Genomic DNA, 276,936 nt, shown 5'->3' with positions numbered 1-276,936 from the left:
AGGCAGCCGATCAATGGTTCTCTCTCATTGTTGATGTTTCTTTCTCTCTTTCCCGCTCCCTTTCTCTCTGAAATCAATAAAAATATATTTAAAAAAAAAAAAAAAGAAGAAGAACCAAGTCGGGGAGGCGGCAGACCCCTCTGTGGGAACGAGGGAGGCCCGTAAAGCGCCGGGTGAAAAAAGGCGTCCATCCAGAATCCTACCCCCCTCCCCCCCCCCCCCCCCCCCCCCCCCCGTGCTGGCGTCCTTCAGGAAGGAAGGGGAGGGCTTTCCGGGGCGCACAGAGCTGGGAGAGCCGAGCCGCGAGGAGGGCTGAAGGGTGGCTTTTGGAGGGCAAAGGAGGCTGGCGGGACGATGGGTTGACACCCGGAATCCCGACCACGAACGGGCCGAGGCGGCCAGATAGAGATAAACGCAGAGGCTCGTAATCGGACCTCCTGACCAACAGCCATCGCGTCGGACAGCATGGACCGAGGACGCGCACACGCACCCATTCCGTCCCTGCCCCCCCTTTCACAGGAGAGGAGACGGAGCCTGAGAGGGGTCACGGGACCTGGGCGATGGAGCAGAGAGCACGCATCGGCTCAGGGTTGAATTCTGCTCCCTTTCGCTCCCCAGGCTGTGCGGGTCCCCAAGCTCCCGGCCTCACACCCATCCCTTCTGTCCCCTGGGAACCCCCGCCATCCAGGTGCGTCTGCCCCACGCTCAGGGCCCCGGGGTCTGGCCACCGCAAAGGCGGGGGGACTAGAGCCCCTTCCCGCCCAGCCCGGCGTTTCGCAGCACTGCTGGAGCCTTCCCCGGTCTCTGGGAGATGAAATATGGGCCGGGGCCGTTGCCGTGGCAACCACTCATCATTTATTGATGACCCGAGAACGCACTTGCTCAGCCGGCCGGGAGTGATTTGCTGGTGCTGGTTCCCGCTGGTTGGCTCCGCTTAAACAGCGGGCTCTGCCCACAGGCCGTTCTCGCTTTGGCTCAGGGTGGGGGACAGGGCGGGGACAGGGCGGGGGGAGCTCCGTGACCCCGCTCTTGGCCCCTTACCGTCCTCCCGGGCACCAGAAAGGGCTGTTGTGTTTCTGCTGCTGCTTCAAGGGCTTGGCCACACCTGGGGTCACGCAGGGAAGAGCAGCCCCTGCCTGGGTGCCGGGGCGGCCGGTCTCCCAGCTCCCTGCTCCGAGGCGCCAGGCGGCCTGGCCGGCTGTCCCCCGCCTGCTCCACCGTGGGGACTGGCCGCCCGCCCCGGTTTCTGTGTTCGCGTAGAGACCGTAGGGACAGCCAGGCGACGAGGAGCCGCAGCGGCCAGTCAGTCGTCTGCCCTGGCCCGTGCCTCCAGGGAAGTTCTGAGAGAAACAAATGCATGTGGCCCTGGCGGGGGTGCCCCCGGGGTGGGGGTGCCCCGGGGTGGGGCGTCGGCCCGCGCACGGAAGGGTCTCAGGTTTGATTCCCGTCCAGGGCCTGTCGCTGGTTTAGGGTTTGCTCCCCGCCGCCCGTTCAGGGTGCAGGGTGCAGGGTGCGGGCGGGAGGCAGCCAGTGGAGGGGGCAGGGGTTGTCTCTCCTCCCACCTCCCTCCCTCCCACTCTCTCTGAAAAGCCATGGGACCATGTCCCAGGCCAGGGTCACCAACAGCAAACACCGAAGACACACACACTGCCATCCGCTGATTTCTTGGTAACGGTGTAAAAAGCGCGGTAAAATGCACCTAGCACCACGGAGACGATCTTAGCCATTTTTGGGTGCATGGCTCAGTGGCCCGAGGGACATTCACCGAGGTGCACAGCCGCCACCCCATCCTCTCCAGGACTTTCCGTCTCCCCAGGCTCCGTCCCCCTCAAACACCTGCTCCCCAGCCCTCCGGCCGCCCGGCCCCCACCGGCCACTTCCTGTCTGTGGACCCCATCCTCCTATGAGGGGTCAGGGTTTGTCCTTCGGGACCGGCCTACGTCACTCAGCACCGTGTCCTCACGGCTCGTCCACGCTGTACCAGAATCCCCTTCTTCCGCTGTGGGGTCGGCCCCCTTCTGATGACCGTTCATCCGCCCAGGGACGCCTGCTGGCCGCCGCCGCCACGGCCCCTCCGGGGTCTCCCGGCCGCTCCACCAGGTCCTCCCGCGAAGGGTCTCTTTCAGGGTGACCTGAGCCAGCTCCCTCCTGGAGGAGCCCCGAGTCCTGGCCCTCAGACGCGGCGGCCAGGCCCTGACTGTCCGTCACACGCGGTGCCCTGGCCACAGCTCCTGGCCTGGCAGGGACAGGAGGGGCTCATGGCAGCGTTGCTTCAGGGAGGTGCCATCCTGCTCTCCCAACCTCCTGTGGCCTCTCCCCGTCCCCTCACAGGGTTGGGAGGTCTGGGCGGGGGCAGGTGCAGGGCAGAGGGCAGGCACGGGGGGGGGGGTGGGGGCAGGTGCAGGGAGGGGGCAGGTGCAGGGGCAGGTGCAGGGCAGGGGCAGGGCGGGGCCAGGTGCAGGGCGGGGGCAGGCCCGGGGGGCGGGGCAGGTGCAGGGCGGGGGCCGCCTCCTGGTGGGTGGGCAGGAGGTGGGGCCGGCTCAGGGGTGCGCGGGCACTGGGTGTCCGTTGCACGGGGCTTGGGTGGACGCCAGGGCTGTGGTTCTCACCTTTGGCTCCCGACAGAGCCAGCAGCCGCAGGAGGTCATCTCGGCCGGAAGGGGGCACGGGCACTTGTCTGCCTCAGAGGAGCCTCAGCAGAGACTGGGCAGGGCTGGGGGGAGGGCAGGTGGCGGCTGTGCTGAGTTTAGGAGGGGGAGGGGGCGGGCCGGGGAGCCGCACCAGAAGGGGAGCGGAGATGGGGGGGGGGAGGGGGGAGTGTTTCAGGGGCAGCCAACCGGCTGAAGACGCCTCCGGGTGAACAGATCACCTGGGGCCCCAGCAGCCGCGGGGACACACCCGGTTTTGTGGCTGCCAGGGAGCTGGGGGCTGGTGCTGTCTGTGTGCCCACCCGGGCTGGGCCCCTCGGGCTCCTTGGCAGTCCCGCTGGGGGAGGCGGACGGGAGGGGCAGAGGGGGGCGCGCCCTGGCTTCCACCGGAGCAGGTGATGGATGGACCCGCAGAAGGGAAGTGAGGGGTCCGCAGGGAACCCAGCGCAGTGTTTGCCAGGAAGAGCCATCCATCAGGCTGGTAGCTCCGCGCCATTAGCGCCTGACACGCTGCTCTGGCCAGCGGGCGGCACGGAGGGGCGGGCGGTGCGGGGAGGCTGAAACCCTGGGTGCTCTGGGGGTCCTGGCTCCTCCGTGCCCCGGCCGGTGGGCTGACCCTGGCCTGGCCACTCATCTGCCCAAGGAGAGGTCCCCTCAAGGCCCCCCCGCCTCTCCCCCCGCCCCCCGAGTCCGGGTCCTCCTCCCGACTTCCTGTGGACAGGGTGTCGGCGGTGAGGCTGTGACGGGGCGCCTGGGTCGCAGGAAGCCGTGGGGCTCCCCCAGCCGCGGGGGCCTTGCTCTGGGGGCCTGGCTGCCCTGCGTGGGGAGAGGTGTAGGGAGGTGCCCCCAGCCCCCCCGCCCCCCCGCCCAGCCCTGCCTTCGGTAGCGCTCAGCTCACGCGGGGCGACAGCGAGACAGACCTCCATCTGTCCGGGCTGAGCTCACTCAGTCTTGGTCACAACAGACTGTGAGGGGCCTGGACCCCACGAGTGCCCCCTGATTCCTGGATGCCGCCGTGCTGATGGGGCCGATGAGGGGGGCGCCTTGGGGGACAGACGTGTGCCCGGGGCCACAGGTGCTGGGACACGCCCTTCAAAATAAGGAAGCAGGTGTCCGGGTTCCGGGGGCCGAACCCCCTCCCTGACCCCCGGCGCCCCACTTTTAGGAGGGGCGTGGCAGGCTCGGAATGCCCGCGGGCTCCGCTGTGAGCCTTCCCCGGCCGAGGGGGGCGGGGCGGGGCGGCCGCAGGTGAGTGAGGTCGGGCAGGTGTCGGGGTGCTCACCCGCGGCTGGGGGACGGCCTCTCGGGGACATCGCCAGCCTCGCTCCCGGGCCCGCAAGGGAGGGCGCCCGACGTGGGGCTCCCCTCGCACACGTCGCAGTGACCACACGCGGGCGCCTCCAGAGCGCACGGTCGGTCATTAGGAAGCAGAGTCCGTGGACGTCCGAGATGCCTCACACGACTCGACACCCACATCCGACGGCAATGAAAAGTTACAGTCCGGGTGGGGCGCCCCGTGTGCGTGCGTGTGGCGGGGGGCTGCGGGGTGATCAGCGCCACTGACCCCCAAATCAGGGCGGAGCAATGGCTCTGCCCCCAGAGCTCTGCCGGCCCCACGCCGGGCACCCCAGGTCTCCGTGTGGGTGGGTGGGTGGGTGGTGGGCAGCTGGGGGGACGGGCCAGGCGGGGGCGGGCTGAGGGGCCTCAGAGGAAGGTGGGAGAGTTGGGGTGGGGGCTGTGTGGTGGGTGCTGGGCCACACCGCCCGGGTCTCCTGTCTGAGCTGCTCTGTGCCTGCCCCTGCTGTGGGGGGGTGGGGAGTGGGGGGACACAGCTCTGGTGGACCCTCTCCGGGCGCCCCGGGCGGAGGGGAGCAGGCGGCCCTGCTATGGTTTCTGAGGGCAGCGAGGGGGGGCTGGCGGATGTGGGGTGTGGACCTGGGCGCTCCAGGCACCTGCAGGTGGGCTGGGTAACAGCTCGGGGTCTCCCCCGCCCGATCCTGCTTCCTCCACCCCGAGCTGTCATTCCGGGAGGCCCCCCACTCTGCAGCTCCCCCCACCCTCTCCGTCCCAGGGGCTGGCAGCGTCCAGAGAACTGACCGGCCCCAGGGCATCAAGCCAGTGGGGCCTCGGTGGGGCCAGCGCCTGGGCGGTGCCTCGGGGAAGCGGGGTGGGGGGTGAGGGGGAGACCGCATCGCGTGGTGCCTCCCTTGCCCCCCTCGGCTGCTGTAGCCCGGCCTCGCCCCAGACCACAGTGCGGAGAAGCAGGACGCTCCCCTGCCTGCCCCTGTCTCTCCCCACGCTCACCCGGCCGCCGCCTTCAGCGCCCCCTCCCGCCCGCCCGCTGAGCTCGGGATGGACGTCCCGGATGTGAGCGGCGCCCTCAGCCCCGTGGACAGGGGCCTGGCGGGTGGGAGGAAGGCGGGCCCGGCCCCAGGGCAACCGTGTCCTCTAAAGCCAGAGCCCAGGTGCCCGCCGGCTCAGCCGCTCGCTGGCCCGCTCTCCTGCCCCGTCCCGTCACGCCTGCCTCAGTTTCCCAGTCCGTGTGGCGTCTGCTGCGGCGTCGTGGTGAGGACTGGAGGGTTCCACAGACAGAGGGCGGCCCATCGCACGTGTCCGCTCAGGCGTGGGCTCATTAGTACCAGCTCAGCCCAGCTGCTGCTTGCCGGACCCCGCCCCCCGCCCCGCCCCTCCCCCCCCCCGGCTCAGGCACCCTCCCCGCCGGTGCTCCCCGACTCTACACACATGGGGGGGGGATTGGGGCGGCTGTGACAAGGTGCTCCCCGACTTAACACGCATGGGGGGGATCGGGGCAGCCGTGACAAGGTGCTCCCGACTCTAACATGCATGGGGGGGATCGGGGCGGCCAAGACCAGGAGCTCCCCGACTCTAACACGCATGGGGGGGGATCGGGGCGGCCGTGACCAGGAGCTCCCCGACTCTAACATGCATGGGGGGGGTCGGGGCAGCTCTGACCAGGAGCTCCCTGCCTCTAACACGCATGGGGGGGGATCGGGGCGGCTCTGACCAGGAGCTCCCCGCCTCTAACACGCATGGGGGGGGATCGGGGCGGCCGTGACCAGGAGCTCCCCGACTCTAACACGCATGGGGGGGGTCGGGGCGGCTCTGACCAGGAGCTCCCCGCCTCTAACACGCATGGGGGGGATCGGGGCGGCTCTGACCAGGAGCTCCCCGCCTCTAACACGCATGGGGGGGATCGGGGCGGCTCTGACCAGGAGCTCCCCGCCTCTAACATGCATGGGGGGGGTCGGGGCGGCTGTGACCAGGAGCCGCCCACAGGCCTGGAAACGGCAGCGCTGATTCCCGCTCCGGGCCCAGAAGGCCAGAGTCCAGGTCGGGGGTGGGGGGGGCGCCTTGCTCGTCTCTGGCAGTTGCCTGCGGCCCCCGCACGTCCCTGTGCATCGCCCGCCTCTGCCCCGCCCTCCCGTGGCTCCTCCGTGGCGCCCATCGCCCTGGCCTCCCTCTCAGGACACCGTGGGGGCGTTCGGGGCAGGTGACCTCCTACCTCCAAGCCAACCTGCAAAGACCCTGTTTCCCGCCCCCGGGTCCCAGGAACGCTCCCCGGCACAGCACGAGGACGGGGTGTCTCCGGGGCAGCCTTGTGGGGGGCGGGCCCAGGTGCAGGGTGTTGCCACCGGGGAAGCAGCTTAGGGGAGGGTGCGGTCGGCCCGCCCGGCTGTGGGGCTCCACGCAGGGGCCTCCTTGCTCCGCTGGGGGGCGTGCTCTCTGCAAACCCGGGAGGGGGGTGGGCGTTGGCATTTCACGCTCCCCGCGGGTGAGGGCTGTCGGCCACAACCTCCTCGCGCTGTGCCCTGCGCTGCCAGCTGCGTCTTGTTGGCAGCGCCGCCCGGATGTCATGGTGACGAGCGCTCAGCCTGCAGCCGGTGCGACAGGTTGGCCGGCCCTGGCGCTGCCGCTGCCGCTGGGCCGCCGTCTGATGGAGTTCACCTCGAGGGGAGGCCGGGCGCACAGACTGAGGCGCCCGGGGCGGGCCTCTGCTCCGGGCGGGGTGTCGGCCGGCTTGGCCCGCGGTGACCACTCTTTCACCGTGAGCCGCTCCGGCTGCCCGCCACGGGGTACACGTCCCGCCTTGAGTGTCAGCCCCTCCCAGAGGCGCCTCTGTGTGGCCCCCTGCCCCACGCTGCTCCCGTCATCTCTGCCGTCGGGACCCAGGGCACTCCCGCCCGGCTCAGGTGGGGACAGCTGCGTGGGGTCCGTGACGGGGAGGGACAGGTCAGGGCCAATGTCGGGCCTCCGCTGGCCGTTGTGTGCAGGCCCCGCAGGCCTGAGCCCTGTGCTCGCCGGGACAAAAGCATGGATGGAGTGTTTGTGTGAACTAATATAAATTCAAAGTAAAGGAGCGGAGGGGAGAGCAAGAGAACCGGATAGAACAGCCGGATCCGGCCCTAACTGGTTTGGCTCAGTGGATAGAGCGTCGGCCTGCAGACTCAAGGGTCCCAGGTTCGATTCCGGTCAAGGGCATGTACCTTGGTTGCGGGCACATCCCCAGTGGGAGGTGTGCAGGAGGCAGCTGATCGATGTTTCTCTCTCATCGATGTTTCTAACTCTCTATCCCTCTCCCTTCCTCTCTGTAAAAAATCAATAAAATATATTAAAAAAAAACCCAAAAAACCAAAACAAGAACAGCCGGATCCGGCCCGCGGGCCGTAGTTTGCCCACGGCTGCTCTCATGGTTCCAGGGGGAAAGAGAGTACTCTGGAGCCGAGAAAGAGCTATCGGTGGAGGCAACAAGTTACCGCGGGGCCGGCTCCGCTCCTCGGCTGGTCGCCCTCCCGCCACCCGAGAGCTTTCCTTCCAAACGAGGTGGCAGCTACAGTCCCAGCGCCAGGGCCGGCCCACCTCCCAGCGAGGAAATGGGGCCGGGGCGCCCACCTGTCCGGTGAGAGGCCCACCTGCAGCGTAGAGGCCCCGGCCCGGCAGGCGGCTGAGGCTGGACGGCTACTTAGAAGGGCTGACTGTGCGCCATCCCCACGCACCGCGCCCTGGAGGGGAGCAGGCGGGGGAGGGCAGCGGGTTGGGACACCTGTGGGTCCCCACGGCGACATCCCTGACTCAGGCACCCAGGGCCTCGCACACCTGTGAGCACAGGTTCCCGACTGGAGTCTGGGCCCCTCTGCCCACGAGCAGCGGGCCGACTGCCGTCCTGAGCCCCAGCTCCCAATCTGTGAGGGGTGCCCGTGGTGTGAGGGTCGAGGGACAGCCGCAGAGCCTTCGTCACAGCCACGGCCACGCCCTGTCCTCACGGTGGTCGCTGCCCCCTGCGCCAGCCGTGCCCATTGGAGGGGGCGTGGCCTCCGCTCGCAGGCTGGTGTGGTGGGTCCTGTGGCCTGCCCCTGGTGTGGTGGGTCCTGTGGCCTGCCCCTGGTGTGGTGGGTCCTGTGGCCTGCCCCTGGTGTGGTGGGTCCTGTGGCCTGCCCCTGGTGTGGCGGGTCCCGTGGCCTGCCCCTGGTGTGGTGGGTCCCGTGGCCTGCCCCTGGTGTGGTGGGTCCTGTGGCCTGCCCCTGGTGTGGTGGGTCCCGTGGCCTGCCCCTGGTGTGGTGGGTCCCGTGGCCTGCCCCTGGTGTGGTGGGTCCTGTCCCCTGTCCCTGGTGTGGCGGGTCCTGTGGCCTGCCCCTGGTGTGGTGGGTCCTGTCCCCTGCCCCTGGTGTGGCGGGTCCTGTCCCCTGCCCCTGGTGTGGTGGGTCCTGTCCCCTGCCCCGGGAGGGCCCGGCGGGAGGCGGCCTGGGCCGAGCTGGCAGGCTGCCCCTCAGCTGGGCCTGGCGGTGCGCAGGCCCTGTGCCCGGAGGCGGCAGATGGCTGTCAGCCCCGCTTAGCTCAGTCTTCTGGGAGCGGCCAAGCGTGCCGGAGCCGGAGCGCCGCGGGCAGAGCAGCCGTGGCCGTGGTGGCACCTCCCGGGGCCGTGACGCTGGTAGCAGGAGGCACGTGAAGGCCAAGGGAGCGGGCCCTGCGCAGACCTGCTGGCCCGGCCGAGCACGTCACCGGGAGGGGTGCCCGGGAGGCCGGCCGAAGACCCCCAGGAGCTGCCGCACCCATAGCTGGTCCCTCGTCCCCGGGAGCCGGCTTCTGGAGGGGTCTGTCAATCACAGCGGCCAGCTCTGCTCCCCTCCCCACAGCCCTGCTCAAAGCAGCACCATCCCCATTCCTGCTCTTCCCTCCCCCTGCACTGCCCCGCCCGCACTCCCCTCGCCTCCCCCCACCTCCCTGCCTCCCCTGCACTCCCCCTGCCTCCCCTGCACTCCCCCACCTCCCCTGCACTCCCCTCGCCTCCCCCTGCACTCCCCCCACCTCCCCTGCACTCCCCCGCCTCCCCCTGGCACTCCCCCCACCTTCCCTGTACTCCCCCACCTCCCCCTGCACTCCCCCCACCTCCCCGCCTCCCCTGCCTCCCCCCCACCTCCCCTGCACTCCCCCTGCCTCCCCCTACACTCTCCCACCTCCCTTGCACTTCCCCCACATCCCCACCTCCCCTGCATTCCCCCCGCCTCCCCCTGCACTCCCCCACCTCCCCGCCATCTCCAGACAATAACTCGGGAGGTTTATTACACCAGACGCTGGTCACATGGAAACGAGACCATCCTGAGCACAGAGAAGGGGGGGACCCCGAGCCCCTTCCCTGGAAGTGGCCCTGGATTAATTAGGGGCCTCCCGCCAGGGCCGGGCCCACGGGTGCGGGGTCACCGCTCAGCAGTTTACCGCGTGGATCTGCGCCGGGTCCCTGCCGCGGGCTGTGCGGTGAGCCAGGCCCCGCTGCCGTCAGAGCCCGCTTGCTGGACACGCATGGAAACACGTGTGGCCACCTCGGTGTTTCCTCAGGGGACTGCCGAGCGGTGACAGCTCTGGGTCAGAGAGGTGTGTGCATATATATGACCTTCGGAACGAACATGTTACAGGCAGTCCTCGGGTTACGTCAGACTCGATGTCCGTCATTTCGTGGTCACGTCGCCACCTCCCATTGGTTTATAAAAAGTTCCGTCATTGCAACGTCTGTACATGTGCGTTATGTTTTCTATTATTTATTTACGGCAAGGAAAGGTCAGGAATCGTGATATTTCTTTTAACTTTTTACTGTTTCTCTTCACTCCTGCCGTCTGTGCTCCACGTGAGTGACGGGGGTGCTTACCTGGGTGGGTTCCGACTGGCGGGAAAATCGCTACGTCACAGGAACGGATCTCCGACGTCACCCCAGGACCTACTGTGTTTATTTTTTAAATCCTCAATGAGGGTATTTCCCTCTTGGTGTTCAGAGCAGAAGAGAGAGACAGAGAGAGAGAGAGACAGAGAGAGAGAGAGACAGAGAGAGAGAGACAGAGAGAGAGAGACAGAGAGAGAGAGACGGAGAGAGAGAGAGAGACGGAGAGAGAGAGAGAGACGGAGAGAGAGAGAGAGACACGGAGAGAGAGAGAGAGACGGAGAGAGAGAGAGAGAGACGGAGAGAGAGAGAGAGACGGAGAGAGAGAGAGAGACGGAGAGAGAGAGAGAGACGGAGAGAGAGAGAGAGACGGAGAGAGAAGCATCGATGTGAGAGAGACCCAATGATTGGTTGCCTTCGCACACGCCCCAACCAGGAGGTGGTCGCTCCGACAGGGGGAGAGGCGGGCGCCTGCACCGCTCCGGTGGGCTCTGAGAGGCTGGCCCTCCCTTTGGGGGCGTTGGGTGCCCCAGGTTTAGGAGGGTGGGGCTGCCTCCCCTGGGCCCAGGTGAGTCCCACCCTTCGGCCTGGCTGAGGCCTGCCCTGCAATGAGGGGTCTGGTCGGCGACTGGCCCCGGCTCTGGCCACCGCAGCTCCACGCAGAGCCCCCCGCTCCTGGGTGGGGCCCTCCAGGTGGGCCCTGCTGGACACACAGTAATTCACCCACAGCCCCGCGTTCCCAGCGTCCTTCGTCCCACATGCTGTCGGGCCCCTGCCTCACAGACAGAGCAAGTCCGGGTGTGCCTTACCACCCCAGACCTCTGACCTCACCTGCAGCCCCCTCCCTGCAGCCCCCCTCCCTGCAGCCCCCCTCCCTGCAGCCCCCCTCCCTGCAGCCCCCTCCCTGCAGCCCCCCTCCCTACAGCCCCCTCCCTGCAGCCCCCCTCCCTGCAGCCCCCCTCCCTACAGCCCCCCTCCCTACAGCCCCCTCCCTGCAGCCCCCCTCCCTACAGCCCCCTCCCTGCAGCCCCCCTCCCTGCAGCCCCCCTCCCTGCAGCCCCCCTCCCTGCAGCCCCCCTCCCTACAGCCCCCTCCCTGCAGCCCCCCTCCCTGCAGCCCCCCTCCCTGCAGCCCCCCTCCCTACAGCCCCCTCCCTACAGCCCCCTCCCTGCAGCCCCCCTCCCTGCAGCCCCCCTCCCTGCAGCCCCCCTCCCTGCAGCCCCCCTCCCTACAGCCCCCTCCCTACAGCCCCCTCCCTGCAGCCCCCCTCCCTGCAGCCCCCCTCCCTACAGCCCCCCTCCCTACAGCCCCCTCCCTGCAGCCCCCCTTCCTGCAGCCCCCCCTCCCTGCAGCCCCCCTCCCTACAGCCCCCCTCCCTACAGCCCCCTCCCTACAGCCCCCCTCCCTGCAGCCCCCCTCCCTGCAGCCCCCCTCCCTTGCTTCATTCAACCTGGAGTTGCTCTTTCCCTAGAGGCAGGCTCGTGGCCTCCGGGGCGCGTAGTTCGCTGTGAACGAGCCCTCAGCAGCGCCGGCGGGTCACTCCACAGGGCGGGTCACCATGCGGAACGCCCCACCCGCATGCCCCCCCCCCCCCCCCGGGACGGAACCGGCTGGGGGGCCTCTGGCTGGAGGAGGGGCTCGCAGGCTCTGGCCCAGGAAGGGATGGGGGGCTAGGTAGCTAACGGCTGCTTTGGGCTCTGCGACGTGCTGCCCCGGCCGTGGAGCATGCATTTCGCCTCCAGGTTGGTGCAAAGTCCCTGGGCGGGGGCGGGGGGCACCTCACCTCTAAATCCCTCCTCCCAGGGACACAGTCCCCTCCCCCTGCCGACCCCGTAAGAGGAGGCGGAACCCCACGCTCCCCAGGATTTCTTTCCTGTCTTGAAACTGAGCAAGAAGTGGCTGCTTCTGTGAGCGAGGCCCAGGCCTCTCTAGAGAAGGTCCTGGCCCCGGGGAGGGGTGGCCCCAGTCCCCCCCGGCCACGGCCGCACAGGAGAGCCGCCCGCAAGCCTCGGCCTCCCCGGGCTGGGCTGCGATGAGTCTCTCACCCCAGAAGGCGCTGCAGCCGCTGGGGGCTTCAGGCAGCGCAGAGCCGCCCGCCCCGCTCAGAGCCGCCCGCCCTGCGCACGATCAGCGGCTGCTCATTATGGCGTTAATCTGCTTCCCAGCGTGGAGTCCACGGAGCTCACGGATGCCGCCCGCTGCTGCCTTGATTGGATCGGAAGGACCCGGGCCCTGCGCTTGCTCCTTGGGGGTTCCGTTCTCGCAGGACGGGGTGGGGAGCGGGCTGGGGCAGGGCGGGGGGGGGGCAGGGGGAGCTTCCCCCCCCGAGGCCCAGAGGCTCCTGGGGGTGAGCGCGGGGACGGGAGGCCACGGGCCGTGGTTTGGTTTTCTCTTTCTGCCTCTCTTGACCGCGTTTCCTGAAGCGGGGGTTGGAGGGGGGGGCGCAGGGTATCACTGGGAAATTCTTTAAAGAAATTCCTAAACGGGATATTTGAGATGCGTTAGATAGAAGGGGAGGTGGAAGATGGTAGGACCATTTGGGTGGGACATTGTTTCTTTATTTTTAAAAAAAATATATATTTTATTGATTTTTTACAGAGGGGAAGGGAGAGGGAGAGAGAGTTAGAAACATGGATGAGAGAGAAACATCGATCAGCTGCCTCCTGCACACCTCCCACTGGGGATGTGCCCGCAACCAAGGTACATACCCTTGACCGGAATCGAACCCGGGACCCTTCAGTCTGCAGGCCGACGCTCTATCCACTGAGCCAAACCGGTGAGGGCGGGACATTGTTTTTGAAAGGATATTTTTATGTGTAGGCTGCCCTATTCTGTACCATGGGATCAGCCATCCCGGCCAAGGATGGGCATCTGACCCCAGAGCAGCCACTTGGAATTGCCAGCGGCTATGAGTTGGCCTCGTGCTACAGCACTGCCTGCCAGGGCTGGCCTGCCCCCTGTGGATGTTGTCTTTATAGGGAGTCTACCCACAGAGCCAGGACCTGGCCCCTCTGGGGGCGGTGGGAGCGGGCTTCCCTTCGCGGGCTGCCTGCCGGTTGCAGGTTTCTTTGCAGCGGGTGCCAGAGCTCCCCCCCCCCCCTCCAGGGAAGGAGCTGTCTGCACCTGGGGCCACACGGAAAGAGCCGCTTGAGGGGGTGCGGAAGGGAGGAGGGAGGCAGGGAGCGGGGCTGCAGTCCAGGCACGCCACGTGGCCGAGGAGGTGCTCTATTCACTCAAAATCATTTTTTAAGGAGTCGCCCAGCAGGAGAGATGTTCTGTGTCCCCCCACCTGCTAACGCCGCCGTCCCTGCCCCAAACAACCAGAAACGAAGAGCCGGAGGAGGGTCTCATTCACCACCCACGGACCCGGCTCAGTCTCCGCTGGCGTCCTTCCCGCTTCCAGGATCCGACCGAGGGTCCGACCGAGGATCCGGCCGAGGATCCACCTAGGCTCCGACCGAGGGTCCGACCGAGGCTCCGACCGAGGCTCCGACCGAGGATCTGACCGCGGTGGAGCCGTGGGCCGGGCTGTTGCTACGAAGTGAGCTCCATAGACCACAGCGGTCAGGAGCCCAAGCCAGGCAGCGTCGTCATGGACGCCCCGCCCGGTGCTGTGGGCGCCCCGACTGAGTGGCTCTGTGTGGGAGTCGGGGAGGGTCCCAGGGGCCGGGCAGGACCGAGCGGGGCAGCTCTCCCCTCTCCCCTGCTCCCCGCACGCAGTCCCTCTGGGCGTCTCGTGGGTGACCTGCAGTGTGGCCCACGGGCTGGTCTTCCTGCTCCCGTCCCCGCCCCCAGGTCATGACCCCGACAGCCATGGGCCGAGGGCTTCTCTGGCCCCGTGTGGTCCCGCCGGCAGCACGCTCCGCTCCCCCCACACCTGCCGAGTCAGAAACCCTGGGAGGGCCCGGCCGGCGTGGCTCGTGAGCCGTGGTTTGCCGACCGCTGCCCGAGGGGCTTCCACAGCCTGGGGTTTGGGCAACGCTGCCCTGGCACAAGTCCCTGCACAGTCCCGGAGGCTCCCCCCTCTCCCCTCCCCCTCCAGGCCCCCTCCCCCTCCCCTGTCCCCCCCCCCCCCCCCCCGCAGCTGGCGGGGGCGGGGTCTTTCCGGCACTCATTGAGGGTGGGACCTGCGCATCCCTGCCCGTCTCCCAGCGCACAGCCCGGCCCTCACCCAGTTCTCAGCCTTCCCAGGCGCCCAGCCTGCTCCTCCCGCCCGGCTCCCAGAGGCTGGGGGTGGGAAGGGCGCAGTCCCAGGAGCCCTTCCTTCTGCCGCAGGCGGGGGGGGGGGGTGTCGCCCTCCCACTGCCCCAGCGCAGACCCTCACCGCGTGGCCATGAGGCGGGTTTGCATCCATCTCCCCACGTAGCCTGGAGACAGCCACGCTGCCGCCTCCGAGTCGCAGGCATTTAAACGGCCATTTTATTTAAATTTATGTCTGAGGATCCAGGCGGAGAAAGGGCCATTTCAGAGTCAGTTCCTGCTTTACGGCTGCGGGGCTGCGGGCCGCGGTGCAGATGCCTTGCTGCTCCCAGCACCACGGGGGCCACGTGGCGGCCGGGCGCCGGCTGTGCGGGCAGGAGAGTCCACTGCCAGCGGGCAGCTCTTGGTTCAAATCCCACCTCCACGCTGAGCGCCTATCCCGCCTCCACGCTGAGCCCCTATCCCGCCTCCACGCTGAGCCCCTATCCCGCCTCCACGCTGAGCCCCTATCCCGCCTCCACGCTGAGCCCCTATCCCCCCTCCACGCTGAGCCCCGATCCCGCCTCCACGCTGAGCCCCTATCCCGCCTCCACGCTGAGCGCCTATCCCAGCTCCACGCTGAGCCCGATCCCAGCTCCACGCTGAGCCCCTATCCCGCCTCCACGCTGAGCCCCTGTCCCGCCTCCACGCTGAGCCCCTATCCCGCCTCCACGCTGAGCCCCTATCCCACCTCCACGCTGAGCCCCTATCCCACCTCCACGCTGAGCCCCTATCCCACCTCCACGCTGAGCCCCTGTCCCGCCTCCACGCTGAGCCCCTATCCCAGCTCCACGCTGAGCCCCTATCCCGCCTCCATGTTGAGCCCCTGTCCCGCCTCCACGCTGAGCCCCTGTCCCGCCTCCACGCTGAGCCCCTATCCCGCCTCCACGCTGAGCCCCTATCCCAGCTCCACGCTGAGCCCCTATCCCACCTCCACGCTGAGCCCCTATCCCACCTCCACGCTGAGCCCCTATCCCGCCTCCACGCTGAGCCCCTGTCCCACCTCCACGTTGAGCCCCTATCCCGCCTCCACGCTGAGCCCCTATCCCGCCTCCACGCTGAGCCCCTGTCCCACCTCCACGTTGAGCCCCTATCCCAGCTCTAAGCCGAGGCCTGATCCCGCCCGGGGCTGATCCCTGATCCCAGCTCCAGACTCAGACTTGACCTGGCCCATGTTAATTCTTTAAATTGATTTCGGAGAGGAAGGGAGAGGGAGAGAGAGGTAGAAACATCAGCGACGAGAGAGAATCATTGACCAGCTCCCACCTGCACGCCCCGCACTGGGGATGGAGCCCACAGCCCGGGCCTGTGCCCTGACCGGGAATCGAACCCTGACCTCCTGGTTCCTGGGTGGATGCTGAACCGCTGAGCCCCTGGGGCCGGGCGGATTCCTTGAGGAGGTTGTGCTGTTGCTGCGAGGGCGGCGTGCCACTGGAACCCCCACACACAGACACCTGGTGCCACTGGAACCCCCACACACAGACACCTGGTGACCTACGAGGCCAGGGCACGGCTTTGAGGGCACCGTGGTTCCGGCAGCTGCTCTCACAGCTGGAGGGGCATCTGTCCACACCCCACGAGCTGATGAGGGTGGAGATGGTTGGCTGCTCCTGGCACCTTCTCATGCACAGACAGCAGCCGCGACTGGAGCGCCCGATGGCCCCTGGGAGCCAGGCTGGGGCATTGGCAGCTGGGGACGTGGGGCAGGCGGGGGGACAGTGAGAGGCAGGAGAAAGCTGGGGGAGGCTGGGGGTCTGGGGGTCTGGGGAGGCTGGGGAGGTTGGGGGAGGCTGGGGAGGTTGGGGTGGCTGGGGAGATTGGGGGAGGTTGGAAGTTGGGGAGGCTGGGGAGATTGGGGGAGGTTGGAGAGGCTGGGGAGGCTGGGGGAGGCTGGAAGTTGGGGAGGCTGGTGAGGTTGGGGGAGATTGGGGGAGGCTGGGGAGGCTGGGGAGGTTGGGGGAGGCTGGAAGTTGGGGAGGCTGGGGAGATTGGGGGAGGCTGGGGAGGCTGGGGGGGCTGGGGAGGCTGGGGTGGGGCCCAGCAGGGACAGGAGGAGTCCCGAGAAGAGGCCATGTCAGGAGGGTCAGCAGGGCAGTGGCACAGGAGGTTTGTGCAGTGACCAGGTCTCTGCGTGTGGGGCATATGGAGCGGGGGGGGGGGGGGGGGCGGGAGGAGGCAGAGGAGAGGGAGCAGGACTGGGAGGAGGAGGCAGCCGGGACAGACGGACGGGGAGACGAGGGAGGGTGCGTGGCCTTGGTGACGATGGCAGTGAGGGGAGGGCTGCAGTGAGGGGGGGGGGCGGCATCTAGACCTGCTGGGACTTTGAAAGGAGGAGGAGGAGCCGAGGGGTGCTCCCCAGGGGTGGGGGGAGGGCCCAGGGTCACCCTGAGGCTGCAGAGGCTGTGGGGAGCTGTGTCCGCCCCCCCCCCCCCCCCCCGCACTGAGGTCCCTGGAGCCGGCACAGCTGTGGGAGGAAGCTCCTTGGGCCTGGGCGCCAGATGGGAGTGGGCCGCGGAGGGCGTGGGAGGTGGGGAGACAGGGGGTGCCGCCAGTTCTGGGGATTGTCTTGTCATGCGACCGCTTTATTTGCACGGTGGGGGGCGCGCCCTGGAACCCCAGCTGGTCCTGTTGGTGCCCAGCGCTGCTGCCTGAGGAGCTGGCCGCCCCGTCCCGGGTGCAGGGGGCAGAGTCCGAACCCTGTGCTGCCCCAGTGACGGCCCCGTGAGACCTGGAGACAGCTTTGTTCTTGGGGGCCTCGGGCCGCATAACTGGGGCCTCCTCATGCAGCTGCTCAGCAAGGGGCAGGCAGCCCGCCGGCAGGCCACCAGGGGCCACACGGGGGGAGGAGGGCGGCGGCTGAAGGGCATGGGGTGGGGGTGGGGTGGGTGGGGAGTGGGGGTGGGGGTGTTGGGGGGAGGGGGGCAGTGTTTTCTTTTCCGGCAGGAGCCTGAAGGTGTTTAAAAGCCGGGGCAGAGGGTGGGGTGCGCGCGGTAGTACAGGTGCCCGCGCCTGGAGGGGCGACTCGCATCCCCCACAACCGTCACCGTCCTGCTGGCCCGTGGCCATCGCCCACCTTCCCGCAGCCCTGGCGCCTGCGGGTGGCGCTCTGGGGACCGGTGGGTGGGTGAGTCTGGACGGAGGGGGACCGTCACCGACCACAGCAGGGGAGCAGGGGGCCGGGCTGTGCCTCGACGGGCACCGGCCAGTCCTGCCCTCCCGCCCTCCACCGGCCTCCATCGCCGTGCCCTTCCCAGGAGGCCCGGCTGGCGAGGCTGTCTGCACGGCCGTCGGTGCCCTGGCTGCCTGGGGCCTGGGCACCCCGCCCCCACACCGGCCTTCCGGAGCCTTCCATCCCTAATCGGGCTTGTTAACAGCCTCTTGTCCGTCCAGCCTCTGCTGCCCACGCGGACCTGCCGGAGAGGCCTGGGCGCCCGGCCTCCCGCTGAGAGCAGCCGCTGGTGCCCCGGAGCCCGGTCTCACTGCTCACACCCACACGGGTCAGAGCCGAGGGCCGGCCTTCCCGCTGCCGGTCAGTCCCCGCCCCGCCCCACCCCATCCCGCCCTGTGACGGCCACAGGGTGCCTGCGGCCTGCAGCTTGCCTTTGGGGCCCTCATTCCTATACTTTTTAAAACATGTTTGTATTGATGTCAGAGAGGAAGGGGGAGGGAGAGCGAGAGAAACACTGATGATGAGAGAGAATCACCGATGGGCTGCCTCCTGCACGCCCCGCACTGGGGATCGAGCCCGCCCCCCGGGCCTGTGCCCTGACCGGGACCTGAACTCTGACCTCTTGGTTCCTAGGTCGCCGCGGCCCGGCGCCTCAGGCTCTTACTCCCGGCGGACAGAAGGGCTTTCCCGGGGGCCCAGTGGCCCTGCCCCCGTGTTCACGGGACCCTCTGTTGGGACCGGGGAACCTGGGTGGAGGCGTTGGATCTGTGAGGCTAGCGTCGGGGTTCCTGCTGGGACCCCCAGTGTCCACGTGAGGACCTGGAACCCCGGGAGGGCCTGCAGGAGCTCAGGCTGCTGGGCCAGCGGCTGTGGGAAGGGGGTCTTCCGTGTCCCCCCACCCCCCGCCGGCTCTCTTCACGTCTAGAAAACCCCAGAACACAATACGGGACCCGAGCAGCCACAGCACATCTCCCGGGAGGCCCAGACCTTGCCTGTACACTGTGTTCTCTAGAAATAAATCTTGTTTTTGTATTAAAACATGAGCAACCTGTTCAGAACAATAACAGATGACGCCGCCCGCCCGCCCGCCCGCCTGCCCGCCGCCGTGCGGAGGCCACGGTGGGGTTTGCCGCGCTGCCTGCAGGCAGCCCCCGCCTTCCTGATGGAGAATTCACTCCCCATCGGATCCGGGGGGCCATTTATCCGGCTTAAAGGCGCACACGTGTGCTCGCGTGGCCTGTGGACGGGTGTTCATACGCCCTCCCTCTTGCTGGCGAGCGGATGATAAATTCCTCTCCAGAGGCAACCCAGACGCGGCTGCCGCCGTCGGCAGCGGGTGGGGGGCTGGGGAAGGGGCCTCGGAACCGGGGCTGGGGGAGCTGGCGCTGGTCCTTCTGCGCTGCTGGTGTCGCTGTGGCGGTGGCTGGGGCGTCCCCGCTGGGCTAGCCACTAGGTGCTCGGGGGCTGAGGACACAGGGCCGGTGACCTGAGCCTTTCCCGGCAGTTCGGGGCCAGGGGGCGGGCGGGGGGGGGGGGAAGCAATGCCACAGGGGTTTGGGGGGACCCGCCTCAGACCGGCTCGGAGCTCAGGAGGGCGGCGTCACCTCTGGAGGGCAGCGCGGAGCCCACCAATCCTGTGGTGTCCACACACCAGCCCTGAGCTGTGTGGCCGTGGGAAGGTCCCTCCCGCTCTGTGTCTCCGTGGGCTCCCCTGACAATGGGGGGGGGAAAATGGTGCCGTCTGCACCCCGAGGGCGTGGGAAGGTTAAAAACTGTCATATGTGTACGGTGCTCAGCCGGTCCCTGGGGACCCCCTCCCCACACCCCCTGTGGCTCCTCCCCCTCCGGAGCCCTGCCCCTTCCCAGCTGTCTTCTCAGGGCGCCCCCCCCCCCCCCCGCCAGAATCAGCACTTCCTGCCCAGTCACTGCTCGGCCGTGAGCCCTCAGCCTGTGGCTCCGGAGGACGCGGTCAGCTGCATGCAGGGCCCGACCGAGCGGCCACCTGGCTTGCCTGTGCACGTGTGCGCACATCTGCATGCACATGTCTATGTGTGTGAACATGTGTGGATATCCGTGTGCACATGTATCTGCATGCACATGTCTGTGTGTGAACATGTGTATGTATATGTGTGGATATCCATGTGCACATGTCTCTGTGTGCATGTGTGTATTGGTGCACACATGTTGAGATGTGTCCCATGCACACATATATGTGCACACATGTGCACATGTGTGCACATGTGTGCACCATCCCTCCCCTGGCCTCCCGCCTCCTGTGTGTGGCCAGGCCTGCGGAGTACTGAGTGCAGGCTGCGTGGCCACTGTTAGTTCTCCCAGCAACTGGCCCTGCCCCCCTCCTCCCCCCCCCCCGCCCTCTCCATCCCACACCCCATCTCCTCTGAGGCCTCGCAGGGGAGGGGGGTGCCGCAGGAGCTGTGACAGCGGGAAAGGCTGGCTCCTCACTGCTCTGGTCCAAACCTCGATCCTGCGCCACGGGCTCCCTGGAGGGAGCGGGTCGGGCGGCGGGAGGGCGGGTCCGTGCTGTCAGCCCCGAGGGCTGTGGATGTTTATGCAGTAATTATCACGCCAGCATTGCACACTCCACAGCCAAGCATTAAAGCCGTCAAAATGCAATCTTTTTACGGTTAGCAGATTGAAAAATCCATCGCACGGACCCATCCATCACGGCGCTGACAGCAGCCGCCGCACAGGAAGAGCGAACGTAAATAAGATTTGTCTGGCTGGGGCACGCGGGAGCCGCTGCGAGCCCCGGGTTCGCAGGTGCTGAGGCTGGGGGTGTCCGGTGAGGGCGGGCCCTGGGGTCCTGGGCCCCTGCCCGAGCAGCCCCCGCTGAGGGCTGGCGCAGGTCCCGGGCAGGCAGAGCTGTGGCCAGGGCCTGAGCCCCCTCTTGGAAAGAGGCCCTCCCCGCACGAACTGCGTCCCACTCCGCGTGTCCCGGGCCCAGGGCAGTGGGGAAGCGCTCAGGACGCTCGGGCCTTCCTGTGGAGACACCGTGCCCCCTGGTGCCCTGGCTCCCAGCTGCCAGGATGGGGACCTGAGCCCGTGAGGCCACCCCAGGCCCTTCCCCTGCCCCCTGCCCCCTACCCCTGTCCCACTGGGGCACCTGGAAATACGTGCTCCCTTTAGCCTATAACACGCCTCCCCCACACCCTCCCATCATTTGAAAAAAATACATTTGTACTGATTTCAGAGAGGAAAGGAGAGAGAAACGTCAATGATGAGAGAATCATGGATCGGCTGCCTCCTGCACGCCCCCACTGGGGATTGTGCCCGCAACCCGGGCCTGTGTCCTGACCGGGAATGAACCCTGACCTCCTCGATGCTCAACCACTGAGCACGCCGGCCCCCCCGCTCCCCCTGCCGCCACCTTCATTTACTCCCCAGCACCCACTGAATGAGAAAGCCCAGCCCTGAGCGGGCAGCCAAGGCCACTAGGCCAGTGAGCAATGGTGCCGGGTTCAAAGTGAGGTGGGACCCCAGCCCTGAGGGTCCCCGGGAGGCGCTGAGGGTCCCCGGGAGGCGCTGAGGGTCCCCGGGAGGCGCTGAGGGTCCCCAGGAGGCGCTGAGGGTCCCCGGGAGGCACTGAGGGTCCCCGGGAGGCACTGAGGGTCCCGGGAGGCGCTGAGGGTCCCGGGAGGTGGCCCCCCCTGGAAGTGTCCCCCCTTGGAGGTGTCCCCCCCTGGAGGTATCTCCCCCTTGGAGGTGTCTCCCCCTTGGAGATGTCCCCCTTGGATGTGTCCCCCCTTGGAGGTGTCCCCCCCTGGAGGTGTCTCCCCCTTGGAGGTGTCCCCCCTGGAAGTGCCCCCCCTTGGCAGAGTCCCCCCTTTGGAGGTGTCCCCCCTTGGAGATGTCCCCTTTGGAGGTGTCCCCCCTGGGAGGTGTCCCCCCCTTGGAGGTGCCCCCCCCGGGAGGTGTGCCTTCTGCACATCCAGGTGTTGCTCTGGGGGGGCCGGGGGGAATCCGGGCAGGAGGGAGGCGGGGGTTGGTGGGGCCAGCATGCTACCAGGGAGGGCTGAGCCCGGGGCGTGGGGAAGAAGTCCCCACAGAAGCGTGGGCGCCCTGCCTCTCAGGGACCCCCTTTTGCCTGGGCCTGGCAAGACCTTGGACCCAGGTCTCCTCCTGACCTGTGAGTGACAGGCCAGGGCAGCCCACCAGCTGTCCTGGGTGGGGGCAGGGCTGATGCGGGGTGACAGCGGTCTGTGAATGAGGCCAACCTGCTCCTCTGGCGTCGCCTCCGGGAACAGCAGGGACGGGGTGGGGGGGTTGGTGAGGGCACCTGCCTGGCATGCCTGCCCCCCCTTCCCCCTCCTGTCTCCGCTGTTTCCCGCTCTTGGTCTGCCTCTCGCGCTGACTGGCAACATTGGATTTAGACGTTTCGTGTGGCGACTTGTCGAGGCGGCGGGGGGCAGGGGGCGGGGGTGGGGTGGGGGGTGAAATCGTGCGGCCTGGGGTCTCTTTGGGGAAGATGTCAAAGCACCAGGCAGCTCCTCCGGGCGGTCAGGCGGCTCAGGGCTCTGTTCCCTGGGGCGTCGGGTCTGGGAAGCGGGTCTCATCTGGGAATGTGTCCGTTTCCTCTCCCACGCGGGCACGAACTGCCGGGTCCCGACACGCTGCCCTGCTCACGGCGGAGTCGTGTTACGTGTGCGATGATGTCGTCATGGCTGTTTTTAGATGTGCTCCCCATCTCCTTTCCTTCCTGGTGCACACGCCCCAGATCTGTCAGCCGTCAGCCCCCGCAGGAGCGGGTTCCGCGTGGGGAGGGCTCCCTGGGGCATCTGTTTCTACTTCGATGCCGGTGTAATCTGTGCCCCCTCGTTGGTGTCGTCAGGGTTTTTAGAGGGGTGCTTTCCGCACACAGCCTCAGCCTTCCTGAAACAACCGTTTAACCTCAGCAATTCCCCTTGGACGATGGCGTGCGCCGCGTTCCTGCAGTTTTGACAGAAAGCATTTTTTTTTTTATTGCCTCCCGGTACTGAGTGTATTCTAATCTCCACGGGGATACCGTCTGTGAACCCGGAGTGCCTGAGACTTCTTTTTCTGGGGGTCCCAAGCATTCCCCGCCTCTGGCCCCCGGTTCTGTCTCGAGTTGCCAGCACCAGGGCTGTCTGTGGGCAGAGCCTGTGGCCGGGCGTCCCTGAAGCGTGGGTGCTTGTCCAGGGGTGTGTCACGCGTTTTTAAAACATCTCCTCTCTCTCGGGAAAGGCGTGTGCTCTGGCATTTTGGGGTGCTGGTTTCACCTCCCGCTAGCTGGTGCGTGTTAACCGGGTTATTCCAGCCCCCCACCGTGTCCCCGCTGATTTTTTGACGGGCTTGGTCTGCCAATCACATAAGGGTTTAGACCAGTGGTTGGCAAACTCATTAGTCCACAGAGCCAAATATCAACAGTACAATGATTGACATTTCTTTTGAGAGCCAATTTTTTTAAACTTAAACTTCTTCTAACGCCGCTTCTTCAACATAGACTCGCCCAGGCCGTGGTATTTTGTGGAAGAGCCACACTCCAGGGGCCAAAGAGCCGCATGTGGCTCGCGAGCCGCAGTTTGCTGACCACTGGTTTAGACCATCTACCCTGGGGTAGGAAGGGCTCAGGTCTGGGGTCAGAGGGCACATGGAGTGGGGAGGGGGTGGCGGGTGGTAGCGGGGGCAGAGGGACACTGGAGCAGGGACCGGCCTGTGGCCTCTGCCTCTTTCGGTCTCAGCACGGAAGGCACCTGGCCGGGTGCTGAGCAGCTGAGAGTGCGACTCATTTCCTGCCAGTCGTGGGGCCTGGCGGGCTGTCTGCTCGGGCCCGCCCCTTCCCCGCCCCTCCCCCGCCGGCCGGCCGTCTGAGACCCGAGGCTGGGCTCTGGGCATCGGCCCTTCCAGTTCCGACCTCTGCTCCTGGGGGCACAGCCTGCCCTGTCGGAGCCCCGGCCTGGCTCCCCTGGCGGGTGAGGGCATGGCCAGAGGCGGGCACTGTGCCCTCTGGGTGGGACAGTGGGAAGGGGCGGGCGCATGGCCGGCCACTCACGCGGGTGGGATCCTGGGCTTTCACACGTGTCCCATGATGCTTTGTGAGCGGTTACATGGCTCACACAATTAGATTTGGAAATAAGTGCGATTAATGCGCCTCCATTTGCATATAAACAAGGGTGGGCTCCAGGAAGCATACGGCTTTTCTTTCTCCACCCCCCCCTCCCCACTCTCCACCCAGGGACCCGGTGTCAGCCTCCCACCAGCCCAGCCGGAACCTGGGGTCCCCTCCCATGCCTGCTCCTTCCCGGACCCTCCCCTTCAAGGCCTAAGGTTTTCCCCGTGTTTCTAGGGCTGGGTCAGCACCTCACTGCACCCTGACCTTTCCGGGGGTCCAGTCCCCACGGCCCCACCCTGTAGCTCGCTGGCTTTCATTGGCCGAGGCCGGTGCCCCAATGCCCGCCCCCCTGCAGAGGCCCTCAGATCCTCCCCTTCTCCTGGGGCTCAGGCTGGTCCCGCACAGAGCCTCTGCCTGGTGTCAGCTCCGTGCCAGCTGGGGATGGTTCTCACAGCCAACACCCCGCGGGGCCCAGCTCCTTCCTGCTGAGGAGGCCCGAGGCCAGGCCTGCAGTGCTGTCCCTCTCCCGGCTCCGGCCAGACTGCTCAGCACTCGGGTCCTCTCTGGGGGCCCCTGTGCTGCCTGCTTCTCCACCTGCTCCTTCTCCCACAGCTGAGCCATCCGCAGAGTTCAGCTCTGATGCCACCTCCTCCAGGAAGCCTGCCTGGCATGTCCCCTGCCGCCCGAGACATGTAAGGTGTTCCTGTCCTGGGCTCGCCCCCGCCCGGTTTCAGGGCCTGTCCTGCCCGAGGAGCCGCCTGTGCGTCTCTGGGCGCCTCCAGCACCTGGCACAGAGCCGGGCAGGCAGGGCAGCTGGGAGTTCCGTGGGGTAAATTCTTTGTTTACATTGCGAGCACGTAGGCACACACATGTGAATTGAACAGATACATGTTTGCATGTCGAATGTGTCCTATGCACATATGTGGTGGGAAAGCCCCTCCCCCATGCTCTGTGAGGCGGTGGGCATCGCGGGAGCCCCGTGCCCTGGGTGCCAAGGCGCCGCGATCTCTGCCCGAGGCCCCGAGGAGCTGGCACCCAGCACGGAGCTCGGTCCCTCCTGCGGCTCTGCCTGTCCCGGCGCCAAACATCTGCGGCTGCCTTTTTGGCAACAGAACAGTCGGAACCGCCGCGGAGGCCGGAGGGTGCGGAGCCAGGACAGAGCCGGTGGCTCCTCCGTGTCAGAGAACGTCCCCTCTGCCCCGGCCCCTCCCGCACAGTCCCTGGGCGCGGGGCCTCACGCGTGGGGGCTGCTGGGTCTCCCTCCTCCTTCCTCATCCTTCCTCCTCCGCTTCCTCCTCTCCAACACGCAAGGAACAGGCCAGGTGCGGTTCCCATGGCAACCGTCTCCTCCGGAGCCGACGCTGGGAAGCGGGTTTTCAGCTTAATCTCCCTGGCAGCCTCCCCGTGCCCCAGCCGTTTAGGAGGAGATGGAGGCTGTGCCGCTCCCTGCCGGAGCCGCCCGCCCGTGGCCGTGGCCGTGGCCGTGGCCGAGTTACTACCGCCTTAGCGCTCTGCCTCCTGGACGGGGCGGCCGCCTCTCCCAGCCATGACCTACACGGAGGACCCAGCGGCCCACACCCACCTCACCGTTGGGTGCAGTGGGGTGCCCTGTCGCCTCCACCTTGCGGGAGGGCAGGGGGGCTTGTCCAGGCCACGGGGCTCGTCAGGGGCCAAGTTCCTCTGCTCCACTCTGACCTCCGTGCAGCCTGGCCCTGCCTCGCTCCTGGCCCTTCTCCTGACCCCTGACCCCACTGGGTGCGCCCAGCAGCTGGAGAGACAAAATCTGACTTGATTTTTCTCGCCCCCCCCCCCACCTCCCTGGACAAGCCTGGGCCTCAGTTCCCCCCTCTGTGAAATCGGGTCCGTCAGGGCACCCACCTCCTCGGCCCCCAGGAGACGGGCGTGTTGCTCCCCGGGGCCAGCGTGGCGTCACCCCCGCGTCTGGCTCTGCGGCCGGTGTCAGGAGCGACCTGGGCCCGACAGTCCCTGGCAGCTGCCGTGGGCAGCCTCAGACAAACCTCCAGACGTCCTGTCGCCCACCCCCCTGCCCCAGTCCCCGAGAGCTCTCTGCTCCCAGCGTCTCTTTAAATATTTACGGGGCCGAGCGCGATGGCGGGTCTGGCTCTTGGACCGTGGCCGTCGCCCCCCCCGCCCCCCGCCCCAGCCCCCGAGAGCTCTCTGCTCCCAGCGTCTCTTTAAATATTTACGGGGCCGAGCGCGATGGCGGGTCTGGCTCTTGGACGGCGGCTGCCGCAGGCTCTCAGAGCGCAGCTGGAGTAGCTGCCGGGAGAAAAGGGACCGGAGAGAGCGCCGAGGCTTTTAAGGCAGCAAAACGCCGCCAGGAGCCGGGAGGCCCAGCGGGGTTTCACTCATGGGGCAAGGTGCTCGCTCCCGCCCTGGCCGGGGTGGCTCAGTGGATAGAGCGTCCGCCTGCGAACTGAAAGGTCCCGGGTTCGATTCCCGGTCAGGGCACAGGCCCGGGTGGCGGGCTCCATCCCCAGTGCGGGGCGTGCAGGAGGCAGCCGATCCATGACTCTCTCTCATCAGTGATGTTTCTCTCTCTCTCTCTCTCTCTCTCTCTCTCTCTCTCCCTCTCCCTTCCTCTCTGACATCAACAAAAACATTCAAGAAAAGGATGTCCAACGAGCCGCCCATCTCGCAAGCGCTAATTTCAACCGCGGACTTCTCCGTCCGACCCGGACCCTGGGCCACCTCCGGGAGGCGTCACCGGAGGACACGTGGAGACGGGGCGACGGGACACGCGCACTGTCCACGGGGCACTGTTTCCGCGGACACCCCCCCCGGGTCTGCGTCGGACACGGTGACGTCCCCGCCCCGGCCCCTCGGCCCGCAGCCCGCGCCGCACTGCGCCCGCCCTGCCCGGCACCGCGGGGACACGCGAGGCCAGCGACTTGCACGGCTAACTAATGTGTCTGTAGCGCGGAATTATTTATGGGCCCTGATTGCTCTGCCTGGGTTTCCATCCATAATTCATATTTCAGGGTTTTTTCTCTTTTTTTTTTCTGAGCTCCGACTCAGGAGGGAACGCAAGCCCAGCGCGGAGGCCCCGGGCCGGGTGAGTGTCCCAAGCAGGGTGGCCGCTGCGTCCCGGGGTCTGCGGGCCGCCCACGGCCCAGACGGCGCCGGCGCTGCCTGGGAAGCCGGAGGCCCGGGAACCTTCTGGAGCTCAGCGGTCCAGCGTGGCCCTGCTCTTCCTCATCCTCCTGAAGTTCGGGGCTGCTGTCCGGCTGGCCCCTCCCGGGCGGGCGGGCGAGGCCTGCGAGGCGTGGTTCTCAGCGGAGACAGCCCCGAGCCGGGGACACGGGTCAGATTCGGGGGCTCCGGCCTAGCGGGGTGGGGGGGGGTAGGGGCACGGGACAGGGCCCGTGGCCTCTTTTTAAAAATATTGTTATCCATGTCAGAGAGGAAGGGAGAGGGAGTGAGACATAGAAACATCCATGATGAGAGAGAATCGCGGACTGGCTGCCCCCTGCTCGCCCCCCCGTGGGGATCAAGCCTGCCACCCGGGCCTGTGCCCCGAGCCGGCCTCGTGGCCTCTGACCTCGCTGGGAGAGGCCCTGCAAGGCCGCTGCGGGGTGTGGGGTGCGGGGTGCGTCCTCGGCGCCCTGCCAGGTCTTGTCCGCCCTCCCGTGTAAAGCGGCCGCTGTGGGCAGAGAAGCCCCGAGGAGCAGATGCGACAGAAAGGAAGCTTTGAACAAAATTGCTGCGGGGAGATCGGGGCAGGGCGGGGGCGCGGGGCAGGGCGGGGCACGGCCTGGAGGGGGCGGCCGGGCTTTCCTGGGCCGATGAGAGCCTGGCCTCGGACCGGGCGGGGCTGGGAACACCTTTGGCGTTCATTCCGGTAAAAGGCAGCTTCAGAGCACAGCGCTGCCCCAGCAGCTCAGGAGGACGAGGCGATATTAGGGATGAAAGGAGGCGACGTGAGGCTGTGGGGGGTCGGGGTGAGCAGGGAACAGAGCGTGGAATACCAAAGCGCCGGGGAGCGGGGAGCGGGGCCAGACGCAAGCGCGACGGGAGGGGCCCCGGCGAATTCCATGCGGACATCTTCGTCTGAAGGCTTTCTCTCCTGGGCCCAGGAGCCAGGGGGCAGGGCAGCGGGAAATGGGCTGACCTTTAGCGAAGGCGTGGGTGCTGGGCACGGCGTATGTGCACGTGGGTATGTGTGGTGTGTCTGTGTGTGTGTGTGTGTGCTCGTGTGTGCATGTGTGCAGGAGCAGGTGTGTGTGGTGCATCTGCATGTGTGCAAGTGTGTGCATGTCTGTATATGCAGGAGTATATGTGTGTGGTGTACTAGGTGTACCGGTTAATAATGCGGATTTTTTTTTCAATAGATGGAGTTACACATATGTTGATATATATGCTATTTTGTTGTATTGACAAGAAGCTTCAAAACTTCATATGTCAAATTTTCTGAAGGTGTTAACATCATAGATATTTTTCGGGTTAAAAATGTCGAATTTTGTGCCCCCCCCCCCAAAAAAAAAGAGCATTTGCGGGAAGTTTTAATTCATTATTTTGAAGAAAAGTGCTGCTGAATACTTTAGGAAGCTTATGGTGACCATGCTCCATCTCTAGATACTTGTGAACGCTGGTTTAAACGCTTTAAAAGTGATGATTTTGATGTGAAAGACAAAGAACGTCCAGGTCAGCCGAAAAAGTTTGAAGACCAACAATTAAAGCATTATTGGATAAAGATGCGTGTCAAACTCAAAAACAACTTGCAGAAAGATCAAACGTCGCTCAGCAAACAATTTCCGATCGTTTACAAGCAATGGGAAAGGTTTTAAAGGAAGGAAAATGGGTGCCACATCAACTGAACGAAAGACAAATGGAAAACCGAAAAGTCATCAGTAAAATGTTGCCTCAACAGCATGAAAGAAAGTCTTTTTTGCATCGAATGGTGACTGGCGATGAAAAGTGATTTATTCTGAGAATCCCAAACGCACAAAATCATGGGTTAATCCAGGTCAACCATCAACATCGACTGCAAGGCCAAATCGCTTCGGAAAGAAGACAATGCTCTGCGTTTGGTGGGATCAGGAAGGTGTGGTGTATTATGAGCTTCTAAAACCAGGTGAAACCGTTAATACTGATCGCTACCGACAACGAATCATCAATCTGAACCGCGCTTTGATCGTAAAACCACCAGAATGGGCCAGAAGACACGGCAACGTAATTTTGTTTCATGATGACGCACCATCACACACTTCAAAACCAGCTAAAGACACGTTAAGAGATCTTGCCCGGGCAGTATTAACCTACCCGCCGTATTCACCAGACCTTGCTCCTTCAGATGACCACTTGTTCCATCGACAGCACACGCACTTTCTGAGCAGCAGTTCAGAACCGTACGGAGAAGTGGACAATTGGGTCTCTGAATGGTTTGCCTCAAAACAAGAAAAGTTCTGTTGGGACGGTACCCACAGATTACCTGAAAGATGGGGGAAATGTGTAGCTAGAGATGGACATTACTTTGAATAAAGCACTTTTGAAGTTTCTCTTGAAATTATCGTGTTTTCTTTGATTACAAGATCCGCATTATTAACCGGTAAAGGGTCAATCTGCATTTTTAACCGGTACCTGCATTTTTAAACGGTACTGATTAAAAACGTGGATTGACCCTTTACCGGTTAATAATGAGGCTTAACTATTAACCGGCTAAAAATGCAGATTAATTATTAACCAGTTAGTAGTGGGGATTAACTATTAACCGGTTTAACAGACCCAGGTGACCCCGGGGCCTGGCCCTCGTGCCTGTGAATAGAAGGCGCAGCTGCTGGGTGCAGCTGCCCCGCATCCTGGGATGAGCTGGTCCGTTCTCCACAGAGAGGCCTCCTTCCAGGTGTTTCCAAGAACGACTTTCCCAGACTCCCTTGCAGCTCATGTGACCTGGCTCGGCCAATCAGAGGCGTGCATAGAGCCAAGTGCGGCAGGGAGTGAGGAGGCTTTCTCCTGCCCGAGTGCTGGCGTTCGTGGCTCCAGTGTCTCCCGGGGGCAGCTCTGACACGGGTCCAGCCTGGTGAGTGAGACGCCGTGGGAGACCGTGGGGTGGGGAGAAGCCGTGGGAGACCGTGGGGTGGGAGACGCCGTGGGAGACCGTGGGGTGGGAGAAGCCGTGGGAGACCATGGGGTGGGGAGACGCCGGGGGAGACTGTGGGGTGGGGAGACGCCGTGGGAGATCGTGGGGTGGGGAGACGCCGTGGGAGACCGTGGGGTGGGGAGACGCCGTGGGAGACCGTGGGGTGGGGAGACGCCGTGGGAGACCGTGGGGTGGGGAGACGCCGTGGGAGACCGTGGGGTGGGGAGACGCCGTGGGAGACCGTGGGGTGGGGAGAAGCCGTGGGAGACCGTGGGGTGGGGAGAAACTGTGGGAGACCGTGGGGTGGGGAGACGCCGTGGGAGACCGTGGGGTGGGGAGACGCCGTGGGAGACCGTGGGGTGGGGAGAAGCCGGGGGAGACCGTGGGGTGGGGAGACGCCGGGGGAGACCGTGGGGTGGGGAGAAACTGTGGGAGACCGTGGGGTGGGAGACGCCGTGGGAGACCGTGGGGTGGGGAGAAACTGTGGGAGACCGTGGGGTGGGGAGAAACTGTGGGAGATCGTGGGGTGGGGAGACGCCGTGGGAGACCGAGTGGTGGGGAGACGCCGTGGGAGACCGTGGCTGTGGGGTGTCCACAGGGCCGGCTTCTCCAGCCTCGCAAGGCTGCTGGGAGCTGCCCCACCTCCTTGACTCAACCCCTGGGTCCCACCACTGAGGATGGGGCCCCCCCAGAACCTGCCGCCTGGCTAGGAGCAGCCGGGGGCTGTTGGGTCCTTCCGGAAGGCTGGCAGCTCACTCCCGCTGTGTCCCTGCCCTTGAGGCTGGGCAGGCCCGTCCCTGGGGGATGAGTGTGGGAACTCATGGCGGGCAAGGTGCTGCTGGGGGTGTGGGTGCGGGCGGTTAGGTTGGGGTGCGGGCAGTTAGGTTGGGGGTGTGGGTGATTAGGTTGAGGTGCAGACAGTTAGGTTGGGGTGCAGACAGGTTGGGGTGCAGACAGTTAGGTTGGGGTGTGGGCGGTTAGGTTGGGGTGCGGGCGGTTAGGTTGGGGTGCGGGCAGTTAGGTTGGGGGTGTGGGTGGTTAGGTTGAGGTGCAGACAGTTAGGTTGGGGTGCAGACAGGTTGGGGTGCAGACAGCTAGGTTGGGGTGCGGGCGGTTAGGTTGGGGTGCGGGCAGTTAGGTTGGGGGTGTGGGTGGTTAGGTTGAGGTGCAGACAGTTAGGTTGGGGTGCAGACAGCTAGGTTGGGGTGCGGGCGGTTAGGTTGGGGTGCGGGCGGTTAGGTTGGGGTGCAGGCCATTAGGTTGGGGTGTGGGCGGTTAGGTTGGGGTGCAGACAGTTAGGTTGGGGTGTGGGCGGTTAGGTTGGGGTGCGGGCGGTTAGGTTGGGGTGCGGGCGGTTAGGTTGGGGTGTGGGCGGTTAGGTTGGGGTGCGGGCCGTTAGGTTGGGGTGCGGGCCGTTAGGTTGGGGTGCGGGCCGTTAGGTTGGGGTGCGGGCGGTTAGGTTGGGGTGCGGGCGGTTAGGTTGGGGTGCGGGCCGTTAGGTTGGGGTGCGGGCCTTTAGGTTGGGGTGCCAGGGAACCGGGGCCAGGGCGGAACCTGTGAGGTCCGCTTCATCTCCATCAGTAGTGGCGCGGCCGCCCCTCCTCCTGGCGGTCGGGGGCAGGGAGTCCTGGGTGAACCCGCGGGTGGGTTTCCTGGCGCCCGTGGGCCTGGGGGGTGGTGTGCCAGGGAAGCCAGGCCTGGCAGAGTGGCTGGCAGCGGCACGGTGCCTGGCTCTGATCTGAGGGTGTGGGGCTCCCCTGGCCAGACCTCGCTGAGAGCCCACGGGCCTGCCAGGCACGGAGCAAAGGCTCAGCACACGCTCCCTGGCGCGGGCCAGCCCCGAGAGCCGCCTGCGGGCCCAGCCAGCGGACACCGGCCCCCACGCTCCCGCCCCGCCGCTCCCCGGGCCTGGGAAGGGAGGGCCAGTCTTCTAGCACTTTCGGTCAGACCAGCGCGGAGCGGAGGCAGCCTCTGGTCTCACCGAGGCCCGCGCCAGCCCCTCACGTGGCTCAGGTTCGGGAGGCGTGTGTCTGTGTGCGCCCCACATGTGTATGAGAACATGTGTGGGGGAGCGTGTGTATGAGAACATGTGTATGAGAACATGTGTGCACGTGAATGCGCCAGGGGCATGGTCTGTCTATGATGTGTGTGCCACTCCCGGAATTGGCACAAGGTGACCTCGAACATCCCGGGGGCCGGGAAAGCAAGGGGGGGTGCAGGACACCCCAGAGAAGGACCGCGCCGAGGACCCCGCGCTTGAAACGGCTCCCGGGCCTCGGCCACGGGCGGCCGCCCTCTTGGGCTTCCTTACGCCTCACGGACACACGACTGCTCTCCCAGCAGCCGCCCCCCCACCCGCGAGGATCAGACCGGACACGCAGGACGGGCGGCCTGGACGGCCCTCGGTGCAGGGCTGGCTCCGCAGATGGCAGAGCGGGCGGCGCTGTCCCGCGTGGGCCGCGGCCGGAGGCGGCTCGGCAGCCTGAGACAGGTTTCTATTTAGGGAGGGTGGGTGGCCACCCACCGGGTGTGATTTCACAGGCTGCGGGGGCCCTTCAAACCCCAGAATATCTCCTCCACCTGCTTCCTGTGCGGGCGCGCGGATAGGAGGAGAGCCGTCTGCTCCCGAGAAGGGGGCGGGGGGCTTCGGTGGCGCGGGCGCTGGGCTGCGCGTGGGGGGGCAGGTGCGCGACGTTCAGGCTGGGAGGGGCGCGCTCGGCCCCGTGCCGAAGCCTCGGTGTCCCCTGGGGGACCCCGGGAGCTAAAGGCAGCTGAGTCTCCACGGGTGGGAGTCCCGCCCTGAGCCAGGCTCTCGGCCCAGAGCCAGGGGTGCGCACGCCAGCTCCATGCAAACCGGCGGGACAAGGTGCCCCCGGGCACCCGAGTGTTTGTGTGGAGGTCAAGGGGTCTAGTTTCTGCCCTCAGACAGAGCCGGCTGTGTTGTGGGAACATGACCTGCCTGCTGTGTTGGCTGCCTCTTGTGGAACCGGTGGCCACGCGTGTTTGGGTGCGCGTGTGGAAGTTCCGTCTGTCCCGTGAATCTGTCTGTCACCGGTCCCTTCCTGTCCTCATAAAACAGGTCTCGAAGCCGGTCATGTAAGTTCTTTAGGTGGGTTTTTAAAAAACACGTTCTTACTGATTTCAGAGAGGCAGGGAGAGGGAGGGAGAGAGACATCCATGAGGAGAGAGAATCAGGGATCGGCTGCCTCCTGCACGCCCCCCACTGGGGATCGAGCCCGCCACCCGGGCCTGTGCCCCGACCGGGAATCGAACCCTGACCTCCTGGTTCCTAGGTCGACGCTCCGCCCCTGAGCCAGGCCGGCCGGATGGTTCTTTATGTTTGATTATGTTTTCCTGAAATCGCCCTGACTCCTCGGGCGCATGCCTGTGCGCCCAGTGCACGTGTGTCCTGCCCGTACACGTCTTAGAGCATTTTTGCCCGTTACTCTGCGCTTTGGACGGGGATGGCCCGAATCTGTCGGCCGGTCTGGGGACGACTGCCGTGTCAGCAACCCCGCCCCCCCCGCCCCCCGCCCCCCGCCCGCTCTGCACCGATGCAGGATCTCATCCGTCTCTTCCCGCGACCTTTTGTCCTTTTCCACCGACGGGACGCGACTTGTTAAATCCATGCCCGAGCCTTGCGCAGCGCTCTGTACACGGCGTTGGAAAGGAACGTCAGCGCCCGACTGTCTGCCGGCCTCCAGAGACAAATCCGTGGAATTGCCTCGTGGCCGCGAGCCTGGCGGCGTTCCGTGTTCCGCGGGGTGTCCGGCCCCGACGCCGGGCCTGGGAGCAGGCACCGGGCGGTTTCGCTTCCAGTCCGCAGGCACGTTATGGCTGCCCCTGCCTTGTTGCATGGAGGTTGTGAGGGGCACAACCCACCCCCATGTGGTAGGGGATTCGTCCCCACTGGGAGGACCTCGCGAAACTCAGCAACCCCGAGGAGCGGGGAGAGCCTGGGGGTGCAGAGCGGGAGCCCCCCAGCTCCAGCAACCTTCCTGCAAATGCCCAAAGACGCGTGGCCAGGTTCCTCTGGGGCCCGGGTTCTAATGCCGTGGGGACCTGAGGCCCATCATCCCGGCGAACGCAGCAGGAAGGGGGGGGGGGACGAGGCTGTGATAAAGGGAAATTTATTCGGCGCCTTAGACGCCGGAGCGCGGGCCCCCCCTTAAAACCGAAGTGCCGGGTGCCAGCCTGCGGTGCGCCCGGGCAGATGTGGGAGGCTGGCGAGACGGCCCGGTGGAGCGGCCAGGTCCTTCCTGAGTCTTCAATCAGCAGCTCGCGGCCGGGGGTGGGGGGTGGAGGGGGGGAAGCGGAGCAGCTGGCGGTGGGGAAGAGGCAGGGCGTCAAGGGCAGTCAAGGTCGCTCAGTCATGAGGGGGCGGGGCCAGGGCTGGCTCAGAGGATAAGGCTTTTGTCAGAGTGTGAGTCCTAGAAGGTTGTTGAGGGTGCATGTGCGTGCAGTGCACACATGTGCTCATACGTGCACACACATGTGTGCATGTGTGTTCTAATCTATTCTTAATACACGGCCCCAGCGATCTCATGAGGAGAGTCAATGAGTGTTTCCTGCCTTGGTTTTATGTTTTTCTAATAAAAGAGCGCCTCCGCCGCCTGGTTTGAGATCCGCCCTCACTGCTCACGGACCTCCCGCATGTAGACACGGCTCCGGTGCTCGGAGGTGGGTGCCTGCTCTTCTGCGGGAGGGGGGCCGCTGGCGGGGCCCATGGCTGCTTCTGGGGCCCCGCCATCCTCGGGCCATGGCTCTGAGCCCGGAAGCGATAAGGGTGGAGGGGCGCTCAGGCTGGGCCGCCCTAAGACCCCGCAGCCCGGGGGGCAGAGGGCACAGGGACGCAGGTGAGAGGTAGCGGGAGCTTGCTTCTCGCTCCCTCCAAGGCCCGGTCCGCAGCGAGGCCTGGCAAGGACGCGGGGCCCTCGGAGTCCTCTGGGTCCAGGGGGTGGCACGGGGCCCAGCCAGCACCCAGCGGGCGGGCGCCCACCCCGGCTCCCGAGGAGGGGAGACCGTGCGTCTCAGGAGCATTTGACAGACCCTCTTCCTCTGAGTCTGTCCTGAGACCCGGTTCTTCGGGCAGGAGTCACACCGCACACGTCCTTACCCCACAGGCGGGCAGGGAGGTGCGTTCACGCCTTCATTCCTTCAGCAGGGAGACCTCGGGGCTCCCCACGCTGGGCCTGGCTGCGGGAGGGGCTGGCAGGGAGACCTCAGGGATCCCCACGCTGGGCCTGGCTGCGGGAGGGGCCGGCAGGGAGACCTCAGGGATCCCCATGCTGGGTCTGGCTGTGGGAGGGGCCAGAGCGGCACCCAGGGGCGGAGGAGACAGGGGTGGGGCGGCAGCCAGACTTAGCAAGAAAACAAAATAACAAAGTAAGACGGGCGCCCAGGGCGAAGGGGCCTCAGAGCCGGGGCAGCAGGCGGTCCTTTACCAAGGGCGGCCCAGGCAGGTTGGGGACACTCACCCACAGAATGACTCCTCGTGGGTCTGAAAGCGGGTGACACAGGCGCGCGCAGTTTACCTGGCAGCCCTGCTCCCCCTACCCGCCCCCCCCACCGCCTCCCACGGGGCAGCCCACCCTGCCCTTCCCCACCCCACCCCACCCCAGTCTGTCAATGGGGCTTCCAGAGGCCCAACCCATAAAGGGCCTGGAATCGGGGAGATGGCAGGGCGTCAAGGGCAGTCAAGGTCACTCATTGCCGTGATGGGGCGGGACCACAGTTGGCTCAGAGGATAAGGTTTTTGTCACAGAGCGTGGGTCCTAGAAGGCTGTGTGTGCGGATACACGTGTGCGGGTGTGCATGTGTGTGTGTGCCCATGCATGTGTAGGTGTGCACGTGTAGCTCCTGGGGCCAGGACCAGTTCCAACCACAGCGAGGGCTGGGGGACAGGTGTGGGCGGGGCCGTGGCTCCCGCCTCCTTGGGCTGCTGCTCAGGAGGTGCCCGAACCCCTGGGCCAGGTCCACGGGCAGCCTGGGGCGAGGCCCCAGAGGTCAGCAGGCCCACGGCCACCACCGCTGCAGGCGGGGAAACTGAGGCCAGCGCCTGTGTGTGAAGGAGACGCCTTCTGCCATTCGACACGCAGGGAAAGCTACGTGCTGGGAAGACAGGGACACACCCACCCCCCCAGGGACCCCCCCAGTTCTCTGTCAGGGCCAACGCACGGGACCTGCGGAGCCCCACACCCCCAGATCCCGGGGCGGCAGGCCACTCCTCACACGGTCCCTGTGGCCGCGCCGGAGCCTGAGCGACGTGTGCACGTGTCTCCTGGCTCTGCGGCTCCCTGGCCGGCGGACCGGTGTGGGCGCCGGGGAACGCGGACAGCCCCTCGCAGCTCACGCACCGCCTGTGCGGCCCCGGCGCGTTCCCCAAGGGCCCCGTGCCTCCGTTTCCCCAACTGTAGAACGGAAACAGCCACGTCAGCGATGGGTGATGCCCAGCACAGGGCGGCTTCCGGGGATGCTCCGCGGACGGCCGTGGCTGTGGTTAATCCGGCATCTCCGAGCGGTGGCTGTCTGGTCTGCGGGTCACCTCCAGGCCCCGGGAGCTTGCTCTCTTATGAGATGACCCGGGTGAGACCTGTCCGCACCGGGTCTGAGGGCTCTGGGAGGGGCGTCGGGGGAATGGGTGCCAGGCCTGGCTCCGGCACAGACTCCCTGCCGTGTTGGCAGCCACCGCCCACCCCACCCCCCCCCCGTCTGTTTGGGCCTCGGTTGTCCCGGCTGCGGAACGGTGTGGGGAGGGGGGGCGGCTGTCACGTCTCTCTCTGGGTGTGAGGTTTCTGGGTGCTGTGAATTCCGGTCAGAGCTTCACTGCTGGTTTCACAGGTAATTATTTTCTCTCAGGATCACACTTTCTTGAATGGAAGTGAAATAAGACCCTCAGGATCACGGAGGAAATGCGGTTTGACCTCACATTAATATGCCACATCGAAGGCAGGGAAGTGAATCAAGAAGATGAAAGGTGATGGGAGCTCAGGCATGGAGCCACCGGGCAGGGCGGGGGGCGGGGGGCGGGGGGAGGGGGGAGCAGGGGGGTAGACGGCGGGGGGCCGGCACGGGGGCGGGCATGGACATGGGGAGGAGGCGTTTCCATGTGTATCTATTGGCTCTGACTGACGTGCGTGCACTGAGCCGGTGCATCTGTAATTTCACATAAAAGCTGGCCTCCGGCTCTCACGTGCCACCCCGCCACAAGGGCCTCACCGCCGACATCGAGGCGCCAGCCCCTCCGCGCCACCCGCAGCCTCCACAGGCCCCTGCGCAGAGGCGACCTCGGGGCCTGACTTGGGGGTGAAGGTGGGCGGGGGGTGTCTGGGAGGAAGGCTGATGGGGCGGGAGAAAGAAATCACGCAGGGCCCGGCCGGCGGGGCTCAGGGGTTGAGTGTCGGCCTAGGAACCAGGAGGCCACGGGTTCGATTCCCGCTCAGGGCGCAGGCCCGGGTTGTGGGCTCGATCCCCAGTGGGGGGCGTGCAGGAGGCAGCTGATCCAGGATTCTCTCTCATCACTGATCTCTCTCTCTCTCTCTCTCTCTCTCTCTCTCTCTTTCTCTCTCTCTCTCTCCCCCTCTCTCCCTCTTCCTTGCAGCTCAATAAAAACATATTAAAAAAAGACCGGTCTGTTGGCAGTCGAGCGATGGCTCAGCTGTGGCCACACCCGAGCTCTGCACAGCCAGCCCCTGGTCTGTCAGCCCCACAGCCGGGAGATGGACTGAGAGGCTGGGAACCCGGTGCCAACGGGGAATTCCACCCCCGTCCCCTTGCCGCCGGGGACACCCGTGATTCCGGGTGGGTGGGGGCAGCCCCTCCGCGCCCCACAGCTGCGCCACCTCCCAGGCAGCCTCCTCGCACGCTGAGGCCCGCGCCCAGCCCGCTAACGGGAAGGGAGGTGCTTGCCCTTGACCGCGAGGCGCGCTGTGCTGCTCAGAGACCCGGCCGTAGGATGGAGGGTGCCGCGCGCTCCGCCCGGCGCTCGGCTTCCCGCACGGAGGCAGGACACATGCAAAAGCCCCTCACGGCCCCACGTACACGGAGTGCACGGATGGCAGGCAGCGTGTCACGGCCCCACGCACACGGAGTGCACGGATGGCAGGCAGCGTGTCACGGCCCCACGCACACGGAGTGCACGGATGGCAGGCAGCGTGTCACGGCCCCACGCACACGGAGTGCACGGATGGCAGGCAGCGTGTCACGGCCCCACGCACACGGAGTGCACGGATTGCAGGCAGCATGTCACGGCCCCATGCACATGGAGAGCATGGATGGCAGGCAGCGTGTCACGGCCCCACGCATACGGAGTGCACATTTGCAGCCAGCGTGTCACGGCCCCATGCATACGGAGTGCACATATTGCAGCCAGCGTGTCACGGCCCCACGCACATGGAGTGCACGGATTGCAGGCAGCGTGTCATGTCCCCACGCACACGGAGTGCACGGATTGCAGGCAGCATGTCACGGCTCCACGCACACGGAGTGCACGGATTGCAGGCAGCGTGTCACGGCTCGGCGGCAGGCCGGCGGCTTGGTGGCTGCCCCCTCCAGGCCTCTGTGCCATTAATCCTGCAGATTGTGTGTCCCCCCCCCCCCCCCGCCCATGCCCCCGGCCAGGTTGAGAGCATCTCGTTGGGCCTTTGTCATTTCCTCCCGCGCAGGTTCGATGTTTTAACAAACCTGAGCGCTGGCTCCCAGGAGCCGCTGCCCCACGCGCCTGCCGAGCTAATTCACTTAGTGGCTCACGAGCTACGGACCGTGGCGCCGGCCTCCACCCGCTCCGCTGCCCGCCGGCTCTCCGCGGGCTCGGGTGACCTCTCCGGTGGCGTGTGGACCGGGCGCCTGGGGGTGCGGGGGTTTCTGTGCCAAAGGGCGTGCCCTCGGTGGGTGTGGCGCGGGGCCACCGGGGACCCAGCCGGCACTTGGCAGTTACCGCATCTTTGTGCCAGGCGCAGGGGGACGCTCGGAGGATGCTGAGACCGCCCGCCGCCGTCCACACCCCGGGGAGGGCAGACCCAGCTCCAGGGAGGGGGGTGCCTGGGCCCGGGCGGGTGTCAGGGGGTGGTCTGAGCAAGCCTGCCTGCTCACCCCCATTTCTGCATGAAGACACCGAGGCCCAGAGCGGGGGGCGGGGGGGGGGGCAGCCCGCCTGGGAGGGTGCGAGGGCGAGGGGCGGGGACTGAACCTACGTCCTGCTCCTCCGCGTCCACGCGGTCCGGCCCGTTACGCGCTACGTGGGAGCAGAGGGGCCAGGCGGGCGGGCTCAGGCAGGAACTGCAGGGTTTGCCGAGCAGGAAAGGGAGGGAGGTTGCCCGGGGTCGAGCGGCCGTAACTCAGTCTCAGCGCGCAGACGTGCAGCTGGCCGCAGTGCCCAGCCTTCCAGGCCCCGCACGCCGCTCCATGTCCCGAGACGAGGCTGATCCGATTGAAGGAGCAGAGAGGACAGCCATGCCCTGGGTGCGAGGGAGGGAGGGCTTCCCATCGGCAGAGAGAGGAGGAGGGAGAGGGCAGGCACTGCCATTCCCGCGGCACAGCCGGGAAACCGAGGCAGCACGCGATGGCCAGGGAGATCAGAGAGACCCGGGGGCTCCCCTGATGGACTGACAGAGCCCTCGGGGAGGTGGCCGGTGTCCGGGCTCTCTGTGGGCCCAGCGATGGGTTCCAGTGTCCCCAGACTGCGCCCCGGCAGGGAGCCACGCACCCCATTTCCCAGGAAAGAGGCAGGCTGTGTTCTCCTTGTCATTTCGTGTGAGTCATGGGTTAAAAATTGCTTCCGGGCCAAAACCGGTTTGGCTCAGTGGATAGAGCGTCGGCCTGCGGACTGAAAGGTCCCGGGTTCGATTCCGGTCAAGGGCATGTACCTTGGTTGCGGGCACATCCCCAGTAGGGGGTGTGCAGGAGGCAGCTGATCGATGTTTCTCTCTCATCGATGTTTCTAGCTCTCTATTCCTCTTCCTTCCTCTCTGTAAGAAATCAATAAAATATATTTAAAAAAAAAATTGCTCCCGGGAAACACAAGCACAATATCTGTCTGATGTTTCCCGTCTTTGGCGCGACGTCGGGTGAGTGGAAATCGTGACTCAGCAGCCGCCTGCCACCGCCGGCCGGGAACAGCTTCCACGCGAAGACGCGTGTGAATGCGAAACGCGAAAATGAGCAGGAACTGTGTCAGGGGAAACAGAAAACAGCCTGATGTGTTCACGTGGGCGACTGTGTCCCCTGAAATGCCGGGCTTCATCCCGGCAGGACACGTCTCCCCTTTGGGCTCCTTCAGGAACCAAGGAGGCCGGGCTGTGGGCGCTCAGGGTGGAGCGTCGACCTGTGAACCAGGAGGTCGCGGTTCAATTCCCGGTCAGGGCACATGCCCGGGGTTGTGGGCTCGATCTTCGATCATACAGGGGGCAGCTGATCCATGATCCTCTCTCTCCTCATTGATGTTTCTCTCTCTCTCTCTCTCCCCCTCTCTCTTCCTCACTGAACTCAATAAAAACATTAAAAACAAAAAACCAAGGTGGCATCCCAGGTGTGGGCTGTGTGGTGGTCCTCTCTGGGCACAGGTGAGGCCCCGCCCACTGCCTTCAGGTGGGCGTGGCACTGCGTCTTGCTCTGGCCAATGAGACTCGGGCTAGGAGGAAGCAGTTACTTCTGGAAGGTCACCTGAAGAGCCAGAGGCCGTTGTGTCTCCCTCGCCCTCTTCTGTGATGGGTGAGGGAGTGGGAGCAAGGAGGGTGCCTCCACCCCAGGGTCCCTGGGGTCCAGCAGGCCGAGCTCCTCTGCAACCACATGCACAGCATCTCTGAGGGATGAGCTTTCACTGTGAAGCCACGGATAAGGGGGCTGTTTGTTACTGCAGCATAGCCCAGCCTGACTGATACAATGTGATGTTACTATGGCCCAGCCTGAGTGATACAACATGATGTTACTATGGCCCAGCCCGACAGGTAATATAACATTGTGACTGGGCACAAAGCTGGCCCAGCCTGGCTGATACAATGTAACATTGTGACTGGCCCAGCCTGGCTGATACAATGTAACATGGTGACTGGCCCAGCCTGGCTGATACAATGTAACATGGTGACTGGCCCAGCCTGGCTGATACAATGTAACATGGTGACTGGCCCAGCCTGGCTGATACAATGTAACATGGTGACTGGCCCAGCCTGGCTGATACAATGTAACATGGTGACTGGCCCAGCCTGGCTGATACAATGTAACATTGTGACTGACCCAGCCTGGCTGATACAATGTAACATGGTGACTGGCCCAGCCTGGCTGATACAATGTAACATGGTGACTGGCCCAGCCTGGCTGATACAATGTAACATGGTGACTGGCCCAGCCTGGCTGATACAATGTAACATTGTGACTGACCCAGCCTGGCTGATACAATGTAACATTGTGACTGGCCCAGCCTGGCTGATACAATGTAACATTGTGACTGGCCCAGCCTGGCTGATACAATGTAACATTGTGACTGGACACAAAGCTGGCCCAGCTTGGCTGATACAATGTAACACTGTGACTGGTACAAGCTGGCCCAGCTTGGCTGATACAATGTAACACTGTGACTGGCACAAGCTGGCCCAGTCTGGCTGATACAATGTAACATTGTTACTGGCCCAGCCTGGCTGATACAATGTAACATTGTGACTGGCCCAGCCTGGCTGATACAATGTAACATGGTGACTAGACCAAACCTGGCTGATACAATGTAATACTGTGACTGGCACAAGCTGGCCCAGTCTGGCTGATACAATGTCGTGTCTACAGTGTTGCATTGCACAGAGTCCCACAGAGTGAGGGTTTCTTGGGGTCTGTGCACACTAGCTGAGTGTCTGAGAGGAGGATCGCCCACCTTCCTGATCACAGGACACGCTCCAGGGAGCACTGAGCCCTGGGCCGTAGAAGGTCCATGAAACCATTGGTCTGGCCTGCTAAGGCCTCAGGGCTGAGTTCATGAAATGTCTGACCAAATAGAGCAGGCTCATTGGTAAGTTGGTAATCTATAATAATAAAAGCATAATATGCTAATTAGACCGGATGTCCTTCCGGACGAAGCCGGGGCTGTGAGGGAAGCCCGGGTCCCGGGTGCCAGAGGGAAGCCGGTGCTGGCAGCCCGGGGAAGGAAGGCCTACTCTTGCACGAATTTCGTGCACCGGGCCTCTAGTTTTGTTATAAGGATCCACGTGGCGTTAGCAGGAGAAAGGGTCCCCACCCCTGGCCTACAGGCAGAGGGGCCCAGGGGTCGGATTGCGGATCTCACGGGGCTGTTGGGTGAAGACACTAGGAGGTACCCTCCTACGCGGAAGGAAGGTTCCTGCGTGACAGCCACTCAGCGGCTGGCGGCAGGCGGAGATCCGGTGGACGGAGGCTTGCACTCTGGGACGGGTGCGCTGGAGGAACAGTGCAGGGCCAGCCCCTTCCTGGGCCCCAAGCCTCACCCCTGGCCCGAGGAAGGGAGAGAGGGGAAGAGGGGGGGAGCCAGGCTGGCACAGGCCATGCCCTCTGCCCTGCTGCACCCCTGCTTTCTCTGGGGAGGGCTCTGCGTCCCCAGGGAGATGCGAATCTGAGTCCAGCCCAGGGCCTGCCCTCGGGGGGTGCTCTGTGAGGGCAGCAGCTCTCAGGACCCTGGCCGCCACCCCCACCGCAGCCCCGGGGTGATGTTCCCACTGGGAGGGGCGGTTTGGCCCTGGGGACACAGGATCCCCACAACCTGACCTCTAGCCCCACCCTGACCAGAGGGCTGACTCCCTTAGTTGCACTGCCAGACATGCAGGCCTGTCCGGGGCCCCGCTTCCCTTCCCCAACCTCCCCTCCCCCTGCCTCCCTCCCCCTGCCTCCCCTCCCCCTGCCTCTCCTCCCCTGCCTCCCCTCCCCCTGCCTCCCTCCCCCTGCCTCCCCTCCCCTACCTCCCCTCCCCCTGCCTCCCCTTTCCTGCCTCCCCTCCCTCTGCCTCCCTCCCCCTGCCTCCCCTCCCCCTGCCTCCCCTCCCCCTGCCTCTCCTCCCCTGCCTCCCCTCCCCCTGCCTCCCTCCCCCTGCCTCCCCTCCCCTACCTCCCCTCCCCCTGCCTCCCCTTTCCTGCCTCCCCTCCCCCTGCCTGCCCTCCCCTTGCCTCCCCTCCCCTTGCCTCCCCTCCCCCTGCCTCCCCTCCCCCTGCCTCCCTCCCCCTGCCTCCCCTCCCCCTTCCTCCCCTCCCCCTGCCTCCCCTCCCCCTGCCTCCCTCCCCCTGCCTCCCCTCCCCTGCCTCCCTCCCCCTGCCTCCCTCCCCCTGCCTCCCTCCCCCTGCCTCCCTCCCCTGCCTCCCCTCCCCTGCCTCCCTCCCCTGCCTCCCTCCCCTGCCTCCCCTCCCCTGCCTCCCTCCCCCTGCCTCCCTCCCCCTGCCTCCCTCCCCCTGCCTCCCTCCCCTGCCTCCCCTCCCCCTGCCTCCCTCCCCTGCCTCCCTCCCCTGCCTCCCTCCCCTGCCTCCCTCCCCTGCCTCCCCTCCCCTGCCTCCCTCCCCCTGCCTCCCTCCCCCTGCCTCCCTCCCCCTGCCTCCCTCCCCTGCCTCCCCTCCCCTGCCTCCCTCCCCTGCCTCCCTCCCCTGCCTCCCTCCCCCTTCCTCCCTCCCCCTGCCTCCCTCCCCTGCCTCCCTCCCCCTGCCTCCCCTCCCCTGCCTCCCCTCCCCTGCCTCCCTCCCCTGCCTCCCCTCCCCCTGCCTCCCTCCCCTGCCTCCCTCCCCTGCCTCCCTCCCCTGCCTCCCTCCCCTGCCTCCCCTCCCCTGCCTCCCCTCCCCCTGCCTCCCTCCCCTGCCTCCCTCCCCTGCCTCCCCTCCCCCTGCCTCCCTCCCCTGCCTCCCCTCCCCCTGCCTCCCTCCCCTGCCTCCCTCCCCTGCCTCCCCTCCCCCTGCCTCCCTCCCCTGCCTCCCCTCCCCCTGCCTCCCTCCCCTGCCTCCCTCCCCTGCCTCCCTCCCCTGCCTCCCTCCCCTGCCTCCCCTCCCCTGCCTCCCTCCCCCTGCCTCCCTCCCCCTGCCTCCCTCCCCCTGCCTCCCTCCCCTGCCTCCCCTCCCCTGCCTCCCTCCCCTGCCTCCCTCCCCTGCCTCCCTCCCCCTTCCTCCCTCCCCCTGCCTCCCTCCCCTGCCTCCCTCCCCCTGCCTCCCCTCCCCTGCCTCCCCTCCCCCTGCCTCCCTCCCCTGCCTCCCCTCCCCCTGCCTCCCTCCCCTGCCTCCCTCCCCTGCCTCCCTCCCCTGCCTCCCTCCCCTGCCTCCCCTCCCCTGCCTCCCCTCCCCCTGCCTCCCTCCCCTGCCTCCCTCCCCTGCCTCCCCTCCCCCTGCCTCCCTCCCCCTGCCTCCCCTTTCCTGCCTCCCCTCCCCCTGCCTCCCTCCCCCTGCCTCCCTCCCCCTGCCTCCCCTCCCCCTGCCTCCCCTTTCCTGCCTCCCCTTTCCTGCCTCCCCTCCCCTCCAACCTTCACGCAGCAGCTGGGCTCTCGAGTGGCTCCCTTCGGAGCAGGAGGGGGAACGGAACTGGTCCGCACACTGGCGGATGCTTCTGCTCCAAGCCATTCGCTGGCTCGTGTGTAAGCTCTGGCTCCCACGTCTGACAGCTGGCAGCCGAGTGCAGCTCAAGTGCAGCTTCGGGTGGTGTCGGGGCTCCGTGCAGCCGGGCCGTCGCCAGCGTCCCCTCCAGCCGGCGGGGAGCAGGGTCGGCGCGGGGAGGGAGGAACTGGGGCCCGGAGCACGGAGGAGGGTGTGCGAGGCCACGTGGGCGCCTGGACCAGCTGCACTGGCTTCCCCATGTCCCTCCTGCGACCCCTCGGAGTGTAGGCCCCCTGCTCATACCATCAGTCACATCCACGGCTCAGTATCCCTTCAGCCAACACTGGCGACCCCCACAACCAGGGCCCTAGTCCCAGCCTCCCAGGCCTCCCAGACCTCCCGGCCTCCTAGCCTCCCCGCCTCCCGGCCTCCCAGGCCGACGGCGCACGGAAACACTCAGCCCAGGCCTGCGAGGGCTCAAGGAACACTCGCTGGGCCCGGCAGGTGTGGCTCAGTGGGTGAGCGTTGACCTTTGAACCAGGAGGGCACCGTTTGATTCCAGGTCAGGGCACATGCCTGGGGTGTGGGCTCAGTCCCCAGTGGGGGGCGTGTAGGAGGCAGCCGATCCATGGTTCTCTCTCATCATGGATGTTTCTCTCTCTCCCCCTCTCCCTTCCTCTCTGAAATCAATAAAAATATAAAAAACCCACAAGACGCCCGCAGTGATGACTCTTAACGACCGCGAAAAGTGAGACCAGCACCCAGACCTGGGCGCCACCCGACAGCCGTGACCAGGCGCCTTGTGGGAAGGAGGGGCTGACTTAGCTCCCCCGTCGCCCGCAGGGCCCGCGGCTCTAAGCCCTCGGCCCTGGGCTCTCGGCGGCGCTGTCACCTCGGCTGCTGCCCATCTGTGTGGGCGCCCCCCCCCCCCCCCCAGCAGCAGCCGCCCTGGCAGGACCCCGGGACCCGGCTGGCGCTGACGTGGCGGGAGATGGGCCTGCGAAGCGGTTCATTGGGAGTCACTCAGTCATGAGCTTCTTCACCATCAGGAGGTGACGGAGCGGAGGGCATCCCTCCTGGTTTGGGGGTACGGTCATCCCCCCCCTGTTCTGTGCGGCTCTGAGGCAGCTGGCAGGTCAGGGCGCTGGATGGGCCCCGGCCTCTGGGGAGGGCTGGCTTTTCCAGAAGGTCCCCCCCACCCCACCCCACCCCACCCCACCCCACCCCCTGCGTTTCTCACCGCGTTTTCACCTTTTAATGGAGGGACTATTTTTAACCAGCCTGTCCACACCTCTGCGATTTTCTATTCCTCACGTGGGAAACTGACAAAGATGCTTCATATGAGGAGGCGGGAGGGCTCCCTAGCACCTGGGGGGCTGAGGGGCTCATGGGGAGGAGGAGGGGGCTGGGGGGGCTCCTGGGGTGAGGAGGGGGCTGGGGGGGCTTGTGGGGTGAGGAGGGGGCAGGGGGCTTGTGGGGTGAGGAGGGGGCTGGGGGGCTTGTGGGGTGAGGAGGGGGCTGGGCAGCTTGTGGGGTGAGGAGGGGGCAGGGGGCTTGTGGGGTGAGGAGGGGGCTGGGGGGCTTGTGGGGTGAGGAGGGGGCTGGGGGGGCTAGTGGGGTGAGGAGGGGGATGGGGGGCTCGTGGGGTGAGGAGGGGGCTGGGGGGCTTGTGGGGTGAGGAGGGGGCTGGGCGGCTTGTGGGGTGAGGAGGGGGCTGGGCAGCTTGTGGGGTGAGGAGGGGGCAGGGGGCTTGTGGGGTGAGGAGGGGGCTGGGGGGCTTGTGGGGTGAGGAGGGGGCTGGGCAGCTTGTGGGGTGAGGAGGGGGAAGGGGGCTTGTGGGGTGAGGAGGGGGCTGGGGGGCTTGTGGGGTGAGGAGGGGCCTAGGGGCTTGGGTGAGGAGGGGGCTGGGGGGGCTCATGGGGTGAGGAGGGGGCTGGGGGGGCTCATGGGGAGGAGGAGGGGGCTGGGGGGCTTGTGGGGTGAGGAGGGGGCTGGGCAGCTTGTGGGGTGAGGAGGGGGCAGGGGGCTTGTGGGGTGAGGAGGGGGCTGGGGGGCTTGTGGGGTGAGGAGGGGGCTGGGCAGCTTGTGGGGTGAGGAGGGGGAAGGGGGCTTGTGGGGTGAGGAGGGGGCTGGGGGGCTTGTGGGGTGAGGAGGGGCCTAGGGGCTTGGGTGAGGAGGGGGCTGGGGGGGCTCATGGGGTGAGGAGGGGGCTGGGGGGGCTCATGGGGAGGAGGAGGGGGCTGGGGGGCTTGTGGGGAGGAGGGCCCTGTGGGGAGGGCTCGGGAGACCCGGCCGCTGGACGGGGACGGACGTCTCAGCGGGAAGTGTGTCCTCCCAGGGCTCCAGGGTCCCGGGACGGGCGAGGGGGCGGTGGCCTCCCCAGCTCAGGACTCTGGACAGGGGAGCGGAGGGGGCGCTGAGTCCCTGAGACACGTTTCCCCTGAACGGAGGCGAGGGGTCCCCTGGCCCTGAGGAGGGCACACCCCTCCCGCTTCCCGCAGCTGGCTGGGGGATGCACCGTGGCCCCCCCCCCCCCCCCCCGACCTGGGACGTGCCCTGAGCGCCCAGGAGCAGCCCTGGCTGCTGCGGGGGGAGCTGAGCCCCCGTCTGCAGGGGAGCTGGGGGCCAGGGGGACCTCCCTGGACACGGCAGGGAGTCAGCGCTTCCCGGGTGGCGGGTCCGACCCGGGTGCCTCCAAGTCCTCCCGGCTCCGAGGGGCCCGCGTGGGAGCCCTGAGAAGTGAGAAGCCCGGCTTCCCTCCCCAAGAGCGGAGGTCGGAGCCAAGGCCCCAGTGCCGCGCACACAGCAGGCTGACCCTCAGTGCCTGCTGAGCCCCCCTGGGCTCGCCCTGGGGCGCTCCCCCGGGGTACACCTGCCCCTCCCCCCGTGCAGCCGCGCAGATGCTGTTCACAGACGGTGACCGTGACCGTGACCGTGACCGGGCTCGCCCTGCTCCTACAGTCCCGACCTCGGCCAGCACCCTCAGGAGATGATGCTACAGAGAGTGACCAGATGGCCAGCGGGGAAGCGGGACTTCTTGCCTCCGACCCCAGCTGGTCCTGTGTCCCCAGGGGCCCCGTCTGAGCCCCCAGCCCACCCTGAAATTGCAGAGACCTTGGAACGCGCCCCCCCCGCCCCCCGGGCCCTTGGGAGCCTGGGCTCGGCTGCTGGCCAGCTGGGGTGACCTTCCTCGCTCGGAACCTAGTCCCCCCCTTTCAAAATGGAAAAGTCGGGGCGGTTCTGAGGTTTCTCTCCCCCTCCAGGCCCAAGCCCCAGCCCAGCACACGGCGGGGGCCCCTGTGGACATCCCTCGGGCTGCCCTGCAGTGGCCAGCAGCCTGGCCGGGGCGGGGTGGTGTCACAGGCGCTGGCTCATGTCCCCCCACAGAGGCTGCCCTGGGCCGGCCCCCCTCCAGGTGCCTGTCCTGAAGCTGCCGCCCCCCCGCCAGCGGCCTGCAGGGCGGGGAGGGAAAGCCTGGCCTGGCAGCCACTCCACCTGGAAAGACGGCTCCCGTCTCATTGGCCAGAGCTGGTCACGTGACCCCCATTGGCCAGAGCTGGTCACGTGGCCCCGCCCCCCCCCCGCCCCCCTCAGTTCAGGCAGGAGGACTAGAGGATGGGGTCTGGTGACCACCAGGACTGTCTACTTCTCACAGGTCTCTTAATTCTTAAAAAATATTGTTATTGCCGAAACCGGTTTGGCTCAGTGGATAGAGCATCGGCCTGCGGACTGAAGGGTCCCAGGTTCGATTCTGGTCAAGGGCATGTACCTGGGTTGCGGGCACATCCCCAGTAGGGGGCGTGCAGGAGGCAGCTGATCGATGTCTCTCTCTCATCGATGTTTCTAACTTTCTATCCCTCTCTCTTCCTCTCTGTAAAAAATCAATAAAATATATTTAAAAAAAATATATTGTTATTGATGTCAGAGAGGGAGGGCGAGGGGGAGAGAGGGAAGCATCTATGATGAGAGAGAATCCTGGATCGGCTGCCTCCTGCACGCCCCACACTGGGGATCGAGCCCACACCCCGGGCAGGTGCCCCGACCGGGAATCGAACCGTGACCTCCTGGTTCATAGGTCGATGCTCAACCGCTGAGCCGGGCAGCGTGTTATAACTGAGCAGATAAACCAGAGCCTGCGGGGCGGGCGGGCAGCATGGGGGGGGGGGCGGGGGGGGCGCTATGCCAGGAAAGGGAAGTGATTGTTCAAACGATGCTTAATTCCAAGAGAGCTTTGTCCTTTAACTCACACCGATGCCTTACTGCACGTCAATTAGATCCTCATCAAGGACTGCCCTCCGGGGCCTCTGAGTGCGTGAGCGGCGCAGCTGGGGCCCTGGCTGCTCCCGGCTTCGGCTTTGGCTTCGGGGAGAGGGACGCCCGCCGTCCTGTGACAGCGCGGCCGCCTGCTGACAGATTGCTCCGCGAGAGACGCTGACCCCGGGCAGGGGCAGGGAGCCAGGCTCGGTGATGGATGGCCTGAGGAGGCTGCTTTAATTTCCCAGCCTCACCTGCCCGCGGAGGCCCGTCCTCGGGGGCGGGGCCACGTCGTTCTCCAGGCTCTGTCCATCCATCACCCAGCACCGAGCAAGAGGAGGTCAGGGCTCCAGGTGTCCTTGCTGGGCGCCGGGGGAGGGGCGGGTGTGAGCACTTCTCAGGAGCCGAGATGGGGCTTTGCAAAACGGAAGATCCTCCTCGGGCCCCAGCATCTGGTCCTTCAGCAGCAAAGAGCCGGTATTGGCTGGTGTCCAGAGGCTGGGCCTCGTCCCTGCTGGGACAGGCCGGGGCGTGTGGGCGTATCTCCCCGACCTTCCCCAGCCCCACACCTTCCCCAGCCCACACCTTCCCCACACCCACACCTTCCCCAGCCCCACACCTTCCCCACACCCACACCTTCCCCAGCCCCACACCTTCCCCACACCCACACCTTCCCCAGCCCACACCTTCCCCACACCCACACCTTCCCCACACCCACACCTTCCCCAGCCCCACACCTTCCCCACACCCACACCTTCCCCACACCCACACCTTCCCCAGCCCCACACCTTCCCCACACCCACACCTTCCCCAGCCCCACACCTTCCCCACACCCACACCTTCCCCAGCCCCACACCTTCCCCAGCCCACACCTTCCCCAGCCCACACCTTCCCCAGCCCCACACCTTCCCCAGCCCACACCTTCCCCAGCCCCACACCTTCCCCACACCCACACCTTCCCCAGCCCCACACCTTCCCCACACCCACACCTTCCCCACACCCACACCTTCCCCACACCCACACCTTCCCCAGCCCCACACCTTCCCCACACCCACACCTTCCCCAGCCCCACACCTTCCCCACGCCCACACCTTCCCCAGGCCCACACCTGCTCCAGGCCCAGACCCAGCTCAACCAGGACAGTGTCGGGAACACAGGACTTCCCTTCAGGCCAGGCCACGTGCCTCCCCGTTCGCTTTTCCAAAAAGGGACACTGTTTTCACTGCTGCCCACCCCCCTGCCCTCCTGGCAGTGGTGTGGCACGTGTGTGTGTGTGTGCGCACGTGTGAGTGTGTGTGTGTGTGTGTGGGGGGGGTGCTTGTGTGTGTGCGCGCACGTGTGAGTGTGTGTGTGTGTGGGGGGGGGTGTGCTTGCGTGTGTGTGCGTGCTCCCGTGTAGGCTGCTGACTTCTCTGTCGGCAGAGAGCAGCCAGGGAGGGCGGGGGATGTCCCATGTGTTGGTGACAAAGCTGTCTCCTGGCTGTCAGGGCCCGGCACCCTCCTCGCTCCCACCCACACCCCTGGGTCCTGGCCCCTCCCTGAGGGCCGGTCCCCGCCTGGGCAGGGCTTGGTGGGTATGCAGGGGCAGCCCTTGGCCTCTGGGGTACGCTGAGCCCCTCAGCCGCTGGGTTGGGAGCCCCAGGTGCCTCATGTCCCGGCCCTCCCCGAGGTGCCAATTAGAAGCCTTGAAATAGCTTGTTGTCTTCTGGTTATAAAACAAATCCCTAGTTATTGGGAGAAAGTTCACAAAACCCAGGAAGACGGAAGAAGGGTTCCCGGCGTCTCCAGCTGCCCGGTCCGTGCAGAAGCCGTGCGCATGTGCCAGGTTGGGGGTGGGGCGGGGGGGGGCGTCTGCGCGCACGATTGTGACCCTCGGATTCACGGAGAGAGCCGTGGGCGGCCATCCTCGTGCGTAAATGTTGCACCACGTGGTCCCTTTCTGGATTCCACCGCACTGGATTCCACTGCCCACTGCCACTGCCCGCTGCCCACTGCCCACTGCCCACTGCCACTGCCACGCTGGGGGCAGGGATCCTGGAACCTGGCCGGCCCTCCCTGGGTTGTCCATCCCCCCACATGTGTTTGGGGGTCACACTGCCAGCGGCTCCCCGGGTTCCTGCCAACTGCAGGGTAATTAGCACCGTGGGATCCCGGAAGCTCAGCCTCCGTGGCTCCCCCCGCCCCACCCCGCGACCTCCGAAAGCGAGCCCCAGCCTCGGGCCAGCAGCTGCTCTGCCTCCCGGTCCGCAGCTGACAGGGCCAGGTGGCCGGGCGGCCTTCCCAGGCCAGGGCGCCTCCCCCGCAGGAAGGAGGCCCCGTGGAGGGACAGTGGGGACGCTGCCCTCAGCCCCGTGACCCCGCTCAGCCCGCAGCCCAGGCCGGGCCAGGTGTGCGGCCAGGTGCGAGCAGCAGGCGGCCTGGGCCGAAGGGGCGGCCCTCCCTCCCGGTGTGCCACGGCCACGGCCACGCTGCCGGGAGAGCGGAGGCTGGGAGAGGCGGGAACCTGCCCCCCCCGCCCCGCTGTCCCCCGCCAACCCCGTGGGTCACGGCAGGACCCCAGGGCCCAGCCAGCAGGCTCTGCAAGCCTCGGGGCAGCGGGACAGGTGGGGGGCCAGGCGGCTCTGGAAGGAGGGCTGGACAGGACCCCTAGTCCCTGCCACCCCACAGCCTCCTGTCAGGACTCGGCGTCCTCCCTGCTCCTCAGGCCTGTCTCCCGGCCAGCGGTCCCCAGGGCGAGGCCAGAAGGCACGTGGCAGCCCTTGGCCACGCCTCCTGTCAGTCACTGGGCAGAGGGCGGGGCCGGGAGAAGGTCCTGTCCAGGAACAGGGGCTCTGATGGGCCACTCTGGGACCCTACAGGCGCTGTTAGCCCTGTCGCAGGCACAGCCGGACCCCACCTACTTCTCAGGACCCGCCGCTCTGGCGACTCCTGGCCCCGGTTGTTCACTGAGCCCCAAACCTGTCCCCAGGATGGAAGAGGCTCTGAGGGACACGGGAGGCGGGGAGGGGTGTCTCTGTCCCAGGGGCCATGCAGGTGAGTCAGCAGCACGAGGCAATGACTGAACTGTGCCCAGCCCTGGGGACACACCGGGGGCGGCTGGTGCAGGTCCCCAGTGTCATCCGGCTCAGTCCTGAGACCACACGGCGTCCTGAGGACTCGAGGGGTCCCCAGTCAGAGCCAGAGGCGGTCCTGTGCTTATAGCTCTTAAAGGTACACGTGTGGGGCGGGAGCAGGTGCCCGGAGAGCGCCCCGCCATCACCCCGCTTCCCCCCACCACCCACTCCGGGAGTCGGCACCAGCACCATCCCTGTGTGTGACCCGAAAGAGGTCGGGGCCTCCCAGACGCACGGGGCGGGGGGGGGGGGAGCGGGGGGGGGGAGAGGGGTCCTGGGTGCAGTGACTGCAGGCCCGGGGGGGGGGAGGGGTCCTGGGTGCAGTGACTGCAGGCCGGGGGGTGGGGAGGGGTCCTGGGTGCAGTGACTGCAGGCCCGGGGGAGGGGAGAGGGGTCCTGGGTGCAGTGACTGCAGGCCCAGGGGGAGGGGGAGGGGTCCTGGGTGCAGTGACTGCAGGCCCGGGGGGGGGGGAGGGGTCCTGGGTGCAGTGACTGCAGGCCCAGGGGGAGGGGGGAGGGGTCCTGGGTGCAGTGACTGCAGGCCGGGGGGTGGGGAGGGGTCCTGGGTGCAGTGACTGCAGGCTCGGGGGGTGGGGAGGGGTCCTGGGTGCAGTGACTGCAGGCCCGGGGGGGGGGGAGGGATCCTGGGTGCAGTGACTGCAGGCCCGGGGGGGGGAGGGGTCCTGGGTGCAGTGACTGCAGGCTCGGGGGGTGGGGAGGGGTCCTGGGTGCAGTGACTGCAGGCCCGGGGGAGGGGAGAGGGGTCCTGGGTGCAGTGACTGCAGGCCCGGGGGGGGGAGGGGTCCTGGGTGCAGTGACTGCAGGCCCAGGGGGAGGGGGGAGGGGTCCTGGGTGCAGTGACTGCAGGCCGGGGGGTGGGGAGGGGTCCTGGGTGCAGTGACTGCAGGCCCAGGGGGAGGGGGGAGGGGTCCTGGGTGCAGTGACTGCAGGCCCAGGGGGAGGCGCCTCTGGGAGTAGGTGGGAGCCACTGAGGACTGTGGAGCAGGAGAGGCCGGCAGCGGTGTGCTCCTGAGGACGCGGGGACGTGTCCCTGCCGGCCCCCCCGCACAGGTGGGCTTTCACGGGACGTGTTCTCTCGGACCAGCACCCAGAGTCTGGGTCGTGTAGGATTTCGGGGCTCCGCCTCCGGGTCCCACAGCCACAGCACCCTCTGTGACCACGGCGCCCCTCTCCACCCGCGCGGGCGCTCCCCTCCCAGGGTGACCCCTGACACTCTAACTGGTGAGAATGGTAGCTTCTGCTCTCTGCGCGGGGTGGGGGGTTTGGGGGGGGCAGGCGTCAGATCTGTCCGGGCAGGGGTCCCGTGAGCCTCCCATGGGGGGCTGGCTCGGCTGCAGCTCTGTAGGTGTGGGAGGGCACACCACGCCCGCTGGCTCACCTCTCCACCCGTGCTACAAGCTGGAGCTGGCCGGGGGGGGGGGGGGTCGCTGGGCCCCTCAGGCCCCCCGCATTCCCCGCCCACCTGGCCCTTGACGCGCAGGTGCGCCTGGTCACAGCCACGCCAGGGCTCACCGAGGCCCGCACCTTTAGCCTCGGTTGGTTGGCCCACAGGTGCTGGCCTCACAGTGGTCCTGGGTTCCAGGTCTAAGGGGCCCTCCCCTCAGGCTCCCCCAGGACTTGCAGGTCCAGCCAGGCCCCGGCCAGGCCCTGGGCACCCTCTGTGGGCCCTGCCTCCCGCCCCGGCTGCCAGCTCCCCCGGCGGCGTGGACTGTGAATGAAGGCGTTGGCCGGTAATGAAGGTGATGCGGTAATGGGAGCGCTCGCCGACAACGGGGCTAATGAAGGGAAAGGAAGCAGCCATTTCCCGCATTAACCTTTCGGGCTGACAGCCGGCGCGGGAGGCGGAGGGATGCGGCGGGATGGCGGCGGGATGGCGGCGGGATGGCGGAGGGATGCGGCGGGATGGCGGCGGGACGCCTGGGACGAGGGCAGCTGCTCGCAGGTGGGGAGCCTGGGCGCGGGCTGCTCCTGGCGGGTCCGGTTCGCAAAGCAGCGGGAAGGGCGCCGGGGGTCCGGGGGCGGGGCTGGTCGGCAGGGGTCAGGCCTGCGGGGTTGACCTTGAGCGGGGGTGAGTCAGAGCAGGCAGCTGGAGCCCCTCCTTTCACCCATGGCTGTGCCCCGCGGACGCCGGAGGCACAGGGAGACGGCGGTCAGAGCACCCAGAAGCTGGCTGCTGGAGGGCGCCACCATCTCGGCCCTTTGGGGCTCGGCCCTTTGGGAGCTCAGCCCTTTGGGGGCTCGGTCCTTCGGGGTTTGGCCCTTCGGGGTTCGCCCAGAGCGCTGCCCCAGCCTCGCTGCCTTCATTTTCCGTCCCTTTTGTCAAAAATGGCCCGCCTGTGCCAGTGCCAATGTGTGCCCAGCTGAAGACAAGAACTCGCAGGCGGAGGCGCTGTGCAGACCTCGGGCAGAGAGCGCAGACGGAGTGAGGGCGGCCCGGGGCTTCCGGGAAGAGGGGTTGAACTTGCCTGGGGGGGACAGGCAGCGGGGCCTGGGGAGTAGGGGACGTGGGGAGCAGGTGACAGGAAGCAGGGCTCCCGCTGGAGGGGAGGATGGGCTCAGCCGGGCGCAGGGGCCGCCTTCTCATGGAGCCCACCGCTTCGGGGTCTCAGGCGGGAATGGCCCCCACGGAGTGCCCCCTCCTTACCTCGGGGAGCTGACTCGTCCGGACTCCAAGAACCCTGGTTAGAGATGGGCCACACCAGCAGGCCTTTGGGGTGGGGCCCCACAGATGGGTGCCTGCAACCCCAGTTAGAGACTGTGTGCAGCGGGACCCCACTGTGTGACATGCACGCATGTGTGTGTATGTATATGAGTGTGTGCACATACGTGCATGCATGTGTGCGCATATATGTGGGTGCATGCATGTGTGCGTGTACATGTGCATGTGTGTATGTGTGCACACACGTGCGGAGCTGCAGCCTGTGTGTGGCAGGCAGGGTGGGGCTAGCCGGGCCCCTGGGCAATCAGGGACGGGGCTGCCCCTAGCGGCGGGGGCCTGGCCCCCGGGCAATCAGGGTGGGCGTGCAGTGGCCCAGAGTGTGACAGACAAGGAAGGGAAGTGTCGGGGGTGGACACGATCAGCTGCTGAAGGTGGGGAGGTGGCCCGCTCCCGCCACGACCTGCCGGGGTCCAGAGGTCATACAGCCCGTGACACGAGGTGGTACTCCTGCTGCAGATGGGGGGCGTGGCTGCTTCTGTGTTCCGTGGACGTGGTCCCCACACTGGGACCGGGCAGTTCCAGGCGTGACCTAGATGTGTGACCTCCCTCTCGTCCCAGGTCATGAAAACCTTCCCTGTGTGGGGCCCGGGCTGGGTCTGACCTGGCCGGTCACCCTCTAGCCAGAAGGCCCCCTTCCTTCCTTCCAAACCCCCAGGAACCTGCCAGGACTGTTCCCCGCCCCCCCCCCCCCCCCGCCCCGCGCCTTCACGTTGGCGGTTCGTCCGCACCCGCCACTGTGCGCTCCAGGAGGCGGGCTCTGTCCTCCTGGGTGGCTCAGTGCCCGGTACACAGTCGGCACCCACTCAATAGCTGCTGACGGAGGGGGACTCGGGGGCCGAGAGTCCCGGGAGGAGGGCCGCCTGGTGTCAGGGCCTCCCCGCTCCTCTGGACCTTGGACCAGCGGGCTCTTCTGTGCGGGCAGCCCTGGGGCATGGGGGGCACCGGCTCACGCAGCGGGTGGGGGCTGCTCCGGCCGAGGAACGCGCCCCGCTGTTACTGAGATCAAGTGCCGTCGGGAGCGTTGGATGTGAACAGAAGTGACGCCCCCTTCAAGCCTTTGTTTTCCGAGGGCGGCCTTCTGGCCGTTGGAGATGCGGCAGGACCCTGCACGGCCGAGACTGTCAGGAGCCGAGTGGCTGCGAGAGAAACGGTCCAGGAAGAGGCCCCCGATGGAGGCCCCCGATCGAGGCGCACTCCCAACAAGCCCCCCAACCCCCCAGACAGATTTCAAACCCTAAGCTCCCCATAAAGTGGAGACGGATAGTCGCCGCTGAGATCCCGGCTCGCAGCCCATCCACTCGGCAGAGGGCGCGGCTCCCGGCTGCCTCTCGGCCCAGAATCCATCAGTGAGAGTGGAGAAGCCCCATCGCATGAGAGGTCACCCGTGGCCCCGGGAACCTGCTGGGTTTCCACCCACACGACCCTCCAGGAAGAGCAGCTGCAAAGGAGCTCCTGCTGTGAGATGAGATGCACATTGTCTCAGGCTCCTCCCGCCTCCCAGCACCCACCCCGAGGGGCGAGGGGGCGCACGCGCCTGCCGGGGAAGTGCAAGGCTGGGTCAGCGAGGGTGGCTCTACCGCCCGCCAGGCGCACGGTGTCACTCCCAGCCACCTGGAGGGCGAGGAAAGGGGCGTAGCCTCTCTGTGCAGCCACACTATGTGCGTGGCCTTGCTGGTGCAGCCGAGAGGGGCCTGTGGCAGGTCCTGCGGCTGCAGGGTCGGCAGTAAGTCCCAGCGGCCCCCCTGGGGGGTGTCGGCTCAGTTGTCCCTCTCACGAGGGGTCCTGTGTTTGGGGGGCGGGGGAGCTGGCTGTGGGCCAGTCTCAGAGTGGGGCCCGGTGGCAGGAAGTCCCGCGGCACGCACGCTGCATGGACGTTCCAGGAGCGGTGGGAGGGCCCCTGAGCCCGGACCGGCATTTACTCCCCCCCTTCCCCCAAGCCAGGTCCAAACACGCCTGCTTCTCCCAAGGCCTCCTACGAAGCAGTCCCGCCCCCCGCGCCCCTCCCCCCTGCAGGAAGCTGGCCCCACGCCCCAGACGGCCCCTTTCTGCATTTCTGCGGGCGTCGTGAAGACAGCTTCATTTCCAGCCGGGCAAGCAGCTCATTCCTGCTCCATCCCCGGGAGGGGCCGTGTCCCCGCTCCCCGACATGGACAGCACCCCCACCTTCCCCACCAGCCACTGTCCAGGCGGCAACCAGGGGCCGGGCGGCGACTTCCGGTCAGCAAGGGGAGCTGGCTGCAGGCTGCCTCCTTCGGGTCTCCCCTGCTGAGTGTCTGGGGGAGACACGGGCTCAGGACCCCTGTTCCCCGCCTCCTGCCTCCGAGGACCGCCTCCCGACAGAGTGGGGTGGGAGTCACAGCCGGAACGTTGGTGCCAAGCGGACCTGCACCCAAACTGTGGCTCCTCTGCGCCCTGGGCGCGTGCTCCCGGCGTGCGCTGAGCTTCCCTCCGCCTCAGCGTCCTCATCTGTGAAATGGGACATTAGCGGCTCCCAGGCCCCAGGACCACCCAGGGATGGACGGGTCAGGCCCGCGAGGCCCTTCCAGAGCCCCGAGGCACGCTGGGCTCATGGCAGGGACCTGAGTCGGCCAGGAGGCTGCGGTGACGGGAGCCGTAAACTCCCGCTCCGAGGGTTCCCACAGAGGGGCATCTCGGCCTCTAGCCGGGCCCCAGCACGGGGGGGGGGGGGGGGGGGGGCGGGCCCTGCCCAGGCCTCTGGCTCTGCCATCCCATGTGCTGGCTTCACCCTCGGGCTGGCCTCCTGCTCACAGCGTGGCTGCCAGGAGCCAGCCCTTGTCCTCACGTCCCCTCCTTCCGTGCAGGGCACTTCACTGCCTCCAGCACTCAGCACACGATAGGGGACCGGCCTCGACGCAGGACCCGCACAGCCTGCTCGCAGCCAGCCCCGCCCGCCCCTCCGCCTGCACCTGAGCGGTGGACCGCGGCCCACCCTGGGCGGGACTCAGAGCTCGGGCCCCCCCCAGGCCTGCGGGCTCCTCGCAATGGGCTACAGGGGTTTCTCTCCGTCTTGCCAAATGAAACCGTTTTCCCCAAACCGCTGTGTGTGTCCATGGAGGAGGCGCTGGTGACAGATTCGCGTGTCGCGGCGCTGTGCCCTGCTGGCCTCCTGGGGAGCCGGATCCCCTGCACCGCGCCCCACACCCCCACACCAGCCGCTTTTTCTGGTGAAGGAGGGAGGAGTGGGGAGGGACAAGCCCCTGACCCATCAGAGGGACCAGAAGCTGCCGTGCCCCTGGGGGTGGGGACTGGGTGGAGCTGGGGGACAGGGGCCCGTGGGGTCCCGGGGAGGCAGCAGCCCAGAGGCCTGGCCCTGAGGACACCAGGTCCAGACCCGGCCGGGCCGCTGCCGCCAGTGGAGGGGGGGCTGCGGGGGCGGGGCTGCAGCTGACGGCCCCGCTCCCGAGCAGGCGCCTGTGGCTAAGAGAGAAGTGACCCCCAGGCGCCTCGCCTCTGCACCCCATGGCGCACCAGGAGGCCCCCCTCCCCGGCTCCATCGCCTCTTCGTCCACAGGGCCCGCCCCAGCCGAGCCCGGTGCCCCCCGGCCCTTCCCGCCACCTCCCCGGGGCCGGGGCTCCATCCGGCAGCAGCAGTGGCCGCCTCGCCGTGGCAACCTCTCCGGGCAACAAGGACAAGGCTGCCGCCCGGGGCGGGGGGAGGGGGTGGGGCTCAGGTGCCAGGTGCCTGGGGAGTCCGCGCTTGCAGTTGATTGGTGGCTGCGGGTTCCGCTCTGCCTCCCTGTGACGGCTCATCCCAGGAGCCTCCACACGCCCAGCTGGCCGCTACCTGCGCTAAGTCCCTGAGGGAGGGATGCTGACCGGATGCCCGGGCAGCCAGACTCTCCTGGTCAGGGCGCAATCTGGACATCCCCCCCCAGGTGAGCCCGCCTCCTCTGCTGCCAGCCCCTCCCCTGGCCCAGGCCCGTCCACGCCTGGGAAAGCAGGCCCAGCGTCCTTCCGCCCTGGGACGTGGGCAGCTCAGCCAGGCCGCCGCTCCCGGCTGGTGCATCTCGGTCTCCTGGTGACCTTTGCAGGAAGGGGCCGCTCAGCACCTCCTCTCCCTCCCCCCGAGAATGCATGGGGGGGAACAAGCCCCCCATTAATGGGCCCGAAGGAAAAACACTGCCCTGCAGTTCCCGGCGGCCGGCAGCCCATCCGTCTTCCTGCCGGGTCAGCCGCGGACCGCCAGGCCCCGGTCCCAAGGGCTCAGAGACCTCCTCACGCCCTTCTGTGTGCGGGCATGCACACCTGTGTATGGGCATGCACACACATGAGAGGTGTAAGCACATGGGCATGTGTGTGTGACATGCACACCTGTGTATGGGCATGCACACACATGTGCATGTATATGACAGGTGCACACGTGTGTACATGCGTGTGCATGCCTGTGTGAGGCCACTCACTAGTCCTTCCCGGGTGCTCTGCCGTGAGCAGGATGCCGAAGGTGAAACCCAGCCAGTCACCTATGTCACTGAGCCGTTAGCAAAGCCATCTCCAGGGACAACCACTGTGTCTCTTCAAGGTGCTCAGGCTTGAGCTGAAAATTGCACGTCCCTCGTCTCACGTCCCTCGTCGCGTGGACGCCACCAGAGAGCCAGGGTCTGGCTGTCCCCTGACCGAGCCCAGGCTGCCGTGGAGACTTGTCGGTGTCCCCACTGGGGAAGACTGGGATTTGAACCCAGGGCCGCCCCCTTCCCTGAGCGGGCGCTGGCCGTGGTCCTGACACCTCCTGCAGACAAGGGGGGGCTCCCACTGTGGGCACCTGGTGCTCCCGCCCTCACAGCCTCGGGGCTCACCTGGTGCCGGGGACATTGATATGACACAGCCACAGCCTCTGCGTCGCTCAGGTGATCACCAGCCCCGTGGGGCCGGCTCTACTTCACAGACTGGCTCCCTGACATCGGGCGGCAACCCCTGGCCGGGGTCTGGGTTTGCACCTGGCTGTGCTCAGGCCACTGTGTTACTTCCCCAGGCAGGTGTGAAAGCCACCAGCAGGTGCAGGGTGGTGCCGCAGGGCCCAGCTGGGGAATTCCTGATCCTTAATTATTATTATTATTATTATTATTGTTAGTGGCCCAGTGCACGAATTCGTGCACATTGAAAGGAAATTAATTAGAAGAAATCCATATATATAAAAGCTTAAGCGACTGACCCATCGGTCACTATGACGCGCAGACGCTCAATGCAGGGGCTGCCCCCTGGTGGTCAGTGTGCTCTCACAGCTAACCTCCCATGGCCCCTCCCCCTGCTGGCCAACATCCCATGGCCCTGCCCCCCGGCCAACCTCTCGCCGCCCCAATGGGCCCCAATCGCCAGCCAGGCCGAGGGACCCCACCCGTGCACGAATTCGTGCACCAGGCCTCTAGTATTTTAATACCGCTGTTCGCCCTTTCTCTGTAATAGAAGTGTCAACCAAATTCACGATCGACAATGACATATTGAAACACACGCGTGCGATTGGTGCTAGCGAGAGCTTTATATGTACCACACAACTTAGCCTTTTATAGATACAGAACAAACTTGCTTAATTAGACCCACTTTCTGATTTAGCTACACTTTTTCCAGCCCAGTGAAGCACCCCAACTTCTCTTCCAGGTAATTGTCAGCAACACAGCAGTAATATCAACACAAAGCAGATTATTATTGTAGATCACTCAGGGAGAACAAAGGGTGAAATATTTAACTGCAGCCGTGTCTGACTGTATTCTGCGCAGTGAGAAAGCCTGAAGTCACTGTCAAGGTCCACCATTTCTTACTTCTTTTCAGTCGGGTCAAGTTTCTAAGCTTTCTAAATCTCCGTTTTCCGGCTAATGACAAGAAAATGGGATTCCACCGAGTCTCCTATCTCCCTACTCCAGGACTTCTGTGAGGGTCAAATGAGATGAGACACGAGAAAACGCTTCCCAGACATTTGGTTAAAGTGTGAAATGTGTGCACCTGGCTATAAAGCAGGTCCTGTTCCTGGGCTGAAGAAACTCCAAGGAGGCTAGTCGCTAGGGAGAGGAAGCTGGGCGTTGCTACATGATGTTATTATCTGGACGGTCAGACACTTAGCATAGTAACCTTTTATATATGTTTATTTTTATTAACCCTCACCTGAGGATATTTCTTCCTTTGCTTCTTCAGAGAGCGTGGGAGGGAGAGAGGGAGGGAGGGAGTCAGGGAGGGAGGGAGAGAGAGAGAAACATTGATTGGTTGCTTCCCACAGGCGCCCCCACTGACAGGGTGGGGAGTGACCCCAAAACCCAGGTACATGCCCTTGACCCGGAATCAGAGCCACAGCCCTTTGGTGCACAGGCCAATGCTCTGACCCCTGAGGACCCCCACCAGGCCTGATCCATTATTTTAGCAAACATTTAGTGCCCCAGCCTGGCACGCAGCAGGACCCTGCCCTCAAGGGGTTCCCAGCGCTGAGGACTGGAGTCCTGAGGGGGCTGGAGGGGACGAGAGGGAGGAGGGCTGCCCTCCCCCCACTGCACACCTGGCCCCTCCCCTGGCCGCACAGCTGGGTCAGCCCTCAAGCTGGGGGAGTGGAGACAGTCAATGGTCCATCAAGCTGGTCGATGTCATTTTTACTGGGAATTGAGGCTGTGTCTCAGGACAAGGCAGGAACAAGGGGGTTTGGACCCTGTCCCCACGCTGAGTGAGACGCGGGACCCGGGCTGCTCCAAGCCTGCGCCCTCTCCTCCGGGGACATGGCCCCACTCAGGGGCACGTTCTGATAGAGGGGGGCCTGGGCGTGCGGGTCTCACCAACACCATGCCTCCTCCTCTCGCCCTTCCCCTCCCCGGCAGGCCCTCTCCCCGTCTTGCTCAATGCCTGCTCAGAGGCCAGGTGGGCTGGTGAACACAGGATAAGACAGGCCATCGGGCACGGCTGGCACGCGGCAGAGGGCCGGCTGGCACGCCCCGCCCATCCTGGGCTCCTGGGAGGTACCTGGGCACCTGGCTTCTCTTTCTCCCCCGTGACCGTGGGCGGTGAGGGCGTCTGCTCCCCGCTGGCCTCTGGGTGGAAGCCCGTGGGCTGAGGTGATGGAGCCGGGCGTCTGGTTGCCATGGCGCTGCCGCCAGTGCCGGTGCCCGCAGAAGTGGGTCACACGTCCCCCGCCTTCTGCCCCGCGAACTTCTGGTAAAGCAGTGAGGAATCGGACCGTGTGTGAGCCCCGCCCTCGGCTGTGAGCTCGCCCCCAGGCTGCCTCCTGAGCTGCCCGTCACGGGCCGCCGGCTGACCGGGCTCTGCCCGCCTGTGAGCCACCTCTGGGGCCAGGTCATCTCTGTGTGGCAACTTGGCAGCGGAGGCCCGGGCCTCTGCCACACGGCGGCATGGAAGTCCTTCCCCAAATCGGCCCTCCGTGCCCCCCAGTCGTCCGGTGACCCCAGGACGCTGGCACACACCGTGCACACGCTGAGTCTGACTCTTCGGGCACGCCGAGGGGGCACTGCCACTAGACGCCCACATGCAGACGGCAGGCAGGCAGCCGAGGTGCGAGCCTGGAGCGAGGCAGGAAGGCTGGGCTGGCCGGTCTCCGAGCCCCTGGCGTGTATAGAGCACTTGCAGCCACGTGCCTGGGACCTGGGCCAGGGGCCTCCCTCCCCCCTCCCTCAGCCCCTGGGCCTGTGCTGATGAGATGGGGGTGGGAGGTGAGGCCTCGAAGGTGGGGTGGGCCCAGGGAGCGGAGGAGCTGGCTTCATGGCCTTATCCATGTTACATGTTACACGTTTGAATGAGGTGCATGTCCCCCTGGATTTGGGCTCCTTGGGGGCCAGATGGGTTTGGTCTTTGCTTGTGCCACCCCGTGACCGTTGGTCCCAGAATGGGTGTCTGTCTGCAGGTGCGAAGTCAAACGCCGTCTCCTTTGCTCAGACCTGGCCTCTAACCACCCTTGCCTGCCTCCTGCAACCTGGCCGCACCCATGAATTCACCCCTTCACTGGATGCTGTTGGAGAGTGGGAATGTTTGCCCGTTCCAGAGAGGCCGTGGACCATGCCCCAGATGGAGTGGTCAGTGCTGACACCAGGCCAGGCCTGGAGATACGGTCTCATGGCCCCTTCCCAGCACGTGGGCCTTCTTTCATAGAACACGGTCAGCTTTCTGAAGAACAGGATGACCCTGTGAATAACGTGGTCGTCAATGAAATGATCCTGACGTTGCTTGGGAAAAACTGTTTTGTCTTGGGGTGCTTGCTCTGCAAAAACAGGATGTGGTGAATGTGCTTAAAAGGGGTCCCGCCCAAAGGGTCGGGGCTGCTCTCTGGACTCCCTGCGTGGAGAGAGAGCAGTCACCGGCCGGCTGATAAAGGCTCCCTACGTTTTAATTGGGTCTGGACCCCAGTGGCCGTTCACTCGCGTTTGCTCCCCAACAGGTGCCAGCAACGCGTCCTCGGTTTTCCTTGTCCCCATCCCTCCCCCTGCAGCCCCCAGGTGTCCTCGTGGCCCGTCTGTGAGCGACGAAGTACTGAGCTTGCTCACGGTTTAACCAGCACCGAGCAGATCCCGGCTCAGATGTGGCCCTCGGGCACCACGTCCTAGGCCTGCCCTCCGGGAGCCCACTGTCTGCAGGGCTCCCCGCGGGAGGGCGGCTGGACTCACCAGCAGACACCTGAGTTGTCTCCGTCCTGCTCTTCCTGGGGGAGGGGGGGCGGGGCGGTGGGACCTGGCTGCTCCTCTGTGGACTTCCTGCACCCATCCCGCGGTCTGTGGCCTGCGGGGCTGCCCTGGGCTCCCCGTCCCCTCCAGCCCTCTGCCAGGCCGGGGGATGGGGGCCCTGGGATCCATGGCTCGGTGCTGGGGGCTCAGCTGAGTTCAGCAGGTTTTTCCCCGGCCCGGCCTTGCTGCAGCCTCCTCCCCGGCGGTAACTTAATTAGCTCGCTGTTTTCCAAACAGGCAAGGTGACTCAGCACTTCTGCTGGGTCTCAATCTGCCGACAACCCCCCGGTGTCTGTCAGCCCAGTCCTGGGGGAAAGCAGGTCTCGGGGAAGAACAGGTGGGGTGGGATTTCAGAAGCTCTGGCCTCCAGGTGGGACCTCCGGTTGGGCAGACAGTCCTCCCTCCTGCCAGGTGGCTGCCCTGGCCCCGGCCTGGGCTCTGGGGTCAGGGTGCTCTAGGGATCCACCCAGAATGTTCCTTCCCCTGAGGGGCGGGGCTCAGCTCAGGAGCTGCTGGAAGTTGTAAACCAAGGTCACCATGGTGACACTGATCCAGCATCGAGGCGCCCTGGGGGCTTTGCCTGGGCTATTTGGGGTGTCAGGCCGGCCCGTCCCTCTGTCCTTGCTGGGGCTTCACCAGAGAGCAGCCAGGGGTGGGAGGAAGCCAGGAGGGCCGCCCCTCCCCGTCTCCCCATCTCTCCATCGGCCCTTCCCCTTCTCCACCCCCTGCCTCCCCTGAGCCAGGCCTGTGCTGGGCGGGGGGTAGGGGGGGCCTGAGGACCTGATGACGGGGCACCTGGAGGCCAGGTGAGGGGGCCCGCCCCCGCCCCCACACAGCAGTGAGCCCAGACTGCCAGGGCCCCTCACGCGGAGGGTGTGCTCCAGGTGTGTGTGCGTGACGAGGGGACCCCAGCCAGACCCGACCCCGTGCCCGCTCCCCACCCCCCCTTTCTCTACAGTCAGAGACCTGCACCCGCCTGTAGGGAGTGGGCGTGGCTCTGGCAGGAGGGCGAGCCCAGCCTAAGGCAGGCGTCTGGGGGGGCGGGGGCTGGGAACCGGTGAACCCTCACGATTTAGCACCAGCCTCCGGGAGAGGGGATCACGGCTGACCATCCTGTCCTGTTAGTCCCGTGACTGCGCCGAGAGGGAACCTGGGGGGCGGTCTAGGGGGCCTCACTCCTGGGCCCCTCCCTCCAGCGTCTCAGCAGCGGCATCTCCTCCTCCAACCTCCGACCTCCGCTCCGGCCTCACATCTTCTCTCTGACCCCGCCTCCTGCCCCCTCCTGGGGGCCCCTGGGGTGGCATCGGGCCCACCCGTGGTCCTGGGTCCCTCCCTTCTCAGAACCCTCAACTCGGTCACGTCTGCCAAGTCCCCTAGGCCGTGTCCGGTCACGCAGCGGCTCTGGGGAGTGGGACGTGGGCGGCTTTGCTGGGCTGTTATTCTGCCCTCCAGAGCAGGCGTCCTCAAACTACGGCCCGCGGGCCACATGCGGCCCGCCGAGGACATGTATCTGGCCCGCTGGGTGCCGCTGCCTGTCCTGCTTAGCAGCCGACGCGTCCCGGGCCCGCAGTGCGCATAGGAATTTGTTCATAGTTTTTTTTTAAACTATAGTCCGGCCCTCCAACGGTCTGAGGGACAGTGAACTGGCCCCCTGTTTAAAAAGTTTGAGGACCCCTGCTCCAGAGTCACAGGCTCCTCCGCCTGCATGTGACCCTGCGTGACCCCGTCACCCCAGCCTCAGCTCTGCCTGGGAACAGCTTCCCTGCCCCTGCTGCTGCGAGGCTGATCCCCATTAAGGCCCGAAGCACGGGCGCATCAGAAGAGCTGGGGCGTTTGCGTTACTGGATGCAAAACATAACAAAACACAATTAGGGCTACAGAGTAAAGACACCAACAAGCTGATCACTCCCCTTCCCCCACCTCATTAGCAATAGATGACACGGCCAGGTGCTCCGAGCCAGTGTCAGCCGCTCCCGGCCCAAGGGGACCAGCCAGGTGGTGACAGGGGGCCCTGGGTGCCCCGTCAGGGGTCCTGGCTCCTCCCACAGGTGTCCCCGGGGGCAGGAGCTGCCCACTGGGGTCTTCTGCCAGGGCCCCCCGTGTGAGCTCTCCCTCCCCCGCCCTCGGTCTCCTGGGAAAGTGTGGTTGCTTTGTCCGGAGACAGAAGGGGAGTCTGTCCACTCCTCGCTCCGGCTGCGGCCCGGGCCAGGTGCGAGCCCCACCCCCATGGGGTTCACCACAGGGAGGGGTGCTGTGCCCCAGTTTGGGGAGGCCAATGCCCGGCCCGCTGCCTCCTGGGGGAGTGACCTGCCTGGATCGCTGAGGCTCGGCGCCTCGGGCCCTCATCCTCCACCTGGACACTCGCCCCGCAGATCCGCTGCCCCCGCGGCTGCCCGCAGAGACCCGGCCTTTAGCAGCCGCCGTGGCACATCCAGAAGGAGCCCGAGTGTCCTTGTCACGCCCGCCCTGATTTATAAACTCACGGCGGGCGCTGCCTGTGCTTTAGGCCGCCCTCTCAGGCGCCATCCATTTACCGCGGGAGCAGACGGCAGTGCATACTTCACCGCAGTCGACAGCGCGGCTCCAATCAAGGGCGTCGTGTTCTACGGAGACAGGGGGGCGCGGGGCGGGGCCGTGGGAGCGGGAGAGGCTCCTGGGCCCTGAGCTGAGGCGTGGGACACCCATCCAGCTGCGCGGAGCCGATGGCCCGGGCAGGCCCTGCCTGGGGAGGAGTGTGGCTTCCACAGGGCCGGGAGGAGGGGAGAGGGAGGGAGAGGAAGGGAGAGGACAGCCCCTCCCTTCAATGGGGGGCAATCTGCCGACACCCCAGGATCATTTCTCCCCCGCTGCTTGCATTTCGCCAGGGCCGGGAAGCTCACCCCACCTGGGGGCTGTTCCTGCCTCGGCCGGGCCCCCTCCCTGCGCCTGCCCCCTTGGTGGCTCATCCCTGCTCGTCCGGAGGGAGGCCAAGGACGGAGGCCAGACCCACGTGGCCAGCCAGCTCCCCGGGGGCACCGGGCCTGGCGGCCTCGCTCCCAGCAGCCTCCTGACATTCCACGCCCGCAGTGCCTCACTGCCTCCCGCTGTCCTCGCCCTGTGCCCCACATACCCCACGTGGACTCCGTGAGCTCACCCCTCCCTGATTCTGCTCGGAAGCCCCTGAACCCCCGGCCTGCTGTGGGGAGATACGACCCCGATCCAGCAGCACAGCACAGCCGTGCACAGCGGGGCCCCTACAGATGTGGGGTGAGCGGTCGCTGCCCCACGCAGGCACCAGTGACCGGACCCCAGGCTGGCAGCACCGAAGGGCCTTAGGTCCCTGAGCTAACTGTTCCGGGTGCTCGGAGCGGGCGGTGTGGGTGTGCGGCAGGGCCTTGCCCGGCTCAGCCAGTTTGTCCAGGAGGGGCACCGGGCCACGCCCCAGTCCCCGGCCACACCCCAGCCCCCGGCCACGCCCCAGCCCCTGGCCACGCCCCAGCTCCCGGCCACGCCCCAGTCCCCGGCCACACCCCAGCCCCCGGCCACGCCCAGCCCCCGGCCACGCCCCAGCCCCCGGCCACGCCCCAGCCCCTGGACACGCCCCAGCTCCCGGCCACCCCCCAGCTTCCGGCCACGCCCCAGCCCCTGGACACGCCCCAGCCCCCGGCCACGCCCCAGCCCCTGGACACGCCCCAGCTCCCGGCCACCCCCCAGCTTCCGGCCACGCCCCAGCCCCCGGCCACGCCCCAGCCCCCGGCCACGCCCCAGCCCCTGGACACGCCCCAGCTCCCGGCCACCCCCCAGCTTCCGGCCACGCCCCAGCCCCTGGACACGCCCCAGCCCCCGGCCACGCCCCAGCCCCTGGACACGCCCCAGCTCCCGGCCACCCCCCAGCTTCCGGCCACGCCCCAGCCCCTGGACACGCCCCAGCCCCCGGCCACGCCCCAGCCCCAGGCCACGCCCCAGCCCCCGGCCACGCCCCAGATCCCGGCCACGCCCCAGCCCCCGGCCACGCCCGCCTCTTGCTTCTCCTGCGTGGAGGCCTGGAGAGGTTTTCCGGGCACCATGGCCAGGCCACCTTGACGAGGAAGGTCTTTGCCCGCTTCCCCAGGGCCGGGCCCAGTGGCCTGCTGCTCTGACCGCCAAGCAGGGAACATTCCAGAACTCTGAGGCCTTTGCTGCGCTCGCTTGGTACCCAACGGTTTTCATATCTGTACAACCCTCTGCTCCCAGGTTCCCACAGGGGTGCCCGTCTCTGGGCAAAATGAGCCTTCGTGGCAAAGGGTAACCCAGCAGTATCTTTGGGGACGACCCCCAGCGTGCCCCAGACCCCAAGCCAGCGGCACCCCTTGGGGATAATATTGTTTCATTTATTTTTATTTTTTAAAATATATTTTTATTGATGTCAGAGAGGAAGAGAGAGAGAGAGAGAGAGAGAGAGAGAGAGAGAGAAACATCAACGATGAGAGGGAATCATGGATCGGCTGCCTCCGGCACGCCCCACACTGGGGATCGAGCCTGCAACCCAGGCATGTGCCCTGACCGGAAATCGAACCGTGACCTCCTGGTTCCTAGGTCTGCACTCAACCGCTGAGCCACGCCGGCCGGCCGGGGATTGCATGACCCCAAGGGGCCTCCGTCCTGCTCGCTTGAGGGATTTGCCAGGAGGCACGTTGCTGAGATCTGGCCGGGCCCAGAGCAGGTGGGCAGAGGTCACAGTGCTGGCTGACCCAGGGGCTGGGGACACAGTCTGGGGCCAAGGTGGGATGTTCGTGAGGAGGTATGACTTAATCAGGGTGGTCCACTGGGCACCTCCGGTGCGAGGCCCGGGGACCCGCCGTATGAGTCACAGGCGGACGTCTGCTCGTGTCCCTGCAGAGCCCGCAGAACAGGGAGGCCAGCCCTGTTTGCAGGAAAGCAATTTATGAGCATTGTCCTTGCGACAACTGGTTGTGGCTAATGAAACAATGTTGCCATAACTCACCGCTAATTTGTTTTGAGACGAACCCGATGCGCGATGCTCGGTCGCTCTGGCGGGATCTGCTGTCGCGTCTCTGTCCCCGCACCGCCGCCTCCATCCTTCATCTCGCATTTTGGCTGCTCTGAATGATTCACACTGAACGGCTTCTGTGCCTGCGACCTGGTTCCGAGGAGCCCCCGCGCTCGATCGGGGGCCGTGGGGCTGGGAGAGCAGACCGCTGGCTTCCTCCCCCTCGGGGGGTGGGGTGGGGTGGGGTGGGGTGGGGGCGTCTGTGGAGTGATCTCAAACGGAGTGAAGGCAAAGAGGGCGTGTGACAGGCTGCACCCCCAAGAGCTCAGGGAGTCCGGGGTCCTCTCCTTTCTGTGCTGTGACCCAGCTCTTTAGTTGTGTGTGTTTTTTAATTTGATTCTTGGAGGGGAAGGGAGCAGACGGGAGAGGACGGGAGAGGACGGGGGAGGGGGGGGAGAGGACGGGAGAGGGGGGGAGAGGGGGGAGAGGGAGGGAGAGGATGGGAGAGGGGGGAGAGGGGGGTAGAGGGAGGGAGAGGGAGGGAGAGGACGGGAGAGGGGGTGAGAGGGGGAGAGGATGGGAGAGGGAGGGAGAGGACGGGAGAGGGAGGGAGAGGACGGGAGAGGGGGGAGAGGGGGAGAGGATGGGAGAGGACGGGAGAGGGGGGGAGAGGGGGAGAGGATGGGAGAGGGAGGGAGAGGGAGGGAGAGGACGGGAGAGGGGGGGAGAGGGGGGTAGAGGATGGGAGAGGGAGGGAGAGGGAGGGAGAGGACGGGAGAGGGGGGGAGAGGGGGAGAGGATGGGAGCGGGAGGGAGAGGGAGGGAGAGGATGGGAGAGGGAGGGAGAGGGAGGGAGGGGGGGGAGAGGACGGGAGAGGGGGGGAGAGGGGGAGAGGATGGGAGAGGATGGGAGGGGGGGGAGAGGGGGGAGAGGGAGGGAGAGGATGGGAGGGGGGGGAGAGGGGGGTAGAGGGTGAGAGAGGGAGGGGAGAGGGAGGGAGAGGACGGGAGAGGGGGGGAGAGGGGGGGAGAGGGAGGGAGAGGATGGGAGAGGGGGGGGAGAGGGGGGAGAGGACGGGAGAGGGGGGGAGAGGACGGGAGAGGACGGGAGAGGGGGGGAGAGGACGGGAGAGGGGGGGAGAGGGGGGAGAGGGAGGGAGAAGATGGGAGAGGGGGGGAGAGGGGGGTAGAGGGTGAGAGAGGGAGGGAGAGGGAGGGAGAGGACGGGAGAGGGGGGAGAGGGGGGTAGAGGATGGGAGAGGGAGGGAGAGGGAGGGAGAGGACTGGAGAGGGGGGGAGAGGGGGAGAGGATGGGAGAGGGAGGGAGAGGACGGGGAGAGGGGGGGGAGAGGGGGAGAGGGAGGGAGAGGACGGGAGAGGGGGGGAGAGGGGGAGAGGATGGGAGAGGGAGGGAGAGGGAGGGAGAGGACGGGAGAGGGGGGGGAGAGGGGGAGAGGATGGGAGAGGGAGGGAGAGGGAGGGAGAGGATGGGAGAGGGAGGGAGAGGGAGGGAGGGGGGAGAGGACGGGAGAGGGGGTGAGAGGGGGAGAGGATGGGAGAGGATGGGAGGGGGGGAGAGGGGGGAGAGGGAGGGAGAGGATGGGAGGGGGGGAGAGGGGGGTAGAGGGTGAGAGAGGGAGGGAGAGGGAGGGAGAGGACGGGAGAGGGGGGGAGAGGGGGAGAGGGAGGGAGAGGATGGGAGAGGGGGGGAGAGGGGGGGAGAGGACGGGAGAGGGGGGGAGAGGACGGGAGAGGACGGGAGAGGGGGGGAGAGGACGGGAGAGGGGGGGAGAGGGGGGGAGAGGGGGGTAGAGGGTGAGAGAGGGAGGGAGAGGGAGGGAGAGGACGGGAGAGGGGGGAGAGAGGGGGTAGAGGATGGGAGAGGGAGGGAGAGGGAGGGAGAGGACTGGAGAGGGGGGGAGAGGGGGAGAGGATGGGAGAGGGAGGGAGAGGACGGGAGAGGGGGGAGAGGGGGGTAGAGGATGGGAGAGGGAGGGAGAGGGAGGGAGAGGGAGGGAGAGGACGGAAGAGGGGGGGAGAGGGGGAGAGGGGGGAGAGGGGGAGAGGATGGGAGAGGGGGGAGAGGGGGGAGAGGATGGGAGAGGATGGGAGAGGGAGGGAGAGAGAGGGAGGGGGGAGAGGGGGGAGAGGGGGAGAGGGGGGAGAGGGGAGGGAGAGGGGGGAGAGGGGGGAGAGGGAGGGAGAGGGAGGGAGATGGGGAGAGGGGGGAGAGGGGAGGTGAGGGGGGGGAGAGGGAGGGAGAGGACGGGAGAGGGGGGAGAGGGGGGAGAGGGAGGAGAGGAGGGAGAGGATGGGAGAGGGAGGGAGAGGGGGGGAGAGGGGGGGAGAGGGGGGAGAGGAGGGAAGAGGAGGGGAGAGGAGGGGAGAAGGATGGGAGAGGGCGGGAGAGGAAGGGAGAGGGGGAGAGGGGGGCGAGGGGGGGAGAGGATGGGAGAGGGAGGGAGAGGGAGGGAGAGGATGGGAGAGGGGGAGGGAGGGGGAGGGGAGGGGGGGAGAGGATGGGAGAGGGAGGGAGAGGGAGGGAGAGGACGGGAGAGGGAGGGAGAGGATGGGAGAGGGAGGGAGAGGGAAGGAGAGGGAGGGAGAGGGAGGGAGAGGACGGGAGGGACGGAAGAGAGAGAAACATGGATGAGAAGGAACACCTCCATCGGCTGCCTCCTGCACGCCCCACGCTGGGGATCGAGTCTACAACCCGGACTCGAACTGTGACCTCCTGGGTCATGGGTCAGCGCTCCACCGCTGAGCCACGCCGGCCTCGCTCCACTCTTAGTTTTGAGCCGCGGAATGTATAAGAGAAGCCGAGATTCACCGAGCACCGCAGCTGGACGCCCCGGCCAGACCCGTGGGCAGCCGCTGCCCGGTCCCAGGGCTCGGCGCCGGCGCGCACCGTGTGGGTCCACCAGGGCCCGGCCCGTCGGTGAGGGGAAGCGATTGGCGTTTTGAAGGTCCGTTCCCGGCGTGAGCCCGCTCCCCTCCAGGCCTCCCTGGGACCAGCCGCACACGCTCACCGTTTCCTCCGGAGGTCACTGAGCACCTACTGTGTGCAGGCCCAGAGCTGGGCCCCGGATGCACAGAGACGAGCTTCTCCCGCGGAGCGGCCTTCTGCGGGGGGCGGGACAGACAGACACCGCCCGGTGGGTGGACGCCACGTGAACGCCGTGGGCGAACACGCCAGCAGCGGGACAGCCAGCACGGGGCGTGAGGCTTCTGCTGGGTGACGTGGGCGGCGGCACCCGTGGGCCCCCCTCGCGTAGTTCTGAAAGGAGTTAGAGGCAGAGCTGGGCAGAGGGTGAGGGTGGGAGAAGGAGGAAGCCTGGGTGAGCAGGAACCACAGGAGGTTTTGGAGAGAAACAGGACGGGAGAGGGTGATCGGAAACAGGGTGTTTTTCTGGCCAGTGCAAACCAAGGTGTCGCAAACAGGCCAGGACCCAATCAGAGAGCAGCGCCAGGTGGACAGAGGGCGCCTGTCAATGTCCGGGAGGCAGAAGGCTCGGGCGCAACCATGGGGGGCCCCTCCCCGAGCGGGGTGCCCTGCTGGCGGCAATAAACTCCTGCCTTGTTGGAACGCCTCTGGCCCGCGGCTTCATTCTTCGATTCCGTGAGACACACGGCCCGGAGGGATCCTGCTCACCGGCCCGGCAGCGGCTTCTGCCGAGTGCGCCTCGTGGCCGAGTGGGACCGGGGCTCCGGGCGGCGCTGTGTGGGAGGTTGAGCTGCTCCGTGAGCGTAGCAACCTGCCTGCGGCCGCTGGAGGCCCCGGCCCTTCCCAGCCCGAGCCCCCCACCTGAGCCCCCCAGCCCGAGCCTCCAGCCTGAGCCCCCCACCTGAGCCCCCCAGCATGGGCCCCCCAGCCCGGGCCCCCCAGCCTGGGCCTCCCAACCTGAGCCCCCCACCTGAGCCCCCCAGCCCGGGCCTCCCAGCCTGAGCCCCCAGCATGGGCCTCCAGGGCAGGGGCCGAGCCCTTCGCTGTGGAGAGCGGCCGCAGTGTCCGGACAGGTTCCAGCCTCGGGCTAATGGGCGGGCACAGTCCTCCATGGCCACGTGCAAGTCCCAGCGTGGAGGGCAGAGCCTCCCCGCACCATGACAGCCAACAGCTGGAGGTGTGAGCTTGACCCTGTGGTCCGAACACGTGGCCCCACTGCCTGAGAGATGTGGGCCTGATAGAGTTCGGGTGCACGTAGCTGAGGAGGATGGAAACCCAGAGAAGGCTGTCCACATCCTGACCCGCCCTCGCTGCCTCGTGGCACCTGCTGTAAAAGAAACGCGGCTTGTGGTCCGTGGCGCTGGCTCTCCGTCAGCGAGGACGGTGTCCCACCCAGCCCCAGCTTCATTCTCTCGTCTGTCTTCTCAATCCTTCACCACCCCCTCAGGGTCACCGAACCTGGCTGAGCTGGCGCCCTGGGGCTGAGGATGCCATGGCCGTGCCGGCTCACCACACTTCATGGAGTGGATGCTCAGGGCGGGGGCTGCGCCCTTCACGGAGTGGACGCCCAGGAGTGGGCGCCCAGGAGTGGATGCTCAGGAGTGGATGCCCAGGAGTGGACGCTCAGGAGTGGATGCCCAGGAGTGGACGATCAGGAGTGGATGCTCAGGAGTGGACGTTCAGGAGTGGACGATCAGGAGTGGACACCCAGGGGTGGACGATCAGGAGTGGACGCCCAGGAGTGGACGCCCAGGAGTGGACGCCCAGGAGTAGACGCCCAGGGGTGGACGCCCAGGAGTGGACGCCCAGGGGTGGACGCCCAGGAGTGGACGCCCAGGGGTGGACGCCCAGGGGTGGACGCCCAGGAGTGGACGCCCAGGGGTGGACGCCCAGGGGTGGACGCCCAGGAGTGGACGCCCAGGAGTGGACGCCCAGGAGTGGACGCCCAGGAGTGGACACTCAGGGGTGGACGCTCAGGGGTGGACGCCCAGGAGTGGACGCCCGGGGGTGGACGCCCAGGGGTGGATGCCCGGGAGTGGACGCCCAGGAGTGGACGCCCGGGGTTGGACGCCCAGGAGTGGACGCCCAGGAGTGGACGCCCAGGGGTGGACGCCCAGGAGTGGACGCCCAGGAGTGGACGCCCAGGAGTGGACGCCCGGGGTTGGACGCCCAGGAGTGGATGCCCAGGAGTGGACGCCCAGGAGTGGACGCCCGGGGTTGGACGCCCAGGAGTGGATGCCCAGGAGTGGACGCCCAGGAGTGGACGCCCAGGTGTGGACACCCAGGGGGGCTGCGCCCTCAGGAGCTGGGCGCACCGTGTGCGTTTGCAGAACTGCCTTGTGGGCGGCCACCCAGGGCGGCGTCCCCGCGGGTCTGCAGGGACCGGCGCGGAGGGCGGACAGCCTCCTGGGAGGAAGGACGGGGACACTCTCGGGCTGTCCCGAAGCCGCACGCGTCGCAGGCCTGGCTGCAGTCGAGCGGCACGAAGCTGAAATTGGACGTCTCCCCCCGGCCCTGCCCGGGTCAGCGCAGCTCCTGTGACGGGCGGACGCAGCGGTCCTTCTTCTTCATTACGGGCTGCCACGGCCAATTTAGCGGGACAGCGGCGTGAACAAAGGGACATGCAGCGCAGCTGATGGAGGAGACGCTGCAGGGGAGGGGCCTGGGGGCCGGGGCGGTGGGCACCATGGGACAGCCGATGGGGCTGCGCTCCTGTCACTGGCACAGAGCTGTCGGGGGCGGGGCAGGGCGGGGGCGAGCTCGCCATCCATGGCCTCGCAGTGGAGGCTGCGGAGAGGGTCCTCCAGGAACAGCTGGGGTTCCATCAGCGAAAGGAAGCAGCGCGCGCGGCAACATCGCTCCCGCGACCCTTTCAGCCCTCCGCGGGCGATCAATGCGGAAATCACTGTTCCTGTTCACAGCGCCAGCTGCTGGGGGGGCCCTCCCTCTCGCCTGGCTGCGATGAAGACACGTGGGGGGAGGGCGGAGGGGGAGGTGTGGGGGCGCTGAGGGACCTGCAGTCCTAGCAGCTGGCCAGAGAGCACAAAGCAGGCCCTCCACCGGCCAGCCCCCAGCCCCACCAGCTGGCTGTGCTGACCTCTGCGGGCTAACGGGCCTTTCTGGGGCATCCTCACCTGTGGGGGGCGCCTGGCAGGGCTCTGAGACGGGGAGGGCCGCGGATCACCTGCTGAGGTGCAGGGCTCCACGCAGGAGGGGCGCTGGAGAGGGCTCAGGCTCTCCGCCCGGGCTGGAACCCCTGGAGTCGGCCCATGGGAAGCCCGGCAACCACAACCCCAAGATTGGGGGCGCCCCCAGCATCGCCCAGTGCCCCAGTGCCCCTCCCGCAGGCCCGGGGCAGGGAGGAAGCCCAGGCCCAGGTGGGGGTGAGCTGCGGAGACAGATGGGACGTCACGCATGACTGTGCCCTCGCTCCCGCAATGATGCAGTGCGGGCTGGGCGGGGGCCTGGGGGGCCTGGGGCCCGGGGCCAGGTGGGATGAGGCTGGGACGCAGCCGTGGCCCCAAGTGGGCGGGCACATGGCTGCTCCCGTGGTGCAGGAAGGGGGCTAACCCACAGGAGCGGCCTCCGCCCCGTGCCCACCTGCCGCTGCTCGGCACCCGGTCGGGCTTAGAATCGGCGGGTGTGTGTGTGCGTGTGTGTGTGTGCATGGCATGTGTGTTCATGGGTATACAGGTGTACATGTGTGTTGATTGTACGCATGTATGTGTGTGCACGGGGCGGGGCAGCAGGATGGAGGGCACCCTGGCAAAGGGGAGCCCCCTATCTGCCGGCGCCCCCGCCCGGCGGGGCAGAAGCGGACGCCAGCCCTCGGCCTCCCCTGGTCCAGCCCCGCTTCCCCCGCTTCCCCTCTGCGGCCGCATCCGTGACTCACCAGCCCGGGGCTGGAGGACGAGCCAGATCCTTGCCGGGCTCACCATTCTAGCACCTTCCGCCGCCTGCCGTGCGATGAATAAGCGTCCGGTGACTCACCAGCTGGAGCGGCCGCCGCGTGTGCCAGGGGCCGCGAGGGCGGGAGGGCAGCGGGGGCAGGGCCAGCTGCGCGGACTGCGTGTGTGACACCCGTGAAATGGGGGGGACCCGGCACCAGGGACCCCCCGAAGCTGCCTCGGGAAGGGCCCTCCCGTGAGAGTCGGAGTCGCGGGCTCAGAGCAGAGCTCCACGCGTGGCTCAGAGCAGAGCTCCTCGGAGACGCCTCACCCAACCACGCTCGCCCGCAGGGCCCACAGCACAGCTGCCGGCAGACATCGCCTCGGGCTCGGGGGGACGGGGCGGGCGTCACGGTGCCCTCGCCGCGGAGGAGCCCGCGGGTGACGGGGTGAGAGCCAGTCGCGGGCACGCGCAGCCCCCACAGGCAAGCCCGCCCGTTCGCGGACCCCGAGGCCTGGCAACGGGACCAGAATGGTTCCGACCCATCTCCACGTCGGGCCCGCCACCCCGTGGACGTGGACCCTTTCTCGGAGGGGAGCTGGGCCCCTGAGAGAGTCCCCCTCTGAGGGCAGGGAGCCCATGCCCCCTGCGGAGGAGTCAGGGGAGGGGGGCGGGTGCCCACGTGGCTCCGGGCTCCTCCGTGCTCGGCTCCGCTGCACCACCGAGGGGCGTCGGGTGTGGCCGTGGGTGAGCGCAGCCGGCCGGCACGCTGCTGTCGGCGATGAGCCCTGGGCCTTCCCTTCCCTCGGAAGGAGCCTGGCCCGTGCCTGGTGCCCTGGACTCCCAGCCCCAGAGGTGACCGTCCAGCACGCAGCGGCCTCCTCCCCGCCGCTCGGAGGAGCTGGGCCTCCCACCCATTCCACACGGCGCGGGGACGCGCCAGGAGCCGGAGGGGACCGTGGGCACCTGGGGGGGGGGCACCTGCCCGGGCCGCCTGGGGAAACTAGGACACCCCGAGGCCCGGCTGCTCCAGAGCGGAGAACCGCGTGCTGGTCCCCCGAGCACCCGAAAGGGGTGAGGGTTTGATTCTGGGCCAAACTTTGAATAAAGAGAATTCACCCCAGGTGTCCCGCCATCAGCCGGCACTCCCCGTCCTGGAGTGGGGAGACTCCGTGGTGGCCCGGCTGCTCACGGGGGGGGGAGGGGAGGGTGGGGGTGGGGGGACCATTCTTCCCGGAGCTTCATGCCCTGGAAGAACACGCCCCTCGCACCCGCTCCGTCCGAGACGGGGAATCCCTCCCGGGCCCACCGGGTGCTCTTCTCCCCCCGGGGACTCGGAGCAGGTGTGTGTACATGTGGTCCCCTCCGTCGGGGAAATGGCGAAGGCGCCGGCCGTGGCTGTGCGCTCGTGACAAGACCCCCCGCCGGTGGCGCCGGACAGGGCTCCGGCACTTGGGGGCGGTCGGGGGCCTCGGGGACCGTGTGACTAACACCCGGGCTTCTGCGGGGACCCCAGCCCCGTCTCTCAGAGGGAGGGTATCTGGGGCCGCCTCCTCGAAGATGGTTTGTGAACATGAAGTGGGAGAGGCACCTCACGGCTCCCGTGTCATGGCGGCTGCTCCCACGCCGGTGCGACACTGACCACCGAGCTCCGCCGGCCGGGCCGCCTTCCTTCTGGGGGGGCTCCTTGCCCAGCAGGTGGGTTGGGCGGGGTGGTGGGTGTGGGTGTGGGTGTGGGTGTGGGTGTGGGTGTGGGCCGGGAGCCTGGGGACCTCTGCTCTATTTTCACCCGCAATTTCCCGGCTACGGGGCAGGGTGGGGCCCAAGGGGCCCACGGGACCGAGCCTGTATGGCCCGCACCCCAGCCGCCCTCTCCCTGACCGGCTCCGGCTCCGCGGGGCACAGGGACCCGCCGCAGGTTCTGGACCTTCTCAGGCTCCACGGGGACGGAGCCCGTGACCATCAGCTACAGCCGTGTCCGTGCCGCCGGCCTCCCGCCCGGCGCCGGCCAGCTCCCCTCCGGGACGAGGCGGGAGGCTCGGGAAGACGGCGTGGGGAACGTGTCAGCTCCTTTCTCACTGGTTTGAGGGCAGTGCCGGCTGGGCCCGGCTCAGGGGGCTGCTGGGCGTCCCGGGGCCCTGTCCCGGGCAGAGGGAGAGAGGCCACGCCACCCTGGGCCCCCGAGGCCGCGAGCGCTGTCTGGTGAAGGACTTGCAATGTTCTTTCCGGCCCCTCCGAGGGTCTGGGGACGCTGGGCGTGGCCCCTCAGAAACCTCAGGGCCTGCTCAGCCGGGGCCCCGCTCTGCGTCCACAGGACGGCCATGGGGCCCTGGGCTCCCGGGATGTCCCAAGGTCTCCATCGCCAAGGCCTGGGCGGCCCAGACCCCAGACGGGCCGGCCGCTGCCCTCCTGGACCCACACAGCCCCTGGGGAGCCCCTGCCAGTGAGGGCCTGGGTCCCCTGCACCTGCTTACCTGCCAGTGCCCCCGCCACAATGTACAGGGGGCGCCTGTCCCGACTCCTTCCCGCTGAGCCTTGGGGGAGCCTGGCAGGCGGGGGCGGGTGAGGGTGGGGGTCCCAGGGGGGGAGCCTTCATTCCCATTCACCCACGGGGGGAGGGGAGCTCCGAGATGATCGCTAGGCCCTGGATTTTGGGGGGACGGGTGGTCAGAGACCCAAAGGGAACGTGAAGGCTGTCAACTCCGGGAAGGGGGGACCCCTCCCCATCTGAGGGGACACATTCGTCTTCGAGGACCCGGGAGACCCACCGTTTCAGCCCCTCAGACATGACCAGGGAGCCGCACGTCTCCAACTACGTTTATTGTCCTTAGGTAACTAGAGAGCACAAGTTCTCCTGCTCCTCCTCCAGAGGGGACGTCCCGCACACGACGCCCCGGGACCCTCCCTCCCGCCGGAAACGGAGTCTCCCCGCGAGCCCCTCTCCCCGGGGTCCCGGGGTCAGAGGTCGGACTGGACGAGCAGCCCCTCTGCTCGCCTCGGCGTGAACTTGGCTCTCTCTCTACAAGGGCGAACACTGAGGGTTATTTTTTCTTTGTAGCAACAAGAACGACCCGCCGACGGGTCCAAACTACGGCACCGCATGACAACACCACGCAGACCACGCACGGTCACCACCTCGGGACGAGACACACTGCACAACACGCTACGGGGGGCGCCGCGGGCACGGCCACGGGCACCGGCCACGGGGGCCTCGCCACGGGAACTCCGAGACACGACACGCGGTCGAGGAGCGGCGCCGGGCTGGGGACACACCAGGGAAGCCCGTGGCGAGCCCCTGGACGCCGAGCCGACGGGGGAGCCCGGGGCCCGCTGAGCCGCCCAGCGGCACCGCCCTCGCCCTCAGGGAACCGCCCATGCGATCCTGGCAGCGGGCCGTCCTGGGCGAGAACTGGCCACAGACGCGCCGTACTTCTCTAGTATGTCATTTGACCGAAAAGGGGGGGCTGACGGGGGGGCGAGGGGAGCCCTGGGCTGCAGTTCCAGCTGCAAAGTTGTCGGGGGGGTCTCTCCGGCCCGAGCCGGAGGAACGCGAAGGCCGTGCCCGCGCGCCGCCCCGCGCCACGCGGCGGCCGGGCGTTCCCGCATCCGTGCGATCCGTGTGGCGAGCGTCCCTTTTTGGCGGGATCTCCACGCGGGCGGGGGGCCGGGCCGGGCTCCGGGCAGAGAGGCCCTACAGCTCGTCGGAGCGGATGACGTGAAAGAGGGTGACGTTGTAGAGGACCTGGTGGCCGTTGTTCCAGGCGTAGAGCGCGCGGTCCTTGGGGTTGTAGTCCAGCATGGAGATGTGCGAGTACTTGTTCTGGAAGGGGATGTCGATGTACTCGTAGGTGGAGGCGTTGGTCTGGTAGGCGTAGTGCACCTTGGTGCCGCCCGAGTAGCCGTTGGTGACGTAGAGCGTGCCGCAGATGATGAAGGCCTCGCCGGCGCTGCGCTTGGGGTAGCTGGTGTTCCAGGTGTGCAGCACCTGCAGCGACACGGGGTCCAGCCTGCTGACCACGATGTTGCCGGCGTTCTGGTTGGTGGCGTAGACGGCCCAGAGCCCGCTCTCGTCCACCATGAGGTCGATGTCCGAGTGGCCGCCCCAGGCGTAGTGGTACATGTTGTTGTAGCCGGCGTAGTCCAGGCTGCGCTGCTTGAGGATGCTCTCGGTCCGCAGGTCGAAGCGGATGACGATGTGGCTCTGGAACTTGTTGAAGTAGATGGAGCCGTTGTAGACCACCTGGCCCGTGCCCGACCAGGGGTGCGGCAGCCGGTGCGACGTGAAGTTGTCCGTGGTCATGAAGTCCTGCAGGGACCGGTACTCGCGCACGAAGCGGTTGTTGTGGTAGCCGTCCATGTACCACACCTGCGGGCAGAGCAGACGGGGCGGTGAGCGGTGCCCAGGGAGCCGGCGGCTCCGCCCCAGGCGGCACCTCTCCCACCGAGAGGAACCGGGAGAGGAAGGTGAAACCGGAAGGGTGCCACCGAGGCCCCGAAGCCCTCTCCCCAATGCCAGGCTCTCGCCCCCTGACCCCTGCCAGGTTGGGCACCCCCAGGAGACACCTGCGCTCCAGGGACCCTGATCTCCCACGCTGAGACGGCAGCTCTGACTGTGGAACCTTCTAGTCTAGTGTCTGCTTCTGCTGGCGACCTTGGAAATGGGTCAATGTGGAGACCCGAGCTGCACCTTGTCCAAACGACCCGGCCCGGCCGACGAGGGGGCACTCACCCTGTTGTCGCCCTCTGGGGCCAGAGGGTCGGTCATCCAGGACCCGAACCTGGAGCCGGACGTCTTGATGGTCACGGGGTCACTGATGCCCGTCAGCTTGCCGCAGGCTGCAAGAGAGCAGAGCGCGGGTCAGTCCTGGCTGCCCGGCCCCGCTGTGGGGTGCAGGGTCCCCTCGCTCCTGGCCACCTGGCCCTGCTGTGGGGTGCAGGGCCCCCTCGCTCCTGGCTGCCTGGCCCCGCCGTGGGGTGCAGGGCCCCCTTGCTCCCGGCCTGGGATCGAAGCTAGACAGCGGCTCACGCCCTGGCTCTTCCTGCAGACACCGGGCCTCCCCGGAACCAAGAGCAGCTGAGGCGGGGGTAGTGCGGAGGGAGGGGCAGCTGCACCTCCCCTCCCCCCCACCTCCCTCCCTCCCCTCGAGGCAGCCCCTGCAGCGCCTCTGGGGGGAGGCGGTCAGCCTGCCAAGCTTGGTTCTCTGGGAAGTGGGGACGGGGAGAAGGCGCTGGCCCGGCCGGCACCTGTGGCAGGCCTAGGGCTCCATGCAGGACACAGTGGCCACGGGGTCAGGATGCAGGAACAGGCGGCTCTGCTCCAGCCCCTGCTCCGGCCCCTCCCGTCGGTAGAACCAGACCTCGCAGGCCGCCACCTTCCCAGGGCCACCTGGAGGGCGGAGAGCGGGGCTCTGGGCACCCGGGTCAGCGAGCATCGGACGGACCTTGGGCGTGAGCTCAGGGCCCTCCCCCATCCGATGGAGGCTGCAGACGAGGGGGGTTGTTCTCAGGGCCGCATGGCACAGCCCTGACTCAGCCCCACCCTTCCCACAGCCCGTGGCCTCCCGGGCTGCCTCTGGCGGCCACTGCGCCGTGCAACACCCCACCTGTCCCGCCGACGCTGACCTGGGCACACAGCCGCTGGTTGGCAGAGCGGCCGCCCCTCCGCCGGCCTCCCCCTGAGCCCTGAGCTGGGAGGCGGTGGCCTCTGTCCCGCCCTCCCTCCCTCCAGGCCGGGCCCAGGGGCCAGGAGACCGACTCTGCCCTCCGCATCACACTCGGAGGTGAGAGGCGGGTCAGCACCTGCTCAGCTACAGGCCTGGCCGGGCCGACTCTGGCCCCCACACTGTTGCTCCAGCTGTCCTCCATCGGGAATGCCACCCCTTCCCCCCCACACTGTTGCTCCAGCTGTCCTCCATCGGGAATGCCACCCCTTCCCCCCCACACTGTTGCTCCAGCTGTCCTCCATCGGGAATGCCACCCCTTCCCACCTGTCTACCTGGCTGGACCCAAACAGATGCCTCTTCCAGACCTCTCCCTCCGAGCCCCACCTCCCGTCCTGCCCGACCACACTTCCTGGGGCCACAGACATAGCGTGTGGTCTCCTGGTCCTAAGCAAGAAGCTTGTTGCCCTTTCTGTCTCCCCAGGACTCGGCTGGGCGTGGTCCAGAGTGAATGAATGAGTGAGTGAGTGAATGAATGAGTGAGTGAATGAATGAGTGAGTGAATGAATGAATGAATGAGTGAATGAATGAATGAATGAGTGAATGAGTGAATGAAAGAATGAGTGAGTGAATGAATGAGTGAGTGAATGAATGAGTGAATGAGTGAGTGAGTGAGTGAATGAATGAGTGAATGAGTGAATGAATGAATGAGTGAATGAATGAATGAGTGAATGAGTGAGTGAATGAATGAATGAGTGAATGAATGAATGAGCGAATGAAGAGTGAGTGACTCATCTCTCAGGCACTTAGAGGTGAAATTACCCATCCCTCAGGAAATCCTCGCCAGCCCATGGCTTCGCCATCTGTCCCCGCAGAGGGAGGGGGCGGCGTGTGGCGTAGACAGTGTCCTGTGGGCTGTGACGACACTGCCTCAGAGGATGGTGGGGTCACAGCGGGGAGGCAACGGAAGCTTCCAGCCGCATGCCTGACAGGCACACGCCTGACTCAGGGCACACGCCTGACACGGCCAGTGATCCGTGGAGGCCCCACTATTCTTGTTACTGTGAGACCAGACCGGGGTGCGGAGAACATGGGGTTCACCTCAGCAAAGGCCAGGTCAGGGGCTGCCATGCCGGTCCCTGCGTCCTGCCTGTGCAGGACCTCCCGGCCTGTGGCTGCTCGGAAGGGGAGAGGCCGCTTCGGGAAACAAATCCCAGGGCAGGTGTGACCCGCAGGGCAGGTGTGACCCGCAGCAGGGCCAGCCCCTCTCTGCCCCCTCCGAGGTCCCCTCCCCACCGCCCCCCCAGAGGAGCCCTGAAACCTGCCCGGGCCACCCCGATCGCTGGCAGCAGGCTGAGGCACAGGGCCGGGTGGAGGTTCTCTGTCCAGACGGGCTCTGCCAGGACCTCGGGGACCGACAGGCCCAACCCATGGCCGAGCCGCGGGGGCGGTTGGCACGTCAGTTCAGGAAGGTGCCCCTCTCATCACGCGTGCCCAGGGCGTGTGCCAGGTCGCATGCGGAGGAGGGCGGGGGGCGGGGGACAGGAGGCTCGGGAAGTGGCGTGCAGGTGCCTCTCACGCCCTGTGCCCTGGGCCTGGGCCCCCCGTCAGACTGCACCCCAGCCCCCAGGAGCAGAGGGCGGGGAGGAAGGGCGGCCTCGGGACAGTGGTCAGCGCGGGCGCCACGCGGGCTGCCTTCCGGCCTGTTCTCCTGAGAACCGCCGTGCAGAGCCCGGCTGCTGAGGGGCGCCTGCTCGCGGCTGAAATAAAGACGAGTCAGGCAGCCAGGGGTTCGCTGGGCCCTAAGCTCCCCCCGAGCTGAAGGAACACCGAGGAAGGGGACGTGGCAGCAGCGGCTCGACCCGCCAGGCGGCCTCCGGCTCTATCTGTCCATCACCTAGTGGTCGGTTGTCTATCGCCTGTCCTTCTGTCTGTCTCTCTCTGTCAATCATCTACCATCTGTCTATCATCTATCTGTCTCTATTAATCACCTATCATCCATCTACCTACCTGCCCACCTACCTACCCCCCCTGCTGTGCAGGGCACGGTGCGGAGCGAGTGATGTAAATGATACCCATGGCCTCACACAGTCACCCCAGGGCACAGGGACCCCTCCGTCTTCCTTCAGATGTAGAGAGGCTGACGCCAAGCTGGTCACCGCGTTGGGAGAGTCACATGGCTGTCACCACGCTTACTGCCTCCCCCAGCCGGTCTCACAGTTGGTTCATCCCCGTCTGCCTGGTGCTGGCTCAGTGCAGACCCCGGGCCCCACCTGCAGACTCCGGGCCCCACCTGCGGACCCCGGGCCCCACCTGCAGACCCCCAGGTCCCCACCTGCAGACCCCCAGGCCCCACCTGCAGACCCCCAGGTCCCCACCTGCAGACCCCCAGGTCCCCACCTGCAGACCCCCAGGCCCCACCTGCAGACCCCCAGGTCCCCACCTGCAGACCCCCAGGCCCCACCTGCAGACCCCCAGGCCCTACCTGCAGACCCCCAGGTCCCACCTGCAGACCCCCAGGCCCCACCTGCAGACCCCCAGGTCCCACCTGCAGACCCCCAGCTCCCCACCTGCAGACCCCCAGGCCCCCCCTGCAGACCCCACTTCGCAGGCTCTCTGAACATCAAGGTCTTTAGAAAAGAGCAAGAAACCAGAGGTGAAAGCAGGTGGCTGCCCTCCAGCGAGGAGAACGCGGCCTCCAAGGGCCTTGTCAGCCTCTCTCCACTCCCCAGTGAGCCCTTAGCAGCCTGAGGGGGACCACGTGACAGCCCCAAGATCTGACGCCATCAGCTAAGCTCTCGCAGCTTCTAAACCAGGCCGGGCCTCTAAACCAGGCCGGGCCGGGCGGGGCACCCCCTCCACAGGCCTTGCGCTTCTCACCGTTTGTAACATTTTGCTCTGAATTTCCCTTTTGCTCCGTGATCCGCTCATTGAAAAATGTGGAGGTTTTATCTTGGGGGCAAAAAGAACAGATGCCCTTCCCCCTACAAGCTCTGGCCGTCAGCTTCTTCAGAGGCCGAGAGAGACCCCGGGGGGCGGGGGGGGGGGGCTCTGGAGAGAGAGAGGTGGCAGTGAGCTCGGGGTCATCCGGGCAGAAACCCCAAGGCCATGCCCGGCGGGAATAATCAGAGCCCAGCGTCACTGCGTTTCAGGCGCACCCCGCGCTCTCGGGACGCCAGAATGGAGCAGCAGGCCCCGGCCGTCCATCCCACAGCCCTCCTGGGACTGTCCCAGGTCCCTTAGCTCCTGACACACCAGGACCTGGGTGCCAGGACGCATGTCACTGGAAACACGCCGCGGCACGCGCTCCTGGGACACAGCCGGAGTGCACGCGTGGCACGGATCCGATCGCCACGCCACCCCCTCAGGTTCCCACCAGAGCGGCGGCTGGTACATGTGGCCACCGGTGCCTGGGGCAGCTCTGGGCCCGGGAACGTGGTCAGAGAGTCGCTGCTGACGCGATTCCCCCGCCCTCAGCGCCTCCTGGGGGAGATGGTTTCGATCGGTCATGGACAACAGCACCAGCACCTACTCTTTGGGGATGCCTTAAATTTCTAATAAGGTACTTGGAGCGTGTGTGCATGTGTGTGTGTGTGTGTGCGCGCGTGTGTGTGTGTGTGGGGGGGTGTGAATAAAAAGGGAAGTAAGGACATCAGATAAAACCAAAGGATAAAATGAAAGGACCCTGAGTTACTCTAAAAAAGACACTACAGCCCTAACTGGTTTGGCTCAGTGGATAGAGCGTCGGCCTGCAGACTGAAGGGTCCCGGGTTCGATTCCGGTCAAGGGCATGTACCTTGGTTGTGGGCACATCCCCAGTAGGAGGTGTGCAGGAGGCAGCTGATCGATGTTTCTCTCTCATCCATGTTTCTAACTCTCTATCTCTCTCCCTTCCTCTCTGTAAAAAAATCAATAAAATATATTTAAAAAAATAATTAAAAAGACACTACGCAGTGAGCAACCTTTGTTTTAAACCCGGTGATGAGAAGGGCCAGCTAATCTTTAGGAAGAAGGTCTAAAAAGCGGAATTGGGATGTAAGTGGGCTCGGGCACCACCATGCTAAGATTTGTAAAAGCAGGGCCTGCCCGTGTGGCTCAGTGGTGGGGCGTCGGCCCTCACACCAACGGGCCGCAGGTTCAGGTCCCAGTCAAGGCCACGCACCTGGGCTGCAGGTCGAACCTGGTCTGGGAAGTGTGGGAGGCAACTGATGGGTGTGTCTCTCTCACATCCATCTTTTCTTCTTTCTCTCTCTCTCTCTGAAAAAAAAAAAAAAATCAATGGAAAAAATATCCTCGGGCGAGTATGAGAAAAAAAGACTTACAAAAGCAATGAACAGGAAGGTTGGTAAGGCGAGTGGGTGTTCAGTCACGGATAAGAACTCACGCTGCCCCTACGAACGAATGGTCACCCCCCTCCACGGGGGGACCGAATCGGCTCTTCCGGGCCGGGACAGTGCCTGAGGCGCTTGCTCAGCCTGGGCCTCACCCTGGAGGGAACCGGAGATGCAGTCGCCAGCCCTAAGCCACTCGTGTCCTAGGAGCTCACCCCCCCCCACACACACATGCGCGTGCACACGCACACTCCTCAGATGGTTTGCAACAACGAACATCCTCCTAATTTTTTTCCAGATGTGCATACTCAGTGGGGTCTGCGGCTGGCCTCTGCCCGGGGTGGGACCACGCGCTGCCAGGGTGCAGCCTGCACGCCTCACGTGGGCTCCTCCACGGGGTGGGGGTGGGGGGGCCCTTGCCCCAGCCCTGCCCAGCCCTCCGCTCCTCCGGAAGCCAGGCGGGCGCTGTCCACTTCAGCACCGCGCCCTGAGCCAGCGCGCGGGCCGCGGTGGGCGGGGCCAGGCCCCGCCCCGCCCCGCGCCCGCCCCGCGGGGTGCTGGGCCTACCTAGCTTTTGCATGCACGCACGGAGCCTCTCTTCAAGATTGGACACTCTGCTCTGCAGTTCATCGTAGTCATAGGCGCCAATTTCCTCTTGTAGCTCGTTAAGCACTGACGTCAGATTCTGGGCCTCCTCTTTAAACTGCAAAACCAATTTGGCATCGGCCTTGTACTCTTCCAACACGGGTATCAAAGGCCTAAGTTCATCCATTTTCGCTTTTATCGCCTGCAAGGTTAAAATAAGCTGGGTTCAGTGCGATGCGTGCAAAAACTCGTCACACCCTGCCTTGGCCCGGCCGCGCCCCGGCGAGGAGCCGGCACACTCCCGCCTGCTCGCGGGCTGGCTTAGCCGCTGGCCCCAGCGTTAGCAGAGCATATGAAACAGTCTTCAGAACACCATCATCTTTGGGAAAGGTCTTTATTGTCAGGTAGAATGCAACATCTGAAGGTTACATGCTTTTAGGTCACATACACAACGTTTCCTTTTTTTTTTTTTTTTTTCTTTTTCAAAAAAAAAAATGCATTGACAAGGGTTCAAAGGATCCATGAAATGCATCTACAGTCGCATGCAAAAAAGAGGATCGTGGCTGGACTCCTTAGTGAAATGGCGCTAAGTATCGGGAAAGGGCAGTAAAAATGCAGGGCTGGCCCTCGGTCATGGGAACATGGTTACATGCCTCTTCAGTCACTGCGGCTTTGAAAAAACGCTTTTAAGTTAGCCCTGCAAGCAAGAAAATGAAATACCGTTGAAGAGCTACCTCACTAGCCTGCCTTACACACACAGCCACTCACAGACAAATAGGTACACGGTCTTTAAAAAAAAAAAAAAAAAATCACACTTCAGCGCTAGGGCTCGTCCCATCGGCCTTGCCAGTTACCGAAATCCCTCACCACACGGTGCTGGCATGTCTAATGCCACTAAAGCCTGGCGGAGGGCAAGGGCTGCTGGTCTTCCCCCCCAGCGCCCCCGCGCCCCATGCGGGGCCTGGGGGAGAGGGTTCTGTGGGTGGCGCTCGCAGAGAGGAGCTAGCCCTGGCTGCGGGGGAGACCCGTCCCCCTGAGAGGACTCTGCCTTACCCCCCCCTTCATCCCCCGCTACCCCCCCGAGAAGGGAGTGCTGGCCTTTGACGGAGAGACACAAACTCTTTCCGGTCAGGCAGGTCGGCAGAAGCGAGGGCGATAGGACGCCCGCCTGCCCCGGGCCAGAGCGGCCGCTCCTTCTCCTCCCCGGGTCAAGCCTGCGCTGTTTTATGCATGATCTAGATCTGTACCTCCATCAGCTCGCCATTTCGTCTAGAGAACGGCGGGCGGGGGGGGGCCTTTTAAAAGCGAGCCCGTGCTTGCTTCACGCAGAGCTCATCAAAGGGAGACACGGCGTGGAAGGGACAGGGCGCCCGCGTCAGCAACTTTCAGGCGCGCGCGGGCTGTGTGATCGACCCGCTCATTGAAATCCGGGCCAGCGTTCTAATTAACATGCTTGTCTGCCTTAATGAAGGTGCATATCACTTCTCCATTTAGGAATTCGGAAGCCGCGTCCGCTCTGCGGTGTATATGTATGTATGCGTGTATATATACATATTCATACGTATGTATATATAATTTCAGGTCACACTCCGGCCTTCAGGTCCAGAGTCACCCGGAGAGGAGGGGCACTTACCACAGAGTGAGAAAGATGTTGGTGTCTCTCTCTTTCTTCCCCGTGACCCTACAGGGAGCCGTGCCACAGCTCAGTGAGGTCGGACGGGGAAATGGCCCTGCGTGGCCCCTGCCCAGGCACGGCGCTAACCCAGGAAGCTAGTCCTCGGCTGAGGTGCTTTGGCCCCCGGCAGCAGCGGAGCTGGCACGTGGCCGGAGCTCGGACCCGGGACCCCTGGCCTCTGACGCTAGCAGGTGCTGGGAACCGCGGCCCCGGCCTCCCTTTCAGGGCGCAAGCGGGCAGCTGCCTCGTCTCCAAGGACAGCAAAGAGCGAGCCTCGCTCGGCTCCCCCGCCCCCAATCGCTAGTTCTAGAGGGAGAGGGGAGCCCCTGCCCCTGAGGGCAGCAAACCCCGCCCCGCCCGGGCGGGGGCGGAGCACACGCACCTTGAACTGCCTGGCCAGGTGTTGCTTGTGGCTCTCCTCCACCTGCTTGAACTTGGACTCCAGGCCCTTCATCTGGGTCTCCATCTTCTCCACGTACTGCAGGTCCCGCTGGGTCCGCCGGTCCAGCACCTCGATGGACTGGGACATGTTTTGCACCTGCCAAGGAGGCCACAGGTCAAGGAGGGAGCTGTGGCAGCACAGCCAACCTCCCTCGCCTTCTAATACGCGACGGGGACCTTTCCACACGCCGGGACCCAGCGCGGCCGATGCATTATTTACTCGCTCATCACCAGCACCGGGGATGGCGAGGACCGAGCGCTTCCCCAACACAGCCAATGGGTCTGGTGAACGCCCCCCTGCCACCTCCCAGAGGCTGGAGCCCAGGACGCATGCAGGGCAGGAGGCCGGGTCCTCACGGGCCACCGCTCCAGGCGTGCGGCTGGGTGAGTTTCCCCCCCCCCTTTTTTTGGGGGGGGTGGTCCCTACTCTCTTTATTCTGCAGGATGAACCCAGTTAGGCAGACATAAACATCCACGAAGAGGAGCAGCATTGTGGGGCTCCCCCCAGCCCGGGCACAGCTTCTCGTGCCCCCTAATCTCACCGGGTGCCTTGCCGAGAAAGGCGGGCCGAGCGCGGGCGGGGAACGGAGGCGCAGGGGACTCTGGGTCTGATCCGGCATCGGGTCCTCCTCCCCCACCTCGTGGGCTATCCCTCACCCCACACCATCCCGGGTAGACACTGCTCTGCCAACATGCACACTCGGGGCCCGGCGTCGGGCACCCATCACCCGCAAAGTGACGGGTGGCTGTTCCGCACCCTCCCAGGCACGTCGGAAGGGCGTCTCGCCTGGAGACGGAACTTGAACAGCCACAGGGCTGCAGGGCGCTCTGGAGGAACGCGTTTCGGCGCAGCCACGGCCGGCGCCTCTCGTTTTCAGGAAACGGCCGCGCGTGGGGCGGTGGCTCGCGGCTCAGGCCTGTCGCGGTGGCGCGGGCGCGTGGGCTCGGGATCGAGTGCAATCGCGAGGGAGGGACGCACCTCCATGCCCGCAAATCCCCGTTTCTGGGCGCCTGCTGGTTTTGAATACCCCGCCCTTTCAGGAGCAAAACCACTCGGGTCGGAGGCTCAGCTTCACCCGGTCAGTGAGAGGAGACGGCAGCATGGCTCCCACATCTTCCTGCTTCTCCCCCGCGCCCCCACCCCCCAAAAAAATAAAATAAAAGAGACCCCCCGCAAAGGCCTCTCCGCAAGAGAAACTGGCATTGTTCGTCTCGGCGTGCTAAAATGCCGGGAACTGGGGGCATTATTCGAAAGCAGCGCGCACAAATCCTGTGGCGCAATTCCGGGTCGTAGAGTGCAGCACGGGGTGGCCCCGTTGCTCCGGCCCTCTCTCCCCGGACGCTGTACAAACTGGAACACACACGGAGTGGCCGGATTGTTATGATCTCTGAACGCACAGTAATCTGGCCGCTCGGTGTGTGCGCTCCGGCACCTGCAGTCCCCCTGTCCCCTCACCTGTCTGACTCTGTCACTTTGAATGAAGTTGCAATGCTCGGTTTCCTTTGCCCTTCAAGGCCCAGCCCCAACGGCGCCTCCTCCAGGCAGGCCTCCCTGATGAGCTGAGCCAGAAGTGGCTGCACATGACGTGGAAACCACCTCACCCTGTTGGCACAATGCCTGCCCCGGAGTAACCTGCACACCTGTAACCTCAGCCACCTTGCTGGACGGGGGAGACTCATGGAGGGAGGGGGACGGCCCCCTGCACACCTGTAACCTCAGCCACCTTGCTGGACGGGGGAGACTCATGGAGGGAGGGGGACGGCCCCCTGCACACCTGTAACCTCAGCCACCCCGTGCACAGGGGCGCCCCTGCAGCCGTGTGGCTGGGAGGAAGGGACACAACGGCGGTTCCATCAAGACCCCGCCCCAGCCGGGGGCTAAGATTCCTGACTGCAGGCGACAGCTACAACTTGCTGAGTCACAGGCTTGGATCTCAGCGTCTAACGGGGGCCGCTCACAGCACAGGGGGGCTTTTCATTTGCCAAAGAAGCGGCGCCTTTAACGCATTAAAAATGTCCAACACTACGTTTTAAATTCAGGAAACACTTTCAAGATGCCAAGCTACTCAGCGGCCTGACACCAACACAGACCCCCGGCCCACAGCCCTTCCCCATGGGGCCCCCACCTTGCTGGCCGGATGCAAATGAGGTTACACCCGGGGGCCCTCACCCCGAGAAGATGGAGCCTGCAGCCCCTTCTCTGGGAGCATCCACGCTCTTCCTGCCTGGGGGGTGGGCGGCACGGTCACACCTGCCTCGGGGAGTAGCTAATGTTGAGGGACCATTTTCACCGTCCCGGCTCCGTTACTCACCGCACGCTGGGAAGTGGATGCTGTTTTACACGTAAGGACACGGCTCAGAGGCGTTAGGAACGTGCCTGCCCGCACACAGCGGCCGTCAGCCACGACTCACCACCTGGCCCGACCCCCAAGCCCGCACTTTCAAACTCAGGGCCGTGCCTGCCCCTACCCGCCCTCCGCCCTCCGCCCTCCGAGGGTCTCCGTGGTCCTCGCGCTGACCCCAGGCGCCTCCCAAGGACTCCAGGCCAATGGAAACCAGAGCTGCGGGCGAGGGCCCAGCTCCACCGTGAGACGCCTGCCCTGCCTGCCCGTAGGGCTCCCCCCCCCCCCCCCCGCCCGTAGGGGGCTGTAAGGTGGAGCCCTCGTGCGGAAGTGGAAGTGGACGGGATGCGCCCAGAGGCAGGGCACAGGTGCACAGCGCTGGGCCCGCCCCCTGCTCCGCCCAGTGCCCTGGCCTCGCCCTGCCCCCGCCCCCCCATAAGGAAAGAGGAGGGGAGACTGGGGGCAACCCAGCTGGAGGAGGAAGAGGAGAAGGAAGAGGAGGAGGAGGGGGAGGAGGGGGAGGAGAGGGAGAGGAGGGGGAGGGGGAGCAGGAGGAGGGGGAGGAGGGGGAGGAGCGGGAGGAGGGGGAGAGGAGGGGGAGGGAGAGGAGGAGGAGGGGGGAGGAGGGGGAGGGAGGGGGAGGGGGAGCACCAGGGGAAGGAAGGAAGAGGGGAGCAGGAGGCCCTGCCCCTTCTGCAGGCAGAGGGCAGAGCAGCCAGGCCCTCAGGGCAAATGGCTGTGCCCTGGGAGGGCAGTGCCCACCGGGAGAGCGAGGGCTGTGCACGTCCAGGCAGTGGTGCCTGGCTGTCCGTGGGCAGGAGGAAGAGCAGCAGTGCCAGGGCTCCTGTAGCTTCCTGGAACCCTGGCTGGCTTCCTGTCGGAGCGGGAGGTGGGCCTCAGCGCAGGCCCTGCCCCCAGCGCCCGCCCGAGCTCCCCAGGCGCCTCCCTCCTGAGTTCTGAATAATTAAAGGCTCGGCGAGGCTCTGGTCTGGTTTGTGTGAGTCCGTGTTGGCGGAAGCTGCTAAGGCATCTGTCTTTCTAAGTGACTCACTCGGTGGCAAAAGAACAGTGCTCGGCCCTCAAGGGGCGCAGCCCAGGGACCGGCTGCACCCGCTCCGCCCCGCCGCTTCCTGCCCAGGAAACACGGGCCCTCCCAGGCCCTCCTGGGGGCCATGACGGGGCGGCTGGGGAACGGGGTCCAAGAGAGGGACCCGCAGCTCCACCCGCAGCTGAGCGAGGGTCTCAGTGAGCTGGGCTCAGACCGAGCAATCTGCCTGGTTCCTGCAAGTGCCGCTGCCCTCCAGCACCCCCCCATGCCCTCTCACCCCCCCATGCCCTCTCACACCCCTCCCATGCCCTCTCACACCCCCATGCCCTCTCACACCCCCCCATGCCCTCTCACACCCCCCATGCCCTCTCACACCCCCCATGCCCTCTCACCCCCCCATGCCCTCTCACACCCCCCCATGCCCTCTCACCCCCCCATGCCCTCTCACACCTCCCATACAGGCTCCTCTCATGCCCCCAACTGAGGGAAAGGCCGCGGCTTCATGGCTGTGTGTGTGTGGTGTGTAGGAGTATCTATGTGTGGTGTGTGTATCTGTGTGTATGTGTCTGTGTGTATGTGAGGTGTGTGTGTATCTCTGTGTGTGGTGTGTGTATGTATCTGTGTGTATGTGAGGTGCGTATCTATGTGTGTGTGGTGTGTGTATGTAGCTGTGTGTATGTGAGGTGTGTGCATTTCTGTGTGTGTGTATGTATCTGTGTGTATGTGTGGTGTGTGTACCTATGTGTGTGTGTATCTGTGTGTATGTATCTGTGTGTCTGTGAGGTGTGTGTGTATCTGTGTGTGTGGTGTGTGTATGTATCTGTGTGTATGTGAGGTGTGTATGTATCTGTGTGTATGTGAGGTGTGTACAGTGTGTGTATTTGTGTGTGTGGTGTGTGTATGTAGCTGTGTGTATGTGAGGTGTGTGCATCTCTGTGTGTGTGTATGTATCTGTGTGTATGTGAGGTGTGTGTACCTATGTGTGTGTGTATCTGTGTGTATGAGTATTTATTTGTGTGTGGTGTGTGTATGTGAGGTGTGCATCTATGTGTGTGTATCTGTGTGCATGTGAGGTGTGTGCAGTGTGTGTGTACCTATGTGTGTGCGTGGTGTGACCTGCTCTCTCAGGGTGGGAAGGGTCCCCTCGCCTGAGGGGAGGGTGATGAGTGGAACAGAAGGCCCCCATTTCTCCTTCCCTCCATGAACCCCGACCCCCGGGCTCTCCGGGAACCCAGGGTTCTGGGGGGAATGTGCCAGGAGCCGCGTTGGCTACGCCGCCAGCAGCAGCCCCCCTGTGGGGCAGAGGCTGCCAGGCCCGGGGGTGAGTGCGGCCCCCCCTCACCGCTGTCTCCCGGGATGAGCCGGGGCCTCTCCCTGGACCCAGGTTTCCACCGCTCGAGATGGCATGAAAGGTCTCATCTACCTCACGTGGTTCATGTGAAGATGCAGGGAAGTAATGAGCGGAAAATGTTCCCAGGTGGGCAACAAGGGTGACGGCTCAACCTGCTTCTGTGCCAGGAGCGCGCCCACGGGGGGAGTGCCTCCTCGGTGGGCGATGCCTGGCCGGCCATGCGCCCAGCCCAACCACTCAAAGGCAGGAAAACCCCCTGGGGGAAATCCGGGTGGCCTGCACCCCGGGTCCTGGGCGCTGGCTGCTGGGCACAGAGCCTCAGGCTGCAGGTGAAGGCATCGGGGGAGAGACAGCACGTGGGGAGCCCCCGGGCTTCTCAGCGGAGCCTGCAGTGACCCGAGGGTCTGTCATCCCCTCCCGGGCCGCCCTGGGGCGTCCCCATCTACTCACTCACTCATTCACTCACTCACTCATTCACTCATTCACAAATAGTCTCAACAGGAAGAGTGAGTCGTGGAGCTGAGACAGAACCTGCGGGCTGGCCACGCCTCGGTGGCGGTGGTGTGGGCACGCACACTTGCGCACATGCACACGCACACGCACACGCACACACACACGCACACAGGCGCACGCACATGCCCCGTGCAGACTCACCTTCTCCAGCAGCTGCCGCAGCTGTTTCGTACGGGCGTCCCGCGAGCACATGGTCTGCTGGGGGGCGACCACCGTGCAGATACACCTGCCCTCGCTGTCCTGGGCGGAGCTGTACACCTGCCAGCTCTCCTCAGGGTTGGTGGGCAGCACCTGGGCAGGGCGGGGGGGGAGGGGGAGGAGAGAGAGTGAGACATCAGGTAGGACATGGGGCAGGGCTGTCCACGCCAACCCCGGGGCAAAGCAGACAGAAACGGTCTAAAGACGTTCTGACCGCGAAAGGGGACGGTCCCCAAGAACAAAGGGTCTCCCATTAGGGTCCCCGGGGCTGGGAGGGAGGCCGACAGGCACGCTGTTCACAATCTTTTAAATTCACAGGAGAGTGGCGTTTTGGCGTCTGACCAAATCGATCCATTAGGCAGAGGGAGGGGCAGCCGGGGCCAAAGCTGGAAGGGGAGGGAGGCAGGAGGCCACTGGGGGGCCCGGTGGGCGCGTAACTGAGAAGTAAGATCTCCTCCCCTGAGGGCGAGCGGGGGGGGGGGGAGGGGGAGGGGGAGGGGGCTGGCGCCCGTTCGCCGCTGCTCCCTGACCTGGAGATGCAGCCCTCACCGTTGGACCATTAATAGCTGCCACCCAATCCCTAGGAGCCAGGGTGGAGGACCGGGGCCCAGCCCGCACCCTCCCCGCCCAGGCCCCCGCACCCTCCCCGCCCGCCTGGCGCAGGCTGCCCTAGAAACCCCAGGCCCCCCGCACGGCGCGGCTGCCACCCACCCGCCGTGTGGCGGATGTCACCAAGTTCCTGGTGACAGGCGTCACACCCAATCTCAGTCCTGAGGCGTGCCGGAGGGCCACCCGCAAACCGGAGCTGGGATGGCAGGTGTCACCTTGCAGCCGGCTCAGGTGGTCCCCAGGCCAGGTGCCCAGGGCGGGGCCGACACACTCCCCGGTCCCCTCCTCGCCCACGGCCTGCCCGCAGCCTCAGGTCACCGCCCGCTATTTTTAGCTCGGGGTGGGGAGAAGTTGGTGCTGAGAAGGGAGAGTGCGGGCACATTCCATTCCATTCACTTCCAAACCAGCAGCTCAGAAGCAGAGGCGGAGCGTCATGAAGGAGGAGACACTGCAGGGCTGCCTGAACCCGCAGGTGCCCCTGAGGGTCTCAGGAGGGGGTCCCCCGGAGCCTCCTCCCCCCAGCTCGGTGCCCTTGACAGCAGAGGGGAGCTCAGGAGTCTGGTGTCCTTCACCTCTCCTTCCAGCCGCCTGGGAGCCGCTGGGGCGCGCCCCTTCCCTGGGCGCCCTGCCCACGCTCACGGGGTTCCAGCCCAGCCTCCCTCCAGCGCTGGGCCACCCTTCTGTCAGCCCTGCCCAAAGCCTGGGCCCCCTCCCCCGGCCTTGAGCAGGGAGGCAGGGGGGAGGGGTGCGCGGGGGCAGCGGGGTGAGCTCGCAGCTGGTGGCACCCAAGGGACGAGCCCCCGCCTCTCCACACACTTGGGACCTTGGCGCGCGGCCGGGGAGGAAAGAGCCTTCGGGGCTTTGGGGTGCAGGCGGGAGGGCACCGGCTCCGGGCGCGGCCTGGCCGGTCAGGTCCGGCTTTCACCAAGTAGGGAGGGCTCCGCGCAGAGTCCGGGGCGCACCCAGCGCGCCTGGGGCTGAGCGGCGCGTCCCCACCCTCACTTGCTGAGTGACCTTGGACAATCCCCAAGTCCCTGCCTCCTGTCCTAACCTTACCCACGAGCGACAGGCTCGGAGCCGAACCAGGACTCCAAGCCCGAGTCCCCGCGCGCCCACCCGGGAGGGGACGGGCAGAGCCAGGCAGCGTGGCCGGAGGGGCGGGGGCGGGAGCGGCCGGGCTGGGGCGTGGGGAGCCGGTCACTACCGCAGCGCAGAGGAGCCGCCCCCTGACCCTGCCTGCGCCCTAGCGCCCGGCCCACTCCCTCGGCGCCGCCGCCCAGCCCGGGGTGGGGGGTCGGGAGGGAGGGGGCACCGCGAAGGCGGGCACTTACGCCGGTGCTGCGGTCCAGCGTGCCGCCGCTGGCCGCCGAGAGCCGGGTGGTGTTGAGGCCCACGAGCGAGGGCAGCGTCTGGGACATCCAGTTGGTGATCATGGCCATGGTGCTCAGCACAACCCCGATCTTGAGCAGCGGCACCGACATCGCGCCGGAGTCGCCTCCTGCGCCCGCGCCGCGCCGGCGCCGGCCCCGCGCCCCCGGGCAGCCTTCAGGCGGCGGGCACCGCGGCGGGCAGGGGCGACCGGCTGTGTCCCCGCGCCCCCTCGGCCCGCCGCCGCCCGCCCGCCGCCGCCGCCACCGCCCCGCGCGCCCCGGCCATGGTGCGCCGCCTCCGGGCGCAGAGAGAGTGGCCGCCGGCGGCCTCCGCGCGCCCCGCCGCTGTCCCGGTGCCGGTACCGCCGCCGCGCCCTCCGCGCCCCGCCGCCGCCGGGAAGGGCCGCCCGCTCTGGCTCTGCGCGCCGGGCAGACTGCGCGCGGGGGCCGCGGCCGGGAGGCGGGGACAAGGCCGGCGACGGCGACGCACTCAGCCCAGGAAATGGGTGGATTTTTCCTCTCGGCTGGCTCCCCGCCGCCCCCTGGCGCCGGCTGCGAGGCCTGCAAACCTCAGGCGCCGGGAGCTGGGATGGGGGGCTGGCAGGGAAGACAGACACCGCGCCCGAGATCACAAAAGTCCTGTGGGGCGCAGGCCCTAGCTGCACGGGTGGGTCCTCCCTCACCCCCAGGCGGCCGGGGACCCTCCAGGGACCCCACACCCCAGGGCCCGCTCCACCCCAGCTCCTGCCAGGGTGGCCCCAGGGCCCGGGCAGCCAGGTGCGGAGGCCCTCGGGAGAAAGGGTGCTCCTGGGCGCGGGCTGAGGGGTGTGCACACGGAGCGGGAGCAGGGGGCGCTCAAGGGGCCCCACCCACGAGCAGGGTGGAGGTGGGCCCGCCCCCTTTCCTCCCCCTCCCCCCCCCTCCGCCACCACTCCCTACACTCCCGCTGGGTGCACAGTGACCTCCTTCCTGATGGACACCGGGAGGCACGGGTCGGCCTTGCAGGTGCCCACCTGAGCGGGACACCCCTCTCTGCTCCGTCCCCGTCCGCCGAGGGAAACTCAGCCCAGCAGGGGGTCCCTGCCTGAGGGCGGGGTGGGGGACCCGCCGGGGAAGGGGTCTCTGTGGTTTGCTTTCCTGATTAACACCCGGGATCTGTGGCCGCTTCAGGCCTGAAAGCCACAGATTCCAACTGTTGGGGAAGGGCGCCACCTCCCAGTGAGAGCGGGTACTGCAGGCTCTGCGGTCCTGGGTGCGGAGGGTGCCCTGGCCGCATTCGCCCACCGCCACCGGCCTCCACCCACGCCCCTGGGACGCAGGTCCAGGCCACGTGTGCTCGCGCCACTCCCCACAGCAGCAGGGGCAGCGGCCACGCACGTGCTGGAACTCGTGCGACCGCAGAACCCCCAGGCGTCCGTGGGTGATTACTAAGCGACACCCACCCCACAGATTCCGGCGCTTCCCACGGCGCAACGCCGGCGTGAACAAACACTCCTGGCAGCCGGCCAGGTGCCCGAGAAAGACCTCGGAGGACCGTCATCCGTGACCACGCCCTGGCCCTGGCCGAGGTAATTAGCCCTCCCGAGCCTCAGTTTCCCCATCTCTAAAATGGGTCCAATAACAGTGACCTTCCTCTGGGGTGTTGTGAGGGTTGAGCTGGGGCAGGAGCAGGCGTGGCGCCCAGAGAGGACCCTCCGGAGTGGCTGGTGCGCGGCGAGGGCAGAGGGGCATTGCCCGGGTCCCCCGCTCTCTTCAGAGCTGCTTTGTCTGAAGACCCGGCGGATGGAGGCATACACCTGGAGGGGGTGGTGTGGGGCCTGGCAGCATGCCCAGGAGCATGCTGGGAAGGCGGCACCTCAGATGGCAGATGGGGAGGAAACCCCCTGGTCTGGGAGAGCGCCTGGTTTGATTTCACGGCAGCATCGTCCTGAGGGGACGGCCTCCAGCGGGCATGGAGATTTGCAGAGTGCCCGCTCGGCTGCTGCGCGCTCCCAGGGGGCCGGCCAGGAAGGAGGGTGGCTGTGGAGAGTGGCTGGGGGCCAGCGGGCCGGGGACCTCCCACCCTCTGGAGCCGGGAGATGCCGGCCCTGACTGTTGCTCCTGAGCGTGAGGTCGAGTTGGGGAGCCAGGAAGGGCTTGTGGCGCCCCTAAGGGCCGGCCGAGAAGAAGCCTTTCAAAATGCAGCGTCGGGGGCTCCCACGGGGCTCCCCAAAGGTAGCCCGACCTGGGAACGCCTCCGCTCCCCGGGACTAGGCCGACCGGGAGGTCACAGGGTGTGAGGGCGGCGAGAGGAAGAGCGGCCTCCCCTCCCCGAGCCTTTCACACCCGGTGGCCTCTCCTCATCACTCGTCTGCGGCTCAGAGTCCAATGGATCCACTGTGCCCACTCCGCCCAGATGCAGCGCGTGGGCTGGAAGGGTGTGCGGGCAACGGCGGCACCTACTGCCCCAACGTGCACCTGTGCCCTCCAGCCTGCACCCCGCTGCCCTCACCCCAGCCTGCACCCTGCTGTCCTCACCCCCAGCCTGCACCCTGCTGTCCTCACCCCCAGCCTTCACCTCAGCCTGCACCCCACTGCCCTCACCCCCAGCCTGCACCCCGCTGCCCTCACCCCAGGGTGCACCCCAGCTGCCCTCACCCCAGGGTGCACCCCAGCTGCCCTCACCCCAGCCTGCACCCCAGCTGCCCTCACCCCAGCCTGCACCCCAGCTGCCCTCACCCCAGCCTGCACCCCAGCTGCCCTCACCCCAGCCTGCACCCCGCTGTCCTCACCCCCAGCCTGCACCCCAGCTGCCCTCACCCCAGCCTGCACCCTGCTGTCCTCACCCCCAGCCTGCACCCTGCTGTCCTCACCCCCAGCCTTCACCCCAGCCTGCACCCCAGCTGTCCTCACCCCCAGCCTGCACCCCGCTGCCCTCACCCCAGCCTGCACCCCGCTGTCCTCACCCCAGCCTGCACCCCGCTGTCCTCACCCCAGCCTGCACCCCGCTGTCCTCACCCCAGCCTGCACCCCGCTGTCCTCACCCCAGCCTGCACCCCGCTGTCCTCACCCCCAGCCTGCACCCCGCTGCCCTCACCCCCAGCCTGCACCCCGCTGTCCTCACCCCCAGCCTGCACCCCGCTGCCCTCACCCCCAGCCTGCACCCCGCTGTCCTCACCCCCAGCCTGCACCCCGCTGTCCTCACCCCAGCCTGCACCCCAGCTGCCCTCACCCCAGCCTGCACCCCGCTGCCCTCACCCCAGCCTGCACCCCGCTGTCCTCACCCCAGCCTGCACCCCAGCCTGCACCCCGCTGCCCTCACCCCAGCCTGCACCCCGCTGCCCTCACCCCAGCCTGCACCCCGCTGTCCTCACCCCCAGCCTGCACCCCGCTGCCCTCACCAGCTGGGAGGCTTGAGGAGTCACCCGCTCCTCTCATGCCGAGGTGGAGCCCTCTCGGGGCGGCCATCTGAGGCTCATGGGAGAGGCGCCGCCTGTAATGCACTCGGAAGGGTCATCAAAGCCGCCAGCGCGCCCGTCTAATTTGACTGCGAGGCCACGGGCATTTCCACAGGCAAGCGCTGGGCGTGGAGGGTGAAGCACTGGGATGAAAGGATGGGCCGCCGAGAGAGGCGTCTAAGTCCCAATTTGCTCGCGGCCTCCCTGGACGCCGGCTCCACTCCGCAGCTCTGATCACATCGCCGCAGGAGCGAGCGGGCACGGTGCCCGGACACCCCGTGAGCGCGCGGCCTCCCTCCACCCTACGGTGCCGGGGTCGGTGCACTGCCGGCCCCCTACAGTGAGGCTCAGCGGATGGCGACACCTGTCCAAGGTCACGCGGCCAGCCGGCTGTTCCCAGGGCCACCTCTGCCCTTCAGACGCCGCGGCGTCCGGGCCAGCTCGGCGGCCGTAACAGAGAGCCAATGGGTGGCTGGTGCCCACAGGTGCCTGTGGCGCAGCTCTGGAGGCTGTGAGGGCGAGATCGAGCTGCCACACGGCCACGCAGGCCCCTCCCCCGTCCTGTCCTCACACGCAGAGCCCTCCCCCGTCCTGTCTTCACACGCAGGCCCCTCCCGGGTCCTGTCCTCACACTCAGGCCCCTCCCAGGTCCTGTCCTCACACGCAGAGCCCCTCCCGGGTCCTGTCCTCACACGCAGAGCCCTCCCCCATCCTGTCCTCACACACAGAGCCCCTCCCGGGTCCTGTCCTCACACACAGAGCCCCTCCCGGATCCTGTCCTCACACGCAGAGCCCTCCCGGGTCCTGTCCTCACACGCAGAGCCCTCCCGGGTCCTGTCCTCACACGCAGGCCCCGCCCGGGTCCTGTCCTCACACGCAGAGCCCCTCCCGGGTCCTGTCCTCACACGCAGGCCCCGCCCGGGTCCTGTCCTCACACGCAGAGCCCCGCCCGGGTCCTGTCCTCACACACAGAGCCCTCCCGGTCCTGTCCTCACACGCAGGCCCCGCCCGGGTCCTGTCCTCACACGCAGGCCCCGCCCGGGTCCTGTCCTCACACGCAGGCCCCGCCCGGGTCCTGTCCTCACACGCAGAGCCCCGCCCGGGTCCTGTCCTCACACACAGAGCCCTCCCCCGTCCTGTCCTCACACGCAGAGCCCTCCCGGGTCCTGTCCTCACACGCAGGCCCCTCCCGGGTCCTGTCCTCACACGCAGAGCCCTCCCGGGTCCTGTCCTCACACGCAGAGCCCTCCCGGGTCCTGTCCTCACACGCAGAGCAGGGGAGGTGGCTCCTGAAGCCCACGGCGAGGCCCCGACCCACTCAGGGGGCAGGCGCTCCCACAGGCCTCTCTGCTGGGACCACCTTTGGGGTGAGGATCGCAACATGACTGGGGGGCACACGACATCCACACCATAGCACGTGGCCACTGGGAGGGAGACCTCACGGATCCTGGGACCTGCACGGTTCCATGGCGCCCGGCACCCACCAGACACATTGCTGCCAGCACCTCTCAGCCTCACGGGAAGGCTGAGTGGCCCTCCCTCCCCCGTGATTCTGGCTCTGCCTGCGGTGCTGGGCCACCAGACGTGACCCGCCGGACGGCCAGGCCCACGTCCTCAGCCCGCCCTTCCCAGCCTGGACCTCGGCGGGCTCCGGGCCGGGCACAGACTCGCCGGCAGACATGCGAACACGGACGCCAAGCACCACCGCCCCGGGGCTCACAGCCCTCCCTCCATCACGCGGGAGCACGTGCTGCCTGGGACACACGTGTGGGGCCAGCAGACCCACGGAGCCCACGACAGCTGTGTGGCCCCGCCCACAGACAGGAATCTGGGTGCACGGGGACTTGCCCCAGTCCAGCCAGTTCCCTCCCCGCCCCCCCCCCCCGCCCCCGCTCCTTGGCAAAGTGACACCCCCAAAGGACAGAGTGTGGGTGCTCCTTTGCTGCTTAAAATATGCATATTTCCTCAGGCTCTTTGCCCCTGGGGATGGGGGCAGGGAGACGGAAGGGGAGAGAAGGAAGGAGAGAAGAAAGAGGTGGAGGAGAAAGACAGCAGGGGGTGGGGAGGGGGGAGGGAGAGGTGGTGGGGAGGGAGGGAAGGGAGGGGCCCCTGGCACCCTGTGCCCGCCCTCTGCACGCACTGTCCCTGCAGGGAGGGAATCCGGGAGCAGGGAGAGGTGGGCCTGAGCCGGGCAGCTGGGGCGGCGCCCACAGGTGTCCCGGACCCTCTCCGGCACCATGGGGACCGGCAAAGACAGTCTGACCCCAATGTGCCTGTCATTGGGCCCCTCTGTGCCTCCGAGTCTACGGGGCGGACCGGGGGAGGCCGGGATGGCTGCCACGCTTCCGGGAAGAGGCTCTTCCTGCGGCTGATGGCCGGCTGCCTCGCGGGGCCTCCCTGCCCGACGCTGGGCTTGGCGCATGGCCTGACGTTGGGCCAGGGACGCTGAGGGGGCAGCTGTCACGTCTGACCCCGAGCCTTGGGAGCCCCGGGCCCTGCAGAACTGCTGCCACCCCGATGCCACGAGGAAGCGTGCCCAGCCGGGTGAGACGCCGTGGCCAGAGCTGGCCAGCGCCGTGGGCGCACCTCCCCGTGCCCCTCCCACAGCTGCCACGGCCACTGGGGAGGTTCGGCGCTGCTTTCGTACCTGTGGCCTCGGGCAGCCCATGCCCACGTCCTGCCGGGGGCCACAGGCCATTCTCCTGGTCGCCTGGAAGGAAGGGGCCCCTTCTGGCAGCACTGGCAGAGCCCGGACAGGTCACTCGGCGGCCGTGGCCCCTGACTGGACCCCGGGGCTCGGGCCCCACACATTGCGGGCCCTGCTCTCCGGGTAGCGAGGGGACTCGCCACGGCCGCCAAGAAGCAGCCTGCTCTCTGTGAGCGAGTCATCGGCCCTGGCATGAATAATTGATCCCCAAGTGAATGAGAAAGGGGGCGTCGTGATAGGAACGTCTGAGAGCCGGTGCCGGGGTCCCGCTGGGGATGGAGGAAAGGCCCCGGATGCAGCATCTGCCGGGAGCAGGGACGTGGGCGCCCTCCCGAGTCTAGTGAAGGGTCCCTGCCCCGAGCTCGGGCTCTGCCCCCACCATCGCGCCGACCAGGGCCCTGCCTGCCTGGACTTGGCCGCTGCACCACAGGCTGCCACTGTCTCCGCAGAGATCCCAGGAGTCGCTCATGGAGTCACATGACACTCCCGCGCCCTCTCCCCCTGCCACGCTGTCCACAGGAAGGATGCGGGTGGCGGAAGGTGGGGGGGGGGCGGGGGCACAGCTGTGTGCGAGCAGCCGGCTCTGTGTCTCCCCGGGCGGTAATTACCCGCTCCGTAAGCGCACGGCTGCCCCTCGGCCCTCACACTCCCACAGCCTCCCTCGAAGCGGCGGGGCCCACTCCCTTTCCAGAAGCCCCGTGTGAGCCCCGTGCGCGCGAGAGGGGTGTCTGTGCGAGCCCTGGGCCCCAGAGGGCACCTCACCGGCTCCCTAAACCCGCCAGGACTCTCCAAGGTGCCGCCCCTCCCGCACGGCACGACGTGGACAGAGGCTGGGGGTGCGCACCCTCCGTCCCTCACCTGCACCCCCAGCCCAGGCCCTCCTCCCCCACAGACCACCAGCCAGAGCCCAAGGTCCCTGACCTGTCCCAGGGGTGTCTGCCCACTTCTTGCGCCCAGGTCCCAGCGCGCAGAGCCACGGCGCTCAAACACGGCCGGAGAGCAAGGCCACCCCCCCCCCCCCCCCGCTCCCCGTCCCTGAGGCAGCTGTCGCGAGGTGTAACGTGGGTACGGGAGAGCGGGGAGGCCCCGGTAGAGCAAGAGACGTGCTCGGACTAGGAGCCAGGAGCCAAGCACACCGAGCCCTATGCTTCCTTCTCGGACCTGGGTCCGTGCCCGCTGTGCCCCTGCCTGAGGCCGAGGCGCGAGGTCGGCAGCAGGCGAGCATGTGGCCTCACAGGCTCCGGGGACGCACAGGTGTTACCTTGTCGCCGGCGCTCAGAGCGAACGAACCGCTTCCTCTGCTCTTCACGTTTCTCTCTTTCTTTTTTTTTTAAAAAATATATTTTATTGGTATTTTACAGAGAGGAAGGGAGAGGGATAGAGAGGTAGAAACTTCGATGGGAGAGAAACATCGATCAGCTGCCTCCTGCGCACTCCCTACTGGGGATGTGCCCGCAACCAAGGCACATGCCCTTGACCGGAATCGAACCCGGGACCCTTTAGTCCACAGGCTGACGCTCTATCCACTGAGCCAAACCGGTTTCGGCGGTTTCTCTCTTTCTTAACGAGAACGCGCACTCGGGGTCACGGGTGCCAGACAGGCCTGGGACCACGCTGGGGTCTGCCCCCTCCTCCCGGCCCCCAGACGGCTCCCTCGCCCTCCCCAAGCCCCGGTCTGCGTCCTTCGAGGGCGAGGACATTGACAATGACGCGGGGTCCTGGCCTGTGGAGACTTGACCCAGATGCAGCTCCGGGCGGGGGGGGGGGGGGGGGGGGGCGGGGGGGGCGGGTTACACAAAAGATGTTCACCTGGCGACTGGCTTCATCCCCGGCGCCTCGGGCTCCGGGCCAGTTTCTGAGCCAAATGACGAGCTAAACAAAGAGGCGTGCGTCCCCCCCCCCCCCGCCCCGTCCCCCTCGTCCCTCCCCTCCCCCCGCCACGCCCGTGTGGGTGGCCTCGTGGCTGCAGGTTTCAGAGTGAATACCCTCCACAGAGCATCCTTCAGAGCCGAACCCTGGCTCCTTCCGCCGCCGGCTCACGGCAGCCGCACACCTGATGCTGGTGGCGGGTGGCGTGGCGGGCCGCCGGTTCTGTTACCCCACACGGTGGTGTGAATACTGACCACAGGGCCCGTGACTTTGGTAGTAAATGCCACCCAGAGCAGAAACTCGCCTTTCTCCTTCCGAGGGAGGGGGAGTCGGGGGTGAGAAGCAAACCGCTGTGGGAGACGGAGACGGGGACAGGGACGAGCCGCCGCCGGGGCCGGGTTACGGCTAACGGGGCTCGCCCGCCGCCCGGGGCAGTGAAAACGCTCAGCGGGTTACCCGTGGCCTGAACTGACTGGTGCTCCCCGAGCCCCAGACTCCACCCCCGCTCTTGTGCAGGGCGGGTGTGGGCCGGCACCTGGGGCAGGTGGGCAGAGTCGATGGGTCCTCCGGCCCAAGTCCAGGACCCCGCAGGTGACAACACGTGCTGTTTCATTCTTGTCACACTTGGCGGGGGCCAGGGCCGGGGTGTCCGCGGCAGGAGGAGCTCTGTGGCCCTTCCCCCCGCCCCCCCTACCCACCCCCCCCCGTGGCCCTGAGGGAAGGCCAGGGTCCGGTTTCCTCTCTGCTCGGGCGCCTAGACCAGCAAACAGTGAACCAGACTCGGGGGCTGAGCACACAGCGGTCACCCCATGACGCCTGCAAACACATGGCCACCACAGCTGGTGCCCGCCCAGGAGGCTCTGTGCTCAGGCCCAGCGGGGACCCCACCAGGTGTCGGGGACATTCTGTCGTTAAGAAAGGCCTAACCCGGCCCGGCTGGCGTGGCTCAGTGGTTGAGCGTCGACCTAGGAACCGGGAGGTCACTGTTCCATTCCCGGTCAGGGCACAGGCCCGGGCTGCGGGCTCCATCCCCAGTGGGGGGCGTGCAGGAGGCAGCCGATCCATGATTCTCTCTCATCACTGATGTTTCTGTCTCTCTCCCTTCGTCTCTGAAATCAATAAAATATATTTTAAAAAATAAAAAAAGAAAGCCATGCCTGGCCCGGGGGAGCCTGGCTGATAAGGAGGGCTCTGCCTCCCCCCTGCACGGACTCCCGCAGCCCGCCTTCCCCTGCCGTGCTCCCGCCGCGCCCTTGTGTGCAGCCCCCCCCCCCCGCCCCGCCCGTAGTCCTGCCCTGGCTCCCTGCGGGCCCCTGCAGGGCTGTCTCCAGCTCCACGGGGAGGGCCCTCCTCCCTCCACGCAGCCTCCGCTTGGCTGCGACTCGCTCCTGCCTCTTAAGCAAACAATGATGCAGGGCCCCGGCGCCCGCGAAGCGCGGTCCAGATGCCAGATGGCGAGACCGGGCTGGCTCGGCACCGTGAGCCCAGGTTTGCCCACGTGCAGCCAGACCAGCTGGCGGCCGAGCCTGTGTGAGGAGGGACAGGGAGGGACAGGGAGCGGCGGAGGGGACAGGGCCGGGGTTCCCGCAGGGACACCTCCCCCACACCCATCCAGGGCAGCCCTCCTGCTCCCACATGCTGGGAGGTCAAGGACAGTGCCTGGTGGGTCGGGGGCGGGGGGTGAGGGCAGCTGGGCTCAAGGTCATGGTCACACCGCATCCTGGCTCTCTCAGGCCGTCACATAGGAGGGCCGCGCTTCTCGCTGAGGGCAGCCGAGTGGACCGGGAGCCGCTGAGGGCCGCCCTCCCCTCTTCCCCCCCCCCCGCCCCGCCCGCCCCCGGCACAGAGGGATCCACGCCTCCTCCCGCTGGCAAACGCGGGCCTTTAATGGAAGTCACAGAACAAGACCACCTCGAACGTCTTCCTGTCTGAGATCAGAGTTCACTGGGGCCACAAGCGTGGCGCATAGTAGGCCATCCATCAACAGCTGGCATTTGACCGAGAGGCTGGTCGTGCGCGCTGTGGGGAGCGCAGATGGTGGCATGTGCTCGCTCCCCCGCCCGCCCGCCCGCCCGCGTGTTCCCAGCAGCACGGAACGTGCAGGTGTGACCCACGCACGCCACTCCGACTCGCTCCCACTTCCATAAACGCAGGCAACTTGTCAACTCCGTGTCCCTCGTGTTACCTAATGTGTGTGTGTGTGGGGGGGGGGAGGGCGGAGGGGAGACAGACCACCCAGCTGGGAAGGGGGGCGCTGCTCTGCTCTGGGTCTCCCGGAGCCCCGAAGTGCAGCGGCCATTGACAAAGGTGACGGGCGTGGCTCAGCATGCCCGCCCTGGGGCGCCCTAGGGCCGAACCCCCGTGGGATCAAGAAAGTGAGATTCTTGGGCACGGACGCCCCCCTGTAGCGCTCCGATTCCAAGCACCCCAGCCCTGCCCCACACCCACTGCCAGGGCCTCGGGGTCACCTGGCCTGGCCCTGACACCGTCCCCCTGGATGGGACAGTGCAGCGGGATCCCTGGAGCTGGTGGCCGAGGCAGATACGCCCTGACCGCTCCTTGGACTTGAAGTCCCGCATCGGGTTCAGTCCGCCTTTGTCCTAAAATCCCACACAATCGGGGAGGATGGGCCTCAGCGGCAGGCCCAGGCGGCTGCCCCCCGCCCCCCGGCCCCCCCGCGGGTGGGAGGTCCCCTGGCTGGCGGCCAGGGACACAGGGAGGGACATGGTCCCCGGAGAGGCCCCGCAGCTCAGCTTCAGGAAGGACCCTCCAGAGGAAAACATTCCCTCCCTGGCCCAGGGGAGGGCGGCCAGGAGCTGTCCAGGGTCCTGAGGGACCTCAAGCTGCAGGGTGAGGGTGCAGGGGTGTGTTTGGGGGTTTGGGGGGCGCTGGTTGAGATGCAGATGGCGGGCACCCTCTTCAGTGTGGACGGGCAGACATCCAAAGCACCGGGATGAAGTTTCCGGCTGAAGTTGAACCAAAAGTTTTCCCCAAGAACAGGGGCCTTTACAAAGACGCAGGGCGGGACTTGGTCTGGGCGTGCAGGCTCAGGGACCCGGAAGTCAGGAGCCCTGAAGGCTTGAGGGGTCCTCGGGGCAGCCACTCCCAGGGCCACCGGAGCCAGCCCTCATGTCCCTCGATGTCTACATAGGGCATATGCCTGCGTGTGCTCCTGTCTGCGCGTGTGAGTGTGTGTGAGTCACGTGCGCATGTGTCCCTGTCCATCCACACGTGCACCTGTCTGTGCACAGTACACAGTCCCCCCCTGCCCCCCCGCCAGGCCTTCCTGCCACCAGACTGCTCTCGGGGGACACCAGGCTGAGCCTCTCCGGGGACCCGGCCACTGTCTGGGGCCTCTGAGGGTCAGGAGCAGCAAAGCCCCCGTGCGGGGTGGAGGCCGCACCTGCCGGGCAGAGCGGGGGGGCGGGGCGGGGGGGAGCAGGCAAGGACTTCAGGCAAAACCTGGGGTGCTCCGAGCCTCTCGCCTGTGACCCCCCTCCAACCTCCCGCTCTCTTCCATTCCCTCTTTTGTTCTGAGAGGAAGGCAAGCAGGAGGGAGGGAGGGAGGGAGGGAGGGAGGGAGGGAGGGGCAGCTGGGGCTGGGGGCCAAGGTGCCGGCGCCCACCCGCCTCCCGGACTTGCGGCTCCTCAGGGCCGGCCTGTCAGCTCAGAGCGTGGCACAGTGGCCCCGTCCAAAGGGCATTTTAATGTCACCGCCAAGCGGCCGGCTCCCGACGCGAGCAGGCTCGTCCCCGCACCCGGTGCCAGAGCCGCTCTGCCAGCAGCGCTCCCGCCCGCCGCCGCCTCCTCCCCGACCTCGGCTGGAGAAGCGGCTTTAAAATGGAGAACCCCAGCCAGCCAGGGCTCTCTGCGGGCGCACTGTTCAGGGACGGCGAGCCCGCTTGGCATGCCCCGCGGTCCCACACACGCACACGGCCGCTCGCCACTCACACTTCCTGCCGAGCGCGTGGCCACCCCCCAGGCCCTCCACATCGAGCCCAGCGGGCACCCCAGCCCGGCGCACGCTGCCTGCTCCCCCAGGTCTGGTCTCAAAGGCAGGACCACCCGGCGGCTGCCCAGAGCGGCGCCGTGCCCACAGGCAGGAGGCTCGGGCAGCGGGGTGGGGTGGGAGTTAGCTCAGCTCTGCCTCTGCCAACGGGGGGCGGGGGGGGCTTGGACATCTTGCTCGGACACCCCCCCCCCCAGATGACCACAGCCCAGTGCCACCTCCTGCTGCCCTTTGAACTTCTCAGCAGGGAGGGGGTCCCCCACCGCAGCCCAGCTGGGCCAGAGCTGGGGGTTCTGGGGAGCTGGACCCAGTCTCTGTCCGTCGGCACCCCTCCCTCCATCCCAAGTGTGGCCGCGGGCACCCTGGCGTCCTCCCCAGCTGGCACGGGCAGGGGGCGCCTGCTGCCGGAGCTGCTCCCGGACTTCGCGGGCTCCGGGGCGCCTGGCGCGGGGAGGAAGATGGCGTTGGATGCACGTACTTGGGTGAGTTCGGTGCCCATCAGGAGGAGGAAGAGGAGGCTCAGGAGCTTCCGGGCCGGTTGCATGTCTCGCTTCCACCCCCAACGCCCTGGCTTGCGGAGCCTGTGCTGCCGGCGGCTGCGTGGACGCGGACGCGCTCCCGGCTCTGCTGGCTCCGCTGGCTCCGCGCGGCGCCCGGCGGTGTCCCCGCGCCTTCAGCACCCGGAGCCGGCGGCGCGCGGGGTTTGCTGCGCGGGGCGGCCGCTCTGCATATTGATCGGAGCTGCTCGGCGCCCCGGCGGGCGGGGCGGCGGCAGGCGGGCTGGCGGGCGGGGCGGGCGGCTCCTCCGGCCCCTCCTCCCGCGGCTCCGCGGCTCGGGGCACCCGGCTGGGAGGCGCGCTAAGCGGCGGTGCCAAAAGTTGGCGGGGAAGGGGCGGGGCGGGGGGCGCAGAGGGACCCGCGCGCGCCTGGCTCCGGGCGCAGGGAGCGGGAGGGCGCGGCCGGCGGGGATGCAGACGGGGACAGGATGTGACATCAACAAGGCGGGGGAATTTAACTCGAAGGAAATCCCATCCCGATGCGCCGTGGCTGTGGGGGCTCCAGGCCCCTGGGATTGGGGACCTGGACTCCAGCAGCCAGGGCTGGGACCGGGCCCTGGGATGCTAGGGGTGGAGCGCAGGGTGGGCGGGCCTCCGGAGGGCGGGCCAGAAAAGCAGGCCACGCCCTCAGGGCCACCTTTGCTGACAGCTGCTGAGGCTGGGACCCAGGCCCATGCTCCAGGGTTGGGAGGCGGGCAGGTGGGTGGGGGGTGGACACACAGGCCTTTCTCCTGCCTCTGGGTGGGGGCTTGGGTCCCATTCAGGGTGTGGGCCAGGGTGTGTGCTGTGTCCTGGTTGGGTGCGAGCAGGGGGGTGGGGGGGTGGGTAGGCACGGGTACGTGAGGGTCCCTGAGGGTCCCTGAGGGTCCCTGAGGGTCCCTGTGGGTCTGCTTGGGTTCCACGCCTTGTGTTTGGATGAGACAGGACACAGCTCTGCCTCCCCAGGAAGCCTGGCCTGAGCCCCTGAGTGCCTGCCCTCTCCCCCCCCCACCCCCCCCCCCCCGAGGCCTGGGCCACCATCGGCTGTGGGCACAGCTTCCTGATCTCCTCCCCTGCCCTCTCCTCCCCTCTCCTTCCCTACCCCTCCCTCCTCCCCTCCCCTCCCCCTCCCCCTTCCTTTCCTCTCCCCCCAGGCCTGGGCCACCATGGCTGTGGGCACAGCTTCCTGATCCCCTCCCCTCCCCTCCCCTCCCCTCCCCTCCCCTCCCCTCCCCTCCCCTCCCCTCCCCTCCCCTCCCCTCCCCTCCCTCCCCCTCCCTCTTCCCCTCCCCTCCCCCCCCTCCGCAGTCCTTCCACCACCCGAGCTGGTCCCGGGGACCACCCCTTCCAAGTAATCCTTCATTCAGGGAGGAACCCCCACCACCTTTACCCCTCATGTCTGTCCAGCAAATAAATTCCATGAAGAAGAGAGCTGACAGGAGGCTCCAGACCAGGGGTCCTCAAACTACGGCCCGCGGGCCACATGCGGCCCGCCGAGGACATGGATCCGGCCTGCCGGGTGCCGCTGCCTGTCCTGCTTAGCAGCCGACGCGTCCCGGGCGGTCAGCCTGCCAGCTCGGTTTTCTCTGGGAAGTGGGGACGGGGAGAAGGCGCTGGCCCGGCCGGCACCTGTGGCAGGCCTAGGGCTCCATGCAGGACACAGTGGCCACGGGGTCAGGAATTTGTTCATCGTTTTTTTTTTAAACTACAGTCCGGCCCTCCCACGGTCTGAGGGACAGGGACCTGGCCCCCTGTTTAAAAAGTTTGAGGACCCCTGCTCCAGACCCACCAGCCACAGAAGGCACAGCTGTGGGCAATGTGGTCCCGTGTCCTTGGTCCCAGGTGGGAAGGAGCCCTGTGGGTGGGGGAGGGGACTCACAGGGCCACCCAGGGAGTTCCAGAGCGAGGCCCAGATGCCGGCCAACTCCTGCCGGTCACCGTGCCACCCGGTCACCATGCCACCCGGTCACCGTGCCACCCGGTCACCATGCCACCCGGTCACCGTGCCACCCGGTCACCATGCCACCCGGTCACCGTGCCACCCGGTCACCGTGCCACCCGGTCACCATGCCACCCGGTCACCATGCCCCTGGGCCCCGGAGGACGCCCCTCTGGGCATTGGGTGAGGGAGCTGGGCTTGGGGACCTCGAGAGAGCAGGTGTGGGGGGCTGCCACACCCCCTCTCAGGGGCTCCGCCAGGGGGAACTCTGTTCTCTGAGGCCTGAGGGCCAGGCTCCAGGGGGGTCAAGGTGGGCTGGGCTTCAGGGGCCGGTCCCCCCCACCCGCGGGCACTTCCTGGTGGCGCGCCGCAGGCAGGGCGGGCCCAGGTGCTGGGACAGAGCAGGGAAACTAGAGCCGGCCTGTGGGAGTTTTGTTCTCCCCGCCTCTCCTGTCTGTGCCCGCCCAGCGCTCTCAGGCTCGCTCAGCGCCGAGAAAGCCACGTGGCGGCCCCGAGGGGAGACCTCAGGGACCGAGGGAGCCCGCGCCGGGAGCCGGGAGCTGAGGGCCGCGTCTGGCCCGTCCCGCTCCGCGTGAATGTAATCATTGCCACTGAATCGTTCCCTTAAAACGGTTAAAATTTTACTAGATCTGCAATTTGTAACCGCAAGTGAAAGAAATAGTGATGTACGATACCCCAAACCACTGAAGGGCAACGGGTGGATGGTAAGGTCTGTGAATTATATCCTCATAAAGGTGGGGGTGGGGGGTTTTTTTTGATGGCAAGACTCACTGTATTGCTTAAAATTTTTTTTTTTAAAATTGATTTCAGAGAGGAAGAAAGAGGGAGAGATGGAAACATCAGTGATGAGAGAATCCTGGATCGGCCGCCTCCTGCACGCCCCACACTGGGGATGGAGCCCACAACCCAGGCCTGTGCCCTGAGCGGGAATCGAACCGTGACCTCCTGGTTCCTAGGTCGACGCTCACCCCCTGAGCCCTGCCGGCCGGGCTCATTGTAATGGTTTAAAAATACCAAGTGCAGAGCCTCATGTCCCAGCAAGACCAGAACAGCCCCGGCGGTCAATGCGTGGCGACCGCGAGGCTGGCGATTTTCCGAGCGAGTGCAGAGTGAGGCCAAGGGCGAGGTGAGAGACCAGTCCCCTCCCTGTGACCTGTGACCCTGGGCGAGTCAGCCCCCCACGCCCCTGCCTGCGCCTTCGGGCTGGCCGGCGAGGGCAGCCTCCCTGCCAGGCGCGGAGCGGGTGAGCCGCGGCCGGGCCACGGAGCCTCCGGTGCTTTGCGGCCTGGAAGTCCCGGGCCGCACCAGAACTTGCCCGCAGGATGGAAAATGGAAACAAGAATGAAGACGGAGAAAGAAAGTCCACGAAGACCAGCTCCGCTTTGCCCACGTCGGCCACGTTGAGTGTAGACCTAGGAACCAGGAGGTGACGGTTCGATTCCCGGTCAGGGCACAGGCCTGGGTTGTGGCCAGAGAGACGGGTGCTCGGTGCCCCCTTCCCCTGGCCTCCCCTTTCCCGCCTCTGGGTGCCTAGTGCGTCAGGGTCTGTGATATTGGTATGCGGCCCTGGCACCCCACCCCCGGTCATTGGTCCTGGGGGTCCGCCAGCAGGCCACCCGGGCGTCTTGGCTTCCAATCGCCCCTTTGGGCTGCCTGAAGTCCAGGCACAAGGTGCCCACAGCCAGGGCCAGGCCACAGCTCTCTGCGGACTGGTCAGATTCTTGCTTTCCTTCCCAGCGGCCCGCTTTCCCATCTGGGGAGCCGTGGAGCGCCTCAGAGTGGCGGCTCCGTGGGGAGGTGGGCGCGGGGCCCGGGCCTGAGGGTTCGGACCGTCGGGGCAGCAGCCCTGTCCCTTCACGCCAGCCTGGAGCCCCTGAGCTGTGCTGCGACATGGCCCAGTGGGTACAGAGCCATTGGGCACTGCTCTGCTCGTCAGCTGGCACATCGGGTCCCAGGCCGCCCCCCCCCACACCCTGTCCGCCTGGAAGGAGCCGTCCCGCTGACTCAGGGAGCGGCCGGCAATGGATGGGCTTCGTGCTGTTTTGAGAAGCCTCCTTCCTCCGCCAGCCTCGTTATAATGTGACAGAGCCGTTGCCAAGGTAACGGCATAACCCTCCTCTCTCCTCTCTGCAAATTCCTAGCAAATGAGGTCGGACCCACGCGAGGTGTCCTGCAGCCTGTGCTTGGAGCACCCCTCAGAGGCCCGGCCCGGCCTGGCCTGGCCCTCCCTTCCCAGCCTCCCCCGCCCCACGGCTCCTGTTAAACCCAGGCTCCGGAATTGAGAACCTACTGTGCGCAGGCGTGCCCCACCTCTGGCACAAGCAACACACGCTTGGAGTCAGGAAGCCATGAGAAGCGATGGTGGTGGGCATGGCTCAGGCGTAGGAGCAAAGAGCGAGCCTGGAACCCTCGAGTGGCCCAGCAGGACGCGGGACAGGTGGCCTGTCCCCCCTGAGACCCAGGCAGCCGTGACCTCGAGTCACGGCCAGAGACGGGGCTGAAATGCAGGGCCTCCAGCTCTCAGGTCACCCGCTCCCCGGGGTCAGAACGCACCAGGCCCGAGTCCAGGAACCAGTACCCACGGGGTCCTGGGAGCCGCTGTCCCGCCGAAGGAGGCCGGGGCCTCGGGGCAGGGGGTGGCCCCCGTGGCCCCCTGGCACTGCAGCCCCAGGAGAAGAACCACATTCCTGCCTCTGGGGTTCCAACCGCCACGTCCACACCAGTGCTCGAGGCTGTGGGCACGCCCCCCAGGAGCCCTGCTTTCCGAACACGCTGGGCAGGATGGCACCTTCGGGGCGGCCGCACCCACAGAGCCCTCTGCCTCCCCTTGCTGGTGGCCGTTAGGTGCTGTCCACCCGCGTCCGGTTAGCAGCCCTTCCCTGCACCCTCCTCAGCTTCCGCTGGGTGACCAGTTTGCGTTTCATTCTGTATCTGTCTCCCCATCTTGCTCCGCCTCGGAGGAAGCCCATCCTTTGACATCTCGAATTGAGCACCTGGGCTGACTTTGCAGAACCGCCTGCCGGTGCCCACGAGCAACACCTGTCCTTCCAGCGGGACCCAGGGAGCCAGCCTCGGTGTGTGGGAGCCACCGGCACAGCCACCTCTCCCTCCAGAGTCAGGAGCCCTGCCAGCCTCTGGCTCGAGGCTCAGGGCGCTCACTTACGGCCCGTTCCTCTAGAACAGTGGTCGGCAAACTCATCAGTCCACAGAGCCAAATATCAACAGGACAACGATCGACATGTCTTTGGAGAGCCACATTTTTTAAACTGAAACTTCTTCTAACGCCACTTCTTCAACATAGACTCGCCCAGGCCGTGGTATTTTGTGGAAGAGCCACACTCAAGGGGCCAGAGAGCCGCATGTGGCTCGCGAGCCGCAGTTTGCCGACCACGGCTCTAAGGCCATCTTGGGGAGACCGGGCGTCCCCATGGCCCGGGTCATTTTGTGATCACGAACTCTCCTTTATTCGGTTACGTATGGTCAATGACAGTGATTGGTTTTCAAGGGTTAAACCGTCCTTGCTTTCCGGCATACACCCCGTGCGGTCGGACGCTGCTGGGTTCTGGAACTGGCTAAGGACTTCGTTAAGGACTCTCCTGTCGGCGATCATGTGGAGTTCTGGCTTGTCATTCCTTCCAGCCCCTGTCGGCTTGGCGATAGGGTCAGGCTGGCCTCATGACACAAGGGGAGAAGTTGTCCCTCCCTTTCTGTCCCCCGAAAGGGTTTGTGTAAATCTGATGTTTTTACCTCTTTGAATATTTGGTAGAATTCACCGGTGAAACCATTTTGGCCCGGACTTTTTTTATGAGGGGTGTGTGTGTGTGTGTGTGTGTATGTGAAAAGGATGGTTTGTTTTTATTTAAAAAAAAAACAACTAATTTTAGCCCTAGCCGGTTTGGCTCAGTGGATAGAGCAGTCGGCCTGCGAACTGAAAGGTCCCAGGTTCGATTCCGGTCAAGGGCACATACCCGGGTTGCGGACTGGATCCCCTGTGGGGGACTTGCAGGAGGCACCCGATCCATGATTCTCTCTCATCGTGGATGTTTCTCTCTCTCTCTCCCTCTTTTTTTCCTCTCTGACATCAATAAAAATATATTTAAAAAAAATAAAAATAAATAAACCAATTAAAAAAATAGCTGTAGAGACATTCAGATTTCCTCTTTTGTCTAGGGTCAACGGGGTAGGTAGTGTTTTTCAAGGAATTTGTCCTTTTAACCGAAGTTGTCCAATTTGTGAGCATAAAGTTATTCATGGTATTCTCTTGCTGAGTTTTTTTTTTTTTTTAAATATATTTTATTGATTTTTTACAGAGAGGAAGGGAGAGGGATAGAGAGCTAGAAACATCGATGAGAGAGAAACATCGATCAGCTGCCTCCTGCACACCCCCCACTGGGGATGTGCCTGCAACCAAGGTACATGCCCTTGACCGGAATCGAACCTGGGACCCTTCAGTCCTCAGGCCGACGCTCTATCCACTGAGCCAAACCAGTCAGGGCACTCTTGCTGAGTTTTTAATGTTCTCGAGCTGATTGGCATATAGAGATTCCTAATGTTTCCTGGTTCCCTTAGGAAGGGCTGGAATAACCACCAACCTTCACTCCTGATACTGATGATCTGTGTTGTTCTCACTTTTTTCCTCGGTCCGTTAACTGTCTCTGTTTTTTGTTGGTTTCCACCGTCCTTGGCTTCTTTCCCCACCTTCATGCTTTGCTCCCTTCTCCGTGCTCCGGAAAACAGCCGTTCTCTCTTTACCCGATGCCCGTCGCTGCCCACGCTCCTCATTTGTCCTGAAGACCCACATCTGCGCCCAGCACCCTCTGGCCACCCCGGGTCTCCTGTGGGGTCCCGGGCGAGGCTCGCTCCGCTGTCCGTCAGGTGCCCCGTCTCCTTCTCACTGCCCGAGGCTCCGCCCCGTCTCTGAGGCGGGACCCCTGGGTGCCAGCGATGAATGCCTCTCCCCAGCGGATTGAGGTGCCGTCCTCAATGCCACCCCTTCCGCAGCGTTCTTCTCGCCCTTCTTCGTGTTGAGTGATTTCCATCGTCCTGGGCTCTCGTGCGCTGACAATCTCCTGCGTCTCCCATCTGCTAAGGGGCCCATCTGGTGAGTGTTTTAAATCCATGATTCATTCTTCGGTTCTAACGTTTCCATGTGGACGCTGTGTACATGTTCTCTTCTCTGCTTGTTTGTTTTTTTTGTTTTGTTTTTTTAAAATCTTTCCACTCGTCGGAAGGAGCGGTTTCTCTCCTGCTGCGCACAGGGCAGACGGCGGCCCCTGTTCTGATGGGATTCCGGCACCTGGCCCAGCACAGGTCTGGTTCGGGGGTGGGGAGTGTCCGTCTCCCCGACTCCTCGGTGGGTGAACACCTTGGAGGCTGTGATTGCTCTGTGGGGAGACCCTGCATTCTGGGCATCGGTCCGGAGGGCTGGCACCAGCAGGCAGCTGAGCCGGGCAGCCCCCACCTGCACCGTGTCCCGCCTGCGACCCCAGGACCCAGCTCTCAGCCCCGCCTGCTCCTCTGCGGCTCCGCACCCCCCCCCCCCCAGCTCTGCCGTCCAGCCAGAGTCCCGGCCGCCCTCGGAGCTCACACAGGATGCGGGCCCTTTCTGCTCCTCTCTGCCGGCTCCCTCTCTCCAGCAGCCCCCTGCACAGGTGCCCCGCAGCGCCTCCCGCCGGAAGGATGGCAGGCTTTGCCCTGCGAGTACCCACGCGCGGCCGCCTCCGGGCACAGCTTAGGAGCGGGAGGCCCACCCACGGGTGCGTATTCCCGCCGTGCCGGCCCGCTCAGGCCTACGCCCCAGGGGCCCTGCCAACCCTTCTTTGGTCTCGGCCCCGCGTGCATCGCTGTTCTGGGCGAGAGGCCAGTTGGGGGGTTTGTCTGCCCTGGAGGCCACCTGGGCCATGGCTTTGGGTCCTTTACCTCCTGCGGGCGGGGAGCAGCCATTTATTCCAGGGCAGCCAGCGGTCCCTCACAGCCCCCCCCCGCCCGCCCCGTGGGCAGAAGCAGCCGGCGGTGCCTGGGAGATTCTACCCGATCGCTCCGCACGCAGCTCACGGAGCTCACTTCCGAGTTTCCACAAAACCACAGCCAACAGTGGCACCAAGTTCGCCGGGAGGTGGGGTGTGCCGGGAGGTGGGGCGTGCCGGGAGGTGGGGTGTGCCGGGAGGTGGGGTGTGCCGGGAGGTGGGGCGTGCCGGGAGGTGGGATATGATGGGAGGTAGGGTATCCCGGGAGGTGGGGCGTGCCGGGAGGTGGGGTGTGCCGGGAGGTGGTATATACTGTGAACGACTAAATGGTCACAATTATGGTGAATAAGCAGCTATTGTGTCTTCTGCTTCAGAAATCTCAGAATGGCCCAGCGATGTGGCTCAGGGGTTGATCCCGGACCTATGAGCCAGGAGGTCACGGTTCGATTCCCGGTCAGGGCACATGCCTGGGTTGGGGGCTCGATCCCAGCAGGGAGCGTGCAGGAGGCAGCCATCAATGATTCTCTCTCACCACTGACGTCTCTCTCTGAAAGAAATACAAATATATTTTTAAAAAAGGCTCAGAATGGATTGTCCAAACCAGTGACTTATTTATCTTAGATCCTCACCCGAAGATATGTTTGTTGACTTGGGAGAGAGAGAGAAAGAGAGAGAGAGAGAGAGAAAGAGAGAAAGAGAGAGAGAGAGAGAGAGAGAGAGAGAGAGAAAGAGAGAGAGAGAGAGAGAAAGAGAGAAAGAGAGAGAGAGAGAGAGAGAGATCAAAGACATCAATCAGTTGCCTCCTGGATGTGCCCTGACTGGAGATCACACCTGCAGCCTGTTGCTGGTGCCCGGGACGACGCTGCAACCCCGCACAGCGGCCCGGGCCGGCCAGCCCCTGCCGACACCGACTGTTTGCAGCTTTGGGCTGGGCGCCAGTCAGCATTCCCGGCTGGGACTGAGCGTGCCAGCCGCTGTGATCGTAGGAGACGGTGCCCACGTGGCAGTGCCGTGTGCTCACGGCTTCGAAGGGCTGGCTGGGTATGAACTCAGGGTCCCGTGGTGCCGGCGGCCCGGGAGAAACGCAAACCTGGATGCCAGGATGCGAACCCGAACTTCGTGCCGAGGGTGGAGCTGCCTCCCAGATCCACACAGCCCTTCTCCCGCCGCCCTCGGCCTCGCCTGGCTCCCTTCCCCTCACTGTCCGAGTACTGGGGACCCCGGGTCCGACGGCCCCAAGCACACAGGGCTGAGGGAGCTGGGCGAAGCACCGTCAGAAGATAGGTCAGGCCTGTGTGACCCGGCCAGCGTGGCTCGGTGGTTGAGCATCAACCTAGGAACCTGGAGGTCACAGTTCAATTCCCGGTCAGGGCACATGCCCGGGTTGTGGGCTCGACCCCCAGTACGGGGTGTGCAGGAGGCAGCCGATCAATGATTCTCATCACTGATGTTTTTATCTCTCTCTCTCTCTCTCTCTCCCTCTCCCTTCTTCTCTGAAATCAATTAAAAAATTACACTAATAAAAGGGTAATATGCTAATTAGACCAGGAGACCTTCTGGGAGACCTTCCGGACATCCTTCCAGACAAAGCCATGGTGGCACGGCCAAGGCAGAGGTGGTTAGGGGCGATCAGGCAAGGAGGGGAGGGCAGTTGGAGGTGATCAGGTCGGCGGGGGTTGGGAGGAATATGGGCAGTTGGGAGCGAGCAGACTGCAGGGGGGCCAGCTGTGGGAGAGCAGGCCGGCAAGGGGGGGCAGTTGGGGGCGAGCAGGCTGGCAGTGGGGGGCAGTTGGGGGCGAGCAGGCCAGCAAGGGGGGGCAGTTGGGTGTGAGAAGGCCAGAGTGGGGGAGTTGTTGGGGGTGAGCAGGCTGGCAGGCGAGTGGTTAGGAGCCAGCAGTCCCAGATTGCAAGAGGGATGTCTGACTGCCTAAACCAGCAGTTTGACATCCCCCAAGGGGTCCCAGATTGGAGAGGGTGCAGGCCGAGCTGAGGGACACCCCCCATCGTGCACAAATTTTGTGCACCGGGCCACTATATATAATAAAGAGTTAATATGCAAATGGTCATCATGCCGTCACACCGTCACGCCATCACGCTGTTACGCCGTAATGGCTCAGACACTCAACACTGGGGAGAGAGGAATGGGGACCAGCCAGGCTGCAGCCCGGGAGTGGGACAAACCGCTGGCTCCATGGTCCTGGAACCAGCACCTGTGGCTGTGGCCCAGACAAAGCTGCCCGCCCCTGGTCCCCTGCGGCTGCGGCCGGCCTGGGTGAAGCCGGCCTGGGTCCCGGGTGCCTGCAACCAGCCGGAGGAGGGAATCCTGGGTCCCGGGTGTGGGGCAAGGCAGAGGTGGTTAGGGGTGATCAGGCAGGCAGGCAGGCGAACGGTTAGGAACCAGTGGTCCCGGATTGTGAGAGGCAGTCGGACATCCCCCGACGGGTCCTGGATTGGAGAGGGTGCAGGCCGGGCTGAGGGACCCCATTTCCGCATGCACGAATTTTGTGCACCAGGTCACTAGTGTATTTATATAAAAGATCAGGTCTGTTTTAAACTGGCCATGCGGAGTGAGAAGGCTCAGAGCGACAGACCAAGGGTGAGTGGGAAGGCGGAGCAGGGATCAGGGGTCACTTAGCTGAAACCGTCTGGGGGATTCCTTCCAGCCCTGAACCGCTGCTCGGAATTAGATGTTCTGTCCCCCGGTTAGGTCCATCCTGCCGCTCTGTGTCCCCCCCTGCTCTGTGTCAGCCCCCTGCTCTGTGTCACCCCCTGCTTCATGTCACCCCCCCGCTCTGTGTCACCCCCCCTGCTCCGTGTCACCCCCCTGCTTCGTGTCACCCCCCCTGCTCCATGTCACCCCCCTCGGTGTCACCCCCCTCCCCGCTCTGTGTCACCCCCCTGCTCCGTGTCATCCCCCTCCATGTCACCCCCCTGCTCCATGTCACCCCCTGCTCTGTGTCACCCCCCCTGCTCCATGTCACCCCCCCTGCTCCATGTCACCCCCCCTGCTCCATGTCACCCCCCCTGCTCCATGTCACCCCCCACTCTGTGTCACCCCCCCCCCCCCCAACCTGCCCCATGAGGCCTTCCTCACGCCCAGGTTTGCAGGAACGGCTCTGGGCCGTGTTCACAGAGTCCTGACCCCGCCCCCCGCCGGGAGTGAATGGGGCGCTTCCTCTGTAAGTCACCTGCCGGGATCACTCCACCCCAGGGCCTGCTGCTCTGGGGGGTCGCCTTGCTTTCTGTTCACAGAGAGCGTTCAGTCCCGGAAAACCAGAAAGAGGGGGGCTGGCGGGGGCGGGCAGGTGGGGGCGAGGGTCGGGCCAGGCAATGTGACATCCTTTTCCTGTTAGGGACGCAGCGTGGAGGAAGAGTGTGGGGATCAGACTGGATTCACCCCTGGAGATGGGGTTGCAGTTGCATGAACCCGCCCCCAGTCTGTGGGGGGCCGAGCCTCCCTCCGCCAGTCCCACCGCGCCTCCGGGACCAGGGGGGGCTGTCCTCGGGAGGTTGATGCGGATGACGGGCTGTGCTTTGCCACCGAGGAGAGTATTGATCCGGCGCTCGATTCCCTCCCGGGCGCGGGCCTCGGCCCATTCGCTGCAGCCCCGAGAGCTCCCTCCTCTGACGCCAGGGAGCCCATCGCCCTCCCCGCTGGGAGCAGGTCAGCAGCTCTGTCCCTGTCCACGCACTTCCTCTTAGGGTCCCCACCCCCGCTCTCCAAGCCACAGAGGCACCCAGGGCCATTCATTAACCACCCCCGCCCCCCAACAGCCCATGGACAACCCATAGGGCAGCGGTCAGGGGGCGGAGGAAGACGGAGGCGAACGGGGTCCCATCCTTGGCCACGTCCGTGGAGGGGAACTCTCAGACCCCACAGGAGCCTGTGGCTGTGGAGGTGCAGCCAGCCGCGGCGGGGACAGAGCGGCTTCCGGCCAGCTGCATGGCCGGGGGGTCTGCGTGGGCATCTCCGGGGCCAGGGGGTGCTCTGCGTCGTGCTGCCCGCACCCCCGAGCCCTGTCCTGCATGACCCCGACCAGAGCTGCGGGTGGCCCACGGGCAGGTGCCGTGGCCGGGGTGGGCCTGGGGTGGGGTGGGGAGGGGAGAGAGGGCTCCAGGCGCTCAGACCCGCCCCGCCCCGCAGCCCCCGTTTTGTAGACACACGTCCATCCTTTAAGGCACCAGCCTGGTGGGGGAGGGACCATCCTCAGGGCCGTGGCCCCTTGTTGGGTGGTGAGGCCATGCCCACCTTTCTCAGCCGTCGTGGGGGCTGGGAGGGTGGTGGGTGCCCGGGTGTGTGAGGTCAGACCCCTGGCCAGGCCCGGCGTGGACAGTGGTCCTCTCAGGACTTTCCATCCAATGTGGACCCGTGTCTGTGGGAGAAGGGGTGCTGAGGCCACGGAAGCCTCGGGTCCCCAAGTTGAGATGGTCCCCAAACATCAGTGGGCCCTGGAAGGGTGGCAGGCGGGTCTGCAGGGCCAGCACAGCCCGAGGCGCTGGGAGTCGGCAGGCCTCCCCTCCACCTGCCCGCAGGCCCCTCCCACCTACCTGCAGGCCCCTCCCACCTGCCCGCAGGCCCCTCCCACCTACCTGCAGGCCCCCCACACCTGCCCGCAGGCCCCTCCCACCTACCTGCAGGCCCCCCACACCTGCCCGCACCCCCACACCTGCCCGCAGGCCCCTCCCACCTGCCCGCAGGCCCCTCCCACCTGCCCGCAGGCTGTATTGTGATGAGGGCGCGTGGGTTCATGCTCATCTTCACGGAGCCACATGGGACGTGGCCAGGGCACGGTCGGTGTCGGGGACCGCGATCTCTGGATGGACGCCCGCTGTCACCTGCAGGCTCCACCGGCTGTCCACAGGCGTCCGCGTCCGGCCCCCGCCCCCTCCTGGCCCCTCTCTCTGTTTCTGCCCCTCCTCCCGCCCCCCAGCCTCTCCCAGGAACGTCTGCGCCCAGTTCGCCCTGAGAGCGGGGCCCTGGCTGCCAGGAGCCACCCCACCAGCCTGGGCCAGCTTCCCGGGACCCTCTGGGCAGAGGCAGCCGCTCAGAAAACGTGCATCGGCCGCGTGAGCGCTGAGAGGAGACGCGACATGGGTCTGTCAGGAATTCTGGAACAAACGCCCTTCATGGCTCTTAGGATCAGCACAGCCATGACCGGAGGCGGCGCCAGCCAACAGCCTGCGGGCCTCCTGGGGATGCGGGTCGATACCTCCATCTCTGGGAGGCAGGCTGGGTCTGCCGTGGGGGCGGGAGCAGGTGGCAGGCGGGCAGAGTCCCTTCGGAAACAGCGCTGCACCGGGAGCGGCCTGCAAACAGGAGGGCGCAGTCAGTCAGGGAAGGGCCCCAGGGACCCCCCCACGGCGCAGGCGAGGTGGCCAGAGGCGTCCTCAGGAGGGAAGAGCTGGCTCAGCTCTCAGACACGCCCACCAGAACGGGGCGGGGGAGGGGGTGCCCCTGGGTTTCGGGTTGCCTATTGTCTTCCCGATTATGGAAGAACACGTGACCCCCGAGAGAACATTGCAAACAGCCGTGCGTGCCCAGGGGACGTGAGAGCTGTACTGCTGCCGGGGGCGGAGGTGTGTGCTCTGCCGGCTTCCAGGCATCACCCCGCTGTCCCCCAACAACACCAGGAGGTTTGCTAGGCCTCAGCCCCGCTGTGCCAGTGAGGGGCTCGGAGCGGGCAGGGGAGTGCCTGTCCGTGACCGGGCAGCGCGGCACACGTGTGGAGGCCTAGATGGCAGCCCAGGTCGGGAGCCTTCACGCCTCGGCAGTCTTTAGGGGCTGCAGGGGGCAGGTGGGGGCTCCCAGGCAGAGGCAGAGCCGGTGGGGGGGGGTGGGAGGTAGGAGGACGGAGCCGGGAGCCGGGAGCCGGGAGGGAGGGATGGGGCCTGGATCCCAGGTGCGGTGGGGGTCACCCCGGCCCGGCCTGGGCTCCGGGGGCCTGTCTCCCTGCCTCTGTGGGGTTCCTGCCCCTTCTTGGCGATGGAAGCTCGGTGGCCTCTCCCACCCGCATCGTCTCCAGGGTCTTTTCCGTATGAAACGCGCTGAACGCGGGGCCGGCGCTCTGCAGGCCGGGAAGCGTTCGGCCGCGAGCTGACGCGACCATCATCGCAGTGATCACTGCTCTTGCAGGGTGCAGATGACAGATGGGCTGCCGACGAGCCATCTGCCTGAAAATCCTCGTCTTTCGGCCCGAAAACACTTTGAAACCTGGCTGATCGCAAAGGCATGTGATTATCATTGTGTTCGAGTGAACGCAGTAACACCTGACTTCGGACAGAAAAAACTCTCCCCCCCCCCGGGCCCCCAGCCCCCAGCCCCCCAGCCCCCCAGCCCCGGCCGCTGAACACGGCTGAGGCGGAGAGATGGGGGCGCAGAACCCGACCGGAGAGGCTGGGGACTCTGGCCCAGCAGTGGCCGCAGCCAGGTCCGCTCGCAGGAAGGAGCAGGGACGTGCGGCCCCGTGCGATGCTGAGCCCACAGCTGCTCCCGGGCGCCCAGCAAGGCTGCTGCAAGGTGGGACCCCCGGGCCCCGGGGCCTCGGGGCCTCGAGCCGGCGTCCGGGGACCGAGAGGACTTGGGGTCCGCAATGAAGTCTGAAGCCTCGTCGCTGGCAGCACCGCGCCATGCGGCTTCACCTGGGACACGTGGACCAGGGCCGCCCGAGGGGTCCCCCGTGGGCGCCGGGCACGGGTCCCCCGGGGATGCTGCTCTGTCTCCGGGCCTTGGTGTGAGCCGGAAGCGAGGCTAACGCACACGCGCTGTTTCAACACGTGTACATCCCTCCAGGTCCACGCCCTCCGGGGTGCACTCGCAGCTCTTCCTTCCAGAGGGGAAGGGACCCCGGGAAGGCTGTTCCCAGAGCCCCCGGCACGGCCTCTTTGGAACCCTAACCTCCCCCCCATCCCCCTCACCCCGGCTTCTCTCAGCCTTCGCTCTCCTCACCACGTCGGGGCTCATCACACCCGTGCGGGGGCCCGAGGCCCTTTCTTTTTTCTTTGTGAATGAACACATCTGATCACACGCCTACGGAGTGGACCATCGCGTCGACCTCACCCACCGATAGTTCGGTCCTTAAACAGGTTGCACGAAAAGCGAGTCACCCTGCCGCCTTGGCAAGCGTTCTCTTTAAAAGATTAGAGCTGGTCCTTTTTCTGGGTGGGTTTTTCTGATCCCGATCCCCTCCCGCTCCCCACGAGCCGCCGTCAGCCTGTCCCCTGTGGTCTGCTTTGCTGATTCAATTGTTTTGTGTTTTGGATTCCACACACGAGGGAGACCACCCGCGTCGGACTTCCCGCGTCCGCCTGTCTCACCAGCACGGCGCCCTCAGGGACCAGATGTGGCGATGGCAGGGGTCCCTCCCGCCTGGGCACCCCCGCTGGCTGCGCCCCGAGCGTGTGCCCTGCGCTGGTCCCGCGGTTAGTGCTGGCAGCGAGGCGGTGCTGGGGCTGCCCTCCTTCGGCGGGCGGGGAAACCGAGGCACGGGGTCCGAGGGCTCCAGCAGCGGCCGCCCCCGCTCCTCACCGCCGGGGCTGCTGGCCCTGACCCGGGCCGGTGCCCAGAGGCCCAGTGACACCTGGGCCCAGCGACGGGAGGTGTGGATGTCCCTCGCTGCCGTGACCAGGGGAGGCGCCGGGTGGGCTCGCTGAGGGCTCCGAGGAATGCCACCCCAGCTGCTGCCTCCACCCCCGCGTGGGCGTCTGTTGTACCCCAAGACCCTCTCCCGTGGGTCTCCCCTCTTCTCAGACGGACACCTGTCACAGAGGGTTGAAACCGCCGACTCCAGTGTGATCTCGTTTAACCAGGTGCATCTGGAATGACCCCATTTCCGAATAAGGCCACTTTCGGAGGTCCTGGGGGTTAGGGTGGGGCCTGTGAATTTGGGGGGTACAAACCCATGACTCTGGGGAGATGGAGGTGGAGCCGTCCCTGCTGAGAGGTCTCCTGGCTCCCCTCCCTCCCTCCCTCCCTCCCGGCCGCCACGCGCCAGGCTGGGCTGTGCCTCGTTATCCTGTCACCTCCGTGCTGCTTAGGGAGGGGACCACCTGCGCCCCGCTTTTGGTCGGCCCTCCTGACACCCCAGCCCCGTGCACCCCGGCTCCACGCCCTGGAAGCCTGTCCTCGTCACATGACCCTCCCCACACAACTCCGTCAGTCGGGGCGCGAGCCGGGCCCCCAGACTCCGCGGAGGGTGTTTCAGCAAAGAAATCTCTGTGAGGGACCCCTGACCCCCGAGAAGCTGGGCGCTGTCCGCCTGCAGTCCGTCTGTCCTGGGCTCCTGCTGCTCACCGCCCGTGCCGTCGGGCGTGGAGGTGAGGCTCAGTGGCCCTGCGCGCCGAAGCCGCGGCCGTGATGGGCGTGACGGACGTATTCCGGGCCAGCGGGGCCACCAACAGGCCCCCGAGGAGAGAAGTCAGGGTGTGGCCTGTCCCTGCTCCTTCACCTCCCCGCCCCCCTGCAAGGCCACCTTAGGGCAGGGCTGGTTTCTCCCCTCCAGGTGCCCCCCATGCCTGTTCCAGCTCCCCCACCCCCAGCACCTGGCACCTCCTGGGAGACCCCCTGACCCTCTCAGGCTGGACTACGCTCTGGGCCACCCTGAGGCGCCTGCCCGGCTCCCCGAGGGCCCCGGGCAGGCAGCAAGTGCTCTCGCACCTGGCAGGGGTGGGGCCCCTGTGGACACTTCTGGAAGGACAGGAGGGGAGCCACAGCGGGCAGAGCTCTGGCCCCAGGAATCCGGGTGGCCCCGGGGACACCCGGTTGGGCGCTCAGGTGGGTGCGTAGGGAAGACTCCCCTGGGAGCCCAGGCCAGGCGCTGGGGCCGGGCACCCTCTGCGCTGGCAGTGCCCCTCCCTCCCCGAGGGCAGTCAGCCCAGGCCCGGTCTGTGCCCGGAGCCACGGGGCCGCAGGGTGGCGCACGCGGAGGGAAGGCAGGCGCGCCTCCCAGGAACTCCCAGGAGGGCCCTCGCTGCCTCCAGCACCGCCCTGGGCTCCGGGGAGTGACCCGGCTGTCCTCTCCCGGGCGTGTGCTGGGGCCACCACGACTGGGACTCACAACAGGCATTTATTCTCGCCCAGTTCGGAGGCCGGCGTCCTACCTCCAGGTGTGGCAGGGCTGCCTCCCTCCGGAGGCCCCAGGGCGGGTCCTTCCTGCCTCCCAGCTCCTGGGGCTCAGGAGTTCCTTGACCAGAAACCACGCTGAGCCTGAGCCTGAGCCTGCACTCACACCACCTCCCCGGAAGGCCTTCCGGAGCCTGAGCCTGAGCCTGCACTCACACCACCTCCCTGGAAGGCCCTCCTGAGCCTGAGCCTGAGCCTGCACTCACACCACCTCCCCCAGAAGGCCCTCCGGAGCCTGAGCCTGAGCCTGCACTCACACCACCTCCCTGGAAGGCCCTCCTGAGCCTGAGCCTGAGCCTGCACTCACACCACCTCCCCCAGAAGGCCCTCCGGAGCCTGAGCCTGAGCCTGCACTCACACCACCTCCCCCAGAAGGCCCTCCGGAGCCTGAGCCTGAGCCTGCACTCACACCACCTCCCTGGAAGGATTTCCGGAGCCTGAGCCTGAGCCTGCACTCACACCACCTCCCCGGAAGGCCCTCCTGAGCCTGAGCCTGAGCCTGCACTCACACCACCTCCCTGGAAGGCCCTCCTGAGCCTGAGCCTGAGCCTGCACTCACACCACCTCCCCCAGAAGGCCCTCCGGAGCCTGAGCCTGAGCCTGCACTCACACCACCTCCCCCAGAAGGCCCTCCGGAGCCTGAGCCTGAGCCTGCACTCACACCACCTCCCTGGAAGGATTTCCGGAGCCTGAGCCTGAGCCTGCACTCACACCACCTCCCCGGAAGGCCCTCCTGAGCCTGAGCCTGAGCCTGCACTCACACCACCTCCCCGGAAGGCCCTCCTGAGCCTGAGCCTGAGCCTGCACTCACACCACCTCCCTGGAAGGCCCTCCTGAGCCTGAGCCTGAGCCTGCACTCACACCACCTCCCTGGAAGGATTTCCGGAGCCTGAGCCTGAGCCTGCACTCACACCACCTCCCCCGGAAGGCCCTCCTGAGCCTGAGCCTGAGCCTGCACTCACACCACCTCCCCGGAAGGCCCTCCTGAGCCTGAGCCTGAGCCTGCACTCACACCACCTCCCCCGGAAGGCCCTCCTGAGCCTGAGCCTGAGCCTGCACTCACACCACCTCCCCCAGAGCCTGAGCCTGCACTCACACCACCTCCCCGGAAGGCCCTCCTGAGCCTGAGCCTGAGCCTGCACTCACACCACCTCCCCCAGAGCCTGAGCCTGCACTCACACCACCTCCCCCAGAGCCTGAGCCTGAGCCTGAGCCTGAGCCTGCACTCACACCACCTCCCCCAGAAGGCCCTCCTGAGCCTGAGCCTGAGCCTGCACTCACACCACCTCCCCGGAAGGCCCTCCTGAGCCTGAGCCTGAGCCTGCACTCACACCACCTCCCCCAGAGCCTGAGCCTGCACTCACACCACCTCCCCCAGAGCCTGAGCCTGCACTCACACCACCTCCCCCAGAGCCTGAGCCTGCACTCACACCACCTCCCCGGAAGGCCCTCCTGAGCCTGAGCCTGAGCCTGCACTCACACCACCTCCCCCAGAAGGCCCTCCTGAGCCTGAGCCTGAGCCTGCACTCACACCACCTCCCTAGAAGGATTTCCGGAGCCTGAGCCTGAGCCTGCACTCACACCACCTCCCCGGAAGGCCCGCCTGAGCCTGAGCCTGAGCCTGCACTCACACCACCTCCCCCAGAGCCTGAGCCTGCACTCACACCACCTCCCCCGGAAGGCCCTCCTGAGCCTGAGCCTGAGCCTGCACTCACACCACCTCCCCCAGAGCCTGAGCCTGCACTCACACCACCTCCCCCAGAGCCTGAGCCTGCACTCACACCACCTCCCCCAGAGCCTGAGCCTGCACTCACACCACCTCCCCGGAAGGCCCTCCTGAGCCTGAGCCTGAGCCTGCACTCACACCACCTCCCCCAGAAGGCCCTCCTGAGCCTGAGCCTGAGCCTGCACTCACACCACCTCCCTAGAAGGATTTCCGGAGCCTGAGCCTGAGCCTGCACTCACACCACCTCCCCGGAAGGCCCGCCTGAGCCTGAGCCTGCACTCACACCACCTCCCCCGGAGCCTGAGCCTGCACTCACACCACCTCCCCGGAAGGCCCTCCAGCCTCTTGCAGGTGAGTTGGCCCCTCAGGGGTCCGGGTCTCCAGGCTCCGCCCTCTGCACACCAGACCTCCACTTGCCAGCACACAGCACCGCCAGAGGGGTTGGCGGGGGCGGGGCCCCCCAAGTTCCCCTGGGCCACGGGCCATGCTCCCGACCTGCTGGAGGCGGCTCTGCCCCTCCCCGCAAGCCGCAGCCCTGGGGGAAGACGCCCGCGCAGCTGACTTCAATTTACTGAAAACGATGGATTCGGCTCGGTTCGGGCAGCATGAGTCATTTTAATTAACACCTTCCAATGCTATGTGAGATGCATTTTACCAACATTTGCAGCTCCACGTTTTCTCTCCAAAGTCAGTGTAATAAAGTCGCCCAGGAGGCCCCGCGGGAGCCTGGGGGAGCCCCTGTGGAGCACGCAGGGCTGTGGTGCGCTTTGCCAGACACACGGACTCAGAGGGAGGGCCGCCGAGGGAGGGGCCAGGCCGGGCGTGAGGGGCCCCCCGCATCAGCCTCACCCTCCCAGGCCCCGAGGCAGTGGCCACGCGGATGGCGGCTCAGGGCACCTGGCTGTGCCCATCCCGGCCACCTGGGCCAGGGCCACGGCTCCGGCCGCTCCTCCCTCCTGCGTAGCCCAGATGCCCCAACGATCAGAGTGAGCAGCCTGGCCCAGGCCCCCCTCCTTTCAGGGGGGGAAACCAAGGCGCGGAGATGGGTGCACATGGAGGTGAACCTGACCCCCAGATCCCGGGTGCCTGGCCCCAGACACCCGAGGCAGGTCTGCACCGGGAGGGCCTTGTCCTCTGGGACGGGGACGCGGGGCGACGCTGGCCGGCGGGCACCGAGGGCGCCTCCGTGTTGTTGGCACTTCCTTCCCCCGCAGCCTGCGGTCCCGTCCCCAGCGCCTGGGAAAGGCCCAGGCCACCACCCCACGGCCCTCGCGGGCGGAACCGGGCCACCATACCCATCCGGGAAGGTTTAGGAGCTGCTGGGCACCCATCGGCTGGCCGTGCAATGACTTTCCTTCCAGATGGGTTACACGTGCGGCTGGCCACTTACATTACGGCTCTGCGGACACCGTTAATTGGTTAATTGAATGATAAACGATTCCACCCTTGTGCCTGCGAGTCGATACGTCAATACCGGAGCTGCTCCGGAAACGCCGGCCCTCTCGCCGAGGGTCAGGGAAGTGGGGAGGGCGGGCGCTCCGGCTACAAATGAGGTCGGCATGGGGGTCAGAGGCGGCAGGCGGGGTCCTGGGCCCACACCCGGGTCCTGGGCCCACACCCAGCTGCCGAGAGCTCAGGGCACTGTACGTGTCTCCACGAGGAACCTAATTTCCATTTAATGAGACGGACGGTGAGCGGCTTCCGTCGCCTCGTCAGTAAAAGCAGATTGATGGAGGCCAAAGGCAGGAGGCAGACCGCCAGGTGCTGGGGCGCAGCGTGGCCCGACCAGAACTGAGGGGGCACCAGCCTGTCGGAGCCCAAGGGAGGCCCCATCGGGCACGCGTTCATGCCTTCGTCCGTCCATCCATCCATCCATCCATCCATCCATTCGTATGTGGTCAGTGAGTAACTGCGGGTGTAGAACAGACACAGCCTGCACCCTCCCCGACTCCCAGTCAAGTGGGGACGAAGGACAATCAACAGAGGACACCCTGCGGGGAGCCCCGGGCCTGGAGGAGGTGCCCCAGGTGCCCTGAGTACTGGGGGCCTGACTACGGGGAGACGGGGTGACCGGGAGATGGCAGGAGAACTTTCACAGGGGGACACAGGGCAGCGCCACCCCTCCGCAGCCCACCTCCCTTGAGGGCGAGAGCCTGGGCACAGAGCGGGCAGGAGGCAGGGCTGGGGGCTGCAGGCCACAGGCGTGGGGCCTCGGAGAGGAGGCAGGAGGTGGACAAGGAGGCAGAGGCGGGTCTCGATGTGGCCGTGCGCTGCCCCCCAGGAGGCTCGGTATTGGGGACCACCTGGGCCGCGTCTGCCTTCACCGGCGGGCGACCCCTTCCTGGGCTGGAAGCACACCGGTCCCCTCCACGTTGGTGCGTCCCCCGGACCAGTCCCTCATGGGGCCCCCAGAGCCCATGAGACCACCCACGGCGTCTTTCCCGGAGCAAGAAGTGGTCCAGGGTCACCTGGGGTGGGTCCAGCCCCAACCTCCAGGGGCCACTGCCCCCCGAGCCCTGGGCTGCCCCGTCCCTGCTCTGGGGCCCGGCGCTAAGAGCAGGGCAGGGTGCCCAGGCTTCGGCGCGCACCGTCCCGCAGAGCCAGGCGGGGACCGGGCGCGCACGGCCGTCCCACGTACCAAACCGGGCATGAAATGAGCCCTGGACCGAGGCAGAGGCGGCGAGTTTGGAAAAGTGGGTCTTCTCTCCACGGGGCCCCCGGCCGCTAAGTGCTCGGCTCATCCCGGAACATGCGGTCGCCCGCGGCCTTTCCTGGAAGGTCCATTAGGGGCGGGCCAGTTGCTGCCCCGGAGGCCGCTCGCCAGCCCCGTCCAGCTCCATTAGCAACACCCGCACGGCCCGTCCATTTGCACCAGCTCTTCTCACCAGCTAAGAGCCGTCCACGCCTGGAGGGACTCCAGGGAACCGCCGCCGCCCGGGGAGCTGGGGCGGGGAGGGGGGGGGGGAGCACAGCGGAGCCCGAGGCAGACACGCCCCGGGTCGGCATCCGGCAGCCAGGCGTGTGCCTCCTGCTCCGCGGGGATCCCTGGAGGGACGAGGCCTTTGGCCCAGCCGGTTGCTTTTCTGCGCTTTCTCCCCGTTTCAAAGGCCGCCGTGCTGCCCTAGAAGACGCAAATAGCAAGCGGGGCCCACGAGGACCCGTCAGGGGCTCTCGCTGGGCCTGGTGCGGAGGTGGCGCGGGGCTCAGAGGAGCAACCGTTATGGAGGCGCGCCAGGAGCCTCCGAGTCCAGGGAGGTCCTGTCACCGGTTCCGGGGACACACCGTGTGGCTGCCCCGCCCCGGATCCGCCCCAGCGGCTGCGGGGGCGCCTGGCTACACCCCAGCCCCCAGCGGCCCTGACTTCATTCGCTGCCCCATCTCATCGGCAGCAGTTTTATTTCCACGCCCGACACATCGGCGTCGCGTGTCCCTGCGGGCACCTGGCCCTGCCGGCCAGTTAGTCCCCATCGGGGGCGCGTCCTCGCAGGAGGCCCCGCGGAGGGCGGCTCCTCATGTTCGGGCAACGCGAGACGCTGCGCCCAGCGTGTTAGAGGGAAACGGCGCGAGCGGTGTGTGTGCACGTGCACGTGAGTGAGGCCATGGATGTGTGTGCACGTGTGTGAGACCGTGGATGTGTGTATGTGTGTGAGACGGTGGATGTGTGCATGTGTGTGAGACCATGGATGTGTGTATGTGTGTGAGACCATGGGATGTGTGCAAGTGTGTGAGACCATGGATGTGTGTATGTGTGTGAGACCGTGGATGTGTGTATGTGTGTGAGACCATGGATGTGTGTGCACGTGAGTGAGGCCATGGATGTGTGTATGTGTGTGAGACCATGGGATGTGTGCATGTGTGTGAGACCATGGATGTGTGTATGTGTGTGAGACCGTGGATGTGTGTGCACGTGTGTGAGACCGTGGATGTGTGTATGTGTGTGAGACCATGGGATGTGTGTGAGACCATGGGATGTGTGCAAGTGTGTGAGACCACGGGATGTGTGTATGTGTGTGAGACCGTGGATGTGTGTGTACGTGTGTGAGACCGTGGATGTGTGTATGTGTGTGAGACCACGGGATGTGTGTATGTGTGTGAGACCGTGGGATGTGTGTATGTGTGTGAGACCGTGGATGTGTGTATGTGTGTGAGACCGTGGATGTGTGTATGTGTGTGAGACCATGGGATGTGTGTATGTGTGTGATGGTGGATGTGTGTATGTGTGTGAGACCACGGGATGTGTGTATGTGTGTGAGACCGTGGATGTGTGTATGTGTGTGAGACCGTGGATGTGTGTATGTGTGTGAGACCGTGGATGTGTGTATGTGTGTGAGACCACGGGATGTGTGTATGTGTGTGAGACCGTGGGATGTGTGTATGTGTGTGAGACCGTGGGATGTGTGTATGTGTGTGAGACCGTGGATGTGTGTATGTGTGTGAGACCGTGGATGTGTGTATGTGTGTGAGACCATGGGATGTGTGTATGTGTGTGATGGTGGATGTGTGTATGTGTGCGAGACCGTGGGATGTGTGTATGTGTGTGATGGTGGATGTGTGTATGTGTGTGAGACCACGGGATGTGTGTATGTGTGTGAGACCGTGGATGTGTGTATGTGTGTGAGACCGTGGATGTGTGTATGTGTGTGAGACCGTGGATGTGTGTATGTGTGTGAGACCGTGGATGTGTGTATGTGTGTGAGACCACGGGATGTGTGTATGTGTGTGAGACCGTGGGATGTGTGTATGTGTGTGAGACCGTGGGATGTGTGTATGTGTGTGAGACCGTGGATGTGTGTATGTGTGTGAGACCGTGGATGTGTGTATGTGTGTGAGACCATGGGATGTGTGTATGTGTGTGATGGTGGATGTGTGTATGTGTGCGAGACCGTGGGATGTGTGTATGTGTGTGAGACCGTGGATGTGTGTATGTGTGTGAGACCGTGGATGTGTGTATGTGTGTGAGACCACGGGATGTGTGTATGTGTGTGAGACCACAGGATGTGTGTATGTGTGCGAGACCGTGGGATGTGTGTATGTGTGTGAGACCGTGGATGTGTGTATGTGTGTGAGACCACGGGATGTGTGTATGTGTGTGAGACCACGGGATGTGTGTATGTGTGTGATGGTGGATGTGTGTATGTGTGTGAGACCGTGGATGTGTGTATGTGTGTGAGACCGTGGGATGTGTGTATGTGTGTGATGGTGGATGTGTGTATGTGTGTGAGACCGTGGATGTGTGTATGTGTGTGAGACCGTGGATGTGTGTATGTGTGTGAGACCACGGGATGTGTGTATGTGTGTGATGGTGGATGTGTGTATGTGTGTGAGACCGTGGATGTGTGTATGTGTGTGAGACCACGGGATGTGTGTATGTGTGTGATGGTGGATGTGTGTATGTGTGTGAGACCGTGGATGTGTGTATGTGTGTGAGACCACGGGATGTGTGTATGTGTGTGAGACCGTGGGATGTGTGTATGTGTGTGAGACCGTGGGATGTGTGTATGTGTGTGAGACCGTGGATGTGTGTATGTGTGTGAGACCGTGGATGTGTGTATGTGTGTGAGACCATGGGATGTGTGTATGTGTGTGATGGTGGATGTGTGTATGTGTGTGAGACCACGGGATGTGTGTATGTGTGCGAGACCACGGGATGTGTGTATGTGTGCGAGACCGTGGGATGTGTGTATGTGTGTGAGACCGTGGATGTGTGTATGTGTGTGAGACCGTGGATGTGTGTATGTGTGTGAGACCACGGGATGTGTGTATGTGTGTGATGGTGGATGTGTGTATGTGTGTGAGACCGTGGATGTGTGTATGTGTGTGAGACCACGGGATGTGTGTATGTGTGTGAGACCACGGGATGTGTGTATGTGTGCGAGACCGTGGGATGTGTGTATGTGTGTGAGACCGTGGATGTGTGTATGTGTATGAGACCGTGTATGTGTGTATGTGTGTGAGACCACGGGATGTGTGTATGTGTGTGATGGTGGATGTGTGTATGTGTGTGAGACGGTGGGATGTGTGTATGTGTGTGAGACCGTGGATGTGTGTATGTGTGTGAGACCATGGGATGTGTGTATGTGTGTGATGGTGGATGTGTGTATGTGTGTGAGACGGTGGGATGTGTGTATGTGTGTGAGACCGTGGATGTGTGTATGTGTGTGAGACCACGGGATGTGTGTATGTGTGTGATGGTGGATGTGTATATGTGTGTGAGACCGTGGATGTGTGTATGTGTGTGAGACCGTGTATGTGTGTATGTGTGTGAGACCGTGGATGTGTGTATGTGTGTGAGACCATGGGATGTGTGTATGTGTGTGAGACCATGGGATGTGTGTATGTGTGTGATGGTGGATGTGTGTATGTGTGTGAGACGGTGGGATGTGTGTATGTGTGTGAGACCGTGGATGTGTGTATGTGTGTGAGACCACGGGATGTGTGTGCACGTGTGTGAGATGGTGGGATATGTGTGCACGTGTGTGAGACCGTGAGATTCTTTAAGGCCATTTATTTGCCTGCGTGGCCTTTCAAAAGCCCCATTAGAGTCCCCAGCCTGGATGGCGGAGGCCGCCTGCCGGGTGTTGTGAGGCCAACCGCTGGGTGGCCCTGAGCAGCCCCCACCCCCAGGCCAGCCTCGGTCTTAGGAGAGAACGCAGGTGCGCCTTTGCACCCCTTCAGCTGGGCTCAGCCAGGGGGCTCCGTCGGAGGAGCGGAACTCGTCTGAAACCCGAGCCTCCCAGGGAGAGCACCCACCCCCACCCAGGATGCCGGCGGCCGGCGGTGGGAACACGAGGGGCCAGCGGCGTGTCCTGGAGAAGACGGGCGTTCCCTCCCTGCCAGGGCCCGGGGCGCCAGCTCTGCCAGCGCACAGACGGAACGAAGACCGCGGCCCTGGAAGGGGGAGAGGACGGTGTCGCTGCCGTCCCGCCAACAGTCGCCGCCGTCTCCGACGTCGTGTCACTGCCGGTGCTGCTCACGTCACAGAGGTTGGCACCTGCCTGGATGGGCGCCGGCAGTGTGCCCTCCCTTCCACAGCCCCTCGCGTCCGAAGGGTGCCTGGTGCCAGGGCCGTTCCTGCCATCGGCGAGCTCACAGGGCCGAGGGCGCCGGCACGCCCCTCTGTGCTGTGTGCGCAGGTCAGGCGGTGACTGGGGCTGCTCGGCGCTGGTCCCGAGGGAGGGAGCTTACCTGTCCCGCCGTCCAGGTCCACCTTGTCGGGAGGGGAGGAGCTGGTGGCTGATACTGAGGTGCGTGTGAACCCAAATATCAGCTCCGGGCCAGCAACCCCTGAAAGAGGAACCTGGTGCCCCTCAGAAGCCGGGGCCAACAGGGGTTACCAAAGAGCAGGTTCAGTTTAACCACGAGCTGAGGCGGGGATTTGCCTTCTGTGGGGGGAAGTGTGTGGGGGGGGTGTGACCACAAGGTGCCCTCTGACCCCAGTTGTTGTCCCATTTTGAAGCGTCTCCTTTTAAAACACTGTGAGGGGAAATCGCCCAGATGGAATGCTTGAGAAACAGGTCTATCACTTGCTCGGCCTGCTCACGGCATTTGGAAATTTCTAGACGGATTCTTGAGTTTAGCGTGACCGACCCCTGGTTTGCCCAGGACTGAAGGCTGCCTGCGACATGGGACTTGGCTGGAATTGGGACAGTTCCGGGCTGAAGGGACCAGTTGGTCAGCCTGCTTGAGCCTTTGTCAAGGTTCCCACTGGTGGCCCGGCAGCTCCACCCCCACTTCCCTCTGTCATGATGATTGGCAGGTGGCCAGCCAATCAGAGGCTTCCCTGGGATTCTTCACTTGGCGTTGCTGGGTCATACGGCAGCGGCTCATCTGTGACCGTGGCCGTGGCTGGGTTCTCTCTGCCTGCCAGGGAGCTGTCCTCTGTCGAAGCTGAGAAGCAACCGAGGCAGGGCCCGTGCTCACCCGCTCCCCTACCCGCGGCCATCTCTCGTCGCTGGGGTGACCAGGATAACGGACGCTGGGAAGATGGGAGGAAGCTCTATGTGCCCAGGCCCTGGCCTCGGCCTTCGTTCCACGCCACTGGGCAGAGAACCTGCGCCCCAAGGTGACGCCCGGGATGAGGGAGGCCGAGGAGGAGGCACTTACGTGCCATAAATATCCATCCACCCAGCACGGCTCCCCGGGCAACACGGTCCCGGGATTAGCGTTACGCATTCCGCCCACATGCAGCTACGCCTCAGCAAGGTTAATCCTGCCTTCGTGCAAGTTTAGAAACGAAATCCGCTGCCGGGAACAAGGGTGGCGGGCAGCCCCAGCCCATTCCTTTCTGCGGAGCAGATGTGTTTGCACAGCGGCTCTGGGGGCAGGGCCCCAGGGTGGGCACCGAGCGCGTTCTCCGCGTGGCCCCCGCCGTGTCGGCGTGCTTCCCTGGGAGCGGGCGGACCGGGCCCCGGCCCCTGGGAACAAAGGACAGTAGGCGGGGGTGGGACTTGACCAACCGGATTAACTTCGGTCAGAACACACCTTGGTTTCTGTGCACACGAAATGAAGCAACCAGCACACACACGTGCGCACGTGCGCGCACACACGCGCACACAGACCCCTCCTTTCTGACCCGCCGTCCCTGAGTTCCCGGGGTGGCCTCCCTCCTGGGCACCCCGGAGGATGACTGCGAGGTTCGTTTTCTCCCCATGCTCTGGGGCTTGTAGACCCGAGACGCTAGCACTGGGGCGGGGTGGGCAGGTCCTACCGCGGAGAGGTCTCGTCCGCGGTGCCGAGCCCCAGGCGTGGCCGCAGAGGCTCCGAGGGCGGGTCCTGCCTCCTGAGACAAACTCCTATTTACTCGGACACAAGCTATTGCCCCGCAAGCGCCGGTTGCCTGTCTCCGGGCCTGGCAGGCTCTCCACGTGGCGATAGTATCTCGGGGCCCGGCGTGAGGGGTGCTTCCTGCGGACCCCCAGGGACTGCGTCCCTCCTCCTGCACCTCCAGGCTGCTCTCCGAGGGCTGCTGGAAGGGGGTGTGTAAAGCCGGGGCGGCGGGGGGGTGGGGCGGCCTGGGGCGGGGAGTCAGGGGTCAGGGAGGGGACCGAGGCAGGAAGGAGGAGCACAGGCAGAAGTTACTGCTTTGCCGCCGCGATGTGTGGACACACGTCCTGTTCCCCCGCCGGACCGAGCCCCGGAGGACAGGAGGCCGCTGGGTCCCGGTGTCCGCTGTGAGGCCGCGGCCAGGGCGCCGGGCAGGGGCTCTGCAGGACGGAGACAGCTGCTCCGCACAGGTGTGTGTGCATGTGGGGGCACGGGCGTGCGTGCCGAGGTGGGTGTCTGTGGATTCTAGAATGAGCTGCTCCCGCTCTCGGGAAGAAGGGAACTAGGTTCTTCTCATCATCGTTGTTAGCGAGTCTCTGAGGTTTTTCCTCACGAAACGATTTGTCTAGAACAGTGGTCGGCAAACTCATGAGTCCACAGAGCCAAACATCACCAGGACAACGATTGGAATTTCTTTGGAGAGCCACATTGTTTAAATTTAAACTTCTCCTAACGCCACTTCTTCAAAATAGACTCGCCCAGGCCGTGGTATTTTGTGGAAGAGCCACACTCCAGGGGCCAAAGAGCCGCATGTGGCTCGCGAGCCGCCGTTTGCCGACCACGGGTCTAGAACAAGCAGGCTTCATGGGTGTCTGCTGGACACACGGAACGCTCGAAAGGCAACAAGGTCATTTTTACCAACAACCGGCGGCCAGAAGGGGTGACGCTCAGAAGGTGCCCTTAGCGCGGGATGGAAGGCGTGAGCGCCAGCATCCACGGGCCCAGACGTCACCGCTCTGGTGCGTGCGGGGAGACCTGAATGGAGACCTGACCTCGCTGGGGCCTCACGCCAGAGGGGTGCCGACTCGCCCCAATTAACGCCCTGAGACTCACATGGAAGGATCAGGGTCCCCGAGCAGGGGCGGGCGTGCCCTCCGAGGCGTTAGGACGTCTGCCGGGCGCGAGGTGAGAGCAGGGGGCGCTGGCCCGAGCTCTGGGCTGGGGCCGCACAGGGCACCTCTCTCTCAGTGTCCCTGCTGCCCCAGGAGACACCCCCCCCGCAAGTCCTATGTGCCCCTCGACAATGCATCCCTTTTGCTAAGCCCTGGTCTCCCCCCCCCCACCACCACCCCGTTTCTCTCCCACTGGGGACCTCTGTGGTGGGGTGCAGTCCCAGAGGACTATCCACCCGGGAGGAGTTTCTGCTTCTGCTCCCCGCGGGGCACCCCCTCTCCCCTGAGTCTCTTCTGCGCACCCTCAGGACCCTCCCTGTGCCCGCGGCGTGCTCAGGCGGAACTCGGGCCATGCACAGGGCAGGAGGGTGGCTTCAGGGATCTGGGGGGTCCCCAGCCGCCCTCGCAGATCCCCTGGGTGTAGCTGGTGATGCAAACGGGGCTCAGGCTGGCTCTCCTGAGGCCCCAGGGCCAGACCTTCCCAGCCGGGGGCCGGGGCTCTCTCGTCTGGGGCAGGTGGCCCCGCTGGGGAGAATGTGGGTGGTTCAGGGGGCACCCGGTGGGGCCCAGGGGGAAGGACACGCCCTTGGGGACCCTGTTGCTGTCATCGGAGCCCGAGTCCCTAGGAAGTGGGCGCCCCTGGGATTGAGAAACAGCCAGGGTTCGGCTGACTTCCCTCTCACAAGGCTCAAGGTCGAAGACGGGAGGCCATGGGGCTGCGCGGGGCACCCCGGCCCTGGGGCCCGGCCAGCTGCTCCTGCTCCTGACCTTCAAGGCCCTGGCGGCCCAGACTGCCGACACCTGCCCAGGTGAGACGGACGGAACCTTCTGGTCTCTGGCTGCCGCCAACACCGCTCACTGAGCCCGCACAGCGCACGGGGTGCCGCCTCCACGTGCCTCCTTCCCCAGATGCTCCGCCGCCCGGCTTAGCCTCAGGCGGGGAGGGGGCCGAGGTCCCACGGGGGGGAAAGAGAGGGGTCCACGCCGGCCTGTCGGACCCTCAAGCCCGGGGGCGGGGGGCCCAGGGGGTGTGGCCAGGGCTGCCCGGCCACGGGAAGGGGAAAAGCCCTTTGCCCCGTGTTCTCAGGGCTTCCCGGGAGGCGCCCGAAGACTCTCTAATCCAGGGGCACCCCGCCTCCTCTGGGATAGTTCATGCCCGTTTCGGGCCCCGACCGCAGAGAGTCCGATTCAGGACATTCAGGGTCTACATGGGAGCGGCCTCCCTGCGGGTCCGGAGCCAGTGGACGGGCCACAGCTGGGGACAGAGAGGCGGGAGCAGGACCTGGTGCGGGGACCCCCACGCAGCGCCTTCTCTTCAGCACCAACAGCCCCCCCGCCCCCCCGCCGTGCTCCCTCTGAGCAGGTGACTCCCTGACGTCCCACAGCAACGCCTCCTCCTCCACCAGGGACCGGGGCCACGACCAGAGCTCCGAGCTGCGCCCAGCGGTACCAGGGCGGCTGGTGGCACCACAGCGGCCACGTGTCCAACCCGAACGGGCGCTCCCTCGGCGGCCCCCACGAGAGCTACGCCCACGGCATCCACTGGACGGACGTCGGGGGGCGGGGAGGAGGGGCCACAACTACAGCTACAAGGTGGCCCGCCCAGCACCTCCGGCCCCCCCTCCGCCCCGTCCCCTCGGAGGCGCTCCCGCCCCTGCGCCCTGGCCCCCCCACAGCCGCCCGGAGGGGGTTCCTTGGGAAAGTGATGCTGGGCAGACGGCGTCGGGCTTTTCCCGGTTCAGTGTGCGTCTTGAGCAGCGTCCTTGGCGCCTCTGCCCAACGCCTTTCCGCCCAGGTGCTTCCTGTCAGGCGGGGGCGTCGGGTCAGGGGCAGGTGGCTTTTCCACGCACACCCCCAAATGGCTGGGGCGATGCTTCCCGCACCCCAAAGTCCACGGCGCCCGTCCTGACTCACAGCACCTTCCCACACGGGTCAAAAGGTCGCCGCGAGCCTGGAAAACTGTCATAAAAGGGGAAACGTTGAACGGGACCACGTCTGCCTCCAAGAGGGCAGAGCGATGCTTTGGGGCAGCTGCGCCCTGAGAACGGCCGAAACGGCCCCCCTCCCACCGAGGGAGCCGCGGGGCTGGGTGACACCACACACTGTGCGGTAGGGCCCGCCTCCCACAGCCCGACACCAGGCGGCTGCACACCGGGCTGCGTCACGGCCACCCAGCCTCCAGGTGACCCAGCCTACAGGTGACCTAACCTCCAGGTGACCTAACCTCCAGGTGACCCAGCCTCCAGGTGACCCAGCCTAAGGTGACTGAGCCTACAGATGACCCCGCCTAAGGTGACGCAGCCTACAGGAGACCCAGCCTCCAGGTGACCTAACCTACAGGTGACTTAACCTACAGGTGACCCAGCCTACAGGTGACCCAGCCTACAGGTGACCCAGCCTAAGGTGTCCCAACCTACAGGTGACCCAACCTACAGGTGACCTAACCTACAGGTGACCCAGCCTACAGGTGACCCAGCCTACAGGTGACCCAGCCTACAGGTGACCCAGCCTACAGGTGACCTAACCTACAGGTGACCCAGCCTACAGGTGACCCAGCCTACAGGTGACCCAGCCTACAGGTGACCCAGCCTAAGGTGACTCAGCCTACAGGTGACCCAGCCTAAGGTGTCCCAACCTACAGGTGACCCAGCCTACAGGTGACCCAGCTTACAGGTGACCCAGCCTACAGGTGACCCAGCCTACAGGTGACCCAGCCTACAGGTGACCTAACCTACAGGTGACCCAGCCTACAGGTGACCCAGCCTAAGGTGTCCCAACCTACAGGTGACCCAGCCTACAGGTGACCCAGCTTACAGGTGACCCAGCCTACAGGTGACCCAGCCTACAGGTGACCCAGCCTACAGGTGACCTAACCTACAGGTGACCCAGCCTACAGGTGACCCAGCTTACAGGTGACCCAGCCTACAGGTGACCCAGCCTACAGGTGACCCAGCCTAAGGTGACTCAGCCTACAGGTGACCCAGCCTAAGGTGTCCCAGCCTACAGGTGACCTAGCCTACAGGTGACCCAGCCTACAGGTGACCCAACCTACAGGTGACCCAGCCTACAGGTGACCTCGGTCACCAGGGCCGGGGATCGAGCCTACAACCCAGGTATGTGCCCTTGACCAGAATCGAACCTGTGACCCTTCAGTCAGAGGGCTGACCCTCCAACTACTGAGCCACACGGGCCTCTGACCAGGAATTGAACCGTGACCTTCTGGTTCATAGGTCGGCACTCGCCCACGGAGCCACGCCGCCGGGCATGGCTAACAAACACCGAGAGACTGACCACCCGATCGCGTTACAGTCCCGGCCTCTGTTTATCCAAGGACCTGCGAGAGGAAAGGGAAGGCGCAGAGGGTCGGCCACGCAGCAACACGCCCGTACGGTTTTCCGCGGCCGTGACGCGTTACCACAAACGCGAGGCCTCAAGCCGCTGACGTGCGCTAAGCACTTAGAAGCCGGGTGGGCCTCCCCGGACTGGACGCCGCCCGCTCCTTCCGGAGGCTCCAGGGAGAATGTGTCCTTGTTCCCGTTGCTAACCCGCACCTGAGGGTGTTTCCCAGTGCAGGTTAGAGAGAGTGGAGGGGGAGAGGGAGGGGAGACAGAGACAGAACCTCCAGGTGGGAGAGACACACGGATCGGTTGCCTCCCCCCACACCCCAGCCGGGGCCGGGGATCGAGCCTACTACCCAGGTATGTGCCCTTGACCAGAATCGAACCCGTGACCCTTCAGACAGAGGGCTGACGCTCCAACCACTGAGCCACACGGGCCTCCGGCAGTCTGTGGCCGCGGCCCCTCCCTCCAACTTCCAAGCCGGCGACACCCACCTCTGGCCGGCTCCCGGGGCCACGTCTCCCTCTGAGCACAGCCAGGAAAAGGCCCCGCGTGGAAGGACTCGCGGATGAGACGGCCCCGGAGGAGCCAGGGTCCTCCCCCGACTCAGGACCCTCCCTCCCACCGCAGGCGCCGTCCCTCCGGCCACGCAGGGTGGCGCGGTCCCCGGTTTGGGGGTTCGGGCAGGAAATCTGCAGAACGTTCCTCTGCTCACCACAGCCTGTTTTTTTTTGTTTTGTCTTTTTAAAATATATTTTATTGATTTTTTACAGAGAGGAAGGGAGAGGGATAGAGAGTTAGAAACATCGATGAGAGAGAAACATCGATCAGCTGCCTCCTGCACACCTCCTACTGGGGATGTGCCCGCAACCCAGGTACATGCCCTTGACCGGAATCCAACCTGGGACCTTCAGTCCGCAGGCCGACGCTCTATCCACTGAGCCAAACCGGTTTCGGCCACAGCCTGTTTTTTAAAGTAGTTTCACATCCGTAAGAAAAGTGCGACCGCTCCGCTCCGCCAAAGCGGGGAGAGTTTGAAGCCGTTGCCCAGGGACGGTGGCGCAGGGCCCATCTGTGTGCAAAGGGCTTCTCCATCGCATCATCCTCGGGGAAAGGCTAAGGTTAGGGCCTGGCCACAGCCGTGCGGGGACCCCCCCATCTCCCCCCATCCCCCCCATCTCCCCCCATCCCCCCCCATCTCCCCCCATCTCCCCCCATCCCCCCCATCTCCCCCCATCCCCCCCATCTCCCCCCATCTCCCCCCATCCCCCCCATCTCCCCCCATCTCCCCCCATCCCCCCCATCTCCCCCCATCCCCCCCATCTCCCCCCACCCCCCCCCCACCCCGTGGGTGGCGGCTTCCACCGTAGCCACGCGTGTCACTCGGTGCCTCCGACTTGGAAAATAGTTGGAGAGGAACTGCTTTCGAAAAGACGCCCACTCCCAGGACCTGGCCCGTCCCCCCCCCCCCCCCGCCCCTCGCGGCATCCGGGGTCCTGGACTCACTCGCTGTGAGGAGGGGCCCCGCAGCCCCCGCTGACCCCTCCCCAGGGCCTGGCCGTGGCTCAGGTCGGAGGCCTCTGTTGATGGGACGGTCCTTTCTCCCTCGGGAGGTAAGCATCGTGGAGGGAGACCCAGGAAGACTGAGGCAGGCCCGTGGCGGTTACCACGAGGGAGGTCGCCGCGGGGACTTCTGTCCTGAGGGTCTAGGCAGCCGTGGGCAAACTACGGCCCGCGGGCCGGATCCGGCTGTTCTATCCCGTTCTCTTGCTCTCCCCTCCGCTCCTTTACTTTGAATGTATATTCGTTCACACAAACACTCCATCCATGCTTTTGTTCCAGCCCTCCGGTCCAGTTTAAGAACCCATTGTGGCCCTCGAGTCAAAAAGTTTGCCCACCCCTGGTCTAGACTCTAGAGTGACCCAGGGGTCCTCAAACTACGGCCCGCGGGCCACATGCGGCCCGCCGAGGACATGTATCCGGAAAGCAGGGGGCCGCTGCCTGTCCTGCTTAGCAGCCGACGCGTCCCGGGCCCGCAGTGCGCATAGGAATTTGTTCATAGTTTTTTTTTAAAATACAGTCCGGCCCTCCAACGGTCTGAGGGACAGTGAACTGGCCCCCTGTTTAAAAAGCTTGAGGAGCCCTGGTAGACGGCTGTGCTGGCTCCGTCTTCTGAGGCCTAAAGGGCTCGCCCGTTACAGGTGAAGTCTCCTAAACCCGTCGGACATGCGCGCCTCCCCCGTGGGCTGGTCCCACCGGCGTCGGGCAGCGGGGGCGCCGGGCTCCCTGCGTCTCTAGGAGAAACAGCTCCTTAATGCGCGCTGAGGTCTGTGCTTCAGACGGTGAGACGCCTCTGAGGAACTCGGACATCGCCCACTGTCGCTGCCCTTCACAGCGTCGAAGGGATTTAATGGGTTCAAGGGCCCTTACACGCTGACCATGAAGCGGGCAGGCCTGCCCGGCCGGCCGCGGGGCTCAGTGGGTGAGCATCGCCCTGAGGTCAGGGTTTGATTCCCGGTCAGGGCACAGGCCCGGGTTGCGGGCTCCATCCCCAGTCGGGGGTGTGCAGGAGGCAGCCGATCCGTGATGCTCTCTCATCATGGATGTTGTTTCTCTCTCTCTCTCCCCCTCCCTTCCTCTCTCTCTCAAACCAATGGACACGTATTTAAAATGCGTTAAAGAAAAATACGGGTGTGCAGGCCGTAGGGAAATAAAACCAGGATCTCTGAGCCGAGCGTAAAAGCGCAGGGAAAGCTACGTTTGCAAAGTGTCGCTTCCGGAAGCCAAACGTGATGTGGAAAAGCGAAGGGCCACCCACCAGGGTCTTTTCTGAGCACAAACGCCCCCCACACCAGAGCGGCAGCACCAGCGGCTGCCGGCTGCTCCCCCTGGTGTTGGGGGTGAGATAGAGGGCGCCCCCAGCACCCAGAGGCCGCGAGGAGGACCTGGGCGAGCCCCTCTGGACGTCCGGTCCACGGTTCAGCTCTGCCCAGAAGCAGGGCCAGACCTGAGAGAGGGAGTGGCTCCCACATCGCGGCCGGGGGTCCAGCCGCCGGCACAGGGTCCAGGGCGCTGCAGTGAGTGGCTCGTGCCCGCGGGGACAGTCGGGGCCCCGGGCACTGGCCCCTGCGCCGTGGGGACCGGACGCTGCTGCGCTGCGGCACCTCCTTTCTGTCTAAGACTCGGTGACTTCTGCTTGCACCCCAATTAAAGCCGAGAGCACCCTCCTGTGGGGGAGGGGCCCAGGGCCGGGGGAGGGCCGCGCCGGCTCCTTCGGCGCAGATGGAGGGTTCCAGATGGCCCCGGCTCTCGTGGCTCGCTGGCTGGGACTTCTGCCCCATGTGGGGGTGGGCGGCGAAGCTCCAGGAATCCAGCCATTGGCCGCCCCCCAGGCATAAGGCTCATCCGCCACGTGACAAGGACAAGGGAATTGAAGGGCTCACGTGCGGCTGAGACATCGATGGGGGCAGGGCTGGCTCCGCGCCCGGAGGGGCTTCCGGCCCGGGACGAGGACACGGGTCCACCCCCTCCCAGACCCCTCCTCTTCGGGAAGGCCGGTGTGGGAGGTGATGTTAACCAGCACCGTCACACGCAGGGCCACGGCACACCGCACACGGGTTCTCGCCGAGGTCATGGGCTGATGCCGGTCGGCAAGGCCGTGACCCCAGCACCAGCCCCTCCTGTTCCCCGTCTTCTCCCCACAACGCTTCTCTATGGGTTTCTTTTTCTTTTGTTTCGTCCTCACCGAGGATATTTCCCCATTAATCTTTAGAGAGAGGAGGGGGAGAGAGAGAGAGAGAGAGAGAGAGAGAGAGAGAGAGAGAGGGAGAGGGAGAGGGAGGGAGGAGCAGAACAGAGAGAAACACTGATGTGAGAGACACACCGATGGGTTGCCTCCTGCACGCGCCCCGACCAGGGCTGGGATGGAACCTGAGGTCCGTGCCCTTGACCTGGAGTCAAACCCTCGACCCTTCAGTCAAGGGCCGGTGCTCTAACCACCGGGCTAACCCAGCCAGGACTCGCATGGGTTTCCTCACTGATTCGCCCCCTCCCTCTGAGCCGGGGGTCAGCACACGGTCTCCAAGGCTGGCTGGTGAGGGTCCGGGCCTGCGGGCCGTCCGACGGGGTGTGTCTGTGCTCCTCCGCGTGGCCCGAGGGTGCACACCCGCAGGAGAGCAGGCGGCTGGCGGCCACGGGCCGGGAGGCGGCGGGCCGTGTGCCCTTGAGCGTCACTGGCATGCAGGCGTCCCGGGCCCTGCTTTGAACCACCTTGTCTTACGCCACCGGAAACTTCCTACAGTGCCAGGGCCTGGGGGGCACGGACAGGTACCCAGACATGGCACAGGACCGGTGGTGACCGGCACGGCACAAATCTGACTGGCATCGTGTGCCTGCCGAGCCAGGCGAAGCTTTATTGAGGATGCGAGCGCTGTGCAAGGTCAGGGTCACCCTCACCCTGGCCGGCGGGGGAGGAAGGGCTAGAAGGGGGTCAGGGTCTCGAAGCTGAGGGTCCCTGACGGGCCGGGGGCCGGGGGCCGGGGGCTGGGGCCAGGGGATGGGGGCCGGGGCGAGCTCTGCCTTTGCATGAGAGCCTCTGTGTCTGTGCTCAGGGGGTGCGGGACCGGGTCAGAGCCGCTCCAGGCCGCCGGCCGCCCTAGGCGGGCCGCACCTTCATCTCGGCCACCTTGTAGCTGTAGTTGTACCCCTTCCCCGAATGCCAATTGATGCCGTTTGCAAAGCTCTCGTGGGGGCCCCCGAGGTAGCGCCCGTTCAGGTTGGACACGTGGCAGACGTAGTACCACCAGCCGCCCTGGTACTGCTGGGCACAGTGGGAGGAGCTGGCGTCGTTGTCTTGGTCTTTGGTGGAGAACAGGGAGTTGTTGTGGGGCGTCAGGGAGTCACCTGCCGGGGGAGGCGGGGCCTCTTACACTCGGGGCCAGGAGGCGCCACCAGGCCCGGCCCGAGCCGACCAGCTGCGCGTCGTGCGCCAGCGAACGCTCGTACACGGATACCCCGGCCTCGGCGTCCCCTCCGCTGCTCTGTGCCCGCCAGCTAACGGGCCCTGTGCCACTAGAGGGGAGGCCACTGCCTGAGACGTCCAGTTCCCTCAGGCCCATGGGAGGGAGGGAGGCCCCACGGGAGGGAGGGAGGCCCCACGGGAAGGAGGGAGGCCCCACGGGAGGGAGGGAGGGAGGGAGGCCCCACGGGAGGGAGGGAGCCCCACGGGAGGGAGGGAGGCCCCACGGGAGGGAGGGAGGGAGGGAGGGAGGCCCCACGGGAGGGAGGGAGGGAGGGAGGCCCCACGGGAGGGAGGGAGCCCCACGGGAGGGAGGGAGGGGCCTGAGCGTGCGAGCCGAGCACCCTCCCCACTGGCTGCCACGCGGCGGGTAGGAAGCAGCCCTCAGTTCCTGCGCGATGTAGCCCGTGTGTCCGCCCGCGTCATGGGCACCCTCAGGTGGAGGCGTGTTATCCCAACGTACGGATGAGGGAGCGCGGGGAGGCCAAGGCACCGCCCAGGCCCCACACAGACGCTCTCCACTGCCCAACCCCACGGCCCGCCCCCCGCTGCCCACGACCCCTGTCCACCCCCCGCTGCCCACCCCCACTACCCACTGCCCACCCCCCACTACCCACTGTCCACCCCCACTGTCCACCCTCACTGCCCGCCCCGACTGCCCGCCCCCACTGCCCACCCCGGCTGCCCGCCCCATTGCCCACCCCCAGTGCCCACCCCAACAGCCTGCCCCCACTGCCCACCCCGACTGCCCGCCCCACTGTCAACCCCCAGTGCCCACCCCCACTGCCCACTGCCCACCCCCAGTGCCCACCCCCACTGCCCACCCCCAGTGCCCAACCCCACGGCCCACTGCCCACCCCCAGTGCCCACCCCCACTGCCCACCCCCAGTGCCCAGCCCCAGTGCCCACCCCACTGCCCACCCCCAGTGCCCAGCCCCAGTGCCCACCCCACTGCCCACCCCCAGTGCCCAGCCCCAGTGCCCACCCCACTGCCCACCCCCAGTGCCCAGCCCCAGTGCCCAGCCCCACTGCCCACCCCCAGTGCCCACCTCCACTGCCCACCCCCACTGCCCACCACCACTGCCCACCCCCAGTGCCCAGCCCCACTGCCCACCCCCACTGCCCACCCCCACTGCCCACCCCAGTGCCCAGCCCCACTGCCCACCACCACTGCCCACCCCCACTGCCCACCTCCACTGCCCACCCCCACTGCCCACCACCACTGCCCACCCCCACTGCCCACCACCACTGCCCACCCCCAGTGCCAAGCCCCACTGCCCACCACCACTGCCCACCACCACTGCCCACTGCCCACCGCGTGGCCAACACTCACCGGCGCTGCCCCCGGCAAAGGCGCCCAGGACCAGCTTGTACTTCTCGGCCTCGCTCCCCAGCCTGAACGACTGGTACTTGGCAGAGTGGCGGGTGCCCTGGAAGTCCACCAGGTCCACACGGAGCTCATTGGTGCCTGCGGAGGGGGGGGCCTCAGTGCCGGCAGCAGGGACCCTGAGCTTCCAGAACGTGGGTGCAGCTCAGGGGACACGTGCACTTGGCATCCCAGGACGTGCCCTCGAGGTCCCGCAGGAAGTCCCGGTCGCTGAGGGGTGGCGGGCACGTGCTTCCCACGGTCCCTAGCCAAACCCCCAGCGCTCCCTCCGGCCCCAGAGAGAAGGGGGCCCCTCGGCGTTCCCGGGGGGCGGGGAGTGGAGTCGCCGCAGCCTCAGGGGAAGCGGGTCTGCCGTGTGTGTTCAGGGACGGGACACGGTGGGCGGCGAGGGCCGGGCTGGGCACTGGGCCGGACCCCGACGAGGGCCTCCGTGTCCCCCGTTGGCGTCTAAGATGGCCCGTGAGCGGAGGAGGTCTGCCCCCCAACAACCCACTTCCTCTGGCCCTGACGTCCGCGCCCAGGAGACTTCACGCCCCGCTCCTCCCGCTGGGACCTTCCTGCTCTCAGAGGCGACACGGGTGGTGGCGGAGGAGCGGCCTCCTGTCCGGTGGCCCAGGTCTAGGCTTCGGGCCCCCCACCCCGAGGCCCCGGCCCGGGCCCTACCCTGGGCGGTCAGGGCGTGGATGTGGTCGTTGCCCAGCCAGAACTCGCCCAGCTGGCTGCCGAAGCCGCTCTGGTAGGCGGTCCAGTCCCGGTAGAAGTCCACGGAGCCGTCCACCCTGCGCTGGAACACCTGTGGGCGAGGGGGGACGGGCCGCTGCCGCCCAGCTCGGCCCAGCCCGCAGCACAGACCCCGGGCGGGCGGACGGGCGCCCACGTGGGACCAGGGAGGACGTGGCAGCTCCGAGAGGGGAGGCCACAGGCCGGAGCCCACACCTGGAGGGGCGGGGCTCCCTCGGGGCCGGGCCCCAGGGCCTGGGCTCACCCACCCCCGTCGGGTCCTCTCCGTCCCCTGGGAGAGGGGGCAGCCCCAGACACCGGGGCCGGGACAGGGTGACAAGGGCCCGGAGCGCGGGTCCTCCCCGCGGGGAGCCTGGTGTGTGAGGCCCCGGGCCCGGCGGCCGCCGCCCGAGGACCGCACAGCCGTCCCGACGCCGTCACTCACGGTCCAGCCCCCGCCGTCGGTGTCCATGTCGCACAGCACGGTCAGCGGCCGGCAGTCGGGCAGGAAGATGGTGTGCCAGCCGCTCAGCGTGTGCCCCCTGGTGAGCATCTCCGTGCAGCTCCGAGGTCCTGGGAAGGGAACCGGCACATAGAGGCCCCCAGGACCCGAGGGAGGGCAGGGACAGTGGGGTCTGCGTGGGCAGGAGGACGCCCAGGGCTGGACAGAGACCCCACCAGGGCCACCCAGCTGTGACAGACAGGCCCCGTGTGCTGTCCCCCCCCACCCAGGGCGCCCCACCTTGGTCCCCAGGCACCAGGCCTTTGGGGTTCTAATATTTTGGGGGCATGAGACTAGGACTGTCATTCGGGTCCCTAAGGCAGGAGAGGAGGCGGGGCTGACTGCTGTCCCATGTGATTGGCCAGCGGTGAGGCAGGGAGGGCGGGGCTGACTGCTGTCCCATGTGATTGGCCAGCGGTGAGGCAGGAGAGGAGGCGGGGCTGACTGCTGTCCCATGTGATTGGCCAGTGGTGAGGCAGTGAGGGCGGGGCTGACTGCTGTCCCATGTGATTGGCCAGCGGTGAGGCAGGGAGGGCGGGGCTGACTGCTGTCCCATGTGATTGGCCAGCGGTGAGGCAGGGAGGGCGGGGCTGACTGCTGTCCCATGTGATTGGCCAGCGGTGAGGCAGGGAGGGCGGGGCCTCTGGGCCTGCAGGCTGATGGGCTGTGTTGGGGGACCCCAGGCCAGTGCTCCCTGCAGGGTGGGCCGGGCACGCCTGCGACCTCGGGCCAAACTGGGGACCGGATCTGGGGTTCGTGGCCCACCTGTGTCACATTGCTCAGGTCCCCATGGCTCTCCTGTGGGGAGAGGCAAACACATGTGAGAGGCAGGACGGCCAAGCCCTTGTCCCTTAGCACCAGGAGGAGATAGAGGCCCTTTCTAGATCCTTCCATAGGAAGATGGTCCCCCAGCAAGGCCCCTGCCTGCTCCCTGCGGAGGCCCCTGGCTGTGCTCCCGGGAGGCAGAGTCTTGAGCCTCAGCTGCCTCCTGGGCCCCCAGGGCAGCCTCGGGGGTCACGGGGAAAGCGGGCTGCTCGGTGGAGAGGGCAGCGAAGGGGCATCTACCCATTGGACCACAGTGGGGGTGAGCCTGGGGTGGGAGGGTGACTGTCTCGGGTCAAGAGGGGAGTTACCAGGGTTTGCATGTCCTGGGTACCTTTCATTGATTTCCTGAACATTGTGCCAGGAAATACGGAACAAAGGTTTCCTGTTCCATCGGTTCTGTACCAGCACGTGGAACATGGAAATGTATGATGGCCACACGCCCATTTACAGTGTGTGTGACGTGTAGTTCAGGGCACATCCTAATATATAAAAAGCCAGGGGCCATCACGACCGATATAACTGGATGGATGACCAAAGACAGGCTGCGTGCAGCAACCAGGCCAGCAGGGGGCCAGTTGGGGGGGACCAGGTTGGCAGGGGGGCAGTTGGGGGCAACCAGGCCAGTGGGGGGGGGCAGTTGGGGGCGACCAGGCCGGCAGGGGGGCAGTTGGAGGTGACCAGGCCGACAGAAGGGGGCAGTTAGGGGTGATCAGGTTGGGAGACACAGGTGGTTCAGGGTGAGCAGGCAGGCAGGCAGGTGAGCAGTTAGGAGCCAGTGGTCCCGGATTGTGAGAGGGATGTCCGAGTGCTGGTTTAGGCCCGATCCCAGGGATCAGGCCTAAACCGGCAGTCGGACATCCCCTGAGGGGTCCCAGATCGGAGAGGGTGCAGCCTGGGCTGAGGGGACCCTCCCCCCCCCACAATGCATGAATTTTGTGCACCGGGCCTCTAGTATTCTATATTTGCTCATCGTCTGTGACCACAGCTTGGGCTCATAGCCTCTGGCCGACTTTGCATTTTTAAACATTGCCCACTTCCTCGAGCCCCAGGCAGAGAGTCCCGGGAGGACAGGGCCGGCCCTGCTCAGGGGTCCGAGGCCGGGATGGGAGAGATGGGCTGCACAGGCTCGGAGAGGAGTGTGGTCCCCATCCCGCCCTCCACACCCACCCCGTAGTGGGAAGGGCCTCCTGCTCCACACCCTGGGAACTCCCTTGTGTTCAGGGTCTGGGAAGTCACCCCTGGGGAGGGCGGGACAGCCTCACCTTTCTCTCCACGTGCACCCTTCTCCCCTGGGTCTCCTGCAGAGAGGAGGGTGGGTCAGCACAGGCTCGAGGGCGAGGACACGGCTCATGCCAGACCCCGTCAGCCAGAGGACTCGCCTGTCCCCACCCGTCCCGGGGCCGAGAGAGCCCAGGGCAGGGATAGGTGACGGGGCAGAGGGAGCTGGGATCTCATTTCTGTGCCGGGTCAGTGCTGGGCTGGGGTCGGTGCTGGGCTGGGGTCAGTGCTGGGCTGGGGTCGGTGCTGGGCTGGGGTCAGTGCTGGGCTGGGGTCGGTGCTGGGCTGGGGTCAGTGCTGGGCTGGGGTCGGTGCTGGGCTGGGGTCAGTGCTGGGCTGGGGTCGGTGCTGGGCTGGGGTCAGTGCTGGGCTGGGGTTGGGATCCGCCCTGGGCACTCTGTGTGCTCTGGACACAGACCCAGGCCCTGGGTGAGGGAGCACCCTGTTTGGGGCAGAGTTAGGGTTAGGGTTAGGGATAGGGATAAGGATAGGGTTAGGGATAGGGTTATGGTTAGGGATAAGGTTAGGGTTAGTATAAGAGATATGGATAAGGTTAGGGATAAGGTTAGGGTTAGGGTTAGGGATAAGGATAGGGTTAGGGTTATGGACAAGGATAGGGTTAGGGTTAGGGTTATGGACAAGGACAGGGTTAGGGTTAGGTTTAGGGTTTGGGATAAGGAAAGGGTTATATATAAGGTTATTGTTAGGGTTAGGGTTAGCTTTAGGGTTAGGGAGAAGGGTAGGATTAGGGTTAGGGTTAGGGTTAAGGTTAGGGTTAGGGCTAGGCTTAGGGTTAGGGATAAGAATAGGGTTAGGGTTAGGGGTAAGGATAGGGTTAGGGTTAGGGATAAGGATAGGGTTAGGGTTAGGGGTAAGGGTAGGGTTAGGGTTAGTGTCAGGGTAGAGTTAGGTTTAGAGATAAGGATAGAGTTAGGTTAGGGTTTGGGATAACATAGGGTTATGGTTACCGGTAGGTTATGGTTAGGAATTGTCCCAGGTGGCACCCAGGACGTGTCCCTCCTCTCTCTCTATCCCTGCCCAGGGCTCTCCATGCTCCTTGGTGAGTTACCTTTGGGCCCGGGGGGTCCCGCCTTCCCAGGGACTCCGGATGGGCCTTGTTCTCCTGCAAATTCAAACACGTCAGTGAGCAAAACTCCCGGACCCGGGCCCGTAGCGCCCCCACGTTAGCCCCTCGGAAGCCAGAGGGAGGGGACCCGGACCCCAGCCCTCCTAGGGCCCCGCTGTCCAGTCAGAGGCCACGACCTGCGACCAGGGGCCTTCCCAGGGGACCGGGCCCGAGCCCAGCTCTGCCCTCGTCCGGGGAACCTGGGGATTTGCATGGGCTGTGACTGCCGGGCCCGCTGTGGTCGCCCCTGGAGACGGGCCACCGGCTCAGCTGGGACCAGGGAGGGCAGGGAGGATGGTCCGGCCGGGTCCCCCGTAGCATGTGCGTCATCACCAGGAGCCGTGCCGGCCGCCCACACAGGCCCCGGCGGCTCCGTGGGTGACCCGCGACCGGCTCCCTCCCACGGGGGCCCACACCCCGGTGACCAAGCCCCAGGCCCCTCTGAGACCTGCTGGGGGCCCTGCCCGCCGGGTCTCCCTGGGCAGGGACGAGCCCAGGCCCTCACCCGGGCACTCACCGCTCCTGCCGTCCGCGCCTGCCTCTCCCTTGGGCCCCGCGGCCCCGGGCAGCCCCGGGCAGCCCCGCAGGATGGTGAGCTTGTCGGCCTCCAGCCCCAGCACCTTCACTTCTGCAGAGAAGCCCGGCACCCGTCAGGGTGGACCTGGCCGAGGGCCCCGCGGAGCCGGCGCCGCTGCCCCAGGGACCTGCCACCGTGGGGACCCCGGCCTGGCAGATGGCTGTGCCCGGCCGCCTGCCTCAGCTGGGGGGCCAGCCTGGACGGGAGTTGGTCCCGCCTCCGCTGAGCCTGTGGTGGTCCTCCCCCAGGCGATGGGCCGGCCTCGGGGTCCACCTGCCCCGGGGAACCCCGCTCCTCAGGCTGGGGGTCCTCGGGGAGTCACTCCGCCCCTCTGGGCTCTGTGCCCCGGCTGCAGATGAGAGCAGAAGGAGGCTTTGGGGGGTCAGAGTGGCTGATGCAAATGTGTGCGATCTTAGAGAGAGCTCCCCAATGCGGGCACGTCCAGGGAATGCCAGCAGGAAGCACCTGTGAGAGAGGGGGGCTTGGGGCAGTGCCACGTCGTCACCCCCATTCCCCGGACATGTGGCCTGGGAACTCCGGGGCTGGAGGGTGCGGAGGGTGGGGGGTCCCTGTGACCCGAGGACACACAGCAGCCCCCGCAGAACTGGAGCCAGAGATGCACCTGCCCCTTAGGGTTCCGTCCCCAAATAAAGGGCCTCTAGGGAGGGCGTGGGAACGGGAACCCGCCGCCTCCCGGGCCCGTCAGGACCACATGTCTGCCGGCCTGCCCTCTGCAGGTCCCCCCCGGTCAGAACCCATGGGGACCTCCCTTCTGCATCTGCTGAACTTTTGCTCATTGAAAAGAGGGGCCTGGGGTGGGGACAATCAGAAGAGGCCCTGGTGGAGCTCGCGGGTTAGAGCGCCATCAGGTGGCTGAGACTGTGGCGCGGTCACCAGTTGGGGCGCGTCCGAGAACCAGCCCCTGAGTGTGTGAGTGACGGGAACACAAATCCACGTCTCCTCCCCTCCCTCCCCCTCTTTCTCTCTAATGAATAAATTAAAAAAAATCCTTTTGTTTTAAAAGAAAGAAAATAAGACGCCACGTGGGAAGGACATGAACGCAGCCGTGTCATTCCCAGTGGCACGTGTGTCCTCCTTCCCGACTCACCCGGCCTTTCTCCCCGTCACATGGTGACATGCTCCCTCCCTCCCCCCGCACAGGCCAGGCACACACTGACATGCTCCCCCTCCCCCCGCACAGGCCAGGCACACGCTGACATGCTCCCCCTCCCCCCGCACAGGCCAGGCACACGCTGACATGCTCCCCCTCCCCCCGCACAGGCCAGGCACACGCTGACATGCTCCCCCTCCCCCCGCACAGGCCAGGCACACGCTGACATGCTCCCCCTCCCCCCGCACAGGCCAGGCACACGCTGACATGCTCTCCCTCCCCCCGCACAGGCCAGGCACACGCTGACATGCTCCCTCCCTCCCCCTGCACAGGCCAGGCACACGCTGACATGCTCCCTCCCTCCCCCCGCACAGGCCAGGCACACGCTGACATGCTCCCTCCCTCCCCCCGCACAGGCCAGGCACACGCTGACATGCTCCCTCCCTCCCCCCGCACAGGCCAGGCACACGCTGACATGCTCCCCCTCCCTCCCCCTGCACAGGCCAGGCACACGCTGACATGCTCCCCCTCCCTCCCCCTGCACAGGCCAGGCACACGCTGACATGCTCTCTCTCTCCCTGCACAGGCCAGGCACACGCTGACATGCTCTCCCGGGCACCGCAGGCCGCCAGGGGCCCTGGGAGGTGCACCTGGTCCCCGGTCCCAGCCCCGCCCACAGCCAGAGACTCCGGAGGGGGTGCAGCCCCTTGGAGAGCTCGTGGGCCAGGGAAGGAGGCGGGGCCGTGGGGACTGTGGGACCTCTGCCCTCTTGCCTGCCACCTCTGGACCCAGTGCGGCCCGCCTGCCCCCGAGGCTCAAGGTCCCCGTGCAGGTCCCCCGCGCTGGGAGCGACCTTGCACTGACCCGGGCTGGGGGGAGGGGCTCCCTCCACGCCCCCCTCCTCACACCACCTGTGCGGTGGGACCGCGCCGGCCCCTCGTGGGAGGACCCCGAGGCAGGTGCCCTGCAGACGGTGGTTAAGCCTCCGTCTGAAGAAGAATGTTCTAGAAGGACCCGGGGGGCTGGCACGCAGGCAGCGGTCTGTGCCTGGGCTCTCGGCTTCCGGCCCTCCGGCAGGCCTGCCCGCCGGCGCCTGGCTCATCTGGACAGCTGTGGGGCGCCTGGCTCACCTGGACAGCTGTCGGTCGTGGCGGCGGCGGCGCCCAGGAGGACGAGGGCCAGGACCACGGGCCCCATGGCGGCGGCTGCTGGGCTCGGCGGCACCCCGGTTCCCTGCCAAGGCCTCGCACCTTTTATCGCTGTGGGAGCCCCGCCTCGGCTCCAGTTCCCAAGGCCGCCGGGAGGGCCACTTCCTCCCAGCTCCAGAGGACGCCTCCCCTCACCCCTGCCCCTCAGCGCCCTGCCCCCCTCTGCAGTGGCCTCTTCCCCTCAATGGCACCAGACACCCTGCGTGGGGAGGGCTGCGTGGGGAGGGCTGTGTGGGGAGGGCTGCGTGGGGAGGGCTGCGTGGGGAGGGCTGCGTGGGGAGGGCCTGCGTGGGGAGGGCTGTGTGGGGAGGGCTGCGTGGGGAGGGCTGTGTGGGGAGGGCTGCGTGGGGAGGGCTGCGTGGGGAGGGCCTGCGTGGGGAGGGCTGTGTGGGGAGGGCTGCGTGGGGAGGGCTGTGTGGGGAGGGCTGTGTGGGGAGGCCTGCCTGGGGAGGGCTGTGTGGGGAGGGCTGTGTGGGGAGGGCTGTGTGGGGAGGGCTGTGTGGGGAGGCCTGCCTGGGGAGGGCTGTGTGGGGAGGGCTGTGTGGGGAGGCCTGCCTGGGGAGGGCTGTGTGGGGAGGGCTGTGTGGGGAGGCCTGCCTGGGGAGGGCTGTGTGGGGAGGGCTGTGTGGGGAGGCCTGCCTGGGGAGGGCTGTGTGGGGAGGGCTGTGTGGGGAGGCCTGCCTGGGGAGGGCTGCGTGGGGAGGGCTGTGTGGGGAGGGCTGTGTGGGGAGGGCTGTGTGGGGAGGGCTGTGTGGGGAGGGCTGCGTGTGTCTTTATTTTATTTTATTTTTTCACTTTTATTACAGACATATTTTTACTGATTTGGGAGAGGAAAGGAAAAGGAGAGAGAGCTAGAAACACCAATGATGAGAGAGAATCTCACCCCCACTGGGGATCCAGCCCGCAACCCGGGCACGTGCCCTTGACCAGAATTGAACCTGGGACCCTTCCGTCCGCAGGCTGACTAGGGCTGCCTGCTTGTGTCCTTAGAGAAAGCTCAGGACCCCCCTCTCATCACCCAGCTCTGCTCAGAGGGACCCCCCAGAGGGAACCCAGGCTCTGCGGACGGATGCGTTTGCCGACCGGGGCGTTAACATGTTTTCTGTAAAAGGATGATCTGTTGAGTAGCACGTGACTGCCCATAAACAGCCTGTTTTCTTAAGAATTCTAGGAACTAATTCATAGGAAGCAGCCTCTGGCCTCCGGACATCCCGGCTCCGAGACGTTTGACCAGCGATCTGAACAGATGGGGTTTGCAAACAATCTTCTCAAGGAGAACTGTCAACCCCCTCCTTCCGTTCCTTTGTTCTGTGCCCCCCTTCCTCCTCCTCCTTACAGAACCTCTGCCCGAGTCCATTTGTTAAGATGGTCTTTGTGCCCTGGACACTGTGGCTCAGTGGTTAGTTAGAACCCTGGCCCGAGCACCGAAGGGTCTCGGGTTCGACTCCCGGTCGAGGGCACGTACCCGGGTTGCAGATTCACTCCCCGCCCGCTGGTTGGGGCGTGTGCGGGAGGCGTCCAGCGGAAGTGTCTCTCTCACATCGATGTTTCTCTCCCTTTCTCTCCCTCTCCCTTCCTTCCTCCTTCCCACTCTCTCTGAAAAGCAATGAATAAAATATCCAATGGTGAGGATTCATGAAAAAAATTTTTTTTAAAAAAATGGGAGGATCTTTGCAACGAGGGTCTCCAGTCTCCTTGGGCTGCTGGCTCCTGAATAAACCGTCTTTCCTCACAGCGGCACCAGCCCCTGGAGGACCGGCGGCAAGCAGCAGGCAGGCAGCCAACCTGGGTTCGGTGTCCAATCCGGCACTTGGAGAGTTGGCAATAGCTCAGAGCGTGCGGCCCGTTAGAGTGACGGACAGCCTGCTCATCCAATGGAAAAGGTGCACTTGGGTCGTGGAACAAGGGAGTGATGGATGTGCCAATCAGGGTTCGGGAACAGGGACGAGGCCCCGGAGTTCCTCGTATGTGTACGCCACGCCATTTCCAAACATCAGCGTGTGCTCAGCAGGCTCCGCTAAGGCAGACCGCGGAAACGCCAGACGCACACGTCCATCCGCTCGTTCCGCGGATGCAGTTAACGGGTCTCAGGGTCGGAGCAGCCGGCCGGGGCCCGGAGCGAGAATTCTTCAAGCCCTGGAGGCAGGTTAGTGAGACGCGCCCGTCACACGCAGTCAGGTCGCGAGTCAGACATTGAAAGCGTGGGGAAGGGGCCACCGGCCCTTGGGCGTTAAGGCTGTAATAGACGGAACAAATCACATCGGAACGGACGCAGACACACGGTCACGCACCAGGTGAGCGTCTCGGAGCACGGAGCTGGGAACAGAGCGAACTGTCAAAGGTCCATCAGGTTGAAACTGACTTCACAGGTCAGAGTCTGCACCAGCCTTGGGCAAACTACGGCCCGCGGGCCGGATCCGGCTGTTCTATCCGGTTCTCTTGCTCTCCCCTCCGCTCCTTTACTTTGAATTTATATTAGTTCACACAAACACTCCACCCATGCTTTTGTTCCGGCCCTCCGGTCCAGTTTAAGAACCCATGGTGGCCCTCGAGTCAAAAAGTTTGCCCACCCCTGGACTCTGCACAGTCCCATGTGGGGGCTCCTGGCCCGCCCAGCAGGGGCTCCAGGCCCGCCCCTCCTAGGGCTGGTGACGGCCCCGACCCTGAGGGTCAGCTACATTCCCCGCCAACCCGGTGGCTGGAGCCCGGAGACCTGCCGGCGCCGGCGCCCTGGGGCTGGCGGTCACGAGCCTCCCGCCCTTCCTCCCGCTTCCCTGGGGCGGCCCTGACCCTCAGCCCCGGGACGCCCGGGACCCGGGACGGGAAAGCGTGCTGCTGAGCATCGGGACATCGGGCTGAGATAAGGCAAGGGCGCTTCCCAAGGTCGCTCTTTGCATCCTGGGTACTTTCCGTGCCCGGACTTCCCTCCTGCTTGTCCCTGGATGGGACGTGCTATCTGGTCGCCCCGTGTCCCCAACTGATTCCGCCTTCTCTTCTCCTCCGGGCGGTGGCGGAAGAGGCGAGTCTGCCCCGCACGCCACCCTCACCCGCTAGCGGGGCCTTCGCGCCCTCTTCCCCTGGCGCTCCTCTGTCGGTGCCGAACTCCACCCTAAAACGAGGTGGTCAAGTTGGCTCCCACCAACGCACGCCGGTAAAAGGTCAGAACCACAACACGTCTCAGATCGGTGAGAGACTGCGGTTTAAAGAGCGTCCCCGGTTTCTAGGAAGGAGTGTGTGTTTGCGGTGGGAACCTGCACCGGGAGCGCCGGGGAGGGTGGCGTGTCTGGAGCCGCGTGACAGCCAGGAGGCAGGAGACAGCCCCCAGCGCTGGCCGGCCACCGTCCTGCCTGTTCCGAGCCGAGCGGGACACCCGGGAACTTTCTAGGATTACAAGCTCTCGGGGCCACGCACACCCACAGGGTAACCTGTTCTGTAGCAACAAGCAGTACCGACGCTAAAAGGTGTTCTCCGTCGGCGTGTCTCCCACGCTTAGAGTCTCTACCCGTCCCAGCCGCCGAGGCTCTCGGGCCAGTGGCTCCGTGTTTAAAACAAAGTCCCAAAGGGCAAAGGGCAGCGATCTTCGCACCGCCAGACACGCGTCCCCACACACGCCCGAGAGGGAGGTAGACCCCCCAGACCTGCCCAATGCCCCGTCTGTTCCCGCCGGGAAGCTGAGCCTGGACGGAGAAGGAGTGTCGCCTCTCGCAGCCGGGACTTCCGGGAGGTGGAATCGCACAGCAGCCATGGCCCGGCCCCGCGGAGGGGACCACGCTCACCTCGTCCCAGGCTCCCGGGCTCGGGCCATGGCTGCCGAGATGAGACGCAGCCCCCTTAGCAGCCGGGACCGGGCTGGGCACGTCCCCTCTATCCCAGGCACCATCTCCGCTCGTGTCTCCTGAAGGCCCGCCGGGCCTGGGCAGCTGCGGGGGCAGGTGAGCTCTTGCTGACAAATGTTGGGGACGGGACTGCGGGGAGCGGAGTCCCCTGGGCCTGGAGAGCCTCTGCCTGGGTCCCAGGACATGCCTGCGGGAGCACGCATCGGCTCCTGGGGGGCATGCACCGGCCCAGGCTCCCAGCCGCACCTGCACCCGCACCTGCAGGTCCGGTCCTGAGGCCCAGACGGGCAGGTGCCTTCCGCAGCCGGGCCTCAAGGTTGAGGGAGCCGCACCGAGAAGTGGGGGGCTCTGCAGGGCCTCGCCCGCGGGCTTCACGGAGGCCCCGCCTCCCTCCGCCACCCAGGCTCACTCACCTCTGCACCTTCGAGGTGGAAGCCTCAGCACCTGCCTCCAAGGAGGCCGCCCCTCCCCCCGGGCCCCGCCCCCACAGGTGTGAGGGCTCCTGGAATGAGCGCCCCCCGGGGACTCTCTCCGAAAGGCAGGGGCTCCCCCCCCCCCCCCCCCCGCCTCCCCAGTGTGGCCAGCCGCCTGCTCCCGGATGCAGCTCCAAGCCGCCACCTCCGAGCCTGCCTGGGCGTTCGCCCCTCTGAGTGTTTCTCACTCTTTTTTAAAAAAAACACATATTTTAATTGATTTCAGAGAGGAAGGGAGGGAGAGAGAGAGAGACATCACTGATGAGAGAACTATTGATCAGCTGCCTCCTGCAGGCCCCACACTGGGACGGAGCCCACAACCCGGGCCTGTGTCCTGACCCGGAACCAAACAGTGACCCCTGGTTCATCGGTCGACGCTCACCCCGAGCCCTGCCCTCCGGGCCCTGCTCAGCTCTCTCTAACTGGCACGGCGCCTCCAGGCCTGACCGTCCGCAGCCTCTGGGAGCTGCTGTTTCCTTTCGCCCGGCCAGTGCTCCCCAGGGCCTCTCTCATGTCACCGGCCCGGGCGGCCGAGCGGCCAGCTGCAGCCCAGGTGCCTGCCTCTCCCCAGGCTCCTCGCCCGCCCGCTGGCACCGGCAGCAAAGGACCATGTGGCCACAGGTGGTGCCTGCGACGGGAGCCACCCTCCTCCTCCGACGTCCAGCGTCCGGCTGTCGTCCGCTGTGCGCCGCCCCCCATGCTGTTCTGAAAGCCGCTTCCCACTCTCGGGGTCCCTATCTCCCTGCCTTGAGGAGCCCCAGGCCAGTGACCCCGGGCCCCGAGGTGCCTGAGCCACCGGGAGGCCTCGTCAGAGCACAGGTGACGGCCTCCCGTGTCCAGTTCAGCAGCCTGCAGGGCGGGGCCAGGAATCGGCGTGTATTGCTTTTTTTCTGTTTTGTTCATCCTCACCGGAGGATATTTTCTCATTGATTTCTAGAGAAAGTGGCAGTGAGGGAGGGAGGGAGGGAGGGAGGGAGGGAGGGGGGAGAGAGAGGCAGAGGATGTTGAAACGCCTTTTCCTGGGCATCATCGCTACAGCGCTGGCCCTGCAGGCATGCACCGTGTCACGTGACATAGTCTAAGGGCCTGACGTCCTCGAACCGTTACGACAGGTTTTCTGACGTTTCTCTCCCTCCACGTATGTCCCATCATACCGATGAGGAGGGAAAACAATGAAATCACGCCCACAGACCTTCTGCAAATATAGAAGTACTTTTATTGCAATATACCGTGGCTACGTGGCCTGGGGGGGGGGACGGGGCACGTTCTGACTTCGGTACAAATGACAGCTTGGAAGGGTTGGCCAATGGAGGGAGGAAATGACAGGAGGGGAGGAGGGCGAACGAGAAATCAAACCGGAATCACATGACCTGGAGGGCCCCCCCGGGTGCGCGCGGCAGCCTGGGCCACGGCTTTCCCGCTGAGGGGGCGGACAGACGGGACAGTCATGGCCGCGTGCCGGGGCCCCCCGTCTCTGGAAGCGGCTTCTCTTTGGCGAGAGCCGGACGGATTTCCACGGGAAATCCTCGTGGGTGGTGGTCGGCTTCCGGTGGCCGTGCCGTGGCTTCCCGAGCCGGAACCTCTCGTGGATGGATGGGCGGGCCGGTAGAGGCGGGGAGCCCCGGGGGGGGGGGGGCCGCTTTCACAGTACAGGAGGCCTGGCAGCCCCTCGCCCCCCAAGGGCACGCGCCCCAGAGCCGTGCGGGTGGGTTGCCGATGGAAATCCAAATCGCGCCCGTGGGCCGGGCCCGCTGGCCGCCCTGCGGGGACTCGCCAAGTTCATCGCCCGTGCAGCACCGGGGCCACCGAGCAGCTTCCAGAAATTAGCAACCACAGAAATTAGCACCAGACGTTCGGGACCGAGAACCATCTGCTACGGCGACCCCGCAGGCGAGGCGGGAGCCTTCCACACGGCGCGCGTTTTCAAATCACAGGAGCACAGCCGCACGCGGGCGCAGGTCTCGGAGGGTGTGACCACGGGGCCCAGCGGGGGGGGGGGGGGGAGGGGGACGGGCATGGATTGTGGCGTCCCTGGTAGAAACCCGGATTGTGGAGGACGGAGCGGGAGGAAGGCCCAGCCAGGCCAGCGTCACCTTCAGGATCTCAAGACAGATAGCACCACAGAGAGAGTAAAAGCACCGAGTGTCACATAGTGACCGTCCGCAGGACACGCGGCCCCTGCCCCGGACGCGCCCGCTGCGGGGGCGGGGGGGTGGAGGGGCATTGGGGTCACTGAGCCCGCCTGCCACCCCAAATGCCTGCTTCCTCCCCGTGGAAAAGCCAGAGCTCACGGAACACCAGGGCGGGGGCAGGCCGGCACCGGCGTGTCGGCGGCAGGAACCCTCGCTGTCCTGGGCAGATTGCCGACTCCTGCCCCCGCTCCTGCCGGGCGGCGGGGGGCTCCCGGGTCTCGCCGGAGGGACTGCATCGGGCGCGGGCACGGCACCCCCTCCACCCCCGCCCCGTCCCCTTCTCCCGTGGGACTGAGCTGGGCGTGCCTACGTGGCTGAAAGTGGGGGACACTGAACGGTCAGGACAACACAACACACACATTTACTTCACATCACACAGCAGAGCACCTGGGATCGTGGGCGGCACGGGAGTGGCTGACACCGGGCCCTGGGAACGTTTGTGGGGGACGCACCTCTTCAAGTGGAATTTTTAAAAACGTCCTCTCCAAACCCCACCCCCCCGCCCCGCCCCGCCCCAGCCCCGCAAAAGCTCCACGGGCGAGGTCGCGAGGTCACGTGGCCCGGCCCGGCCCGTCCTGTGGAGTGCGATGCGGTGTAGACGGAGCCGGCTGGAGACGGCGGTGCGGCCCGGCGGCTGGGGGGGGCGTCTAGGTCATGTGATTCGGCTCTGAGGTGGGGACACGGCTCTTCCCCTCTGCTCTCTCTGGTTTGGGGTGCGGCCTGGCGGGGTGCCGGGGCGCGGAGGAGGTCGGGGACGGGACGAGGGGCCTTCGCTGTCCAGGACACCCACAGGCGGCGTGCTGAGGTCACGAGGTTGGTCGCGGGGGGGCGCGGCGCCTAGCCCAGGAAGCAAGCCGGCCCCACTTCAAATCCGAATTTCTGGGCCGTCTCCCCGAAGTCGTTGAACATGATGTCCACGATGGGCACCTGCTCGACCTTGGGCGTGTCGATCTCCAGAACCGTCTTCTGGTAGCCTTTCCTGGTCTGGGGGGAGGTGGGGGAGGCACAGGGGCGTCAGGCCGAGCAGGCCTCTCGGGCGGCCCCTCACCCACCACCCCCGCCCGGTCCCGCCACGTCCCATTCAGTCCCCTCCGCAGCCGGGAGCTGGGAGCCAGGAGCGGGGCTGGGACGGGGCCTGCGGTCATTCGGACCCACCTCGTCCCTGCCAGGCGGGCACCTCCGTCGCCCCATTTCCCCCCAAGGAGGTCTCGCCAGGACTGTGGGTTCCCCCCAAACCAGGGGCCCCTTGTTAAAACACTCAGCACCCCAAGACGGCGCCAGCAGGCTGGCCGCACTCAGAAGAGGACTCACAAGGGCGAGAAGAGGCGGGGCGTGGCCTGTGGGGTCCCGGGGAGGACTGGGTAAACGGAGGCACGGGGTGTGGGCAGCTCAGGAGAAGCGACCTGCACCTCCCCTCAGCTCAGCCCCTGGGTTTGCTGCTCCTGGACCTGACCTCTCATGTCACCCTCAGCTCAGCCCGGGGAGGGCCTCCAGGGGCCCCCTGACCGCTGAGGAGGGTGCCCCTCGGAGCGGCCACTGTCCCGGGGGGAGGAGGGGTCTCCCTCCCGCCGCTGGGCCACGTGGTCCAGGTAGAGAGAGCGAAGGCGCAGACGCCCGGTCCAGAGCCCGCCACACCGACCGCGGAGCATCCAGGACACGTATACGGAGGCTAACGTGGCCCTGACCTCCAGTCGCTGCCCCCCCGAGTGAGGGACAGCTGGCCCGGCCTGAGCTGCCACCGAGCCGCGGGACCTCAGCTACCGGCGCCCGGGCATTCCCACACCGGCCGGCCGACCACAGGGCAGTGCCCGACAGCTCTCCTCCCCGTGGGGCCAGCGTCTGCCTCTCCTCCTCCCGGGGAGGGGACGGGGTGGGGGGAGAAGCGCTGGCTGAGCTGACGGCGCTTTCTCTGGATTTATGGGGACCCCCCACTCCTGGGATCGGAGCGCTCAGAGGGGGCAGGTGTTTAGGCCGCCGCTGCGAGCACGCTGCCCTGTACCCCGCTAAACCGAGGCATCAGCAGCCAGCACGGCCAGCAGTGGTTCCCGAGGGGCCCAGAGCCGCCCGCTCGTGCCTTTATGGGGTCTGAGCTCCTCCCAGGCCAGCGCTGGGCAGCCGGCCCGCCCGCCCCCCTCCCCCCCCCCGCCCGCCGTATTCCCTCCACAGCCGCCTGCAGAGCCAACTTTCTCCATCGGCAAGTTATTCTGTTTGGAGTCAACAGGTGCCCCCCGTTTCAAAGGCTGACTCTGCCCTGGTACCAAGATGGCATGGGCGGGGCCACACGCGGGTTTCCCTTTCTGCCGGGGGAGCCGGGAAGCTCAGAGCCAGACTCCCGGCTCGGCCCGGCCCGGCCCTGCCTCTCCGTTCTGCTTCCTCATTTCCCTTCACCGCGCGGCCCCTGCCAGCGGCTGTCTGTCTAGAAACAGTTCCGGGGGCGGGTGCACCAGGCTCAGCTCCAGCCCAACGCGGTTCCAGCTCTTTCTAGGCGAGTGGGGGTGCCCGGGGGCGCCCTGGAGCAGGTGCTGTGGTTAGCTTCCCGGTGGGAGGCGGAGATGCGGGGAATTTTCCTACTGTCCCCCGGCCTCCGGGGAGCAGCCGGGGGTGCGTGTCAGGAGCAGGAAGGGCCTTCTGGGTGCAGGGTGGGCCTGTGCCCATGGGATCTGGCCTGCGGGGCAGCGGGCAGGGTCCCGGAACAGGCGGTGCGGAGAGCAGGGATCCAGGGCACAGCGCGGGGCCCACGTGCAGACCTGCGGGGCTGACCCTCGGTGAGGAGCCCCGCCTGGCTCTCGGGGGCCACATGTGGGGTGCAGAGCAGGGCAAGCATCCCGGGCCCAGAGCCAAGAAGCAAATGAATACCCAGCCCTGACGGCCGTGTGGCCTGAGCGAGCCTGTCGCCTCCTGGGTGACCCTCCCCAGCGGCGGCACGGGGTCCAGGGAGACGCCCTAACGCGGGGGAGCTGCCGGGAGCCCACGGCCAGAGGTCGCTGTCATCACCCGCGTCTGCAGGCCGTCCCAGCACAGCCGTGGCCTCGGGAGCAAACCCAGTCTCCGCTCGGCCCATTCCCGAACGGACCTGCCTAAGGAGAGGGTCCGGCCTCTGCTTGGATGTCACACGGGGAGGGGCTCGTGGCCTGGGCTCCCTGGCCCTTCCCGGCCCGCCTGGGCCCTCCCTCCTGGCCCTTCCCGGCCCGCCTGGGCCCTCCCTCCTGGCCCTTCCCGGCCCGTCTCGGCCCTCCCTCCCAATCCTTTCTCCTGGCCCTTCCTGTCCCGTCTTGGCCCTCCCTCCCAGCCCTCCCTCCTGGCCCTTCCTGTCCCATCTCAGCCCTCCCTCCCGGCCCTTCCTGTCCCATCTAGGCCCTCCCTCCCTCCCGGCCCTCCCTCCTGGCCCTTCCTGTCCCATCTCAGCCCTCCCTCCAGGTCCTCCCTCCTGATCCTCCCTCCCAACCCTCCCTCCTGGCCCTTCCTGTCCCATCTTGGCCCTCCCTCCAGGTCCTCCCTCCTGGCCCTTCCTGTCCTGTCTCAGCCCTCCCTCCTGGCCCTCTCGGCCCTCCCTCCTGGCCCTTCCTGTCCTGTCTCAGCCCTCCCTCCTGGCCCTCTCGGCCCTCCCTCCTGGCCCTCCCTCCCGGCCCTTCCCAGCCCATCTTGGCCCTCCCTCCTGGCCCTTCCTGTCCCATCTCAGCCCTCCCTCCAGGTCCTCCCTCCTGATCCTCCCTCCCAACCCTCCCTCCTGGCCCTTCCTGTCCCATCTTGGCCCTCCCTCCAGGTCCTCCCTCCTGGCCCTTCCTGTCCTGTCTCAGCCCTCCCTCCTGGCCCTCTCGGCCCTCCCTCCTGGCCCTTCCTGTCCTGTCTCAGCCCTCCCTCCTGGCCCTCTCGGCCCTCCCTCCTGGCCCTCCCTCCCGGCCCTTCCCAGCCCATCTTGGCCCTCCCTCCTGGCCCTTCCTGTCCTGTCTCGGCCCTCCCTCCAGGTCCTCCCTCCCGGCCCTCTCGGCCCTCCCTCCTGGCCCTCCCTCCCGGCCCTTCCCAGCCCATCTCAGCCCTCCCTCCTGGCCCTTCCTGTCCCATCTCGGCCCTCCCTCCTGGCCCTCCCTCCCGGCCCTCTGTCGGGCGGCCAGGGTCAGCCACGTGCTCAGAGCAGTAGCCAGGAGGCGCTCCTCGTCTGGGCTCCCCGGGCCCCCAGCACCCAGCTCAGGGCCTGGCCCAGGGTCCGTGCCCAGTGAATGGGTGTGGACCGAATGAAGTGCTCAAGGCGAGAACGAGCCCCGCCCCGGAGGCGCCCACACGGTGCTCACCGCACAGCCGTCCACCAGGGCGCGGATGTAGGGGCTGTTGTCGTAGGACATCTCCTCGTCGTTGGAGCCCAGGAAGCGCATGGCCTTGTCGTAGCTGCCCGTGGCGGCGTCCTGCCAGGCCACCGACTGGTAGCAGTTGTAGGTGACGTTCTGGTTGGCGGAGGCGCTCAGCAGGCGCAGGAAGGTCATCTGGACCACGCCCACGGGGCTGCCCTCGGCGTCCACGTAGGACAGCTGTGGGGGACAGGAAGGAGGGCGCTCAGCCGTGGGGGGACACAGCACTGACGCAGCCGCAGGGACAACGCTCGCGGCGGCGCCTTCACCAGCCCCATCCACGGGCTCTCTCCTCCGCAGCGTGAGCCACAACAGGGCACCGCCTCATGCCCCGCCGGACGCCGGCACACACCGGCTCTGTGGGGTCCCTGAGCCCCTCCTTACTTTTCCAGGAACCTCAATAACTCACCCACCCCGCTGTGCCCGGCCCCATCCTGCGCATCCTCAGGGCTCAATGCATGTGCCTCCTCCTCCAGGAAGCCCCCCTGGGTTAGGTGCCCTCACCCCCACCTTGGCCTGTCTCAGCGTCCACCTTCCCCCCAGGCGTGGCTCGTAGGCGCCTGGGGCCTGGAAGGCAGCCCCTTCTGGACTGTGAGCTCCCCGAGGGCCAGCCCCTCCCTGTCTTTGTGCCCCGAAGCCAGCCAAAGGCTCGTTAGATTCCGTTAATGGTGAGCACCCTGTGCTGAGGGCCAGTGATGGGCGAGGCCCTGGCCAGGGGGCCTGGGAATGGCAGGTCAGAGGGCCAGGCCGTACGGCCAAGAGCTGGGAGGTGGGGTGACGGGCGCCCTCTTGAAGCCACAGGGAGCCCTGGGATGTCCCTGCCCCCGCCGGGCACGGAACCCAGGGCAGCACAGAGAGGTCCTCCAGTCGCCGGGTGGTCACTTGCCAGGCTGAACCGGGCGCCCAGGCACCCCCTCCGCCAGCCAGCAAAGGCCAGGGCCCGAGGGTGGGCTGCTCCCTAGGGACCTCTCCAGCATCACCCGGACATCCACCCGGGCTCCCCAGCCAGAGGGGTGCAGGCTGGTGCAGGGCACGGGGCCGGCGCAGGGCGTCCCGAGAGAGCCGTCCGTCTCTCCACCACCGCGGGAACACGGTCTCTGGGCCCAGGACTCCGCCCGGGGCCGCAGCTGCCTCCGAGCCCCGAGACAGTGCGTCTCTCCTCCCGCCCTCCCTCCGGGAGCCGAGCTCTCCTCACTCGCAACACCCGCCGAGCGAGGGTGGCATCGTGCGGGCAGGAAAGGTCGGGTCTGAGCCGGCCCAGCCCTCCCCAGAGAGGTGCGTGGAACACGGAGAACTGCCTGGACTCTGTCCCCGCCCCCCGACGGTGGGGCCAGCCTGGCTGGCTCCTTCCCGCAGGGCGGGGGCACCCAGACGCCCTCCGGAGGACCTTGGGGGGAGGACTGAATACCAACCGTGGCCGGGCCGTCAGGTGCTCCTCGGGAAAGGTGACTGACTCGGGAGAGGACGCAGGGGGAGGGGAGGTGGGGGGGGGTGCGGGGAGGCAGCGGGGGCTGGACACGGAGGACCTGCAGCTCACTGCTGCCCAGGGCCCGTGCGGACCCCACATCCACTGCGACACCTGCCCTCGTGGGCAAGGGCCCTGCACTACCGTCTTCACAGGGCACGGCCGGGTCTGCCCGCCCCATAAGGCCCCGTTCCCTCGAGGAGGGACGGCATCTATGTCCTGTCCACTCGCAGGGTCAGAGCCAGAAATGACGAGTGGGGACAACAGGAGCTTTGCCCTGGCCCGTCCTGCCCTGCCCTGCCAGCCTCGGCCCTGCCAGCCTCGGCCCACCAGCCTCAACTCGCCAGCCTCAGCCCTGCCTTGCCCGCCTCGGCCCGCCAGCCTCGGCCCTGCCAGCCTCGGCCCTCCAGCCTCGGCCCACCAGCCTCGGCCCTCCAGCCTCGGCCCTCCAGCCTCGGCCTTCTGTCTGTGCAACAGGACATGAGCCGAGGTGGGCTCCTGGGGCTGTGGCTGGAACGAAGGCCCCATCATGTCTGGAGGATCCCACTGCCTCCCTGGCTCTGGGCGGCCCCCCGACTCCTGCGCCCGTCACCCTGACCCTCCGCCCACCCAGCTGAGCCCCCGGGCACTGGGTCCAGCCCCTGGGCTCCAGGTCCTCCGTGTGCCAGTGGAGAGGGGGCAGGAGCGGTGGAGGAGGGCAGAGCAGACAGGAGGCCAGAGAGGCAGTGCCCACAGGCGTGGCCAGCCGAGCACGGGCCTGTGGTGTCGGCAGAGACCCGGGCGATCGGAAGGGGGCCGTGCGGGCGTGCGGTATCCATCGGCCACGAGGCGCCTTGCGGTGGAGGAAGGCAGGGTCTTCAGAGCGGGACCGGGACCGGGCGTAGCGACCTGGGAGCCGCTGCTCCGCGGGTGCCCGTGGGGGCGTGGCCCCTGTGCCCACGGGAGAGGCGGGGGGCGGGACCGAGGGCGGACGGTCAGGTCGGAAGCCACGGGGAGAGAAAGCTCCTTCTGCAGGGGCCACTTGGGGCGGGACAGCTAGACAGAGCGGGGACCACAGGACGCAGAGGCACCAGGACCCCGGCCAGGCCCCAGCAGGAGCGCGGCTGTTCAGCTCGGGAGCGGGCGCGGACTCAGGTCCACGCCGCGGAGGTGTCCGGGGTGGGGTGTCCTCTGGGCACCAGGGCCACTGGTCTCGCGGGTACGGACCCTCGTCTGTCTCCCCAGGGACTAGAAGGCGCCCCGCTCTGTTCTTTGCAGGCACACCACGTGTTTTCATTTCGGGGAGGGGTTGTTGAAGGCCGGCCACCCAGGAGTTGCCACAGGCACGGAGGTAGCCATTGGGGGAGCATCTGAGACGCCCCGGGCCAGCTCGGCCATCAGAACGGCCTTCGGGCTGGGCAGGGCCCAGCGGACGGGCCCTGGAGAGACCCCGGTGGTCCAGTGACCTGGGACCTGCCCCAGGTTGGAGCAGGAGACCAACAATAAAGAATTTTTAAAAAAAAGGGACTGAGCCGGAGAAAGCCGTGGGGGGTCTCCGTCCTGGCAGCGGTGGCTCCGGCGCCCTGAATGCCCGCCCAGGGCCCCGCAGGACCGGACACGGCCGTCTGCCCCCCGGCTGCAGGGAACGGCCGTGGGGTGGCGGGGGCAGGCGCGATGCCGCGTCCAGAGGTCGCGTGCCGTGGAGCGGTTCGGCCAGAGTGGCGGGAGCAGGTGCGGCCCCGGCGGCCGCGAGTCCCATGCAGAGCCGCGAGCCAGGCCGTGCGGCAAGCGGGCGGCGCCGGGGGCACTTACCAGCGACCCGCGCTTGAACTGACTAAACCAGGTGGCGGGCTGCTCTTTGGGCCAGCGGGCCATTTTACTCTGGAAGACAGGACATGGGCGCGTTGGGGGCACCGCGGGGCAGGGCCGCCTTACCAGTTTCCCGCGCTTGAATTCACTGAACCAGGAGCCCGGGTTCTCTTTGGGCCAAGAGGTGATTCTGGCCTGAAAGCGGAGCAGGGGCCGCGGAGGGAGAGAGAGAGAAGGACAGGGTTACTCTCTTGCCGGAAGCCACAGGCCCTCGACCTGCCGCGCAGGTGACCCGTCCGGCCCTCCCTCTCGGTGGCCGCCGTGCCCGGCCAGGAAGGACCCTGTGGGCGCCTCTGTCTGCCCCAGAGCTGAGGCACCTGCTTCCTGTGATCAGTTTGTCCAGCATCGGGGCCACGGCCCGGCCCCTGCTCAGTGCCTGTGGCCTGAACGAATGAGTGAATGAGTGAATGAATGAGTGAATGAATGAATGGAGTGTCACAGGCCCGGATGCCGGCGAGATAACGCGAGCAACATTGACTGATGGGCTCAGGGAAGGACCTGGCGGAGGGCTGTGGCTCTGTCGGCGCGGCCACCCCCTGGGACGGGTGGGCAGGAGACCCTGGGACGGGTGGGCAGGAGACCCTGGGACGGGTGGGCAGGAGACCCTGGGACGGGTGGGCAGGAGACCCTGGGACGGGTGGGCAGGGCTCACGGGGTGTCAGTGACACAGCTGGACCAGCTTGGTGGGAGCGGTGGGTGCGTGTGCTGTGTGTGTGCACACGTGGGCTGTGTGCACGCATGTGCTGTGTGTGCACACGCGTGGCTGTGTGGTGTGTGTGGCAGGTGCTCTCTCTTGGAGGAGTGACCTGGGGAACGCCCTGGAGCACAGCGCCTGTCCCCCCACTGGGAGGGAGGGGCCTCCCTGTGGAGTTCGCAGGGGCCGAGGCCGCAGGGATGCTGTGGAGCCAGGAATGGGGCCTGAGGAAATGAGGGAGGGAGTGACCCCCGCCAGGGGAGCTGTGCGGCCGGCGGGGCCGAGGGGCAGAGCCACGGCTGCTGGCGCACCCACGTGCTGCAGGACAGACTGCCGGCCTGTCCCAGGTCCACGGGGCCTCTGCCTGGGCCACGGGTCAGTATCCCTGTCCCCGTCCCCCGCTCTCCTCCGGCCTGTCCCAGGTCCACGGGGCCTCTGCCTGGGCCACGGGTCAGTATCCCTGTCCCCGTCCCCCGCTCTCCTCCGGCCTGTCCCAGGTCCACGGGGCCTCTGCCTGGGCCACGGGTCAGTATCCCTGTCCCCGTCCCCCACTCTCCTCTGAGCTGGCCTCGGGCAGGAGCGGGACCGGGACCCCCTGGAGGACGAGGGTGCCCAGCCGCCCCGGCCCCTCGGGGCTCCCCGCCCTCTTGCTTTGGGGCCCACACCCGTGGCTGTGGTGACCTGCTCAGAGGGCGGCCTTCTTGGGGACAGGACCAGGGACTCGGGCAGGCGCTCGCCTCACCCCAGCTTCTGCCCGACACCCCCACCCTCCTGTGGCCCAGGGGACCAGGCAGAGGGTCTCCACCTGCCCGAGGCTCCCGCCCGGGGACGCCTGGCTGGCAGCACACGCGCCGAGGAAGAGGGCGGGCGGCGGGGTGGCTCAGCACTCCACCCGCCGGCCGCCCGGCTGCCCCACCAGCCAGGGCCCCCGGGAGCCCATCCTGCCAGCTGAGCGGCAGCGAGGCCGTTGGCAGAGGACGGGCAGTGACAGGAAGCGTGAGAAGCTGTGCCCGCCCCTGACGCCTCCCGGCCTCTGCCCCTGGGGGCCCCGGGTCTGCATCTCCTCTTGACCCTCAGGGGCCTGTTGCCGGGAGTGCAGGCCCCCCAGGGGTTCAGGTTCTGGGTGTGAGGGCACATAAAAATGGGGTCCTCGGCCGGCCGACGTGGCTCAGGGGTTGAGCATCGACCTACGAACCAGGAGGTCACCGTTCCATTCCCGGTCGGGGCACAGGCCCGGGTTCTGGGCTTGATCCCGGGTGTGGGACGAGCAGGAGGCAGCCGGTCCATGATTCTCTCTCATCATGGATGTTTCTATCTCTCTCTCCCTCTTCCTCTCTGAAATGAGTAAAAGTATTTTAAAATAAAATAAAATGGAGGTCTTCACCGGTGGCTCAGTAGTTAGAGCGCAGCCCTTAGACCAAAGGGTCTTGGGTTGGATTCCCGGTCAAGGGCACGTGCAGGAAGCAGCCATTTGATGTTCTCTCCCCCCTCCCCCACTCCTTCCCCTCCCTCCCTCCTCCTCCTTCTCTCCCTCCCTTCCCCCTCCCCCCTCCCTCCCTCCCCCCTCCCTCCCTCCCCCTCTCCCTTTGAAAAGCCGTGGGGAAATCCCCTCGGGCGAGGATTAAAGAACAAGAGGTCCTCCAATCGCCTGTCAGTCAGTGTGGAGCCCAGGTCCTGTGAGCGGGCTTCCGGCCCCCAACGGGCTGACTCCTGTGGCTGCGGGGGGTGGGGGGGGGCTGTGCCTGGGACGGGGCTGCTCTCTGCAGACAGTGCTCCTGGCGCTGCAGCCACCAGGGAGCTGAGGCTGAGGCTACGGCTGCTGAACCTCACGGCAAACCCAGCCCCAAGGACCAGCCGCCCTTGTCCCAGGACAGCTAGCCGTCCCAGGGGGACATCAGGAGGGGCTGCCAGGCCCATGCCCAGGGCACTGTGGCCGGCATCTCTGACCTTCCCCACTGGAGGCCTTGTCCTCCTCACCAGTCCCGGGCCCAGCCTCCGACTCACACATGACAGAAAGCAACACACACCCGTACACACACACACACAGACACACGTACACCATCCACACGCCTGTCTTTGTGTGCGTGCACACACACAATCCACACACCTGTCTGCATATACACATGCCTTTCTGCACACACACCCCATCCACGCACACCCCCCCCATCCACACACACACACCCCATCCACACACACACACACCCCATCCACACACACACATCCACCCCATCCACACACCTGTCTGCATATACACATGCCTTTCTGCACACACACACACACACACACACACATACACCCCATCCACACACCTGTCTGCACATATACACACGCCTGTCTATACACACACACCATCCACACGCCTGGCTGCACACATACACCATCCACACGCCTGGCTGCACACACACCCCATCCACACGCCTGGCTGCACACACACCCCATCCACACGCCTGTCTGCACACACACTCCATCCACACGCCTGTCTGCACACACACTCACCATCCACACGCCTGGCTGCACACACACACCATCCACACGCCTGGCTGCACACACATCCCATCCACACGCCTGGCTGCACACACACACACCATCCACACGCCTGTCTGCACACACACTCCATCCACACGCCTGGCTGCACACACACACACCATCCACATGCCTGTCTGCACACACACTCACCATCCACACGCCTGGCTGCACACACACACCATCCACACACCTGGCTGCACACACACCCCATCCACATGCCTGGCTGCACACACACCCAATCCACACGCCTGTCTGCACATATAAACACGCCTGTCTGCACACACACCCCATCCACACGCCTGGCTGCACACACACTCCATCCACACGCCTGGCTGCACACACACCCCATCCACACACCTGGCTGCACACACATCCCATCCACACACCTGGCTGCACATATAAACACGCCTGTCTGCACACACACCCCATCCACACGCCTGGCTGCACACACACCCCATCCACATGCCTGTCTGCACACACACCCCATCCACACGCCTGGCTGCACACACACCCCATCCACACGCCTGGCTGCACACACACCCCATCCACACGCCTGGCTGCACACACACCCCATCCACACGCCTGGCTGCACACACACCCCATCCACACACCTGGCTGCACACACATCCCATCCACACACCTGGCTGCACATATAAACACGCCTGTCTGCACACACACCCCATCCACACGCCTGGCTGCACACACACCCCATCCACATGTCTGTCTGCACACACACCCCATCCACACGCCTGGCTGCACACACACCCCATCCACACGCCTGGCTGCACACACACCCCATCCACACGCCTGGCTGCACACACACTCCATCCACACGCCTGTCCGTGCGCACACACACACACACACCCGTTCACACACACATCAGCGTCCCCCTGGAGGGCAGGCTCTGAGACCAGAGGTCACTGAAATCGACACCCACAAATCGCAGCGGGTGAGCCTGCCAACCACAGGGCTGACTGTGCTCGGGGACGGCACCCAGAATCGGGGGACGCCACCTTCTCCAAGACGCGCCGGGGTCCCTGTGCCCCAGTTCTCCACGGGCTAAGGGTTGGTCTGAGGTCCGAACTGGGAGTCACTGAGGGAGGGAGCTGACCAGCTGTGGCTGGAACCCGGGCACCAGGGGTGGCAGGGAGCCGGGAGCCGGTGTCCGTCCACTTCCCAAACCCGGAATGCGGCTGCAGCCCCGCCTCATTGCTAAGAACCCTCGCTGCCCCTTACGGCGACCTCGGGAGCAAACCTCGACGAGAAACCGGCCAGTTTCCGCTCCTAAAGCTGCCCGAGCCCGGACCTCGCTGGCGGGGAGGGCAGTGGGCCGGCGGGCGGGCGGGCGGGCACTCACCCCCTCGGACTTCTTGTCGGGGAAGACGCACGTGGCGCCCCCGGCCGTGAAGTTGCAGTAAACTTTGAAGGAGTCCTTGGAGCAGCCCTGGTTAGGGTCCACCCAGTATTCGCCTGCGGGGGGGGGGGGGGGGGGGGAGGAGGAAGGAGTGTGAGGACTGCGCTCGGGGGGCCCTGGCCGCTGTGCCCTCCCGGCCCCGTCTGCCCGGGGCCCGCGCGCCCCACCGTCGGGGAAGTCGGGGTGGCAGAGCTGCAGGTCCTTGCAGGTACGGGCGGGGTTCTCCTGGGTGCCCAGCGGCCGCTTCATCTGCTCGATCTCCAGCTTGAGCGAGTTGAGCGAGCCGAAGATCTCCTCCATGCCGTCCGCGTAGTCCGCGTAGCTCTCGCCCTCCCCGTCGTCCAGCATCTGGCTGGCGTCGATGTTCCGCCGCGTCCTGGACGCCTGGATCGGCAGCGGCTGGATGACCTCGCCCGGGGGACCCTGGGGGGGAGGGGGCGGCGTGGGTGCGACAGGACAAGGCGGGTGGGCCCTGGGCTGCACACACCTGTCCATCTCAGTACGCGTTCTTCCCTCTCCCCTGCCTCTGGAACATTCCACACCGTCCCCGCCGCGGGGGCCTTGTCTGCACCGAGCACCTCCCTCCTCTGACCTGCATCCGGGTGCCCCCGAGGCCTGGCTCCTGCCCCAGCCGGCCCCGCCCGTGTCTGTCTCTGCAGCCAGCCCTCAGCCGCACCCCCCAGGCCTGGTGTTCCCGAGTCTGTCCTCAGCGAGGCTCAAAGCCCCCGACGTGGGCTGCACACAGTGGGGCTGCAGGAGGCCCAGCCAAGGACAGGCATCCAGAGGCTGCGCTGCCAAAGGGGGTGCTGCCTGCGCCTCAGGCCTTGTCTACTGCGCCCACCCCACATGCACACACACGCACGGGCATGCACGCATGTACACGCATGTGCACACACATAGGCATGCACACAGAGATGTGCACGCACACACACACGTGCTTTCTCCTGTCTCTCATTTCCTCCCTCTGTCTATCCCTCCCTCCCTCCTCTCCCAGGGAGCCCGCCTGGGTTCCATTCCCTTGCCTTCCTCACAGGGACAGGCCCCGCCCCGCCACTGTCACGGCTCATAACGTTGTTTCGGAAATGGAACGGCACAGACACATCTTCCCACGGGGCCCTCGGCGCCAGGAGAGCCCCACCCCCCTTCCATGTCCCCAGGCTGCTCACCGGTGGGCCGGGGGGTCCTGGGTGGCCTGCCTCACCCTTCGGGCCAGTGGGACCCTGGAGGGGGGTGGGGGGAAGAACCAACTCTGACCACCGGGGCCTGCGGGGACCCGGACTCCCTGGGGTCCCTGACAGCCCGGGTGGGGGATGAGGGGCAGGTCTAACATGCAGGGAGGTGACAGCTCCCCTCGCCCCTCCATAGCCCCCGAGATGGGAACTTAGGGGGACAAGGTCCTTTCTGTTGGGCAGAGAGACAGCCACCCCCTCAGGCTGGGGGAGAGCTCAGGACAGGAGAGGGGCGCGACCCATGTGAGTCAGGGGAGTGCGGGGCCCAGGGTGGGGACAATGCAGGGTGCACACCCCTCCCCCGGGTGGCGGGGCCATGAGGGTGCACACCCCTCCCCCGGGTGGCGGGGCCCCTGAGGGTGCACACCCCTCCCCCGGGTGGCGGGGCCATGAGGGTGCACACCCCTCCCCCGGGTGGCGGGGCCATGAGGGTGCACACCCCTCCCCCGGGTGGCAGGGCCCCGAGGGTGCACCCCACTTACCGAGGAGCCCTTAGCACCTTTTGGACCGGGAGGACCCTGCGGAGAGGGGGGCGGAGCATTAGCGAGCAGGAGGCCCCTTCGCCCCTGGGCGCCCACCTTGGACCTGTTCCTTTTGGGCCGGGCCTGGTCTCACCCCTTCCCGCCCCCGTGCCCCCTTCCCAGGAGCCTGCACTGGACTCATGGCACTGGGAGGTGGGGAGGGGGGGTGGCTGTGCTCACCCACACAGAGGTGGGGAGTGCCCTGTCACCGGAGTCGGCTCCCAACCCCCCTCAGCCGGAACCACACGCAGGCAGCGGAGGGCGAGGGCGAGAGGGCGAGCTGGCCCAGACCCTGGCGCCGTGCCCTCCGGCGGCAGGCAGCCGGGGGCCCGTTGGCCGTGGGGACCCAGGCCGTGGCCCAGGTGGGCGTGGAGGCTGATGGGGACGGGCGGGCACAGGCTCCAGGCCAACAGGAATGACTCTGAAGTACGGGGTACTGCCCGGCCAGCGTGGCTCAGTGGTTGAGCATCGACCTAGGAACCAGGAGGTCAGGGTTCGATTCCCGGTCAGGGCACAGGCCCAGGCTGCAGGCTCGATCCCCAGTGTGGGGCGTGCAGGAGGCAGCCGATCCATGGTTCTCTCTCATCACGGATGTTTCCATCTCTCTCTCCCTCTCCCTTCCTCTCTCTGAAATCAGTAAAAAATATATTTAAAAATTCTTAAAAGTTGAAACAATCATTAAAAAAATAAATCCTGGTTGTGCAGAGCCGTGCCTCTGTTGCTCGGAACCCCCGTGGCGAGTGCGTGAGGATCCCCCCCGGGGCCCCAATCCTGGTTTCTCACTGTCCTGACTCCCCAGCTGCACAGGGGCCCACGACCAGACCCTCCTCCCTGCTCTCCCAGCAACAACCGGGGACCACACCCTCCCAGATACACACCGGCAGGCCCGGGGGACCAGGAGGGCCGAGGGGGCCGGAAGGACCAGTGATCCCCTGTGAAGGAGCAGAAAATGCAGTTATCAGGGTGAGGGGGTACAGAGTCTCATTCCTGCCCACACAGCCACGTCCAGGCCCACGCCCGCATCTCCCCTCCCGGCTGCCCTCCGACCCTGACGCAGCCCCCTCCACGTGGAGCCTGGGGCCTGACTCCAGCCAGGAGGCCGACCGTCCCCAGGTCTCCAGGTCCCCAGGCTGAGAATCGCCAACCACCTCCTGGCCTGAGCCGGGTCGGAGGCCCCTGCAGAGAGGTGGCGGGAATGTCTGCCCCGCGTGGCCGCCGCGCTGTGGGCAGGGCCCGGGCCACCGTCAGGGCCGCCGCTGGGTTCCGGCCGCTCCTGTCGGCGCTGGAGGGACAGAGGCTGCCTCCGCCCTGCTTTAGCGCCTGCCTGGGGCACGGAGCCCACGGGGCCCTGATGCCCTCGCCCCCCGAGGCGCGGGCTGGGGGCCCCGTCCCCCACCTGCTCTCCCTTGGGGCCGGAGGAGCCCTGCGGGCCGGGGAGACCGCGGTCGCCCTTCTCGCCCTGCTCGCCCGGAGGCCCGATGAGTCCGATCAGGCCTGGGTGACCCTGTGGGAACAAAGGCGTGAGGGCAGCGCCGTGGCAGAGCCTCAGGTCCCACGCGAGGCGCCACACCACGCCACGCCACGCCACGCCACGCCACGCCACGCCGCACGTGCCACCAGCTGACATCTCCTGAATGGAAAGAAGCCTGGAGGGCAGTCGGGGACATGACAGCAGGTCCGACATGGAAAAACCCTAAAAGAACGTCCCAGACGCAGGCCAGGGGTCAGGCTCTTGGGGGACCCTGTCCAGGTGCCTCCTGCCCGTCCCCGTGGTGAACACACACGGGACAGCACCGGGCGGCGTGGAGGGAGGGGCCAGGCTCTCGCAGACACGATCGCTGCCTTCACGGTTTTTGTGTGTTTTATTTATTTATTTATTTATTTATTTATTTATTTATTTATTTATTTTTAAATATATTTTATTGATTTTTACAGAGAGGAAGGGAGAGGGATAGAGAGTCAGAAACATCGATGAGAGAGAAACATCCATCAGCTGCCTCCTGCACACCTCCTACTGGGGATGTGCCCGCAACCAAGTTACGTGCCCTTGACCGGAATCGAACCTGGGACCTTTCAGTCCGCAGGCTGACGCTCTATCCACTGAGCCACACCGGTTTTGGCATGTGTTTTTTTTTTTTTAATATATATTTCTTTATTGACTTCAGAGAGGAAGGGAGAAGGAGAGAGAGAAACATCAATGATGAGAGAGACTCATTGAACGGCTGCCTCCTGCACGCCCCCTACTGGGGATCAAGCCCACAACCCAGGCATGTGCCCTTGGCCGGAATCGAACCCGGGACCCTTCAGTCCGCAGGCTGATGCTCTATTCACTGAGCCAAGCCGGCTAGGGCTTCACGGTTTTGTTTTTAAAGAGAAACCCTCTGCATGAGTTCACATGAGATTGCTTTCTGTGAGCCTGCAGAAAGTTCTGGAAGGGCTCCTCCAGCTTTCGTTGTGTTAGGGGGCAGGGTGGGGGGGAGGGTGGAAAGAGGAAGACCCCACGCCGCCCTCTCTCCGCAGTCATCGGGCTCGTGAGTGAGCTTGACATTTACAAATAAATGCATGTTCGCCCAGAAAACCACTCCTGATGGGAGGGCCCGAGCCTCCCCCTCCCCTCCCCCTCCCCTCCCCCTCCCCTCCCCCCCCCCCACTTCCTGTGAGAGGGGCCGGAGGCGCGTCCCCATGAGCGTCTGCTCCTCGGACCCCGATACCCTTCCACTGGGCCCTCTGTGCCCGGGGGCCCACCCCAGGCTCTGGCGGGTGAGGGTGCAGGCTTGCTGCGTTTGCAGCCACGGAGCGCGAGGGGCCCCGGGTCACAACCCCGCGGCCCCCGAGTGCCCCCTTACCTTTTCCCCTTTGGGGCCAGAGTCTCCTTTGAGGCCGGGGAGTCCTGGGGGGCCCTGCGGGAGGAGGGTGGGGTCAGGTTCTCGCCCAATCCCGCCTCCACCACTCCCAGGGGCTCCCCGGGGTGTCACTCACCATGGGCCCGGGGGGGCCATCGGGGCCTGGGGATCCCGGAAGACCTTGTTCACCCTGAAACACAGCCGGCTCTGTGTGAGCTCCCCCGTGCCCGCCCCCCTGCCCACGCCGCCCCCTGCCAGGCCTCCTGTCACTCACCACAGGGCCGGGGATCCCTCGTAGGCCATCAGGCCCGGGCTTCCCGGGGGCCCCCTGGGGGCCGATGGGGCCAGTCTTCCCAGGAGGACCCTCCAAGCCGGCTTCCCCCTGTAGGCGGCAAGGCGAATGCATGAGCCCATGCAGGGCGTGGGTCACCCGGCCCAGGACGCTGCTCAGACCTGAACGCTCCAAATATCCCGGGCGGCGGGGGGGGGGGGGAGGGGGGGTGCCCAATTTCCCATGTTCCTAGGGAAGCTGCCTGGCACTCCTCCATCTCGCCAGCCAGCTGGGCTCCCAGCCCCAGGGGTCACGCCAGCTACTGCGATTCCGGCCGCTACGGCGGCCCCACGCGTGTGCTGGCTGCAGTGCGGCCGCATCCCGGCCGCATCCCGCCCTCTCGGCCCTCGGGGGCACCGTCACGGCCTCGCCTCCCAGGTGAGCAGCTGAGGTGGCCCAGGCCGGACCCAGGCCCGCGGCCACACAGCCCTGGGCCCGGCGGGACAGACCCTGGTGCCAGGACCCTGCGCCCGGTGCCCCAAGCCACCACTGAGCCGCCCTTTTGGGGAAGGCACAGTGCGGGCCAGCTCCCAGGCCCCCAGCCCCGCCCGCCTCCGGGACCTTCCCACACCCCCCAGGCGGCCTCCTCCCCGACCCCAGGGGCAGGGGCTCCTCACCTTGGCTCCTTTCTCCCCCTGTCGGCCTTCAGGGCCTGCGGGCCCCGGGGGACCCTGGAGCAGAAGAGAAACACACGGCGGGGGGGAGGGGGGGATGAGTTGGCTGCGGGTCCCGGTGAGCGGAGGGTCTGCAGGGGACAGGCCTGGGCGGGGAGGGGCACGGGGTTGCCCTTGGGCCCCTGGTCAGCGGATGCAGGTCCCCGATGCGGCCAGAGTAGCTCGGGCCTGGAGCAGCCCCGGGTCAGCAGAGTAGCTCGGGCCTGGGCACCCCGGCTGCTCTGAGTGTGGGGGGCCTGGCTGCTGTGAGGGGCGGGGGGCCTGGCTGCTATGAGGGGGGGGGCCTGGCTGCTGTGAGTGCGGGGCACCCCGGCTGCTGTGAGGTGGGGCCTGAATGCTGTGAGGGGGGGCCTGGCTGCTGTGAGGGCGGGGGGCTCTGGGTGCTGTGAGTGTGGGGGGCTCTGGGTGCTGTGAGTGTGGGGGGCTCTGGGTGCTGTGAGTGTGGGGGGGGCTCTGGGTGCTGTGAGTGTGGGGGGCTCTGGGTGCTGTGAGGGGGGCCTGGCTGCTGTGAGTGTGGGAGGGGCTCTGGGTGCTGTGAGTGTGGGAGGGGCTCTGGGTGCTGTGAGTGTGGGGGGCTCTGGGTGCTGTGAGTGTGGGAGGGGCTCTGGGTGCTGTGAGTGTGGGGGGCTCTGGGTGCTGTGAGGGGGGGCTCTGGCTGCTGTGAGTGTGGGGGGCTCTGGGTGCTGTGAGTGTGGGGGGCTCTGGGTGCTATGAGGGGGGCTCTGGCTGCTGTGAGTGTGGGGGGCTCTGGGTGCTGTGAGTGGGGGGGGCTCTGGGTGCTGTGAGTGTGGGCTCCGGGTGCTGTGAGTGCGGGGGGCTCTGGGTGCTGTGAGTGTGGGGGGCTCTGGGTGCTGTGAGTGCGGGGGGCTCCGGGTGCTGTGAGTGTGGGGGCCTCTGGGTGCTGTGAGTGCGGGGGGCTCTGGGTGCTGGGAGAGGGCACCCTCCCTGGTTCCACACCCTGCAGCTCAGTTTCTGCAGGAGCAAAAGGCCGATGACTGAACGTGCTTGAACCGCCTCACGGCCTGTGCTGCCTTCAGAGCTCTGGCCCGGGAAGGGGGTGTCCAGCCTTGGGGTGTTTATCTCCCCAGGCAGCCATTATGCGGGTGTCAGCACTTGGCCCTCCTCAGAGGCGCAGGCGCATCGACCTGGCGGGCCTGAGGCTCGAGGCCGCGGCGGGAGGACAGGCTCACGCAGAAGCTTTCCCGCCAGCGCCCCGGGCACCCGGCCCCGCCAGGGAGGGGGCTGCATGCCGACGTCGGCGGGAGAGGACGTGCAGGGAGAGTGCTTTACCCTTTTTCCTGGAGGCCCGGACGGGCCCGGTTCACCAGTGGGGCCCGGGGATCCCTGGAGTCAGAGAGAGAACAGGATGGAGTCGGGTCGGCTGCGGGAGGCCGGCAGGGCTGGGCGGGGCTCAGGCCGGAGAACACGCGGAGCCCGTGTCCGGGGCAGCCCGACCCTGACGCCCCTCGGGGGGCTGATGTACCCCGTCCCCATCCCCCGCTTCCCGGACCCCCGTGACGGGCTCGCCGCCTGTGAGCGTCGCCTGCTGGAAGTGGACGGCGCCACAGGGAGGACAGTGACGCCCCGAGGGCGCAGGCGGGGGAGGGGAAGCTGCGAGGACCCAGCACCGAGTGCCCCCCAGAGACGCAGCTGGAAACAATGTGTCAAACCCTCTCAGGGAAAGAGGGGCCGCTGTGTGCGCTCAGCCAGGGGGCCGCCGGGAAGAGCCCCTTCCAGGAGGGACAGGACGGGCCAAGAGGAATAAGCCGCCCCTGCCCTGGCCGGGTTGCCCAATGGATAGCGCGTCGGCCTGTGGACTGAAGGGTCCCGGGTTCGATTCCCGGTCAGGCCACAGGCCCGGGTCGTGGGCTCGATCCCCAGTGTGGGGCGTGCAGGAGGCAGCTGATCCATGATCCTCCCTCATCATGGATGTTTGTATCTCTCCCTCTCCCTCCCTCTGTGAAATCAATAAAAATACATTTTAAAACAAGCTACCCCTGAGGCTCATGGGTGGCTCTGGGCAGGTCACGGGCGCCCTGTGGGCAAACCAGTGGCAAGACCGAGAGAGCGTTTTCCTCCGGGAAGAGGGTCCATGCTCTCCAGACCCTGCGAGGGAGCCGCGCCCCGTCACGGTCAGGACCAATGGCCCAAGCCGACTGGGTTAGGGTTTTGGTCAGAAACGAACAAAGCGTCCGGCCGGTGTGGCTCAGTGGTTGCGCATCGATCGACCTGTGAACCAGGAGGTCACGGTTCGATTCCCGGTCAGGGCACAGGCCCGGGTTGCGGGCTTGATCCCCAGGAGGCGGCGTGCAGGAGGCAGCCGATGGATGTTTCTCCCTCACACCAATGTTTTTTTCTCTCTCCCTTCGTGTCTTTCTAAAATCAATAAAAGCTTATTTTTTAAAAAAAGCAAGTTGCAAATCCCCAGAACCCACAGACGCCCTCCACCCGGACCCCAGAGGTCAGGGCTCACTCACCGTCTGCCCGGCCTCGCCGTCGTCCCCTTTGTCACCAGGGGGGCCATCCTGACCCTGTGGGGCCGAGAGCAAGTTCCTTCAGTCTCCGGACGGCACCCAAGTTCCGTCCCCCAAATCCAAGCCCATCGAATGGACACAGCGCGTTCAAAACTGGGGACCACGTCTGCATCGGACCCCGAGACGGATGCCCCTTGGGAGGGCACGGTGCCCCAGAGGGGGCTCACGAATAAACCCCCCGGAAAGAAAGCACGGGCTGCAGAGGTCAGCATTGTGGGGGATGAACGGCTCAGGGCCCCCAACACCTACCGCGGGGCCGGGCTCTCCGGGGGGACCGGGATCTCCGGGGAAACCGACGGGGCCCTGAAACGGAGAAAGAGGCATGTGCGTGGGCATGTGGGCACGGCGTGATCCCAGCACACTCCCTGCCCACTCAGCTCCTGCCCGGGCTCGGGGTCGGGGTGAGAACCTCTAACTAGACGCTTCCCTGGGCCCCGCGGCACGGGATGAAGGAGGACCAGCCCCTGCCCAGCCTCGGGGGGGGGGGATGAGGGAGGACCAGCCCCTGCCCAGCCTCGGGGGGGGGATGAGGGAGGACCAGCCCCTGCCCAGCCTCGGGGGGGGATGAGGGAGGACCAGCCCCTGCCCAGCCTCAGGGGGATGAAGGAGGACCAGCCCCTGCCCAGCCTCGGGGAAGGGGGGGATGAAGGAGGACCAGCCCCTGCCCAGCCTCGGGGGGGGATGAGGGAGGACCAGAGCCCCTGCCCAGCCTCAGGGGGGGGGGATGAGGGAGGACCAGCCCCTGCCCAGCCTCGGGGGGGATGAAGGAGGACCAGCCCCTGCCCAGCCTCGGGGGGGGATGAGGGAGGACCAGAGCCCCTGCCCAGCCTCAGGGGGGGGGATGAAGGAGGACCAGCCCCTGCCCAGCCTCGGGGGGGATGAGGGAGGACCAGCCCCTGCCCAGCCTCGGGGTGTGGGGGGGCCCGCTGCCTCTCGGCTACTCACGGGGCTGCCTTTGGGGCCGTCGTCGCCAGGCGGGCCTTTGGGTCCGGGGGGTCCAGCAGCACCAGAAGGGCCCGCCTCGCCCTTCTCTCCCCTCTCGCCTTTGGGTCCCTGCAGGAGAGGGCGCCGTGAGCCCAGAGCCCACGCGCAGCTTCCCAGGGCGAGGCGCTGGCCAGCGGGGCCCGGTGGGGGTGGGGGTGGGGGTGGGGGCTGGGCAGCTCCCCGAAGAGCCACTGGCTTTCTGGGGCCACTGAGGCTGCGACTGCGACTGCCTCTAGGGGAGGGACCAGCCCTGGACTAGACGGTGGACAGCACGCGCCCTGAGGGGCCCCTTCTCTGGGGTACGCGGCGGGGGTGAGGGGTGGGGAGCAGCTGGATGCCAAGGAGACCTCTGCCCACCAGCCACGTCCTGGGCCCCAAAGACCCCCCAGCAGCCTGAGGGAGGTCACATCTGCCCGCAGGGCTCGGGCACCCCTCTCGGGCTGAGGAGGGGACCCTGCCCACAGCTGCCGCAGCCTGTGGAGGGCCCGGAGCACCATGACCCCCAGCCACTGGCAGCCGCCAGTCATATGTGCTAACATCTGTCTGCACACCCGCACACACACATGCACACAAACATCTACACACGCACACACATGCGCCCTTTTTTGCAGCACCCCGTGAGGTAGGCCCAGGAGGACCCCTGGCTCTGATTCCTGGATGGGAACACCAAGGCAGAGCGGGAGACCCCCGCCCCTGTGCACGTGCCCCCCCCGCCCCTGTGCACGTGCCCCCCCCACCCCTGTGCACGGTGCCCCCCCGCCCCTGTGCACGTGCCCCCCCGCCCCTGTGCACGGTGCCCCCCCCCCCGTGCACGGTGCCCCCCCCGCCCCTGTGCACGTGCCCCCCCGCCCCTGTGCACGGTGCCCCCCCCCCTGTGCACGGTGCCCCCCCCGCCCCTGTGCACGTGCCCCCCCGCCCCTGTGCACGTGCCCCCCCCCAGCCCACTCACTCACCAGGGGGCCCCCTTCTCCGGGAAGGCCAGGCTCGCCAGCTTCGCCAGGCTCGCCCTGAGGAGGAAACGAAGTCACGTGGGGCCGAGAGCAGTGGTTCCAACACCCGGGTTCTTCACACACACACACACACACACACACACACACACACGTACGCACACACATGCACAAAACACGCATGTACGCACACATGCACAAGCACACACGCACAAGCACACACACACGCTCATGGGACACAGCGACGTCAGGGGCGGGACTCACCTTCTCTCCCACCGCTCCAGGGTTGCCTATGCCTCCGGGGGGACCTTGCGGCCCGTCAGCACCTGGCGCTCCAGAGGGTCCTCGGGGGCCGGGGGGGCCAGGGGGGCCCTAGGAGAAGAGAGCATTGGACACAGAGAAATGCCGACGTGGCCGAAATAGAAGCCGCCGCCACGGCCAGGTCCTGCACACTTACCATCTGGCCCACGTCTCCCGTCTCGCCCTTCTCTCCCGGAGGCCCCGGCAGACCCTGCGAACAGGAGGGGGCTGAGCAGGGCAGCACGGCCAGGCCCGCACCCCTGGCTCCCGGCTCCCGGCTCCCGGCCCGCACCCCTGGCTCCCGGCTCCCGGCACCGCTCGGCCGGCAGGGGCCCCGGGATGCGCGTCTAAGCGCATCGCTAAATACGAGGACCCCCTGCGCCTCTGGGCCTCCGAGTGGGCCCGGGCAAGGAGGAGAGAAATATGTGGAGGAGGAGGGACAGAGGCTCACTGCAACCCCCCGAACAGGAGACCCGCGAGCCGACGGCAGCGGAGCGTGTGGGCTCATCACGCCAACACCACGCGCCGGAACACGGCGCCGTCCCAAACCCCACGGTCTCAGAGGCGGATGCACCCCGCCGCGTTCGGAGGACGTTTAATGGCATCAGCATGACACGTGACGGGCAAGGAAGGGGGGGAGCTGGGCCCACGCTCCCCACACACGACGGGACTCCGCTTTGCAGAAACCAAATAACGTCACCCGTGTGCATGTGTGTGTGTGACATGCACACGCGGAAGGCGTGGCCATGACATGTGCCCCGTGTGTGCAGCTGGCGTCCCCAGGTGTGTGCGCAGAGGTCCCTGCTGTTTCCCCACAATTCCCCGGCACGTTCCAGTGTGCCTGCTGTGACCACGGGCGTAACTGTCACGGGCTAACGTCCACGCCGGCGCACCTGGGCCTGTGGGAGCGTGCCGCCGTTCCAAGGTATGGGGAGCCCCGGAGGCCCCTGCCTGCAGCCCAGCCTTGGTTCCCCCATTCTCACAAAGACAGAGGGGAGCGGAGGGCAGGGGAGGGCCGAGCAGGGCGGGGCAGGGCAGCGGCGGGCACCGCTGGAGTGGACCCCGCCGTCCACGCTCCCCAGTTACCTGCAGCCCCACGGGTCCAGGGGGCCCGGGGAAGCCTCTTGGGCCTTCGTCACCTTTCTGCCCGAAAAGGCCCTGCTGGCCCCGGGGCCCCGGCTCTCCGTCCGCTCCCTGTGGGGACACGATGGGCGGGGTGAGGCCTGCGTCCTGCTGCCCACCGCTCGGGGGGGGCGGGGGGCCGGGGTCTGAGCGGCCTGGACCGCAGACACTCACCGAGGGGCCCGGCTGTCCGATGGGGCCTTGAGGACCCGTGGGCCCAGGCGGACCCTGTGGGAACAGACAGACACGGTTGCTTCCGGAGTCACAGCTGCGGCCCAGGGAGAGAGGCCGGCAGAGCGGGCGGGGCGTCCGGGTCATCAGCTCCGGCCCCGCCCGTGGCCGTCCGGCCGCCGGGGACCCCGCAGAGGCGCCCGCGTGGTCCTTACCTGCTCTCCTTTGTCCCCCTTGCTCCCCTTCTGCCCCGGCTCCCCGATCTCTCCCTGTGGGAAGAAGCGGGAGATCCGTCAGCCCCCAAACCATCCAGGTCTTATCTGCTCCCCGTGACTCATTTATAAGAGTAACCACCTCTCTCCAGGGTTCCCGGGAGGAATCGCTTCCCTGTGTTCATTTGACTTCCTTTTTAATACGAGAGCTAAAAGCAGGGGTGGGCAAACTTTTTGACTCGAGGGCCACAGTGGGTTCTTAAACTGGACCGGAGGGCCGGAACAAAAGCATGGATGGAGTGTTTGTGTGAACTAATATAAATTCAAAGTAAAGGAGCGGAGGGGGGAGCAAGAGAACCCTCCGCTCTTGCGGCTCCGCGGGCCGGATAGAACAGCCGAACGGGCCGGATCCGGCCCGCGGGCCGTAGTTTGCCCAAGGCTGGCTAAAAGGGACGAGGCCCCATCCGACGCTCCACGGAAGCTGCGCCGATGGGACAAGGCGGTAAAATCCCCACGAAGACATTTACTCCGCCTGGCGGGTTGTCTGAGAACAGCGGACACCTCGATTCTACGCTTGCAAAGAGCCACCCCATCTCCCCGGGTCCCTGTGGGCGGCTGGCTCCATCTCAGACGCGGCACCGTCGGCGGCGAGCTGATGGCTTCAGCCATGTCCCCGGGAGGGTGGCCCGTGGAAGGTTAAGCCGAAGAGCCGAACCCGGTGTCTTCATTAAACAGTGTATCAACCCCAGCGCCACGGTCACAGCGTGGGATCCGTGTATCCACTCCCCGCGCTGGCCACGGTCACGGCAGCGATCCGAAGCCGCGGCCCTCCTGAGTGGGCGGCCAACCCTCCCGGGGGGGACGCGGCCCAGCCGCTGAGTGGAGCTCAGTGAACCGGGCGGAATCAGAGGATTCGGTTCGGGGCACGAACTCCCCGCTCGCTCCCGGCCAGCGGCGTGGACACGGCACGAGAGGGAAGCTGGCTCTAAGCTCCCGCCAGCTCCGTGATAAATTAGAACGTTTATGAGGACGTCTCTTAAGTAAAAGGGAACGTTGATCTCGCTTGTCACCACGCATGCATGAGCTATCCCGAAATCACCCATGAACTCGGAGGGAGGACACGGGTCGCCCTGCCCCCGGAGCCCCTTTGTCTCAAGTGGCCGCCCTGCTCCGGCCTCCGGGCACTGGCCAGCGGCCGACACCGCTCGGGGCAGGAGGGGCCTCGGCTCTTCTTACCTTATCTCCATCTTCTCCGGGGGGGCCCACAGGGCCGGCCGGGCCGGGGAGCCCCACCGGACCCTGGAGACCGTCTCGCCCAGCGGGGCCTTGTGGGCCTTTCTCGCCCTAAAGAGGAGAGAAGACCCACCGTCACGCGCGTCAGCTCAGCCCCCGGGAGGCCCCGGGCAGGACGCTGGGCAGTGACGGGGCCTGTCCTATGGACTTCAGCCAGATTCACGGAGGCCCGCCCTCACCACCCACTCCCCCGCAGCATCTGCACCGTCCTGGGAGGGCTGCTTCCACAGAGGGGAAACTGAGGCTCCGGGGGTGAGCAGCAGAGCCTGGATCCAAACCCGGCCCGGCAGATCCCCGTGCGGGAGCCCTCAGCCTGGAGACTGGGAGGGCCGAGTTCCAGCCTCAGCAACTCCATTAGCCTCGGTTCTCTGCCAACCCCCTCCCTGCCGAACACACATGCACACACTCATACACACATTACACACGTGCACACCCACCCACACTCATACTCACATTACACACACGTGCACACACACATGCACCCACACACATCCACATTACACATATGTGCACATCCACCCACACTCACATTACACATACGTGCACACACACATTACACACGTGCACACCCACCCACACTCACGTTACACATATGTGCACACACACATTACACACGTGCACACACACCCATACTCATACTCACATTACACACACGTGCACACCCATCCACACTCACACTCACATTACACATACGTGCACACACACATTACACACGTACACACACACCCATACTCATACTCACATTACACACACGTGCACACCCATCCACACTCACACTCACATTACACACACGTGCACACTCACACACATTACACACATGTGCACACCCGCCCACACTCACACACACACACCTACCCACTCACATTACACACACATGCATACCCACCCATACCCACACTCACATTACACACACATGCACACCCACCCACACTCACATTACACACACATGCACACACACTCACATTACACACACATGCACACACACACTCACATTACACACACATGCACACACACAGCCTTCCTTTCCCCATAACCTTGACACATCCTCCTGGTAACTGCACTCGGTAATGCCCGTCACTCACTCCCACCAGTGCCCACGTCACGCTGAGCGGCGGGAACGCCCCCTCCTGAGCCGGGCACCCCGTCCTCCCACGATGCACAGCACGAGGGTGTGCACACTGGTGGGCACGCTCAGTGTCGGGTCTAAATGCCGCCGGCCCTGCGACGGGGCGCTCCCGCGTGAGCCTTTCCTGCCTGTGCCCTCCCCCAGCTCCCACTGAGCATCTCCACCCTCACTGAGCCCCACGCCAGGCCCTGCTGGGGGTCTCCGTGGGGTTCACCGGGACGGGGGTGATCGGGGCCCAGAAGAGGCTTCTTATCTTCCCATCACACGTCTCCCCGCTTCTTCCCTCCACACCTGCCCCGACCAACCAAGGACGCGCCTGTCCCAAATGCCCACCTTTCTCCACAGGCGGGGGCGGGGCATGCACACAGCGGGCGGCGCCCCCCACGTGTGGCCCCAGAGCCTGGGCTGGCCCACTTTGCACACACAGTCCCAGCCCCCCTGTGCCAGCACGTGTCGGGCACAGACACGCAGGGTGACCGGATGATCTTGCCGGGAGCTGCCAGCACCCCTCCCGCTCAGGAGACTCCATGGAAGAGCCTGGCCAACTTGGGGACCCGCCCCCCAAACCTCAGCCAGGACACACCTGGTCCCACACACTTACCTGCCACACTCACCTGGAGGACCACCCCAAACCACCTCCCCCATCCTGCAAACCCCCAGGTGAGGGGGAAACCCCCAGGTGAGGGGAAAACCCCAGGTGAGGGGAAAACCCCCAGGTGAGGGGGAAACCCCCAGGTGAGGGGAAAACCCCAGGTGAGGGGAAAACCCCCAGGTGAGGGGGAAACCCCCAGGTGAGGGGAAACCCCCAGGTGAGGGGGAAACCCCCAGGTGAGGGGGAAACCCCAGGTGAGGGGGAAACCCCCAGGTGAGGGGGAAACCCCCAGGTGAGGGGAAACCCCCAGGTGAGGGGAAAACCCCCAGGTGAGGGGAAACCCCCAGGTGAGGGGGAAACCCCCAGGTGAGGGGGAAACCCCCAGGTGAGGGGAAACCCCCAGGTGAGGGGGAAACCCCCAGGTGAGGGGAAACCCCCAGGTGAGGGGGAAACCCCCAGGTGAGGGGAAACCCCCAGGTGAGGGGAAACCCCCAGGTGAGGGGAAAACCCCCAGGTGAGGGGGAAACCCCCAGGTGAGGGGAAACCCCCAGGTGAGAGGGAAACCCCCAGGTGAGGGGAAACCCCCAGGTGAGAGGGAAACCTCCAGGTGAGGGGAAACCCCCAGGTGAGGGGAAAACCCCCAGGTGAGGGGAAAACCCCCAGGTGAGGGGGTGGGGGGATCCCCGGCGCCTCTGAGTGGTACTTACAGGTGCTCCTTTCTCCCCGGCTGGCCCTGGGGGTCCCTGGGGCCCAGGTCTCCCTGGAATTCCGATGGGCCCGGCAGCTCCGGCTGGACCTCTCTCCCCCGGAGATCCCTGGGGCGGGACAAGAAAGGGGTCCATTTCCAGGCTCCCTCCAGCACCGCGGTCCCCCCAACCCCCCTCGCTCCAGAGCCCACAGTGGCTCCCTTGTGCCTTCGCACAGACTCTTTGGACTGCATTTGCGGCTCTGCGTTTCTGCCCCGCGAGCCGGTAACGGCCTCTCTCCCATAATTCCAAGCACATGCCTGCTCCCCGCACCCCAGTGACTGAGAACGTCCCCTTTAAGAGCCTCCTGGAATGACCATCCGTTTAACAGGCATCAGGTGAGCGTACCTTACCCACGGCTCCGGGGTCGGCCCCCCCACCTGTGCGGGCTCACCCCTGCCTCGGCGGCCCTGGGCGTGCGGACAGCCCACCCGAGCCCACGCTCAGAGGCCACGGGGCTCCGTCCGCTCCGTCCGCTCCCTCCGGGCTGCTCCCGGCCCTCCCAGATGCCATGCAGCCACTCAGCCTCCCTCCCAACTGCCCGGTCCCCACGGGTCCTTCGTCACCGCTGCCACTCAGGACAAACTCCTGTCCACCCCCCCAACCCCGGTCCTCTCCTCCGCCACGGCCTCCTGAGGACCCACAGCGGGACCCCGTCTTCCCTGCACGGTGGGTTCTGAGCAAGAGGACAGGAAAGGCTTTGGGGGGGCCAACACACTCACCGCGGGGCCCGGTGGGCCTGGGGGACCCTCGCTGCCTTTCAGTCCAAGTGCTCCCTGCAAAGCATTGAGGTCGGGGTCAAGGGCACGGCGGGGAGAGCGCCCCGGGCTGGGCAGCGTCCGCTCCGTCCCCCGGCCGGCCCCTTACTCACCACTGGACCTGGCAGCCCTCGGTCCCCGGGGAAGCCGCGCAATCCTGGGGGGCCGTCCTTCCCGGGGAGGCCGGCGGGGCCTGGGTCCCCCTGAAATCAGAGCCACAGGGGGGTGAGCAGGGCCGGGGCCACGGGGGCTGCGGGAGGGGGCACTTGCAGGCGCTCGGCTTTAAAGGAATCGGAGTCCTGAATGGACTGGCTGGTTGGCAGCTCCCGCCCTGGACCATGGCCCATGCTGGCGCCTGGGGGGCCCGCGGTCAGGCCGCTGTGTGTGGTTCTGGGGACGTGGGTTGGACAGGGCTGAGCCGCCGTGTCTGCCTTCTTGTGGATTTGGGGTCCTCGGAGAGGCATCCGCAGCCAAGGGCTGGGAGCATCGCCCCTCAGGCACGCAGCACCGGGGACTCGTTTCAGGCCCCAAACCACATTCTGCAGAGGCAGCCCCGAGCCTGAGCCTTCTTGCAGGCGCATTAAAGCTGCGACCTCTTCCGGAATGTTCTCTGGGGCCCAGCATGGAGCGTTGGGGTCTCCAAACCAGCATGCCCTTCACCTCCTTTCCGAGCTCGGAGGGGCCTCCTCGTGACGGGGACCTGCACTTGTACCTGCCTGCTCCCTACGCAGACAGCATCTATGTACAGGCCACGCGCATACACGTCTACTTTCCAAGTACGTGTGTGTTCAAGTACATATATGTACACACACACGTGCATGTAATATGTTCAGTGTTTCTTCCCTGGCGGCACTTGACTTTATCATTACGTTGGCGCCCCTGCGTGTGGCCGTATCAAAGGTTGGAGAGCTTACATGCCCTGTGTCACTCACGGGAAAACGGAGAAGGGAAGGCCGGCTCGTGTGTATGCTAACCCACGGGAATTCCGACCACCGCCGGGCGCCCAGGCTGGGGCGGGGCTTCCCGAAGAACATAGTGACGCCGAGCCAGGGCCGGGAGGGAAGACGGAGAGGCACCCTCCTCCGTCGTCAGTATTTATTCTTTTGTCCCTCACGGTGGGGGATTATCTAAAGGGTCTCTTTCCAGAAAACGTAGGCAACGAAGGGTCAGGGCATTTCGTGTGTTGCTGGGAGCAGCTGTGACAGCTGGGGAGGAGCTGGGGACAGAACACTGCCCCAGGCCGAAGGGCAAGGACGGTTGGATCCCAGACCCTTCAGGCCCAGCACTGCGGCGAGTCAGCCCATCCCCTTTCTCATCGAGCAGCAGCGGGCTGAGCTCAGGGTCAGGGCAGCGGGCTGGCATGGGGGGCGAGGGCTGTCTGAGAAATGACGCAGCCATCGGCAAAGAGCGGCAGAAAACAGACCACCTGCGGCAATGATCCCGTGGGAAAGCCCGGGCTGGCGTGGAAGGTCTGAGCGACTCACCTTCGTCCCTTCTTTCCCAGCAAGGCCCGGGAGGCCCTGCTCCCCCGGGGGGCCGGGGGGCCCCGGGTGGCCACGCTCGCCCATCGGGCCAGTCTCTCCTGTGGGACCCTGTGGGAAGATCAGCATCAGCCACACATTTCAAGGGACGCCCGGGGGAGCCACCTTCTGTTCCTCAACCTAAGGACAGCCCTGGCTGCGGAGGTGGAGGGCCCACGGCACGCCCACAGCCTCGCCCGCACGTGGCTTTGCAAGTCTCCCCGCTTCTGGTCAAAACCCAGGAAGGAGAAGCCCAAAGCAAACTGGGAGGATGTGTTGGGGGGGCCGCTGCCCGGCGCCACGCCCTGGTGCTGTTTCCTGGGTGGCACAGGGGAACGAGGGCAGCGAGGGCGGCCACGTCTGCCATGGGAGAGGCTCGGGCCACGTTTCCTGCAGCCCGTGGCCATGGCCATGGCCGGTCAGTGTCTCACGTCCTGTCAATCAGGTGTGCACGCCCCAGGGCACAGAGTGCCGGCCCGGCCTTTTGCTCGGAGCTGCCGGTCCTGCCGCCCGCCCTCCTCCCAGAGCGGGAAGCGACAGAACCGCAGGCCAGGCGCTGACGGCCCAGGGCCAGGAGCAGGCGGCCGTGGGCGCCACAGCGAGGCCGCGGGCACAGCGGGTCCCGCCCGGTCTGGCCCCAGTTGCCTGTGGGCCTCGGGCAGGACCTTCGTTCTGCCCGCCTGGCTCACGGTGACAGTCCCCAGACCCCCCCCCTCTGTCCCGCCATCTGGCTGCCTGCACGGAGCACGTCCAGACGTTAGCGTGTCTACTAGCAGGACCCACCCCTTCAGCATCCTGGGGAGCCAGCACCTAAGCCGTGGGTGACCCTCTCACGTGGGTGTGTGCATGCGTGTGTGTGTGTCTGTTTGTGCACGCGCACACGTGACACGGGGACGACGCTGCGTCTCACCTGAGGGCCGACCACGCCCGGGGGTCCTGGGGGGCCGGTCTTGCCTTGGAAACCCTGTGAAGAGAGTCGCATGCTGAGACAGCCACAGCGGCCCATACCCCCCCACCCCCCGCCCCCGCTGCCTGTGCAGTTCCCACGGGGGCTTGTCCCCCACCCGGTCCCATCCCCACGTGTCCCCACTTCGTTCGAGAGGACCCACTCCTCCGTGCCGCCTCTGCACGGGCTCACAAAGGCCACGAAGCCGACGTGGCAGGTTCACGCTGCTCCCTCCTATGCCTCTGAGCTGAGGGATGTATCGTAAAACCGCTCATCTGCCCGCCCGGCGTGGGCCCGTGGCTGAGCGTGGACCCAGGCACCAGGAGCTGTGGTTCGATTCCCACTCAGGGCACAGGCCCGGGTGGCGGGCTCGATCCCAGTGTGGGGCGTGCAGGAGGCAGCCGATCCCTGATTCTCTCTCATCACGGATGTCTCTCTCTCTCTCCCTCTCCCTTCCTCTCTGAATCAATAAAAGGGTATTTTTAAAAACTGTTCATCTTTAGAACGTCACTAATCGTGCCATTTTCTGGGCAGATCTGATGCCGTTTCCAGCGTCCAGAGCTGGACCGGGTGCGACCGCAGGGCTGTGCCTCGTTACCGACGCCGCGGGGACCGTCCCGCTCACGCCGCGAGCGCCTCAGGTGCGGGACGGGACGGGCTTAGCGCTGCCCCTCCGCGCGCCCTTACACCGGGAGAGCGTGCCCTTTCCTGGCGCAGCGTCTGCGTGTGCCAGCAGCTCGCGTCCCCGGACCTCCCGTGTCTGCTCTGCACACGGGCACGTACGCAACGACCCGCCTGAACGTCTCGGGCTCCCTGTGGGGAGGCAGCGGGCAGGCACCGGCGACCCCACCACGCTCAGCCACGCCAGCTCAGCGCCTCCCCATCTCTGCGGGTCCCCTGCTTTGGCCCAGCTGGCTGCAGGGAGGCGGCCATGGTCATTGCTGGAGCAGTTTCCTCTGCAGGCGGCGCCTACAGGGTCAGAAACCGGGAGCTGGCCACTCCAGGGCACCCTGCTCAGCGGGCCAGGAGGGCAGGGGCCTGGGGGGGGGGGGGCGGGCAGGGAAGGCCCCGGCTTGGTCCTGGGTCGGGGACCCCCCGTCCCTAAGGGGCTGGACTCCCATTCGGGAGGAGAAGTGACCGTGTCTGCTGCTGTTTTTATTTTTATTTTGTTGATCCTCACCCGAGGGTGTATTTCCATTGATTTTTTAAAGAGAGTGGAAGGGAGCGGGAGAGACAGAGAGAAACATCGATGTGTGAGGGAAACACATCCAACGGTTGCCTCCTGCACGCGCCCCGACCAGGGCCCGGGCCGGGGAGGAGCCTGCCACCGAGGTAGGTGCCCTTGACTGGGATCGAACCCGGGACCCTTTGGTCTGCAGGCCGAAGCTCTAGCCACTGAGCCACCCCGGCCAGGGCTGCTTCCGTTTGTAAAGGAAGAACAAAGCCGCACCCGGGGGGCCTCTGGGCTCCCTGTGGAGGCGGCCCCGTCCGGGGGGGGGGGGGGGCTGGAGCGGGTGCCCTGCGCCTACGGGTGGCCGTAGCAGAGGCAGCAGGAAGCGCCCGGGAGCTCGCCCAGCACAGACGGGCCGCGGCCACTCTGCCAGCCTCTCTCCTCCAGAGCAGCCCAGGGAGAGACACTCCCGCCCCACGAACCCCGTCGGGCTCCTCGGCGCGGCGTCGGGGAAAAACGCACAGCTCAGACGCAGTGTTTTCATTTTCCTCACAAACCAAAGAGCGAAGCCATTTCCATTTATCAGCCGCCACGCCGCGCGGGGAGCAGGGGAAGGCACGATTAAATAAGGCTCCATCACAACACACCAGAGAGACAGAGGGAGTTTTCCAAAGCCGGCACCAAGGAACAGATTAAACGCAGCCATCAAAGCCGCCCTCCGCGGAGGAGGCCGCCCGCGTGTGCTGGGCCCTGCAGAGAGGGGACCCGCGGGGGGCGCTGCGGAGAGAGACTGGAGCGCCGCCCCCCCCCCCCCCCCCCCCCCGCACCGAGCGCGGCCACACGGAGCTCGCCGGCCCTGTTGAGTCCTGAACCGGCGGAGCCCAGAGCCTCAAGGTCACTGGTGAGCTCAAGGTCACAGGGTTCCCACAGCCACTGCTGGGACACATCTTCCATGGACACAGCGTGACACTGGACCGATTCCCACATTGCTCACGGGCAGGACATGCCCCGCTTTTCCTACAGCTGGAAGTGGAAGGGTCCTTCACCCTCCAGATGCCAAGCCCGCAGTGGGCGTCACTAAAGGCAGGCAAGGTCAGAGGTCAGCCTTGATGGCCCAGCCCGCAATGAGCATCACTAAAGGCAGGGAAGGTCAGAGGTCAGCCTTCACGGCCCAGCCCGCAATGGGCGTCACTAAAGGCAGGGAAGGTCGGAGGTCAGCCTTGATGGCCCAGCCCGCAGTGGGCGTCACTAAAGGCAGGGAAGGTCGGAGGTCAGCCCTGATGGCCCAGCCCGCAATGAGCATCACTAAAGGCAGGGAAGGTCGGAGGTCAGCCCTGATGGCCCAGCCCGCAGTGGGGATCACGAAAGGCAGGGAAGGTCGGAGGTCAGCCCTGATGGCCCAGCCCGCAATGGGCGTCACTAAAGGCAGGGAAGGTCGGAGGTCAGCCTTAATGGCTCAGCCCGCAATGGGCATCACTAAAGGCAGGGAAGGTCGGAGGTCAGCCTTGATGGCCCAGCCCGCAATGGGCGTCACTAAAGGCAGGGAAGGTCGGAGGTCAGCCCTGATGGCCCAGCCCGCAATGGGCGTCACTAAAGGCAGGGAAGGTCGGAGGTCAGCCTTAATGGCTCAGCCCGCAATGGGCATCACTAAAGGCAGGGAAGGTCGGAGGTCAGCCTTGATGGCTCAGCCCGCAATGGGCATCACTAAAGGCAGGCAAGGTCGGAGGTCAGCCTTGATGGCCCAGCCCGCAATGGGCATCACTAAAGGCAGGGAGGGTCGGAGGTCAGCCCTGACGGCCCAGCCGCTGGTCAGCAGCACGCAGGTGAAGGGCCCTCCAGACCCCCCTGTGTCAGCCCCGCGGCCGGAAGGACCTGGCTGGACAGCCAGCGTTGATGCCCGGCCCCCGGCCCTTCTCCCGGGTTTCTTGTTCGATGGTTTTGTGTCTGGGAATCCTCACCTGAGGATATTCTTCCCATTGGTTTTGAGAGAGAGTGGAAGGGAGGGAGGAAGGGGGAGAGGGAGAGGGAGGGAAACATCGATGTGAGAGAGACACACGTTGATGGGTTGCCTCCCGCAGGCGCCCCAATCAGGGCCGGGGATGCAACCTGCAGCCCAGGTACGTGCCCTTGACTGGGACTCGAACCCTCAACCCTCCGGTGCACGGGCCGATGCTCTAACCACTGAGCCACCGACCAGGACCTTCTCTGGGTTTTGCAGCGAGAAACAGCCGAGCAGCAGCCGGCCCTGGCCGAGCCCTACTGCGTCCAGCGAGAGGGCGGCCGCTCGAGGCGCTGCACCGGGTTCTTCACGGGGTGGGGGGGAGGGGGAGGCCGCACAGGCTCGGTATGCCCGTGGCCTTTTGGTTTGGATCCTGATGGTTTTACATGTGACCTTTGACCTGGCGCCGTCGCCCGCCTTCTGCACAGAGACGTCACGTGTGGCTGGCCTGCGTGGGCTCTCCCCAGACAGGCCTCACCCCAGGTCGGAGGATGGACCGCAGGGGCCGTCCCCAGGCTGACACCCTCCCCCAAGCGGGCAGGCGGCGAGGCGTTCCCACGTGCGGGCGTGGGGAGAGGCCCGGCCTGCTGGTGCCCCCGCGGCGATACTCACGGTCTCTCCCCTCTGGCCAGGGTGTCCCGGGAGCCCGTCCTTGCCGGGAGGGCCCTGGGGAGAAGCAGAAGGGACGGTGCTCAGCTCTGAGGCGCCGCAGCGAACTGCCGCTTCCTGTCCGAGGAGGTCGCCGCCGGTCCGGGTGACCAGGGCCGCGCAAGAGCCTGGCACGGACATCGTCCCCTCGAACCCGTGCAGCCGCCCGAGGTCACACTGCTGCCACCCTCACTCCCGGGGGGGAGGGAGTGGGGGGGACTAGGCAGGGAGCGGTCAGCAGCTCCCTGAGGTCCAGCCCATGGGAGGTGCGGGTGCACGAGGCCCCAGGGCTGTCAGGGTCAGAGGTCAGCTCCTTTCTGACCACAGCCCCACGGGCCCCCGTTAGGCAAAAATCCCCCCGCTGGATGGGTCTTCCTTCCCGCGTGGAACTGGGCCCCCCACACAGTGTCCCACGGTCCCAGCCACGGGGACCGGGAAGGGGCCTCGGCTGGAGGTAGGGGCGCTGCTCATGTCCTCGAGTCAGGGCGAGGGCAGCCTGGGCGGGGGCGGGCCTGGCCGATGACTGGTGTCCTGGTGAAAACAGAGCTCTGACGACACGGCCACAGGAGAGGCCACAGGAGAGGCCTGTGAGAGCCACAGGAGAGGCCACAGGAGAGGCCCGTGGGGATGGCCACAGGAGAGGCCTGTGAGAGCCACAGGAGAGGCCACAGGAGAGGCCACAGGAGAGGCCCGTGGGGACGAGGGCAAGACGGTGGGGTGGCCTATGAGCCCAGCTGCCAGCCGCACGAGGGGCAGGGGTGGGGCGAGGGGGGAGCCCCAGGAGCCCCCAGGAGCGAGCCCTGTGCAGCGGAATGGCACTTCGGCTGCCAGAGGGTGGGGGAGCTCCTGGCTGTGTAAGCGACCGGGGCTGTGGTACTTGGTGATGTGGCCCCAGGACCTGACGCAGAACCGCTAGGAAAGTCCACGGCCCAGAGGAGAAGGGGTCCACGCCTCCCACTGCGGCCCCCCCCCCCCCAACGCAGGAAGGTCAGGTGGATGCAGCCGCAGACGCTCCGCCTGCGTCCCGCGCCGGGGGCTCCCGCCCGCTGACCCACGGCCCATGTGGAGGCCGTGTGGGGCCCCAGAAAATCCCGTGTTACTTACAGGGGGGCCCTTGGGTCCAGGAAAGCCCGTGGGTCCTTGGGGTCCGTTTGGTCCCTGGGGACAGAGAAGGGCCAGTGTGAGGTCAGGCGGCTTCTCGCCAGCCAGGCCTCGGGGTCCTGCTCTACGCACAGGCCCAGTTCCTGCAATCCCCCCACCGCGGCTCCATCAACTCATGGCCCCCCCTCACCGGGGCCTGACGGAGGTCCAGTCGGGGGCCCAGGAGGCCGGTCGCAGGGCAAGGCCCCTCGGGCAGCTCGGTTCCCAGTGGCCCCGCCACCCCACCCCCCAGACCAGGCCACGTGGACGGGGGCTGCCCTCTGAGAGAGGACCCGGCTCCAGGCCCGGCTGCCCCTCTCCCCGCCTGGACTTCAGCGGTCCCGCTCCCCGGCCCCCCGAGGCCTGCAGGAAAGGGTGGTGCTCACCCGTTCACCCGGCGGGCCAGCCGGGCCATCGCCTCCGGAGTTGCCCTGGAGGGAGCAAGGAAAGCACACGGATGTTGTAACTGATCGGAGCCTCTGCCACGGCCAGGGTCACTGCCCCCGTGCCCTGTCACCCGCCCCCGTGCCCTGTCACCCGCCCCCGTGCCCTGTCACCCGCCCCCGTGCCCTGTCACCCACCCCGGTGCCCTGTCACCCGCCCCGGTGCCCTGTCACCCGCCCCGTGCCCTGTCACCCGCCCCGTGCCCTGTCACCCACCCCCGTGCCCTGTCACCCACCCCCGTTCACTGTCACCCACCCCCGTGCCCTGTCACCCACCCCCGTTCACTGTCACCCGCCCCCGTGCCCTGTCACCTGCCCCCCTGTCACCTGCCCCCCGTGCCTGCTGTTGGCCCCCCTCTCAGTACAGCGCAGAGCGTTGGGCCCTGGTCCACGCCCCCAAAGGCCACCTGTCCTCTACACACAGCTGACAACGAGCCGCGGTCACAGGCTGTGACCTCCCAGGGGACAGCCTCACGCTGTGGGACAGAGCTGAGCCCAACCGGGAAGACAGGACCCGGGGTCCACTGCGGGGCCACCCTCACCCTCACCCCGTGCAGGGCCCTGGCGGCGGCAGCTCTCCCAGGGGCACGGGGACCAGCAAGGCACCCAGAGCCCATCCCACAGGGTCGCCCCGCAGCCTCTGAGTGCAGTGCGTCGGCGCAGAGCAGAGCGGGGCCCCGTCCTCGGCGGGAATGCGCTTTGGGACCATGTCCAGGACAGGACCCAGGGCTGCGCGGCCGAGGTCACTCCCACCCACACTTGGAGCTCTGTCCACGCCCCTCGCTCCTGGAGGGGGGGAGGGGCGGGGGGGGGGTCATGCTCTCCCCGGGCAGCGAGAACTCCCTTTAGATTTCCAGCAAAGATCTCTCCACAGCTCCCACCCCTTCACAAGCGAACAGCCCCCCAGCAGAAGGGGGCGTGGCCTCCAGTGGGGGCCCCAACACTGGCCGTCCCCCCCATCCCGCCCCGCCCGGCCACAGCCTGCGATTCAATCTGAGCTAACTTGTCCAAAGGCTGTGGGGGGACCAGCTCCTTCTTAAATGCCCCCCAAACGTCCGTCTTGGTCTCGTTTTGCCTGAAAAGGGCCCCGAGGACCCCCCGGCGCCCCCTGTGGTAGGGCGGCCGCCACAGGAGCCGGAACGTACCTTGGGGCCAGGCTTCCCCGTGATGCCCCGCGGGCCCCTCTCCCCGCGTGGACCCTGCAGATGGGAGAGGAGAAAGGTCAGCTCACCCCCGGCTCCAAGCCCGCCTCCCCCCGCCCCACCACGCGCTCCCGTTTCTGAAGGGCCCTGGACCCAAAGGGGGGCGGTTACCGTCGGGCCTCGCTGCCCCCGTGGTCCCGGCTTCCCAGGGGTGCCCTGGAATAAAAGAGGGGGCGCTCAGTCCGTGGCCGTCACCGCCTGGGCGGCGGCCTCTCCTGTCAGGGGCCTCGTCTTGGTGTGTGTTTTCTTGAACACATTTTTATTGATGTCAGAGCGGAAGGGGGACGGGGAGAGACAGAAACATCCATGAGGAGAGAGAACCATGGACCGGCTGCCTCCTGCACGCCCTCCACTGGGGATCGAGCTGCACCCCGGGCCTGTGCCTGACCGGGAATTGAACCCTGACCTCCTGGCTCCTAGGTCGAGGCTCCACCCCTGAGCCGGGGGGCCTGCCGCTGTCTTGGTTTTAGCTGTCTTGGTTTTAACTGGAGACGCGCAGGGCGGCTCAGCGCGGAGAGGCGGGGGCGCTGAGGTCGGAGGGAGGGATGCTCGGCCGGTACCGGGTTCTCTCCTCCGAGCAGCTGCCCCCCCTTCCCTCCCCCTCCCCCCGCGCCTCCCTCTCCCCAGGGCGGCACTCATCACTGCACAAGAGGAGGCAGCCAGCCCCTTCACACACGGTGTGCTCCGCCACAGGGACGGCAGGGAGCCATTAAACCTCAACCGGCTGCAGAGCAGCCCCTGGCGGTTCACCCGTAGGCCCTGCGCCCCCGCCCGCGTCTCTCCTCGTGGACCAAGGCTCACGTGGCCGTTTCGCGTTTCCTAAACCTCAGGAAGCAGAGGCGCTGGGGGCGGGGGGGTGGGGGTTTTGTGTGTTTTTTTTTCCAGAAGCAACGACGTAAAGTCTGGTAAAGGCAGCGTCCCCGAGGCACGTGGAGTCACGGACCGCTGCCCCGTCCCTCCGCCACCTCCGGGGACTCCGGGATTTTGTTCCCGCTTCTGACCGGCCGTTCGGGAGGAGCCGGTGCTCCGGCCCCCCCCCCCCCCCCCCCCCCCCCCCCCCGCTCAGCCGCCCTGAACGGCAAACCCACTGATCTCAGCGCAGCAGCGTCAGTGCTGGGCGGGGCCCTGCCGTCCTTACCCGGCCACCCTTCTCTCCGTTGGCGCCCGGAAATCCAGGAAATCCGACAGAGCCCTGGAAGAGAGGGAGCGAGGGAGAGGTCTGAGGCTGGGCCGGAGCACGAGCTCTGGTGTGTGAGCCAGCGGGGGCGCCTGTGCCGGTCCCCGCCTCCAACACACACTCCTCCATCCACCCACCCACCATCCACCCACCATCTCCATCCACCACCCATCCACCCACCCACCATTCACCCACCATCTCCATCCACTACCCATCCACCCACCCACCATCCACCCACCATCTCCATCCACTACCCATCCACCCACCCACCATCCACCCACCATCTCCATCCACTACCCATCCACCCACCCACCATTCACCCACCATCCATCATCCACCCACCACCCATCCCACCATCCATCTATCCATCCATCCATCCATCCATCCATCATCTACCCACCATCCATCATCCACCCACCATCCATCCATCCATCATCCATCCATCATCCATCCATCCATCATCCATCCATCCATCACCCACCCACCATCCATCATCCATCCATCCATCCATCATCCATCCATCCATCATCCATCCATCCATCATCTACCCACCATCCAACATCCATCCATCATCCATCCATCATCCATCCATCATCCACCCACCATCCATCATCCATCCATCCATCATCCATCATCCATCCATCCATCCATCATCCATCCATCCATCATCCATCCATCCATCATCTACCCACCATCCATCATCCATCCATCCATCATCCACCCACCATCCATCATCCATCCATCCACCCATCATCCATCCATTCACCATCCATCCATCCATCCATCATCCATTCATCATCTACCCACCCACCCATCCATCTACCTGCCATCCACTTCATGAACATTTCCTAAGCATCTCAAAGACTCCAAACCTAAAAACCATAACTGAGTCCTAACCGTGTTTTCCTTCCTCCCTCCCTCCGCACCCTCCTCTCACATGGCCGTGTCCTCAAAGAGCTGGTGTTGGGAAGAAAAGGGAACACCTACAACTAAGATTAACTGGCGACAACGTGTGAATCTCACTTGCGACACTGCTCACTGCACCTGTTGTCACGTTTTGCTGTCTTCTGGAACGCCGCTAAATAAAGCGCGTGGCTGCCGAGTCAGAAATGAATGCCAATCACACCACCTGGAGCCCTAGATCTAGCTCTGTCACCCCAGAACTCCACGCTGTGCACGTGGACAGAGGGGAGAGCCCCACACTGTGCACATGGACAGAGGGGAGAGCCCCACACTGTGCACATGGACAGAGGGGAGAGCCCCACACTGTGCACGTGGACATAGGGGAGAGCACCACAAAGTGCATGTGGACAGAGAAGAACCTCCACTCAGCAGGCACCTGAACCCCTGCTCTGTGTCTATGGTGCCTCGCCCGCCCACGGGGCGCTTCCTGTCTTCAGAGGTCTCTGCTCTCGAAGTGGCTTAAATCTCTGAGCTGAGCCTGTGCCCATTTCCAGACCTTGTACTTCCCACGGGTCTGAGCATGGCCCCCCCCCCACCCCCGTGCGCCCACCTGCCACCATTCTCATGGTCTGAGCGTGGCTGCCCACCCGTGCGCCCACCTGCCATCATTCTCATGGTCTGAGCGTGGCTGCCCACCCATATGCCACCTGCCACCATTCTCATGATCTGAGCATGGCTCCCCCCACCCCCATGCGCCCACCTGCCACCATTCTCATGGTCTGAGCGTGGCTGCCCACCCGTGCGCCCACCTGCCATCATTCTCACAGTCTGAGCATGGCTGCCCACCCGTATGCCACCTGCCACCATTCTCATGGTCTGAGCATGGCTCCCCCCACCCCCATGCGCCCACCTGCCATCATTCTCACGGTCTGAGTGTGGCTGCCCACCTGTGCGCCCACCTGCCACCATTCTCATGGTCTGAGCGTGGCTGCCCACCCATGTGCCACTTGCCACCATTCTCATGGTCTGAGTGTGGCTGCCCACCCATATGCCACCTGCCATCATTCTCATGGTCTGAGTGTGGCTGCCCACTCATATGCCACCTGCCACCATTCTCATGGTCTGAGCGTGGCTGCCCACCCGTGCGCCCACCTGCCATCATTCTCACAGTCTGAGCGTGGCTGCCCACCCGTATGCCACCTGCCACCATTCTCATGGTCTGAGCATGGCTCCCCCCACCCCCATGCGCCCACCTGCCATCATTCTCACGGTCTGAGTGTGGCTGCCCACCTGTGCGCCCACCTGCCACCATTCTCATGGTCTGAGCGTGGCTGCCCACCCATGTGCCACTTGCCACCATTCTCATGGTCTGAGTGTGGCTGCCCACCCATATGCCACCTGCCATCATTCTCATGGTCTGAGTGTGGCTGCCCACTCATATGCCACCTGCCATCATTCTCATGGTCTGAGTGTGGCTGCCCACCCGTGCGCCCACCTGCCATCATTCTCATGGTCTGAGTGTGGCTGCCCACCCATATGCCACCTGCCACCATTCTCATGGTCTGAGTGTGGCTGCCCACCCATATGCCACCTGCCATCATTCTCATGGTCTGAGTGTGGCTGCCCACCTGTGCGCCCACCTGCCATCATTCTCACGGTCTGAGTGTGGCTGCCCACCTGTGCACCCACCTGCCACCATTCTCATGGTCTGAGCGTGGCTGCCCACCCATGTGCCACCTGCCATCATTCTCATGGTCTGAGCGTGGCTGCCCACACAGGGGCCCCCCGAGGACGCCGGGTGCAGGAGCGGGGCCGCCGCGGGGGAGCATCTGGCTCTCTCCTCTGTCCACGTCTGGTCACTGCTCGTGGACTTTCAAACTGCCCAGCGGCTCCCAAGGCCGGCCCTCGACCTTCCACAGCTGCCTGGACGTGGCCTGCACACCCCAGCTCCCCCAGCTCCTCTCCTCCCCTCCCCTCCCCCAGAGACAACGTGTCCCTGAGCCCCTCACCCATACCGGGTGGGCGCCACGCCGTCGGCAGCCACGCCACAGGGGTTCCCTGTCCCACTGTCAGACACTCAACAAACCCCTGCCCCTCGGGCAACTGCCGCCTGTTGGGGGGAGGCGTTTGCACCCCAAGTGTGGACAAGAGCATCCATGAAGGACTGAGGCGGGCGTTGCTTGACCAGAAGGGAACCCCGAGGCCGCCGCCCTGTGGGCAGGACTGAGCGAGACTCGGAGCGGCCGGGGCGCCAGAATCGCGGGGCAAACCGAGACACGGCCCCCCGAGGCTCAGGCGTCCGTGGTGCAGGCGGTGGCCGCTTCCTCAGGGAGAGCCAGGGACAGTGAGCGGTGAGAGTTACAAAGAAAAGGACGTTTCAAGGCATTTCCAAAGCCGCCAGGAGCCGCGCGCGGAGCATGGCTGATGTGAGGGAGCTGCGTCTCCGTCTCCCCAGGTACAAGCACGTGACCTTCCGGTCCCCGGGGCGTCAGAGCCCGATCCCCGGGGCGTCAGAGCCCGATCCCCGGGGCGTCAGAGCCCGATCCCCAGGGCGTCAGAGCCCGATCTTTGGGGCGTCAGAGCCCGATCCCCAGGGCGTCAGAGCCCGATCTTTAGGGCGTCAGAGCCCGATCCCCGGGGCGTCAGAGCCCGATCCCCGGGGCGTCAGAGCCCAATCTTTGGGGTGTCAGAGCCCGATCTTTGGGGCGTCAGAGCCCGATCCCCAGGGCATCAGAGCCCAATCTTGGGGCATCAGAGCCCGATCCCCGGGGCGTCAGAGCCCAATCTTTGGGGCGTCAGAGCCCGATCTTTGGGGCGTCAGAGCCCGATCCCCAGGGCATCAGAGCCCAATCTTGGGGCATCAGAGCCCGATCCCCGGGGCGTCAGAGCCCAATCTTTGGGGCGTCAGAGCCCGATCCCCAGGGCGTCAGAGCCCAATCTTTGGGGCGTCAGAGCCCGATCCCTGGGGCGTCAGAGCCCAATCTTTGGGGCGTCAGAGCCCGATCCCCGGGGCGTCAGAGCCCTCCTGCCTCACCCTGAGCTCTGGGTGCAGAACCCGAGACAGAGGTGCCCCATCTCGGACTGCGTGTCCCCTCCTCTGACGTCACCAACTGTCCCAGCACCTCCGTCCCCTGCGGCCACGTCACCGCCACAGGCTGCACAGGGCGGAGCCGACACAGCGACACGGGGCCTCTGTGTTGTCACGGCAGCCACTGCGAGGCGGCGAACGGTGCCAACGCCCAGGGCGGGAGGCCGGGGAGGGCCTGGTCGTACGTTACCTTTGGCCCTTGTCGTCCTGGGTAGCCCGGGAGCCCCGGCACGCCGAGCTTCCCCTGGGGAGAGAAGGGCGCGGTGTTACGTGGCCGCACGGCGTTTCTCCATCTGAAGGACACGGTCGTCACCGGAGGCCCTGCCTGGCCTGGGATGGACCACACGCCCTCCCGCCCTGATTCGAAAGCAAAGGCTCCACCCCGGCCGGCGTGGCTCAGGGGTTGAGCGTCGACCTAGGAACCAGGAGGTCAGGGTTCGATTCCCGGTCGGGGCACATGCCCGGGTTGCAGGCTCCATCCCCAGTGGGGGGCGTGCAGGAGGCAGCCGATCCCTGATTCTCTCCCATCACGGATGTTTCTATCTCCCTCGCCCACCCTTCCTCTGAATCAATAAAAACGTATTTAAACATAAAACAATAAGAGTAAAAGCGAAGAGCCTGTCGGAGGGACCGAGCCCTCAGGAAGCACACGCGGCCGGAGGCAGAGGCCGAATCAAAGGTCCCGCTTCGCCCTCGTCACCCGGTTCCAGCCTCGGGCAGATGGAGGGAGTGTGGGCTGCTCATGGGCATTCCTGGGGGGCATTCCTGGGGTGGCATTCCTGGGGGGCATACCTGTGGGGGACATTCTGGGGGGCATTCCTGGGGGGGCATTCCTGGGGGGGCATTCTTAGGGAGCATTCCTGGGGAGGCATTCCTAGGGGGGCATGCTTGGGGGGCATTCCTAGGGGGGCATTCCTAGGGGGGCATTCCTGGGGGGCATTCCTGGGGGGCATTCCTAGGGGGGCATTCCTGGGGGGCATTCCTGGGGGGCATTCCTAGGGAGGCATTCCTAGGGGGGCATTCCTGGGGGGCATTCCTGGGGGGGCATTCCTAGGGAGGCATTCCTGGGGAGGCATTCCCAGGGGCATTCTTGGGGGGCATTCCTGGGGTGGCATTTCTGGGGGGCATTCCTGGGGGGCATTCCTAGGGAGGCATTCCTAGGGGGGCATTCCTGGGGGGCATTCCTAGGGGGGCATTCCTGGGGGGGCATTCCTAGGGGGGCATTCCTGGGGGGCATTCCTAGGGAGGCATTCCTAGGGAGGCATTCCTAGGGGGGCATTCCTGGGGGGCATTCCTAGGGGGGCATTCCTGGGGGGGCATTCCTAGGGGGGCATTCCTGGGGGGCATTCCTAGGGAGGCATTCCTAGGGGGGCATTCCTGGGGGGCATTCCTAGGGAGGCATTCCTAGGGGGGCATTCCTGGGGGGCATTCCTGGGGGGCATTCCTAGGGAGGCATTCCTAGGGGGGCATTCCTGGGGGGGCATTCCTGGGGGGGCATTCCTAGGGAGGCATTCCTGGGGAGGCATTCCTGGGGGGGCATTCCTAGGGAGGCATTCCTAGGGAGGCATTCCTGGGGAGGCATTCCCAGGGGCATTCTTGGGGGGCATTCCTGGGGGGGCATTCCTGTGGGAGGCATTCTTGGGGAGGCATTCCCAGGGGCATTCCTGGGGGGGCATTCCTGGGGGGCATTCCTGGGGGGCATTCCTGGGGGGGCATTCCTGTGGGAGGCATTCTTGGGGAGGCATTCCCAGGGGCATTCCTGGGGGGGCATTCCTGGGGGGCATTCCTAGGGGGTCATTCCTGGGGGGGCATTCCTGGGGGACATTCCTGGGGGGGCATTCCTGGGGGGGCATACCTGGGGGGGTTGAGTGGGGGAGACGGGAGCAAAGGGCCGGCGTAAGGAGCGAGACCAGCTGGGTTGTAGCTCAGAGGGGAGCCCGGAGCCCCTGGGGGAGGAGCCTTTGGGGCCTGGAAGGAGGACACACTCAGGGAAAAGGGGCGGATCCGTCAACAACGTGTGGGGTGGGAGGCGGCAAGAGCGTCGGGATGAAGCCGATGGGACGGGAGCCCTTGTCGGGAGCCACAGTGCCCACGTATGCGCGGGGCTCAGCCTGACCCAGTCCCCAGCCCGGCGCCCGAGGCCATCGGAATGGCGTCTGTCCGCAGGAAGTGGCCGCGCGCCCTGCGCCACGTACCTTCTCCCCAGAGGGTCCCAGAGGACCGGGGTCGCCGTTCGGACCGCCGCGCCCCTTGGGGCCTTCGGGGCCGTCCTCCCCTCGGGGGCCCGGGGGGCCGATCTCCCCCTGCAAGTCAGAAAGAGAGGGTGAGGGGGCCCCGCCGGGTGCACCCCCCACACAGGACCCCCACCAGGCTCGGCCCACGGGCTCCTGAATTGGACGGAGCTTCCTCCTGTGGCCGACAAGGCTGGGGCCCCGCTCCCTCCGCGTGGAGCTGGCGGCTGCTGCTTCGGGCCGCACCCCCACTTCCAGCAGCAAAACCCCTGGAGCCAAGGGAACTGCTCTGCAGCCCAGCAAACTGGTCCCCACTGAGCACCTGGGCAGGTGAGCACACGGTGACCCCATCACCAGGAGGGTGACACCGGGACAGCGGAGAGCTGCAGGGAGGCGGACAGCCCCAGGCCTCGGGCTCCGGGGAGGGGGGTTAGGGGGGCCCTGCCTGCGACCAGGGATCTTCAGAGGCGTCCCCCGTCCCCTCTGCTCTGAGAAGCTGCCCCGTGGGCCCCAAACACCCCAGCCCCCCCCCCACAGACTTCCCCACAGGGCCTGGCGCCGCCCCTTCCTGCCGATCGATACTCACCCGGTCCCCCTTGATGCCCATGTCTCCTTTGAACCCCGGGAAGCCGTCTTCCCCCTGGACGACGAGAGAGGGGACTGGGTCTCCATGCAGAAATCCACGCCCCGATGGCTTCCCCACGCCACACACGCCACGTTCCCCCGGCCCACGTGCCCCGCCCGAGCCTCTGGGCCCAGGTGCCGCGCTGGGCACGCTGGAGGGAGGGTCCGAGGCCCGTCCCCTGTCCCCGGTGACGTGTGTCTATCCCCGGTGACGTGTGTCTATCCCCTGTGACGTGTGTCTATCCCGTGTGACGTGTGTCTATCCCGTGTGACGTGTGTCTATCCCCTGTGACGTGTGTCTATCCCCGGTGACGTGTGTCTATCCCCTGTGACGTGTGTCTATCCCCGGTAACGTGTGCCCATGCTTTGCATTCCCAGGGACGGAGCTCGAGGGCCAGGCTGGCTCAGCGCCGCAGCGGGTCGGCCCCGTGGGGATCTGCAAGCTGGCCCCGCTGGGCGGTCTGTGTGCCCACTCTCAGGTGAGCGCCCGCTGCAGGCGCCCGTGACAGCGGTGGTGAACATCTGAGGCGGGAGCGGGAGGAACGTCCCCCCGAGGGGCCAGGGCGGCTCTGCCTGCGCCTCCTCTCTGAAAGGATGGGCATCGCCAACGGGTTGGCAAGGCGGGTCCTGCCCGCGGGGCTGGCCGAGGACCAGCAGAGCCCGAGGTCCCAGGGACACAGGCCTGCCCTGCACGGGGAGCGGCAGGCTTTGGGGACGCGCGGATGCCAGCGGGTGACACGAGGGAGCCGGGCTGTGGGCGGGCGGGGCCGCCCGGGGAGGGGAAACACTCACCTTCTCGCCCTTCGTGCCCTTCAGACCACGGATGCCGTCTGCCCCCTGCACAGACACGGGGAGAGGGAGCGCTCAGCAAGACGCGGGTCCGAGCCCCCACACGGCCAGCCGAGCGCTCAGCGCGCATGCGTGAGCCCGGCCGCCTCACGCAGACGGTCCCGTCCCCGCGTCGCCGTCTGAGTAGGAGGAGCTGCAGCCAGGAGGCCGGGCACCTCCCGCGGCCCTCGGCCGCCAGCGGCCCTCGTGCGGCAAGCACTCCGAGCCGACTGAGCGGTTCTGAGCCCTTTCCCCGAGGACTGGGGCTGAGACCAGGTGGAGAGACTGAGGGATGGGCTCGGACAGACAGACGGGAGCTGGCCCGGCCCCCGCCTGGAGCCCCTGTCACCCCACGGCGCCCTGGGCCCGTCGGCCCCGAGGAGGAGCCTGGGGCCGAGGAGGCACCATCCCGCCATCCGTGTCGTCACAAACGCACCGGGACTGTCCCGGCTCCGAAGCTGCCCTTCCCGGCTCCGCTGCTCACTCCCTGCCCTGCTCAGGCCCAGGCCCACACGCGGACTCGGGGGACCGGGCTGCTCCAGGCGCCAGCAGGGAGGGGAACCACGGAGGAACTCCCGAAAATGGACACGTGTGCCAGCAGCCCCAGCCACGACCCCGACGACCCGCAGCGCGAGCCTCACCTTGACTCCTCGGGGGCCAGGGTAGCCGATGGGGCCCTGGGGGCCGGGGGGACCCTGCAACCAAGGGAGAGACCATTAGCTCCACTCAGGGGCGGGGCCTGGCGGTGTCCCGCCCACTCGGGGGTCCTTGGGTCAGACCCCGGAAGGGGCCACCAGAAGGCACAAGGCCACGGCCGCGCACCCAGCCCACGGCAAAGGCAGGGCACAGGCAGTGTCCTTTGTGGCCGAGACCCCGGCCAGGCGCCCTGCGGGTCACGCCCCCAGGACTGGGGCCAGGGCCGGGGCAGCGGTGGGCATCGGGAGGGCTGAGCTGTCACTACACAAATGCGCTCCCGCCGAGCCGAGGGGCCTGGGAGCAACACGGGAGCCTGCAGCTGGGAGGAGGCAGGCTGGTCGCCCACGGCAGGGGGTCCTTTAACGGCCAGAGGCCTTGCTGTCCAGGCCCACAGCTCCGGGGGCCGGCAGGGGGCAGGCGTGGACTCTTGCCACAAATAGCAGTGGGAGTCCCGGGTGCTCAGGACACCCCGAAACGCCAACGGCTTTAACCCCACGACGTGGGCTCCGAACACACTGTCGATGGTCAGGAGGAGCCTTGGCCCAGAGCCCACACGGTCCCGTCTCTGCCTGTCAAGGTCGGCTGCACCCACACCCCCATGTGCAGAAACCGAGGGGGGTGACGGGCGGGCCCGGCTCCTGGGGGGTGTCCCACGACAGGGAGAGGGTGCAGCTGCCCCGCGCCTCCCTCCGGAGCGGGTGGGCTGGCCCAGGGCAGGGCCGGTTCACAGTCCCAGGCCATCCTGCAGGGGGCGTTGAGGCCGGAGCGCGGCTGCACCCACCTGGGTTCCTTTCTCTCCGGGGGGGCCCTCTTTGCCAGGGTGCCCCTGTGGGAAAGAGAAGCCGTATTAGTCGGTGGGGTGCCCCCTCCCCTCCCCTGCGCAGGCGGTCCTGCAGTGTGAGTCAGAGCCGGTCCTGCCGAGTCCCGCCCACTCCCTTCCGTGCACGCACACACGCACACACACACACGCACGCACACACATGCACACACACATGCACACACGCGCACACATACTCGCATGCACACACTCACATGCGCGCACACGCGTGCACACACATGCACACACACGCACACACTCACATGCACACACACACACATGCACATGCACACACGGAGCTGAGGCCAGGACCACAGCCCCGAGCATGCCCGGGCACTCCCAGCAGCGTGGCCCAGGCCCGTCCCTGAGCCGCTGACCTCGGCTGCTTCTTCTGCGAAATGGGAGCAAAGCCAGGCCCCAGGGATGGCGGGAGTCCACTGTGGAGGGGACCCCACTCCTAACCCACAGCTGGGCTCCAGGCACCACAGTGCCGAGGCCCCGACTGCCACACCCAGCTGCCCTCTAATGCAGGCGTGTGGGGACAGCGACCACAAGGGCATTTGCTCAAGGTCACCACCTCCCAGTCCCTCGGGGAGCAAGAGAGCCCTCATCTCCAGGGCGGAGATGGGCGTGCGTACGCCTTCGGGATGGCGCCTGCAGCCGCGTGACCCACGAATGTTCGCCATGAGCAGCTACCACTATGATCGGAATGGAGCCCACTTCTTTTTTTTTTTTTAAATATATTTTATCGATTTTTTTACAGAGAGGAAGGGAGAGGGAGAGTTAGAAACATCGACGAGAGAGAAACATCGATCAGCTGCCTCCTGCACACTCCCTACTGGGGATGTGGCTGCAACCAAGGTACATGCCCTTGACCGGAATCGAACCCGGGACCCTTCAGTCCGCAGGCCGACGCTCTAGCCACTGAGCCAAACCACTTTTTTGGTTTTGGTTAACCCGCACCTGAGGGTATTTTCCCATTGATTTTTAGAGAGCGTGAAAGGGAGAGAGGAACACGGAGAGAGGAACTTCGATGTGAGAGAGACACATCGATCAGTCACCTCCCACAGGAGCCCTAACCAGGGCCGGGGTCGGGCCTACAACGGAGGCAGGTGCCCCTGACCGGGATCGAACCCGGGACCCTTCAGTCCGCGGGCCGACGCTCTATCCGCTGAGCCGCACCAGGGAGGGCCGGCTTCTTAGAGACACTGGCAGTTGTGTTTACAGAATGAGAGTGACTATTGGCGTGGGGACGAGTAAACGCGTTCGAACAGAAGAGGATGGGGAGGAGACCAGGACGCCGCCCCTTCGGGCTGTTTGCTGGCCCCCCCGATTCCATAGCGAGCCCCACGTCTACCACGGGAACCAGTGAAGCTGAAATCACTGGCATTAGGTGCTTTCCTGATTAAAGAGCGATACGTGCTCACCGTACACCATCAGACAAACAAAAGAAGATTGAAGTCCTCCCTGAGAGCCCCTCTCCCAGCCACAGGCCTCTCCGCAGGACGGGCCCTCCCGCGGCCTTGCTCCGCACGCCGCCTGCCCGATTGGCATCGTGGGCGCGACACGGGCTCATTTAGCATCGCCCGGCGGCGGCGTCCTCGGGTCCTGAGAGTCGGGGAACCGTGGTCCCGGCCCCGTGACGTCCCTCTGAGGCGCGGCGTGGCCACCGTGTCCCCCCCTCGAGCTGCTGACACGCCTCCGACTCCCGGAAGGAAGGCGTTTTAGTCCGTCTCCCTCCTCCTCCTCAAGCCAAAGCCAAAGCCAAACCACCTCGGGGCAGGGAAACAAGAGCCTCCCCGAGGCCGAGGCTGCTGCTCTGGGAAGGGGACTGTTTCCCACCTCCCTTCCCGCCAAGCCCGCGGGGCCATGGGCCGTGCGGGGCCACGGAGCTCCCCTGCGTCTTCTGTCCCCGGCAGCCTCGGGGCTGAGCCAGCAGCGCCCGGTGGGGCCCTGTGCCCCCCCACAGTGCCGTGTGACCCTCGGCGGGGGGCTGGAGAGCATCACGCTCAGTAAGTAAGTCGGACAGGGAGGGGCAGGAGCCAGGGGCTCGCTCCTGTGGAGCCTGAAGGACAGGTAACAAGCACACCGGACAGACAGACACAGGCACAGAGCACAGACCGGTGGCTGCCAGAGGGGGGGGGCAGGGGCCGGGGGGTGGGGGGACCAGGGGACCGGGAGGGAGGGTGCAGGGATTGGCGGGAAAGATGGGCAGTTACAGGACAGGCCCGGGGCCAAGCACAGGGCAGGGAAGGCAGTCAGTAACATGGTCCTAACTGTGCACAGTGCCAGGAGGGGGCGGGGAACGTCTGTGAAGCGTATGATCGGCTACCAGGGGTGGGCAAACTTTTTGACTCGAGGGCCACCATGGGTTCTTAAACTGGACCGGAGGGCCGGAACAAAAGCATGGATGAGTGTTTGTGTGAACGAATATAAATTCAAAGTAAAGGAGCGGAGGGGAGAGCAAGAGAACCGGATAGAACAGCCGGATCCGGCCCGCGGGCCGTAGTTTGCCCACGGCTGGTAACCACTGCGCGTACCCCTGAGACCAGCACAGAATAACACCGGACATCAGCTGTGACGAAAAAAGAAACAAGAGCCCTGGCTGGTGTGGCTCAGTGGATAGAGCGCCGGCCTGGGGACTGAAGGGTCCTGGGTTCGATTCCCCGTCAGGGCACACGCCCTGGTGGCGGGCGGGCGGGCGGGCTGGATCCCCAGTAGGGGGCGTGCGGGAGGCAGCCGACCCCCACGATTCTCTCTCCTCGTGGATTCTCCCTCCCTCTCCCTCTCCCTGCCTCTCCGAAATCGACAAAAATACCTTAAACAAGAAAAAGAGGTGTGGCGTCCACGAGAGGCCGCCGACTGGCTCTGGGCAAGGGCTGTCTCCAAGGCCCTGTCTCCCCGCAGACGCTGGGGGACCCCCGTGCATTGCAGGGAGGGGGTCCCATGGAGGGAAGGTGAGGGAAGTGGGGCCGGGCCCAGTCCCCTCCGAGGCCCCCTCCTTCCTGCAGGCCACGGGCCGGGGTGGCTGCATTCGGGGGTCATTTCGCTCAGCTCCCTGGTTTCTCACGAGCCTGGGCGGCTTGGTAACTAGAGGGCGCAGTTAGGCGTGAACGTGGGTGAAGGACGGGAAGGGTGTGTTGCAAGAGGGGCATCGCTTTCCACCTAACGCCCCGGAGACGGCTCTCGGCTCTCCTGGGGACGAGTGTGCCTGTCACCTGCAGGCCCCGGTCCAGATGGGACGACCGGCGACCTGCCGGCCCCGCGCCGCTCCGCCGCTCAGATGGGCACCGCCAGCGTCGGCTCAGTCGCCCGCTCATCGCGGACGCCGACGCCCTCGCTCCGTTTTTCACGGCGTCACGGAAGCACCCAGACGCCGTGTCCGAGTAATTGCGCCGCTAACCTTGCTTTCTGAAATGGGCTACGCATCCCCAACGGAACATTCCAGAAAGACAAAAAGCAAAACACAAAAAACAAAAAATACAAGAAAAAACAACCACCCACCAGCGCCTTACGGAGAGGGTGGCGGGCGCAGATGCACCGTCACCTCCCACCCTCGCCCCCACCCACGGAGCTGTCACCGGTGCGCTATTCCGAGGCAGCACCCAGTTTGGCTCCACATGGCAAGGCTCCCGCTCACCACCCCTTCTTGGTGCGTGAGCCCTAAAAATACACTCGCGCACGCCTCCCTCCTTTCAAACCCGGGGACGCGTGGCCCCGCCTGCGCCAGCCCGGCCTCCCGAGGGAAGCTGCGAGGCTGGGTCCCCACAGCCCACGGCGCCCCCTGACGGTCACCACGTTCCCACCCCTGCGGTCACCACCCCTGGTGGAAGCACGTTCCGGAAAGCGTGTCCCAAGCCTCGAGGTCTCCCGTGGGTCTTCGCCGAAGCAGGCGGGTCCGAGAATGACAGCCACACGCATGGCGGCCCCGAGCCTGGGCCCCAGCCCCTCCCTGGGCAGGGACGGGGCCGTGAAGGGGAGTGGCGCGCGGGGTACTCACTGGGGGTCCGTCGGCGCCCGGCATTCCTGGGAGGCCTGGCTTCCCCAGGGGGCCCTAGAACGAAGCAGACCCCGTGAGCAGGCGCCGGGCTCCCCAGCGGCCCACCTGCTCTACACGCCCCCACGGGGACTTCCACCCTTTCTGCTCAAAGACGGTTTGCTGAAGAGGGTGCTCAGAGGCAATCCCCACCCGTCGGCTTGGAAGTTTCCAGCACAGGGAGCACTGGCAGCCTTCGCTGCCCCGGGGCCTTCGGGTGCTGCCATTGGAACAGATGCCTGGCCAGGTGGGGGCAGGGCCCCAGGTGGGGGCAGCACCCCAGGTGGGGGCAGCACCCCAGGTGGGGGCAGGGCCCCAGGTGAGGGCAGGACCCCAGGTGGGGGCAGCACCCCAGGTGAGGGCAGCACCCCAGGTGGGGGCAGCACCCCAGGTGAGGGCAGGACCCCAGGTGAGGGCAGCGCCCCAGGTGGGGGCAGCGCCCCAGGTGAGGGCAGCGCCCCAGGTGGGGGCAGGGCCCCAGGTGGGGGCAGCGCCCCAGGTGGGGGCAGCACCCCAGGTGGAGGCAGGGCCCCAGGTGGGGGCAGGGCCCCAGGTGGAGGCAGGCCTGGCCAGGTTCAAATTTAATGGGACACCCATATTTATTCTTCTTCCTAATCTGGTCACCCTGTACAAGGCTGGAGAGTGAATGAATGAGTGAGAGTGAATGAATGAGTGAATGAATGAGTGAGAGTGAATGAATGAGTGAGAGAGTGAATGAATGAGTGAGAGTGAATGAGTGAGAGAGTGAATGAATGAGTGAATGAGTGAGTGAGAGAGTGAATGAGTGAGTGAGAGAGTGAATGAATGAGTGAGAGAGTGAATGAATGAGTGAGAGTGAATGAATGAGTGAGAGAGTGAATGAGTGAGTGAGAGAGTGAATGAATGAGCGAGCGAATTTCTAAGTCAGTGAACGACAAAGACCCATGACCTCTGGCCTGTGTGCTCTGAGCTTCCCCCACTCTGGGGCGGACAAAGGCTTGCATCCCGAGCTGGCGATGTCCAGCGCCCCTCCCCGGCCTGGACCGCACCCCGCAAGCAGGCGAGGGTGCCCTATGCCCAGCCCAGCCCACCTACCTTCTCTCCTGGAGGCCCGATGGCGCCCTGGGGGCCTGGCAGACCCTGGCAAGGGGAAGAGCAGGCGGAAAGGTCAGAAACTGGTGGCTGGGAACCTCCCCCCTCCCCCACCTTTCCCCTCGCTCACCTCTGCCCCTCGCCCCTCCCCACCCCCCGGCCCACCTCCTCCCCATCGCCCACCTACCCCCTCGCCCACCTCTCCCCCTGGCCCACCTCCCCCCTCGCCCACCTCTGCCCCCCACTCACCTCCCCCCCCGCCCACCTCCCCCCCGGCCCACCTCCTCCCCATCGCCCACCTCCCCCCCGGCCCACCTCCTCCCCATCGCCCACCTCCCCCCATCACCCACCTCCCCCCGTCACCCACCTCCCCCCCGTCCCACCTCCCCCCCGGCCCACCTCCTCCCCATCGCCCACCTCCCCCCCTAGCCCACCTCCTCCCCATCGCCCACCTCCCCCCCGGCCCACCTCCTCCCCATCACCCACCTTTCCCCGCTAGCCCACCTCCTCCCCATCGCCCACCTCCCCCCGTCACCCACCTCCCCCCCGTCCCACCTCCCCCCCGGCCCACCTCCTCCCATCGCCCACCTCCCCCCCTAGCCCACCTCCTCCCCATCACCCACCTTTCCCCGCTAGCCCACCTCCTCCCCATCGCCCACCTCCCCCCCTAGCCCACCTCCTCCCCATCGCCCACCTCCCCCCCTAGCCCACCTCCTCCCCATCGCCCACCTCCCCCCCTAGCCCACCTCCTCCCCATCGCCCACCTCCCCCCCTAGCCCACCTCCTCCCATCGCCCACCTCCCCCTCTCCTCCGGCACCCCGGGTTCCAGGCCACCCCAGCAGCAGCCCTTCGGGTGGCCAGCAGCAGCAGCAGCGGCAGCTCAGTGGAGCTCAGGCCCAGGCCCCACACTGAAGCCTACGCCTCCCGCTGCCCCGAAACCCGCCCGACTCGCTTACCTGGGCACCTGGGTTGCCCTGCTGTCCGGGGGGGCCGGGCTCTCCCTGGGGACCCTGCAGGCAATGAAAGCAGAGGCACTGAAGGGGGCTCTGGAGGGTGGGCAGGGGTCTGCACCCCTTCTTTGGGGGCCTAGGCCCCCCTCCTGGCCTCCCGTCCTTCCAGTCTGTCTCAGGCCCGACGCGAGCGCCCAGGAGGCTGCCGACGGGTAAGGCTGGTGACCTCCGGCCGGAGCACCCATTTGCTCGGAAACGCAGCCCGGACAGCGGCCAGGAAGGCAGGGGAGGGCAGCTGACCAGAGGTATCCACTGTCAGGAAGTCCCCACCCCGCCCGCCACGCCCGTCAGCCAGCGCCCTGAGACCTCACGTGGGCGGGTGGGGCCGGGGGGCTCCTCACGCCCCCACAGTGAGGCGAGACCCCCCACGCTGGGCTGACCGGCCCCCGGCTGGCGTGGGCTCTCCCGCGGGGCTGCCCACCGGGGGGCCCGGGTGTGGGCGGGCCTCCTCCCACCACAGCCCGTCTGGTTGGGGGATGACACGGCCCTGGCCTGGCTGGGCGCGCCCCGCCCGGGGACTGCCGTGAGGCTGGGTGGCGGGACCCCGCAGACTTACCACGTTTCCTTTGGGGCCCGGCTGGCCGTCCATCCCCGTCACGCCCTGGGGGAGAGGGAAGCGGACACTGAATGTGGGAGAACGCACGCTCCGTGCGGCTCGGCCCAGCCCGCCATGTCACAGGACGCACGGCCTTGGGGCAGGGGACGGCCTTGGCCCCAAATAAATCCTAAGGTCTTGATGGACCAGGGCTACGGAGCTCCGGGCCCCACGGTGTGAGGGGCAGGCCCAGCGTTCACGGGAAGCAGGTGAGCCCAGGGCAGGGGGGGCCGAGGAGGGTGGATGGGCGGGGCCGGCCCTGGGGAAGCCGCCCTGGAACCATGGGCTTCTCCCTCCTTCCAGAACTTCCAGAAGCTGCTGGAAGTGCTGTCAAGCAGGGAGCACGTGGCATCCGGATCAGTGTTTATAACAGCACACGTGTGTGCGTGTGTGCGTGTGTGCGTGTGTGCGTGTGTGCATGTGTGCGTGAGGACAGGGCTGTCACGCCAGCTGGCTCTGGGCCGCCACCGACACCCACCCCCGCCGCCAGGGTCCTTGGGCGCATGGGCATCTGACTCTGGCTGCCCGCACACTGGCACTGAGCAAGCGTGCCCGGCGGTCAGCGCGGTGAGCCAGCTGCCTGAATGCCCGAGTGGGCTGCAGGGTGGACGGGTGGGGACAGACACACAAGCAGGTGACAGGACTTACAGGAGGTCCCGGGGGGCCCGGAGGACCCTTTGGCCCCAGCAGACCGCGCGGCCCCTGAAAGAGGAGAGAGCAAAGGTGATTCGGACCCGGCCAGGGGTCCGCCTCTGCCTGCCCCCCCGACACACAGATCCTGCAGCCCCGCCCAGGCCCATGCCAGCCGGCTGCCACGTGGCTCTCCACGCTGCCCAGGGAGCGTGGCCAACACCCGCTCCTGCCCCTGCTCCCTCTCGTCACCCGCCTCTCCACTGGGGTCCCTGAAATGGACGGGGGACTCTGATGGGAGCTCATGGGTGCCCTCAGGGAAAGGGAGCCTCTGGATCGATGGGGCCCTTTCACGCTCGCCCAGGGCCGGTGAGCCCAGAACCCATCCACGCTGCCGCGGTCACCCCGCCCGGCACCGTGGTCCAATCCTCGCTCCCAGCTCCGCGCAGCCCTCTGTGCGTCTCAGACGTGAGCCCGCGGGGCAGGGGCATGGAGGAGGCGGCCTCTGACCGGGAAGCCTGGCTCGGGTCTCTCAGGGGGGCCCTGTGGCCGTGCTGTCCCCCCGGCCCTGGCAGCAAGGGCACGTGTGGGAACAGCCCCGAGGATGGTTAAGATCTGAGCGGCCACTCGGCAGCCCCTGTGGCTCCCGCCCATCACCCACGAGCTGGCGCCCTGGGCCGAGGTGCCGTGATGTCGTGCCCGCAGGGGTGACAGAGCTGTGGGCGCCGCGTGAGAAAGCCCCCCCCGGCCCCCCTACTGCCAGTCGCTGCCCTCGTGGGTCCAATCCCTCGCCAGCGCCTCAGCGCCGTGTTTTAGGAGCTCATGACCCGGGGGGACGGCTGGGACGGGTGAAGGAGAGAGCCGCCGACGCCTTCCCCGCCCGCTGGTCAGACCCCCGGGGGCCTTCAGCCCCGACGCCCGGCTCCTGCGCTGGCAACGGTCCCTCCATTAGCATCGCCGGTGCGCACGGCCGCGGGCGGCGACGGGGACAGGAGACGTCCGAGAGCGGCCGTGAGGAGGTCATGCCCGTCCTCTGGTGGCTCCGGAATGGGCTTCGGCCCCGAGACACCCGCTTGGGGCAGCCTGCGTGGCGCCCGGGCCGGGGTGCTACCGAGGGCGCTCCACTCGGCGTGCCCGTCAGGAAGGGCACAACCCGCTAATCCAGGCCTGTGACTGCCCCCGGGACTCACCGTGTGGACCCCGCCACCCACCCGGGACCCCGCACACCCACCCGGGACCCCGCACGCCCACCCGGGGACCCCGCACGCCCACCCGGGACCCCGCACGCCCACCCGGGACACCGCAGCCCACCCGGGACCCCCGCACGCCCACCCGGGACCCCTCACGCCCACCTGGGACCCCGCCGCCCACCCGGGAACCCGCACGCCCACCCGGGACCCCGCAGCCCACCCGGGACCCCGCACGCCCACCCGGGACCCCGCACGCCCACCCGGGACCCCGTACGCCCACCCAGTGAACCCGCATGCCCCCCATGACTGCATCCGGGCCCCCACCCCAGCCCCAGGGATCTGGGCCCCCCGAAGGCTGGGATTGACTCCCTAGAGCTGCCCCCACCTCCCCATTGCACCTCCTTCCCTTGCAGGGGAAGTCCCCAGATCTGTTTCTGGGTCCCGGCTGAGCCCCTCGCTGTTACTGCTCGAAGACGGTCCCCGATTCAGCCCCGAGGGAGCCCCTCCTGCAGCCGTCCCCCCAGTGAGGACACAGGATCCCGTCGGCAGCCACTTACCGGTTCCCCGGGCAGCCCTCGGGGCCCGACCTCTCCGTCGTCACCCTGCGGGGAGCAGGGGCCAGGGGTTAGGGACAGGCGCTAAGGCCTCGCCCGGGGACGCTGCAGCACGTCCAGCCCAGACCCGGACGCAGCGCCTGCCTCACGCGGCCCCCGCACCCAGCCTCTGCCCTCCCCACCCCAGGCCACAGTCACCTCTAGACTCCCCCACCCCGAGCTCCGCCCCTAGCCACCTGCTGACTCCCCTCCTCCCAGCGTCCCCCCTCCGGGCGCCTGTCCCTGCAGGTGAGGGACTCCAGGGCCTGACGCCCCAGACCAGCAGGAAGGATGAAGGTCAACATCTGCCGTTTGCTTTTACCGGGGCTCTGGGCGCCCCCGCCCCCCCTCCAGCTCCCCCCACGGTCCCGCCTGCCTCGCCCACTCTCCACACGCATGTCCCTGCCACCGACCAGCGTGCCACACATGCTCCTCCCGCCACGCTCCGAGGAGAGGGGCAGGCAGGGGCAGCGAGGCCCGCGGTACGTACCCTGTCTCCGTCTTCTCCGGGGGGTCCCGGCGGGCCCGAGGGACCAGGGTCACCCTAGGAAGCCAACCAGAGCCAGGTTAGCCACCCGGAGCGGGTCACGCACGCCTGTCCCACGTCCCCCACGTGGGCTTTCCCTAGTTCTGAGACGGAAACTCCCACCCGCACGCAGCCCCTCGTGGAGTCCGGGGGGATCTGCGGGAGACGTGGTGAGGCCTGGCCGGCTCCCCTGCAAAGACGGACACCCGGGAACCCGTGTCCTGGGGGGGCAGCTGTGCTAGATCCGGCCCAGGGGCCACAGGCGTGCATGCCCCCAGACACCCACCGAGCCCCCAGCCCTGCACCCCCCCCCACTCCGGAGAGGCCCCCGCCCAGGACTGGGCGCCGTGAGGGTTGGTCCGCCTCACATCCCTGCGGCTTCAGGCCTCGCACGCACTGGGGCGCCATGCCCGCTCCTGGTCAGAGGGACTGGCCTGCTCAGCGCCGCCCGCTTCCCACAGGGCTGCTGGGGGCCGGCCGAGCAGCACTGGCTGAGCCGCAGCGACCGTTTCTCAGGGTCACAGAGTGCCGGACGGACCCCACTGACAGTGTGTGCGCACGTGCATGTCCGTGTGTACCTGCATGTGTCTGTGTTCACGTGAGCGCATATGTGTGCGTGTGCATGTGTCTCTGTGTGTGTGCACACACGTGCTTGCATGTCCAGAATGTGTTTAAATATAAAAGAGGTGTCATGCCCTAGACCAGCCGTGGGCAAACTACGGCCCGCGGGCCGGATCCGGCTGTTCTATCCGGTTCTCTTGCTCTCCCCTCCGCTCCTTTACTTTGAATTTATATTCGTTCACACAAACACTCCATCCATGCTTTTGTTCTGGCCCTCCGGTCCAGATTAAGAACCCATTGTGGCCCTCGAGTCAAAAAGTTTGCCCACCCCTGCTAGCCAGTTTGGCTCAGTGGATAGAGCGTCGGCCTGCGGATTGAAGGGTCCTGGGTTTGATTCCGGTCAAGGGCACATGCCCGGGTTACGGCTCAATCCCCAGTAGGGGGCATGCAGGAGGTAGCCAATCAATGATTCTCTCTCATCATTGATGTCTCTCTCTCTCTCTCTCTCTCTCTCTCTCCCTCTCTGAAATCAGTAAAAGCGTATTTAAATAAGTTAATTAATTAAGTCAAAGAGGCGCCACGTGTGTCAAGGAGAGAAACCCCCAATGAGCTGCTCGCCTTCCGAGGCCCGTCCGCCAGAAGGGTTTTTCTAGAGGAGCTGCCCCCCCTTCCCCCGCCCCCCGTGCCCGGCCCGCCGCTTCCCCATCTCACGCCGGAGCAGGGCCGCTCCTGGGCGCCTCCACCAGCACAGCTTCGCGCCGTGTTCACCGCCCCCCCAGGAAGTGCCTTCAGCGGCCACGTTGGAATCGAGGGGACCCAGCCGCACCCCAGCAACCTGAGGCTGCGGGAAGGGCCTCCGGAGACATCGCCTGCCGCACGCAGGCCACCGGGACCTCGGCTGGGCGCTCCCCCCCCGCCCCCCCCCCCACCCCGGGCACTTACCCGGTGGCCCTTCTCTCCGGGAAGCCCCGCCAGCCCGTCGAAGCCGCGGTCACCCTGCGGGAGGAGAGAGGCCGCTCAGGGCCACGCCGCACAGGGGCGGCCGTCCAGGCAGCGTCGACGCGCCCTGGGCCCCGGGACCCCGCCTGTCCCTGGCCTGGGTCCATATCCCCACCCGTTCTCCCCTCTTGTCCCAGGGCCGCCCCTCCTGCTCACCTCCCACACAGAAGGAGCAGATTGCCGCCCAAACCAACTGTCACACGTGCTCATGAAATTCACCCACCAACCCCGGGGTCACAGATCAACGGACTCCCGGTCAGGGCACATGCCTGGGCCCAGAGGGGCCCAAACAGAACCTCCCTCCCCACCCCAGACCCTACCCATACGGGTGTGAGCATCGCTACTTGTCCCCATAACCATGTTCGTCATTATAACCGGCGTGCCCGCCACGTCATCAGCACGAGGACAGCGATGCCGTGGCCAGGACACGTGGCGCCTACCTTGGGGCCGGTCTGGCCAGGCATCCCTCTGGCGCCGTCACTGCCGGCCCGGCCCTGGAACACAGGAGGCAAAGGGTCAGCACCGAGCGGCGGCTTCCCGTGCAGCCAAGGACAGCGCCCCGCCCGGACGGCCAGAACCGGAGTCCGGCTGCTGGACGCCTCCAGGGGCTCTGCTCCTGGGCCTCGCCATCCGGGACGGCCAGCAGGGGTGACGCCACGCGCCCCTCTGTGCTTGGAGGCGACGGCATGAGGCGGCAGGCGAGACCTCTCGGCGGGGGAGGGCGCAAGGGGCCAGGTCAGCCTGCGGGGCTGCCGGCCGAGACTCGGGGGAGAGGGGGCCCTGACGTCCATCCTTTTCACCGCTCGGGATCCAAGCTAAAGTCTGGGTGCTCAGGCCCGGCCGGCGTGGCTCCGGGGCTGAGCGTCGACCTGTGAACCAGGAGGTCCCAGTGCCCTTCCCGGTCGGGGCACAGGCCCGGGCTGCAGGCTGGATCCCCAGTGTGGGGCGTGCAGGAGGCAGCCGATCCACGATTCTCTCTCATTGACGTTTCTCTCTCTCCCTCTCCCTGCCTCTCTGAAGTCAATCAAAATACATTTTTAAAAACGTTTGTTAAACTAAATGCACGTGCTCAGGACGGAGGCCGGGGAGGCCGGGGAAGCAGAGGCAGACAATTTCTGGGAGAGGCACCGTGGGCTCGGCTCGCCCGGGGTGGGGGCCGGCAGGAAGGCCGCCCAGCCTGGGACACAGGAAGCAGCAACCGGCTTCCGGCCCAGCCTGCTCGGAGGGCGTGCAGGGCCCACGGCTCGGACCCCCACCCGCCGGTGCCCAGCCCGTCAGGGGGCCTGAAAACACTCACCCTTCTTCCAGGCTTTCCGGTTGGGCCGGGCGGGCCCTGCACCCCTCGGGGGCCCTGTCCGAGGTCAAAGGGTAAAAAAGGTCAGTTCCTGTCCAGGTGTCTCAGAGACAAATGCAAATTCTTGTCCCCGAGGCTGGTCCTCCTAGCTGCTAACTCGAAGGCACCCACCCCCGGGACAGGGCGAGGGACCCGCTGCGGCCTCCAGCCGCGGTCACCTATACTTCTGTCCCCTCCAGCTTCCCACCAAGCGACAATGCCCACGGGCTTCCTCGAAGACATGCAGCCTTCAGGGCACCCCCCCCCGCCGCCCCCCGCCCAAGTCACCGCCTCCCACACCCAGAGACACCCCTTCAAAGAGCCCAGCCTCTCCTCCCCGCCCCCTACCCAAGTCACTGCCTCCCACACCCAGAGACACCCCTTCAAAGAGCCCAGCCTCTCCTCCCCGCCCCCCACCCAAGTCACCACCTCCCACACCCAGAGACACCCCTTCAAAGAGCCCAGCCTCTCCTCCCCGCCCCCCACCCAAGTCACCACCTCCCACACCCAGACACCCCTTCAAAGAGCCCAGCCGGGGGGCTGACGCACCTGCGGACCCATGTCGCCTGGTTCGCCCTTCAAACCTCCGCTCCCGGGCGGGCCCTGGGGAGACACGGCTGGTTAAGGAACGCGCGGCAGGGAAAGGCTGCGGGGGGCCGGGGTTGGGGCGCAGACACGACCGGGATCCCCCGTGGGCAGGGCTCCCTGTGAGGGCGGCGACCCAGCCCTGCCCGCCGGGGACCGGACCCCACCGCGGGGATGAGGGCTCATTGTTTGGGTCTCTTCCTAGTTTCCATGGAAACTGTGGACAGTGAGGGGGACCAGAGCCACAGAGCCACGGTGACCTTCCGGGTGACCTTGACCACGGGGGGTCGGGGGGCAGGCTGCGGCTCAGGCCGCGTTCGGACATCCCAGGCCCGCAGCCAGGCAGGATGCCGGAGGGGGCGCCCGAGCCAGGCCCACGGGGAGGGCTCTGAGTATAAGCAGGTGGGGGGGGGCGGGGCAGCCACATCTCTCTCCCAGGGAATGGCGGTGGGGACACGGAGCATTTAAAGGTCCGTGCAGTCCCCGGGGTCCCCTCTGCAGGCCCCGTGCCCCACACACTGCACTCAGCTGACCCCTCAAAAGGAAGAGGCCCAGAGCCTGGGGCAAAGCTGCTGAGGTTTCCGGGCCCCAGGCCCACGCAGGCCCCGCCCGCCAGGGCCGCTCCCCACCAGCGCCAGCGAGTCAGCGCCCTCTCCTCTCCCACCCTCACCGCGTGCCCCAGCTCCCCCACTGGTGACTTACCACGGGGCCAGGCCTCCCGGTCAGACCCATGGGGCCGGCAGGGCCCCTCAACGCCAGCTGCGAGAGAAAACAGGATGGGCTGAGAGGTGAGTGGCGGCCAGGGGCAGGGGCAGGAGAGGCTGGGGCAGGAGGGGCTGGGGCAGGAGGGGCTGGGGCAGGAGGGGCTGGGGCAGGAGAGGCAGGGGCAGGAGGGGCTGGGGCAGGAGAGACTGGGGCAGGAGAGGCTGGGACAGGTGGGGCTGGGACAGGAGGGGCTGGGGCAGGAGGGGCTGGGGCAGGAGGGGCTGGGGCAGGAGGGGCTGGGGCAGGAGAGGCAGGGGCAGGAGGGGCTGGGGCAGGAGAGACTGGGGCAGGAGAGGCTGGGACAGGAGGGGCTGGGGCAGGAGGGGCTGGGGCAGGAGAGGCTGGGGCAGGAGAGGCTGGGGCAGGAGGGGCTGGGGCAGGAGGGGCTGGGGCAGGGGCGGCTGGGACAGGAGGGGCTGGGACAGGAGGGGCTGGGGCAGGAGGGTCTGGGACAGGAGAGGCTGGGACAGGAGGGGCTGGGACAGGAGGGGCTGGGGCAGGAGGGTCTGGGACAGGGGCAGCTGGGACAGGAGGGGCTGGGGCAGGAGAGGCTGGGACAGGGGCAGCTGGGACAGGAGAGGCTGGGGCAGGAGGGGCTGGGGCAGGAGGGGCTGGGGCAGGAGGGGCTGGGACAGGGGCAGCTGGGACAGGAGAGGCTGGGGCAGGAAAGGCTGGGGCAGGAGGGGCTGGGGCAGGAGGGGCTGGGGCAGGAGAGGCTGGGGCAGGAGGGGCTGGGGCAGGAGGGTCTGGGGCAGGAGGGGCTGGGGCAGGAGAGGCTGGGGCAGGAGGGGCTGGGGCAGGAGAGGCTGGGGCAGGAGGGGCTGGGGCAGGAGAGGCTGGGGCAGGAGGGGCTGGGGCAGGAGAGGCTGGGGCAGGAGGGGCTGGGGCAGGAGGGGCTGGGGCAGGAGAGGCTGGGACAGGAGAGGCTGGGGCAGGAGAGGCTGGGGCAGGAGGGGCTGGGGCAGGAGGGGCTGGGGCAGGAGAGGCTGGGACAGGAGAGGCTGGGGCAGGAGAGGCTGGGGCAGGAGGGGCTGGGGCAGGAGGGGCTGGGGCAGGAGGGGCTGGGACAGGAGCGGCTGGGGCAGGAGGGGCTGGGGCAGGGGCGGCTGGGGCAGGAGGGTCTGGGGCAGGAGGGGCTGGGGCAGGGGTGGCTGGGGCAGGAGAGGCTGGGACAGGAGAGGCTGGGACAGGAGGGGCTGGGGCAGGAGAGGCTGGGGCAGGAGGGGCTGGGGCAGGAGGGGCTGGGACAGGAGCGGCTGGGGCAGGAGGGGCTGGGGCAGGGGCCACTGGGGCAGGAGGGGCTGGGGCAGGAGGGGCTGGGGCAGGAGAGGCTGGGGCAGGAGGGGCTGGGGCAGGAGGGGCTGGGGCAGGAGGGGCTGGGGCAGGAGGGGCTGGGGCAGGAGGGGCTGGGGCAGGGGCGGCTCGCTGGGAGGCGGTCGGAGGCAGCCCAGAACCACCCCCTCGGCTCCTCGGGGCTCGCAGCACCAGCCACGACGGGACCGGGACCGGGACCGGGATGCGAACAGAGGAGGCGGGGTGGACCCAGGCGGGCGCCTTTCCCGCTTTGGGGAGGGCCCTCCCTCCACTTGGGGTGCTCAGAGCCTCGCGCTGACCTCCTTGCTGGCTCCCCAGCCCCCGCCCTCGGAGTGAGCTGGCAGCACAGCCCGGGTGAGCCTCACACGCGTGCCGGAGCTGAGCAGCGTTTTATTCTGAGAGGCGCGTCGGGCGCCCTCCAGGGGTTGGGGAGCCCTTCTGAGGGGGAACTCAGTCCCAGAGGCAGCAGCCGGGGAGCCGCCGCCAGCAGACACCTGTGGGGGTGTCCTCCCCCGCCTGCGAGACCCCGTCCACCCGCCCACCACGGGCGCCCGCCCGCCCCGAGTCAACCTGCCCCGCCCCGTGCTAGCTGCGCCCACTGCGCCCTCAAGAAGCGTTTCATGTGGGAAGAGGTTTTGTTTCAAAATCCGGCCAGCCCCCCGCCCCCTGCCCCCCGCCCCCCGCCCCCCGTCCCCCCGGCTCCTATTACAAGGCACCAGGCTACGCGGCCAGCAGGCGGGCAGGTACCGCTCGGCACCCCGTGGGCAGTTCACCCACCGCGGCCACGCGATGCTCCAGCTGCCCCCCCCTCCCCCCGTCCCCCTCTGACCGTCAGCGCCACCCGCTGGCTGGGGCCTCGGAATCGGCAGCGAGGCTGCTGAGCGGCGCCCGCCATGCCCAGTACGGGCGCCCCGCTGGCCACCCCGCCCAGCGCACAGGGGCGTCCCTCTCTCTCCGGGCCTCACCTCTGTCTCAGCTCACTGACCCGCTCCCGTGCGGAGCCGAGCGGTGAGGACACAAAGGCTCCGCGGGACCCCAGGCCCAGCGAGAGGCTCTCGGAAGTGTCCACCCGTCACAGGGACCCTCACTCACCCGGGCCTGCTGCAGGGGGCTGGCCCTGTGACCCCCGTGCCCCACCCCCAGGACCCCCCACTCACCCGCGCCTGCTGCAGGGGGCTGGCCCTGTGCCCCCCGTGCTCCAACCCCCAGGACCCCCCACTCACCCAGGCCTGCTGCAGGGGGCTGGCCCTGTGTCCCCCGTGCCCCACCCCCAGGACCCCCCACTCACCCGGGCCTGCTGCAGGGGGCTGGCCCTGTGTCCCCCATGCCCCACCCCCAGGACCCCCCACTCACCCGCGCCTGCTGCAGGGGGCTGGCCCTGTGTCCCCCGTGCTCCACCCCCAGGACCCCCCACTCACCCGGGCCTGCTGCAGGGGGCTGGCCCTGTGTCCCCCGTGCTCCACCCCCAGGACCCCCCACTCACCCGGGCCTGCTGCAGGGGGCTGGCCCTGTGTCCCCCGTGCTCCACCCCCAGGACCCCCCACTCACCCGGGCCTGCTGCAGGGGGCTGGCCCTGTGTCCCCCGTGCTCCACCCCCAGGACCCCCCACTCACCCGGGCCTGCTGCAGGGGGCTGGCCCTGTGTCCCCCGTGCTCCACCCCCAGGACCCCCCACTCACCCGGGCCTGCTGCAGGGGGCTGGCCCTGTGCCCCCTGCGCCCCACCCCCAGGACCCCCCACTCACCCAGGCCTGCTGCAGCGGGCTGGCCCTGTGTCCCCCGTCCCCCATCCCCAGGACCCCCCACTCACCCGGGCCTGCTGCAGGGGGCTGGCCCTGTGTCCCCCGTGCCCCATCCCCGGGACCCCCCACTCACCCGGGCCTGCTGCAGGGGGCTGGCCCTGTGTCCCCCGTGCCCCACCCCCGGGACCCCTCACTCACCCGCGCCTGCTGCAGGGGGCTGGCCCTGTGTCCCCCGTCCCCCATCCCCAGGACCCCCCACTCACCCGGGCCTGCTGCAGGGGGCTGGCCCTGTGTCCCCCGTGCCCCATCCCCGGGACCCCCCACTCACCCGCGCCTGCTGCAGGGGGCTGGCCCTGTGTCCCCCGTTCCCCATCCCCAGGACCCCCCACTCACCCAGGCCTGCTGCAGGGGGCTGGCCCTGTGTCCCCCGTGCCCCACCCCCGGGACCCCCCACTCACCCTGGCCTGCTGCAGGGGGCTGGCCCTGTGTCCCCCGTGCCCCACCCCCAGGACCCCCCACTCACCCGCGCCTGCTGCAGGGGGCTGGCCCTGTGACCCCCGTTCCCCACCCCCGGGACCCCCCACTCACCCGCGCCTGCTGCAGGGGGCTGGCCCTGTGACCCCCGTGCCCCACCCCCAGGACCCCCCACTCACCCGCGCCTGCTGCAGGGGGCTGGCCCTGTGCCCCCCATGCCCCACCCCAAGGACCCCCCACTCACCCGCGCCTGCTGCAGGATGGCTTGAGCCTGGGACTCCTGGGCTGAGACCATGGGGCCTTTGGATCCGGCATCGCCACCCCCCTCCAAACCGGAACTGTGGGTGTAAGACGGGGGTCACCAAGGGCGCTCTGATGTGGGTGCCACGCTGGGCCCCAGGGCTGGGCAGTGCCCACGGCCTCTTGGGTGAAGGCGGGCCTCGCAGGTCTGGTTGGGCAGCTGCTCCCCCCCCCCACCCCCCCCCCCTCCCCGTGCACGCCGACCAGCCCCAGACTCCTCCCCGAGGCCTGGGCTCCCCGTGAAGGAGATGCCCCAGGACCCTCACCCACAAGGTCACGGGCAGGGCAAGCTCCCAGAGGGACCCGCTGGCAAGCTCGCCCACTCGGGTCCAAGTGGTGACGGGGTGTTTGACACCAGGCAGCTGGCACAGCTTTCCTCCAGGGACCTGACTCCACCCCCTCTGAGGGGGCAGCCCTGGGCACCCCTGGGGTCCACTCCTCTGCGAAGGCGCCCCCTCCCCCAGGAGCCTGCCTCTAGGACACGGTGTGCCCTGGTTGGGGCGAGTCTGTGACCAGGAGATTGTCCCCCTCAGAAACAGAGCCCAGGGCCCACTCCCCATCGGCCGCACACCCCCATCGGCCACACACCCCCATCGGCCACACACCCCCATCGGCCGCACACCCCCATCGGCCACGCGCCCCCATCGGCCACACACCCCCATCGGCCGCACACCCCCATCAGCCACGCCCCCCCACAAGTCGGGGTACTCACGGGCAGCATGAGCATGGTCCCAGGGGGGCCGGGCAGCCCGTCGGCCCCCGGCAGACCTGGTCGCCCAGGGGGACCCTGTGGACAGAGGGGCCGAGAGGGCCTGGTCAGAGTGCAGAGGGACGGAGCTGGGCCGGGGGGAGGGGGGGAGCCACGGCCCAGCCGGAAACACACTGGACAAGCACAGAGCAGCGCAAGGCGCCGTGGCTGGAATATTCCAGAACCCAAGGCCAGAGAAGGGGGTGTCGCTGTGGGATGGGGATGGGGATGGGGAAATGCTCCCGGGGAGAGGGATGAGGAAGGAGGAGGTCCGGGCGGGTCCAGAGAGGCGACACTCCAGGAGGGTCAGGGAAGGAGCATCGGGGCATCCACCCTGAGCACACCCCGTCCGGGTCTCAGCCCCAGACCGGCGGCAGAGCCGGCTCAGAGCGGACTCCTCTGCCTGTCGGTGAGGGCCCGTCCGCCCGCTGACTCTGCGTGGGGCTGCTCAGAGGGAAGGTGGTCAACGCGGCCACCTGCTCGGACGGACACGGGAGCCCCTGCTCGGACACGGGGATCCCCTGCTCGGACACGGGGAGCCCCTGCTCAGACACACGGGGAGCCCCTGCTCAGACACACGGGGATCCCCTGCTCGGACACAGGGATCCCCTGCTCGGACACGGGGAGCCCCTGCTCGGACACGGGGAGCCCCTGCTCAGACACACGGGGATCCCCTGCTCGGACACGGGGAGCCCCTGCTCAGACACGGGGAGCCCCTGCTCAGACACACAGGGAACAACACTGAGGTTGAGAGAGGTCAGTCACATCCGGCACAATGCACAGCGCGTGACCCCCTCCTTCATCGAAGAGAGAAAACAGCATCTGCTATGCCACGTGGCCCCTCTCTTTGACGTGTGCACTTGGCCATGCTCGTGGGTCCAACTGCTGACAGCTGTGGGAGGACCAGCGCCACCCGTCTCCCGCGGGCCTTTGGAGTGAGCCGGGTAGACACGCAGCCCCATTGCAGCATTCAGGCCATGAGGCGGGAGAGCAGGCCCGCCTGCTTGTCTGGAACTACGGCGGCGGCAGGGGAAAGGGGGGCGGGCGGGGGCAGCAGGATGCCAGCAAGCCAGGGACCACGGGGGCCAGGCAGCCTATAGGTCAGCTGAGGCCCTGCCACGAAGAATGAGCTGCCTACTCTGGGCCCCCAGAGCCACCGGCCACATACATACAAACACATGCACACATATACACGCATGCACACAAACATATTTATGCACATGCATGCTCACACATACACACCGGTACACACATGTGCACCCACACACAGATTCACACAAACATGCACACACAAATGGCAGAGTCCTGCTCGAGGCCCCACCCAGGCGGGACGCTCAGAGGTCACCCGGCCACCGGGAGCCAGGGGAGCCTCCTGCGTCCCAGCTGCTGACCCGGCGCTCTGCGGCTCCACCCGCGGGCATCCGGCCAATCGCCCCGGGCACCGCCCACAGCCCGAGGGCCTGACAGGCAAACCCCGGGGCCTCCCTGCGGAGCAGCTTCCGGTCAGGCCTCAGGCACCTGCCACACCACACCGCGCGCCGGGCCCTGGGGGTGCACGCCCATTAGGGCACACACACGCCTCTCTCACCCACGGCTTAGCCAACTGTCACATGGCTACTCATGAGTCCAGCACGGAAACCAACACGCGAGGCTGAGGCTGTAAAAGCCGAGCTGAGCGGGTACCCACAGGCTGCAGTACCGCAAAGCCCCACTAGGTGTCAGAATGAACTTGCGACCTCCTGGGTCCGGCCCTCATGCCTCCTGCAGGGACCCCGAGGCGCGTCCCTCTGACCAGGGTGACCCCAGGATGTACCCATCTGCTCCAGAGCAAGCCCCCCTTGATTTCCAGGAAAGAAGGGGACCAGAGGGAATCGAGGCCGGGGGTTCTCGGACGAGGAAGGGTCCTTGCACATGCACATGCACATGCACGCTCACACGTACACACCGGTACACACATGTGCACCCACACACAGATACACACAAACATGCACACACAAATGGCAGAGTCCTGCTCGAGGCCCTACCCAGGCGGGACGCTCAGAGGTCAGACGATGCAGGGCGGCCGCCCCTTGCCGTGTCCTGACCGCCACTGGCGGCCTCGGTGGGACAACAGCGTGCTGGGTCTTACTTGCACGGTGTCGCCTGCCCCAGCCCCGGGCCAGAGCCGACCGCCCCTCATCCCGAGGAGACTGGGCGCAGGAAGCGGGTGGCGTGAGAGGCTATGGGGCCAGGACAACTCGGACAAGGAAGTCGCCATGGCAACGCCCGTCACAGAGCAGGGGACACAGGGGCGAGCCTGTGGAGCGAGGGGACCCAGGCGGCCCTTACCCTTTCTCCAGGGTCGCCCACTTGGCCCGTGGGACCCATCGTCCCTGGAGGTCCTGGGAGGCCCTGGAATTAAAAACAAATTCAGAGCAGAGTTCAAAGCGGCGGCCACGCAGCACCCGCTCCCACGGGCCAGCCCCCGATGTCGGCACGCGGCGGCGAACCCTTCTCTTCCGTCAGGAGTCTAAGGGGGTCCCTGATCGCCCGCCTCGGCACCTCCCGCACGTCATGGAAATAAAACGAGACACTCACCGCGGGGCCTTCGGGGCCTGGTGGTCCCTCCAAGAGCATGCCCTGCGAGGACGGGACAGGGACGCGCTGAGACCCGGAGCCCGGCCCCCCGCAGACCCTGGCCCCCCGCAGACCCTGACCCCCCACGGACCCTGGCTCCCCACAGACCCTGACCCCCCACGGACCCTGGCCTCCCACGGACCCTGGCCCCCCGCGGACCCTGGCCCCCCCTGGACCCTGGCCCCCCGCAGACCCTGGTCCCCCGCAGACCCTGGCCCCCCGCGGACCCTGACACCCCCCACGGACCCTGACACCCCCCACGGACCCTGGCCCCCCGCAGACCCTGGCCCCCCCATGCACCCTGGCCCCCCATGGACCCTGGCCCCCCACGGACCCTGGCCCCCCATGGACCCTGGCCCCCCCTGGACCCTGGCCCCCCGCAGACCCTGGTCCCCCGCAGACCCTGGCCCCCCGCGGACCCTGACACCCCCCACGGACCCTGACACCCCCCACGGACCCTGGCCCCCCGCGGACCCTGGCCCCCCCATGCACCCTGGCCCCCCATGGACCCTGGCCCCCCACGGACCCTGGCCCCCCGCGGACCCTGGCCCCCCGCGGACCCTGGCCCCCCGCAGACCCTGGTCCCCCGCAGACCCTGGCCCCCCGCGGACCCTGACACCCCCCACGGACCCTGACACCCCCCACGGACCCTGGCCCCCCGCAGACCCTGGCCCCCCCATGCACCCTGGCCCCCCATGGACCCTGGCCCCCCACGGACCCTGGCCCCCCACAGACCCTGGCCCCTCCATGCACCCTGGCCCCCCATGGACCCTGGCCCCCCACGGACCCTGGCCCCCCGCAGACCCTGGCCCGCCACAGATCCTGGCCCCCTATGGAACCTGACTCCCCACGGACCCTGGCCCCCCACAGACCCTGGCCCCTCCATGCACCCTGGCCCCCCATGGACCCTGGCCCCCCACGGACCCTGGCCCCCCGCAGACCCTGGCCCGCCACAGATCCTGGCCCCCTATGGAACCTGACTCCCCACGGACCCTGGCCCCCCACGGATCTTGGCCCCCCACGGACCCTGGCCCCCCACGGACCCTGGCCCCCCACGGACCAGAGAGACCAGGATAAGAAAATGTCCTTACGGGTTCGATGATGGCGGGTTCTCCCTTTTGACCTTTCTCGCCCCGCGGCCCGTCAATCTGGGGGTGAGAAGCGCAGACGGAGAGAGAAGGAGGGGACAGGGAAGGCGGAGGGGACAGTGAATCTGTGATCACGCTTCCCCAGCATGGCCCCCCTGGCTGTCACGCCCCCGGAGGCCCCCAGGAAGGGCCGCGCCGCACTCACCCCCTCGAAGATGGTGTCCTGGTTGGCGGGCATGCCCGGCCCGATCTCGGACGGGGACACGGTGGGGTCATAGTAGGGGTCGTAGTAGCTCTCGTTCTCGTCCAGGTTCTTGATGGTTTCCTCCGTGAACTCCCCGTCCAGGTCCTCCTTCCCCTCCGCGGGGGGCGGGGCCGGCTGGGGGCAGAGGGCGGCGTCAGGGGAGCCGCAGAGAGAGGCCCCTCCCTGCTGGGCTGCGGGCCTCGACCTGGGGCTCGGGGTCAGCGGCCTCCCAGGCCTGGAGCCTAACTTCTAGGGCAGCGGCTGGGGTCCCTGGGGTCTCTCCGCACCTCCTCACTCTCACCGCGACCCGGGCCCCTCGGCTGTGCCTGGGGAAGTCTGTGCCCTCAGGGTGCCACCACGGGTCTCAGCGTCTCGGGATAACATGACCCTAATCCAGGGGTCCTCAAACTACGGCCCGCGGGCCACATGCGGCCCGCCGAGGACATGGATCCGGCCCGCCGGGGGCCGCTGCCTGTCCTGCTTAGCAGCCGACGCGTCCCGGGCCCGCAGTGCGCATAGGAATTTGTTCATAGTTTTTTTTTTAAACTATAGTCCGGCCCTCCAACGGTCTGAGGGACAGTGAACTGGCCCCCCGTTTAAAAAGTTTGAGGACCCCTGCAAATCCCACGCCCGCGACACGGGGGTCTGCCCCCAGGAGGACCAGTGTGTCCACTCCGTGGCCGCCGAGGATGTGGCCAGTTCTCTGCCACGCGTCCAAAACGGAAGCCATCCTTGCGCTATAGACGCTTACGGCGGACCAAGGGTTAAGTTTCCTACGTGCGGGGCGCTGTGCTGGGTCCCTCCCCAACCCAAAAGCTGGGCAACAGCCCCGGAGGCGGGCGCCTGGGGGGGCCACGCGGTGACCGAGAACACAGATCCGTCCCCCCAGGCCACTGCCCAGGGGCACCCGCCTCACGTCGTGTCCAGGTCCCCGGCGCGAGCCCCCGTCCAGCCTGACGCGCCCAGGCCACAGGCCGGACACGGTGGGTCTGCAAGCACCGCCCTCGCCCGCCCCCGCCCGAACCCGATGCCTGGGGCGGGGCTCACGCCCTCCGCTTGCAGATGAGCAAGTGACCCCGCGGAGAGCCGCTCGGTGGCCCGCGATTCCCAGCCGCCCGGCATCGGCGGGGAGCAGGGAGCGGGAGAGGCCGAGCGAAGCAGCCGGTGGGGCGGTGCGGGGGACCCGCCCGGCCGAGCCCACGCGGGAGAAAAGCAATTACGTTGGAGGCGTTGGCGGTGCCGGCCGTGCTGGCGGGCACCTCGGCCCCCAGGCCCTCGCCGTAGCTGTCCTCGTAGGGCGCCGGCGTGTAGTAGTCCTCGCTGGGGATGTAGTCATAGTCCAGGGCGTCCAGCTCCTCCTTCCCGGCCCCCTCGCTGGTGTCGGGCACGGCAGGGGCCCCCGTGGGGGGCACAGTCAGCTCCTGAGGGCCGGGGAGAGGCGGAGCTGGGTCTTGGGGTTCCTCTGACCATTCAGCCAAGACCCCCGTGGAGTCTGGGTGCCGGGCCACCCCGGGGCCCGGGAGGAGGCAGCCCAGCCAGGAGGATGCTGGGAACGGACCCCACACATGGAAAGGGTGAGTTGTAGCTCAGACACTCGTCTTGGAAGTAAGGGAGCACGCCCTGGCTGGTGTGGCTCAGGGGATGGAGCGCCGGCCTGAGGACCAAAGGGGTCTCGGGTTCGATTCCCGGTCGAGGGCACGTACCTCGGTTGCAGGCTCGATCCCCAGCCCCGGGCCGGGGTGTGCAGGAGGCAACCAATCGATGTGTGTCTCTCACATCGTATTTCTCTCTGTCTCTCGCTCTCTCTTGCACTCTCTCTAATAATCAATGGGAAAATACCCTTGGGTGGGGATTAACCAAAAAAAAAGTGAGAGAACGTTCCAGACAGAACAGGATAAGCCAGTCTCCCAGCACCTTGGGGAGGGACGGTGCCCCCTCACCCTTCAGCCCCTGAGGTCACACGTCACCAAGGACACCCTCTGCCGACACGCATCACAGGAGGCCAACCCATGGGGCCAGGCCTCCACCCCCGCCTCCTGGGTGGCCCCACATTCACACCACAGCTTCCTCCCTCCCCCGTCCCCGGCCCCTCCCCCTCCCCTCACCGGCCCCACTGCCCGCCCGGCCTCACCTCGGCAATCTCCGTGGTCTCCTTGGCGGCCTCCACGGGCTCCTTGGTGGCCGCGGGCTCCTTGCTGGGGTCGTCGGTGTCCTCGTAGTAGGGGTACTCGTAGTAGTAGGGCTCGCTGTCCCCGTCGCCCTCCGGGTACTGGGAGGAGACAGGCTCATGAGGACGGAGGGGCCGGTCAGCAGACCCCTGCTCTCTCCACGCCAGGCTCGGCGGGAGGCGTGAACTCCAGAACGCCATGGCCCCAGCGGGCACGAACCCCTCCAGCAACGGAAGCTGAGCCAGCCCCCGAGAGGTCCAGGGCGGAAACGGGCCCAGGTCCCCTTCGGAGAAAACTGAGTCCCCAGAGGCTCAGTCACTCTGACCCTTTAGAACCCGAGGGTCAGTCAACCGGCCCAACTACGGCTCTGTCCCCCAGGAGGGAGGGCCCCCCGGCCACAGTGGGGAAGCCCGGCCCCAGGACATTCGCACGGCAGGGACCCGGAGGCCTGGCCGCTGGGACTCCGCTGGGAGCACCGTCCAGCAGTGGGGGAGGGTCAGACGGGCCTGGGAACCCGCAGCCCCCTGGGGCCACGCCTTGTCTGGCAGAGGTGGAAGGAGGGAGGCCGGGGGGAGACGAAGAGCAGTCTGGGTGCTACGTACAGAGATGGTGTGGGAGCGGAGCAGGGCTGGGTGCTATGTACAGAGATGGGTGTGGGAGCGGAGCAGGGCTGGGTGCTATGTACAGAGATGGTGTGGGAGCGGAGCAGGGCTGGGTGCTATGTACAGAGATGGTGTGGGAGCGGAGCAGGGCTGGGTGCTATGTACAGAGATGGTGTGGGAGCGGAGCAGGGCTGGGTGCTATGTACAGAGATGGTGTGGGAGCGGAGCAGGGCTGGGTGCTATGTACAGAGATGGTGTGGGAGCGGAGCAGGGCTGGGTGCTATGTACAGAGATGGTGTGGGAGCGGAGCAGGGCTGGGTGCTATGTACAGAGATGGTGTGGGAGCGGAGCAGGGCTGGGTGCTATGTACAGAGATGGTGTGGGAGTGGAGCAGGGCTGGGTGCTGCGTACAGAGATGGTGTGGGAGCGGAGCAGGGCTGGGTGCTATGTACAGAGATGGGTGTGGGAGCGGAGCAGGGCTGGGTGCTATGTACAGAGATGGTGTGGGAGCGGAGCAGGGCTGGGTGCTATGTACAGAGATGGTGTGGGAGTGGAGCAGGGCTGGGTGCTACGTACAGAGATGGTGTGGGAGCGGAGCAGGGCTGGGTGCTATGTACAGAGATGGGTGTGGGAGTGGAGCAGGGCTGGGTGCTACGTACAGAGATGGTGTGGGAGCGGAGCAGGGCTGGGTGCTATGTACAGAGATGGTGTGGGAGTGGAGCAGGGCTGGGTGCTATGTACAGAGATGGTGTGGGAGCGGAGCAGGGCTGGGTGCTATGTACAGAGATGGTGTGGGAGCGGAGCAGGGCTGGGTGCTATGTACAGAGATGGTGTGGGAGTGGAGCAGGGCTGGGTGCTACGTACAGAGATGGTGTGGGAGCGGAGCAGGGCTGGGTGCTATGTACAGAGATGGGTGTGGGAGTGGAGCAGGGCTGGGTGCTACGTACAGAGATGGTGTGGGAGCGGAGCAGGGCTGGGTGCTATGTACAGAGATGGTGTGGGAGTGGAGCAGGGCTGGGTGCTATGTACAGAGATGGTGTGGGAGCGGAGCAGGGCTGGGTGCTATGTACAGAGATGGTGTGGGAGCGGAGCAGGGCTGGGTGCTATGTACAGAGATGGTGTGGGAGCGGAGCAGGGCTGGGTGCTGCGTACAGAGATGGTGTGGGAGCGGAGCAGGGCTGGGTGCTATGTACAGAGATGGGTGTGGGAGTGGAGCAGGGCTGGGTGCTATGTACAGAGATGGTGTGGGAGCGGAGCAGGGCTGGGTGCTGCGTACAGAGATGGGTGTGGGAGTGGAGCAGGGCTGGGTGCTACGTACAGAGATGGTGTGGGAGTGGAGCAGGGCTGGGTGCTATGTACAGAGATGGTGTGGGAGTGGAGCAGGGCTGGGTGCTACGTACAGAGATGGTGTGGGAGCGGAGCAGGGCTGGGTGCTACGTACAGAGATGGGTGTGGGAGCGGAGCAGGGCTGGGTGCTATGTACAGAGATGGGGTGGGAGCGGAGCAGGGCTGGGTGCTATGTACAGAGATGGTGTGGGAGCGGAGCAGGGCTGGGTGCTATGTACAGAGATGGTGTGGGAGCGGAGCAGGGCTGGGTGCTATGTACAGAGATGGTGTGGGAGCGGAGCAGGGCTGGGTGCTATGTACAGAGATGGTGTGGGAGCGGAGCAGGGCTGGGTGCTATGTACAGAGATGGTGTGGGAGTGGAGCAGGGCTGGGTGCTGCGTACAGAGATGGTGTGGGAGCGGAGCAGGGCTGGGTGCTGCGTACAGAGATGGTGTGGGAGCGGAGCAGGGCTGGGTGCTACGTACAGAGATGGTGTGGGAGTGGAGCAGGGCTGGGTGCTATGTACAGAGATGGTGTGGGAGTGGAGCAGGGCTGGGTGCTATGTACAGAGATGGTGTGGGAGCGGAGCAGGGCTGGGTGCTATGTACAGAGATGGGTGTGGGAGCGGAGCAGGGCTGGGTGCTATGTACAGAGATGGGTGTGGGAGTGGAGCAGGGCTGGGTGCTATGTACAGAGATGGGTGTGGGAGCGGAGCAGGGCTGGGTGCTGCGTACAGAGATGGTGTGGGAGCGGAGCAGGGCTGGGTGCTATGTACAGAGATGGTGTGGGAGCGGAGCAGGGCTGGGTGCTATGTACAGAGATGGTGTGGGAGCGGAGCAGGGCTGGGTGCTATGTACAGAGATGGTGTGGGAGCGGAGCAGGGCTGGGTGCTATGTACAGAGATGGTGTGGGAGCGGAGCAGGGCTGGGTGCTATGTACAGAGATGGTGTGGGAGTGGAGCAGGGCTGGGTGCTATGTACAGAGATGGTGTGGGAGCGGAGCAGGGCTGGGTGCTACGTACAGAGATGGTGTGGGAGCGGAGCAGGGCTGGGTGCTACGTACAGAGATGGTGTGGGAGCGGAGCAGGGCTGGGTGCTACGTACAGAGATGGTGTGGGAGTGGAGCAGGGCTGGGTGCTATGTACAGAGATGGTGTGGGAGCGGAGCAGGGCTGGGTGCTATGTACAGAGATGGTGTGGGAGTGGAGCAGGGCTGGGTGCTATGTACAGAGATGGTGTGGGAGCGGAGCAGGGCTGGGTGCTATGTACAGAGATGGTGTGGGAGTGGAGCAGGGCTGGGTGCTATGTACAGAGATGGTGTGGGAGCGGAGCAGGGCTGGGTGCTATGTACAGAGATGGTGTGGGAGTGGAGCAGGGCTGGGTGCTATGTACAGAGATGGTGTGGGAGCGGAGCAGGGCTGGGTGCTGCGTACAGAGATGGTGTGGGAGCGGAGCAGGGCTGGGTGCTATGTACAGAGATGGTGTGGGAGCGGAGCAGGGCTGGGTGCTATGTACAGAGATGGTGTGGGAGTGGAGCAGGGCTGGGTGCTATGTACAGAGATGGGTGTGGGAGCGGAGCAGGGCTGGGTGCTATGTACAGAGATGGTGTGGGAGCGGAGCAGGGCTGGGTGCTATGTACAGAGATGGTGTGGGAGCGGAGCAGGGCTGGGTGCTATGTACAGAGATGGTGTGGGAGTGGAGCAGGGCTGGGTGCTATGTACAGAGATGGTGTGGGAGCGGAGCAGGGCTGGGTGCTATGTACAGAGATGGTGTGGGAGCGGAGCAGGCTGGGTGCTATGTACAGAGATGGTGTGGGAGCGGAGCAGGGCTGGGTGCTATGTACAGAGATGGTGTGGGAGCGGAGCAGGCTGGGTGCTATGTACAGAGATGGTGTGGGAGCGGAGCAGGGCTGGGTGCTATGTACAGAGATGGTGTGGGAGCGGAGCAGGGCTGGGTGCTATGTACAGAGATGGTGTGGGAGTGGAGCAGGGCTGGGTGCTACGTACAGAGATGGTGTGGGAGCGGAGCAGGGCTGGGTGCTATGTACAGAGATGGTGTGGGAGCGGAGCAGGGCTGGGTGCTATGTACAGAGATGGTGTGGGAGCGGAGCAGGGCTGGGTGCTGCGTACAGAGATGGTGTGGGAGCGGAGCAGGGCTGGGTGCTATGTACAGAGATGGTGTGGGAGCGGAGCAGGGCTGGGTGCTATGTACAGAGATGGTGTGGGAGCGGAGCAGGGCTGGGTGCTACGTACAGAGATGGTGTGGGAGCGGAGCAGGGTTGGGTGCTACGTACAGAGATGGTGTGGGAGCGGAGCAGGGCTGGGTGCTATGTACAGAGATGGTGTGGGAGCGGAGCAGGGCTGGGTGCTATGTACAGAGATGGTGTGGGAGCGGAGCAGGGCTGGGTGCTATGTACAGAGATGGTGTGGGAGCGGAGCAGGGCTGGGTGCTATGTACAGAGATGGTGTGGGAGCGGAGCAGGGCTGGGTGCTATGTACAGAGATGGTGTGGGAGCGGAGCAGGGTTGGGTGCTACGTACAGAGATGGTGTGGGAGCGGAGCAGGGCTGGGTGCTATGTACAGAGATGGTGTGGGAGCGGAGCAGGGCTGGGTGCTATGTACAGAGATGGTGTGGGAGCGGAGCAGGGCTGGGTGCTATGTACAGAGATGGTGTGGGAGCGGAGGAGGGCTGGGTGCTATGTACAGAGATGGTGTGGGAGCGGAGCAGGGTTGGGTGCTACGTACAGAGATGGTGTGGGAGCGGAGCAGGGCTGGGTGCTATGTACAGAGATGGTGTGGGAGCGGAGCAGGGTTGGGTGCTATGTACAGAGATGGTGTGGGAGCGGAGCAGGGCTGGGTGCTATGTACAGAGATGGTGTGGGAGCGTAGCAGGGCTGGGTGCTGCGTACAGAGATGGGTGTGGGAGCGGAGCAGGGCTGGGTGCTACGTGAAGAGATGGTGTGGGAGCGGAGCAGGGCTGGGCAGGGCTCTCGCTGGCAGTGGGGGAGGAACTGCCAGCAACGTTCACCAGGCGCCGCTGGGCTGTGAGGGCAGGAGGAGGCGAAAGACGAACCCCAGACCGCAGAGGTCACGGGGAGGGGACGAAGCTCAGGACATGATCCTGAGACCCTCGGGACGAGGCTGCTCCTGGGCGCGGCCACACTGGGGTCAGAGGGCGCGTCGTGCACAATGAGTGCCCTCAGTGCCCCACGGACTCTGCCCGGGGCACCTGCGGCACCTCTGCTCCCAGACCCCCTGCCCGGGCCACAGACCCCCTGCCCGGGACACAGACCCCCTGCCCGGGCCACAGACCCCTGCCCGGGACACAGACCCCCTGCCCGGGTCACAGACCCCTGCCTGGGCTAAGGGAACAAGAGACACCTCGTCATTGCCATCTTGCTTGAAGCTTAGGGAGAGGGTTCGTGACACACATCCTGGGTGACTCGGTCATAGTCCTGCCCGGTGGGTTATTGACCATGGAGGTGCCACCGCCCCGTCCCCCGTCCCCCCGCCTGCCTGGCCCACTGCCCCCCCCACCAGCCCAGCTGCCAACTCACGTATTCGTCTGGGTTGGGGTCCTGGGACTGGGGGGTGTCAGGGACGGCAGTGTCGCAGTCGGGGCTGTAGTGCTCGCAGTAATCGTACGCCGCCCGGTGGTCTGAGACGAAGAGCAGCTGCTGGATGTCACCCTGGAAAAGGACAAGAGCCCTGAACAAGCGGCTCAGGGGCCCCAGCGGGGACCCAGGAGACCAGCCCGTCCTCAGCACCGCCTTCCTCTCAGCTGCTGCCTCCAAACCACCCAACCAGGCTGTCTGCCCACGCGTCCATCCGTTATCCGTCCATCCACCCAACAACCCACCATCCATCATCCATCCATCATCCATCCACCATCCATCATCCATCCACCATCCATCATCCATCCACCATCCACCATCCATCATCCATCATCCATCCATCATCCATCCACCATCCATCATCCATCCACCATCCACCATCCATCATCCATCATCCATCCATCATCCATCCATCATCCATCATCCATCCACCATCCATCATCCATCCACCATCCATCCATCATCCATCATCCATTCATCCACCCACCATCCATCCACCATCCATCATCCATCATCCATCCACCCACCATCCACCATCCATCATCCATCCACCATCCATCATCCATCCATCATCCATTCATCCACCCACCATCCATCCACCATCCATCATCCATCCACCATCCATCATCCATCCACCATCCATCATCCACCCACCATCCATCCACCATCCATCATCCATCATCCCATCCACCATCCACCATCCATCCACCATCCATCATCCACCCACCATCCATCATCCATCCATCATCCATCATCCATTTATCCACCCACCATCTATCCACCATCCATCATCCACCATCCATTCATCATCCATCATCCATCCACCATCCATCATCCATCATCCATTCATCCACCCACCATCCATCCACCCATCCACCATCCATCCATCATCCATCATCCATCCATCATCCACCCACCATCCATCCACCATCCACCATCCATCCATCATCCATCATCCATCCATCATCCACCCACCATCTATCCACCATCCATCCACCATCCATCATCCATCCATCATCCATCATCCATCCACCATCCATCCACCATCCATCCATCATCCATCCACCATCCATCCACCATCCATTCATCCACCCACCATCCATCCATCATCCATCATCCATCCATCATCCATCCACCATCCATCCATCATCCATCCATCATCCATCATCCATCTATCATCCATCCATCATCCATCCACCATCCATCCACCATCCATCCACCATCCATTCATCCACCTACCATCCATTCATATATCCCTCCCTCCATCCATCCACCCTCCATCCAGTAGCAATTCCCGAGCATCTCCCAAATGCTAGCCGCTGCATCACACACAGGGGCACAGCCATGCCCAGAGCTGCATTGCCTGGTGGCGCCCACTCCCCCTAACACCTCAGCCTTCCTGAAGGGCAGAGCCAGGAGGGCAGGCCATGAGCTTGACCCGAGGAGTGAGACCATCCTGCCCGTCAGAACCACAGGCCCAGCCAGGCGCCGGCCCTCCCGGCTCTCACGTGGCGAAGGTGTGCGAGCCCTTCTCTGTGCCAGGAAGGCAGAGAGAGACGCAGGAGGACCGGAGTGGCCTCCACCCGGTCACTAAGCGTGGTCCCTGGGCGGCCCCCGGGGGGTGTGGGGCAAGGCGCTGGTGTGCACAGCTCTGCAGCGGGATCTGCATCCTCCCTGGCTGCCCAAACTGGCCCAGGGCCGGGGTGAAGGGGGTGACTCAATGGCAGAATGGAGTCACGGTCCTAGAGTCCAGACTAGGCCCATAGCACCTGATCCTGGAGGCGCGCGGCCCAGCTTGGGTTCCAAACCCCCAGTGAGGAGCCGGAGCTCAGAACTCCGCAGGCAGAGCCGGCTCCTTCGCACGGCTCTCCAGTCAGCCCGGTGGCCCTGCCTCTGGCCACGCACAGGTGGGCCCTCCTTCCGCAGTGACGCTGACCGCAGCCCCGCAGCCCTCCGCCACCCTGCCGCTGTCTCCTCCCTCTCAGGGGCGGGGAGGAGGGGTGCAGCCTGGGGCCCCACCATGGCACACGGGCATCGCAGCTCAGCACCTCCCCTGCCTTCCTGCTGGCACCCGACCCAGAGGGCCCGCTCGCTCAGCAAGGTCCTGACATTCTCCACCTCCCATGACTGTTAGAGCTGCCTCTCTCCTCCCCTCCCCCTTCCGCTCCCTCCCCGCCCCTTCCCTCCCTCCCACCAGATGTCAGGCTCCTGGCTCGCAGTTGAAGCTCTCGGCAGAAGAGAACTTACGACAGGAACAGTGAATCAAAACCACACGTTTTTATTAAGCAACAGGACTTCTAGTTCAAATTCCATCCAACTCAAATAAAATATTCCCCTCTCCCGGCAGCCCGCCATCTGAACGGTGCTCTCCCGGGCAGTCACGGGAGAGACAGGGGCTCGGGGCGGCGGGGGCAGCGTGATGGCGGCGCTTGGTGTGCCCTGGATGGAGCAGCGGCCTGGCGAGGGGCCTGGACGCGCCCCGCCCACCACGGCGTCCCCGTGCCCCGGGCGCCAGCCCAGCCCAGGCCACGAGCCTCAGGAACGCAAGCTGCCCCTGATCCTACCTCTGACCCCCAGGCCATGCCCGCTAATCACTCACCCGGCTCCAGTGCCACCCCGTGGTGCCCGCCGTGCCCAGCCCCTCGCTCTGGCAATGGCCAGCTTCTCCTCTTATGCCCACTTCTTTCCCGGCCAGGTCAGCGGGCTCAGCTGAGCCCTGGAAGCTTCTGCCACCCCGCCCAGCTCGTCACGCCACCCCGCTCTGATGCCAGCCTCGATGCCAGGGCAGCCACCCGCGGCCCGTCTCCGGCTGCAGCTGCCGGACCCCAGGACGCACGCGTCCTCGGCCTCGCTGTGCCAGGAGCATTTCGCTGAGGGCGTCGGTTCTGCCTTTTCCGATAATGAGACTGCACCCAGCCTGCACCTCTGCTGGGAGCGGGCTGGGAGGGGGGTGCGCGGGGGTCACAGAGCTCGCGTCAGGGAGCTTTGCCACCTCGGGGCCGTGGGCACAGAATACGGACGTCCGTTTGCCCAAATCCGCTGACCCCGCGCCTCCCAGCCTGGCGTGTCTGTGACGCACTCCTGGTCCCTCTTCTGTGCCCTTAATTCTGCGTCCCCCTCCCAGCGACACCCCGGCCCCCGCCGGCCTCTCCCCGCAGCAGGCCAGGGTCCCTCGTGTCGCTTTTCCTGCGATGTTATAGGCTGATTTTAACGGGAGCGCTTCACACTCAGGAAGGGGGACACACAGACGATGTGAGAAGAAGACACAGGCTCCCGTTGGAGGTGGCGGGGGTTGGGGGGTAAGGGGGGGGTCGGCAAGCCCGCGGCCCTGGAACAACCCAGCCTCCGGCCGCCGGCGCGCACGGGCCACACCTCTGCAGAGACCCGGGGACAGAGGCGGGGGTTCGAGGCAGCACACCTGGCTTCCATCGCAACCAAGTGAAACTGAAGAGTGCTCCCCAAAAGCACAGAGCCTGGTTTCCAGGTCGGCATAACGGGGGGCCAGGGGGAGGGGGCGCACGCCGGGTGGGGGCTGCGGGGAGGGCGAGCCCGGGCCGCACTGACTTCACACGCCACCGCGTCCCTGCTCAGCTCCTCACACGGACGACGGGCCGTGATGTTTGCATCGTGAGTCACCATGGAAAAGCGGGGCTCCCGCCAGGCGCGAGGTCATTGTTTCCATGGGCTTTGGAGAAGCTGGAATCGGGGGCCAGTCTGACACCATCAACGTGAGCTTCAAGGAGGGCCCTCCTGTGCCCCCGGGCCCCGCACCCGGGTCCCGGCCTGCGACGCCCCCACGACCTGGCAGCCCAGCCCCATCCAACTCGCACCTGCCCCTCCAGCTGCTGCCCCCCCCCCCCGCCCGGGGCGTGGCTCCTGGCTACTCACACCTGCGCTGGTGCAGAGAGTCTCCGTGGGGAGCGGGGGCCCAGGGTGCAGGGATGGGCGGGGGGTGGTCACGTCCCAGCCTCATGGGACCCTGAAGTGGCTGGAGGGACTGTAGGGCCAGCTTAGTGAGCTGAGAGGGGGCGCTGCGTCCCCAGACGCAGAGGTGGGCTGCAGAGCCAGCGTCAGGGCCAGGCGGACGGGCCTCCTGCTCCAAAGCCCACCAGGCTTTACAAAGAACTTGGGTCTCAGCCCCGTCCCTGCCACTGGGCGGCCCTGGACAGGTGGAGGCCCGGCCCAGCCAGGCACTCGGAGGCCCGCGCCCTCGGAGGCCCGTGCACGGTGCCTGGCAGCCCATGAGCAGCTGCCCCGCCCTTCCCCCTCCGGACCTCCAGAGAACAAGCCCGTGGGGACGGGTGACCACGGGGCATGGGACACACACTCTGTGACAAGCTCCACCGAGGAAGGAACACAGACCCGGCACAGCCGCAGAGAGAGCCGAGGCACCGACACAGGTGACAGGGCGCCAGGTGCCTCCTCACCAGCTGCAGGCCTAACCCCTCACCTCATCCACCCAGCCCTGAGCTTGCTCGTTTGTAGAAGAGGGTGATGTGACCTCCCTCACAGACACTACCGAGGGCTGAGTGCGAGGGTCCCTGCAGGGAGCTCAGTGGCCAAGAAAACAGCCATCACCACCACCATCACCATTATCACCACCACCACCACCATCATCACCACCACCACCACCATCATCACCACCATCACCATCATCACCACCACCATCACCACCACCATCACCATCACCATCACCATCACCACCACCACATCACCACCACCACCACCATCACCATCACCACCACCACATCACCACCACCACCACCATCACAACCATCATCACCACATCACCATCACCATCATCACTACTATCATCACCATCATCACCACCACCACCATCACCACCACCATCACCACCACCATCACCACCACCACCATCATCACCACCACCATCACCATCATCACCACCACCATCACCACCACCATCACCACCACCATCACCACCACCACCATCATCACCACCATCACCATCATCACCACCACCATCACCACCACCATCACCACCACCACCATCACCACCACCACCACACCATCACCACCATCACCATCACCACCATCACCACCACCACCACCACCACCACCATCACCAACATCACCACCACCATCACCATCACCACCACCATCACCTGACAAAGACTCCCCAGCCTCCCCCACACGGAGGCCGCCATCCCTGGCTGTTCATTCTTTCACTCATTAACCAGCACGTGCGGCGCCTCCGTGTGAGCCTATGGACACGGGGATACAGCCGTGTTCCTGACCTCCCGTTTCAGCCTCCTGGCGCTGCCTTGGGAAGCAGCCCCAGCGACCGGGCGACGAGCTGCCCGGGGAGGCCCCTGCGCTGGCGCCACACACACACGCCTCCCCACACACACCCTGGGTGAGGCCCTGTGATTGTCCCGTTTCACAGATGGAGACACTGAGTCTGACAGGCCGGTGAACGACCAGGCTGGGTCCCACCCGCCCGAGCTCGGCGGGGCTGCCCATCGTGGTGGATTCTTCCTGTCTGTGCTCGTGGGAAAATGGCTTTTCTGGCTCAAGGAAACGGTATTTGTTTCAGGACCTAATTTTTTAAAAGCTCGATGAAGCTGTTTCCTGACTCTCCAATAAAAGGCACAGTCAGGCGCACAGGCCTAGGAGTCACAGGCAGCACAGCTACGCACGCTGACCCAACCCACACCCTCCCCTCCCCTCCCCTCCCGCCTCCCGCCTCCAACTCCACTCGGGAAGGCAGGCTGAGGCAGCAGTGACCCCAGCTCCTGGCCCTGAGCGGGTACCCACGCCGAGCACTCCACAGCGAGCCCAGGTGGGCTCCCCGACATCGCTGAGGCGTCACGGCTGGTCCCCGTGCGTGACAAATGAGAGTCCTAAGGTTCAGCGCTGTCCCTGCTTTCCCTGGCTCCTCCCACCGGCGTGGTCTACGCCAGCAACAACTCCGTCCCCGTCTGTGCGACCCCCAGGCTCCCAGGTCAGCCCGGCAGCCCGCAGCGCGCCCCGAGGGTGTGTCTCCGTAACTTGCAAAAGTTGGCACTGCCAGCGGGGTCCAGGCGCCAGCCCCCCTGCCGCCCCACAGGCTCAGGGGCTGGGAACTGCTCTGCCAAGGCGGGCAGTCGGGCAGGCGGGCAGGACCCACAGACCCCCATCTCCACCAGGGGTGGCTGCTCGGACCCCTTCCTGGGTGTCCACGCCTCCCCCCGCCCCCCGACGCTGGTGAGTGCCAAGGACAGCCCTAACACCGGTCAGCGCGTCCTCCCGGGAGGGCAGTGTATGTGGGGGGGTCTGTCTGCCCTCACCCTCTCGGGTGCCCGGGGCACCGCTGGCTCAGAGCCCGTCTGAACTGTGGCCCCACGCGCTGGCCAAGCTCTACCCCCACGTCCACCCACAGGCGCTGCCCCTCCCCGGGCCGGCCCTCGGATGTGAGAGGGCAGGTCTCCCCTCCAAACTGGCCTCTGGGAGACCCGGGTATCGGACTCCCCGGACGAGGGCGGCCTCCACGGTCCTCACGGGGCCCCTCCACCCCCATGAGCCACACACGCTCATCGGGACGGCAGCAGTGGCTTCAGACCCGCAGAGACCACGGCCACGGTGGACGCCAGCCTGTCCACCCCCCGTCCACGGCGGACGCCAGCCATCCCCACCAACAGCGACCCCTGAGCAGCGGCCGCTCGCCGATGCGGGTCCGCGTGGCGCGTGCGACAGCCGCCCTCCGCTCACCTCGAACACGTCCTCGTCCAGGATGCGGGTGCCGAACACGATGATGCCGTTGGTGTCGATCATGGGGTGGTCGCTGCGGTCCAGGAACTTGGTGGCCTTCTTCTTACAGTCCAGGATCAGGGTGACGTTTTTCTTGTGGACGCTGAGCGCGATTCTGTGCCACCTGCAGAGAGAACCGAGGCGGACAGCTGGGCGGGTGGAGGGGGCACGGGTCTCGGGCGCCAGTGCAGGGGGCTCAGCGGCAGATCATGGAGGACACGGGGAGGAAGCCCCTCTCCCTGCGATCAGACCCCGGCCACACCAGGCACCCCCGCGACACGCCGCCCTCCGCCCCGGACGCCTCCGATTTCTCGTCTCTCAGGCGGGGTCACCGTCTGAACCCGAAGTTCACGGGGAAGCGCCGAGCGCAGGCTCTGGAACCCAAGTGGGCTCGCCAGGGGGCCATGGGCCGGGGCGCAGGAGGGGACAGCCCTGTGGGGGCCGCCTGAACCCCACAGCAGAGGGCAGGCTCCGGGGAAGGCGTGCTCGACGGGGAACCGTGGCACCCGGGGACCCACACGGCACTCTCAGCGAGAAATTCCGGCGTCGCGAAAGGCCTTCCTTGCACGTGGCGTCCTTTGTGCCAGCCACCAAGGAGGCCACGGTCACACCGCGGGGCCTAGGTGTCTGCCCACAGAACCTGGGAAGCTCTGCCTGGGTTCCGTAATTCCGCCCCGCACCCGATGCGCCTGTGCCCGCCAGGGTGCCCTAAATCCTCCGTGGGACACGTGGGGTACAGCCGCACGACCTCCTCGCGTCCCTTCCGAACCGAGGGGCTGGCGTTTGCCCTGCACCCAGGGGAGACGGAGGCCCAGGGAGAAGGGCCGGGACCAGCTCGTGGGGCTCCACACCCAGCGCTCCCCGCCCGTGCTCACCAGAGGGCCCTCGGCCCTGCTGCCATAACGCACGGCCTGCGGGACGCCCTGTCTGCCCGCGGGCCCCGGGGGCCTGCCCAGACGCTCCAGCGGGCCTGGGTGGCCGAGGGGCGCCCACTTACTTGCCATCCGACAGGTTGATGCCCCGGAAGAGGGGGTAATCTTCGGGCCCCGGCTTCCCCGTGTGGTCCTCGTAGAGGAAGACGGGGGAACGGCCCATCTCCAGGCCGAGCTGCTGGATGCCCTGCTCGTTGTAGACGGAGACCAGGAAGGCCTGGCTGCCCTTCTTGGCTTTCACAGTGGTTAGGATGGAGAAGTCCTCGGGGAACGCAGACGCTGGGGCAGAGGGCAGAGGGCAGAGGTCAGAGGGCCGTCGGGAAGCCGCCAACCTCGCCCAGCCACCAGCTCAGGGACCTGGCACCCCGGCTGCAGAGGACGGTGCCCCTGGATCACACCGTTCCTGCAGCCCCGGCTGTCCCCACGTGGCTCAGTTCAAGTGCAAAGCTGGCGGGTCCTTCCAGCTGTGGGCCTCTCTGCGGCCGGCCCGCTCCGCCCCCACCCTGTAACACATCTGAGTGTAAGTCAGGGGTGGGCAAACTTTATGACTCAAGGGCCACCATGGGTTCTTAAACTGGACCGGAGGGCCGGAACAAAAGCGTGGATGGAGTGTTTGTGTGAACTAATATAAATTCAAAGTAAAGGAGCGGAGGGGAGAGCAAGAGAACCGGATAGAACAGCCGGATCCGGCCCGCGGGCCGTAGTTTGCCCACGGCTGGTATAAGTCCTAGCGAGGACCCCGGGATGTGAGCGTCCCCGGGGGCAGGGCTGTCTCAGGGCACCTCGAACCCTCTGCGTGCCCAGAGCCGGGCCTAGCGGGGTGCGTGTTGTTCAGCGCCCTATGGGGGAGCGAGGGGGGGCAGGCAGGGAGTCGACTAGAATCGCGCTTCTTGCCATTTCCTGGCTGACAAGCAACGCGGAGAAAAAGCAGAAAAAAACCGAAAGACCTCCATCCAGATTGCAAAGAACCAAACACGGAAACAACAAAGGAAGGAAGGACCCTGCCGTGTCGATGGCGGGAAGGCAGGGCCAGGCCAGACCCGCTGAGGCCATCAAAGCCAGACCCCGGCGGGACCCGCCCCGCTCGCTCCAGACCTCTCTGCACACACAGGCGCACATGCACACGCGCACACACACACACACACGCACACACACACGCACACGCACGTATGCACCCCTTCCCTCCGGCCAGGCGCCCCTCGATTCTCCTGCCGCCTTGTGCATTTGCAGCTCTGCCGGGAGCCGGGGGCGCGTGGGCTAACGGATGGTGCGGTCCAGCGGCCAGAACGCTCCGTCCGGTCAGCGCACTCCTCAGCGTGACCGAAGGCGCGGCGCCCACGGAGGGGTCCGACAGCCACGCTGCGTGGGGAAGGGACACGCTCTGTGCTACGAGGGCTGTGGGTCGGGCTTAGGGCCGGGAGGAGGAGAGGATCCGTGATCAGCTGCTGCTCCTTCAGGCAGGTAACAAGGTCACCCAGACAGCCCGGATGGCCGGCCCTGGAGGAAGCTGTCTGGGGGTGCCCTCTGCTGGCGGAATGGCCATGTGGCCGGGCAGCTGGCCTCCGCTTCTGGTCCCTGGAGCAGAGCGTGCAGGGTGCCAGGCTGCGGGGAGGAGACAACCCCGGGCGGCCTGAGACTTGGTCTGCTGTGGCCTCGCGTCCCCTGGGACCAGGGTGGAGCAATCATGCCAGGGCGAGGTGGGTGTGGGGGGCACCGCCGTTTCAGACACTGAAATCAAGTGTCCCCTAAAGCATCGCGGGGTTTTGAGGCTGAGGCAGAGGCGGGCTTCTCTGGATGCATGAAAACGAGACCCCGCAGTTCTCCGTGAGGGCGAGCCGGCCCTGACAGTGACCTCCGTCTGCACTGAGGGTCAGACAGTCCCGAGGCTGGACCCCCGGACCCGGGGCGACTGGGGCGCCCCAAGGGGCTCCTGAAGGGACTCGTGCCTCCGAGTGACCTCACCAACCAGAAATGGCGTCCTTACAAAGCGCTGACCATGCCGGACAGATCTGAAGGAAGGCGGGGGGACAGCGGGGGGACAGCGCAGAGTGAGGGAGAGAGGGCCCTGGGGGCGGAGATGCAGTCCCTCGGGGACCCAGCGGGGACGCCGGACGGGCAGAGAACCGTCACTGGTCAAAAGAGAGCCTGACTCTGGGTCAAGGCCACGTTCACGCCACGAGGAGATGGCCCAGCTGCTGACAATCACAGGGCACGTCTCCGGCGGCCGCATCCGCCAAGGCCTGGCCCTCCCGACCCGGATCAGAGACGAGCTCGCTGGGACCGGGAGCTTATCAGCCTCTGGCCCGCGGCCCCTCCTCCAGGGGAGTCCCGAGCGGCTCACTGATGCTGGACGGGGGAAGGGGGTGCCTTATACCACCCGGGGCCGGTGACAGGACAACGCGGACGCGCTCTCGGCAGCTAACACCCCCTCCCCGCCCCCTGCTCCCCGCCCCCCGCTCTGGGCAGGTCATGAGCAGCCAGCTCCGTGCTCGGCCATCGCTCCACATTAAGAGCCCGCTCTCTTGCTGGGAGGTGTGAGGTGTGATTCATGCGTCTCTCGGGGTCACTGCCCCCCATTAAGCTTCTGTCTGGAAGCACTGCCTTTCCCACCACCCCAGGCTTCCCTCCATGCCCCCCCCTCCCGCCTCCCGGCCCAGGAGCAGCCTCCCTCCGTGCCCTCGGGGCCTGGCAGCCGGCTGCTCGGAGGACAGACACCTGCTGGAGGGCAGGGTCCTCGAGGCCCACCGCCCCCTTCGGTGACATCAAACCCGGCTCACTCCTGGGGCTCCCTAGAGACCCGAGGGCGATCTCGCCGCTCCTGGACAGAGGCGGGAGGGAGAGGTGCTCACACACACACACACACACCGCACCCCGCGCACCCCTCGCACCCCTCGCACCCCGCGCACCCCGCGCACCCCGCGCACCCCGCGTCTCTCACCAGGGTACAGCTGCTTGGTGGGCGCGCTGAGCTGGGCATCCTTCGTGACTCTGTAAGCAACATCCGGGCCCCTGGAGGACCGCCGCGTGGAGCAGAACCCTGTTGTCTTGGTTATGCCGTCGGGCAAGGTGTGAAAATCTAGAACCTTCAGGAGGTCTGCTGGCTGAGCTGAAAGGACAAAGAGGGGCGGGGGTTAGCCACAAGCACGCAAAGCACCCGGGTGGGAAGGGAGGGGGGGGCGGTGGCTGCACCCAAACCCACTCAGAGCCGCCCTGAAGCCGGGGGGGGGGGGGGGGGGAGGGACGCGGGAAGGGCAGGGATCCCGCTTTAGAGAGACGCTCGTCCAGGCAGGCAGCCGGTCCCCGTCCCAGGTCCACACCCCAGCAGCCCCGTGTGCTCCGTCTGACGGCCACCCCGTCCGGATCGGAACCGGTACCGAGTTCCCCCGCCAAGTCCCGGTGCGGGGGGCAGGGGGGTGCAAGTGCCAGACGCGCCAGCCTGGTTCCCAGACACGGCTCCTCACGGCTCCCGAGAAACCCGCCCCCAACCTCAGCTGGAAGGCCGGTCAGACCCGCCGCGGAGGGAGGCGGCCGTGCAGGGCGCTCAGGCCGGGATGACGGACAGCGCACCAAACCTCACGTGCGACTTCTGGGTGTTGGCGCCTCGGTGTCTGCAGGGTAGGTGGGGCGCATTTTATTCCCATCGGTACCCAGTTAAAAGGCAATTTCCCCACAACCGTTATCCGGTTCCCACCGGCCGGGGAGGCCCAGGCCTGCATGCAAGACGGCGCGGAACCACGGCGAGGGAGGAGCGGGCCCCTGCGCCCCTCCTGAACGGCCCCGCCCTCACCCAGGGCTCGTGGAGAGGGCGGGGAAGCCGGCGTCCCACAGAAGCCACACACGGACTGCGCAGCTCGACTCTCCCACGCCCACATCAAAAGACTGCCTCCCCGTGCCGCCCTAAACAAGGCCAGTTTCACGTGGGAAGTTCAACTCCTGTTACCACCCACACAAGGCCCCTCGGCGTCCCGGCCAAGAAAGTACACGCGGGCTTGGCGTCACGGCGACAGGGCTCAGGGGCAGCTGGGGGGCCATCTCCCGGGGCGCAGGGAGTGCCCGTCTGAGAGGCAGAGAGACAGACTCCCACCAGCTTGTTTGGGTGCCTGGACCAAGCTGTTCCTGAAGAAGGCTCAGCTACCCGAGCCAATGAGCTGTCCTCCCGCTTACACCAACCGGCGTTCGATTCGGACACCTGCTACGAAGAGGCCGGCGCCCGCTGCCTATGCCCCTGTGCCCCTCGGGGCCTGGCCTGCTTACTCTCCAATGGCCAGCTCACCGCCTTGCTCCTCAGCGGGGTTTTCATAAGCCTGGGGCCTACTCAGAGGGAAGTCCCACCTTTTTAACAAGGGCGCACGACCTGGAGGTGAGAAAGGACCCCCATGTCGGTCTCCCGTGGAGCTCAGCACCACCATCGGGGGGGGACAGAGGGGGGGCTGGTGGCCCTGTGGCCCCACTGTTGTCCAGACAAGACAGACAGAGCCCTGTACCCGAGAGGGCGGCCTGGAAGGGGAGCCGGCGCCCGGCCAGGGTGGTCAGTGCCGGCACTGTGGACGGTGCCATCCCCAACCACGACAAGCTGGGAGGGAGGGGCCCACGGCAGGGTGGGCAGGGTCCACCGTGACCGGGTGGAAGGGAGGGGAAGCAGCTCTTCTCGGGCACCAAGCACAGCCCAGGGCAGTGCCCGCACGCACCACGCACCCAGACCCCCGTCCCGAGGCCCTGCCTCCGGCGGAAGCATTGCCACAGCCCAGCTCTGCGCCGTCGTCTGTCACTTTAACAAGAGCCCAGAGACCGGCCGGCGTGGCTCAGCGGCTGAGCATCAGCCTAGGAACCAGGAGGTCAGGGTTCGATTCCCGGTCAGGGCACAGGCCCGGGTTGTGGGCTCCATCCCCAGTGGGGAGCGTGCAGGAGGCAGCCGTTGATGGTCCTCTCTCATCACCGATGCTTCTCTCTCTCTCCCTCTCCCTTTCTCTCCGAAATAAATTAAATATATATTTTTAAAAAAATTAAGAGAGACCAGAAACACTGGACATGGATTTCGCAGCTCAGGAAGGAAATGCCAGGTAGGACCGAGGGAGGGGCGGTGTGGGGGCCAGCGCACGGCCAGGTCACCGCCTCCCCTGGCCCTTTGATCTTCCTGGGTGGAGCTCAGCTCGGACCCAGAGCCCAGCCCCCCACGGAGGTGTGGTCAGTCCCTCCAGAGCTCACCCCGGGGACTCCCGCCTCGGCCCCCACTGGACAGCAGAGGCAGCGCTGGCGCAGGTGCCCGGCACAGCCCCAGGCCTGGCCTCGCCCGTGGGAAGAGACGGCCGTGCCAGCCGCTGGCTCATCCCTGAGACCGGGCTCCAAGGCTGGCGGCGGCCAGCGAGGATCGGAGACCCGGCCCTGATGCTCTTCCCAGACGCGCCGCCGCGGCCCTGTGTTCTCCATGGCTGGCGGGAGAGCCGTTCCCAGGCCCCGGGCGGTTTATGGGCCGCTCGCCGCCGCCGCCGCGAGTTGAAAAGGCCATGGACCTTTCCAGGCCCCGTGCCACCTCCTGCTGGCCAGGGCGCCCGGGCAGAGCTCAAGGGCGTTCTCATGTTCTGTACAAGGCGTGGCAGGCGTCCGAGAGGAAGCGGGCGGGACGGGCCTCCGCGGGCTGTCGTGCTCTGGGCGTGCAGCCTCCCCTGCCCGGGCCGCCGCCTCTCCGCTCCTCCTGGACGGGGGCCCCGCGGGAAACAGGCCCTGTCCCGTGCCCACCGCCTAATGCCACGGCACCGGTGACCCTGCCCGCCGGACGGGAAGCGCGTGGCCAGCGGGAAGGCGGCGGGAGGAGGAAGGGGGAAGTAGCTGCGTCCCGGGTACCAGGTGCCAGGAGGCAGCAGGAGGGCCCGGAAGGGAAGGCGAGGTGACCGCGGTGACGCCGGAGGAGCTCAAATGCAGACCGTGGGGCGGACGGACGGACGGACGGACGGGTGGGCGGATCCGTCACCGACCATGTGAGAGCCATCTCAGCGCCTCACGACGGCCATTCCCACGATCGCCTCTCAGTCAGCTGCCTGCGCTCCTCCGAGCCGAGACCCGAGACCCGAGACCCGAGACCCGGAGGAAGGACAGCCGGGCTCCCTGTCACCGGGCCTGCTGCCCCTCACTTCACGGCTGCAGCACACGAGACCCTGACCCACCGCCTGGCCCGCAGCACGACCACACCGGTGGGCTCGGGGGCGTGGCACCAGCCTGCCCAGGAGGATGGCCCTCCGCAGCCAGCCAGCCCGGGAACCAGGCTTGCTGCTGGGGGCTGGCGCGGGCCTCGGCACCCAGGGCAGCAGGTGGGGGGCGGCTCCCGTCAGGACGCCCCTCCTCAGTGCTCAGAAGGAAAGATGACGGAGCCAGGCCCCTCTCAGGCCCAGCAGCCCCTTCCTTTGCAAGTGGGACCCCACCCCCAGGGCGGCACCCTCCTCCGCAGACAGCGGGCAGCCGCATTCAGGAGGGGACAGAGGAGCGAAGTCACAGAAGCAGGTGGAGGGCCTGGGGTCACCACCTTGAGCTATGAGCGTGGCCAGTGCTACCAGCACCCTGCCAGCACCCCCTCCAGAGGGCACACCCAGGAAGGGGCGACCCGGAGCAAGTGCTGATGTCAGCAGCTCCAGTCCCCAGCCCTCCCCAGCCCGGGAGCCTGGTGCCAGCAGCAGGGAGGGGGCTTCAGACAAAGGGACTTAGCCAAGGACCCACAGATGGCACTGCAGGGTTTAACCATTCACCCCCAGGGAGGGGGCGGGGCCTTCTGTGTGGGCGGGGCTCAGACCCACAGACTGCACTGCAGGGTTTAACCATTCACCCCCAGGGAGGGGGCGGGGCCTTCTGTGTGGGCGGGGCTCAGACCCACAGACTGCACTGCAGGGTTTAATTATTCACCCCCAGGGAGGGGGCGGGGCCTCCCGTGTGGGCGGGGCTCAGACCCACAGACTGCACTGCAGGGTTTAACCATTCACCCCCAGGGAGGGGGCGGGGCCTCCCGTGTGGGCGGGGCTCAGACCCACAGACTGCACTGCAGGGTTTAATTATTCACCCCCAGGGAGGGGGCGGGGCCTCCCGTGTGGGCGGGGCTCAGACCCACAGACTGCACTGCAGGGTTTAACCATTCACCCCCAGGGAGGGGGCGGGGCCTCCCGTGTGGGCGGGGCTCAGACCCACAGACTGCACTGCAGGGTTTAACCATTCACCCCCAGGGAGGGGGCGGGGCCTTCTCTGTGGGCGGGGCTCAGACCCACAGACTGCACTGCAGGGTTTAACCATTCACCCCCAGGGAGGGGGCGGGGCCTTCTCTGTGGGCGGGGCTCAGACCCACAGACTGCACTGCAGGGTTTAACCATTCACCCCCAGGGAGGGGGCGGGGCCTTCTCTGTGGGTGGGGCTCAGACCCACAGACTGCACTGCAGGGTTTAACCATTCACCCCCAGGGAGGGGGCGGGGCCTCCCGTGTGGGCGGGGCTCAGACCCACAGACTGCACTGCAGGGTTTAATTATTCACCCCCAGGGAGGGGGCGGGGCCTCCCGTGTGGGCGGGGCTCAGACCCACAGACTGCACTGCAGGGTTTAACCATTCACCCCCAGGGAGGGGGCGGGGCCTCCCGTGTGGGCGGGGCTCAGACCCACAGACTGCACTGCAGGGTTTAATTATTCACCCCCAGGGAGGGGGCGGGGCCTCCCGTGTGGGCGGGGCTCAGACCCACAGACTGCACTATAGGGTTTAATTATTCACCCCCAGGGAGGGGGCGGGGCCTCCCGTGTGGGCGGGGCTCAGACCCACAGACTGCACTGCAGGGTTTAATTATTCACCCCCAGGGAGGGGGCGGGGCCTTCCGCGTGGGCGGGGCTCAGACCCACAGACTGCACTGCAGGGTTTAACCATTCACCCCCAGGGAGGGGGCGGGGCCTTATGTATGGGCGGGGCTCAGTCCTCAGGTGAGTGCCCAAGACCCCGGCCCTGGCACTGGGTCCTGACAGGCAGGGACAAGGGAATGATGACTTGGTGGGGCTTCACCTTGTACATAAGCCCACCTCGCCTGGCGCTGAGCAGGAGACGGCTGCTCTGCTGGCCGGGAGTGGGGGTGTGGGGGGGATTGGATGAGAAGCCTGAGCGGTCTAGCTCCCACCCGCCTAGGGCACGCCAGGGCCTGCCTGGCCCTTGGCCTGAATCCACCCGCTTCCTGCCCTCCTCTTCATATAGGGTCACACTCGCCCCTGCAGCTGGTGGAGATGCCTCTGATGCCCAGGCCCCGTCCTGCCTGCTGACGGCGTGCTGGGTGACCCTGGCCCTGTGTCCGGGTTGGGGGTGGCGGCTCTCAGAACCTGCCCTCTGAGCCTCGGAAACCTAACATCCCTCTGGACCCACGAGGTCACGCATGACCAGCGTCCCAACGGAAGTGACCTTCCCCTCAGCCTCCCAGTCCTGGTGCCCCTGCTGCCCCATCAGGAGGGCTCACAGGGCTGTTCCGACTCCCCCCCTCCCCAGGTCACCAGGGCCCCAGGGCCCTTCTCAAATAACAGGCTCCCACGGGGCCCAGCACTGGGAGGGGTGAGGTGCCCCCCGCCCCCCAGGGACTCAGGGCCTCGGGAACTGAGCTGATCGGGGCGGGGTCTGTCTCCGTCCTGAGGTCCACGTACCGGCCTTCGCCACTAAGACAAAGCCGTGGCCCGTTGGCATTCGCAGGACACTCGGGACCCGGTTCCAAGCAGCGCTCTTGGGAACGGTGAGGCAGGGATCTGGGGTCCCCTGCACCCCACGGAAACGCTGCTGACCCCTCCGGCAGGCGCTTGAGGCCACGTTGGGATGCCCAGGCCTCCCGCCCTGGAGCTCCGTGGCCCGACATGGACCACCAAGCCCTCCAGACCCGAGGGCAGGGCCAGGTCCCGCTGGCATCTGGGCCACGGAGCCACGTGAGCGAGACGGCCCCGGTGCCAACTGCAGGGAGGGGCGGAGGGAGCGCAGTGCTCCTTCCAAAGCCAACACCGTTGTCCTCAAGAGAAAATGTCTGGTCTCTAAATAACCAGCAGGCCTCCACCTGCAGGGTTCTCAGCACCGTCTGATTTAGGTCTAGAGGTCAGACACGCAGGCACACCACCTTCTCGCGGTGGGGGCACCCCCTGGGAGCACCCCTGCACCCCCTGCTGGCCTTGTTAGCTCCCGTCTCACGCCTCCCGGAAGCAGAAAGAGCCACAGCTCCTAAGGGTCAAGGGGCTGAGGCCCCCATGCCCGACCCTGCACCAGCCTCCACGTCACCCCATCCGGGAGGCCAACCCAGCAGGTCCGGGAACCAACAAGCCCTTTGGAGACCAGCTGACCGTCATGCACCACGGGAGCAGGCACGGGCAGGGTGACACGGCAGGGCCTGGGACCGCGGGCAGGGCCCCCTGGAGCACTGATAGGAGTCCTGCCCCCCGTGCCTCGGGCCCGCACCTGGGCCGTCACGGGGGTGAGACCTGAGCCCCCAGGCTGGGACCTCCCATCCCCCACCTCTCGTCCAGGTGGCCCCGAAGGTCCAACACCTGGGGCCCCCATCACCCCCAGGCTGTGGCCAGAGGCTGCTCAGGTGCCCGCATGAGGCTTGGGCACACATATGTGCCACCACCAGTTTGAGGCCACCCACATCCGGCCTGGCGACCCCTCCAGGGGGAAGAGAGCCCTCCACACACCACACACATATACCACACACACACATACCACACACACACCACATACCACATACACACCACATACCACGCACACACACATACCACACACACACCACATACCACATACCACACACACACCACACATACCACACACATACCACACACACACATACACACCTCATACCACACGCACCACACACATACCACACACACACCACACACACACACCTCATACCACACACACCACATACACATAACATATAAACACACACCACATACCACACACATACCACATACACACCACATACCACACACACACACACATACCACACACACCACATACCACATACCACACACACACCACACATACCACACACACCACACACACACCACACACACACCACATACCACATACACACCACATACCACACACACACACATACCACACACACATACATACACACACACCACATACCACACACACACATACCACACACACATACCACACACACCACATGCCACACACACACACATACACACACACCACATACCACACACACATACACACACATACTACACACACACACATACCACACACACACCACATACCACACACACACATACACACACACACCACATACCACACACACACATACACACACATACCACACACGCACACACATACCACACACACACACATACCACACACACACCACATACCCACACACACACACTGTTACTTCAAAGTCAGTCCTGTGCCCGCGCGGGCTGCAGGGGTGGTGACGGCGGCCCCGGGCAGCGGGCGGCAGGGGTGGTGACGGCGGCCCCGGGCAGGGGGCGGCAGGGGTGGTGACGGCGGCCCCGGGCAGCGGGCGGCAGGGGTGGTGACGGCGGCCCCGGGCAGCGGGCGGCAGGGGTGGTGACGGCGGCCCCGGGCAGCGGGCGGCAGGGGTGGTGACGGCGGCCCCGGGCAGCGGGCGGCAGGGGTGGTGACGGCGGCCCCGGGCAGCGGGCTGCAGGAGGAGGGAGAGGAAGACAGCTCGGAGCTGCCCCAGCCCCCGCGGCCAGGCTCAGGTGACCGCCCGCCCCCCAGCACAGCACTGGGCAGCCCAGTGGGGGTGCTGCAGACCAGACCGGGACTCCGCGCTGAGGACGGAGGAAAGGTCACCGAGGGACAAGGGGGACCTTCCAACCGGCCGAGCGTCGGGTGCGCCCAGCTTCTCGCCGAATCTTCCCTGGTTGGCCGTGAGTCCCTCTGTGTGTCCTTAGGGAAACGCATGACATATGTATGTCCCTCTCCCCGTCATTCCTCACAGGTACGACCACGACAGACCACGGACGAAGACATTAACCCTGCGGGCACGGACGTGGGCGGCGGCGGGGCACAGGCGGGGCACAGGCGCTGCCAGCGGGCGCCGGTCCAGGAGAAGAGCCCGCAGGTGGCTGGGATCAGACGGCTCATCGCGGCTTCCTCGGGGTAATTTACCTCCTTGTCTGAGGAAAGGGGGGGGATGGCACAGGTGCCAGGCCCCGCGATGGTGTGTTCAGTGTGTGTGGCAGGCTCCGCCCACCCCGCCCGCTCCCAGGAGGCCCCGAGGGCGGCTGGCTGCCACGGGGCCAGCCAGGGTCACCAGGGCAGAGCGCCCTGTGCAGAGGGGGGCGCGCGAGCCGTGCTAGGGAGAGCGCAGCACGAGGCAGCTGCCGGTCAGACCCCCGAGGCCCGTCCCAGTGGACGGGGACAGCCGTCCGTCAGGCTGGCCCAGCGCGGGGCTTCCTCCCTTCAGCTCATCCCCGCAGCTCCCGCCCCTCCTCTCTCTCTGAAAGTCAGCGGACAAGGTCCTGGGGGAGAAGTGACCCGAAAAGGGTCAGCAGGAGTTCCTTTGGCTGCCCCTGACGGCCACCGGCCAGGCCCCTTAGCACTGACCGCCGCCCCAGCAGCAGCGCGGTTTAAGCAAGAAAGGGCTTTATGGCCGATCTGCATTTTCCTCTTTACCCTTTTCCGTAGCTTTGACGGCGGATGTGTCTGCTTTCATAACGAACCAGCGGGAAAACAGGCAGGAGACGGAATTATGTCATCGCCGCTGGCCCCTCTGGGCGCCCGACACTCCGAGGCGGCCCCAGGCCCGCGGGTCTGTGCCCGACAGTGGACGGTTGCTAACGGTCCTGATGCAGCCAGACCCCGGGCCTGTCTTAGGAACACCCACGTTCCCCGAGCCCGGCGTCTCACGTGGGCCGGCCCCGCGGCCAGGCCACCCTTGCCCTTTGGACAGGAATGTGGGCACCGGGCCGATGTGTGTGCCGCCCTCCGCCCTCCGCGCCCCGGCCTGGGCGGCGCTGGCCTTGCGTCCTCGTCGGGAAAGGCAGCTGAGGCTCGGGGGGCGGCGGGGGGGGGGGGGGGGGAGGCTGGCCGGGCGGTGGCTGAGGGCCCCGTTAACCTTCCCAAAGCAGGTCGCAGGGCCGGGGAAGTTACCGGAAGATTTCCTGTGACACGTTCAAGTCCCTGGCGAACCCGCCCAAGCGCGTGTCTCCTCCTCCCACAGCCCCAACCAAGGCTCTGCGTCTGAGCCCCGGCCTCGGGGTGCCCGGGGGAGCCCCGCGGGCTCTGCGCATGCGGCTCTGAAGCTGTGTGACGCATCACGGGGTGCCAGCAGAGGCGCAGGGTCCGGCCGCCGCCCCGGAGGGACGGCCCCATCGCTTCCCGCAGGACCCCAGGCCGTTCCAGGGACTCGTGCTCCCCAAGTTGTCGGACTCTCAGCTGCGACCCAACACCAGCTTCGTGGACACGAAATGAGCGACGAGGACGCTGTCACCCCCCAAGGAGGCGCCACAACCGACGGCAGAACCCTGCACCGCCTGCCACGGCCTCGCCAGGGCCCCCGCCCGCCCAGCCGGGTTCCTGGACCCGCACTCAGGGGGGTGATGAAGTCCAGTGCCTAGGTGTACCGGGGGGGGGGGCGGGGGTAAGGGCTCCCCAGGTTCCCAGTCACAGGCTCAGAAACCTCCGCCGGCCCCCAAAGGCGCTGCTGCACAGGGGGTGGCGCTCCACGGCCCACGTCGCGGCTGCAGAATCCACAGGCCAGAGCCCTCTGCGCCGCCCCAGACTCGCGGGCAGGCCGCGGTCCCAGAGGAAGCAGGCCCGACCCTCCACACCTCGGCCCTCCCCAGCCCGGAGCCCTCTCCCCCGTGTCCCCAGCACCCCGGACGCCAGCCCCACCCGATCGCACGGGGCAATAAAAATGGACTCACGCCGGCTCTCACCTCCAGGCTTACAACAGACACCGCCCATGGGCCTCCACCAGCAGCTGGCTCCGTGCCTCTGGGTGCGGCGTGCACCAGCCTCCGTTTCCCCACCTGCCCCCGAGTGGGTAAGGGCGGCGCAGGGCAGTTCCAGTTCGGAGGTCTCCAGTGCCCGTGGCCCACGCTCCCTGCGTGCTCCGAGCGCGGCGGGTGGCTGGGCCCTTCTGAGCGGGTCGTCTCTCCCGGGACCACAGACGTCTTCCGCTGACGAGGCCACCCCAGCAAAAGCGGCTGCTGCCGGCGGCTCCCCGAGCAGCCGCCACACTTCCTGTGCCCTCTCTGGGACCTACACACCTGCCCCCCACCCCGCCCCCTGCCGTCCAACCAACCCCGGTGCTCCAAACAAGCCCCCGCCCGATCCCAGAGACGCTGGGGACACACGGTCCCTCCTCCTCATCTACACACTGGCCAGCCTGGTCTGTGTCCCTGTCCTTGCCACAGAGATGGACCCGTGCTCTGAGGGCCACTCCTGATGCTGCTGTCCGTCCCCCCCCCCCCCCCCCCCGCCACACGCCCTGGGGACCGGCCAGCTCAGCAAGCGCAGCCCCTCCCCAGCAGCCCCGTCCGCCCTGAGCCGCACGGCACCTGCCTGAGTGGCTCCCACCGTGGCAGGTGGTTGGGTGGATCCTCTGCTCCTCCCGACAGCGCCACGTGACTGCCCGCCCCTCGGCGCCCGCACGCCCGCGTGCCTGTCCGTCGGGGACATCCCAAGAGGGGGCCCGCGTCTGACGGCAGGTGCCCCGTACGTGCGCTCCCGGAAGGCGGTCTCTTCACCCAGCGCCTTGGCACAGCCATGCCCCCTGCCCACCAGCGCGTCTGCCAGCTTTCCCCACAAGCGGGATTTCCAGCCCATCTCCAAGCAGGAGCCTCACAGGCCGCTGGGCCCGCGGCAGGTGTGCGTGTGCGGGTATGAGGTTCGGTTCAGGAGCTCCTCTCCTGTCGGCAGCCTCTCCGAGTTCAGAGTTACGGACTTGGGCGCTGACCTTGTGGCCCAGCGAGAACGCGGTTAGCGACAATCCCGGCTCCGTTGCCAGCCAGAGCCGTACGCGTACGCGGGGTCATCGCCTTCCCAGGCAAGCTGCAGCCCAGCTCCGCCTCCGTCCCCCCCAACTCCGCCCGCCGCGGAGGCCGGGGACAAGACAGGAGCCCCGAGGGCCCACGGCCCCCCTGAGGACAGAGTCCCAGGAGGCTCCCGCAGCCGGGCTGTGTCCCACATCAGTCTGACTCCTGCCCGGTCGCCCGCCCGAGGAGTGAGACTGTCCCCGGGGGGCGGGCCCTGGCAGGAAGCACCGTGCACCTGGCCAGTGTCAGGCAGGCGTCTGGGAGCCGAGCCGGCCCAGCTGGCACCGGCCGGGAGAAACACCAGCCCGAGCCTCCCAGGGAAGGCAAACTAGAAAGGAAAGGTCTGGACGGTCACACGGACAGAAACGGGGAGTCGTCAGAGAAAAATGCGCTCAGCTTCAGCCTGACATACCCCAGGGGCGGCGGCCGCTGAGAACAGCAGAGAGGGCGGCCCGTGGGGGCACAGGGATCCCGGCGGCTTTACGAGCGGAGGAGTCACCAGCGATAGTTTAACAAGCGACTGGAAAGAGACCAGACGACCCCGTTCCAGAAGGTGGTGTGTGTGCGTGTGGTTTTCTTCTTGGCCAAGATACTGACCAGGCATCCAAGTTTACGGGAAGAGACGCCTGCCAGGAGCCAGGGCTCTCGCGGGGGCTTACCCCCAGAACAGGGAGGCCAGAGCACGGGAACCAGGAGGCAGGCGCGGGGAGGGGCTGCCGGCCACAGGGCTGCTGACCCGGTGGCCCGTGGCCGCGGCCCATGCAGGTGAGACACGGGTGGGAGGCGGCAGCCGGGAGCCACCCATCAGCCCCTGGGAGGCCCCAGAACAGAGCAGCTCCAGGGAAGGGCTCCGGGGGGGAAGGCGGGGCCTGAGGAGGAGGGGGCGGCGCTGGCTGACCGTGTTGAAGGAATTCCAAAGCCTGTCGGAGAGAGTTCCTGGAAGTTAGCCACGGGGTAAGATCATTAATCCCTGAGTCCAAGGGGCCCGCGGACAAGGGCCTGGAGAGACTCATCTGGAGAGATTACAGCGAAGGCGCAGGGGGCGGCTGGGAAAGTCATCTGGAAGAAGAAGGGGGCTGGGGTGGCAGGCAGATGAAGCCGGGGAGGCTGAGCCTAAGACAGCCGGCACACCGGGGGGCCTCGTGCCGCCGCCAGCCATGTGCCCCTGGGACTGGAGACCCCGGAAGGCAGGTACCCCCTGCCACCAGCTGATCATTAGCGCGGGGTCCCTGGGGAGGTCTGGGTGGTTCCGATCGCTATGCAGACGAGTGGCACATGTGGGTCAACCAGCGGGGAGCTCTGAGCCCACAGACCAGTCCAGCAAACGCTGCAGGCCACCTTCCCTGGGGCCAGTGCCCTGACCAAAGGCCAGAAGGGATGGCTCTGGGCAAACCCTCAGCGTCCCGTCTCCCCTACCCTCTCCAGGGACATCAAGCCCAGACTACCCACCTCTGCCATACAGGGAGGTGCACCCCCCTCCCAGCCCGCCCCCCCCCCCCCCCTGGATAGCCCAGGCCTCCGCAGGCCTGCCCACCCCGCTTCAGAGAGGCAGCTCACGTCGGGTCAGCTCACGCTCAGAGCTTAGAGAACACCCCAGGTCCACCCCACGGCTGTTTATCGAGCCCCTGCTAGGCTGCCGGCCCTGCAGAGCCCCCTTATCATGGTGGTCTCTGCTGTGCCTCCTTAAATCCTCACCACAAACCTACGAGGCAGCCCTCACCAGCTCCATCGGACACAGAAAGACACTGAGGAAGACATTTTTGAGGTCACCCCATGAGAGGGCCGTAGCCCCGGGGGACCCAGGCCACGCCCGGGCTTTCTCAATGCCCACTAGAGCTGGGATGCAGTACCGCTCCTGGCCTCTAGGGGAGCCACTCCCACACCTGGTCTTGGAACCTGAGGGGCCCATGTCATTCCAGCGAACAGAATTCCCCACTGAGTTCTGTTCCTGTGAATTCTGGCTCCGGACGTGACCGCCACCTGAGGTCTAGGACCGCCTAGGCAGGCCCCGCCCTAAGCCCTGGTTTGAAATAAATGGACATTTCCCACGTTTCCCCAGTTGAACCCATCTGGGCCACACGGTGGGCACTCCCAGGGCAGCAACGTTGCTGAGGGGGTTGACAATTCTCCGGGACTAGGGGTCCTTTTTAAGGGAAAACCGAGAGCCGAACTCCTTGGCACCTGGTCCTTGGCGAGCCCGCGGGCTCTCCCTGGCTTTCGGGACGCACCGCAGGCATTTGGCTGATGCGATAAAGCGCAGGCTCCAAAACCAGGCCTCGGGGCCCTGCTTCTCCCCGAGTTTTTTGAGTTTTTTTCTTTCCTGAAATGCTGATGGTTTAAAGATGTGGATCGGTCTTGGTCCAGCTTCCCGCTAACCCAGCTTAACTCTCGGAGCACCTGATGGGCTGCTGGGCTCACCCTGCCCTCCGAGGGGGCTCCCAACATGTCCCCGCCCTACCTGCTACAACACGTGGCTGCTGGCACGGATTCGCACACGTGTCTTTCATCGTGTGTCAACAGATAAGTCAACAGGCCAGACCCACCTGGCTCGAATCCCTCGCCTATTCACTCTTCCTTCCCCCGAAAATGGAAAAACTGACTCAGACCAGGGCAGCTCACCCCTACACACACACACACACACACACACACACGCACACTCACACACACATGCACACACACACGCACACACACAAGCACACACAAGCACACACACACGCACACACACGCACGCACGCACACACACAAGCACACACGCACGCACGCGCACACACACGCGCACACACACATGCACACACACGCGCGCCACACGCGCACACGCACACGCCGCTCGCAGCTGGATGCAGGCTCCAGATCCAATCCTGAAGATGCCATCTCAGACGTGTGTGGAGGACACTGGGGGGACCCGGGACTCAGGCGGCTTGGAAAGTGGGTACCAACCGACAGGGTCCAAATGACGGCTTTCTCACAAGACCAGGCCCCGCACGCACCACCGACGGGGCCGAGGATACAGACGAGGGCAGCGCGGTCCCCGTGGCGGTCCCAGGCCGCACCGCCTCCTCCTCCTCCTCTCTCAGCCTGCTGCCGGGATGAAGACCCCAGAGAAAAAGGAAAAAGTGACCGTGGCCCGGCCGGTGTGGCTCAGCGGTTGAGCATCGACCTAGGAACCAGGAGGTCACGGTTTCATTATAGTCGGGGCACAGGCCCGGGTGGCGGGCTCGATCCCCAGTGTGGGGTGCGCAGGAGGCAGCCGATCCATGATTCTCTCTCATCATGGATGTTTCTCTCTCTCTCCCTCTCCCTTCCTCTCTGAAATCAATATAAAAAAAAGTGACTATGTCTCCTCCGATGGGGCGAGACCCCATCTCACACAGACTCCAAGCATCGCGCCTGCTCCCCAGAGGCTGGAGCCCACATGTCCGTGATTTCCCCCATTGATTTTTTTTTAATATATCTTTATTGATTTCAGAGAGGAAGGGAGAGGGAGAGAGAGATAGAAACGTCAATGATGAAAGAGAATCACGGATTGGCTGCCTCCTGCACGTCCCCCTAATGAAGATCAAGCCTGCAACCCAGGCATGTGCCCGTGACCAGAATCGAACCTGGGACCCTTCAGTCCGCAGGGTGACGCTCTATCCACTGAGCCACACCGGCTAGGGCCCCATGGATTTTTAGAGAGAGTGGAAGGGAGGAAGGAAGGGAGAGCAAGACAGAGAGAGAAACATCAACGTGAGAGATGTTGCCTCCCACACATCCTGCGTGGGGGCCAGGGATCGGACATGCAACCCAGGTGCGTGCCCTTGACTGGGAATCGAACCCGAGACCCTCCGATTTGCGAGCCAGCGCTCGTCCACGGAGCCACACTGGCCATGGCGGGGCCTCGCGTTTCTTGCCTGTAAAAGGCAGATGACACCTCACCTTGGGAAGATGTCAGCAGGGTAAAAGAGTGCGTGAAACAAAAGCACTCAGGTGCCGAAACCGGTTTGGCTCAGTGGATAGAGCGTCGGCCTGCGGACTGAAAGGTCCCGGGTTCGATTCCGGTCAAGGGCATGTACCTTGGCTGCGGGCACATCCCCAGTGGGAGGTGTGCAGGAGGCAGCTGATCGATGTTTCTCTCTCATCGATGTTTCTAACTCTCTATCCCTCTCCCTTCCTCTCTGTAAAATATCAATAAAATATATTTAAAAAAACAACACTCAGGATAGGTAACAGGGAGGGGGAGGGGAAGGGAGAGGGGGAGAGGGGAGGGAAAGAAGGAGTGGGGGTGGGGAAGGGAGAGGGGGAGAGGGGAGGGAAAGAAGGAGTGGGGGGAGGGGGAGGGGGGAGGGGGAGGGGGGAGGGGGGAGGGGGGAGGGGGAGGGGGGAGGGAAAGGAGTAAGGGAGGAGGAAGGAGAGGGGGAGGGGGAGAGGGGGAGGGGAGAGGGGAGGGGGGAGGGAAAGAAGGAGTGAGGGAGGGGGAGGGAGGGAGGGGAGAGGGGGGAGGAAAAGAAGGAATGAGGGAGGAGGAGGGGGGAGGGGAGAGAGGGAGGAGGGAGGGAGGGAAGGGTCCCAGAGAATCATGTTCTTTCCTTCAACCCAACTGTCCCTCGTGTGTCCTATGCTCTTCCTACTCTATTTCCCATTTCAGCCCTTAGACTCAGCAGAGGCCTGGGAGAGTGCTGGACCCCAGGGCCTGCCTGGCGCCCAGCCACCCCTCACCCCCGGGCCAGGGCCTGACCACCCCTCAGCTGGCCTCCACCTGAGCACACAGTGGTGGGTGGGCCCGGGAGCCTGCAGGACAGTCAGGGGGACCCCTGCCCTCACTTCCCCAGCTCTCCCCCCACCATGTGCCTTGCAGCCCTTGGACAACAGCCTTCCCAGTGTTTGTAAACCCTGCTCCGGGCCAGGCAGCTGTTTGCAATCGGCCAGCCCTGCCCCAGAAGGGAGGTGGGAGCCTGTCCCGAGGAGGGCCGCGCTGCAGGGCGCGTGAGGACAGGCTGACTGAGGGGTGCAGGCAGGCCTCCTCCTGAAGCTCCCGTCCCCACCGCCCAGCCCCCTGCGCGGCCGAGTCTCCCCTTTGGGGCAGAGACCTCACCCACAGGCAGGAGAGGACAGCCACAGCTCCCCTGCCTCTTGAAGGGGGGGGGCCACCTCTCTGCCCTCCTGGCTCCTCCCTGGGAGGTGCCCTCCCCCCATCATTTAGACTGAACCCTGCAGGCTGTTTCAGATGAGGGAGGATGACCCTGCAAGGACCTCTGCTCTCTTTGGTCTCAAGATCCTTTGGCGGGAGCACAGCGCCATCGCTCACAGGGCTGACCCACCGCCCCGACCTCCTGCCCTCCGCCCCGCCCACACTCCTTGCACCCGCCCTCCGCCCCGCCCACATTCCTCGCACCCGCCCTCTGCCCCGCCCACACTCCTCGCACCCGCCCCTCCGCCCCGCCCACATCCCTCGCACCAGCCCTCTGCCCCCGCCCACACTCCGCCCCGCCCACAATCCTTACACCCGCCCTCTGCCCCGCCCACACTCTTCACACCAGCCCTCTGCCCCGCCCACACTCCTCGCACCCTCCCCACTGCCCCGCCCACACTCCGCCCCGCCCACACTCCTCGCACCAGCCCTCTGCCCCGCCCACATTCCTCGCACCCGCCCTCTGCCCCGCCCACCACTCCTCGCACCTGCCCACTGCCCCGCCCACACTCCGCCCCGCCCACACTCCTCGCACCAGCCCTCTGCCCCGCCCCCACACTCCTCGCACCCTCCCACTGCCCCGCCCACACTCCGCCCCGCCCACACTCCTCGCACCTGCCCACTGCCCCGCCCACACTCTGCCCCGCCCACACTCCTCGCACCAGCCCTCTGCCCCGCCCACATTCCTCGCACCCGCCCTCTGCCCCGCCCACACTCCTCGCACCTGCCCACTGCCCCGCCCACACTCCGCCCCGCCCACACTCCTCGCACCTGCCCCCACTGCCCCGCCCACACTCTCACACCAGCCCTCTGCCCCGCCCACACTCCTCGCACCCTCCCACTGCCCCGCCCACACTCCGCCCCGCCCACACTCCTCGCACCTGCCCTCTGCCCCGCCTACACTCCTCGCACCCTCCCACTGCCCCGCCCACACTCCTCGCACCCTCCCACTGCCCCGCCCACACTCCGCCCCGCCCACACTCCTCGCACCTGCCCACTGCCCCGCCCACCGCCCCGCCCACACTCTCGCACCAGCCCTCTGCCCCGCCCACACTCCTTGCACCTGCCCACCGCCCCGCCCACACTCCTTGCACCTGCCCACTGCCCCGCCCACACTGTTCACACACATCGCTCCGCCCACGCCGCCCCCCGCCCCTTCTCATTGCTGGCACCACCACACTGGGTGCCCAGGATGCTCCCAAAATACAGGCGGGACCCAGCCATAACCAAGCGGCCTTTCTGTAAACCTGCGCCTGACCCACAATAATGACCCCTGGAACGTCGTTACATTGAGGAACCCTGTTTCTGCACTTCCTTCCCAGGAAGCGCTCTTCGCCCCGCCTCCTCCCGGTGCACCCCCTCCAATGGTGGGAGAAGGTGCGCGTCCCTCAGTCCTTCCTGCATAACACCAGCGGGGGCCGGCCACCCTCTCCGTCAAGAAAAAGAAGGGCAGCGTCTACGTGGCCCCGGCCTCCCGTCCAGTGGGACAACCCAGCCACAGCACAGACAGGAGCCTGGAGGCCCTCGCATCTCCGATTCTCCCCAAAGAACACAGAAAAGGGGGGAGCAAAAGAGGAAAACTCCCAGTAAACACGGATCCCAGCAACTTCACCCCCAAAGACTATACAGATGGGAGAGAACGTCTCCCTAAAGGGCCCCTTGCAAACATTGCTCCAGCCCCCCAAATCAGACTGAACGCGGGGCGCAGGGCTGTGAGGCAGCCGTCTTTCCTGCGCCGGTCCATCTCGCTGCGACCCGGTTGAGGGCTCTGGGCCAGCCAGCTCTCCCCACGCCACTGACCCACGTGGGTCAGGGCCCAAGTGCCTCACTGCCCTCCCCCCCCAAAGAACCCACAGTGGAAAAGGCGAGCACTGAAGGGCTCCGAGGCTGCTCTCACCCCTGGGGGGGGGGGGGCACCTCTTTCTGACGCACAGGCCCCTGGCTGCCCCGGGATCGCCCTCCGCAAAGGCTGAGGCGCCCCCCCCCCCAGCCCCCCAGCTCTGAGAGGGCAGCTGGCCTGGGCATCCTGACGGTAATGACCTAGCAGACGCGGGAGGCGGAGGGGCTGCCATTCCTCCCCGCCAGCTGGGCCCGCAGAGCCTGCACCTGCGCGTCTGCAGGATGAACCACCCACCTGGCGGACGGCGTGAGGACCATGAGCACTGCCCAGGTCACACCACAGGAGCCAGAGGAAGTGCCCTCGGGAAAGTGCCCAGGGACCCTCCCTTCCAACTCCCGGAGGGGACCTCGAAGCACAGGCCCTGGCCAAGCAGGCTCATCTCAATTGGCCAGCGCCCCATGTGTTGGCAGTTGCCTCCCTCTGATTGGCCAGTGCCCTCATGGATGCTGGCAGTTGCCTCCCTCTGATTGGACAGTGCCCACTGATGCTAGCAGTTGCCTCTCTCTGATTGGCCAGTGCCCTCATGGATGCTGGCAGTTGCCTCTCTCTGATTGGCCAGTGCCCCCACTGATGTTGGCAGTTGCCTCCCTCTGATTGGCCAGCACCCCATGGATGCTGGCAGTTGCCTCCCTCTGATTGGCCAGCACCCCATGGATGCTGGCAGTTGCCTCCCTCTGATTGGCCAGCACCCCATGGATGCTGGCAGTTGCCTCCCTCTGATTGGCCAATGTCCCCCATTGATGCTGTCAGTTGCCTCCCTTTGATTGGCCAGTGCCCTACTGATGCTGGCAGTTGCCTCCCTCTGATTGGTCAGCACCCCATGGATGCTGGCAGGTGCCTCCCTCTGATTGGCCAACGTCCCCCATTGGTGCTGGCAGTTGCCTCCCTCTGATTGGCCAGCACCCCCTGGATGCTGGCAGTTGCCTCCCTCTGATTGGCCAACGTCCCCCATGGATGCTGGCAGTTGCCTCCCTCTGATTGGTCAATGTCCCCCATTGGTGCTGGCAGTTACCTCCCTCTGATTGGCCAGCACCCCATGGATGCTGGCAGTTGCCTCCCTCTGATTGGCCAACGTCCCCCATGGATGCTGGCAGTTGCCTCCCTCTGATTGGCCAGAACCCCTTCTGATTGGCCAGAAGCCCTTTGGGATCTGGCAGGTGCCTCCCTGTGGGGCTTCCTAGGATTGACCAGTGGCATGCCCTACCTGCCTCCCTACCTGCCTCCCTACCTGCCTCCCTACCTGCCTCCCACTCTGCCTCACTGGATACACCTGCCTGCTCAGGGGTCTGACCCCCCACTGCTCCGGAAGCTCCTGTCGGGCAGGACGGCTTACCTACTGCTCGCCCGGGCACCTGCTGCCCCGAGCCCCGCACAGGCCTGACGAGGTAGCGGTGCCCAAATGGCTCACATGTGGCTACCGTCCCTGCCAGGTCTCCCAAGGCCAGCCTCTCCCGTGCTCCCTCTGGACCCTCCGCAGGAAAGAAACTCCTAGGAGCCCCGATCACCGCCCGGGCGATGTGCCCCTCTCAGTTCCCCGTGGCTCCCTCCGCCACGGAGGGAGGACAGTCATTCCCGCCTTCCACTGAGGTTAAAGCTCTCTCATTGTGAGATCGCTGTTTTTTCAATGCAAGGGCCAGAGTCTTCACATCCATTTATGTTTATTGATTTCAGAGAGGAAGGGCGGGGAGAGAGAGAGAAACATCAATGATGAGAGAGAATCCTCAACCGGCTTCTGCACGTCCCCATTGGCGATCGAGCCCCCACCCCGGGCGTGTGTCCTGACCAGGAATCTAACCATGACTTCCTGGTTCACGGTCAACTATCAACCACTGAGCCACACCAGCCAGGCCAGATCACACCGCTACACACACATGCTTTGAAATAATTCTGTGGCATTTATTTTTTCAAAAATAGAGACGTTATTAGAATCCCTATGGCCAAGGTGCTGGCAGGAAAGAACAGAGCATTTCCCCAAAATAACACAGACCCAGGAAACAAAATAGGGGGACCCCCCCCCCCCCACTTTCCCGTGCAGAGACATGGCAGGACCGGGCGGCTTCTGTCTGAGTAATGAAGTCTGGAGAAAAGTGGGTCAGACTGTGGGTCCATGGCTTAGGTCTGAGTCACCATGAGTGGCAACACTGACTCGCAGTGTGGGGTCATTACTGCGGTGGGGAACCTGCCAGAAAATCTAGTTGCGGCAGGCGGGGGGGCGGTCAAAGCCGATGAGATGACGGCTCAGACTGTGTGCCGTGTATGACAAAGTTCCCCCATCACCCCGGCCACGAATCCGCACATATCCATCCACCCATCCATCCACCCTACAGACTTCCCTCCAGCGCCGCCCCCCCGCCCCCGTGCCTGCCCGGGCCGCACCCTCCAACGTGTCAGTCATCTCCTCGAGCATGTCTGGGAGGCGGGATGTGGGCAGGTCCACTCCCACGTCTGGACCCCAATTCCTCCTTGTCAAGTAGAGGTGGCCCGAGGAGGACAGGGAGGGGTGTGGACAACGTGGTGTGCCCACATCTGCCCGCGGACGTGCCCCCCTGCCCGGGCTCAGAACCTAGAAGTTACAGCGAGAGATGCGATCAACTCACCCCCGGGGGGGTCCCCGTCTGTGTCGCCTCTTCTCATGCTCACCCCGTGCAGGAGGCACCGGGGTGGCTGCCCATCAGACACGAGGGACCCGCGGCCGGCCCGCCAGCAGAGCCAGGCGCTCGGGCCTGTCCCCGCCCTGCCCTGCGCTGTCCTGGGGCCCAGGGAGGACGTGGCAGGGATAATGGGGTTTCCCCTGTGCTTCCGACACATGATGCATTGAGCGCTCACGAAATCCTCCAGGAAGTCCAACCATCACCCCCTTCTTACAGAGAGGGAAACTGAGGCACGGGCAGCTCAATGCACAGCCAGGAGGCGGGCCCCAGGACCTGAAGCTGGCCGCCTGCCCCTGACCATGGCCACGCCCTGGGCTTCATGCCGCACCCGTGGCGGTGGAGGCTCTGCCCATGAGACGGGCCCACCCCCGGGACCTCAGGGTCCCCATCTGGGCCAGAAACCTTCAGAGTAGCGTGTGGCCAAGTGCTGACACCAGCAAAGTGGATTATATGGGGAATATAAATAGAGGGAGGCAGAAGCCATAATAGGGCATTGCCCTCTAGGGAGTAAAAAAAGACTCGACAAATTATCGGATCCAGCTGGCCCGGCGGGCCCTGCGGCGGCACCGCGGCCGGGGGGTGGCCAGCGGGCTCCGTGGCCACGTTTCATCCGGCGTCGCCCACATGGCGGGGCGGGCGTGGTAGCAGGAGAAACGGCGTCTTGACGTGAGCTCCCCAGACAGCAGGCCCCACCTGCACGAGCCCCTCGCGAGACAGTGTGCACGCGTGTGCACGTGCCTGGGCGTGTACGCTCACACGCGCGTCTACACACGCACGTGGTCCACGCGAACCGCACGTCCACACGTGCACGTGCTCACACACACGACCTCAAACAGGCCTGCAAAGCGTTTCCACCCGTGTCGCCTTGCGTGGGCTGGAGGGGACCCAGAGGAAGCAGACGCGCCACGCAGACGGGGCCGAGGTCCGGGAGGGAGAGGCGGACCCAGTCGGCTTGCGGGTGGCAGAGCCCTCGGGGTCTCCCCGGTGACCGGAGCCTCTGAGGACACGTACACGGAAAGAGGGCCGTGGCTGCACTGTGCCTTCTGCTTTGGCCAAAATGTCACCAAAACCGGGGCCAGGTGCTCACCGCCCGCCAGGCTCCACGGCGCTTTCGGTGCGTCTGCACAGCCAGCCCTCGGAGCGAGCCCCCATCCTCCCATTCTCCGGGGGGGAAGGCTGAGGCCCACCGCCACCCACCAGGGTCTCAGAGGGAGAAACTCAGTTTGCACTTTCTCACCCTGCCCTGGGGTTTGCCAAGCATTGTTCCCCTACACCCAAATGCCTGTCGCTCAGCACAGGCCCCCCCCCCGCCCCCCCCCCCCCCGCCGCAGCCAAGGCTGTCAGCGTCTGTCAGTCTGTCTGCAGAACACCCACGTGCAGGGGCAGAGAAAGGGTAGCGACCCCCAGGTCTCCCACTGGCCCCTCAAAGACCCCCTCTTCCTCACAGCAGCCACTTCTGCCGGCCCAGCACTCCTGGGGATGCCCCGCCGGCCCAGTTACTGAGGGGCTTTCCAGCCGGGAAGCTGCAGGGGCCGGGAGAGCCTGAAGCAGAGGCCATGTCCTGCCAGGAAGGAGGGGCCTCACTAAACCCGAGCGGGACCGGGCACCGCTAAGGAGGCGCTCTGGTGCACTTCTGAGATAAAGGGAAGGGGAAGATGAGGAGGCAAAGGCCAAGTTTAGCGCCACCTCCTCCAGGAAGCTTCCCCAGATCTCCCACTGCAGCCGACCCTCCCGGCTGCTTTAAGGGACACGGGGCGTGGAAATGAACGGTGAAGTGAGCGGGTCCATGCGCGCCTCCCCTCTGAATGTAGCTCCTGGAGGGGCCCTGCCACCCTTGCCTCTGTCTCCCCGTAACCCCCAGGCCAGCCTGGGGTGCAAGACAACATCCTTGAGGGGCAGGAGGCCATTCAGGTGGGAGCAGGGCCTGGTGAAAGGCAGGCTGGAGGCTGCAGGCAGCTGGGAAGGAGAGAGAAGCTCACTCGGGACCCACAGGGCAGACAGACCCAGAATCTGGGGTCCCTGCTCCCCGCTTCCCAGCCTCTGAGAGCCCCAGTCAGCGCCTCCCTGACCGAAGGCTGTGTGAGGGTCCGAGGAGATGCTGTGGGCACAGGGTCCAGCAAACGCCTCACAATTGTTCCCACGCGTGATGGGCCCCGCCCTCTTCTTCCAGGCACCACCCCAGCGCCTCAGGGGTCCGGTGACTGATCCCTGACCCTCCCGGGCTCCCGAGCCAGCCTGCGCCCCGTCGCTGTTAGGAAGGGGGGCTGAGAGCAGTGGGTGCCTGTTCCCCAGGGACCAGGGAGGAGGCAGGGACAATGGGCGAGGCAGCATCAGCTGTGCTGGGCTCCGGGTGTGGCCGTGGTGAGAATCCAGAAATATCTGAAGGGTGGGGTCACGGGCAGGCTCCGGCCAGCACCCCAGGGACCGCGCTGGAACAGAGCATCAGAGAAGGGACCGCCTCGGCCGGTGGGGGGCGGGGGAGCGACGCCTGTCCGGCCACTGCTGGTGGCCACAGCCGCTGGGCAGTGACCACAGCACCAACCCCTCCAGCCACCGAAATCTGGAGCAGATGAGGGAAGGCCTTGGCTCCCGCGCCGCCCACGGCTGCTCCTTTCTGGGGAGGAGAAGGGGGGTGTCTCTCCAGCCAACTTGATTGAGTCAGAGGAAATTTAACCCTTTGAACTCGGTCAAGTCCCACCAAACTTGGACGATTCTTCCCACAAATTATGGCGAGGAGCGATCACGTGACCGGGGCCGGCCAATGCCGTGCGGAGGAGATGACCTCAATTTCCAAATATTGGGGTCATGTTTCATTTAACATACTCTCCTTTGCCCGTTACAATGTTAAACGGCCCCAAATGCAATCGTAATAACTTTTCATTCCTACAGACGCTGGGCCAAGGACGGGGAGGAAAGGGAACCGCGTCCAGAGAAAACGCACAAAACATCTGGCGCACCCCAAACATGGGCGAAGGCGAGGCGCTGGCCCGTGACCCCTCCCGCCTCCCGGCCACGCACTGAGGTCGGCTCCAAAGGGTCCCACCCTGGGCGGCGTGGCGAACCCGCCAGAGAAATGGCTTCTTCACACGCTTCAAACATCTTTTGGACCAAAGCAAACGCCCGGCCCCACAGCCAGGCCCCCCCCCCCCCCCCCCCGCTCCAGGCTCCGGCCTCCAGGGCCGCCCCTCCGTTTGGAAGGGAAATCAGAGAGGAAGCAGGGGAGACGGGAAGGGGGCAGGGATGGGGAGCAGACAGACAACCCCAACCCCAGGCACACGCATGCTCTGCACGCTGCCCAGCCAGCACCCAACACCGGCTTTTTGGGGTGGCAATTCCCCCGAGCTCCTGGGAGAAAGCACATCAGAGGGGCTGGGACAGGGCCAAGTCCCTGTGACCAGGGGGTCCCCTGAGCACATCCCCCTAACCCACTGAGCACCACTTTCCTGGAGGCTGCTACTGCCCCCCCCCCACACATCCAGCTGACCTGACCGGGGCTTGCCGGCACCACCATGGCAGCCCAGGGGTGAGACCCCAGGTCCCAGCACCAGGCAGGCTCCCCCCACCCCCAGCCCCTGACTCCTGCTCACCCCCCTGGGCCCACAAGCACTCACTGTGCCAGGAAAAGGGAAGAATCGCTTCACTGGCAAGTGAAACATGGAAACTGATTCTTCCCACACATCTTCAAGCCAGAAGCCAGGAGAGGGGGGGGGGGCGGCTGTCCCCTGAGTCCACTGCCCCTTCCCTCTGCCTGTCACCCCTCCCAGCAGCTCTGAGCCTCCTCTCCCCATGTCAGTGGGGACTTGGGGGGCTTCCCGGGGTCTTGGGCACCAACGTTTGAGGGTGTGGAGACCCAGGCCATAGGTCTCCAGCAGGCGATGCTTAGAAAGTCACTGTCCAATCAGGAGTCCCGCCATCAGGGCAGCTCCCCGGAGAGGCGCCTTCTAAGGGCAGAGCTCGCAGGAGGAGCCTGAGGCTGAGCACCCGGTCCAGCCCAGACCAGCCTGGCCTTGCTCCACCACCCCGTCCCTGGGGGCCGACCCCGTCCCTGGGGGCCGACTCCGTCCCTGGGGGCCAACCCAGGAAAAACTGCCTCCCTGGGAGAAGGGGGTTCAGGGTGGGATTAGGGGCAAGGCTGGCGACCCCCCTTCCCCCCTGGGCTCCCAGGACCACTGGGGTCTTAGGTGCCAGGAGTGCCAGAGGCCCAGCCCCTGGGGAGGCAGAGCCAGCAGGGTCTGAGGCGGAGGGAGAGCTGTTCAGGGGCAAGAGCAGGTCTGGGGCTCAAGCTTCCGGGATCCCCACCGGGGCCCCCACCCCAAGAATGGACAGACTGTGACTCTAGGGGGCGACCCTGCCCGGTTTTCAGGAGAGGAAGTTCTGCAGGCCCCGCAGCTGGGATGTGGGGCAGAGACCGCAAAGTTTCTGGACAAAAAGTGTGCCGGCTCCAGGGCAACCCCCTGGCGGATCCCACGTGCAGCCGCCCGGCTCGCGGGACAGCCCCACCCGGCCTGCGCCATGGCGCGGGGGGCACTGTGGCGGCGCGTCTCCCTCTCCGGGGCCCCCAACTAATGGCATTCGGAGTCTCGGCCGTGCATTCCACAGCCGGGGGGAACCCGTGCAAGCGCGGGAGAGGCCCGCGGCCGGCGCCGGGGTGACAGCCGCACCCGTCCGCGCGCATCCTGCAGCCCTGCCAGCAGCCTGCGCCCCCCGCGCCCCGCGCCCCGTCGCCCTTACCTGCGCGGCTCGGGGGCGGCGCCCACAGCAGCAGCAGCAGCAGCAGCAGCGGCGGCGGGAACGGGAGCGGGGCGCCCGGACGGAGCGGGCTGCGCGCTTTCCAGCGGGTGTGGACGTCCATGCCGGCGGGGCGCGGGTGGGGCGCGCGGGGACACTCGGGGGCGCGGGCTCGGCCCGGGCAGCAGACTCGGCGGGGCAGTCAGACCTCAGGAAGTCATGGGGAGCGGCGCCGGCCCGGCCCGTTCTTTGTGGCCGCGGCTTTCGGGCGCGGGTCGGCGGGCGCGCTCGCCCACGGGCGGGAGGGCTCGACCTTGGCCCGCGGGGCGGCCGGGACCCCGTTCGGTTCGCTCGCCCTCGCCTCCTCCAACTCCTCCAACTCCCGCTCGTCTCCCCTGGTCGCCGCCGCCCCGCGACCCGTTCTCCGTGGGCGCTGCGCTCGAGGGAGGTCCGGCGCCAGCCGCGGGGACCAGGAGTGCGGACCTGGCCGGGGGCGCCCAGCACTTTTCCCGGGTCCTCCCTCCCTCCCTCCCTCCCTCTCCCCGGGAAGGCTCCGCGGAGGCTGTCGCTCCTCCGCGCCGCCAGCAAATCAGAGCCCGGCGCTGGGCTCGGCCGGGCCGGCCCCCGCCTCCCACTGGGCGCCGCGGGCGAGGGGGTGGGGACAGCGGGCCAGTCGGGGCGAGGAAGGGGCTGGCCCGGGAGCGGAGCGGACGTGGGCGGGCGCGGCGCCCCCATCCCTCGGCGAGCGCGCGGAGGGGCGAGGGCCGGCCTCGGAGCCCAAGGCCCAGCCGGCTTCCACGCTGCCCGCCCCAGGTGCCCGCCCCTGGCCGAGTTCCAGGAATCAGCGTGGAGGGGCCCGTGTTGGATCACTGGGCGTTTTTTTAAAAAAAAGGGGGGAAAGTTGCGGCTCACCCCGCCTGACTGTTCTTGTTCCTGGAGGAGCCCAGAGCTTCTCCTCTGGGTGGAGACAGCTTCCAGGCCAGCCAGCCCGGGGCGCCCCAGACTGCAGCCGGACAGGGCCCGCCCTGCCTCCCCCCACGGCAGATCGGACCGTGGAGTGGAGGCCGTGAGGGTTTAACCTCCCGGGAGGCCTCCATGCTGCACATCTGGGCTGGGAACCCCGAGAAGTCGGGCCCACACCCGGCACTCGCCTCCTCACTCAGCCGGGCGCCCCCTTGGAGCTGACAGCTCGCCAGGGAGTGAGGGGCCAAGCTCCCTGGGGCGCTGTGGGTGCTGCCTCTCTGCCTCCCTGCCTCTGAGCCCGTGAGGTCTCCCTCCAGCAGGCCCGCCAGGTTCCTGGCCGTGGGTGGGCCCCCTCCCGCCAGGCTGCCCAGGCCCAGGAGCCTCCTGGCCCGGCTGCGGAAGCAAAACGAGGGGGAGGGACGTGAGGGGGTTCCCCCACCTATCCCATCCCGCCCCCTTTGCACAAACAACCCAGCCCTGGATGCTGAACTGGGGCCGGACCCCACCCCTGTCCCCTGTTCCCCCTCAGCGTGAGGTCCCTCCAACCCCTTCCATTCCCATCACCTGGGACCTGATAGGAGCGGGCAGGGAGGGGAGGCTGCTGGGGCCCCCTGCGGCCTCTGGCTTGTGGGAGGGTTGCTGGTGCGACCTGGCAGGTTAGGGGCCACATCCCTCTGCCCGCCCCCCGCCCCCCTGCTCTGAGGGGTCAGATTGGCCCGTGCACACACCCGGGGGACGGATGCGTGAGATGCATTAAGAAAAGCAAACTTGCTCTTTCCGGTTTTCTTCCTTTGTTGTTTGGCTTTTTTTACCACGGTACACGTCATTCCTGTGCTGGGGAGAACACGTGTGTTTGAGTTGCACGCATGTGTGTAGGTGCATGTGTGAGGTATGTGGGGGGAGAGGGGAGGCTAGACCCACTGGTTCCTCACTGTTCTGTGCGCTTAATGAGAGACATCCCATCGGCGCTGCCCTGTCCCCAGGTCCCCCACCCCCGCCCCGCAGGTGGGAAAGCCAGCGTCTCCCCTGAAGACTGGGGGCTCTGACAGCCTGGGTACCAGAAGACAGCACAGACTCTCGGGCTCAGCTCTTCCTGGGCACCTGGGTCGCCTCTGAGTCACCTGAGCGCTTGTCCCGGTCGCCAGCCTCCCAGCACCTGGAGCTCAGGATGGCGCCTGAGCTGGCCCTGTGTGGGCCCGGCCGGCGTGGCTCAGGGGTTGAGCATCGACCTATAAACCAGGAGGTCACGGTTCGATTCCCGATCAGGGCACAGGCCCGGGTTGCGGGCTCCAACCCCAATAGGGGACGTGCAGGAGGCAGCCGATCCGGGATTCTCTCTCATCATGGATGTTTCTCTCTCTCTCTCTCCCTCCCCCTTCCTCTTGAAGTCAATAAAAATATACACTTTTTAAAAAGCGGACGTGGTCCTCGTGGCTGCCTTTTATCCCACGCTCGTCTCTCCTCATCAGTAAGCCAGGACGCGGGCTGAGGCGGCCCTCAGAGGGAGACGACTCGATTTCACCTTCATCGCCGCTCCCAGGGCCCTGTCTCCGAATCCCGCCTGGGCGCCAGGGCCCCCACACGGGGATCTGGAGGGGCCCTTCGGCCCACAGTGCATGCAGCCCCGGCCTGTGGCCTCCTGGAGAAATCCTAGGGTTTGGGCACCCCGTTTTCCAGAACAATGGGCACATTCTGACCGCGAGGGGGTGCAGGTGGGACCGTGTCCCGCGGGAGGGACACCCCGGCTGCCTGTGCACCCTGATAACCTCACTCCTGGGCACACGGCATTGAGCGTCAGGCCCGTGGCGCCGTCCACGCTGGGTGTGAGAGTGGGCACAGCGTGAAGGGCGTGCACAGGCCTCCCTGCCCACCGAGACGTGCCTGCCCTTTCGGGGAAGGAGGTGCCCGCGCGTGGGCCTGCGTCAGGAGCGCGCCAGGGGGTGCAGGGGGATGGTCACCGTCTCGGTGGCAGCCGAGCACATGCCACGCCGTGGGAGCCTGACCCCTCAAAGCGGTGGGGTGCGAGGTGCTCCCATCCGCCTCCAGCTGCAGCGGGGGCCACTGGGTCCGACCTGGGCACCCGACCCTCCCGGGGCTGTGCCGGACAAGAGCTGGTGAGGGAGCCAGA

At 66.3% G+C, this 276,936-nt stretch overlaps 3 protein-coding genes across 7 annotated transcripts; all 3 read right to left on the bottom strand.

Annotated features, from left to right (window-relative positions):
* Positions 1-77,305: 77,305 nt before the first annotated feature.
* Positions 77,306-107,399, bottom strand: OLFM1 (olfactomedin 1). Of its 4 annotated transcripts, none has more exons than XM_080671084.1 (6): positions 107,122-107,383; positions 92,586-92,735; positions 87,132-87,287; positions 85,057-85,276; positions 79,228-79,334; positions 77,306-78,864 (listed from the first exon to the last, which is right to left on the bottom strand). In XM_080671084.1, the coding sequence occupies exons 1-6, from the start codon at positions 107,185-107,187 to the stop codon at positions 78,190-78,192; spliced, it is 1,374 nt and encodes a 457-aa protein (XP_080527210.1). In that variant the 5' UTR covers positions 107,188-107,383; the 3' UTR covers positions 77,306-78,189. The 4 variants fall into 4 exon arrangements, with proteins under 4 accessions (XP_080527210.1, XP_080527211.1, XP_080527213.1 ...); XM_080671085.1 differs by lacking the exon at positions 107,122-107,383 and adding an exon at positions 94,583-95,088; XM_080671087.1 differs by lacking the exons at positions 77,306-78,864; positions 79,228-79,334; positions 85,057-85,276 and adding an exon at positions 85,453-85,771 and having other exon boundaries at positions 107,122-107,399.
* Positions 107,400-142,959: 35,560 nt separating this feature from the next.
* Positions 142,960-153,132, bottom strand: FCN2 (ficolin 2). Of its 2 annotated transcripts, none has more exons than XM_080668439.1 (9): positions 152,897-153,132; positions 150,596-150,706; positions 150,022-150,075; positions 148,937-148,972; positions 147,615-147,647; positions 146,793-146,920; positions 146,291-146,420; positions 145,574-145,708; positions 142,960-144,125 (listed from the first exon to the last, which is right to left on the bottom strand). In XM_080668439.1, exons 1-9 carry the CDS (start codon positions 152,961-152,963, stop codon positions 143,878-143,880), a joined length of 942 nt encoding a protein of 313 aa, XP_080524565.1. In that variant the 5' UTR covers positions 152,964-153,132; the 3' UTR covers positions 142,960-143,877. The 2 variants fall into 2 exon arrangements, with proteins under 2 accessions (XP_080524565.1, XP_080524564.1); XM_080668438.1 differs by having other exon boundaries at positions 150,584-150,706; positions 152,897-153,043.
* Positions 153,133-158,484: 5,352 nt separating this feature from the next.
* On the bottom strand, positions 158,485-274,319 carry COL5A1 (collagen type V alpha 1 chain). Its single transcript, XM_080668549.1, is given in 67 exon segments — positions 158,485-160,459; positions 163,765-163,998; positions 167,198-167,266; positions 171,709-171,821; positions 171,933-172,188; positions 172,932-172,985; positions 173,477-173,512; positions 174,394-174,447; positions 174,912-175,019; positions 176,362-176,415; positions 176,495-176,548; positions 176,633-176,740; positions 177,307-177,360; positions 178,654-178,707; positions 179,841-179,894; positions 180,147-180,200; positions 180,843-180,950; positions 181,835-181,888; positions 182,093-182,200; positions 182,286-182,339; positions 183,215-183,322; positions 183,425-183,478; positions 183,637-183,690; positions 184,870-184,977; positions 187,352-187,459; positions 188,113-188,166; positions 188,262-188,351; positions 189,633-189,740; positions 190,579-190,632; positions 194,397-194,450; positions 195,537-195,590; positions 195,959-196,003; positions 197,161-197,214; positions 197,329-197,373; positions 198,356-198,409; positions 202,576-202,629; positions 204,581-204,688; positions 205,203-205,256; positions 206,033-206,077; positions 206,710-206,763; positions 207,546-207,590; positions 211,582-211,635; positions 212,692-212,736; positions 213,646-213,699; positions 214,256-214,300; positions 214,943-214,996; positions 216,672-216,716; positions 217,198-217,251; positions 218,737-218,790; positions 219,234-219,287; positions 220,091-220,144; positions 220,676-220,729; positions 221,414-221,470; positions 225,249-225,329; positions 225,331-225,342; positions 226,017-226,091; positions 228,381-228,443; positions 228,630-228,671; positions 229,760-229,816; positions 229,962-230,135; positions 231,221-231,421; positions 232,132-232,269; positions 237,651-237,782; positions 244,419-244,581; positions 245,455-245,668; positions 248,328-248,495; positions 273,849-274,319. Coding segments are annotated over 67 exon segments (5,496 nt in total). The 5' UTR covers positions 273,970-274,319; the 3' UTR covers positions 158,485-160,312.
* Positions 274,320-276,936: the final 2,617 nt, after the last annotated feature.

This window comes from Plecotus auritus (assembly GCF_963455305.1).
Source record: "Plecotus auritus genome assembly, chromosome: 5".
Taxonomy (NCBI): domain Eukaryota; kingdom Metazoa; phylum Chordata; class Mammalia; order Chiroptera; family Vespertilionidae; genus Plecotus; species Plecotus auritus.
The sequence above is the reverse complement of the archived record's forward strand: the minus strand, read 5'-3'. Positions and strand labels throughout refer to the sequence as shown.

Coding starts and splice junctions, on each gene's coding strand:
- FCN2 (XM_080668438.1), bottom strand. CDS start 152,963: ATGGGGCCCGTGGTCCTGGCCCTCGTCCTCCTGGGCGCCGCCGCCGCC. Junction 150,076..150,583: donor CAGGAGCGGTGAGTGCCCGG/GTGAGGGCCTGG, acceptor TTGAATTTGCAG/GAGAACAAGGCCCATCCGGA. Junction 146,421..146,792: donor CCGACGGCGGGGGCTGGACC/GTGAGTGACGGC, acceptor CCTCGCCCACAG/GTGTTCCAGCGCAGGGTGGA.
- OLFM1 (XM_080671085.1), bottom strand. CDS start 94,732: ATGTCGGTGCCGCTGCTCAAGATCGGGGTTGTGCTGAGCACCATGGCC. Junction 87,288..92,585: donor TGCGGCAGCTGCTGGAGAAG/GTGAGTCTGCAC, acceptor CCTCCTTGGCAG/GTGCAAAACATGTCCCAGTC. Junction 78,865..79,227: donor CCCCAGAGGGCGACAACAGG/GTGAGTGCCCCC, acceptor CTCTGCCCGCAG/GTGTGGTACATGGACGGCTA.